The 263,250-nt window shown below is 42.6% G+C and overlaps 7 protein-coding genes and 26 non-coding genes across 39 annotated transcripts; 29 read left to right on the top strand and 4 right to left on the bottom strand.

Moving 5' to 3' along the window:
* The first annotated feature begins 52,749 nt into the window (after positions 1 to 52,749).
* On the top strand, positions 52,750 to 52,822 carry trnal-uaa (transfer RNA leucine (anticodon UAA)). Its single transcript has one exon. It is a non-coding gene; the product is annotated as a tRNA-Leu (tRNA).
* Positions 52,823 to 54,051: 1,229 nt separating this feature from the next.
* On the top strand, positions 54,052 to 54,124 carry trnal-uaa (transfer RNA leucine (anticodon UAA)). The gene has a single exon. It is a non-coding gene; the product is annotated as a tRNA-Leu (tRNA).
* A 3,184-nt stretch (positions 54,125 to 57,308) lies between these two features.
* Positions 57,309 to 57,381, top strand: trnal-uaa (transfer RNA leucine (anticodon UAA)). Its single transcript has one exon. It is a non-coding gene; the product is annotated as a tRNA-Leu (tRNA).
* A 5,984-nt stretch (positions 57,382 to 63,365) lies between these two features.
* On the top strand, positions 63,366 to 63,438 carry trnal-uaa (transfer RNA leucine (anticodon UAA)). The gene has a single exon. It is a non-coding gene; the product is annotated as a tRNA-Leu (tRNA).
* Positions 63,439 to 64,016: 578 nt separating this feature from the next.
* On the top strand, positions 64,017 to 64,089 carry trnal-uaa (transfer RNA leucine (anticodon UAA)). Its single transcript has one exon. It is a non-coding gene; the product is annotated as a tRNA-Leu (tRNA).
* A 9,663-nt stretch (positions 64,090 to 73,752) lies between these two features.
* trnal-uaa (transfer RNA leucine (anticodon UAA)) lies at positions 73,753 to 73,825 on the top strand. The gene has a single exon. It is a non-coding gene; the product is annotated as a tRNA-Leu (tRNA).
* A 1,558-nt stretch (positions 73,826 to 75,383) lies between these two features.
* Positions 75,384 to 75,456, top strand: trnal-uaa (transfer RNA leucine (anticodon UAA)). Its single transcript has one exon. It is a non-coding gene; the product is annotated as a tRNA-Leu (tRNA).
* A 3,505-nt stretch (positions 75,457 to 78,961) lies between these two features.
* Positions 78,962 to 79,034, top strand: trnal-uaa (transfer RNA leucine (anticodon UAA)). Its single transcript has one exon. It is a non-coding gene; the product is annotated as a tRNA-Leu (tRNA).
* A 1,553-nt stretch (positions 79,035 to 80,587) lies between these two features.
* Positions 80,588 to 80,660, top strand: trnal-uaa (transfer RNA leucine (anticodon UAA)). The gene has a single exon. It is a non-coding gene; the product is annotated as a tRNA-Leu (tRNA).
* An 899-nt stretch (positions 80,661 to 81,559) lies between these two features.
* On the top strand, positions 81,560 to 81,632 carry trnal-uaa (transfer RNA leucine (anticodon UAA)). The gene has a single exon. It is a non-coding gene; the product is annotated as a tRNA-Leu (tRNA).
* A 7,409-nt stretch (positions 81,633 to 89,041) lies between these two features.
* Positions 89,042 to 89,114, top strand: trnal-uaa (transfer RNA leucine (anticodon UAA)). The gene has a single exon. It is a non-coding gene; the product is annotated as a tRNA-Leu (tRNA).
* Positions 89,115 to 90,013: 899 nt separating this feature from the next.
* trnal-uaa (transfer RNA leucine (anticodon UAA)) lies at positions 90,014 to 90,086 on the top strand. Its single transcript has one exon. It is a non-coding gene; the product is annotated as a tRNA-Leu (tRNA).
* A 9,673-nt stretch (positions 90,087 to 99,759) lies between these two features.
* trnal-uaa (transfer RNA leucine (anticodon UAA)) lies at positions 99,760 to 99,832 on the top strand. Its single transcript has one exon. It is a non-coding gene; the product is annotated as a tRNA-Leu (tRNA).
* Positions 99,833 to 102,040: 2,208 nt separating this feature from the next.
* On the top strand, positions 102,041 to 102,113 carry trnal-uaa (transfer RNA leucine (anticodon UAA)). Its single transcript has one exon. It is a non-coding gene; the product is annotated as a tRNA-Leu (tRNA).
* Positions 102,114 to 102,365: 252 nt separating this feature from the next.
* On the top strand, positions 102,366 to 102,438 carry trnal-uaa (transfer RNA leucine (anticodon UAA)). The gene has a single exon. It is a non-coding gene; the product is annotated as a tRNA-Leu (tRNA).
* A 1,553-nt stretch (positions 102,439 to 103,991) lies between these two features.
* On the top strand, positions 103,992 to 104,064 carry trnal-uaa (transfer RNA leucine (anticodon UAA)). Its single transcript has one exon. It is a non-coding gene; the product is annotated as a tRNA-Leu (tRNA).
* Positions 104,065 to 104,961: 897 nt separating this feature from the next.
* Positions 104,962 to 105,034, top strand: trnal-uaa (transfer RNA leucine (anticodon UAA)). Its single transcript has one exon. It is a non-coding gene; the product is annotated as a tRNA-Leu (tRNA).
* Positions 105,035 to 108,539: 3,505 nt separating this feature from the next.
* trnal-uaa (transfer RNA leucine (anticodon UAA)) lies at positions 108,540 to 108,612 on the top strand. The gene has a single exon. It is a non-coding gene; the product is annotated as a tRNA-Leu (tRNA).
* Positions 108,613 to 109,511: 899 nt separating this feature from the next.
* Positions 109,512 to 109,584, top strand: trnal-uaa (transfer RNA leucine (anticodon UAA)). The gene has a single exon. It is a non-coding gene; the product is annotated as a tRNA-Leu (tRNA).
* A 7,085-nt stretch (positions 109,585 to 116,669) lies between these two features.
* trnal-uaa (transfer RNA leucine (anticodon UAA)) lies at positions 116,670 to 116,742 on the top strand. Its single transcript has one exon. It is a non-coding gene; the product is annotated as a tRNA-Leu (tRNA).
* Positions 116,743 to 122,527: 5,785 nt separating this feature from the next.
* trnal-uaa (transfer RNA leucine (anticodon UAA)) lies at positions 122,528 to 122,600 on the top strand. The gene has a single exon. It is a non-coding gene; the product is annotated as a tRNA-Leu (tRNA).
* Positions 122,601 to 127,409: 4,809 nt separating this feature from the next.
* trnal-uaa (transfer RNA leucine (anticodon UAA)) lies at positions 127,410 to 127,482 on the top strand. The gene has a single exon. It is a non-coding gene; the product is annotated as a tRNA-Leu (tRNA).
* A 4,809-nt stretch (positions 127,483 to 132,291) lies between these two features.
* Positions 132,292 to 132,364, top strand: trnal-uaa (transfer RNA leucine (anticodon UAA)). The gene has a single exon. It is a non-coding gene; the product is annotated as a tRNA-Leu (tRNA).
* A 3,513-nt stretch (positions 132,365 to 135,877) lies between these two features.
* trnal-uaa (transfer RNA leucine (anticodon UAA)) lies at positions 135,878 to 135,950 on the top strand. Its single transcript has one exon. It is a non-coding gene; the product is annotated as a tRNA-Leu (tRNA).
* A 1,223-nt stretch (positions 135,951 to 137,173) lies between these two features.
* On the top strand, positions 137,174 to 137,246 carry trnal-uaa (transfer RNA leucine (anticodon UAA)). The gene has a single exon. It is a non-coding gene; the product is annotated as a tRNA-Leu (tRNA).
* A 903-nt stretch (positions 137,247 to 138,149) lies between these two features.
* trnal-uaa (transfer RNA leucine (anticodon UAA)) lies at positions 138,150 to 138,222 on the top strand. The gene has a single exon. It is a non-coding gene; the product is annotated as a tRNA-Leu (tRNA).
* Positions 138,223 to 142,842: 4,620 nt separating this feature from the next.
* Positions 142,843 to 166,853, top strand: chn2 (chimerin 2). 2 transcript variants are annotated; one of them, XM_075465340.1, is made up of 13 exons: positions 142,843 to 143,463; positions 152,303 to 152,341; positions 153,409 to 153,464; positions 155,395 to 155,426; positions 155,657 to 155,770; positions 155,926 to 156,196; positions 160,359 to 160,442; positions 161,441 to 161,525; positions 164,179 to 164,352; positions 164,532 to 164,609; positions 164,831 to 164,968; positions 165,059 to 165,164; positions 165,528 to 166,853. In XM_075465340.1, exons 1-13 carry the CDS (start codon positions 143,415 to 143,417, stop codon positions 165,697 to 165,699), a joined length of 1,398 nt encoding a protein of 465 aa, XP_075321455.1. In that variant the 5' UTR covers positions 142,843 to 143,414; the 3' UTR covers positions 165,700 to 166,853. The 2 variants fall into 2 exon arrangements, with proteins under 2 accessions (XP_075321455.1, XP_075321456.1); XM_075465341.1 differs by lacking the exon at positions 153,409 to 153,464.
* A 419-nt stretch (positions 166,854 to 167,272) lies between these two features.
* fkbp14 (FKBP prolyl isomerase 14) lies at positions 167,273 to 170,125 on the bottom strand. Its single transcript, XM_075466643.1, has 4 exons — positions 169,780 to 170,125; positions 169,336 to 169,487; positions 169,116 to 169,243; positions 167,273 to 169,028 (listed from the first exon to the last, which is right to left on the bottom strand). Exons 1-4 carry the CDS (start codon positions 169,986 to 169,988, stop codon positions 168,870 to 168,872), a joined length of 648 nt encoding a protein of 215 aa, XP_075322758.1. The 5' UTR covers positions 169,989 to 170,125; the 3' UTR covers positions 167,273 to 168,869.
* A 220-nt stretch (positions 170,126 to 170,345) lies between these two features.
* plekha8 (pleckstrin homology domain containing, family A (phosphoinositide binding specific) member 8) lies at positions 170,346 to 178,878 on the top strand. Of its 2 annotated transcripts, none has more exons than XM_075465339.1 (13): positions 170,346 to 170,509; positions 170,945 to 171,061; positions 171,159 to 171,314; positions 171,646 to 171,770; positions 172,000 to 172,158; positions 172,275 to 172,315; positions 172,791 to 172,909; positions 173,404 to 173,743; positions 174,528 to 174,613; positions 176,122 to 176,180; positions 176,540 to 176,741; positions 176,826 to 176,887; positions 176,978 to 178,878. In XM_075465339.1, exons 1-13 carry the CDS (start codon positions 170,470 to 170,472, stop codon positions 177,173 to 177,175), a joined length of 1,704 nt encoding a protein of 567 aa, XP_075321454.1. In that variant the 5' UTR covers positions 170,346 to 170,469; the 3' UTR covers positions 177,176 to 178,878. The 2 variants fall into 2 exon arrangements, with proteins under 2 accessions (XP_075321454.1, XP_075321453.1); XM_075465338.1 differs by having other exon boundaries at positions 172,272 to 172,315.
* Positions 178,879 to 181,991: 3,113 nt separating this feature from the next.
* colq (collagen-like tail subunit (single strand of homotrimer) of asymmetric acetylcholinesterase) lies at positions 181,992 to 191,033 on the bottom strand. The gene is made up of 17 exons (XM_075466642.1): positions 190,806 to 191,033; positions 190,135 to 190,244; positions 189,705 to 189,812; positions 188,837 to 188,881; positions 188,648 to 188,674; positions 187,794 to 187,865; positions 187,411 to 187,473; positions 187,298 to 187,324; positions 187,169 to 187,213; positions 187,052 to 187,087; positions 186,851 to 186,931; positions 185,754 to 185,850; positions 184,969 to 185,099; positions 184,422 to 184,541; positions 184,174 to 184,315; positions 183,971 to 184,073; positions 181,992 to 183,885 (listed from the first exon to the last, which is right to left on the bottom strand). The coding sequence occupies exons 1-17, from the start codon at positions 190,900 to 190,902 to the stop codon at positions 183,816 to 183,818; spliced, it is 1,374 nt and encodes a 457-aa protein (XP_075322757.1). The 5' UTR covers positions 190,903 to 191,033; the 3' UTR covers positions 181,992 to 183,815.
* Positions 191,034 to 192,155: 1,122 nt separating this feature from the next.
* On the bottom strand, positions 192,156 to 202,883 carry hacl1 (2-hydroxyacyl-CoA lyase 1). The gene is made up of 17 exons (XM_075465337.1): positions 202,695 to 202,883; positions 202,385 to 202,489; positions 202,250 to 202,290; positions 202,091 to 202,171; positions 201,933 to 202,005; positions 201,781 to 201,858; positions 201,555 to 201,649; positions 201,341 to 201,453; positions 201,067 to 201,202; positions 196,381 to 196,486; positions 195,971 to 196,054; positions 195,769 to 195,870; positions 195,525 to 195,679; positions 194,966 to 195,124; positions 194,757 to 194,864; positions 194,483 to 194,669; positions 192,156 to 192,709 (listed from the first exon to the last, which is right to left on the bottom strand). Exons 1-17 carry the CDS (start codon positions 202,743 to 202,745, stop codon positions 192,677 to 192,679), a joined length of 1,707 nt encoding a protein of 568 aa, XP_075321452.1. The 5' UTR covers positions 202,746 to 202,883; the 3' UTR covers positions 192,156 to 192,676.
* A 1,614-nt stretch (positions 202,884 to 204,497) lies between these two features.
* ankrd28b (ankyrin repeat domain 28b) lies at positions 204,498 to 223,177 on the bottom strand. 2 transcript variants are annotated; one of them, XM_075465336.1, is made up of 28 exons: positions 222,977 to 223,177; positions 219,308 to 219,391; positions 218,692 to 218,770; positions 218,076 to 218,146; positions 217,781 to 217,981; positions 216,517 to 216,604; positions 216,257 to 216,399; positions 215,865 to 216,077; positions 213,778 to 213,856; positions 213,533 to 213,647; positions 213,183 to 213,265; positions 212,948 to 213,011; positions 212,752 to 212,820; positions 212,530 to 212,670; positions 212,250 to 212,361; positions 212,139 to 212,165; positions 211,917 to 211,991; positions 210,630 to 210,831; positions 210,445 to 210,532; positions 210,244 to 210,361; positions 209,192 to 209,411; positions 208,793 to 208,880; positions 208,609 to 208,692; positions 208,337 to 208,482; positions 207,246 to 207,328; positions 207,043 to 207,125; positions 206,820 to 206,911; positions 204,498 to 204,885 (listed from the first exon to the last, which is right to left on the bottom strand). In XM_075465336.1, exons 1-28 carry the CDS (start codon positions 223,001 to 223,003, stop codon positions 204,602 to 204,604), a joined length of 3,159 nt encoding a protein of 1,052 aa, XP_075321451.1. In that variant the 5' UTR covers positions 223,004 to 223,177; the 3' UTR covers positions 204,498 to 204,601. The 2 variants fall into 2 exon arrangements, with proteins under 2 accessions (XP_075321451.1, XP_075321449.1); XM_075465334.1 differs by lacking the exon at positions 222,977 to 223,177 and adding an exon at positions 219,598 to 221,385.
* A 3,926-nt stretch (positions 223,178 to 227,103) lies between these two features.
* On the top strand, positions 227,104 to 262,613 carry hdac9b (histone deacetylase 9b). Of its 4 annotated transcripts, none has more exons than XM_075465332.1 (11): positions 227,104 to 227,197; positions 248,046 to 248,287; positions 248,631 to 248,801; positions 250,299 to 250,429; positions 250,570 to 250,691; positions 255,324 to 255,455; positions 255,705 to 255,820; positions 257,177 to 257,299; positions 257,797 to 257,971; positions 258,103 to 258,317; positions 260,754 to 262,613. In XM_075465332.1, coding segments are annotated over exons 1-11 (1,767 nt in total). In that variant the 5' UTR covers positions 227,104 to 227,196; the 3' UTR covers positions 261,093 to 262,613. The 4 variants fall into 4 exon arrangements, with proteins under 4 accessions (XP_075321447.1, XP_075321446.1, XP_075321445.1 ...); XM_075465331.1 differs by lacking the exon at positions 227,104 to 227,197 and adding an exon at positions 240,794 to 241,351 and having other exon boundaries at positions 248,631 to 248,799; positions 250,306 to 250,429; XM_075465330.1 differs by lacking the exon at positions 227,104 to 227,197 and adding an exon at positions 240,795 to 241,351.
* The last annotated feature ends 637 nt before the right edge of the window (positions 262,614 to 263,250 follow it).

The following is a 263,250-nucleotide window of genomic DNA, read 5'->3' as shown; positions in this document are numbered from 1 at the left end:
AAAACCAATTTCAAGTCAAGAGAAAAAGTTTTTTCAGGACAATTTACATTGAGAAATAAATCCAGCAATTCATTCGTGGCCAGCTCACGGCTGCAGTGGAAATAAAGAAACCCAATGTAAGAGGGAAAACACCTCCATCAGAACCAATGTGTCCCAGTGAGACACCACAACTCTGAAACTATATGGAGCGAGGAACTCCAAACTATAAAGGCACACATATCCCAAGAGAGCTTCTCCACATATCTCACATGCCTTTTATAAGACACGTTCATCTCTGTGATAACTGATAACTCTGTGTTTCCTGCCATTAAGCGCAGTGGAGATGAAGAAGCTTCTGGCAGCCTGTAGGAAACTGTGGACTGGGATGCAACAGCTGAGGATGCCGGACGGGAAGCCTTTTTTTTTTCAGAGCTGATCTGACTTTTTCTCAAGGCTTGATGGTAAATCTGACAGTTTAAAAAAAGAAGCAGCTAATGCTTGAACATTTATTTGGGGGCTCTTCCGTGAAGGATGTGTGCTTTCACAAAGGGGGGTGATTGGAGGAGACGTTGCGTCTAAATGCATTGAGGGTAAACTGATTGGGGTCACAATACAACTTCACACCATGCATATATATTGTTTGTTTCTGTTTTGTGTCTCCTATTAATGTAACTGTTTTTTGTTGTTGTTGTTGTTTGTGTGTTTCGTGTCACTTTTCTGGTTAGTTTGCATTGCAGCTTCTCGTTGTCATTTTGTGGCCCAGGTTTGGTTGTTCGCTTTGTAGTCGTTTTGCATCTAATGATTGTTTTGTATTACATTTTTAGTGATTTTATGTTTCATTTGGGTTACACACATTGGCTACCACCTGCATTACCCAAAATGACAACTTATTGGTCGTTTGTGTGTCATTGTGTGGTTTTAAGTACGTTTTGGCAGTTTTGAATCTTTTTGTCGCAGTTTTGTCGCTCATCTTACAGCTCGTTTCATTTGGTTGATATATTTATTATTGCTGTCAACATCATCGCGCCCATCTTTTCATTCAGTCTGTGACTTCAGTGAAGTTAGTTTTAAGTTGGATATTCGACAGACATTCGCAAAACACTCCAACATTTCAAGTGCACTCCTATTGCAGACTTTACAGTAAACACACGGAGAGGACGACTGCAGCGTGTACCAACTTCCTGTTTTCAAAATAAAATAAAATTTAAAAAATGTGATATTTAAAGCAGAGATGAGCTACTGTGTATAAAGTTATTGAAAATTATGAACAGATGTAAAATGTAAAAATAAAAGGTGTATCTCATGCAGCCAGTGTAGTTACATTATCCCAAACTGATTTGGAGTCAATTCATCACATGACCTGGAAGCTATTGAGCTAAAATGCTAATATTTACAAATAAAAATGAATGAAAATTATGAACAGATGTAAAATGTAAAAACTTAGAAATAAAATAAATAAAATAAAAAGGGAAACCCTCGGAAAATAACATAGCAAAGGATACATGGACAAAACATGATAAAAAATAGGCAAAAAACACAGAAACTTCGGCTTTCTCGGAGCTGCTTTAAAGGGATAGTTCGCCTCTTTTGACATGAAGCTGTATGACATCCCATACTAGCAATATCGTGCATGAACTATAGGTTAAGAAATTAACCCCGGTTCTCTGAAACACGAGTGAGGTATCTCACTATGGGACATGCCCCCTGCGCTTCTCCCCAGAAGCAATTTTCCACTACGCCAGTCCTGACTGGCAGACAGACGTGTCGGACTGATCTTGGAGGAGTGACTTCATAATTTTAGTAGGCTAAAGTTATGAAAGGCTAATGTTACGTTAGCATGAAGCTATGTAGCACTTTAAAGTGGTACCTTGAATTAAGAGTGTCCCGACATATGAGTTTTTTTAAGAGCCGTTATTCCGTCTATTTTTATTTCATGGAACGGATTAATGGCATTTCCATTAATTTCAATGGTGAATATTGATTGGACTTCGAGCTATTTGACTCATGAGCTCTGTCACGGAACCAATTAAACTTGTAACTCAACATACCACTGTGTTGGGATAATGTGTGTGTGTGTGTGTGTGGGTGGGGGGGGCATATCATTGTTGGTTTTCAGTAAGTGTATAATCAACACAGTTAATACGGATTTCACAATTGTAACGTTAGATGAAACTGACGAAAAACCTTTTTGTTATTATAAAGGTCTAAAAGTATAACTTTAGCCAAGGTACTTAAACTGACTGACCTACATGATCTAGTTTAATTTTATAGCAGCTAGGCTTGGAGTTGGTTTTAAAGTAAGTTAAAGCACAAGAATGGAGACAAATAGTTTAAGATTAACACAATATTGAGGTTAAACCCGGCTGTCTTATTTTGTGTAGGGACAGATAACAATGAAAAGACTCCTTTGTAAAGAAGCACAAGTCAGACCCAGATCAGGCCCCGACAGACCCCAGCCATGAAACCAGCAGCCCTGGCAGCTCCCAACCTGAAGCAAGTCAGTGTGGGCAGACACAAGGAGCCAGTCTACCACCACCAGGTCAGAGTATTCAAAGGCAGTTAAATGCATCTCCAGTTTATAGTAGTGCAGCCTCACTTTGCCCAGATTGTTAATGTAAAGAGGGGGATGCGTATGTCCTGCTGGTGAATATTGTGATCACAATAGTGTGAGTGGGTGTGTGAGATGTGTGATGCATGCATCATTTTTGTTGTTTTTCTGTAGACATCAGTAGTGACTGGCCAGACCTGTGGACTGTCAAACAAAAAGAAGAATTTAAATCCAAGTTTTGTTGAATGATTTAAAATAACATTCATCAAAAAAAATGATATTCAATATTTGCAGTGATATTTATATACTGTATATCTAGTTTATCTCATTGGTTTTGATTTTTGGAAGGGAATGATTTTTGGTGAAATATGAACAAGGATGCATTGTCACTGCACCTGATCAAGTCATAATAATTTTGTATTATTGAGACCCCCCCCAAGCCACACATCGGAACTTAATGGGGAAAAAAAAAATAGTGATCAGAATCTTACTCTTTTGGCGATCTACGGTTTGAGCCCACCGTAGATCGCCAAAAGAGGGCAATTTCGTAGCCTACAGTAAATCCACAGTGATAACTCCATGATAGTGATTAAATGTTACATTTTGTGATTAAAATGTGTAAATTATGATACCGTATCTCTATTGTGAGGCTTGACCTTTTTATATACAGTCTTTGGACTTGATGTGGTGCTCATGGAACACCCCCACATCTAAAATCACTGCTCCACCCCTGTTACAGTCCACACTATTACTGTAGTATAAGTACACTATTACTGTAGTATTAGTTATTACAGTGTTATTGCAGTGTTATTAAACTATTACTGTAGTATTAGTTATTACAGTTTACACTATTACTGTAGTATTAGTTATTACAGTCTACACTATTACTGTAGTATTAGTACAGTATTACTGTAGTATTAGTTATTACAGAGTTATTACACTATTATTGTAGAATTAGTACACTATTACTGTAGTACTGTAGTATTACTGTAGTTATTACAGTGTTATTACACTATTACTGTAGTATTAGTTATTACAGTCTACACTATTACCGTAGTATTAGTTATTACAGTGTTATTACACTATTACTGTAGTATTAGTACACTATTACTGTAGTACTGTAGTATTACTGTAGTTATTACAGTGTTATTACACTATTACTGTAGTATTAGTTATTACAGTCTACACTATTACCGTAGTATTATTTATTACAGTGTTATTACACTATTACTGTAGTATTACTGTTAGAGATGCACGATATGCCAAATTTCCACCGATACCGATAACCGATAATTTTCAGCTTCTTAGGGCCGATACCGATACAGATAACCGATATATCCATATTTTTATATTAAATATAATGTGGAGTTTGTTTAAGATGGAAAACTGATGTTTTACTTGCTCTGGCCTATCTATAACAGCAAACAAGTTTTTGGCTCTTCAAATGTTTATTTTTTTTCATGTCATTACAAAAAATATGTTGCCATTTGCTATAAATAACAATAACAGAGCAAAAGTCACAACTTCACTTTAAGACAAAGTGCATGTAAGGTAAAGTGCAGCCCCTTGAAATATTTAACAGAACAATGGGGTTTATCTGTAAAGGCATTTGTGGAGGTAGGTCAAGTATTTTTCAAAAATAAAATATATGCATTGACATTTGTCAACCTCAATTACAAAAATGTTATCTAATAAATAAAAGTGCAACCTCAAAAATAAGGTTGATTACCCACTAAAGGTTGACATAATCATTCCTGATTTGACAGCATAAAAGCATGTTTGGTTCAAAATGAAAACTGTGATTTCCTCTTTCCTCTCAACATATCTTTCTTAACCTCCCCCCAAAAAATATCAGGCAGCATCAAGGCATCTTGAGTTCAAAATGAAAAATTAGAAGATTTTCTCTTTTTATCTCAACATTTCTTAACCAAACTATCTTTTCACTTGTCACTGTCTACATTGTATTCTCTATTTTCTAGGTGAGGGCATTAGTGGGAGATTTTTCTTAACAAAAAGGAGCATTTCTGCCTTGTCACATCCAATTCGGTTCCGTTTCTCATCAATAACATTTGCAGCTGCAGAAAACAAACGTTCACTGTCTATGCTTGTGCAAGGAGAGGAGAGGTATTTCCTTGCGAGAGGGGCAAGGTCTGGGAACCGGTTTTTGTTGCTTCTCCAGTAGTCCATGGGGCTTTGAGATCGAGGAATCGTTGGCTCTGAGAGATAGGCTTGGATCTAAAATAGAAGAATAACAGTATACATATATATATATATAAAACAATATATGAGACACTATGTTTTGGTCTACTTCTTAGAGATTACCAAAGCCTTATGTAAATAAATAAATTACCTGCTGATCTGTTTGCCTTTGGTTCAGCTCTTTTGAGCTGTTTTCTTGAAGGATTTCATTGTACATCGTCAGCAGGGATACATTGTTGTTGTCATCTTCCTTTGTTTTCTTCTCCTTTGGCTCTTCTTCACTGTCCTTTTCAGCTGATGCTACACCTCGTACTTTGTCCTTCAAAACTTCTGTTGCTTCCCTTTTTGTTTCTGGGTCAAAGAAGCAGTCCTTGTATCTGGGGTCCAAAATAGTAGCCAGAAAAAACAAGCCCTCTGTGTAAATGTGGTTGAAACGCTGTTCTACCGCTTGCAGTAGGGTGCTCTTAGAGGTTTTAATTCCATGATCTGTTGAAGCTGGCCTATTTAACAGGCGTCTCAAAGCTTGAATGGAAGGTATAACATCAGCTGTGGTGGCTGAGGCTGAGCTTATATCCTTTGTCAGCTGCTCACACGGGTTGAGAATCGTAACCATGTTTTCAATTAAAGCCCACTGATGTGTGTTCAAAAAAGCAGGTAACTCAAAATCCACAGCATATGTTGCCAGGGCCCTCTTTTGCTCTATCAAACTCTGCATCATATAGTAGGTGCTGTTCCACCTAGTGGGCACGTCTTGCTGTAGCCTTGCCTCCTTCATTCCAAGCTGCTTTTGCAAGTTCTGCAGACGAGAGGTGGCGAGTTGGGAATGTTTAAAATGACCTATCATCTTCCTGCCAGTTGACGCACAGTCCTGGATGCTCCTCTGGCTCAATACAGATTCATTAACAGCTAGCTGTAACGTGTGAGCCATACAGCCTAAGCTAGCAAGCCCACACTCTTCCATTGCTTTTTTCATGTTACGTGCATTGTCTCTGATCACAACATGCACTTGTTCTTTTTTAATGCTCCACTGTGTTAGCATGGTGTCAAAAGCTTGACAAATCATTGTCGCTGTATGCGACCCGGGGCACTCCTGTGCATGCAGCATTGCTTTTTGCATGTTAAAGTCATCATCCAGCCACTGAGCCGTTAAGCTTAGCATACTGACCGGGCTAACATCTGATGTCCATATGTCCGTTGTAAAACTTACGTGTTTTCCGTTCTTGTCGATCAGGTTGTGGATGTGCGTGGCGACAATATCATAGAATGCAGGGAGGGACACATCCGAGAAGAAGCGGCGGCTTGGAAGTGTGTAACGTGGCTCCAAATGTGCAATTAACGCACGAAAACCCGGGTTTTCAACAACACAAAAAGGCTGATCATCAAGCGCTATAAACTCCATAACTTTATCATTTATGTTTTTCGCCTTTTCACTGTCTCTTGGAAAGAGTTTACTTTTTTCAAACGCCTGTTGAATTGGGACATCAACCCTCCGGGTTGTTGTTGTCGCGCTTGCCTTGAGTTTAGCACTGCTAGCGGCTGCAGCCTCATACTCACTCAATACGGCTTCGCCACGGTGACGGCTTTTCAGGTGAGCTATGAGGTTCGTTGTATTAAAACTTGACGCTTTCTTTCCTCCTCTCGGAATCCTTGCTGAGCAAGTTTTACAAACTGCGAGGCTTTTGTCATCTTCTGCCACCGAGAAAAACGACCATGCTGGTGATGACATGTTGTATTAGAATCTGTGGAATTAGCTTGGGTCCTGGCAGCGGCGCAGTAAATGACGTAACCAGTGCGCCATGGCCAGGACTAATCGACCTGAATAAAACAGCCGGCATCTCCGCGTGCAAACTTTTATTTATCGAATTATTTTATCTGAAAAATTTTCCTATCGGTCGATAAAAAATTACGTCATTTTCCCCCAAATCGGCCGATATTTTATCGGCCCGATATATATCGTACATCCCTAATTACTGTAGTTATTACAGTGTTATTACACTATTACTGTAGTATTGGTTATTACAGTGTTATTACACTATCACTGTAGTATTAGTACACTATTACTGTAGTAGAGCCCTGCACTCCCGCGGGACTCGCTGGACCCAACGCAAAGCAGTGCGGCGCGGGACACATTTTGAAAGCTCATTGCGAGCGCGGGCGGGAGGGGGAGTGCCCAGTGCGGGAGCGGTGATAAGCTGCAGTCCCGCTAACTAAAAACGTTTTTAATATAAAAGCTATATTGATCTCCTGCTGCTGAAAACAACTGAGAAGAAATGAAGCCTAACTAAAAGAAGTTCAAAAGCGCGATCCATCTCTCCTTTTATTCAGGAGATGCGCATTGCACAACGACGAGGGACAGGGCATGGTTAACCTACTTAAATAATAATTGGATTACATGTTACATTTTGAACATTCTGGGTTTAGAAAAGGTAGGGTAATTAATAACACATATTGTTTTCATTCCACTTGTTTGCATTTGAATCAATGTAACGTGAGCTGTAGGCTTAGATATTTATGCTCAAATCCACTCAAAGTAGGGGGCGGGGCTCCATCACGCTGTCTTTAAAATCATATTAACTAAAAATATATACTTTTACTTCCAAGAATGGAAATGTGAGGAGTGGCATATAACATATGTACAATGTATTATTCTTAATATTCACGGTAGATTTTGGTAGATATGTTGGGTAGGCTTATTGCTGTAAAGCCTCAGCTGCTTGTGCCATCTAATGCGCTCCTGCACTATGTGCCCCACGTGAAGGATCGGACAGTGGTGTGCGCAGCTAAGATCATGTTCCTTTCCTCAAGCCAATGACAAGAACTTCCATGAGAAGTAACGCGAACGTCTGAATTAGAGTCCCGCGCAGGCCTCTATACTGTAGTACTGTAGTATTACTGTAGTTATTACAGTGTTATTACACTATTACTTTACTATTAGTTATTACAGTGTTATTACACTATTACTGTAGTATTAGTTATTACAGTCTACACTATTACTGTAGTATTAGTACACTATTACTGTAGTACTGTAGTATTACTGTAGTTATTACAGTGTTATTATAGTTTTATTACAGTGTTATTACACTATTACTTTACTATTAGTTATTACATTGTTATTACAGTGTTATTACACTATTACTGTAGTATTAGTACAGTATTACTGTAGTAGTCGTTATTACAGTGTTATTACACTATTACTTTACTATTAGTTATTACAGTCGACACTATTACTGTAGTATTAGTTATTACAGTGTTATTACACTTTTACTGTCTTATTAGTACACTATTACTGTAGTATTGATGTAGTTATTACAGTGTTATTACAGTATTACTTTACTATTTGTTATTACAGTGTTATTACACTATTGCTGTAGTATAAGCAAAGGTGTCAAGTAACGAAATACAAATACTTCGTTACTGTACTTAAGTACACTTTTTAGGTATCTGTATTTACTCCACTACTTATTTTTCTGCCTACTTCTTACTTCTACTCATTACATTTTCACATAAGTATCTGTACTTTCTATTCCTTACATTTTCAAAACAAACAGCCTCGTTACTTTTTTTTTTTTTAACTCTTGGCTTCAGTTTAATGTTGATGTATTTCACATCATGTGCGCCATCCAATACAGATCAGTGGCGCCATTCACACCTAGTGGGAACGAGTGTAATTGGATGAATCATATAACGCAAACACTCATCGGTTAGGGTATTCGTCAAATTAAATCGTCATTCGTCAGAAGCGAGCAGGTGTTCTACAACTAACTGCAAACGCGAAGCTGCCACGCAAAATGTCCGATTCAGAAAAAGATTCAGAAAAAGATGCCGAAATGTCAGACACAGGCGAGAGCGTATCGGGAGATGGACACGGAGACCAAAGAGACCTTCCTCATCCTTGGCCCTATCTTAAAGATATTTTCAAAATAGTCGGGTGCCAAAATGACTCTTGGAAAATGCAATGTAAACTCTGCACACCCAAGACCCACGTAATTTTGGCGTTCAAGAACTCTCCCTCCAATTTGAAAAAAACATGTAGAGGTAAGTTGTAAGCTTATTCTTTGTTACCACCGAACTGTGAACTGATAATTGATATATTTTGCTGCAGCTTGGCTAGCATGGGAACATGTCAAGACATGCCCGGTTAGCAGCTAACAATTGTCAAAGGCGTTAGCCTTGCCTCTCTGATGTTTTCGGAATAAGCTGCCCCCAATCTCTTGTGTGTGCGCTACTACACTCTTGTAAGCTATTAGGCCGTCTAATGTTTTTTTTCCCATGTTTATGTGATCATGTGCCGTCAGCATTTTTCACTGTCTTCAATTGTGTTGGTTAGTTGTGTGTCCTCCTGGGCAATTGAATTAACAATTTCATAGCCTTCCTTTGTGATACTCTCTTTTGCATAGACCAAGATTGCTTGAATTCAATATGGTGACCTGTCCAAATATTTTCATCACTTAATTTAGGACCATGTTTAATTGGATTGTTTTTTTTTTGTTTTTTGTTTTTTGTTTTTTTTTACCAAAGTCAAAGTGTGAATTGTGTGAGATGGTGGCACTGGCCACTTACTGTTGAGGAAATGTGGCTGAACAAAACTGTAACTATGTTAACTGTGCCCTCTTAAGGAACTAATGTTTTATTGCATATTTTGCAGAGAAAACACGGAAATTATCTGGAGAGATATAAAGCCCTCACTTCAACAGCCCCAAAAAGAAAGGCAGACAGAGCACCACCACAGCCAGGCCCAGCACCCAAACAAGCCAGATTATGGGGCAGCAGGCCAGTGTCCCAGGCCAGTATCGATAAAAAAAATCCTTAACTATATTGTGGAAGGTCTACATGCAACTAATACAGTGGAACAGCAGGGGTTTATAAATCTCATACAGCATCTCCAGCCCAATGTTAATGTCATGTCCCGCAACACTGTAGTCAACAAAATTCAGAAAGCCTCTCTTGAAATGAGAAACAATCGGAAAGCAGCAATGAGTGAAATTGACTTCATTGGCACCACAACGGATTGCTGGACAGCATACAGGCGTGGATTTCTTGGCGTAACTGCGCATTGGATGACAATGGTGATGGGAATGATGAAGAACAGGAGAGTGAGGGCATGGAGTTCGTTGAGGCTGGAGCGATACTTGATGAGGACGACTCCCTGGAATACCAACTACCCAGACACCATCGCTGCGCTTGCCACCTTCTTAATTTGGTGTCAACTGTTGATGTTGAGGAGGCCAATGTCAACAGTGCCTACAAGCGGGTGTCGCGCTCAGCTTTTTCGAAGTGTTGGGGACTTTGGAATAAAAGCTCAAGATCTACCACAGCAGCAGATGTCATCAAAAAGAACTGCAAACTGCAGTTATTGAGACCAAATGCAACAAGATGGAATTCCCTGTTCTTTGCGGTGGAGAGGATCATCAGAATTACAAGGGAGCAGGGAGAAGGGGCCATCACAGCTGTATGCAGTGCACTGAAGATAGCCATGTATGTACCAGACACTTTATTTTTTTGTATTATTCCAATCAGTATTAACTGAAAAAAGATAAAATACATATTAATGCATTTCCTCTATGTACTAACCCCTTGTGCAGATGATTTGCATTATTTGTTATTTAATTGAAGGTGTTTTCTGTTCTTGTTCTGTTGATTCAACAGGTTAACACCTGTTGAGCTTGCATTCCTGGCCGAATACATGAAGACCATGGCCCCGGTGGCGAAGGCCCTGGATGTCCTGCAGGGCGAGACATATGTGCAGGTGGGCTGGTTGGTGCCAACGATCACAATACTCAAGAATAAGCTCCAAAACCTCTGCCTTTCCACTAAGTTCTGTAGGCCTTTAATTGATGCTCTACTAAAAGGCCTTGAGAAGCGTATTCGAACACATCCTCACAGAACCAGAGCTGATCGCTACTGATATTCTCATGCCGAAATTCAAGACCAGCTGGACAAGTAATGACTACACCCTGAGACTCGGTAAGTGCTGCTTTTTTTTTTAACTATAATACAGGTGTTTTTTGTTTTGTTTTGTTTTTTGCTACAAAGTACATTCATGGCTGAAACTGTTGGCACCCTTCAGGATTATTTATTTATTTTTGGACATAATTTAGAAGTTTTTTGAATAACCAAATCAGGCTTTTTTTATATCCAACGCAGCTGAAATGCAGTGATTTTCCTCATTCAACATGGCACCCTTCACAACAAGTGTCCTTTACCAAGATTAAAAGGACACATGTTATAGATCATCAGATGTCAACTGTGGTAGCATTCAGGGAAATACTGTATCAGTCGATATCTAATTGACTGTAGACTATAAATTCTATTGGTTTTCATGGCCAGTGTGAATTTCCCTCAAATACCAACCAGTCAAGGAGGGTGCCAACTGTTTCAGCTCTATCACAAGCATGTGCTGGTGTATTTCTTAGTAACCCATATACAGTTAATCATTATGCATTTTTTTACTGTTGTAATTTCAGTGTTTTTGTCGTTTCCCCATATTCATTAGGCCTTGACTACATCAAAGGTCACTTGAAGGACCAAGCTGAGGACAATCAAGCTGAGTGCTCGCCTTCTTCTTCAAACGAGGACTTCTTCTCTCCAATCAAACAGGCCAGTTCCCAAGAAACCATGCCAAACAGCTGGAGACTTACCTTGGCTCCCCTATGACTGTAATAACTAGTACTTCATTAATATTGTAATAACACTCTAATAACTAATACTACAGTAATAGTGTACTGATACTACAGTAATAGTGTATCAATTCCAGCTTTCAGCAAAGACTACTATGAATTGTGGATGTTTGTCAAGAGGGAAACACAGCCCATGTTAGGAAAGGGAACTGGTCAAAAGGAATCATCTCAAAAAACCTAGATCAATGAAAACACAGGAGGCTTCTTCCTCAGCTACAATAGTCAATTATTGCGATTTTGTGGCCTTTATCTGGCTCCACAGCTTTGTCGTCTACGCTCCACGGAGCGAGTTCCTGGTTTTACTTTCCAAATGAAAACGGCCATTTTAGCCGTTTGTAGCCGAAAAAGCTCAGTTGGGAGAGCATCAGACTGAAGATCTGAAGGTCCCTGGTTCAATCCCGTGTTTCGGCAAAGACTACTATGAATTGTGGATGTTTGTCAAGAGGGAAACACAGCCCATGTTAGGAAAGTGAACCGGTAAAAAGGCAGAAACTCCAAAAAATCTGCATTAACGAAAACACAGGAGGCTTCTTCCTCAGCTACAACAGTCAATTATTGCATTTTTTTTGTGGCCTTTATCTGGCTCCCCAGCTTTGTCATCTACACTCCACGGAGCGAGTTCCTGGTTTTACTTTCCAAATGAAAGCTGCCATTTTAGCGCTTTGTAGCCCAAATAGCTCAGTTGGGAGAGCGTCAGACTGAAGATCTGAAGGTCCCTCGTTCAATCCCGGGTTTCGGCAAAGACTACTATGAATTGTGGATGTTTGTCAAGAGGGAAACACAGCCCATGTTAGGAAAGTGAACAGGTCAAAAGGAATCATCTCAAAAAAACCTAGATTAATAAAAACACAGGAGGCTTCTTCCTCATCTACAACAGTCAATTATTGCGATTTTGTGGCCTTTACCTGGCTCCACAGCTTTGTCGTCTACGCTCCACGGAGCGAGTTCCTGGTTTTACTTTCCAAATGAAAACGGCCATTTTAGCCCTTTGTAGCCAAAATAGCTCAGTTGGGAGACCGTCAGACTGAAGATCTGAAGGTCCCTTGTCAATCCCGTGTTTCGGCAAAGACTACTATGAATTGTGGATGTTTGTCAAGAGGGAAACCAGCCAATGTTAGGAAAGTGAACTGGTCAAAAGGAATAATCTCAAAAAACCTAGATTAATGAAAACACAGGAGGCTTCTTCCTCAGCTACAACAGTCAATTATTGCGATTTTGTGGCCTTTATCTGGCTCCACAGGTTTGTCGTCTACGCTCCACGGAGCGAGTTCCTGGTTTTACTTTCCAAATGAAAACGGCCATTTTAGCCCTTTGTAGCCAAAATAGCTCAGTTGGGAGAGCGTCAGACTGAAGATCTGAAGGTCCCTGGTTCAATCCCAGCTTTCAGCAAAGACTACTATGAATTGTGGATGTTTGTCAAGAGGGAAACACAGCCCATGTTAGGAAAGTGAACTGGTCAAAAGGAATCATCTCAAAAAACCTAGACTACTATGAATTGTGGAGGTTTGTCAAGAGGGAACAACAGCCCATGTTAGGAAAGTGAACCGGTAAAAAGGCATAAACTCCAAAAAATCTGCATTAACGAAAACACAGGAGGCTTCTTCCTCAGCTACAACAGTCAATTATTGCATTTTTTTTGTGGCCTTTATCTGGCTCCCCAGCTTTGTCGTCTACGCTCCACGGAGCGAGTTCCTGGTTTTACTTTCCAAATGAAAACGGCCATTTTAGCCCTTTGTAGCCGAAAAAGCTTGTCAAGAGGGAAACACAGCCAATGTTAGGAAAGTGAACTGGTCAAAAGGAATCATCTCAAAAAACCTAGATTAATGAAAACACAGGAGGCTTCTTCCTCAGCTACAACAGTCAATTATTGCATTTTTTTTGTGGCCTTTATCTGGCTCCACAGCTTTGTCATCTACGCTCCATGGAGCGAGTTCCTGGTTTTACTTTCCAAATGAAAGCTGCCATTTTGGCCCTTTGTAGCCGAAATAGCTCAGTTGGGAGAGCGTCAGACTGAAGATCTGAAGGTCCCTTGTCAATCCCGGGCTTCGGCAAAGACTATGTATTGTGGATGTTTGTCTATAGGGAAACACAAACCATGTTAGGAAATTGAACTGGCAAAAAGGAATCATCTCGAAAAACCTAGATTAATGAAAACACAGGAGGCTTCTTCCTCAGCTACAACAGTCAATTATTGCGATTTTGTGGCCTTTATCTGGCTCCACAGCTTTGTCGTCTACGCTCCACGGAGCGAGTTCCTGGTTTTACTTTCCAAATGAAAACGGCCATTTTAACCCTTTGTAGCCAAAATAGCTCAGTTGGGAGAGCGTCAGACTGAAGATCTGAAGGTCCCTTGTCAATCCCGTGTTTCGGCAAAGACTACTATGAATTGTGGATGTTTGTCAAGAGGGAACAACAGCCCATGTTAGGGAAGTGAATTGGTCAGAAGGAATCATCTCAAAAAACCTAGATTAATGAAAACAAAGGAGGCTTCTTCCTCAGCTACAACAGTCAATTATTGCGATTTTGTGGCCTTTATCTGGCTCCACAGGTTTGTCGTCTACGCTCCACGGAGCGAGTTCCTGGTTTTACTTTCCAAATGAAAACGGCCATTTTAACCCTTTGTAGCCAAAATAGCTCAGTTGGGAGAGCGTCAGACTGAAGATCAGAAGGTCCCTCGTTCAATCCCGTGTTTCGGCAAAGACTATGTATTGTGGATGTTTGTCTAGAGGGAAACACAAACCATGTTAGGAAATTGAACTGGCCAAAAGGAATCATCTCGAAAAACCTAGATTAATGAAAACACAGGAGGCTTCTTCCTCAGCTACAACAGTCAATTATTGCATTTTTTTTGTGGCCTTTATCTGGCTCCCCAGCTTTGTCGTCTACGCTCCACGGAGCGAGTTCCTGGTTTTACTTTCCAAATGAAAACGGCCATTTTAGCCCTTTGTAGCCGAAAAAGCTTGTCAAGAGGGAAACACAGCCAATGTTAGGAAAGTGAACTGGTCAAAAGGAATCATCTCAAAAAACCTAGATTAATGAAAACACAGGAGGCTTCTTCCTCAGCTACAACAGTCAATTATTGCATTTTTTTTGTGGCCTTTATCTGGCTCCACAGCTTTGTCATCTACGCTCCATGGAGCGAGTTCCTGGTTTTACTTTCCAAATGAAAGCTGCCATTTTGGCCCTTTGTAGCCGAAATAGCTCAGTTGGGAGAGCGTCAGACTGAAGATCTGAAGGTCCCTTGTCAATCCCGGGCTTCGGCAAAGACTACTATGTATTGTGGATGTTTGTCTATAGGGAAACACAAACCATGTTAGGAAATTGAACTGGCAAAAAGGAATCATCTCGAAAAACCTAGATTAATGAAAACACAGGAGGCTTCTTCCTCAGCTACAACAGTCAATTATTGCGATTTTGTGGCCTTTATCTGGCTCCACAGCTTTGTCGTCTACGCTCCACGGAGCGAGTTCCTGGTTTTACTTTCCAAATGAAAACGGCCATTTTAACCCTTTGTAGCCAAAATAGCTCAGTTGGGAGAGCGTCAGACTGAAGATCTGAAGGTCCCTTGTCAATCCCGTGTTTCGGCAAAGACTACTATGAATTGTGGATGTTTGTCAAGAGGGAACAACAGCCCATGTTAGGGAAGTGAATTGGTCAAAAGGAATCATCTCAAAAAACCTAGATTAATGAAAACAAAGGAGACTTCTTCCTCAGCTACAACAGTCAATTATTGCGATTTTGTGGCCTTTATCTGGCTCCACAGCTTTGTCGTCTACGCTCCACGGAGCGAGTTCCTGGTTTTACTTTCCAAATGAAAACGGCCATTTTAACCCTTTGTAGCCAAAATAGCTCAGTTGGGAGAGCATCAGACTGAAGATCTGAAGGTCCCTTGTCAATCCCGTGTTTCGGCAAAGACTACTATGAATTGGGGATGTTTGTCAAGAGGGAAACACAGCCCATGTTAGGAAAGTGAACTGGCAAAAAGGAATCATATCGAAAAACCTAGATTAATGAAAACACAGTAGGCTTCTTCCTCAGCTACAACAGTCAATTATTGCATTTTTTTTGTGGCCTTTATCTGGCTCCACAGCTTTGTCGTCTACGCTCCACGGAGCGAGTTCCTGGTTTTACTTTCCAAATGAAAGCTGCCATTTTAGCCCTTTGTAGCCCAAATAGCTCAGTTGGGAGAGCGTCAGACTGAAGATCTGAAGGTCCCTTGTCAATCCCGTGTTTCGGCAAAGACTACTATGAATTGTGGATGTTTGTCAAGAGGGAACAACAGCCCATGTTAGGGAAGTGAATTGGTCAAAAGGAATCATCTCAAAAAACCTAGATTAATGAAAACAAAGGAGGCTTCTTCCTCAGCTACAACAGTCAATTATTGCGATTTTGTGGCCTTTATCTGGCTCCACAGCTTTGTCGTCTACGCTCCACGGAGCGAGTTCCTGGTTTCACTTTCCAAATGAAAACGGCCATTTTAACCCTTTGTAGCCAAAATAGCTCAGTTGGGAGAGCGTCAGACTGAAGATCTGAAGGTCCCTTGTCAATCCCGTGTTTCGGCAAAGACTACTATGAATTGGGGATGTTTGTCAAGAGGGAAACACAGCCCATGTTAGGAAAGTGAACTGGTCAAAAGGAATCATCTCAAAAAACCTAGATTAATGAAAACAAAGGAGGCTTCTTCCTCAGCTACAACAGTCAATTATTGCGATTTTGTGGCCTTTATCTGGCTCCACAGCTTTGTCGTCTACGCTCCACGGAGCGAGTTCCTGGTTTTACTTTCCAAATGAAAACGGCCATTTTAACCCTTTGTAGCCAAAATAGCTCAGTTGGGAGAGCGTCAGACTGAAGATCTGAAGGTCCCTTGTCAATCCCGTGTTTCGGCAAAGACTACTATGAATTGTGGATGTTTGTCAAGAGGGAAACACAGCCCATGTTAGGAAAGTGAATTGTTCAAAAGGAATCATCTCAAAAAACCTAGATTAATGAAAACACAGGAGGCTTCTTCCTCAGCTACAACAGTCAATTATTGCGATTTTGTGGCCTTTATCTGGCTCCACAGCTTTGTCGTCTACACTCCACGGAGCGAGTTCCTGGTTTTACTTTCCAAATGAAAGCTGCCATTTTAGCCCTTTGTAGCCCAAATAGCTCAGTTGGGAGAGCGTCAGACTGAAGATCAGAAGGTCCCTCGTTCAATCCCGGGTTTCGGCAAAGACTATGTATTGTGGATGTTTGTCTAGAGGGGAACACAGACCATGTTAGGAAATTGAACTGGCAAAAAGGAATCATATCGAAAAACCTAGATTAATGAAAACACAGTAGGCTTCTTCCTCAGCTACAACAGTCAATTATTGCATTTTTTTTGTGGCCTTTATCTGGCTCCACAGCTTTGTCGTCTACGCTCCACGGAGCGAGTTCCTGGTTTTACTTTCCAAATGAAAGCTGCCATTTTAGCCCTTTGTAGCCCAAATAGCTCAGTTGGGAGAGCGTCAGACTGAAGATCAGAAGGTCCCTCGTTCAATCCCGGGTTTCGGCAAAGACTATGACTTGTGGATGTTAGTCTAGAGGGGAACACAAACCAGGTTAGGAAATTGAACTGGCAAAAATGAATCATATCGAAAAACCTAGATTAATGAAAACACAGGAGGCTTCTTCCTCAGCTACAACAGTCAATTATTGCGATTTTGTGGCCTTTATCTGGCTCCACAGCTTTGTCGTCTACACTCCACGGAGCGAGCTCCTGGTTTTACTTTCCAAATGAAAACGGCCATTTTAACCCTTTGTAGCCCAAATAGCTCAGTTGGGAGAGCGTCAGACTGAAGATCAGAAGGTCCCTGGTTCAATCCCGTGTTTCGGCAAAAGACTACTATGAATTGTGGATGTTTGTCAAGAGGGAAACACAGCCCATGTTAGGAAAGGGAACTGGTCAAAAGGAATCATCTCAAAAAACCTAGATCAATGAAAACACAGGAGGCTTCTTCCTCAGCTACAATAGTCAATTATTGCGATTTTGTGGCCTTTATCTGGCTCCACAGCTTTGTCGTCTACGCTCCACGGAGCGAGTTCCTGGTTTTACTTTCCAAATGAAAACGGCCATGTTAGCCCTTTGTGGCCGAAAAAGCTCAGTTGGGAGAGCATCAGACTGAAGATCTGAAGGTCCCTGGTTCAATCCCGTGTTTCGGCATAGACTACTATGAATTGTGGATGTTTGTCAAGAGGGAACAACAGCCCATGTTAGGGAAGTGAATTGGTCAAAAGGAATCATCTCAAAAAACCTAGATTAATGAAAACAAAGGAGGCTTCTTCCTCAGCTACAACAGTCAATTATTGCGATTTTGTGGCCTTTATCTGGCTCCACAGCTTTGTCGTCTACGCTCCACGGAGCGAGTTCCTGGTTTTACTTTCCAAATGAAAACGGCCATTTTAACCCTTTGTAGCCAAAATAGCTCAGTTGGGAGAGCGTCAGACTGAAGATCTGAAGGTCCCTTGTCAATCCCGTGTTTCGGCAAAGACTACTATGAATTGGGGATGTTTGTCAAGAGGGAACAACAGCCCATGTTAGGGAAGTGAATTGGTCAAAAGGAATCATCTCAAAAAACCAAGATTGATGAAAACACAGGAGGCTTCTTCCTCAGCTACAACAATCAATTATTGCGATTTTGTGGCCTTTATCTGGCTCCCCAGCTTTGTCGTCTACGCTCCACGGAGCGAGTTCCTGGTTTTACTTTCCAAATGAAAACGCCCATTTTAACCCTTTGTAGCCAAAATAGCTCAGTTGGGAGAGCGTCAGACTGAAGATCAGAAGGTCCCTGGTTCAATCCTGGGTTTCGGCAAAGACTACTATGAATTGTGGATGTTTGTCAAGAGGGAAACACAGCCCATGTTAGGAAAGTGAACTGGTCAAAAGGAATCATCTCAAAAAACCTAGATTAATGAAAACACAAGAGGCTTCTTCCTCAGCTACAATAGTCAATTATCGCGATTTTGTGGCCTTTATCTGGCTCCACAGCTTTGTCGTCTACGCTCCACGGAGCGAGTTCCTGGTTTTACTTTCCAAATGAAAACGGCCATTTTAACCCTTTGTAGCCAAAATAGCTCAGTTGGGAGAGCGTCAGACTGAAGATCAGAAGGTCCCTGGTTCAATCCCGGGTTTCGGCAAAGACTCTGTATTGTGAATGTTTTGTCTAGAGGGAAACACAAACCATGTTAGGAAATTGAACTGGCAAAAATCATCTCGAAAAACCTAGATTAATGAAAACACAGGAGGCTTCTTCCTCAGCTACAACAGTCAATTATTGCGATTTTGTGGCCTTTATCTGGCTCCACAGCTTTGTCGTCTACGCTCCACGGAGCGAGTTCCTGGTTTTACTTTCCAAATGAAAACGGCCATTTTAGCCCTTTGTAGCCAAAATAGCTCAGTTGGGAGAGCATCAGATTGAAGATCTGAAGGTCCCTGGTTCAATCCCAGCTTTCAGCAAAGACTAATATGATTTGTGGATGTTTGTCAAGAGGGAAACACAGCCCATGTTAGGAAAGTGAACTAGTCAAAAGGAATCATCTAAAAAACCTAGATTAATGAAAACACAGGAGGCTTCTTCCTCAGCTACAATAGTCAATTATCGCGATTTTGTGGCCTTTATCTGGCTCCACAGCTTTGTCGTCTACGCTCCACGGAGCGAGTTCCTGGTTTTACTTTCCAAATGAAAACGGCCATGTTAGCCCTTTGTGGCCGAAAAAGCTCAGTTGGGAGAGCATCAGACTGAAGATCTGAAGGTCCCTGGTTCAATCCCGTGTTTCGGCATAGACTACTATGAATTGTGGATGTTTGTCAAGAGGGAACAACAGCCCATGTTAGGGAAGTGAATTGGTCAAAAGGAATCATCTCAAAAAACCTAGATTAATGAAAACAAAGGAGGCTTCTTCCTCAGCTACAACAGTCAATTATTGCGATTTTGTGGCCTTTATCTGGCTCCACAGCTTTGTCGTCTACGCTCCACGGAGCGAGTTCCTGGTTTTACTTTCCAAATGAAAACGGCCATTTTAACCCTTTGTAGCCAAAATAGCTCAGTTGGGAGAGCGTCAGACTGAAGATCTGAAGGTCCCTTGTCAATCCCGTGTTTCGGCAAAGACTACTATGAATTGGGGATGTTTGTCAAGAGGGAAACACAGCCCATGTTAGGAAAGTGAACTGGTCAAAAGGAATCATCTCAAAAAACCTAGATTAATGAAAACACAGGAGGCTTCTTCCTCAGCTACAACAGTCAATTATTGCATTTTTTTGTGGCCTTTATCTGGCTCCCCAGCTTTGTCGTCTACACTCCATGGAGCGAGTTCCTGGTTTTACTTTCCAAATGAAAGCTGCCATTTTTGCCCTTCGTAGCCGAAATAACTCAGTTGGGAGAGGGTCAGACTGTAGATCTGGAGGTCCCAGGTTCAATCCCAGGTTTCATTAAAGACTACTATGAATTGTGGATGTTTGTCAAGAGGGAAACACAGCCCATGTTAGGAAAGTGAATTGTTCAAAAGGAATCATCTCAAAAAACCAAGATTAATGAAAACACAGGAGGCTTCTTCCTCAGCTACAACAGTCAATTATTGCGATTTTGTGGCCTTTATCTGGCTCCACAGCTTTGTCGTCTACACTCCACGGAGCGAGTTCCTGGTTTTACTTTCCAAATGAAAGCTGCCATTTTAGCCCTTTGTAGCCCAAATAGCTCAGTTGAGAGAGCGTCAGACTGAAGATCAGAAGGTCCCTCGTTCAATCCCGGGTTTCGGCAAAGACTATGTATTGTGGATGTTTGTCTAGAGGGGAACACAGACCATGTTAGGAAATTGAACTGGCAAAAAGGAATCATATCGAAAAACCTAGATTAATGAAAACACAGTAGGCTTCTTCCTCAGCTACAACAGTCAATTATTGCATTTTTTTTGTGGCCTTTATCTGGCTCCACAGCTTTGTCGTCTACGCTCCACGGAGCGAGTTCCTGGTTTTACTTTCCAAATGAAAACGGCCATTTTAACCCTTTGTAGCCCAAATAGCTCAGTTGGGAGAGCGTCAGACTGAAGATCAGAAGGTCCCTGGTTCAATCCCGGGTTTCGGCAAAGACTACTATGAATTGTGGATGTTTGTCAAGAGGGAAACAGAGCCCATGTTAGGGAAGTGAATTGGTCAAAAAGAATCATCTCAAAAAACCAAGATTGATGAAAACACAGGAGGCTTCTTCCTCAGCTACAACAATCAATTATTGCGATTTTGTGGCCTTTATCTGGCTCCCCAGCTTTGTCGTCTACGCTCCACGGAGCGAGTTCCTGGTTTTACTTTCCAAATGAAAACGCCCATTTTAACCCTTTGTAGCCAAAATAGCTCAGTTGGGAGAGCGTCAGACTGAAGATCAGAAGGTCCCTGGTTCAATCCCGTGTTTCGGCAAAGACTCTGTATTGTGAATGTTTTGTCTAGAGGGAAACACAAACCATGTTAGGAAATTGAACTGGCAAAAATCATCTCGAAAAACCTAGATTAATGAAAACACAGGAGGCTTCTTCCTCAGCTACAACAGTCAATTATTGCGATTTTGTGGCCTTTATCTGGCTCCACAGCTTTGTCGTCTACGCTCCACGGAGCGAGTTCCTGGTTTTACTTTCCAAATGAAAACGGCCATTTTAGCCCTTTGTAGCCAAAATAGCTCAGTTGGGAGAGCATCAGATTGAAGATCTGAAGGTCCCTGGTTCAATCCCAGCTTTCAGCAAAGACTAATATGATTTGTGGATGTTTGTCAAGAGGGAAACACAGCCCATGTTAGGAAAGTGAACTAGTCAAAAGGAATCATCTAAAAAACCTAGATTAATGAAAACACAGGAGGCTTCTTTCTCAGCTACAATAGTCAATTATCGCGATTTTGTGGCCTTTATCTGGCTCCACAGCTTTGTCGTCTACGCTCCACGGAGCGAGTTCCTGGTTTTACTTTCCAAATGAAAACGGCCATGTTAGCCCTTTGTGGCCGAAAAAGCTCAGTTGGGAGAGCATCAGACTGAAGATCTGAAGGTCCCTGGTTCAATCCCGTGTTTCGGCATAGACTACTATGAATTGTGGATGTTTGTCAAGAGGGAACAACAGCCCATGTTAGGGAAGTGAATTGGTCAAAAGGAATCATCTCAAAAAACCTAGATTAATGAAAACAAAGGAGGCTTCTTCCTCAGCTACAACAGTCAATTATTGCGATTTTGTGGCCTTTATCTGGCTCCACAGCTTTGTCGTCTACGCTCCACGGAGCGAGTTCCTGGTTTTACTTTCCAAATGAAAACGGCCATTTTAACCCTTTGTAGCCAAAATAGCTCAGTTGGGAGAGCGTCAGACTGAAGATCTGAAGGTCCCTTGTCAATCCCGTGTTTCGGCAAAGACTACTATGAATTGGGGATGTTTGTCAAGAGGGAAACACAGCCCATGTTAGGAAAGTGAACTGGTCAAAAGGAATCATCTCAAAAAACCTAGATTAATGAAAACACAGGAGGCTTCTTCCTCAGCTACAACAGTCAATTATTGCATTTTTTTTGTGGCCTTTATCTGGCTCCACAGCTTTGTCGTCTACGCTCCACGGAGCGAGTTCCTGGTTTTACTTTCCAAATGAAAACGGCCATTTTAACCCTTTGTAGCCCAAATAGCTCAGTTGGGAGAGCGTCAGACTGAAGATCAGAAGGTCCCTGGTTCAATCCTGGGTTTCGGCAAAGACTACTATGAATTGTGGATGTTTGTCAAGAGGGAAACAGAGCCCATGTTAGGGAAGTGAATTGGTCAAAAGGAATCATCTCAAAAAACCAAGATTGATGAAAACACAGGAGGCTTCTTCCTCAGCTACAACAATCAATTATTGCGATTTTGTGGCCTTTATCTGGCTCCCCAGCTTTGTCGTCTACGCTCCACGGAGCGAGTTCCTGGTTTTACTTTCCAAATGAAAACGGCCATTTTAACCCTTTGTAGCCAAAATAGCTCAGTTGGGAGAGCGTCAGACTGAAGATCAGAAGGTCCCTGGTTCAATCCCGGGTTTCGGCAAAGACTCTGTATTGTGAATGTTTTGTCTAGAGGGAAACACAAACCATGTTAGGAAATTGAACTGGCAAAAATCATCTCGAAAAACCTAGATTAATGAAAACACAGGAGGCTTCTTCCTCAGCTACAACAGTCAATTATTGCGATTTTGTGGCCTTTATCTGGCTCCACAGCTTTGTCGTCTACGCTCCACGGAGCGAGTTCCTGGTTTTACTTTCCAAATGAAAACGGCCATTTTAGCCCTTTGTAGCCAAAATAGCTCAGTTGGGAGAGCATCAGATTGAAGATCTGAAGGTCCCTGGTTCAATCCCAGCTTTCAGCAAAGACTAATATGATTTGTGGATGTTTGTCAAGAGGGAAACACAGCCCATGTTAGGAAAGTGAACTAGTCAAAAGGAATCATCTAAAAAACCTAGATTAATGAAAACACAGGAGGCTTCTTTCTCAGCTACAATAGTCAATTATCGCGATTTTGTGGCCTTTATCTGGCTCCACAGCTTTGTCGTCTACGCTCCACGGAGCGAGTTCCTGGTTTTACTTTCCAAATGAAAACGGCCATGTTAGCCCTTTGTGGCCGAAAAAGCTCAGTTGGGAGAGCATCAGACTGAAGATCTGAAGGTCCCTGGTTCAATCCCGTGTTTCGGCATAGACTACTATGAATTGTGGATGTTTGTCAAGAGGGAACAACAGCCCATGTTAGGGAAGTGAATTGGTCAAAAGGAATCATCTCAAAAAACCTAGATTAATGAAAACAAAGGAGGCTTCTTCCTCAGCTACAACAGTCAATTATTGCGATTTTGTGGCCTTTATCTGGCTCCACAGCTTTGTCGTCTACGCTCCACGGAGCGAGTTCCTGGTTTTACTTTCCAAATGAAAACGGCCATTTTAACCCTTTGTAGCCAAAATAGCTCAGTTGGGAGAGCGTCAGACTGAAGATCTGAAGGTCCCTTGTCAATCCCGTGTTTCGGCAAAGACTACTATGAATTGGGGATGTTTGTCAAGAGGGAAACACAGCCCATGTTAGGAAAGTGAACTGGTCAAAAGGAATCATCTCAAAAAACCTAGATTAATGAAAACACAGGAGGCTTCTTCCTCAGCTACAACAGTCAATTATTGCATTTTTTTTGTGGCCTTTATCTGGCTCCCCAGCTTTGTCGTCTACACTCCATGGAGCGAGTTCCTGGTTTTACTTTCCAAATGAAAGCTGCCATTTTTGCCCTTCGTAGCCGAAATAACTCAGTTGGGAGAGGGTCAGACTGTAGATCTGGAGGTCCCAGGTTCAATCCCAGGTTTCATTAAAGACTACTATGAATTGTGGATGTTTGTCAAGAGGGAAACACAGCCCATGTTAGGAAAGTGAATTGTTCAAAAGGAATCATCTCAAAAAACCAAGATTAATGAAAACACAGGAGGCTTCTTCCTCAGCTACAACAGTCAATTATTGCGATTTTGTGGCTTTTATCTGGCTCCACAGCTTTGTCGTCTACACTCCACGGAGCGAGTTCCTGGTTTTACTTTCCAAATGAAAGCTGCCATTTTAGCCCTTTGTAGCCCAAATAGCTCAGTTGAGAGAGCGTCAGACTGAAGATCAGAAGGTCCCTCGTTCAATCCCGGGTTTCGGCAAAGACTATGTATTGTGGATGTTTGTCTAGAGGGGAACACAGACCATGTTAGGAAATTGAACTGGCAAAAAGGAATCATATCGAAAAACCTAGATTAATGAAAACACAGTAGGCTTCTTCCTCAGCTACAACAGTCAATTATTGCATTTTTTTTGTGGCCTTTATCTGGCTCCACAGCTTTGTCGTCTACGCTCCACGGAGCGAGTTCCTGGTTTTACTTTCCAAATGAAAACGGCCATTTTAACCCTTTGTAGCCCAAATAGCTCAGTTGGGAGAGCGTCAGACTGAAGATCAGAAGGTCCCTGGTTCAATCCCGGGTTTAGGCAAAGACTACTATGAATTGTGGATGTTTGTCAAGAGGGAAACAGAGCCCATGTTAGGGAAGTGAATTGGTCAAAAGGAATCATCTCAAAAAACCAAGATTGATGAAAACACAGGAGGCTTCTTCCTCAGCTACAACAATCAATTATTGCGATTTTGTGGCCTTTATCTGGCTCCCCAGCTTTGTCGTCTACGCTCCACGGAGCGAGTTCCTGGTTTTACTTTCCAAATGAAAACGCCCATTTTAACCCTTTGTAGCCAAAATAGCTCAGTTGGGAGAGCGTCAGACTGAAGATCAGAAGGTCCCTGGTTCAATCCCGGGTTTCGGCAAAGACTCTGTATTGTGAATGTTTTGTCTAGAGGGAAACACAAACCATGTTAGGAAATTGAACTGGCAAAAATCATCTCGAAAAACCTAGATTAATGAAAACACAGGAGGCTTCTTCCTCAGCTACAACAGTCAATTATTGCGATTTTGTGGCCTTTATCTGGCTCCACAGCTTTGTCGTCTACGCTCCACGGAGCGAGTTCCTGGTTTTACTTTCCAAATGAAAACGGCCATTTTAGCCCTTTGTAGCCAAAATAGCTCAGTTGGGAGAGCATCAGATTGAAGATCTGAAGGTCCCTGGTTCAATCCCAGCTTTCAGCAAAGACTAATATGATTTGTGGATGTTTGTCAAGAGGGAAACACAGCCCATGTTAGGAAAGTGAACTGGTCAAAAGGAATCATCTAAAAAACCTAGATTAATGAAAACACAGGAGGCTTCTTCCTCAGCTACAATAGTCAATTGTCGCGATTTTGTGGCCTTTATCTGGCTCCCCAGCTTTGTCGTCTACGCTCCATGGAGCGAGTTCCTGGTTTTACTTTCCAAATGAAAACGGCCATTTTAACCCTTTGTGGCCAAAAAAGCTCAGTTGGGAGAGCATCAGACTGAAGATCTGAAGGTCCCTGGTTCAATCCCGTGTTTCGGCAAAGACTACTATGAATTGTGGATGTTTGTCAAGAGGGAACAACAGCCCATGTTAGGGAAGTGAATTGGTCAAAAGGAATCATCTCAAAAAACCTAGATTAATGAAAACAAAGGAGGCTTCTTCCTCAGCTACAACAGTCAATTATTGCATTTTTTTTGTGGCCTTTATCTGGCTCCCCAGCTTTGTCGTCTACGCTCCATGGAGCGAGTTCCTGGTTTTACTTTCCAAATGAAAACGGCCATTTTAACCCTTTGTGGCCAAAAAAGCTCAGTTGGGAGAGCATCAGACTGAAGATCTGAAGGTCCCTGGTTCAATCCCGTGTTTCGGCAAAGACTACTATGAATTGTGGATGTTTGTCAAGAGGGAACAACAGCCCATGTTAGGGAAGTGAATTGGTCAAAAGGAATCATCTCAAAAAACCTAGATTAATGAAAACAAAGGAGGCTTCTTCCTCAGCTACAACAGTCAATTATTGCATTTTTTTTGTGGCCTTTATCTGGCTCCCCAGCTTTGTCGTCTACGCTCCATGGAGCGAGTTCCTGGTTTTACTTTCCAAATGAAAACGGCCATTTTAACCCTTTGTGGCCAAAAAAGCTCAGTTGGGAGAGCATCAGACTGAAGATCTGAAGGTCCCTGGTTCAATCCCGTGTTTCGGCAAAGACTACTATGAATTGTGGATGTTTGTCAAGAGGGAACAACAGCCCATGTTAGGGAAGTGAATTGGTCAAAAGGAATCATCTCAAAAAACCTAGATTAATGAAAACAAAGGAGGCTTCTTCCTCAGCTACAACAGTCAATTATTGCATTTTTTTTGTGGCCTTTATCTGGCTCCCCAGCTTTGTCGTCTACGCTCCACGGAGCAAGTTCCTGGTTTTACTTTCCAAATGAAAACGGCCATTTTAACCCTTTGTAGCCAAAATAGCTCAGTTGGGAGAGCGTCAGACTGAAGATCTGAAGGTCCCTTGTCAATCCCGTGTTTCGGCAAAGACTATGTATTGTGGATGTTTGTCTAGAGGGGAACACAGACCATGTTAGGAAATTGAACTGGCAAAAAGGAATCATATCGAAAAACCTAGATTAATGAAAACTCAGTAGGCTTCTTCCTCAGCTACAACAGTCAATTATTGCATTTTTTTTGTGGCCTTTATCTGGCTCTACAGCTTTGTCGTCTACACTCCACGGAGCGAGTTCCTGGTTTCACTTTCCAAATGAAAGCTGCCATTTTAGCCTTTTGTAGCCCAAATAGCTCAGTTGGGAGAGCGTCAGACTGAAGATCAGAAGGTCCCTCGTTCAATCCCGGATTTCGGCAAAGACTATGTATTGTGGATGTTTGTCTAGAGGGGAACACAAACCATGTTAGGAAATTGAACTGGCCAAAAGGAATCATCTCGAAAAACCTAGATTAATGAAAACACAGGAGGCTTCTTCCTCAGCTACAACAGTCAATTATTGCATTTTTTTTGTGGCCTTTATCTGGCTCCCCAGCTTTGTCGTCTACGCTCCACGGAGCGAGTTCCTGGTTTTACTTTCCAAATGAAAACGGCCATTTTAGCCCTTTGTAGCCGAAAAAGCTTGTCAAGAGGGAAACACAGCCAATGTTAGGAAAGTGAACTGGTCAAAAGGAATCATCTCAAAAAACCTAGATTAATGAAAACACAGGAGGCTTCTTCCTCAGCTACAACAGTCAATTATTGCATTTTTTTTGTGGCCTTTATCTGGCTCCACAGCTTTGTCATCTACGCTCCATGGAGCGAGTTCCTGGTTTTACTTTCCAAATGAAAGCTGCCATTTTGGCCCTTTGTAGCCGAAATAGCTCAGTTGGGAGAGCGTCAGACTGAAGATCTGAAGGTCCCTTGTCAATCCCGGGCTTCGGCAAAGACTACTATGTATTGTGGATGTTTGTCTATAGGGAAACACAAACCATGTTAGGAAATTGAACTGGCAAAAAGGAATCATCTCGAAAAACCTAGATTAATGAAAACACAGGAGGCTTCTTCCTCAGCTACAACAGTCAATTATTGCGATTTTGTGGCCTTTATCTGGCTCCACAGCTTTGTCGTCTACGCTCCACGGAGCGAGTTCCTGGTTTTACTTTCCAAATGAAAACGGCCATTTTAACCCTTTGTAGCCAAAATAGCTCAGTTGGGAGAGCGTCAGACTGAAGATCTGAAGGTCCCTTGTCAATCCCGTGTTTCGGCAAAGACTACTATGAATTGTGGATGTTTGTCAAGAGGGAACAACAGCCCATGTTAGGGAAGTGAATTGGTCAAAAGGAATCATCTCAAAAAACCTAGATTAATGAAAACAAAGGAGACTTCTTCCTCAGCTACAACAGTCAATTATTGCGATTTTGTGGCCTTTATCTGGCTCCACAGCTTTGTCGTCTACGCTCCACGGAGCGAGTTCCTGGTTTTACTTTCCAAATGAAAACGGCCATTTTAACCCTTTGTAGCCAAAATAGCTCAGTTGGGAGAGCATCAGACTGAAGATCTGAAGGTCCCTTGTCAATCCCGTGTTTCGGCAAAGACTACTATGAATTGGGGATGTTTGTCAAGAGGGAAACACAGCCCATGTTAGGAAAGTGAACTGGCAAAAAGGAATCATATCGAAAAACCTAGATTAATGAAAACACAGTAGGCTTCTTCCTCAGCTACAACAGTCAATTATTGCATTTTTTTTGTGGCCTTTATCTGGCTCCACAGCTTTGTCGTCTACGCTCCACGGAGCGAGTTCCTGGTTTTACTTTCCAAATGAAAGCTGCCATTTTAGCCCTTTGTAGCCCAAATAGCTCAGTTGGGAGAGCGTCAGACTGAAGATCTGAAGGTCCCTTGTCAATCCCGTGTTTCGGCAAAGACTACTATGAATTGTGGATGTTTGTCAAGAGGGAACAACAGCCCATGTTAGGGAAGTGAATTGGTCAAAAGGAATCATCTCAAAAAACCTAGATTAATGAAAACAAAGGAGGCTTCTTCCTCAGCTACAACAGTCAATTATTGCGATTTTGTGGCCTTTATCTGGCTCCACAGCTTTGTCGTCTACGCTCCACGGAGCGAGTTCCTGGTTTCACTTTCCAAATGAAAACGGCCATTTTAACCCTTTGTAGCCAAAATAGCTCAGTTGGGAGAGCGTCAGACTGAAGATCTGAAGGTCCCTTGTCAATCCCGTGTTTCGGCAAAGACTACTATGAATTGGGGATGTTTGTCAAGAGGGAAACACAGCCCATGTTAGGAAAGTGAACTGGTCAAAAGGAATCATCTCAAAAAACCTAGATTAATGAAAACAAAGGAGGCTTCTTCCTCAGCTACAACAGTCAATTATTGCGATTTTGTGGCCTTTATCTGGCTCCACAGCTTTGTCGTCTACGCTCCACGGAGCGAGTTCCTGGTTTTACTTTCCAAATGAAAACGGCCATTTTAACCCTTTGTAGCCAAAATAGCTCAGTTGGGAGAGCGTCAGACTGAAGATCTGAAGGTCCCTTGTCAATCCCGTGTTTCGGCAAAGACTACTATGAATTGTGGATGTTTGTCAAGAGGGAAACACAGCCCATGTTAGGAAAGTGAATTGTTCAAAAGGAATCATCTCAAAAAACCTAGATTAATGAAAACACAGGAGGCTTCTTCCTCAGCTACAACAGTCAATTATTGCGATTTTGTGGCCTTTATCTGGCTCCACAGCTTTGTCGTCTACACTCCACGGAGCGAGTTCCTGGTTTTACTTTCCAAATGAAAGCTGCCATTTTAGCCCTTTGTAGCCCAAATAGCTCAGTTGGGAGAGCGTCAGACTGAAGATCAGAAGGTCCCTCGTTCAATCCCGGGTTTCGGCAAAGACTATGTATTGTGGATGTTTGTCTAGAGGGGAACACAGACCATGTTAGGAAATTGAACTGGCAAAAAGGAATCATATCGAAAAACCTAGATTAATGAAAACACAGTAGGCTTCTTCCTCAGCTACAACAGTCAATTATTGCATTTTTTTTGTGGCCTTTATCTGGCTCCACAGCTTTGTCGTCTACGCTCCACGGAGCGAGTTCCTGGTTTTACTTTCCAAATGAAAGCTGCCATTTTAGCCCTTTGTAGCCCAAATAGCTCAGTTGGGAGAGCGTCAGACTGAAGATCAGAAGGTCCCTCGTTCAATCCCGGGTTTCGGCAAAGACTATGACTTGTGGATGTTAGTCTAGAGGGGAACACAAACCAGGTTAGGAAATTGAACTGGCAAAAATGAATCATATCGAAAAACCTAGATTAATGAAAACACAGGAGGCTTCTTCCTCAGCTACAACAGTCAATTATTGCGATTTTGTGGCCTTTATCTGGCTCCACAGCTTTGTCGTCTACACTCCACGGAGCGAGCTCCTGGTTTTACTTTCCAAATGAAAACGGCCATTTTAACCCTTTGTAGCCCAAATAGCTCAGTTGGGAGAGCGTCAGACTGAAGATCAGAAGGTCCCTGGTTCAATCCCGTGTTTCGGCAAAAGACTACTATGAATTGTGGATGTTTGTCAAGAGGGAAACACAGCCCATGTTAGGAAAGGGAACTGGTCAAAAGGAATCATCTCAAAAAACCTAGATCAATGAAAACACAGGAGGCTTCTTCCTCAGCTACAATAGTCAATTATTGCGATTTTGTGGCCTTTATCTGGCTCCACAGCTTTGTCGTCTACGCTCCACGGAGCGAGTTCCTGGTTTTACTTTCCAAATGAAAACGGCCATGTTAGCCCTTTGTGGCCGAAAAAGCTCAGTTGGGAGAGCATCAGACTGAAGATCTGAAGGTCCCTGGTTCAATCCCGTGTTTCGGCATAGACTACTATGAATTGTGGATGTTTGTCAAGAGGGAACAACAGCCCATGTTAGGGAAGTGAATTGGTCAAAAGGAATCATCTCAAAAAACCTAGATTAATGAAAACAAAGGAGGCTTCTTCCTCAGCTACAACAGTCAATTATTGCGATTTTGTGGCCTTTATCTGGCTCCACAGCTTTGTCGTCTACGCTCCACGGAGCGAGTTCCTGGTTTTACTTTCCAAATGAAAACGGCCATTTTAACCCTTTGTAGCCAAAATAGCTCAGTTGGGAGAGCGTCAGACTGAAGATCTGAAGGTCCCTTGTCAATCCCGTGTTTCGGCAAAGACTACTATGAATTGGGGATGTTTGTCAAGAGGGAACAACAGCCCATGTTAGGGAAGTGAATTGGTCAAAAGGAATCATCTCAAAAAACCAAGATTGATGAAAACACAGGAGGCTTCTTCCTCAGCTACAACAATCAATTATTGCGATTTTGTGGCCTTTATCTGGCTCCCCAGCTTTGTCGTCTACGCTCCACGGAGCGAGTTCCTGGTTTTACTTTCCAAATGAAAACGCCCATTTTAACCCTTTGTAGCCAAAATAGCTCAGTTGGGAGAGCGTCAGACTGAAGATCAGAAGGTCCCTGGTTCAATCCTGGGTTTCGGCAAAGACTACTATGAATTGTGGATGTTTGTCAAGAGGGAAACACAGCCCATGTTAGGAAAGTGAACTGGTCAAAAGGAATCATCTCAAAAAACCTAGATTAATGAAAACACAAGAGGCTTCTTCCTCAGCTACAATAGTCAATTATCGCGATTTTGTGGCCTTTATCTGGCTCCACAGCTTTGTCGTCTACGCTCCACGGAGCGAGTTCCTGGTTTTACTTTCCAAATGAAAACGGCCATTTTAACCCTTTGTAGCCAAAATAGCTCAGTTGGGAGAGCGTCAGACTGAAGATCAGAAGGTCCCTGGTTCAATCCCGGGTTTCGGCAAAGACTCTGTATTGTGAATGTTTTGTCTAGAGGGAAACACAAACCATGTTAGGAAATTGAACTGGCAAAAATCATCTCGAAAAACCTAGATTAATGAAAACACAGGAGGCTTCTTCCTCAGCTACAACAGTCAATTATTGCGATTTTGTGGCCTTTATCTGGCTCCACAGCTTTGTCGTCTACGCTCCACGGAGCGAGTTCCTGGTTTTACTTTCCAAATGAAAACGGCCATTTTAGCCCTTTGTAGCCAAAATAGCTCAGTTGGGAGAGCATCAGATTGAAGATCTGAAGGTCCCTGGTTCAATCCCAGCTTTCAGCAAAGACTAATATGATTTGTGGATGTTTGTCAAGAGGGAAACACAGCCCATGTTAGGAAAGTGAACTAGTCAAAAGGAATCATCTAAAAAACCTAGATTAATGAAAACACAGGAGGCTTCTTCCTCAGCTACAATAGTCAATTATCGCGATTTTGTGGCCTTTATCTGGCTCCACAGCTTTGTCGTCTACGCTCCACGGAGCGAGTTCCTGGTTTTACTTTCCAAATGAAAACGGCCATGTTAGCCCTTTGTGGCCGAAAAAGCTCAGTTGGGAGAGCATCAGACTGAAGATCTGAAGGTCCCTGGTTCAATCCCGTGTTTCGGCATAGACTACTATGAATTGTGGATGTTTGTCAAGAGGGAACAACAGCCCATGTTAGGGAAGTGAATTGGTCAAAAGGAATCATCTCAAAAAACCTAGATTAATGAAAACAAAGGAGGCTTCTTCCTCAGCTACAACAGTCAATTATTGCGATTTTGTGGCCTTTATCTGGCTCCACAGCTTTGTCGTCTACGCTCCACGGAGCGAGTTCCTGGTTTTACTTTCCAAATGAAAACGGCCATTTTAACCCTTTGTAGCCAAAATAGCTCAGTTGGGAGAGCGTCAGACTGAAGATCTGAAGGTCCCTTGTCAATCCCGTGTTTCGGCAAAGACTACTATGAATTGGGGATGTTTGTCAAGAGGGAAACACAGCCCATGTTAGGAAAGTGAACTGGTCAAAAGGAATCATCTCAAAAAACCTAGATTAATGAAAACACAGGAGGCTTCTTCCTCAGCTACAACAGTCAATTATTGCATTTTTTTGTGGCCTTTATCTGGCTCCCCAGCTTTGTCGTCTACACTCCATGGAGCGAGTTCCTGGTTTTACTTTCCAAATGAAAGCTGCCATTTTTGCCCTTCGTAGCCGAAATAACTCAGTTGGGAGAGGGTCAGACTGTAGATCTGGAGGTCCCAGGTTCAATCCCAGGTTTCATTAAAGACTACTATGAATTGTGGATGTTTGTCAAGAGGGAAACACAGCCCATGTTAGGAAAGTGAATTGTTCAAAAGGAATCATCTCAAAAAACCAAGATTAATGAAAACACAGGAGGCTTCTTCCTCAGCTACAACAGTCAATTATTGCGATTTTGTGGCCTTTATCTGGCTCCACAGCTTTGTCGTCTACACTCCACGGAGCGAGTTCCTGGTTTTACTTTCCAAATGAAAGCTGCCATTTTAGCCCTTTGTAGCCCAAATAGCTCAGTTGAGAGAGCGTCAGACTGAAGATCAGAAGGTCCCTCGTTCAATCCCGGGTTTCGGCAAAGACTATGTATTGTGGATGTTTGTCTAGAGGGGAACACAGACCATGTTAGGAAATTGAACTGGCAAAAAGGAATCATATCGAAAAACCTAGATTAATGAAAACACAGTAGGCTTCTTCCTCAGCTACAACAGTCAATTATTGCATTTTTTTTGTGGCCTTTATCTGGCTCCACAGCTTTGTCGTCTACGCTCCACGGAGCGAGTTCCTGGTTTTACTTTCCAAATGAAAACGGCCATTTTAACCCTTTGTAGCCCAAATAGCTCAGTTGGGAGAGCGTCAGACTGAAGATCAGAAGGTCCCTGGTTCAATCCCGGGTTTCGGCAAAGACTACTATGAATTGTGGATGTTTGTCAAGAGGGAAACAGAGCCCATGTTAGGGAAGTGAATTGGTCAAAAAGAATCATCTCAAAAAACCAAGATTGATGAAAACACAGGAGGCTTCTTCCTCAGCTACAACAATCAATTATTGCGATTTTGTGGCCTTTATCTGGCTCCCCAGCTTTGTCGTCTACGCTCCACGGAGCGAGTTCCTGGTTTTACTTTCCAAATGAAAACGCCCATTTTAACCCTTTGTAGCCAAAATAGCTCAGTTGGGAGAGCGTCAGACTGAAGATCAGAAGGTCCCTGGTTCAATCCCGTGTTTCGGCAAAGACTCTGTATTGTGAATGTTTTGTCTAGAGGGAAACACAAACCATGTTAGGAAATTGAACTGGCAAAAATCATCTCGAAAAACCTAGATTAATGAAAACACAGGAGGCTTCTTCCTCAGCTACAACAGTCAATTATTGCGATTTTGTGGCCTTTATCTGGCTCCACAGCTTTGTCGTCTACGCTCCACGGAGCGAGTTCCTGGTTTTACTTTCCAAATGAAAACGGCCATTTTAGCCCTTTGTAGCCAAAATAGCTCAGTTGGGAGAGCATCAGATTGAAGATCTGAAGGTCCCTGGTTCAATCCCAGCTTTCAGCAAAGACTAATATGATTTGTGGATGTTTGTCAAGAGGGAAACACAGCCCATGTTAGGAAAGTGAACTAGTCAAAAGGAATCATCTAAAAAACCTAGATTAATGAAAACACAGGAGGCTTCTTTCTCAGCTACAATAGTCAATTATCGCGATTTTGTGGCCTTTATCTGGCTCCACAGCTTTGTCGTCTACGCTCCACGGAGCGAGTTCCTGGTTTTACTTTCCAAATGAAAACGGCCATGTTAGCCCTTTGTGGCCGAAAAAGCTCAGTTGGGAGAGCATCAGACTGAAGATCTGAAGGTCCCTGGTTCAATCCCGTGTTTCGGCATAGACTACTATGAATTGTGGATGTTTGTCAAGAGGGAACAACAGCCCATGTTAGGGAAGTGAATTGGTCAAAAGGAATCATCTCAAAAAACCTAGATTAATGAAAACAAAGGAGGCTTCTTCCTCAGCTACAACAGTCAATTATTGCGATTTTGTGGCCTTTATCTGGCTCCACAGCTTTGTCGTCTACGCTCCACGGAGCGAGTTCCTGGTTTTACTTTCCAAATGAAAACGGCCATTTTAACCCTTTGTAGCCAAAATAGCTCAGTTGGGAGAGCGTCAGACTGAAGATCTGAAGGTCCCTTGTCAATCCCGTGTTTCGGCAAAGACTACTATGAATTGGGGATGTTTGTCAAGAGGGAAACACAGCCCATGTTAGGAAAGTGAACTGGTCAAAAGGAATCATCTCAAAAAACCTAGATTAATGAAAACACAGGAGGCTTCTTCCTCAGCTACAACAGTCAATTATTGCATTTTTTTTGTGGCCTTTATCTGGCTCCACAGCTTTGTCGTCTACGCTCCACGGAGCGAGTTCCTGGTTTTACTTTCCAAATGAAAACGGCCATTTTAACCCTTTGTAGCCCAAATAGCTCAGTTGGGAGAGCGTCAGACTGAAGATCAGAAGGTCCCTGGTTCAATCCTGGGTTTCGGCAAAGACTACTATGAATTGTGGATGTTTGTCAAGAGGGAAACAGAGCCCATGTTAGGGAAGTGAATTGGTCAAAAGGAATCATCTCAAAAAACCAAGATTGATGAAAACACAGGAGGCTTCTTCCTCAGCTACAACAATCAATTATTGCGATTTTGTGGCCTTTATCTGGCTCCCCAGCTTTGTCGTCTACGCTCCACGGAGCGAGTTCCTGGTTTTACTTTCCAAATGAAAACGGCCATTTTAACCCTTTGTAGCCAAAATAGCTCAGTTGGGAGAGCGTCAGACTGAAGATCAGAAGGTCCCTGGTTCAATCCCGGGTTTCGGCAAAGACTCTGTATTGTGAATGTTTTGTCTAGAGGGAAACACAAACCATGTTAGGAAATTGAACTGGCAAAAATCATCTCGAAAAACCTAGATTAATGAAAACACAGGAGGCTTCTTCCTCAGCTACAACAGTCAATTATTGCGATTTTGTGGCCTTTATCTGGCTCCACAGCTTTGTCGTCTACGCTCCACGGAGCGAGTTCCTGGTTTTACTTTCCAAATGAAAACGGCCATTTTAGCCCTTTGTAGCCAAAATAGCTCAGTTGGGAGAGCATCAGATTGAAGATCTGAAGGTCCCTGGTTCAATCCCAGCTTTCAGCAAAGACTAATATGATTTGTGGATGTTTGTCAAGAGGGAAACACAGCCCATGTTAGGAAAGTGAACTAGTCAAAAGGAATCATCTAAAAAACCTAGATTAATGAAAACACAGGAGGCTTCTTTCTCAGCTACAATAGTCAATTATCGCGATTTTGTGGCCTTTATCTGGCTCCACAGCTTTGTCGTCTACGCTCCACGGAGCGAGTTCCTGGTTTTACTTTCCAAATGAAAACGGCCATGTTAGCCCTTTGTGGCCGAAAAAGCTCAGTTGGGAGAGCATCAGACTGAAGATCTGAAGGTCCCTGGTTCAATCCCGTGTTTCGGCATAGACTACTATGAATTGTGGATGTTTGTCAAGAGGGAACAACAGCCCATGTTAGGGAAGTGAATTGGTCAAAAGGAATCATCTCAAAAAACCTAGATTAATGAAAACAAAGGAGGCTTCTTCCTCAGCTACAACAGTCAATTATTGCGATTTTGTGGCCTTTATCTGGCTCCACAGCTTTGTCGTCTACGCTCCACGGAGCGAGTTCCTGGTTTTACTTTCCAAATGAAAACGGCCATTTTAACCCTTTGTAGCCAAAATAGCTCAGTTGGGAGAGCGTCAGACTGAAGATCTGAAGGTCCCTTGTCAATCCCGTGTTTCGGCAAAGACTACTATGAATTGGGGATGTTTGTCAAGAGGGAAACACAGCCCATGTTAGGAAAGTGAACTGGTCAAAAGGAATCATCTCAAAAAACCTAGATTAATGAAAACACAGGAGGCTTCTTCCTCAGCTACAACAGTCAATTATTGCATTTTTTTTGTGGCCTTTATCTGGCTCCCCAGCTTTGTCGTCTACACTCCATGGAGCGAGTTCCTGGTTTTACTTTCCAAATGAAAGCTGCCATTTTTGCCCTTCGTAGCCGAAATAACTCAGTTGGGAGAGGGTCAGACTGTAGATCTGGAGGTCCCAGGTTCAATCCCAGGTTTCATTAAAGACTACTATGAATTGTGGATGTTTGTCAAGAGGGAAACACAGCCCATGTTAGGAAAGTGAATTGTTCAAAAGGAATCATCTCAAAAAACCAAGATTAATGAAAACACAGGAGGCTTCTTCCTCAGCTACAACAGTCAATTATTGCGATTTTGTGGCTTTTATCTGGCTCCACAGCTTTGTCGTCTACACTCCACGGAGCGAGTTCCTGGTTTTACTTTCCAAATGAAAGCTGCCATTTTAGCCCTTTGTAGCCCAAATAGCTCAGTTGAGAGAGCGTCAGACTGAAGATCAGAAGGTCCCTCGTTCAATCCCGGGTTTCGGCAAAGACTATGTATTGTGGATGTTTGTCTAGAGGGGAACACAGACCATGTTAGGAAATTGAACTGGCAAAAAGGAATCATATCGAAAAACCTAGATTAATGAAAACACAGTAGGCTTCTTCCTCAGCTACAACAGTCAATTATTGCATTTTTTTTGTGGCCTTTATCTGGCTCCACAGCTTTGTCGTCTACGCTCCACGGAGCGAGTTCCTGGTTTTACTTTCCAAATGAAAACGGCCATTTTAACCCTTTGTAGCCCAAATAGCTCAGTTGGGAGAGCGTCAGACTGAAGATCAGAAGGTCCCTGGTTCAATCCCGGGTTTCGGCAAAGACTACTATGAATTGTGGATGTTTGTCAAGAGGGAAACAGAGCCCATGTTAGGGAAGTGAATTGGTCAAAAGGAATCATCTCAAAAAACCAAGATTGATGAAAACACAGGAGGCTTCTTCCTCAGCTACAACAATCAATTATTGCGATTTTGTGGCCTTTATCTGGCTCCCCAGCTTTGTCGTCTACGCTCCACGGAGCGAGTTCCTGGTTTTACTTTCCAAATGAAAACGCCCATTTTAACCCTTTGTAGCCAAAATAGCTCAGTTGGGAGAGCGTCAGACTGAAGATCAGAAGGTCCCTGGTTCAATCCCGGGTTTCGGCAAAGACTCTGTATTGTGAATGTTTTGTCTAGAGGGAAACACAAACCATGTTAGGAAATTGAACTGGCAAAAATCATCTCGAAAAACCTAGATTAATGAAAACACAGGAGGCTTCTTCCTCAGCTACAACAGTCAATTATTGCGATTTTGTGGCCTTTATCTGGCTCCACAGCTTTGTCGTCTACGCTCCACGGAGCGAGTTCCTGGTTTTACTTTCCAAATGAAAACGGCCATTTTAGCCCTTTGTAGCCAAAATAGCTCAGTTGGGAGAGCATCAGATTGAAGATCTGAAGGTCCCTGGTTCAATCCCAGCTTTCAGCAAAGACTAATATGATTTGTGGATGTTTGTCAAGAGGGAAACACAGCCCATGTTAGGAAAGTGAACTGGTCAAAAGGAATCATCTAAAAAACCTAGATTAATGAAAACACAGGAGGCTTCTTCCTCAGCTACAATAGTCAATTGTCGCGATTTTGTGGCCTTTATCTGGCTCCCCAGCTTTGTCGTCTACGCTCCATGGAGCGAGTTCCTGGTTTTACTTTCCAAATGAAAACGGCCATTTTAACCCTTTGTGGCCAAAAAAGCTCAGTTGGGAGAGCATCAGACTGAAGATCTGAAGGTCCCTGGTTCAATCCCGTGTTTCGGCAAAGACTACTATGAATTGTGGATGTTTGTCAAGAGGGAACAACAGCCCATGTTAGGGAAGTGAATTGGTCAAAAGGAATCATCTCAAAAAACCTAGATTAATGAAAACAAAGGAGGCTTCTTCCTCAGCTACAACAGTCAATTATTGCATTTTTTTTGTGGCCTTTATCTGGCTCCCCAGCTTTGTCGTCTACGCTCCATGGAGCGAGTTCCTGGTTTTACTTTCCAAATGAAAACGGCCATTTTAACCCTTTGTGGCCAAAAAAGCTCAGTTGGGAGAGCATCAGACTGAAGATCTGAAGGTCCCTGGTTCAATCCCGTGTTTCGGCAAAGACTACTATGAATTGTGGATGTTTGTCAAGAGGGAACAACAGCCCATGTTAGGGAAGTGAATTGGTCAAAAGGAATCATCTCAAAAAACCTAGATTAATGAAAACAAAGGAGGCTTCTTCCTCAGCTACAACAGTCAATTATTGCATTTTTTTTGTGGCCTTTATCTGGCTCCCCAGCTTTGTCGTCTACGCTCCATGGAGCGAGTTCCTGGTTTTACTTTCCAAATGAAAACGGCCATTTTAACCCTTTGTGGCCAAAAAAGCTCAGTTGGGAGAGCATCAGACTGAAGATCTGAAGGTCCCTGGTTCAATCCCGTGTTTCGGCAAAGACTACTATGAATTGTGGATGTTTGTCAAGAGGGAACAACAGCCCATGTTAGGGAAGTGAATTGGTCAAAAGGAATCATCTCAAAAAACCTAGATTAATGAAAACAAAGGAGGCTTCTTCCTCAGCTACAACAGTCAATTATTGCATTTTTTTTGTGGCCTTTATCTGGCTCCCCAGCTTTGTCGTCTACGCTCCACGGAGCAAGTTCCTGGTTTTACTTTCCAAATGAAAACGGCCATTTTAACCCTTTGTAGCCAAAATAGCTCAGTTGGGAGAGCGTCAGACTGAAGATCTGAAGGTCCCTTGTCAATCCCGTGTTTCGGCAAAGACTATGTATTGTGGATGTTTGTCTAGAGGGGAACACAGACCATGTTAGGAAATTGAACTGGCAAAAAGGAATCATATCGAAAAACCTAGATTAATGAAAACTCAGTAGGCTTCTTCCTCAGCTACAACAGTCAATTATTGCATTTTTTTTGTGGCCTTTATCTGGCTCTACAGCTTTGTCGTCTACACTCCACGGAGCGAGTTCCTGGTTTCACTTTCCAAATGAAAGCTGCCATTTTAGCCTTTTGTAGCCCAAATAGCTCAGTTGGGAGAGCGTCAGACTGAAGATCAGAAGGTCCCTCGTTCAATCCCGGATTTCGGCAAAGACTATGTATTGTGGATGTTTGTCTAGAGGGGAACACAAACCATGTTAGGAAATTGAACTGGCCAAAAGGAATCATCTCGAAAAACCTAGATTAATGAAAACACAGGAGGCTTCTTCCTCAGCTACAACAGTCAATTATTGCGATTTTGTGGCCTTTATCTGGCTCCACAGCTTTGTCGTCTACGCTCCACGGAGCGAGTTCCTGGTTATACTTTCCAAATGAAAACGGCCATTTTAGCCCTTTGTAGCCCAAATAGCTCAGTTGGGAAAGCATCAGACTGAAGATCTGAAGGTCCCTGGTTCAATCCCGTGTTTCGGCAAAGACTACTATGAATTGTGGATGTTTGTCAAGAGGGAACAACAGCCCATGTTAGGGAAGTGAATTGTTCAAAAGGAATCATCTCAAAAAACCAAGATTGATGAAAACAAAGGAGGCTTCTTCCTCAGCTACAACAGTCAATTATTGCGATTTTGTGGCCTTTATCTGGCTCCCCAGCTTTGTCGTCTACACTCCACGGAGCGAGTTCCTGGTTTTACTTTCCAAATGAAAGCTGCCATTTTAGCCTTTTGTAGCCCAAATAGCTCAGTTGGGAGGGCGTCAGGCTGAAGATCTGAAGGTCCCTGGTTCAATCCCGTGTTTCTTTAAAGACTACTATGAATTGTGGATGTTTGTCAAGAGGGAACAACAGCCAATGTTAGGAAAGTGAACCGGTAAAAAGGCATAAACTCCAAAAAATCTGCATTAACGAAAACACAGGAGGCTTCTTCCTCAGCTACAACAGTCAATTATTGCATTTTTTTTGTGGCCTTTATCTGGCTCCCCAGCTTTGTCGTCTACGCTCCACGGAGCGAGTTCCTGGTTTCACTTTCCAAATGAAAGCTGCCATTTTAGCCCTTTGTAGCCCAAATAGCTCAGTTGGGAGGGCGTCAGACTGAAGATCAGAAGGTCCCTCGTTCAATCCTGGGTTTCGGCAAAGACTACTATGAATTGTGGATGTTTGTCAAGAGGGAAACACAGTCCATGTTAGGAAAGTGAACTGGTCAAAAGGAATCATCTCAAAAAACCTAGATTAATGAAAACCAGAGGTGGAAAGAGTACAAAAATATTTTACTCAAGTACAAGTACTGTTACTCTATTGAAATTGTACTCAAGTACAAGTATATTTACCAGTCAAAAAATCTACTCAAGTAAAAGTAAAAAGTAAATAATTTAAAATGTACTTTGAGTAAAAGTAAAAAGTTACTTTTTCACAATCTGTGTTTTCTGCCTCTACTGTGAAGCCCACATGGGACATCGAAAGCCCACCTGGCAAATACCCATTGTCATTGTGACACAGCACACAGTGTTCACTGCACACAACAAAATTGCATTTATACCTCACCCATGCAAGGGGGCAGCCCCAAATGGCGCCCCAAGGCAGCAGTGCAGTGAGACGGTACCATGCTCAGGGTACCTCAGTCATGGGGGAGGATGGTCGAGAGCATTAATTAAATACTTCCACCACCAACCTGGTGGGTCAGGAATCAAAACCCTTACATATCAATTACAATAATCAATCACAAACCCATACATATCAACCAAGATGTTTTATTTAAAGGAATGTCACCAAAAGGAAATAATGTGGAAAATGAGCAGATACACAAATACACAGGTCAGGTGTCATACTTAATCATTGAATCACTCTCACCTCTTCAGAAAATCAACATTGGCCATAGGTGGCTGGCTATTTACAGTACAAAATCATATGAAAGGTCCCCCCCTCTCAGTACATACAATGTAATGAGGACCTAAAAGTAATTACACACACACACACACACACACAATTGAGTAGCCAGTAGAGAGGTCAGTGAAAGTAATTACACACACACACACACAATTAATCTCGAAACTTCCTGTTCAGTTTGAGCAGGAGTTGGTTTTCAAAGTTCACTGCATTCATCCTGGCTCGTTTTGGAGTGAAAAGCAGGCCGGCACAGCTGAAAAGCCTTTCACAGGCAGCTGACGCAGGCAGACCCGTGTTGAGCTTGAGGGAGAGCTTCTTTATGTGTGGAAACGACTGGAGGAGATCGGTCTTACTTGATGCACAGGCCAGATAACCATCCAGCTCCCCTGTGCCTTGTGATCTTCTGACCTTCATGGATGTGAAGAAGTCCTCCTCATCAGATGAATTTTGCCCGACGACCTCTTCCACCTCTGCCATCCGGTCAAGGTGCTGTCTCACATAGGTCAGGCCTGTTGAGAGCCAAACACACAGCATATGCACATATTAAGTATTTCTGACATGTTTTGATTAATTAGACAAGAGGAGTTCATACAAATGCAGAAATCACAATAATACAATTTTTAGTAGTTTATTTCCAGAATTCATGCACGCCATACAGGACAATCACTTTTTGTATGCTCAAGTGTGTGTGTGTGTGTGTGAGAAAGTGTGTAGATGTGGAGCGAGGCCAGACATAATGAGCAACTTGTGTCTTTCAATTGATACTTGACCCTGGATTTTCTCAGGACTATGCACAGTGACTTCTGACACTCCTGGACACTTTTTTCACTTTTTGGCTGCTCTGTGCCACTTAGCCAAGGCACATGTGATAAATCATACTTCTTATCACCAACCGCAGCTGTGTGTGTGTGTGTGTGTGTGTGTGTGTGTGTGTGTGTGTGTGTGAGAGAGAGAGAGAGGAAGCGAGATCTGCCTTTGGCTGAATGTAAGAGTGAGCTATATATGGCTAATATATGTGTAATGATGTGTGTGTATTGTCTTGTGTATCCTGTATTAATGTATGTATGCTACTGGACACCTTAATTTCCCCTCGGGATTAATAAATGATACTCTACTCTCTACTCTAATTTAAAGCCTTAATCTGACTTTAAACTTTCACCTGAGTGCATGTGAATTGACATGGAATGACCCATGGTACTTTTCAGTTAGCGGCAATACTTCACAAATAATGTAGAAACACATGTTATTAAGGCATAATGTCAAAAGATTATGTCGGCATAATTACGGTATCGTGTCAAAAAATTAGATTTATACCTGCTTCAATGACATCTCCTCTCTCAGTCCAGTTGGTCTTGAACTTCGGCAGGAGGATGGCAGCAGCAATCAGCTCTGGATCCTCCATCATCTGACCAAAGCGTCTGGAGACACCATCCTGAATTGCTCTGATGAGTGGCAGACAAATCTTTGAGGTGGCTTCCAGATTGTTGAGCTTGGTGCACAGTTGGAAGATCACAGGGAGTAGCCAGCCCATGTGCGTGTTGGTGTCTGACTGCAAGATGTTCAACGCCTTCACCAAGGGTGTCATCACCTCGCGATACTCTCTGAGAAAAGCAATTTCTGCAGGACTCAACCTGTATGAAATCAGGGCAAATGAATAAAATGTTTAGTCTGGAAATGTACTCTTAATTGAAAAGCTAATTTCAATAGCATAACTTCAGGCACTTTCTTTCAAATGAAATAATATCACATTACATTTAGCAGATGTTTATTTTATCCAAAGCTACTTACAAAAGAGGACATAATAGCCTATATAAGAAGCGTATAATGGCCCAGCATTAAAGTGCTTAGTGCATCAAAGTGTTTAGTACATACAGTATATGCATAGTGCATCAGAGGTTAATGATTAAAATGTGTATTAAAAATGGTACTTTAAAAACTCACGTTTTCACTCTGAACTCCTCGCAGATGTTTCTGATGGCCTCCTCCCCCTTGTCGTCGATTATCCGCAGAATTCGCTCAATGGCGAAGTAGGTCGAGTTCCATCGGGTTTGATTTGGACGTATTAGTTGGATCTGGCACTGATCTTGCACAATCTCCGCTGCCACATATGAGCGCCCTGTTTTATTCCACAACCCTTGGCACTTTGCAAAGGAGGAACGTGACACTCTTCTGTATGTATCAGTACTTTCCTCTGCCTTTGTTGCATCAGTTGTGGCCACGAGGTTCAAGAGGTGGCAAGCACATCTTTGGTGTGGAGGAAGTTGAAACTCCATCTGGTTGTCCTCTTCGAGAATGGCAAATGTGTCCACCAGGTCACTGGTCTCGGGTTCTTCGCATGAATCTGGGTCGGACTCCTCTGGATCCTGGTTGTGTTCTCCAAAGACGGCGAAAGCTTTGATGAAGTTGGATCCACTGTCTGTTGTTGTTCTCACGACTTTTCCCCTGATTTTGAACTGGCAATGGATGTCATCGATAGCAGCAGCCAGGACATCGAAGGTATGGGAACCTTTTAACCTCTTACACGCTAGTGCAGCAGACTGCCTCTCCAATGTTTCATCATCTATCCAATGGACCGTGACACCTAAGAAACTTTGTTGATGCGCTGTCCAACAGTCAGTGGTGGTGCCAACATAGGTGACCTTGGCGAGTTGTGACATTAAATTTGTCTTCATGTGATTGGCAGCTTCCTGAATTCTGTTCCGAAGAGTCGGTCTTGAAATCACATGGCATTGAGGATTGAGTGTGGTTATGAGGTCTTTGAACGCTGGTTGCTCTACCACAGAAAGGGCATGAAGCCCATCACAAATAAAGGTCATCACAAGCTTGTCAAGTTTTGACTGTGGCACACGTCTGCCGACACCAGCTACCATCATCTCATCCAGTTTGACTTGTTTGGCTACCACTTCTTGAGGCTCCAATGCCCGTTTTCGTGTTGCCACGCAGTCAAGGAAGGCCTTCATTTTTGATGGATGTCTCCTCTGAAAACATACAAATATACAAATATTTTCATTAGTATGTAAATCATTACCTTCATTAAATACTTAGCATTTTAACTATTATATTCATAAACATGTTTTCTGCACACAATATATCTTGTGCATCTGAATGAAAAAATTTGGTCACAAAAACACATTAAGTACAATAATGAACCTACAAACAAGATGAACTGTCATCTCAATGATGACAATAAAATGTATCTTGGTTGACAAAATGATCTAATAAAAGAACATTTAACTTTTAACAGATGTAGAGGTCTGCTTAATTCATTTTGAAGATACTAATGGAAAGATATGTAGGTCTTCCACTTAGGCAGAACCGTTCGTCCGGTCTGGCAGCAATGACAGTCTCACTTTTCAAATGACAGTTAAACCCGCGGGAACGGTAATGCACGCTCCATGAGTGAGTGGCGGTGTAAGCTAGACGCAAGTAACTAGCAACATGTCTAGCACTAGCTAATCATCAGTGTGCTGCTGTGTGTAACGGATGCAAAATGGCTGAGTGGAGTGGCTAACTGTCGCAGGATCACCTCAGTCATTTGCTTCAGCTCAGATCTGTTGCCGAATGCAATAGGGAAATGTCTATGTATTTTCCCCTCCTCGCCCAATACAGCCTCGAAATATGACCCACTACACAGATTGCCATGCCTTCTACACTGCCCTGACTTTACAAAGCATTATACAAGAAATGTGAAAGTCAACTGTGGCGCCGAAATCTCCTTGCTTGCCTGTTTGCACCAATCGTTCGTGAACACATGATAAGCCCAATGTCACAGTGACATTGGGCTTATCATGTGTAAACAGAGGTATGGTCAAAAAGGAGTGAGATTATCGAAGCCCACGCCCCCGCAGGAATTATCATATAATTACATTTTGCCACCACCTCTGCCATCCAGTGCTCACCCTATTCACACAAAAATGTTCTTTATATGAAAATACACTGTCCCAGTTCCTTGGAAATTCTTAAAAGTAAAGAATACTGAGACAACGCTGGAAACATTTGGCATGTCCCCTTTTTTTCAATTTTTTTGAAAAAGGCTGACATTTTGAATATGACTCAATACACACAAGTTCCAAAATATCACACCATTAACAACCTCAGTTCACTCTCATAGACTTTTATATCACCACAACTTTCTTTAGCACACCGAGAAACAACAGAAAAATAGCCTCAGAGCAGCTAAAAAGACAAGTTTCTCACCGTTGCTCACTGTATTTCAAAGTACGCCGATATCGGAGCTTGCAGCGGCTCTACAGGTGACAGGTGAGTGTTAGCCTGTTAGCCACAGAGCTTGCAGCGGCTCTACAGATGACAGGTGAGTGTTAGCCTGTTAGCCACAGAGCTAGCATTAGCATGGACGACGGTAAGCGTTAACAAGCTTTTATTTTGATAACTGACTCGTCTTACCGACGTACTTGTCTCCGGACTTCCAATCGGTATGTGCTCTGACTTTCTTTCAGTGTAACTCAGGATTTTTCTCCTTTTTCTGTCCTTTTCACAAGTAGCTGCGCTTTACTTCTCTGGTTAAGGTCAGAAAATAACGTAAAAATAGTGCGCCTGCAGTTCACCTGGCTGTTGAGGCACTCCCCACGTGGGGTCATACGAACTGTGCGGTGCATTCAAATGCAACAGGAACATTAAACTTTACCGATGCAAACATAAAATAAATACTCTCCCGCTTATTTTATTGGTCTCTATGTCAGTCCAGAGAGATTCGGGGCTGAACTTTGATGAAATTATAATCAGACATTACAACAACCCCCCCCCCCCCCCCCCCTAAAAAAAAAAACTCTGATCTGCACGATTCACACAAGTCCCCCAGACAGCTGTGAAAAAGGCGGCATCCGCCAAAAGGCGCGCCGTTTGCACCCCAAAAGACAGTTGGTTTCAGCACCGAAAATCATCGTCATTGGCTACCCCTGACAGTTTACATATCTGCGGTTATCAATTCAAACATTGGGCTTATTTGTTTTGTTTAATATTCTTTCTGGCCTGATGGACGTATATGTGGTAGGACCAATAGTTCTCGAGGTCAGTGGGTAAGACGGATAACGGCAGGTTAGCTTGAAGCGGACGTGCTCATACTATTAGCCAGCTGAATAAGCACATTAGTTGGCATAGCTAATTGCCGTTACAGTGCCAACAACAGGTTGCTAATTCAATATTATATTAGCAGTATCATACACAGTTTTCGGGACATGGCTAGGACTCCTAGCCTTGTCAGTTTAAACATGGAAAGGGAACGAGAAACATGACTTACCTCAACGTGCTTACGCAGATTAGATGTCGAATTCTTGTAAGCCGAAATTTTGGACTTCGTTGGTACACATAGTGTGCACTCCATAACAAAACTATCACCCCGTTTTTCCGTGAAGCTAAACATCTTACTCAGATAGGGCCAGGGGTGCACTAGGTCAGAAGAACTGCTCTCCGCATTTCCATTGTCCGCCTCCATGTCTGACTCTGCCCTCCTCGTCTGAGTGAGTGACAGTTCGCACGCGCCAACACTCTTTATAGTAGGCTAGAATTCTAGAGCCATACCGGCGCAGGGGCACAACGTTCAGTATTTGCATCCCATAATAATTCATTACCATAACGCGAATTTTTTTTTACTCAGTAACGCTTGTGCTGTAAAATGTACCGAAGTACATTACTTGAAAGAAAATGTACTTAAGTAAGAGTAAAATTACACATTTTAAAAAGTAGTTAAAAAAGTACAAGTACACAAAAAAGCTACTCAATTACAGTAACGCGAGTAATGTAATTCGTTACTTTCCACCTCTGATGAAAACACAGGAGGCTTCTTCCTCAGCTACAACAGTCAATTATTGCGATTTTGTGGCCTTTATCTGGCTCCCCAGCTTTGTCGTCTACACTCCACGGAGCGAGTTCCTGGTTTTACTTTCCAAATGAAAACGGCCATTTTAGCCCTTTGTAGCCGAAATAGCTCAGTTGGGAGAGCGTCAGACTGAAGATCAGAAGGTCCCTCGTTCAATCCCGGGTTTCGGCAAAGACTATGTATTGTGAATGTTTGTCTAGAGGGAAACACAAACTATGTTAGGAAATTGAACTGGCAAAAAGGAATCATCTCGAAAAACCTAGATTAGTGAAAACTGGAGGCTTCTTCCTCAGCTACAACAGTCAATTATTGCGATTTTGTGGCCTTTATCTGGCTCCACAGCTTTGTCGTCTGCGCTCCACGGAGCGAGTTCCTGGTTTTACTTTCCAAATGAAAACGGCCATTTTAGCCCTTTGTAGCTGAAAAAGCTCAGTTGGGAGAGCATCAGACTGAAGATCTGAAGGTCCCTGGTTCAATTCCGTGTTTCGGCAAAGACAACTATGAATTGTGGATGTTTGTCAAGAGGGAACAACAGCCCATGTTAGGAAAGTGAATTGGTCAAAAGGAATCATCTCAAAAAACCAAGATTGATGAAAACACAGGAGGCTTCTTCCTCAGCTACAACAGTCAATTATTGCGATTTTGTGGCCTTTATCTGGCTCCCCAGCTTTGTCGTCTACACTCCACGGAGCGAGTTCCTGGTTTTACTTTCCAAATGAAAGCTGCCATTTTAGCCCTTTGTAGCCGAAATAGCTCAGTTGGGAGAGCGTCAGACTGAAGATAAGAAGGTCCCTCGTTCAATCCCGGGTTTCAGCAAAGACTATGTATTGTGGATGTTTGTCTAGAGGGGAACACAAACCATGTTAGGAAATTGAACTGGCAAAAAGGAATCATATCGAAAAACCTAGATTAATGAAAACACAGTAGGCTTCTTCCTCAGCTACAACAGTCAATTATTGCGATTTTTTTGCCTTTATCTGGCTCCACAGCTTTGTAATCTACGCTCCATGGAGCGAGTTCCTGGTTTTACTTTCCAAATGAAAGCTGCCATTTTGGCCCTTTGTAGCCGAAATAGCTCAGTTGGGAGAGCGTCAGACTGAAGATCTGAAGGTCCCTGGTTCAATCCCAGGTTTCAGAAAAGACTACTATGAATTGTGGATGTTTGTCTAGAGGGGAACACAAACCATGTTAGGAAATTGAACTGGCAAAAAGGAATCATTTAAAAAAAACTAGATTAATGAAAACACAGGAGGCTTCTTCCTCAGCTACAACAGTCAATTATTGCGATTTTGTGGCCTTTATCTGGCTCCACAGCTTTGTCGTCTACGCTCCATGGAGCGAGTTCCTGGTTTTACTTTCCAAATGAAAACGGCCATTTTAACCCTTTGTAGCCAAAATAGCTCAGTTGGGAGAGCGTCAGACTGAAGATCTGAAGGTCCCTTGTCAATCCCGTGTTTCGGCAAAGACTACTATGAATTGTGGATGTTTGTCAAGAGGGAAACACAGCCAATGTTAGGAAAGTGAACTGGTCAAAAGGAATCATCTCAAAAAACCTAGATTAATGAAAACACAGGAGGCTTCTTCCTCAGCTACAACAGTCAATTATTGCATTTTTTTGTGGCCTTTATCTGGCTCTACAGCTTTGTCGTCTACACTCCATGGAGGGAGTTCCTGGTTTTATTTTCCAAAAGAAAACGGCCATTTTAGCCCTTTGTAGCCGAAAAAGCTCAGTTGGGAGAGCATCAGACTGAAGATCTGAAGGTCCCTGGTTCAATCCCGTGTTTCGGCAAAGACTACTATGAATTGTGGATGTTTGTCAAGAGGGAACAACAGCCCATGTTAGGAAAGTGAACCGGTAAAAAGGCATAAACTCCAAAAAATCTGCATTAACGAAAACACAGGAGGCTTCTTCCTCAGCTACAACAGTCAATTATTGCATTTTTTTTGTGGCCTTTATCTGGCTCCCCAGCTTTGTCGTCTACGCTCCACGGAGCGAGTTCCTGGTTTTACTTTCCAAATGAAAGCTGCCATTTTAGCCCTTTGTAGCCAAAATAGCTCAGTTGGGAGAGCATCAGACTGAAGATCTGAAGGTCCCTGGTTCAATCCCGTGTTTCAGCAAAGACTACTATGAATTGTGGATGTTTGTCAAGAGGGAAACACAGCCAATGTTAGTAAAGTGAACTGGTCAAAAGGAATCATCTCAAAAAAACTAGATTAATGAAAACACAGGAGGCTACAACAGTCAATTATTGCGATTTTGTGGCCTTTATCTGGCTCCACAGCTTTGTCGTCTACGCTCCATGGAGCGAGTTCCTGGTTTTACTTTCCAAATGAAAACGGCCATTTTAACCCTTTGTAGCCAAAATAGCTCAGTTGGGAGAGCGTCAGACTGAAGATCTGAAGGTCCCTTGTCAATCCCGTGTTTCGGCAAAGACTACTATGAATTGTGGATGTTTGTCAAGAGGGAAACACAGCCAATGTTAGGAAAGTGAACTGGTCAAAAGGAATCATCTCAAAAAACCTAGATTAATGAAAACACAGGAGGCTTCTTCCTCAGCTACAACAGTCAATTATTGCGATTTTGTGGCCTTTATCTGGCTCCACAGGTTTGTCGTCTACGCTCCACGGAGCGAGTTCCTGGTTTTACTTTCCAAATGAAAACGGCCATTTTAACCCTTTATAGCCAAAATAGCTCAGTTGGGAGAGCGTCAGGCTGAAGATCTGAAGGTCCCTGGTTCAATCCCGTGTTTCGGCAAAGACTACTATGAATTGTGGATGTTTGTCAAGAGGGAACAACAGCCCATGTTAGGAAATTGAACCGGTAAAAAGGCATAAACTCCAAAAAATCTGCATTAACGATAACACAGGAGGCTTCTTCCTCAGCTACAACAGTCAATTATTGCATTTTTTTTGTGGCCTTTATCTGGCTCCCCAGCTTTGTCGTCTACGCTCCACGGAGCAAGTTCCTGGTTTTACTTTCCAAATGAAAACGGCCATTTTAACCCTTTGTAGCCAAAATAGCTCAGTTGGGAGAGCGTCAGACTGAAGATCTGAAGGTCCCTTGTCAATCCCGTGTTTCGGCAAAGACTACTATGAATTGTGGATGTTTGTCAAGAGGGAAACACAGCCAATGTTAGGAAAGTGAACTGGTCAAAAGGAATCATCTCAAAAAACCTAGATTAACCCTTTGATGCGCAACATGGGTCAAAAGTGACCCGGCTGAGTTTTAATTTTCCATATCTTTGCAATAAATTAACTTTATCATTCAATATTCAAGGTATTCCTCAATTAACTTGTTTTTAATCATCATGCATCCTTATTTTATTTTTTCCTTTCTTACTTTTTGAATAAAAACCCTTTTTGAATCACTACCCCTCTAATGCGCAACATGGGTCAAAAATGACCCGCATTCATTTTCTATGTTACTTGATGTATGGCTGAGGGTTTCTATGATATATCTCTGAAATAAATTAATCATCAATCATTTTCTATTCCAAGTATGCAGTAAATATCTTGTTTTTGTTCAGCACAAATCTTTATTTTTATTTTCCTCTCTTACTTTATGAAGAAGCACAGCTTTTGTATTGCTACATCCAGTTTACACACATGGGTCAGACAGGACCCGCATGCATTTACCATTTCACAGCTCAGCACAGCTCCCATCACACATAAGCACAGTAAGTTTTGTTTTTCAATTGTACTAATATTACTTTAGAGATTTCTTGATGACAGTAGTGAAAGATAACATTACATTACATTATATGATGATTAGGTTTAGGTTACCTTGAGAGTGAGTACATTACTTGTCAGAAAGTTACAAATAATTATTATTAGCTAGCTGTTGACATATTCTATTTTAGTTAGTCGTTAGGGTAGGGTTATGTGTTAACTGTTATCATGGTTATGTTATTTCCTGTCTTGGTTCTATTGTTTAGTTCCTGTTTTTGTAGTGGTTGTCCTCTTGTGTTCTGTTCACTTTCTGTCTTTGTCTTTTTCCTGCTCGTTTTTGATTGCTCACACCTCTGTCTTGTTGTATTGTTTGTTCATCCCTGCCTCCTGGTGTTTTCCCCACCAATCCATATTCTGCTCACTCCCCTCACCTGAGCTTCTCCTCCCTCTCTTCACCTGTTCTTCTTCCCCTTTGTATTTAAGTTATTTATTTTGTTGTTGCGTCATTAGTCTTCCAAAGTAAGTCTTGCCGTTCTGGTCTTTGTCTGGTAGTTGTATTTGTATTGTAGTCGTCATAGTCAAAGTCATAGTCATGTTTTCCCTATTTGCCTTGTTCTTCCATTTTCTGTTTTTGGATCTTGCCTATAACCCTTTTTGGTTATATTAAAGATGCTTTGTTCAGCCTGCAGTGTCTGCATGTGGGTCCACCTGCTTTGCCACCCCAAAAACCTGACAGTATGTGCGTGTGAAAAAATGACAAACATGTTGCAAATACTAAATAATTGTTTGGCCCCACTCACTGCTAAAGTAACTACTTGAAAAGAGTTAAATAGTATTAAGTTACTTTATTTTATGTCACATTTGGATGAATGGGTCATTTTTGACCCATGTGTGTAAATTCGATGTAGTAATATAAAAACTACTTTTGCTTATAAAGTATGAAAGTAAAAATGAAAATAATGATCAGTGGTGATCAAAAACAAGATATTTAAAGAATACTTGGAATATTCAATCATAAATTAAATTGATTTCAAAAGATAGAACAAAGAGAAACTCAGCCAGCATGAAATTACCTTGGAAATGAATGCGGGTCATTTTTGACCCATGTTGTGCATTACAGGGGGTGTGCATATGTTGCGCATCAAAGGTTAATGAAAACACAGGAGGCTTCTTCCTCAGCTACAACAGTCAATTATTGCGATTTTGTGGCCTTTATCTGGATCCACAGCTTTGTCGTCTACACTCCACGGAGCGAGTTCCTGGTTTTACTTTCCAAATGAAAGCTGCCATTTTAGCCCTTTGTAGCCCAAATAGCTCAGTTGGGAGAGCATCAGACTGAAGATCTGAAGGTCCCTGGTTCAATCCAAGGTTTCAGCAAAGACTAGTATGAATTGTGGATGTTTGTCAAGAGGGAAACAAAGCCCATGTTAGGAAAGTGAATTGGTCAAAAGGAATCATCTCAAAAAACCTAGATTAATGAAAACAAAGGAGGCTTCTTCCTCAGCTACAACAGTCAATTATTGCGATTTTGTGGCCTTTATCTGGCTCCCCAGCTTTGTCGTCTACACTCCACGGAGCGAGTTCCTGGTTTTACTTTCCAAATGAAAGCTGCCATTTTAGCCCTTTGTAGCCGAAATAGCTCAGTTGGGAGAGCGTCAGACTGAGGATAAGAAGGTCCCTCGTTCAATCCCGGGTTTCAGCAAAGACTATGTATTGTGGATGTTTGTCTAGAGGGGAACACAAACCATGTTAGGAAATTGAACTGGCAAAAAGGAATCATATCGAAAAACCTAGATTAATGAAAACACAGTAGGCTTCTTCCTCAGCTACAACAGTCAATTATTGCGATTTTTTTGCCTTTATCTGGCTCCACAGCTTTGTCATCTACGCTCCATGGAGCGAGTTCCTGGTTTTACTTTCCAAATGAAAGCTGCCATTTTGGCCCTTTGTAGCCGAAATAGCTCAGTTGGGAGAGCGTCAGACTGAAGATCTGAAGGTCCCTGGTTCAATCCAAGGTTTCAGCAAAGACTACTATGAATTGTGGATGTTTTTCTAGAGGGGAACACAAACCATGTTAGGAAATTGAACTGGCAAAAAGGAATCATTTCAAAAAAACTAGATTAATGAAAACACAGGAGGCTTCTTCCTCAGCTACAACAGTCAATTATTGCGATTTTGTGGCCTTTATCTGGCTCCACAGCTTTGTCGTCTACGCTCCACGGAGCGAGTTCCTGGTTTTACTTTCCAAATGAAAACGGCCATTTTAACCCTTTGTAGCCAAAATAGCTCAGTTGGTAGAGCGTCAGACTTAAGATTTGAAGGTTGCTGGTTCAATCCCAGCTTTCAGCAAAGACTACTATGAATTGTGGATGTTTGTCAAGAGGGGAACACAGCCCATGTTAGGAAAGTGAACTGGTCAAAAGGAATCATCTCAAAAAACCTAGATTAATGAAAACACAGGAGGCTTCTTCCTCAGCTACAACAGTCAATTATTGCGATTTTGTGGCCTTTATCTGGCTCCACAGGTTTGTCGTCTACGCTCCACGGAGCGAGCTCCTGGTTTTACATTCCAAATGAAAACGGCCATTTTAACCCTTTGTAGCCAAAATAGCTCAGTTGGGAGAGCGTCAGACTGAAGATCTGAAGGTCCCTTGTCAATCCCGTGTTTCGGCAAAGACTACTATGAATTGTGGATGTTTGTCAAGAGGGAAACACAGCCAATGTTAGGAAAGTGAACTAGTCAAAAGGAATCATCTCAAAAAACCTAGATTAATGAAAACACAGGAGGCTTCTTCCTCAGCTACAACAGTCAATTATTGCGATTTTGTGGCCTTTATCTGGCTCTACAGCTTTGTCGTCTACACTCCATGGAGGGAGTTCCTTGTTTTATTTTCCAAAAGAAAACGGCCATTTTAGCCCTTTGTAGCCGAAAAAGCTCAGTTGGGAGAGCATCAGACTGAAGATCTGAAGGTCCCTGGTTCAATCCCGTGTTTCGGCAAAGACTACTATGAATTGTGGATGTTTGTCAAGAGGGAACAACAGCCCATGTTAGGAAAGTGAACCGGTAAAAAGGCATAAACTCCAAAAAATCTGCATTAACGAAAACACAGGAGGCTTCTTCCTCAGCTCCAACAGTCAATTATTGCATTTTTTTGTGGCCTTTATCTGGCTCCCCAGCTTTGTCATCTACTCTCCACGGAGCGAGTTCCTGGTTTTACTTTCCAAATGAAAGCTGCCATTTTAGCCCTTTGTAGCCAAAATAGCTCAGTTGGGAGAGCGTCAGGCTGAAGATCTGAAGGTCCCTGGTTCAATCCCGTGTTTCAGCAAAGACTACTATGAATTGTGGATGTTTGTCAAGAGGGAAACACAGCCAATGTTAGTAAAGTGAACTGGTCAAAAGGAATCATCTCAAAAAACCTAGATTAATGAAAACACAGGAGGCTTCTTCCTCAGCTACAACAGTCAATTATTGCGATTTTGTGGCCTTTATCTGGCTCCACAGCTTTGTCGTCTACGCTCCACGGAGCAAGTTCCTGGTTTTACTTTCCAAATGAAAACGGCCCTTTTAACCCTTTGTAGCCAAAATAGCTCAGTTGGTAGAGCGTCAGACTTAAGATTTGAAGGTTGCTGGTTCAATCCCAGCTTTCAGCAAAGACTACTATGAATTGTGGATGTTTGTCAAGAGGGGAACACAGCCCATGTTAGGAAAGTGAACTGGTCAAAAGGAATCATCTCAAAAAACCTAGATTAATGAAAACACAGGAGGCTTCTTCCTCAGCTACAACAGTCAATTATTGCGATTTTGTGGCCTTTATCTGGCTCCACAGGTTTGTCGTCTACGCTCCACGGAGCGAGCTCCTGGTTTTACATTCCAAATGAAAACGGCCATTTTAACCCTTTGTAGCCAAAATAGCTCAGTTGGGAGAGCGTCAGACTGAAGATCTGAAGGTCCCTTGTCAATCCCGTGTTTCGGCAAAGACTACTATGAATTGTGGATGTTTGTCAAGAGGGAAACACAGCCAATGTTAGGAAAGTGAACTAGTCAAAAGGAATCATCTCAAAAAACCTAGATTAATGAAAACACAGGAGGCTTCTTCCTCAGCTACAACAGTCAATTATTGCGATTTTGTGGCCTTTATCTGGCTCCACAGGTTTGTCGTCTACGCTCCACGGAGCGAGTTCCTGGTTTTACTTTCCAAATGAAAACGGCCATTTTAACCCTTTATAGCCAAAATAGCTCAGTTGGGAGAGCGTCAGGCTGAGGATAAGAAGGTCCCTCGTTCAATCCCGGGTTTCAGCAAAGACTATGTATTGTGGATGTTTGTCTAGAGGGGAACACAAACCATGTTAGGAAATTGAACTGGCAAAAAGGAATCATATCGAAAAACCTAGATTAATGAAAACACAGTAGGCTTCTTCCTCAGCTACAACAGTCAATTATTGCGATTTTTTTGCCTTTATCTGGCTCCACAGCTTTGTCATCTACGCTCCATGGAGCGAGTTCCTGGTTTTACTTTCCAAATGAAAGCTGCCATTTTGGCCCTTTGTAGCCGAAATAGCTCAGTTGGGAGAGCGTCAGACTGAAGATCTGAAGGTCCCTGGTTCAATCCCAGGTTTCAGCAAAGACTACTATGAATTGTGGATGTTTTTCTAGAGGGGAACACAAACCATGTTAGGAAATTGAACTGGCAAAAAGGAATCATTTCAAAAAAACTAGATTAATGAAAACACAGGAGGCTTCTTCCTCAGCTACAACAGTCAATTATTGCGATTTTGTGGCCTTTATCTGGCTCCACAGCTTTGTCGTCTACGCTCCACGGAGCGAGTTCCTGGTTTTACTTTCCAAATGAAAACGGCCATTTTAACCCTTTGTAGCCAAAATAGCTCAGTTGGGAGAGCGTCAGACTGAAGATCTGAAGGTCCCTTGTCAATCCCGTGTTTCGGCAAAGACTACTATGAATTGTGGATGTTTGTCAAGAGGGAAACACAGCCAATGTTAGGAAAGTGAACTGGTCAAAAGGAATCATCTCAAAAAACCTAGATTAATGAAAACACAGGAGGCTTCTTCCTCAGCTACAACAGTCAATTATTGCATTTTTTTGTGGCCTTTATCTGGCTCTACAGCTTTGTCGTCTACACTCCATGGAGGGAGTTCCTGGTTTTATTTTCCAAAAGAAAACGGCCATTTTAGCCCTTTGTAGCCGAAAAAGCTCAGTTGGGAGAGCATCAGACTGAAGATCTGAAGGTCCCTGGTTCAATCCCGTGTTTCGGCAAAGACTACTATGAATTGTGGATGTTTGTCAAGAGGGAACAACAGCCCATGTTAGGAAAGTGAACCGGTAAAAAGGCATAAACTCCAAAAAATCTGCATTAACGAAAACACAGGAGGCTTCTTCCTCAGCTACAACAGTCAATTATTGCATTTTTTTTGTGGCCTTTATCTGGCTCCCCAGCTTTGTCGTCTACGCTCCACGGAGCGAGTTCCTGGTTTTACTTTCCAAATGAAAGCTGCCATTTTAGCCCTTTGTAGCCAAAATAGCTCAGTTGGGAGAGCGTCAGGCTGAAGATCTGAAGGTCCCTGGTTCAATCCCGTGTTTCAGCAAAGACTACTATGAATTGTGGATGTTTGTCAAGAGGGAAACACAGCCAATGTTAGTAAAGTGAACTGGTCAAAAGGAATCATCTCAAAAAACCTAGATTAATGAAAACACAGGAGGCTTCTTCCTCAGCTACAACAGTCAATTATTGCGATTTTGTGGCCTTTATCTGGCTCCACAGGTTTGTCGTCTACGCTCCACGGAGCGAGTTCCTGGTTTTACTTTCCAAATGAAAACGGCCATTTTAACCCTTTGTAGCCAAAATAGCTCAGTTGGGAGAGCGTCAGGCTGAAGATCTGAAGGTCCCTGGTTCAATCCCGTGTTTTGGCAAAGACTACTATGAATTGTGGATGTTTGTCAAGAGGGAACAACAGCCCATGTTAGGAAATTGAACCGGTAAAAAGGCATAAACTCCAAAAAATCTGCATTAACGATAACACAGGAGGCTTCTTCCTCAGCTACAACAGTCAATTATTGCATTTTTTTTGTGGCCTTTATCTGGCTCCCCAGCTTTGTCGTCTACACTCCACGGAGCGAGTTCCTGGTTTTACTTTCCAAATGAAAGCTGCCATTTTAGCCCTTTGTAGCCCAAATAGCTCAGTTGGGAGAGCATCAGACTGAAGATCTGAAGGTCCCTGGTTCAATCCCAGGTTTCAGCAAAGACTACTATGAATTGTGGATGTTTGTCAAGAGGGGAACACAGCCCATGTTAGGAAAGTGAACTGGTCAAAAGGAATCATCTCAAAAAACCTAGATTAATGAAAACACAGGAGGCTTCTTCCTCAGCTACAACAGTCAATTATTGCATTTTTTTTGTGGCCTTTATCTGGCTCCCCAGCTTTGTCGTCTACGCTCCACGGAGCGAGCTCCTGGTTTTACATTCCAAATGAAAACGGCCATTTTAACCCTTTGTAGCCAAAATAGCTCAGTTGGGAGAGCGTCAGACTGAAGATCTGAAGGTCCCTTGTCAATCCCGTGTTTCGGCAAAGACTACTATGAATTGTGGATGTTTGTCAAGAGGGAAACACAGCCAATGTTAGGAAAGTGAACTAGTCAAAAGGAATCATCTCAAAAAAACTAGATTAATGAAAACACAGGAGGCTTCTTCCTCAGCTACAACAGTCAATTATTGCGATTTTGTGGCCTTTATCTGGCTCCACAGGTTTGTCGTCTACGCTCCACGGAGCGAGTTCCTGGTTTTACTTTCCAAATGAAAACGGCCATTTTAACCCTTCGTAGCCAAAATAGCTCAGTTGGTAGAGCGTCAGACTTAAGATTTGAAGGTTGCTGGTTCAATCCCAGCTTTCAGCAAAGACTACTATGAATTGTGGATGTTTGTCAAGAGGGAAACACAGCCCATGTTAGGAAAGTGAACTGGTCAAAAGGAATCATCTCAAAAAACCTAGATTAATGAAAACACAGAAGGCTTCTTCCTCAGCTACAACAGTCAATTATTGCGATTTTGTGGCCTTTATCTGGCTCCACAGCTTTGTCGTCTACGCTCCACGGAGCGAGCTCCTGGTTTTACATTCCAAATGAAAACGGCCATTTTAACCCTTTGTAGCCAAAATAGCTCAGTTGGGAGAGCGTCAGACTGAAGATCTGAAGGTCCCTTGTCAATCCCGTGTTTCGGCAAAGACTACTATGAATTGTGGATGTTTGTCAAGAGGGAAACACAGCCAATGTTAGGAAAGTGAACTAGTCAAAAGGAATCATCTCAAAAAACCTAGATTAATGAAAACACAGGAGGCTTCTTCCTCAGCTACAACAGTCAATTATTGCGATTTTGTGGCCTTTATCTGGCTCCACAGGTTTGTCGTCTACGCTCCACGGAGCGAGTTCCTGGTTTTACTTTCCAAATGAAAACGGCCATTTTAACCCTTTGTAGCCAAAATAGCTCAGTTGGGAGAGTGTCAGGCTGAAGATCTGAAGGTCCCTGGTTCAATCCCGTGTTTTGGCAAAGACTACTATGAATTGTGGATGTTTGTCAAGAGGGAACAACAGCCCATGTTAGGAAATTGAACCGGTAAAAAGGCATAAACTCCAAAAAATCTGCATTAACGATAACACAGGAGGCTTCTTCCTCAGCTACAACAGTCAATTATTGCATTTTTTTTGTGAAAGTGAACTGGTCAAAAGGAATCATCTCAAAAAAACTAGATTAATGAAAACACAGGAGGCTTCTTCCTCAGCTACAACAGTCAATTATTACGATTTTGTGGCCTTTATCTGGCTCCACAGCTTTGTTGTGTACGCTCCACGGAGCGAGTTCCTGGTTTCACTTTCCAAATGAAAACGGCCATTTTAGCCCTTTGTAGCCGAAAAAGCTCAGTTGGGAGAGCATCAGACTGAAGATCTGAAGGTCCCTGGTTCAATCCCGTGTTTCGGCAAAGACTACTATGAATTGTGGATGTTTGTCAAGAGGGAACAACAGCCCATGTTAGGAAAGTGAACCGGTAAAAAGGCATAAACTCCAAAAAATCTGCATTAACGAAAACACAGGAGGCTTCTTCCTCAGCTACAACAGTCAATTATTGCATTTTTTTTGTGGCCTTTATCTGGCTCCCCAGCTTTGTCGTCTACACTCCACGGAGCGAGTTCCTGGTTTTAGTTTCAAAATGAAAGCTGCCATTTTAGCCCTTTGTAGCCGAAAAAGCTCAGTTGGGAGAGCGTCAGACTGAAGATCTGAAGGTCCCTGGTTCAATCCCGTGTTTTGGCAAAGACTACTATGAATTGTGGATGTTTGTCAAGAGGGAACAACAGCCCATGTTAGGAAATTGAACCGGTAAAAAGGCATAAACTCCAAAAAATCTGCATTAACGATAACACAGGAGGCTTCTTCCTCAGCTACAACAGTCAATTATTGCATTTTTTTTGTGGCCTTTATCTGGCTCCCCAGCTTTGTCGTCTACACTCCACGGAGCGAGTTCCTGGTTTTACTTTCCAAATGAAAGCTGCCATTTTAGCCCTTTGTAGCCCAAATAGCTCAGTTGGGAGAGCATCAGACTGAAGATCTGAAGGTCCCTGGTTCAATCCCAGGTTTCAGCAAAGACTACTATGAATTGTGGATGTTTGTCAAGAGGGAAACACAGACCATGTTAGGAAAGTGAACTGGTCAAAAGGAATCATCTCAAAAAACCTAGATTAATGAAAACACAGGAGGCTTCTTCCTCAGCTACAACAGTCAATTATTGCGATTTTGTGGCCTTTATCTGGTTCCACAGCTTTGTCGTCTACGCTCCACGGAGCGAGCTCCTGGTTTTACATTCCAAATGAAAACGGCCATTTTAACCCTTTGTAGCCAAAATAGCTCAGTTGGGAGAGCGTCAGACTGAAGATCTGAAGGTCCCTTGTCAATCCCGTGTTTCGGCAAAGACTACTATGAATTGTGGATGTTTGTCAAGAGGGAAACACAGCCAATGTTAGGAAAGTGAACTAGTCAAAAGGAATCATCTCAAAAAACCTAGATTAATGAAAACACAGGAGGCTTCTTCCTCAGCTACAACAGTCAGTTATTGCGATTTTGTGGCCTTTATCTGGATCCACAGCTTTGTCGTCTACACTCCACGGAGCGAGTTCCTGGTTTTAGTTTCAAAATGAAAGCTGCCATTTTAGCCCTTTGTAGCCAAAAAAGCTCAGTTGGGAGAGCGTCAGACTGAAGATCAGAAGGTCCCTCGTTCAATCCTGGGTTTCGGCAAAGACTATGAATTGTGGATGTTTGTCAAGAGGGAAACAAAGCCCATGTTAGGACAGTGAACTGGTCAAAAGGAATCATCTCAAATAAACTAGATTAATGAAAACACAGGAGGCTTCTTCCTCAGCTACAACAGTCAATTATTGCATTTTTTTGTGGCCTTTATCTGGCTCTACAGCTTTGTCGTCTACACTCCACGGAGCGAGTTCCTGGTTTCACTTTCCAAATGAAAACGGCCATTTTAACCCTTTGTAGCCAAAATAGCTCAGTTGGGAGGGCGTCAGACTGAAGATCTGAAGGTCTCTGGTTCAATCCCAGCTTTTAGAAAAGACTACTATGAATTGTGGATGTTTGTCAAGAGGGAAACAAAGCCCATGTTAGTAAAGTGAATTGGTCAAAAGGAATCATCTCAAAAAACCTAGATTAATAAAAACACAGGAGGCTTCTTCCTCAGCTACAACAGTCAATTATTGCGATTTTGTGGCCTTTATCTGGCTCCCCAGCTTTGTCGTCTACACTCCACGGAGCGAGTTCCTGGTTTTACTTTCCAAATGAAAGCTGCCATTTTAGCCTTTTGTAGCCCAAATAGCTCAGTTGGGAGAGCGTCAGACTGAAGATCAGAAGGTCCCTCGTTCAATCCCGGGTTTCGGCAAAGACTATGTATTGTGGATGTTTTTCTAGAGGGGAACACAAACCATGTTAGGAAATTGAACTGGCAAAAAGGAATCATATCGAAAAACCTAGATTAATTAAAACACAGGAGGCTTCTTCCTCAGCTACAACAGTCAATTATTGCGATTTTGTGGCCTTTATCTGGCTCCCCAGCTTTGTCGTCTACGCTCCACGGAGCGAGTTCCTGGTTTTACTTTCCAAATGAAAACGGCCATTTTAGCCCTTTGTAGCCAAAATAGCTCAGTTGGGAGAGCGTCAGACTGAAGATCTGAAGGTCCCTTGTCAATCCCGTGTTTCGGCAAAGACTACTATGAATTGTGGATGTTTGTCAAGAGGGAAACACAGCCAATGTTAGGAAAGTGAACTAGTCAAAAGGAATCATCTCAAAAAACCTAGATTAATGAAAACACAGGAGGCTTCTTCCTCAGCTACAACAGTCAGTTATTGCGATTTTGTGGCCTTTATCTGGATCCACAGCTTTGTCGTCTACACTCCACGGAGCGAGTTCCTGGTTTTAGTTTCAAAATGAAAGCTGCCATTTTAGCCCTTTGTAGCCAAAAAAGCTCAGTTGGGAGAGCGTCAGACTGAAGATCAGAAGGTCCCTCGTTCAATCCTGGGTTTCGGCAAAGACTATGAATTGTGGATGTTTGTCAAGAGGGAAACAAAGCCCATGTTAGGACAGTGAACTGGTCAAAAGGAATCATCTCAAATAAACTAGATTAATGAAAACACAGGAGGCTTCTTCCTCAGCTACAACAGTCAATTATTGCATTTTTTTGTGGCCTTTATCTGGCTCTACAGCTTTGTCGTCTACACTCCACGGAGCGAGTTCCTGGTTTCACTTTCCAAATGAAAACGGCCATTTTAACCCTTTGTAGCCAAAATAGCTCAGTTGGGAGGGCGTCAGACTGAAGATCTGAAGGTCTCTGGTTCAATCCCAGCTTTTAGAAAAGACTACTATGAATTGTGGATGTTTGTCAAGAGGGAAACAAAGCCCATGTTAGTAAAGTGAATTGGTCAAAAGGAATCATCTCAAAAAACCTAGATTAATAAAAACACAGGAGGCTTCTTCCTCAGCTACAACAGTCAATTATTGCGATTTTGTGGCCTTTATCTGGCTCCCCAGCTTTGTCGTCTACACTCCACGGAGCGAGTTCCTGGTTTTACTTTCCAAATGAAAGCTGCCATTTTAGCCTTTTGTAGCCCAAATAGCTCAGTTGGGAGAGCGTCAGACTGAAGATCAGAAGGTCCCTCGTTCAATCCCGGGTTTCGGCAAAGACTATGTATTGTGGATGTTTTTCTAGAGGGGAACACAAACCATGTTAGGAAATTGAACTGGCAAAAAGGAATCATATCGAAAAACCTAGATTAATGAAAACACAGGAGGCTTCTTCCTCAGCTACAACAGTCAATTATTGCGATTTTGTGGCCTTTATCTGGCTCCCCAGCTTTGTCGTCTACGCTCCACGGAGCGAGTTCCTGGTTTTACTTTCCAAATGAAAACGGCCATTTTAGCCCTTTGTAGCCAAAATAGCTCAGTTGGGAGAGTGTCAGGCTGAAGATCTGAAGGTCCCTGGTTCAATCCCGTCTTTTGGCAAAGACCACTATGAATTGTGGATGTTTGTCAAGAGGGAACAACAGCCCATTTTAGGAAATTGAACCGGTAAAAAGGCATAAACTCCAAAAAATCTGCATTAACGATAACACAGGAGGCTTCTTCCTCAGCTACAACAGTCAATTATTGCATTTTTTTTGTGAAAGTGAACTGGTCAAAAGGAATCATCTCAAAAAAACTAGATTAATGAAAACACAGGAGGCTTCTTCCTCAGCTACAACAGTCAATTATTACGATTTTGTGGCCTTTATATGGCTCCACAGCTTTGTTGTGTACGCTCCACGGAGCGAGTTCCTGGTTTCACTTTCCAAATGAAAACGGCCATTTTAGCCCTTTGTAGCCGAAAAAGCTCAGTTGGGAGAGCATCAGACTGAAGATCTGAAGGTCCCTGGTTCAATCCCGTGTTTCGGCAAAGACTACTATGAATTGTGGATGTTTGTCAAGAGGGAACAACAGCCCATGTTAGGAAAGTGAACCGGTAAAAAGGCATAAACTCCAAAAAATCTGCATTAACGAAAACACAGGAGGCTTCTTCCTCAGCTACAACAGTCAATTATTGCATTTTTTTTGTGGCCTTTATCTGGCTCCCCAGCTTTGTCGTTTACGCTCCACGGAGCAAGTTCCTGGTTTTACTTTCCAAATGAAAACGGCCATTTTTACCCTTTGTAGCCAAAATAGCTCAGTTGGGAGAGCGTCAGACTGAAGATCTGAAGGTCCCTTGTCAATCCCGTGTTTCGGCAAAGACTACTATGAATTGTGGATGTTTGTCAAGAGGGAAACACAGCCAATGTTAGGAAAGTGAAATGGTCAAAAGGAATCATCTCAAAAAACCTAGATTAATGAAAACACAGGAGGCTTCTTCCTCAGCTACAACAGTCAATTATTGCGATTTTGTGGCCTTTATCTGGCTCCCCAGCTTTGTCGTCTACACTCCACGGAGCGAGTTCCTGGTTTTACTTTCCAAATGAAAGCTGCCATTTTAGCCTTTTGTAGCCCAAATAGCTCAGTTGGGAGAGCGTCAGACTGAAGATCTGAAGGTCCCTGGTTCAATCCCGGGTTTCGGCAAAGACTATGTATTGTGGATGTTTGTCTAGAGGGGAACACAAACCATGTTAGGAAATTGAACTGGCAAAAAGGAATCATATCGAAAAACCTAGATTAATGAAAACACAGGAGGCTTCTTCCTCAGCTACAACAGTCAATTATTGCGATTTTGTGGCCTTTATCTGGCTCCACAGCTTTGTCGTCTACACTCCACGGAGCGAGTTCCTGGTTTTACTTTCCAAATGAAAGCTGCCATTTTAGCCTTTTTTAGCCAAAATAGCTCAGTTGGTAGAGCGTCAGACTTAAGATTTGAAGGTTGCTGGTTCAATCCCAGCTTTCAGCAAAGACTACTATGTATTGTGGATGTTTGTCAAGAGGGAACAACAGCCCATGTTAGGAAATTGAACTGGCAAAAAGGAATCATATCGAAAAACCTAGATTAATGAAAACACAGGAGGCTTCTTCCTCAGCTACAACAGTCAATTATTGCGATTTTGTGGCCTTTATCTGGCTCCCCAGCTTTGTCGTCTACACTCCACGGAGCGAGTTCCTGGTTTTACTTTCCAAATGAAAGCTGCCATTTTAGCCTTTTTTAGCCCAAATAGCTCAGTTGGGAGAGCGTCAGGCTGAAGATCTGAAGGTCCCTGGTTCAATCCCGTGTTTCGACAAAGACTACTATGAATTGTGGATGTTTGTCAAGAGGGAACAACAGCCCATGTTAGGAAATTGAACCGGTAAAAAGGCATAAACTCCAAAAAATCTGCATTAACGATAACACAGGAGGCTTCTTCCTCAGCTACAACAGTCAATTATTGCGATTTTGTGGCCTTTATCTGGCTCCACAGCTTTGTCGTCTACGCTCCACGGAGCGAGTTCCTGGTTTTACTTTCCAAATGAAAACGGCCATTTTAACCCTTTGTAGCCAAAATAGCTCAGTTGGTAGAGCGTCAGACTTAAGATTTGAAGGTTGCTGGTTCAATCCCAGCTTTCAGCAAAGACTACTATGAATTGTGGATGTTTGTCAAGAGGGAAACACAGCCCATGTTAGGAAAGTGAACTGGTCAAAAGGAATCATCTCAAAAAACCTAGATTAATGAAAACACAGGAGGCTTCTTCCTCAGCTACAACAGTCAATTATTGCGATTTTGTGGCCTTTATCTGGCTCCACAGGTTTGTCGTCTACGCTCCACGGAGCAAGTTCCTGGTTTTACTTTCCAAATGAAAACGGCCATTTTAACCCTTTGTAGCCAAAATAGCTCAGTTGGGAGAGCGTCAGACTGAAGATCTGAAGGTCCCTTGTCAATCCCGTGTTTCGGCAAAGACTACTATGAATTGTGGATGTTTGTCAAGAGGGAAACACAGCCAATGTTAGGAAAGTGAACTAGTCAAAAGGAATCATCTCAAAAAACCTAGATTAATGAAAACACAGGAGGCTTCTTCCTCAGCTACAACAGTCAATTATTGCGATTTTGTGGCCTTTATCTGGCTCCACAGGTTTGTCGTCTACGCTCCACGGAGCGAGTTCCTGGTTTTACTTTCCAAATGAAAACGGCCATTTTAACCCTTTGTAGCCAAAATAGCTCAGTTGGGAGAGCGTCAGACTGAAGATCTGAAGGTCCCTTGTCAATCCCGTGTTTCGGCAAAGACTACTATGAATTGTGGATGTTTGTCAAGAGGGAAACACAGCCAATGTTAGGAAAGTGTACTAGTCAAAAGGAATCATCTCAAAAAACCTAGATTAATGAAAACACAGGAGGCTTCTTCCTCAGCTACAACAGTCAATTATTGCGATTTTGTGGCCTTTATCTGGCTCCACAGGTTTGTCGTCTACGCTCCACGGAGCGAGTTCCTGGTTTTACTTTCCAAATGAAAACGGCCATTTTAACCCTTTGTAGCCAAAATAGCTCAGTTGGGAGAGCGTCAGACTGAAGATCTGAAGGTCCCTGGTTCAATCCCAGCTTTCAGAAAAGGCTACTATGAATTGTGGATGTTTGTCAAGAGGGAAACAAAGCCCATGTTAGGAAAGTGAATTGGTCAAAAGGAATCATCTCAAAAAACCTAGATTAATGAAAACAAAGGAGGCTTCTTCCTCAGCTACAACAGTCAATTATTGCGATTTTGTGGCCTTTATCTGGCTCCCCAGCTTTGTCGTCTACACTCCACGGAGCGAGTTCCTGGTTTTACTTTCCAAATGAAAGCTGCCATTTTAGCCTTTTGTAGCCAAAATAGCTCAGTTGGGAGAGCGTCAGACTGAAGATCTGAAGGTCCCTCGTTCAATCCCGGGTTTCGGCAAAGACTATGTATTGTGGATGTTTTTCTAGAGGGGAACACAAACCATGTTAGGAAATTGAACTGGCAAAAAGGAATCATATCGAAAAACCTAGATTAATGAAAACACAGGAGGCTTCTTCCTCAGCTACAACAGTCAATTATTGCGATTTTGTGGCCTTTATCTGGCTCCACAGCTTTGTCGTCTACGCTCCACGGAGCGAGTTCCTGGTTTTACTTTCCAAATGAAAACGGCCATTTTAGCCCTTTGTAGCCGAAAAAGCTCAGTTGGGAGAGCATCAGACTGAAGATCTGAAGGTCCCTGGTTCAATCCCGTGTTTCGGCAAAGACTACTATGAATTGTGGATGTTTGTCAAGAGGGAAACAAAGCCCATGTTAGTAAAGTGAATTGGTCAAAAGGAATCATCTCAAAAAACCAAGATTAATGAAAACACAGGAGGCTTCTTCCTCAGCTACAACAGTCAGTTATTGCGATTTTGTGGCCTTTATCTGGATCCACAGCTTTGTCGTCTACGCTCCACGGAGCGAGTTCCTGGTTTTAGTTTCAAAATGAAAACGGCCATTTTAACCCTTTGTAGCCAAAATAGCTCAGTTGGGAGAGCGTCAGACTGAAGATCTGAAGGTCTCTGGTTCAATCCCAGCTTTTAGAAAAGACTACTATGAATTGTGGATGTTTGTCAAGAGGGAAACAAAGCCCATGTTAGTAAAGTGAATTGGTCAAAAGGAATAATCTCAAAAAACCTAGATTAATAAAAACACAGGAGGCTTCTTCCTCAGCTACAACAGTCAATTATTGCGATTTTGTGGCCTTTATCTGGCTCCCCAGCTTTGTCGTCTACACTCCACGGAGCGAGTTCCTGGTTTTACTTTCCAAATGAAAGCTGCCATTTTAGCCTTTTGTAGCCAAAATAGCTCAGTTGGGAGAGCGTCAGACTGAAGATCAGAAGGTCCCTCGTTCAATCCCGGGTTTCGGCAAAGACTATGTATTGTGGATGTTTTTCTAGAGGGGAACACAAACCATGTTAGGAAATTGAACTGGCAAAAAGGAATCATATCGAAAAACCTAGATTAATGAAAACACAGGAGGCTTCTTCCTCAGCTACAACAGTCAATTATTGCGATTTTGTGGCCTTTATCTGGCTCCACAGCTTTGTCGTCTACGCTCCACGGAGCGAGTTCCTGGTTTTACTTTCCAAATGAAAACGGCCATTTTAGCCCTTTGTAGCCGAAAAAGCTCAGTTGGGAGAGCATCAGACTGAAGATCTGAAGGTCCCTGGTTCAATCCCGTGTTTCGGCAAAGACTACTATGAATTGTGGATGTTTGTCAAGAGGGAAACACAGCCAATGTTAGGAAAGTGTACTAGTCAAAAGGAATCATCTCAAAAAACCTAGATTAATGAAAACACAGGAGGCTTCTTCCTCAGCTACAACAGTCAATTATTGCGATTTTGTGGCCTTTATCTGGCTCCACAGGTTTGTCGTCTACGCTCCACGGAGCGAGTTCCTGGTTTTACTTTCCAAATGAAAACGGCCATTTTAACCCTTTGTAGCCAAAATAGCTCAGTTGGGAGAGCGTCAGACTGAAGATCTGAAGGTCCCTGGTTCAATCCCAGCTTTCAGAAAAGGCTACTATGAATTGTGGATGTTTGTCAAGAGGGAAACAAAGCCCATGTTAGGAAAGTGAATTGGTCAAAAGGAATCATCTCAAAAAACCTAGATTAATGAAAACAAAGGAGGCTTCTTCCTCAGCTACAACAGTCAATTATTGCGATTTTGTGGCCTTTATCTGGCTCCCCAGCTTTGTCGTCTACACTCCACGGAGCGAGTTCCTGGTTTTACTTTCCAAATGAAAGCTGCCATTTTAGCCTTTTGTAGCCAAAATAGCTCAGTTGGGAGAGCGTCAGACTGAAGATCTGAAGGTCCCTCGTTCAATCCCGGGTTTCGGCAAAGACTATGTATTGTGGATGTTTTTCTAGAGGGGAACACAAACCATGTTAGGAAATTGAACTGGCAAAAAGGAATCATATCGAAAAACCTAGATTAATGAAAACACAGGAGGCTTCTTCCTCAGCTACAACAGTCAATTATTGCGATTTTGTGGCCTTTATCTGGCTCCACAGCTTTGTCGTCTACGCTCCACGGAGCGAGTTCCTGGTTTTACTTTCCAAATGAAAACGGCCATTTTAGCCCTTTGTAGCCGAAAAAGCTCAGTTGGGAGAGCATCAGACTGAAGATCTGAAGGTCCCTGGTTCAATCCCGTGTTTCGGCAAAGACTACTATGAATCGTGGATGTTTGTCAAGAGGGAAACAAAGCCCATGTTAGTAAAGTGAATTGGTCAAAAGGAATCATCTCAAAAAACCAAGATTAATGAAAACACAGGAGGCTTCTTCCTCAGCTACAACAGTCAGTTATTGCGATTTTGTGGCCTTTATCTGGATCCACAGCTTTGTCGTCTACGCTCCACGGAGCGAGTTCCTGGTTTTAGTTTCAAAATGAAAACGGCCATTTTAACCCTTTGTAGCCAAAATAGCTCAGTTGGGAGAGCGTCAGACTGAAGATCTGAAGGTCTCTGGTTCAATCCCAGCTTTTAGAAAAGACTACTATGAATTGTGGATGTTTGTCAAGAGGGAAACAAAGCCCATGTTAGTAAAGTGAATTGGTCAAAAGGAATCATCTCAAAAAACCTAGATTAATAAAAACACAGGAGGCTTCTTCCTCAGCTACAACAGTCAATTATTGCGATTTTGTGGCCTTTATCTGGCTCCCCAGCTTTGTCGTCTACACTCCACGGAGCGAGTTCCTGGTTTTACTTTCCAAATGAAAGCTGCCATTTTAGCCTTTTGTAGCCAAAATAGCTCAGTTGGGAGAGCGTCAGACTGAAGATCAGAAGGTCCCTCGTTCAATCCCGGGTTTCGGCAAAGACTATGTATTGTGGATGTTTTTCTAGAGGGGAACACAAACCATGTTAGGAAATTGAACTGGCAAAAAGGAATCATATCGAAAAACCTAGATTAATGAAAACACAGGAGGCTTCTTCCTCAGCTACAACAGTCAATTATTGCGATTTTGTGGCCTTTATCTGGCTCCACAGCTTTGTCGTCTACGCTCCACGGAGCGAGTTCCTGGTTTTACTTTCCAAATGAAAACGGCCATTTTAGCCCTTTGTAGCCGAAAAAGCTCAGTTGGGAGAGCATCAGACTGAAGATCTGAAGGTCCCTGGTTCAATCCCGTGTTTCGGCAAAGACTACTATGAATTGTGGATGTTTGTCAAGAGGGAAACACAGCCAATGTTAGGAAAGTGTACTAGTCAAAAGGAATCATCTCAAAAAACCTAGATTAATGAAAACACAGGAGGCTTCTTCCTCAGCTACAACAGTCAATTATTGCGATTTTGTGGCCTTTATCTGGCTCCACAGGTTTGTCGTCTACGCTCCACGGAGCGAGTTCCTGGTTTTACTTTCCAAATGAAAACGGCCATTTTAACCCTTTGTAGCCAAAATAGCTCAGTTGGGAGAGCGTCAGACTGAAGATCTGAAGGTCCCTGGTTCAATCCCAGCTTTCAGAAAAGGCTACTATGAATTGTGGATGTTTGTCAAGAGGGAAACAAAGCCCATGTTAGGAAAGTGAATTGGTCAAAAGGAATCATCTCAAAAAACCTAGATTAATGAAAACAAAGGAGGCTTCTTCCTCAGCTACAACAGTCAATTATTGCGATTTTGTGGCCTTTATCTGGCTCCCCAGCTTTGTCGTCTACACTCCACGGAGCGAGTTCCTGGTTTTACTTTCCAAATGAAAGCTGCCATTTTAGCCTTTTGTAGCCCAAATAGCTCAGTTGGGAGAGCGTCAGACTGAAGATCTGAAGGTCCCTCGTTCAATCCCGGGTTTCGGCAAAGACTATGTATTGTGGATGTTTGTCTAGAGGGGAACACAAACCATGTTAGGAAATTGAACTGGCAAAAAGGAATCATATCGAAAAACCTAGATTAATGAAAACACAGGAGGCTTCTTCCTCAGCTACAACAGTCAATTATTGCGATTTTGTGGCCTTTATCTGGCTCCGCAGGTTTGTCGTCTACGCTCCACGGAGCGAGTTCCTGGTTTTACTTTCCAAATGAAAACGGCCATTTTAACCCTTTGTAGCCAAAATAGCTCAGTTGGGAGAACGTCAGACTGAAGATCTGAAGGTCCCTTGTCAATCCCGTGTTTCGGCAAAGACTACTATGAATTGTGGATGTTTGTCAAGAGGGAAACACAGCCAATGTTAGGAAAGTGTACTAGTCAAAAGGAATCATCTCAAAAAACCTAGATTAATGAAAACACAGGAGGCTTCTTCCTCAGCTACAACAGTCAATTATTACGATTTTGTGGCCTTTATCTGGCTCCACAGCTTTGTTGTGTACGCTCCACGGAGCGAGTTCCTGGTTTCACTTTCCAAATGAAAACGGCCATTTTAGCCCTTTGTAGCCGAAAAAGCTCAGTTGGGAGAGCATCAGACTGAAGATCTGAAGGTCCCTGGTTCAATCCCGTGTTTCGGCAAAGACTACTATGAATTGTGGATGTTTGTCAAGAGGGAAACACAGCCCATGTTAGGAAAGTGAATTGGTCAAAAGGAATCATCTCAAAAAACCTAGATTAATGAAAACAAAGGAGGCTTCTTCCTCAGCTACAACAGTCAATTATTGCGATTTTGTGGCCTTTATCTGGCTCCACAGCTTTGTCGTCTACGCTCCACGGAGCGAGTTCCTGGTTTTAGTTTCAAAATGAAAGCTGCCATTTTAGCCCTTTGTAGCCGAAAAAGCTCAGTTGGGAGAGCGTCAGACTGAAGATCAGAAGGTCCCTCGTTCAATCCTGGGTTTCGGCAAAGACTACTATGAATTGTGGATGTTTGTCAAGAGGGAACAACAGCCCATGTTAGGGAAGTGAATTGTTCAAAAGGAATCATCTCAAAAAACCAAGATTGATGAAAACACAGGAGGCTTCTTCCTCAGCTACAACAGTCAATTATTGCGATTTTGTGGCCTTTATCTGGCTCCCCAGCTTTGTCGTCTACACTCCACGGAGCGAGTTCCTGGTTTTACTTTCCAAATGAAAGCTGCCATTTTAGCCTTTTTTAGCCCAAATAGCTCAGTTGGGAGAGCGTCAGGCTGAAGATCTGAAGGTCTCTGGTTCAATCCCGTGTTTTGGCAAAGACTACTATGAATTGTTGATGTTTGTCAAGAGGGAACAACAGCCCATGTTAGGAAATTGAACCGGTAAAAAGGCATCAACTCCAAAAAATCTGCATTAACGATAACACAGGAGGCTTCTTCCTCAGCTACAACAGTCAATTATTGCATTTTTTTTGTGGCCTTTATCTGGCTCCCCAGCTTTGTCGTTTACGCTCCACGGAGCAAGTTCCTGGTTTTACTTTCCAAATGAAAACGGCCATTTTTACCCTTTGTAGCCAAAATAGCTCAGTTGGGAGAGCGTCAGACTGAAGATCTGAAGGTCCCTTGTCAATCCCGTGTTTCGGCAAAGACTACTATGAATTGTGGATGTTTGTCAAGAGGGAAACACAGCCAATGTTAGGAAAGTGAACTGGTCAAAAGGAATCATCTCAAAAAACCTAGATTAATGAAAACACAGGAGGCTTCTTCCTCAGCTACAACAGTCAATTATTGCGATTTTGTGGCCTTTATCTGGCTCCCCAGCTTTGTCGTCTACACTCCACGGAGCGAGTTCCTGGTTTTACTTTCCAAATGAAAGCTGCCATTTTAGCCTTTTGTAGCCCAAATAGCTCAGTTGGGAGAGCGTCAGACTGAAGATCTGAAGGTCCCTCGTTCAATCCCGGGTTTCGGCAAAGACTATGTATTGTGGATGTTTGTCTAGAGGGGAACACAAACCATGTTAGGAAATTGAACTGGCAAAAAGGAATCATATCGAAAAACCTAGATTAATGAAAACACAGGAGGCTTCTTCCTCAGCTACAACAGTCAATTATTGCATTTTTTTTGTGGCCTTTATCTGGCTCCCCAGCTTTGTCGTCTACGCTCCACGGAGCAAGTTCCTGGTTTTACTTTCCAAATGAAAACGGCCATTTTTACCCTTTGTAGCCAAAATAGCTCAGTTGGGAGAGCGTCAGACTGAAGATCTGAATGTCCCTTGTCAATCCCGTGTTTCGGCAAAGACTACTATGAATTGTGGATGTTTGTCAAGAGGGAAACACAGCCCATGTTAGGAAAGTGAACTGGTCAAAAGGAATCATCTCAAAAAACCTAGATTAATGAAAACACAGGAGGCTTCTTCCTCAGCTACAACAGTCAATTATTGCATTTTTTTTGTGGCCTTTATCTGGCTCCCCAGCTTTGTCGTCTACACTCCACGGAGCGAGTTCCTGGTTTCACTTTCCAAATGAAAACGGCCATTTTAGCCCTTTGTAGCCGAAAAAGCTCAGTTGGGAGAGCATCAGACTGAAGATCTGAAGGTCCCTGGTTCAATCCCGTGTTTCGGCAAAGACTACTATGAATTGTGGATGTTTGTCAAGAGGGAACAACAGCCCATGTTAGGAAAGTGAACCGGTAAAAAGGCATAAACTCCAAAAAATCTGCATTAACGAAAACACAGGAGGCTTCTTCCTCAGCTACAACAGTCAATTATTACATTTTTTTTGTGGCCTTTATCTGGCTCCCCAGCTTTGTCGTCTACACTCCACGGAGCGAGTTCCTGGTTTTACTTTCCAAATGAAAACTGCCATTTTAGCCCTTTGTAGCCCAAATAGCTCAGTTGGGAGAGCGTCAGACTGAAGATCAGAAGGGCCCTGGTTCAATCCCAGGTTTCAGCAAAGACTACTATGAATTGTGGATGTTTGTCAAGAGGGAAACACAGTCCATGTTAGTAAAGTGAACTGGTCAAAAGGAATCATCTCAAAAAACCAAGATTAATGAAAACACAGGAGGCTTCTTCCTCAGCTACAACAGTCAGTTATTGCGATTTCGTGGCCTTTATCTGGATCCACAGCTTTGTCGTCTACGCTCCACGGAGCGAGTTCCTGGTTTTAGTTTCAAAATGAAAGCTGCCATTTTAGCCCTTTGTAGCCGAAAAAGCTCAGTTGGGAGAGCGTCAGACTGAAGATCAGAAGGTCCCTCGTTCAATCCTGGGTTTCGGCAAAGACTATGAATTGTGGATGTTTGTCAAGAGGGAAACAAAGCCCATGTTAGGACAGTGAACTGGTCAAAAGGAATCATCTCAAATAAACTAGATTAATGAAAACACAGGAGGCTTCTTCCTCAGCTACAACAGTCAATTATTGCATTTTTTTGTGGCCTTTATCTGGCTCTACAGCTTTGTCGTCTACACTCCACGGAGCGAGTTCCTGGTTTCACTTTCCAAATGAAAACGGCCATTTTAACCCTTTGTAGCCAAAATAGCTCAGTTGGGAGAGCGTCAGACTGAAGATCTGAAGGTCTCTGGTTCAATCCCAGCTTTTAGAAAAGACTACTATGAATTGTGGATGTTTGTCAAGAGGGAAACAAAGCCCATGTTAGTAAAGTGAATTGGTCAAAAGGAATCATCTCAAAAAACCTAGATTAATAAAAACACAGGAGGCTTCTTCCTCAGCTACAACAGTCAATTATTGCGATTTTGTGGCCTTTATCTGGCTCCCCAGCTTTGTCGTCTACACTCCACGGAGCGAGTTCCTGGTTTTACTTTCCAAATGAAAGCTGCCATTTTAGCCTTTTGTAGCCCAAATAGCTCAGTTGGGAGAGCGTCAGACTGAAGATCAGAAGGTCCCTCGTTCAATCCCGGGTTTCGGCAAAGACTATGTATTGTGGATGTTTTTCTAGAGGGGAACACAAACCATGTTAGGAAATTGAACTGGCAAAAAGGAATCATATCGAAAAACCTAGATTAATGAAAACACAGGAGGCTTCTTCCTCAGCTACAACAGTCAATTATTGCGATTTTGTGGCCTTTATCTGGCTCCACAGGTTTTTCGTCTACGCTCCACGGAGCGAGTTCCTGGTTTTACTTTCCAAATGAAAACGGCCATTTTAACCCTTTGTAGCCAAAATAGCTCAGTTGGGAGAGCGTCAGACTGAAGATCTGAAGGTCCCTTGTCAATCCCGTGTTTCGGCAAAGACTACTATGAATTGTGGATGTTTGTCAAGAGGGAAACACAGCCAATGTTAGGAAAGTGTACTGGTCAAAAGGAATCATCTCAAAAAACCTAGATTAATGAAAACACAGGAGGCTTCTTCCTCAGCTACAACAGTCAATTATTGCGATTTTGTGGCCTTTATCTGGCTCCACAGGTTTGTCGTCTACGCTCCACGGAGCGAGTTCCTGGTTTTACTTTCCAAATGAAAACGGCCATTTTAACCCTTTGTAGCCAAAATAGCTCAGTTGGTAGAGCGTCAGACTTAAGATTTGAAGGTTGCTGGTTCAATCCCAGCTTTCAGCAAAGACTACTATGAATTGTGGATGTTTGTCAAGAGGGAAACACAGCCCATGTTAGGAAAGTGAACTGGTCAAAAGGAATCATCTCAAAAAACCTAGATAAATGAAAACACAGAAGGCTTCTTCCTCAGCTACAACAGTCAATTATTGCGATTTTGTGGCCTTTATCTGGCTCCACAGGTTTGTCGTCTACGCTCCACGGAGCGAGTTCCTGGTTTTACTTTCCAAATGAAAACGGCCATTTTAACCCTTTGTAGCCAAAATAGCTCAGTTGGGAGAGCGTCAGACTGAAGATCTGAAGGTCCCTTGTCAATCCCGTGTTTCGGCAAAGACTACTATGAATTGTGGATGTTTGTCAAGAGGGAAACACAAACCATGTTAGGAAAGTGAACTGGTAAAAAGGAATCATCTCAAAAAACCTAGATTAATGAAAACACAGGAGGCTTCTTCCTCAGCTACAACAGTCAATTATTGCATTTTTTTTGTGGCCTTTATCTGGCTCCCCAGCTTTGTCGTCTACACTCCACGGAGCGAGTTCCTGGTTTTACTTTCCAAATGAAAGCTGCCATTTTAGCCCTTTGTAGCCCAAATAGCTCAGTTGGGAGAGCATCAGACTGAAGATCTGAAGGTCCCTGGTTCAATCCCAGGTTTCAGCAAAGACTACTATGATTTGTGGATGTTTGTCAAGAGGGAAACACAGCCCATGTTAGGAAAGTGAACTGGTCAAAAGGAATCATCTCAAAAAAACTAGATTAATGAAAACACAGGAGGCTTCTTCCTCAGCTACAACAGTCAATTATTACGATTTTGTGGCCTTTATCTGGCTCCACAGCTTTGTTGTGTACGCTCCACGGAGCGAGTTCCTGGTTTCACTTTCCAAATGAAAACGGCCATTTTAGCCCTTTGTAGCCGAAAAAGCTCAGTTGGGAGAGCATCAGACTGAAGATCTGAAGGTCCCTGGTTCAATCCCGTGTTTCGGCAAAGACTACTATGAATTGTGGATGTTTGTCAAGAGGGAACAACAGCCCATGTTAGGAAAGTGAACCGGTAAAAAGGCATAAACTCCAAAAAATCTGCATTAACGAAAACACAGGAGGCTTCTTCCTCAGCTACAACAGTCAATTATTGCATTTTTTTTGTGGCCTTTATCTGGCTCCCCAGCTTTGTCGTCTACACTCCACGGAGCGAGTTCCTGGTTTTACTTTCCAAATGAAAACTGAAATTTTAGCCCTTTGTAGCCCAAATAGCTCAGTTGGGAGAGCGTCAGACTGAAGATCAGAAGGGCCCTGGTTCAATCCTAGGTTTCAGCAAAGACTACTATGAATTGTGGATGTTTGTCAAGAGGGAAACACAGCCAATGTTAGGAAAGTGAACTAGTCAAAAGGAATCATCTCAAAAAACCTAGATTAATGAAAACACAGGAGGCTTCTTCCTCAGCTACAACAGTCAATTATTGCGATTTTGTGGCCTTTATCTGGCTCCACAGGTTTGTCGTCTACGCTCCACGGAGCGAGTTCCTGGTTTTACTTTCCAAATGAAAACGGCCATTTTAACCCTTTGTAGCCAAAATAGCTCAGTTGGTAGAGCGTCAGACTTAAGATTTGAAGGTTGCTGGTTCAATCCCAGCTTTCAGCAAAGACTACTATGAATTGTGGATGTTTGTCAAGAGGGGAACACAGCCCATGTTAGGAAAGTGAACTGGTCAAAAGGAATCATCTCAAAAAACCTAGATAAATGAAAACACAGAAGGCTTCTTCCTCAGCTACAACAGTCAATTATTGCGATTTTGTGGCCTTTATCTGGCTCCACAGGTTTGTCGTCTACGCTCCATGGAGCGAGTTCCTGGTTTTACTTTCCAAATGAAAACGGCCATTTTAACCCTTTGTAGCCAAAATAGCTCAGTTGGGAGAGCGTCAGACTGAAGATCTGAAGGTCCCTTGTCAATCCCGTGTTTCGGCAAAGACTACTATGAATTGTGGATGTTTGTCAAGAGGGAAACACAGCCAATGTTAGGAAAGTGAACTAGTCAAAAGGAATCATCTCAAAAAACCTAGATTAATGAAAACACAGGAGGCTTCTTCCTCAGCTACAACAGTCAATTATTGCATTTTTTTTGTGGCCTTTATCTGGCTCCCCAGCTTTGTCGTCTACACTCCACGGAGCGAGTTCCTGGTTTTACTTTCCAAATGAAAGCTGCCATTTTAGCCCTTTGTAGCCCAAATAGCTCAGTTGGGAGAGCATCAGACTGAAGATCTGAAGGTCCCTCGTTCAATCCAAGGTTTCAGCAAAGACTACTATGAATTGTGGATGTTTGTCAAGAGGGAAACACAGCCCATGTTAGGAAAGTGAACTGGTCAAAAGGAATCATCTCAAAAAAACTAGATTAATGAAAACACAGGAGGCTTCTTCCTCAGCTACAACAGTCAATTATTACGATTTTGTGGCCTTTATCTGGCTCCACAGCTTTGTTGTGTACGCTCCACGGAGCGAGTTCCTGGTTTCACTTTCCAAATGAAAACGGCCATTTTAGCCCTTTGTAGCCGAAAAAGCTCAGTTGGGAGAGCATCAGACTGAAGATCTGAAGGTCCCTGGTTCAATCCCGTGTTTCGGCAAAGACTACTATGAATTGTGGATGTTTGTCAAGAGGGAACAACAGCCCATGTTAGGAAAGTGAACCGGTAAAAAGGCATAAACTCCAAAAAATCTGCATTAACGAAAACACAGGAGGCTTCTTCCTCAGCTACAACAGTCAATTATTGCATTTTTTTTGTGGCCTTTATCTGGCTCCCCAGCTTTGTCGTCTACACTCCACGGAGCGAGTTCCTGGTTTTACTTTCCAAATGAAAACTGCCATTTTAGCCCTTTGTAGCCCAAATAGCTCAGTTGGGAGAGCGTCAGACTGAAGATCAGAAGGTCCCTGGTTCAATCCCAGGTTTCAGCAAAGACTACTATGAATTGTGGATGTTTGTCAAGAGGGAAACACAGTCCATGTTAGTAAAGTGAACTGGTCAAAAGGAATCATCTCAAAAAACCAAGATTAATGAAAACACAGGAGGCTTCTTCCTCAGCTACAACAGTCAGTTATTGCGATTTTGTGGCCTTTATCTGGATCCACAGCTTTGTCGTCTACGCTCCACGGAGCGAGTTCCTGGTTTTAGTTTCAAAATGAAAGCTGCCATTTTAGCCCTTTGTAGCCGAAAAAGCTCAGTTGGGAGAGCGTCAGACTGAAGATCAGAAGGTCCCTCGTTCAATCCTGGGTTTCGGCAAAGACTATGAATTGTGGATGTTTGTCAAGAGGGAAACAAAGCCCATGTTAGGACAGTGAACTGGTCAAAAGGAATCATCTCAAATAAACTAGATTAATGAAAACACAGGAGGCTTCTTCCTCAGCTACAACAGTCAATTATTGCATTTTTTTGTGGCCTTTATCTGGCTCTACAGCTTTGTCGTCTACACTCCACGGAGCGAGTTCCTGGTTTCACTTTCCAAATGAAAACGGCCATTTTAACCCTTTGTAGCCAAAATAGCTCAGTTGGGAGAGCGTCAGACTGAAGATCTGAAGGTCTCTGGTTCAATCCCAGCTTTTAGAAAAGACTACTATGAATTGTGGATGTTTGTCAAGAGGGAAACAAAGCCCATGTTAGTAAAGTGAATTGGTCAAAAGGAATCATCTCAAAAAACCTAGATTAATGAAAACAAAGGAGGCTTCTTCCTCAGCTACAACAGTCAATTATTGCGATTTTGTGGCCTTTATCTGGCTCCCCAGCTTTGTCGTCTACACTCCACGGAGCGAGTTCCTGGTTTTACTTTCCAAATGAAAGCTGCCATTTTAGCCCTTTGTAGCCGAAAAAGCTCAGTTGGGAGAGCGTCAGACTGAAGATCAGAAGGTCCCTCGTTCAATCCCGGGTTTCGGCAAAGACTATGTATTGTGGATGTTTTTCTAGAGGGGAACACAAACCATGTTAGGAAATTGAACTGGCAAAAAGGAATCATATCGAAAAACCTAGATTAATGAAAACACAGGAGGCTTCTTCCTCAGCTACAACAGTCAATTATTGCGATTTTGTGGCCTTTATCTGGCTCCACAGCTTTGTCGTCTACGCTCCACGGAGCGAGTTCCTGGTTTTACTTTCCAAATGAAAACGGCCATTTTAGCCCTTTGTAGCCGAAAAAGCTCAGTTGGGAGAGCATCAGACTGAAGATCTGAAGGTCCCTGGTTTAATCCCGTGTTTCGGCAAAGACTACTATGAATTGTGGATGTTTGTCAAGAGGGAAACACAGTCCATGTTAGTAAAGTGAACTGGTCAAAAGGAATCATCTCAAAAAACCAAGATTAATGAAAACACAGGAGGCTTCTTCCTCAGCTACAACAGTCAATTATTGCGATTTTGTGGCCTTTATCTGGCTCCACAGCTTTGTCGTCTACGCTCCACGGAGCGAGTTCCTGGTTTTAGTTTCAAAATGAAAGCTGCCATTTTAGCCCTTTGTAGCCGAAAAAGCTCAGTTGGGAGAGCGTCAGACTGAAGATCAGAAGGTCCCTCGTTCAATCCTGGGTTTCGGCAAAGACTACTATGAATTGTGGATGTTTGTCAAGAGGGAACAACAGCCCATGTTAGGGAAGTGAATTGTTCAAAAGGAATCATCTCAAAAAACCAAGATTGATGAAAACACAGGAGGCTTCTTCCTCAGCTACAACAGTCAATTATTGCGATTTTGTGGCCTTTATCTGGCTCCCCAGCTTTGTTGTCTACACTCCACGGAGCGAGTTCCTGGTTTTACTTTCCAAATGAAAGCTGCCATTTTAGCCTTTTGTAGCCCAAATAGCTCAGTTGGGAGAGCGTCAGGCTGAAGATCTGAAGGTCCCTGGTTCAATCCCGTGTTTCGGCAAAGACTACTATGAATTGTGGATGTTTGTCAAGAGGGAACAACAGCCCATGTTAGGAAATTGAACCGGTAAAAAGGCATAAACTCCAAAAAATCTGCATTAACGATAACACAGGAGGCTTCTTCCTCAGCTACAACAGTCAATTATTGCGATTTTGTGGCCTTTATCTGGCTCCACAGCTTTGTCGTCTACGCTCCACGGAGCGAGTTCCTGGTTTTACTTTCCAAATGAAAACGGCCATTTTAACCCTTTGTAGCCAAAATAGCTCAGTTGGTAGAGCGTCAGACTTAAGATTTGAAGGTTGCTGGTTCAATCCCAGCTTTCAGCAAAGACTACTATGAATTTTGGATGTTTGTCAAGAGGGAAACACAGCCCATGTTAGGAAAGTGAACTGGTCAAAAGGAATCATCTCAAAAAAACTAGATTAATGAAAACACAGGAGGCTTCTTCCTCAGCTACAACAGTCAATTATTACGATTTTGTGGCCTTTATCTGGCTCCACAGCTTTGTTGTCTACGCTCCACGGAGCGAGTTCCTGGTTTCACTTTCCAAATGAAAACGGCCATTTTAACCCTTTGTAGCCAAAATAGCTCAGTTGGGAGAGCGTCAGACTGAAGATCTGAAGGTCCCTGGTTCAATCCCAGCTTTCAGAAAAGGCTACTATGAATTGTGGATGTTTGTCAAGAGGGAACAACAGCCCATGTTAGGAAAGTGAATTGGTCAAAAGGAATCATCTCAAAAAACCTAGATTAATGAAAACAAAGGAGGCTTCTTCCTCAGCTACAACAGTCAATTATTGCGATTTTGTGGCCTTTATCTGGCTCCCCAGCTTTGTCGTCTACACTCCACGGAGCGAGTTCCTGGTTTTACTTTCCAAATGAAAGCTGCCATTTTAGCCCTTTGTAGCCGAAAAAGCTCAGTTGGGAGAGCATCAGACTGAAGATCTGAAGGTCCCTGGTTTAATCCCGTGTTTCGGCAAAGACTACTATGAATTGTGGATGTTTGTCAAGAGGGAAACACAGTCCATGTTAGTAAAGTGAACTGGTCAAAAGGAATCATCTCAAAAAACCAAGATTAATGAAAACACAGGAGGCTTCTTCCTCAGCTACAACAGTCAATTATTGCGATTTTGTGGCCTTTATCTGGCTCCACAGCTTTGTCGTCTACGCTCCACGGAGCGAGTTCCTGGTTTTAGTTTCAAAATGAAAGCTGCCATTTTAGCCCTTTGTAGCCGAAAAAGCTCAGTTGGGAGAGCGTCAGACTGAAGATCAGAAGGTCCCTCGTTCAATCCTGGGTTTCGGCAAAGACTACTATGAATTGTGGATGTTTGTCAAGAGGGAACAACAGCCCATGTTAGGGAAGTGAATTGTTCAAAAGGAATCATCTCAAAAAACCAAGATTGATGAAAACACAGGAGGCTTCTTCCTCAGCTACAACAGTCAATTATTGCGATTTTGTGGCCTTTATCTGGCTCCCCAGCTTTGTTGTCTACACTCCACGGAGCGAGTTCCTGGTTTTACTTTCCAAATGAAAGCTGCCATTTTAGCCTTTTGTAGCCCAAATAGCTCAGTTGGGAGAGCGTCAGGCTGAAGATCTGAAGGTCCCTGGTTCAATCCCGTGTTTCGGCAAAGACTACTATGAATTGTGGATGTTTGTCAAGAGGGAACAACAGCCCATGTTAGGAAATTGAACCGGTAAAAAGGCATAAACTCCAAAAAATCTGCATTAACGATAACACAGGAGGCTTCTTCCTCAGCTACAACAGTCAATTATTGCGATTTTGTGGCCTTTATCTGGCTCCACAGCTTTGTCGTCTACGCTCCACGGAGCGAGTTCCTGGTTTTACTTTCCAAATGAAAACGGCCATTTTAACCCTTTGTAGCCAAAATAGCTCAGTTGGTAGAGCGTCAGACTTAAGATTTGAAGGTTGCTGGTTCAATCCCAGCTTTCAGCAAAGACTACTATGAATTTTGGATGTTTGTCAAGAGGGAAACACAGCCCATGTTAGGAAAGTGAACTGGTCAAAAGGAATCATCTCAAAAAAACTAGATTAATGAAAACACAGGAGGCTTCTTCCTCAGCTACAACAGTCAATTATTACGATTTTGTGGCCTTTATCTGGCTCCACAGCTTTGTTGTCTACGCTCCACGGAGCGAGTTCCTGGTTTCACTTTCCAAATGAAAACGGCCATTTTAACCCTTTGTAGCCAAAATAGCTCAGTTGGGAGAGCGTCAGACTGAAGATCTGAAGGTCCCTGGTTCAATCCCAGCTTTCAGAAAAGGCTACTATGAATTGTGGATGTTTGTCAAGAGGGAAACAAAGCCCATGTTAGGAAAGTGAATTGGTCAAAAGGAATCATCTCAAAAAACCTAGATTAATGAAAACAAAGGAGGCTTCTTCCTCAGCTACAACAGTCAATTATTGCGATTTTGTGGCCTTTATCTGGCTCCCCAGCTTTGTCGTCTACACTCCACGGAGCGAGTTCCTGGTTTTACTTTCCAAATGAAAGCTGCCATTTTAGCCTTTTGTAGCCCAAATAGCTCAGTTGGGAGAGCGTCAGACTGAAGATCTGAAGGTCCCTCGTTCAATCCCGTGTTTCGGCAAAGACTATGTATTGTGGATGTTTGTCTAGAGGGGAACACAAACCATGTTAGTAAATTGAACTGGCAAAAAGGAATCATATCGAAAAACCTAGATTAATGAAAACACAGGAGGCTTCTTCCTCAGCTACAACAGTCAATTATTGCGATTTTGTGGCCTTTATCTGGCTCCACAGCTTTGTCGTCTACGCTCCACGGAGCGAGCTCCTGGTTTTACATTCCAAATGAAAACGGCCATTTTAACCCTTTGTAGCCAAAATAGCTCAGTTGGTAGAGCGTCAGACTTAAGATTTGAAGGTTGCTGGTTCAATCCCAGCTTTCAGCAAAGACTACTATGAATTGTGGATGTTTGTCAAGAGGGGAACACAGCCCATGTTAGGAAAGTGAACTGGTCAAAAGGAATCATCTCAAAAAACCTAGATTAATGAAAACACAGGAGGCTTCTTCCTCAGCTACAACAGTCAATTATTGCGATTTTGTGGCCTTTATCTGGCTCCACAGGTTTGTCGTCTACGCTCCACGGAGCGAGCTCCTGGTTTTACATTCCAAATGAAAACGGCCATTTTAACCCTTTGTAGCCAAAATAGCTCAGTTGGGAGAGCGTCAGACTGAAGATCTGAAGGTCCCTTGTCAATCCCGTGTTTCGGCAAAGACTACTATGAATTGTGGATGTTTGTCAAGAGGGAAACACAGCCAATGTTAGGAAAGTGAACTAGTCAAAAGGAATCATCTCAAAAAACCTAGATTAATGAAAACACAGGAGGCTTCTTCCTCAGCTACAACAGTCAATTATTGCGATTTTGTGGCCTTTATCTGGCTCCACAGGTTTGTCGTCTACGCTCCACGGAGCGAGTTCCTGGTTTTACTTTCCAAATGAAAACGGCCATTTTAACCCTTTGTAGCCAAAATAGCTCAGTTGGGAGAGCGTCAGACTGAAGATCTGAAGGTCCCTTGTCAATCCCGTGTTTCGGCAAAGACTACTATGAATTGTGGATGTTTGTCAAGAGGGAAACAAAGCCCATGTTAGGACAGTGAACTGGTCAAAAGGAATCATCAAAAATAAACTAGATTAATGAAAACACAGGAGGCTTCTTCCTCAGCTACAACAGTCAATTATTGCATTTTTTTGTGGCCTTTATCTGGCTCTACAGCTTTGTCGTCTACACTCCACGGAGCGAGTTCCTGGTTTCACTTTCCAAATGAAAGCTGCCATTTTAACCCTTTGTAGCCAAAATAGCTCAGTTGGGAGAGCGTCAGACTGAAGATCTGAAGGTCTCTGGTTCAATCCCAGCTTTTAGAAAAGACTACTATGAATTGTGGATGTTTTTCTAGAGGGGAACACAAACCATGTTAGGAAATTGAACTGGCAAAAAGGAATCATATCGAAAAACCTAGATTAATGAAAACACAGGAGGCTTCTTCCTCAGCTACAACAGTCAATTATTGCGATTTTGTGGCCTTTATCTGGCTCCACAGCTTTGTCGTCTACGCTCCACGGAGCGAGTTCCTGGTTTTACTTTCCAAATGAAAACGGCCATTTTAGCCCTTTGTAGCCGAAAAAGCTCAGTTGGGAGAGCATCAGACTGAAGATCTGAAGGTCCCTGGTTCAATTCCGTGTTTCGGCAAAGACTACTATGAATTGTGGATGTTTGTCAAGAGGGAAACACAGTCCATGTTAGTAAAGTGAACTGGTCAAAAGGAATCATCTCAAAAAACCAAGATTAATGAAAACACAGGAGGCTTCTTCCTCAGCTACAACAGTCAATTATTGCGATTTTGTGGCCTTTATCTGGCTCCACAGCTTTGTCGTCTACGCTCCACGGAGCGAGTTCCTGGTTTTAGTTTCAAAATGAAAGCTGCCATTTTAGCCCTTTGTAGCCGAAAAAGCTCAGTTGGGAGAGCGTCAGACTGAAGATCCGAAGGTCCCTCGTTCAATCCTGGGTTTCGGCAAAGACTACTATGAATTGTGGATGTTTGTCAAGAGGGAACAACAGCCCATGTTAGGGAAGTGAATTGTTCAAAAGGAATCATCTCAAAAAACCAAGATTGATGAAAACACAGGAGGCTTCTTCCTAATCTACAACAGTCAATTATTGCGATTTTGTGGCCTTTATCTGGCTCCACAGCTTTGTCGTCTACGCTCCACGGAGCGAGTTCCTGGTTTTAGTTTCAAAATGAAAGCTGCCATTTTAGCCCTTTGTAGCCGAAAAAGCTCAGTTGGGAGAGCGTCAGACTGAAGATTAGAAGGTCCCTCGTTCAATCCTGGGTTTCGGCAAAGACTACTATGAATTGTGGATGTTTGTCAAGAGGGAACAACAGCCCATGTTAGGGAAGTGAATTGTTCAAAAGGAATCATCTCAAAAAACCAAGATTGATGAAAACACAGGAGGCTTCTTCCTCAGCTACAACAGTCAGTTATTGCATTTTTTTTGTGGCCTTTATCTGGCTCCCCAGCTTTGTCGTCTACACTCCACGGAGCGAGTTCCTGGTTTCACTTTCCAAATGAAAGCTGCCATTTTAACCCTTTGTAGCCAAAATAGCTCAGTTGGGAGAGCGTCAGACTGAAGATCTGAAGGTCTCTGGTTCAATCCCAGCTTTTAGAAAAGACTACTATGAATTGTGGATGTTTTTCTAGAGGGGAACACAAACCATGTTAGGAAATTGAACTGGCAAAAAGGAATCATATCGAAAAACCTAGATTAATGAAAACACAGGAGGCTTCTTCCTCAGCTACAACAGTCAATTATTGCGATTTTGTGGCCTTTATCTGGCTCCACAGCTTTGTCGTCTACGCTCCACGGAGCGAGTTCCTGGTTTTACTTTCCAAATGAAAACGGCCATTTTAGCCCTTTGTAGCCGAAAAAGCTCAGTTGGGAGAGCATCAGACTGAAGATCTGAAGGTCCCTGGTTCAATTCCGTGTTTCGGCAAAGACTACTATGAATTGTGGATGTTTGTCAAGAGGGAAACACAGTCCATGTTAGTAAAGTGAACTGGTCAAAAGGAATCATCTCAAAAAACCAAGATTAATGAAAACACAGGAGGCTTCTTCCTCAGCTACAACAGTCAATTATTGCGATTTTGTGGCCTTTATCTGGCTCCACAGCTTTGTCGTCTACGCTCCACGGAGCGAGTTTCTGGTTTTAGTTTCAAAATGAAAGCTGCCATTTTAGCCCTTTGTAGCCGAAAAAGCTCAGTTGGGAGAGCGTCAGACTGAAGATCCGAAGGTCCCTCGTTCAATCCTGGGTTTCGGCAAAGACTACTATGAATTGTGGATGTTTGTCAAGAGGGAACAACAGCCCATGTTAGGGAAGTGAATTGTTCAAAAGGAATCATCTCAAAAAACCAAGATTGATGAAAACACAGGAGGCTTCTTCCTAATCTACAACAGTCAATTATTGCGATTTTGTGGCCTTTATCTGGCTCCACAGCTTTGTCGTCTACGCTCCACGGAGCGAGTTCCTGGTTTTAGTTTCAAAATGAAAGCTGCCATTTTAGCCCTTTGTAGCCGAAAAAGCTCAGTTGGGAGAGCGTCAGACTGAAGATCAGAAGGTCCCTCGTTCAATCCTGGGTTTCGGCAAAGACTACTATGAATTGTGGATGTTTGTCAAGAGGGAACAACAGCCCATGTTAGGGAAGTGAATTGTTCAAAAGGAATCATCTCAAAAAACCAAGATTGATGAAAACACAGGAGGCTTCTTCCTCAGCTACAACAGTCAGTTATTGCATTTTTTTTGTGGCCTTTATCTGGCTCCCCAGCTTTGTCGTCTACACTCCACGGAGCGAGTTCCTGGTTTTACTTTCCAAATGAAAACTGCCATTTTAGTCCTTTGTAGCCCAAATAGCTCAGTTGGGAGAGCGTCAGACTGAAGATCAGAAGGTCCCTCGTTCAATCCTGGGTTTCGGCAAAGACTATGAATTGTGGATGTTTGTCAAGAGGGAAACAAAGCCCATGTTAGGACAGTGAACTGGTCAAAAGGAATCATCTCAAATAAACTAGATTAATGAAAACACAGGAGGCTTCTTCCTCAGCTACAACAGTCAATTATTGCATTTTTTTGTGGCCTTTTTCTGGCTCTACAGCTTTGTCGTCTACACTCCACGGAGCGAGTTCCTGGTTTCACTTTCCAAATGAAAACGGCCATTTTAGCCCTTTGTAGCCCAAATAGCTCAGTTGGGAGAGCGTCAGACTGAAGATCAGAAGGTCCCTGGTTCAATCCCAGGTTTCAGCAAAGACTACTATGAATTGTGGATGTTTGTCAAGAGGGAAACACAGTCCATGTTAGTAAAGTGAACTGGTCAAAAGGAATCATCTCAAAAAACCAAGATTAATGAAAACACAGGAGGCTTCTTCCTCAGCTACAACAGTCAATTATTGCGATTTTCTGGCCTTTATCTGGCTCCCCAGCTTTGTCGTCTACGCTCCACGGAGCGAGTTCCTGGTTTTAGTTTCAAAATGAAAGCTGCCATTTTAGCCCTTTGTAGCCGAAAAAGCTCAGTTGGGAGAGCGTCAGACTGAAGATCAGAAGGTCCCTCGTTCAATCCTGGGTTTCGGCAAAGACTACTATGAATTGTGGATGTTTGTCAAGAGGGAACAACAGCCCATGTTAGGGAAGTGAATTGTTCAAAAGGAATCATCTCAAAAAACCAAGATTGATGAAAACACAGGAGGCTTCTTCCTCAGCTACAACAGTCAATTATTGCGATTTTGTGGCCTTTATCTGGCTCCCCAGCTTTGTCGTCTACACTCCACGGAGCGAGTTCCTGGTTTTACTTTCCAAATGAAAGCTGCCATTTTAGCCTTTTGTAGCCCAAGTAGCTCAGTTGGGAGAGCGTCAGGCTGAAGATCTGAAGGTCCCTGGTTCAATCCTGTGTTTCGGCAAAGACTACTATGAATTGTGGATGTTTGTCAAGAGGGAACAACAGCCCATGTTAGGGAAGTGAATTGTTCAAAAGGAATCATCTCAAAAAACCAAGATTTGATGAAAACACAGGAGGCTTCTTCCTCAGCTACAACAGTCAATTATTGCGATTTTGTGGCCTTTATCTGGCTCCCCAGCTTTGTCGTCTACACTCCACGGAGCGAGTTCCTGGTTTTACTTTCCAAATGAAAACTGCCATTTTAGCCCTTTGTAGCCCAAATAGCTCAGTTGGGAGAGCGTCAGACTGAAGATCAGAAGGTCCCTCGTTCAATCCTGGGTTTCGGCAAAGACTATGAATTGTGGATGTTTGTCAAGAGGGAAACAAAGCCCATGTTAGGACAGTGAACTGGTCAAAAGGAATCATCTCAAATAAACTAGATTAATGAAAACACAGGAGGCTTCTTCCTCAGCTACAACAGTCAATTATTGCATTTTTTTGTGGCCTTTTTCTGGCTCTACAGCTTTGTCGTCTACACTCCACTGAGCGAGTTCCTGGTTTCACTTTCCAAATGAAAACGGCCATTTTAGCCCTTTGTAGCCCAAATAGCTCAGTTGGGAGAGCGTCAGACTGAAGATCAGAAGGTCCCTGGTTCAATCCCAGGTTTCAGCAAAGACTACTATGAATTGTGGATGTTTGTCAAGAGGGAAACACAGTCCATGTTAGTAAAGTGAACTGGTCAAAAGGAATCATCTCAAAAAACCAAGATTAATGAAAACACAGGAGGCTTCTTCCTCAGCTACAACAGTCAATTATTGCGATTTTCTGGCCTTTATCTGGCTCCACAGGTTTGTCGTCTACGCTCCACGGAGCGAGTTCCTGGTTTTAGTTTCAAAATGAAAGCTGCCATTTTAGCCCTTTGTAGCCCAAATAGCTCAGTTGGGAGAGCGTCAGACTGAAGATCAGAAGGTCCCTCGTTCAATCCAAGGTTTCAGCAAAGACTACTATGATTTGTGGATGTTTGTCAAGAGGGAACAACAGCCCATGTTAGGAAAGTGAACCGGTAAAAAGGCATAAACTCCAAAAAATCTGCATTAACGAAAACACAGGAGGCTTCTTCCTCAGCTACAACAGTCAATTATTGCATTTTTTTTGTGGCCTTTATCTGGCTCCCCAGCTTTGTCGTCTACACTCCACGGAGCGAGTTCCTGGTTTTACTTTCCAAATGAAAACGGCCATTTTAGCCCTTTGTAGCCCAAATAGCTCAGTTGGGAGAGCGTCAGACTGAAGATCAGAAGGTCCCTGGTTCAATCCCAGCTTTTAGAAAAGACTACTATGAATTGTGGATGTTTGTCAAGAGGGAAACAAAGCCCATGTTAGTAAAGTGAATTGGTCAAAAGGAATCATCTCAAAAAACCTAGATTAATGAAAACAAAGGAGGCTTCTTCCTCAGCTACAACAGTCAATTATTGCGATTTTGTGGCCTTTATCTGGCTCCCCAGCTTTGTCGTCTACACTCCACGGAGCGAGTTCCTGGTTTTACTTTCCAAATGAAAGCTGCCATTTTAGCCCTTTGTAGCCGAAAAAGCTCAGTTGGGAGAGCGTCAGACTGAAGATCAGAAGGTCCCTCGTTCAATCCCGGGTTTCGGCAAAGACTATGTATTGTGGATGTTTTTCTAGAGGGGAACACAAACCATGTTAGGAAATTGAACTGGCAAAAAGGAATCATATCGAAAAACCTAGATTAATGAAAACACAGGAGGCTTCTTCCTCAGCTACAACAGTCAATTATTGCGATTTTGTGGCCTTTATCTGGCTCCACAGCTTTGTCGTCTACGCTCCACGGAGCGAGTTCCTGGTTTTACTTTCCAAATGAAAACGGCCATTTTAGCCCTTTGTAGCCGAAAAAGCTCAGTTGGGAGAGCATCAGACTGAAGATCTGAAGGTCCCTGGTTTAATCCCGTGTTTCGGCAAAGACTACTATGAATTGTGGATGTTTGTCAAGAGGGAAACACAGTCCATGTTAGTAAAGTGAACTGGTCAAAAGGAATCATCTCAAAAAACCAAGATTAATGAAAACACAGGAGGCTTCTTCCTCAGCTACAACAGTCAATTATTGCGATTTTGTGGCCTTTATCTGGCTCCACAGCTTTGTCGTCTACGCTCCACGGAGCGAGTTCCTGGTTTTAGTTTCAAAATGAAAGCTGCCATTTTAGCCCTTTGTAGCCGAAAAAGCTCAGTTGGGAGAGCGTCAGACTGAAGATCAGAAGGTCCCTCGTTCAATCCTGGGTTTCGGCAAAGACTACTATGAATTGTGGATGTTTGTCAAGAGGGAACAACAGCCCATGTTAGGGAAGTGAATTGTTCAAAAGGAATCATCTCAAAAAACCAAGATTGATGAAAACACAGGAGGCTTCTTCCTCAGCTACAACAGTCAATTATTGCGATTTTGTGGCCTTTATCTGGCTCCCCAGCTTTGTTGTCTACACTCCACGGAGCGAGTTCCTGGTTTTACTTTCCAAATGAAAGCTGCCATTTTAGCCTTTTGTAGCCCAAATAGCTCAGTTGGGAGAGCGTCAGGCTGAAGATCTGAAGGTCCCTGGTTCAATCCCGTGTTTCGGCAAAGACTACTATGAATTGTGGATGTTTGTCAAGAGGGAACAACAGCCCATGTTAGGAAATTGAACCGGTAAAAAGGCATAAACTCCAAAAAATCTGCATTAACGATAACACAGGAGGCTTCTTCCTCAGCTACAACAGTCAATTATTGCGATTTTGTGGCCTTTATCTGGCTCCACAGCTTTGTCGTCTACGCTCCACGGAGCGAGTTCCTGGTTTTACTTTCCAAATGAAAACGGCCATTTTAACCCTTTGTAGCCAAAATAGCTCAGTTGGTAGAGCGTCAGACTTAAGATTTGAAGGTTGCTGGTTCAATCCCAGCTTTCAGCAAAGACTACTATGAATTTTGGATGTTTGTCAAGAGGGAAACACAGCCCATGTTAGGAAAGTGAACTGGTCAAAAGGAATCATCTCAAAAAAACTAGATTAATGAAAACACAGGAGGCTTCTTCCTCAGCTACAACAGTCAATTATTACGATTTTGTGGCCTTTATCTGGCTCCACAGCTTTGTTGTCTACGCTCCACGGAGCGAGTTCCTGGTTTCACTTTCCAAATGAAAACGGCCATTTTAACCCTTTGTAGCCAAAATAGCTCAGTTGGGAGAGCGTCAGACTGAAGATCTGAAGGTCCCTGGTTCAATCCCAGCTTTCAGAAAAGGCTACTATGAATTGTGGATGTTTGTCAAGAGGGAAACAAAGCCCATGTTAGGAAAGTGAATTGGTCAAAAGGAATCATCTCAAAAAACCTAGATTAATGAAAACAAAGGAGGCTTCTTCCTCAGCTACAACAGTCAATTATTGCGATTTTGTGGCCTTTATCTGGCTCCCCAGCTTTGTCGTCTACACTCCACGGAGCGAGTTCCTGGTTTTACTTTCCAAATGAAAGCTGCCATTTTAGCCTTTTGTAGCCCAAATAGCTCAGTTGGGAGAGCGTCAGACTGAAGATCTGAAGGTCCCTCGTTCAATCCCGTGTTTCGGCAAAGACTATGTATTGTGGATGTTTGTCTAGAGGGGAACACAAACCATGTTAGTAAATTGAACTGGCAAAAAGGAATCATATCGAAAAACCTAGATTAATGAAAACACAGGAGGCTTCTTCCTCAGCTACAACAGTCAATTATTGCGATTTTGTGGCCTTTATCTGGCTCCACAGCTTTGTCGTCTACGCTCCACGGAGCGAGCTCCTGGTTTTACATTCCAAATGAAAACGGCCATTTTAACCCTTTGTAGCCAAAATAGCTCAGTTGGTAGAGCGTCAGACTTAAGATTTGAAGGTTGCTGGTTCAATCCCAGCTTTCAGCAAAGACTACTATGAATTGTGGATGTTTGTCAAGAGGGGAACACAGCCCATGTTAGGAAAGTGAACTGGTCAAAAGGAATCATCTCAAAAAACCTAGATTAATGAAAACACAGGAGGCTTCTTCCTCAGCTACAACAGTCAATTATTGCGATTTTGTGGCCTTTATCTGGCTCCACAGGTTTGTCGTCTACGCTCCACGGAGCGAGCTCCTGGTTTTACATTCCAAATGAAAACGGCCATTTTAACCCTTTGTAGCCAAAATAGCTCAGTTGGGAGAGCGTCAGACTGAAGATCTGAAGGTCCCTTGTCAATCCCGTGTTTCGGCAAAGACTACTATGAATTGTGGATGTTTGTCAAGAGGGAAACACAGCCAATGTTAGGAAAGTGAACTAGTCAAAAGGAATCATCTCAAAAAACCTAGATTAATGAAAACACAGGAGGCTTCTTCCTCAGCTACAACAGTCAATTATTGCGATTTTGTGGCCTTTATCTGGCTCCACAGGTTTGTCGTCTACGCTCCACGGAGCGAGTTCCTGGTTTTACTTTCCAAATGAAAACGGCCATTTTAACCCTTTGTAGCCAAAATAGCTCAGTTGGGAGAGCGTCAGACTGAAGATCTGAAGGTCCCTTGTCAATCCCGTGTTTCGGCAAAGACTGCTATGAATTGTGGATGTTTGTCAAGAGGGAAACAAAGCCCATGTTAGGACAGTGAACTGGTCAAAAGGAATCATCAAAAATAAACTAGATTAATGAAAACACAGGAGGCTTCTTCCTCAGCTACAACAGTCAATTATTGCATTTTTTTGTGGCCTTTATCTGGCTCTACAGCTTTGTCGTCTACACTCCACGGAGCGAGTTCCTGGTTTCACTTTCCAAATGAAAGCTGCCATTTTAACCCTTTGTAGCCAAAATAGCTCAGTTGGGAGAGCGTCAGACTGAAGATCTGAAGGTCTCTGGTTCAATCCCAGCTTTTAGAAAAGACTACTATGAATTGTGGATGTTTTTCTAGAGGGGAACACAAACCATGTTAGGAAATTGAACTGGCAAAAAGGAATCATATCGAAAAACCTAGATTAATGAAAACACAGGAGGCTTCTTCCTCAGCTACAACAGTCAATTATTGCGATTTTGTGGCCTTTATCTGGCTCCACAGCTTTGTCGTCTACGCTCCACGGAGCGAGTTCCTGGTTTTACTTTCCAAATGAAAACGGCCATTTTAGCCCTTTGTAGCCGAAAAAGCTCAGTTGGGAGAGCGTCAGACTGAAGATCTGAAGGTCCCTTGTCAATCCCGTGTTTCGGCAAAGACTACTATGAATTGTGGATGTTTGTCAAGAGGGAAACACAGCCAATGTTAGGAAAGTGAACTAGTCAAAAGGAATCATCTCAAAAAACCTAGATTAATGAAAACACAGGAGGCTTCTTCCTCAGCTACAACAGTCAATTATTGCGATTTTGTGGCCTTTATCTGGCTCCACAGGTTTGTCGTCTACGCTCCACGGAGCGAGTTCCTGGTTTTACTTTCCAAATGAAAACGGCCATTTTAACCCTTTGTAGCCAAAATAGCTCAGTTGGGAGAGCGTCAGACTGAAGATCTGAAGGTCCCTTGTCAATCCCGTGTTTCGGCAAAGACTGCTATGAATTGTGGATGTTTGTCAAGAGGGAAACAAAGCCCATGTTAGGACAGTGAACTGGTCAAAAGGAATCATCAAAAATAAACTAGATTAATGAAAACACAGGAGGCTTCTTCCTCAGCTACAACAGTCAATTATTGCATTTTTTTGTGGCCTTTATCTGGCTCTACAGCTTTGTCGTCTACACTCCACGGAGCGAGTTCCTGGTTTCACTTTCCAAATGAAAGCTGCCATTTTAACCCTTTGTAGCCAAAATAGCTCAGTTGGGAGAGCGTCAGACTGAAGATCTGAAGGTCTCTGGTTCAATCCCAGCTTTTAGAAAAGACTACTATGAATTGTGGATGTTTTTCTAGAGGGGAACACAAACCATGTTAGGAAATTGAACTGGCAAAAAGGAATCATATCGAAAAACCTAGATTAATGAAAACACAGGAGGCTTCTTCCTCAGCTACAACAGTCAATTATTGCGATTTTGTGGCCTTTATCTGGCTCCACAGCTTTGTCGTCTACGCTCCACGGAGCGAGTTCCTGGTTTTACTTTCCAAATGAAAACGGCCATTTTAGCCCTTTGTAGCCGAAAAAGCTCAGTTGGGAGAGCATCAGACTGAAGATCTGAAGGTCCCTGGTTCAATTCCGTGTTTCGGCAAAGACTACTATGAATTGTGGATGTTTGTCAAGAGGGAAACACAGTCCATGTTAGTAAAGTGAACTGGTCAAAAGGAATCATCTCAAAAAACCAAGATTAATGAAAACACAGGAGGCTTCTTCCTCAGCTACAACAGTCAATTATTGCGATTTTGTGGCCTTTATCTGGCTCCACAGCTTTGTCGTCTACGCTCCACGGAGCGAGTTCCTGGTTTTAGTTTCAAAATGAAAGCTGCCATTTTAGCCCTTTGTAGCCGAAAAAGCTCAGTTGGGAGAGCGTCAGACTGAAGATCCGAAGGTCCCTCGTTCAATCCTGGGTTTCGGCAAAGACTACTATGAATTGTGGATGTTTGTCAAGAGGGAACAACAGCCCATGTTAGGGAAGTGAATTGTTCAAAAGGAATCATCTCAAAAAACCAAGATTGATGAAAACACAGGAGGCTTCTTCCTAATCTACAACAGTCAATTATTGCGATTTTGTGGCCTTTATCTGGCTCCACAGCTTTGTCGTCTACGCTCCACGGAGCGAGTTCCTGGTTTTAGTTTCAAAATGAAAGCTGCCATTTTAGCCCTTTGTAGCCGAAAAAGCTCAGTTGGGAGAGCGTCAGACTGAAGATCAGAAGGTCCCTCGTTCAATCCTGGGTTTCGGCAAAGACTACTATGAATTGTGGATGTTTGTCAAGAGGGAACAACAGCCCATGTTAGGGAAGTGAATTGTTCAAAAGGAATCATCTCAAAAAACCAAGATTGATGAAAACACAGGAGGCTTCTTCCTCAGCTACAACAGTCAGTTATTGCATTTTTTTTGTGGCCTTTATCTGGCTCCCCAGCTTTGTCGTCTACACTCCACGGAGCGAGTTCCTGGTTTCACTTTCCAAATGAAAGCTGCCATTTTAACCCTTTGTAGCCAAAATAGCTCAGTTGGGAGAGCGTCAGACTGAAGATCTGAAGGTCTCTGGTTCAATCCCAGCTTTTAGAAAAGACTACTATGAATTGTGGATGTTTTTCTAGAGGGGAACACAAACCATGTTAGGAAATTGAACTGGCAAAAAGGAATCATATCGAAAAACCTAGATTAATGAAAACACAGGAGGCTTCTTCCTCAGCTACAACAGTCAATTATTGCGATTTTGTGGCCTTTATCTGGCTCCACAGCTTTGTCGTCTACGCTCCACGGAGCGAGTTCCTGGTTTTACTTTCCAAATGAAAACGGCCATTTTAGCCCTTTGTAGCCGAAAAAGCTCAGTTGGGAGAGCATCAGACTGAAGATCTGAAGGTCCCTGGTTCAATTCCGTGTTTCGGCAAAGACTACTATGAATTGTGGATGTTTGTCAAGAGGGAAACACAGTCCATGTTAGTAAAGTGAACTGGTCAAAAGGAATCATCTCAAAAAACCAAGATTAATGAAAACACAGGAGGCTTCTTCCTCAGCTACAACAGTCAATTATTGCGATTTTGTGGCCTTTATCTGGCTCCACAGCTTTGTCGTCTACGCTCCACGGAGCGAGTTCCTGGTTTTAGTTTCAAAATGAAAGCTGCCATTTTAGCCCTTTGTAGCCGAAAAAGCTCAGTTGGGAGAGCGTCAGACTGAAGATCCGAAGGTCCCTCGTTCAATCCTGGGTTTCGGCAAAGACTACTATGAATTGTGGATGTTTGTCAAGAGGGAACAACAGCCCATGTTAGGGAAGTGAATTGTTCAAAAGGAATCATCTCAAAAAACCAAGATTGATGAAAACACAGGAGGCTTCTTCCTAATCTACAACAGTCAATTATTGCGATTTTGTGGCCTTTATCTGGCTCCACAGCTTTGTCGTCTACGCTCCACGGAGCGAGTTCCTGGTTTTAGTTTCAAAATGAAAGCTGCCATTTTAGCCCTTTGTAGCCGAAAAAGCTCAGTTGGGAGAGCGTCAGACTGAAGATCAGAAGGTCCCTCGTTCAATCCTGGGTTTCGGCAAAGACTACTATGAATTGTGGATGTTTGTCAAGAGGGAACAACAGCCCATGTTAGGGAAGTGAATTGTTCAAAAGGAATCATCTCAAAAAACCAAGATTGATGAAAACACAGGAGGCTTCTTCCTCAGCTACAACAGTCAGTTATTGCATTTTTTTTGTGGCCTTTATCTGGCTCCCCAGCTTTGTCGTCTACACTCCACGGAGCGAGTTCCTGGTTTTACTTTCCAAATGAAAACTGCCATTTTAGTCCTTTGTAGCCCAAATAGCTCAGTTGGGAGAGCGTCAGACTGAAGATCAGAAGGTCCCTCGTTCAATCCTGGGTTTCGGCAAAGACTATGAATTGTGGATGTTTGTCAAGAGGGAAACAAAGCCCATGTTAGGACAGTGAACTGGTCAAAAGGAATCATCTCAAATAAACTAGATTAATGAAAACACAGGAGGCTTCTTCCTCAGCTACAACAGTCAATTATTGCATTTTTTTGTGGCCTTTTTCTGGCTCTACAGCTTTGTCGTCTACACTCCACGGAGCGAGTTCCTGGTTTCACTTTCCAAATGAAAACGGCCATTTTAGCCCTTTGTAGCCCAAATAGCTCAGTTGGGAGAGCGTCAGACTGAAGATCAGAAGGTCCCTGGTTCAATCCCAGGTTTCAGCAAAGACTACTATGAATTGTGGATGTTTGTCAAGAGGGAAACACAGTCCATGTTAGTAAAGTGAACTGGTCAAAAGGAATCATCTCAAAAAACCAAGATTAATGAAAACACAGGAGGCTTCTTCCTCAGCTACAACAGTCAATTATTGCGATTTTCTGGCCTTTATCTGGCTCCCCAGCTTTGTCGTCTACGCTCCACGGAGCGAGTTCCTGGTTTTAGTTTCAAAATGAAAGCTGCCATTTTAGCCCTTTGTAGCCGAAAAAGCTCAGTTGGGAGAGCGTCAGACTGAAGATCAGAAGGTCCCTCGTTCAATCCTGGGTTTCGGCAAAGACTACTATGAATTGTGGATGTTTGTCAAGAGGGAACAACAGCCCATGTTAGGGAAGTGAATTGTTCAAAAGGAATCATCTCAAAAAACCAAGATTGATGAAAACACAGGAGGCTTCTTCCTCAGCTACAACAGTCAATTATTGCGATTTTGTGGCCTTTATCTGGCTCCCCAGCTTTGTCGTCTACACTCCACGGAGCGAGTTCCTGGTTTTACTTTCCAAATGAAAACTGCCATTTTAGCCCTTTGTAGCCCAAATAGCTCAGTTGGGAGAGCGTCAGACTGAAGATCAGAAGGTCCCTCGTTCAATCCTGGGTTTCGGCAAAGACTATGAATTGTGGATGTTTGTCAAGAGGGAAACAAAGCCCATGTTAGGACAGTGAACTGGTCAAAAGGAATCATCTCAAATAAACTAGATTAATGAAAACACAGGAGGCTTCTTCCTCAGCTACAACAGTCAATTATTGCATTTTTTTGTGGCCTTTTTCTGGCTCTACAGCTTTGTCGTCTACACTCCACTGAGCGAGTTCCTGGTTTCACTTTCCAAATGAAAACGGCCATTTTAGCCCTTTGTAGCCCAAATAGCTCAGTTGGGAGAGCGTCAGACTGAAGATCAGAAGGTCCCTGGTTCAATCCCAGGTTTCAGCAAAGACTACTATGAATTGTGGATGTTTGTCAAGAGGGAAACACAGTCCATGTTAGTAAAGTGAACTGGTCAAAAGGAATCATCTCAAAAAACCAAGATTAATGAAAACACAGGAGGCTTCTTCCTCAGCTACAACAGTCAATTATTGCGATTATCTGGCTCCACAGGTTTGTCGTCTACGCTCCACGGAGCGAGTTCCTGGTTTTAGTTTCAAAATGAAAGCTGCCATTTTAGCCCTTTGTAAACCAAATAGCTCAGTTGGGAGAGCGTCAGACTGAAGATCAGAAGGTCCCTCGTTCAATCCAAGGTTTCAGCAAAGACTACTATGATTTGTGGATGTTTGTCAAGAGGGAACAACAGCCCATGTTAGGAAAGTGAACCGGTAAAAAGGCATAAACTCCAAAAAATCTGCATTAACGAAAACACAGGAGGCTTCTTCCTCAGCTACAACAGTCAATTATTGCATTTTTTTTGTGGCCTTTATCTGGCTCCCCAGCTTTGTCGTCTACACTCCATGGAGTGAGTTCCTGGTTTTACTTTCCAAATGAAAACGGCCATTTTAGCCCTTTTTAGCCCAAATAGCTCAGTTGGGAGAGCGTCAGACTGAAGATCAGAAGGTCCCTGGTTCAATCCCAGGTTTCAGCAAAGACTACTATGAATTGTGGATGTTTGTCAAGAGGGAAACACAGTCCATGTTAGTAAAGTGAACTGGTCAAAAGGAATCATCTCAAAAAACCAAGATTAATGAAAACACAGGAGGCTTCTTCCTCAGCTACAACAGTCAATTATTGCGATTTTCTGGCCTTTATCTGGCTCCCCAGCTTTGTCGTCTACGCTCCACGGAGCGAGTTCCTGGTTTTAGTTTCAAAATGAAAGCTGCCATTTTAGCCCTTTGTAGCCGAAAAAGCTCAGTTGGGAGAGCGTCAGACTGAAGATCAGAAGGTCCCTCGTTCAATCCTGGGTTTCGGCAAAGACTACTATGAATTGTGGATGTTTGTCAAGAGGGAACAACAGCCCATGTTAGGGAAGTGAATTGTTCAAAAGGAATCATCTCAAAAAACCAAGATTGATGAAAACACAGGAGGCTTCTTCCTCAGCTACAACAGTCAATTATTGCGATTTTGTGGCCTTTATCTGGCTCCCCAGCTTTGTCGTCTACACTCCACGGAGCGAGTTCCTGGTTTTACTTTCCAAATGAAAGCTGCCATTTTAGCCTTTTGTAGCCCAAGTAGCTCAGTTGGGAGAGCGTCAGGCTGAAGATCTGAAGGTCCCTCGTTCAATCCTGTGTTTCGGCAAAGACTACTATGAATTGTGGATGTTTGTCAAGAGGGAACAACAGCCCATGTTAGGGAAGTGAATTGTTCAAAAGGAATCATCTCAAAAAACCAAGATTGATGAAAACACAGGAGGCTTCTTCCTCAGCTACAACAGTCAATTATTGCGATTTTGTGGCCTTTATCTGGCTCCCCAGCTTTGTCGTCTACACTCCACGGAGCGAGTTCCTGGTTTTACTTTCCAAATGAAAACTGCCATTTTAGCCCTTTGTAGCCCAAATAGCTCAGTTGGGAGAGCGTCAGACTGAAGATCAGAAGGTCCCTCGTTCAATCCTGGGTTTCGGCAAAGACTATGAATTGTGGATGTTTGTCAAGAGGGAAACAAAGCCCATGTTAGGACAGTGAACTGGTCAAAAGGAATCATCTCAAATAAACTAGATTAATGAAAACACAGGAGGCTTCTTCCTCAGCTACAACAGTCAATTATTGCATTTTTTTGTGGCCTTTTTCTGGCTCTACAGCTTTGTCGTCTACACTCCACTGAGCGAGTTCCTGGTTTCACTTTCCAAATGAAAACGGCCATTTTAGCCCTTTGTAGCCCAAATAGCTCAGTTGGGAGAGCGTCAGACTGAAGATCAGAAGGTCCCTGGTTCAATCCCAGGTTTCAGCAAAGACTACTATGAATTGTGGATGTTTGTCAAGAGGGAAACACAGTCCATGTTAGTAAAGTGAACTGGTCAAAAGGAATCATCTCAAAAAACCAAGATTAATGAAAACACAGGAGGCTTCTTCCTCAGCTACAACAGTCAATTATTGCGATTTTCTGGCCTTTATCTGGCTCCCCAGCTTTGTCGTCTACGCTCCACGGAGCGAGTTCCTGGTTTTAGTTTCAAAATGAAAGCTGCCATTTTAGCCCTTTGTAGCCGAAAAAGCTCAGTTGGGAGAGCGTCAGACTGAAGATCAGAAGGTCCCTCGTTCAATCCTGGGTTTCGGCAAAGACTACTATGAATTGTGGATGTTTGTCAAGAGGGAACAACAGCCCATGTTAGGGAAGTGAATTGTTCAAAAGGAATCATCTCAAAAAACCAAGATTGATGAAAACACAGGAGGCTTCTTCCTCAGCTACAACAGTCAATTATTGCGATTTTGTGGCCTTTATCTGGCTCCCCAGCTTTGTCGTCTACACTCCACGGAGCGAGTTCCTGGTTTTACTTTCCAAATGAAAGCTGCCATTTTAGCCTTTTGTAGCCCAAGTAGCTCAGTTGGGAGAGCGTCAGGCTGAAGATCTGAAGGTCCCTCGTTCAATCCTGTGTTTCGGCAAAGACTACTATGAATTGTGGATGTTTGTCAAGAGGGAACAACAGCCCATGTTAGGGAAGTGAATTGTTCAAAAGGAATCATCTCAAAAAACCAAGATTGATGAAAACACAGGAGGCTTCTTCCTCAGCTACAACAGTCAATTATTGCGATTTTGTGGCCTTTATCTGGCTCCCCAGCTTTGTCGTCTACACTCCACGGAGCGAGTTCCTGGTTTTACTTTCCAAATGAAAACTGCCATTTTAGCCCTTTGTAGCCCAAATAGCTCAGTTGGGAGAGCGTCAGACTGAAGATCAGAAGGTCCCTCGTTCAATCCTGGGTTTCGGCAAAGACTATGAATTGTGGATGTTTGTCAAGAGGGAAACAAAGCCCATGTTAGGACAGTGAACTGGTCAAAAGGAATCATCTCAAATAAACTAGATTAATGAAAACACAGGAGGCTTCTTCCTCAGCTACAACAGTCAATTATTGCATTTTTTTGTGGCCTTTTTCTGGCTCTACAGCTTTGTCGTCTACACTCCACTGAGCGAGTTCCTGGTTTCACTTTCCAAATGAAAACGGCCATTTTAGCCCTTTGTAGCCCAAATAGCTCAGTTGGGAGAGCGTCAGACTGAAGATCAGAAGGTCCCTGGTTCAATCCCAGGTTTCAGCAAAGACTACTATGAATTGTGGATGTTTGTCAAGAGGGAAACACAGTCCATGTTAGTAAAGTGAACTGGTCAAAAGGAATCATCTCAAAAAACCAAGATTAATGAAAACACAGGAGGCTTCTTCCTCAGCTACAACAGTCAATTATTGCGATTTTCTGGCCTTTATCTGGCTCCACAGGTTTGTCGTCTACGCTCCACGGAGCGAGTTCCTGGTTTTAGTTTCAAAATGAAAGCTGCCATTTTAGCCCTTTGTAGCCGAAAAAGCTCAGTTGGGAGAGCGTCAGACTGAAGATCAGAAGGTCCCTCGTTCAATCCTGGGTTTCGGCAAAGACTACTATGAATTGTGGATGTTTGTCAAGAGGGAACAACAGCCCATGTTAGGAAATTGAACCGGTAAAAAGGCATAAACTCCAAAAAATCTGCATTAACGATAACACAGGAGGCTTCTTCCTCAGCTACAACAGTCAATTATTAAGATTTTGTGGCCTTTATCTGGCTCCACAGGTTTGTCGTCTACGCTCCACGGAGCGAGTTCCTGGTTTTACTTTCCAAATGAAAACGGCCATTTTAACCCTTTGTAGCCAAAATAGCTCAGTTGGTAGAGCGTCAGACTTAAGATTTGAAGGTTGCTGGTTCAATCCCAGCTTTCAGCAAAGACTACTATGAATTGTGGATGTTTGTCAAGAGGGAAACACAGCCCATGTTAGGAAAGTGAACTGGTCAAAAGGAATCATCTCAAAAAACCTAGATTAATGAAAACACAGGAGGCTTCTTCCTCAGCTACAACAGTCAATTATTGCGATTTTGTGGCCTTTATCTGGCTCCACAGGTTTGTCGTCTACGCTCCACGGAGCGAGCTCCTGGTTTTACATTCCAAATGAAAACGGCCATTTTAACCCTTTGTAGCCAAAATAGCTCAGTTGGGAGAGCATCAGACTGAAGATCTGAAGGTCCCTTGTCAATCCCGTGTTTCGGCAAAGACTACTATGAATTGTGGATGTTTGTCAAGAGGGAAACACAGCCAATGTTAGGAAAGTGAACTAGTCAAAAGGAATCATCTCAAAAAACCTAGATTAATGAAAACACAGGAGGCTTCTTCCTCAGCTACAACAGTCAATTATTGCGATTTTGTGGCCTTTATCTGGCTCCACAGGTTTGTCGTCTACGCTCCACGGAGCGAGTTCCTGGTTTTACTTTCCAAATGAAAGCTGCCATTTTAGCCCTTTGTAGCCCAAATAGCTCAGTTGGGAGAGCATCAGACTGAAGATCTGAAGGTCCCTGGTTCAATCCAAGGTTTCAGCAAAGACTACTATGATTTGTGGATGTTTGTCAAGAGGGAACAACAGCCCATGTTAGGAAAGTGAACCGGTAAAAAGGCATAAACTCCAAAAAATCTGCATTAACGAAAACACAGGAGGCTTCTTCCTCAGCTACAACAGTCAATTATTGCATTTTTTTTGTGGCCTTTATCTGGCTCCCCAGCTTTGTCGTCTACACTCCATGGAGCGAGTTCCTGGTTTTACTTTCCAAATGAAAACTGCCATTTTAGCCCTTTTTAGCCCAAATAGCTCATTTGGGAGAGCGTCAGACTGAAGATCAGAAGGTCCCTGGTTCAATCCCAGGTTTCAGCAAAGACTACTATGAATTGTGGATGTTTGTCAAGAGGGAAACACAGCCCATGTTAGGAAAGTGAACTGGTCAAAAGGAATCATCTCAAAAAACCTAGATTAATGAAAACACAGGAGGCTTCTTCCTCAGCTACAACAGTCAATTATTGCATTTTTTTGTGGCCTTTTTCTGGCTCTACAGCTTTGTCGTCTACACTCCACGGAGCGAGCTCCTGGTTTTACATTCCAAATGAAAACGGCCATTTTAACCCTTTGTAGCCAAAATAGCTCAGTTGGGAGAGCGTCAGACTGAAGATCAGAAGGTCCCTCGTTCAATCCTGGGTTTCGGCAAAGACTATGAATTGTGGATGTTTGTCAAGAGGGAAACAAAGCCCATGTTAGGACAGTGAACTGGTCAAAAGGAATCATCTCAAATAAACTAGATTAATGAAAACAAAGGAGGCTTCTTCCTCAGCTACAACAGTCAATTATTACGATTTTGTGGCCTTTATCTGGCTCCACAGCTTTGTTGTGTACGCTCCACGGAGCGAGTTCCTGGTTTCACTTTCCAAATGAAAACGGCCATTTTAGCCCTTTGTAGCCGAAAAAGCTCAGTTGGGAGAGCATCAGACTGAAGATCTGAAGGTCCCTGGTTCAATCCCGTGTTTCGGCAAAGACTACTATGAATTGTGGATGTTTGTCAAGAGGGAACAACAGCCCATGTTAGGAAAGTGAACCGGTAAAAAGGCATAAACTCCAAAAAATCTGCATTAACGAAAACACAGGAGGCTTCTTCCTCAGCTACAACAGTCAATTATTGCATTTTTTTTGTGGCCTTTATCTGGCTCCCCAGCTTTGTCGTCTACACTCCACGGAGCGAGTTCCTGGTTTTACTTTCCAAATGAAAACTGCCATTTTAGCCCTTTGTAGCCCAAATAGCTCAGTTGGGAGAGCGTCAGACTGAAGATCAGAAGGGCCCTGGTTCAATCCTAGGTTTCAGCAAAGACTACTATGAATTGTGGATGTTTGTCAAGAGGGAAACACAGCCAATGTTAGGAAAGTGAACTAGTCAAAAGGAATCATCTCAAAAAACCTAGATTAATGAAAACACAGGAGGCTTCTTCCTCAGCTACAACAGTCAATTATTGCGATTTTGTGGCCTTTATCTGGCTCCACAGGTTTGTCGTCTACGCTCCACGGAGCGAGTTCCTGGTTTTACTTTCCAAATGAAAACGGCCATTTTAACCCTTTGTAGCCAAAATAGCTCAGTTGGTAGAGCGTCAGACTTAAGATTTGAAGGTTGCTGGTTCAATCCCAGCTTTCAGCAAAGACTACTATGAATTGTGGATGTTTGTCAAGAGGGGAACACAGCCCATGTTAGGAAAGTGAACTGGTCAAAAGGAATCATCTCAAAAAAACTAGATAAATGAAAACACAGAAGGCTTCTTCCTCAGCTACAACAGTCAATTATTGCGATTTTGTGGCCTTTATCTGGCTCCACAGGTTTGTCGTCTACGCTCCATGGAGCGAGTTCCTGGTTTTACTTTCCAAATGAAAACGGCCATTTTAACCCTTTGTAGCCAAAATAGCTCAGTTGGTAGAGCGTCAGACTTAAGATTTGAAGGTTGCTGGTTCAATCCCAGCTTTCAGCAAAGACTACTATGAATTGTGGATGTTTGTCAAGAGGGAAACACAAACCATGTTAGGAAAGTGAACTGGTAAAAAGGAATCATCTCAAAAAACCTAGATTAATGAAAACACAGGAGGCTTCTTCCTCAGCTACAACAGTCAATTATTGCATTTTTTTTGTGGCCTTTATCTGGCTCCCCAGCTTTGTCGTCTACACTCCACGGAGCGAGTTCCTGGTTTTACTTTCCAAATGAAAGCTGCCATTTTAGCCCTTTGTAGCCCAAATAGCTCAGTTGGGAGAGCGTCAGACTGAAGATCTGAAGGGCCCTGGTTCAATCCTAGGTTTCAGCAAAGACTACTATGAATTGTGGATGTTTGTCAAGAGGGAAACACAGTCCATGTTAGTAAAGTGAACTGGTCAAAAGGAATCATCTCAATAAACCAAGATTAATGAAAACAATGGAGGCTTCTTCCTCAGCTACAACAGTCAATTATTGCGATTTTGTGGCCTTTATCTGGCTCCCCAGCTTTGTCGTCTACACTCCACGGAGCGAGTTCCTGGTTTTACTTTCCAAATGAAAGCTGCCATTTTAGCCTTTTTTAGCCGAAATAGCTCAGTTGGGAGAGCGTCAGACTGAAGATCAGAAGGTCCCTCGTTTAATCCTGGGTTTCGGCAAAGACTATGAATTGTGGATGTTTGTCAAGAGGGGAACACAGCCCATGTTAGGAAAGTGAACTGGTCAAAAGGAATCATCTCAAAAAACCTAGATTAATGAAAACACAGGAGGCTTCTTCCTCAGCTACAACAGTCAATTATTGCGATTTTGTGGCCTTTATCTGGCTCCACAGGTTTGTCGTCTACGCTCCACGGAGCGAGCTCCTGGTTTTACATTCCAAATGAAAACGGCCATTTTAACCCTTTGTAGCCAAAATAGCTCAGTTGGGAGAGTGTCAGGATGAAGATCTGAAGGTCCCTGGTTCAATCCCGTGTTTCGGCAAAGACTACTATGAATTGTGGATGTTTGTCAAGAGGGAAACACAGTCCATGTTAGTAAAGTGAACTGGTCAAAAGGAATCATCTCAAAAAACCAAGATTAATGAAAACACAGGAGGCTTCTTCCTCAGCTACAACAGTCAATTATTGCGATTTTGTGGCCTTTATCTGGCTCCACAGCTTTGTCGTCTACGCTCCACGGAGCGAGTTCCTGGTTTTAGTTTCAAAATGAAAGCTGCCATTTTAGCCCTTTGTAGCCGAAAAAGCTCAGTTGGGAGAGCGTCAGACTGAAGATCAGAAGGTCCCTCGTTCAATCCTGGGTTTCGGCAAAGACTACTATGAATTGTGGATGTTTGTCAAGAGGGAACAACAGCCCATGTTAGGAAATTGAACCGGTAAAAAGGCATAAACTCCAAAAAATCTGCATTAACGATAACACAGGAGGCTTCTTCCTCAGCTACAACAGTCAATTATTGCGATTTTGTGGCCTTTATCTGGCTCCACAGCTTTGTCGTCTACGCTCCACGGAGCGAGTTCCTGGTTTTACTTTCCAAATGAAAACGGCCATTTTTACCCTTTGTAGCCAAAATAGCTCAGTTGGTAGAGCGTCAGACTTAAGATTTGAAGGTTGCTGGTTCAATCCCAGCTTTCAGCAAAGACTACTATGAATTGTGGATGTTTGTCAAGAGGGAAACACAGCCCATGTTAGGAAAGTGAACTGGTCAAAAGGAATCATCTAAAAAAAACTAGATTAATGAAAACACAGGAGGCTTCTTCCTCAGCTACAACAGTCAATTATTACGATTTTGTGGCCTTTATCTGGCTCCACAGCTTTGTTGTCTACGCTCCACGGAGCGAGTTCCTGGTTTCACTTTCCAAATGAAAACGGCCATTTTAACCCTTTGTAGCCAAAATAGCTCAGTTGGGAGAGCGTCAGACTGAAGATCTGAAGGTCCCTGGTTCAATCCCAGCTTTCAGAAAAGGCTACTATGAATTGTGGATGTTTGTCAAGAGGGAAACAAAGCCCATGTTAGGAAAGTGAATTGGTCAAAAGGAATCATCTCAAAAAACCTAGATTAATGAAAACAAAGGAGGCTTCTTCCTCAGCTACAACAGTCAATTATTGCGATTTTGTGGCCTTTATCTGGCTCCCCAGCTTTGTCGTCTACACTCCACGGAGCGAGTTCCTGGTTTTACTTTCCAAATGAAAGCTGCCATTTTAGCCTTTTGTAGCCCAAATAGCTCAGTTGGGAGAGCGTCAGACTGAAGATCTGAAGGTCCCTCGTTCAATCCCGGGTTTCGGCAAAGACTGTATTGTGGATGTTTGTCTAGAGGGGAACACAAACCATGTTAGTAAATTGAACTGGCAAAAAGGAATCATATCGAAAAACCTAGATTAATGAAAACACAGGAGGCTTCTTCCTCAGCTACAACAGTCAATTATTGCGATTTTGTGGCCTTTATCTGGCTCCACAGCTTTGTCGTCTACGCTCCACGGAGCGAGCTCCTGGTTTTACATTCCAAATGAAAACGGCCATTTTAACCCTTTGTAGCCAAAATAGCTCAGTTGGTAGAGCGTCAGACTTAAGATTTGAAGGTTGCTGGTTCAATCCCAGCTTTCAGCAAAGACTACTATGAATTGTGGATGTTTGTCAAGAGGGGAACACAGCCCATGTTAGGAAAGTGAACTGGTCAAAAGGAATCATCTCAAAAAACCTAGATTAATGAAAACACAGGAGGCTTCTTCCTCAGCTACAGCAGTCAATTTTTGCGATTTTGTGGCCTTTATCTGGCTCCACAGGTTTGTCGTCTACGCTCCACGGAGCGAGCTCCTGGTTTTACATTCCAAATGAAAACGGCCATTTTAACCCTTTGTAGCCAAAATAGCTCAGTTGGGAGAGCGTCAGACTGAAGATCTGAAGGTCCCTTGTCAATCCCGTGTTTCGGCAAAGACTACTATGAATTGTGGATGTTTGTCAAGAGGGAAACACAGCCAATGTTAGGAAAGTGAACTAGTCAAAAGGAATCATCTCAAAAAACCTAGATTAATGAAAACACAGGAGGCTTCTTCCTCAGCTACAACAGTCAATTATTGCATTTTTTTTGTGGCCTTTATCTGGCTCCCCAGCTTTGTCGTCTACACTCCACGGAGCGAGTTCCTGGTTTTACTTTCCAAATGAAAGCTGCCATTTTAGCCCTTTGTAGCCCAAATAGCTCAGTTGGGAGAGCATCAGACTGAAGATCTGAAGGTCCCTCGTTCAATCCAAGGTTTCAGCAAAGACTACTATGAATTGTGGATGTTTGTCAAGAGGGAAACACAGCCCATGTTAGGAAAGTGAACTGGTCAAAAGGAATCATCTCAAAAAAACTAGATTAATGAAAACACAGGAGGCTTCTTCCTCAGCTACAACAGTCAATTATTACGATTTTGTGGCCTTTATCTGGCTCCACAGCTTTGTTGTGTACGCTCCACGGAGCGAGTTCCTGGTTTCACTTTCCAAATGAAAACGGCCATTTTAGCCCTTTGTAGCCGAAAAAGCTCAGTTGGGAGAGCATCAGACTGAAGATCTGAAGGTCCCTGGTTCAATCCCGTGTTTCGGCAAAGACTACTATGAATTGTGGATGTTTGTCAAGAGGGAACAACAGCCCATGTTAGGAAAGTGAACCGGTAAAAAGGCATAAACTCCAAAAAATCTGCATTAACGAAAACACAGGAGGCTTCTTCCTCAGCTACAACAGTCAATTATTGCATTTTTTTTGTGGCCTTTATCTGGCTCCCCAGCTTTGTCGTCTACACTCCACGGAGCGAGTTCCTGGTTTTACTTTCCAAATGAAAACTGCCATTTTAGCCCTTTGTAGCCCAAATAGCTCAGTTGGGAGAGCGTCAGACTGAAGATCAGAAGGTCCCTGGTTCAATCCCAGGTTTCAGCAAAGACTACTATGAATTGTGGATGTTTGTCAAGAGGGAAACACAGTCCATGTTAGTAAAGTGAACTGGTCAAAAGGAATCATCTCAAAAAACCAAGATTAATGAAAACACAGGAGGCTTCTTCCTCAGCTACAACAGTCAGTTATTGCGATTTTGTGGCCTTTATCTGGATCCACAGCTTTGTCGTCTACGCTCCACGGAGCGAGTTCCTGGTTTTAGTTTCAAAATGAAAGCTGCCATTTTAGCCCTTTGTAGCCGAAAAAGCTCAGTTGGGAGAGCGTCAGACTGAAGATCAGAAGGTCCCTCGTTCAATCCTGGGTTTCGGCAAAGACTATGAATTGTGGATGTTTGTCAAGAGGGAAACAAAGCCCATGTTAGGACAGTGAACTGGTCAAAAGGAATCATCTCAAATAAACTAGATTAATGAAAACACAGGAGGCTTCTTCCTCAGCTACAACAGTCAATTATTGCATTTTTTTGTGGCCTTTATCTGGCTCTACAGCTTTGTCGTCTACACTCCACGGAGCGAGTTCCTGGTTTCACTTTCCAAATGAAAACGGCCATTTTAACCCTTTGTAGCCAAAATAGCTCAGTTGGGAGAGCGTCAGACTGAAGATCTGAAGGTCTCTGGTTCAATCCCAGCTTTTAGAAAAGACTACTATGAATTGTGGATGTTTGTCAAGAGGGAAACAAAGCCCATGTTAGTAAAGTGAATTGGTCAAAAGGAATCATCTCAAAAAACCTAGATTAATGAAAACAAAGGAGGCTTCTTCCTCAGCTACAACAGTCAATTATTGCGATTTTGTGGCCTTTATCTGGCTCCCCAGCTTTGTCGTCTACACTCCACGGAGCGAGTTCCTGGTTTTACTTTCCAAATGAAAGCTGCCATTTTAGCCCTTTGTAGCCGAAAAAGCTCAGTTGGGAGAGCGTCAGACTGAAGATCAGAAGGTCCCTCGTTCAATCCCGGGTTTCGGCAAAGACTATGTATTGTGGATGTTTTTCTAGAGGGGAACACAAACCATGTTAGGAAATTGAACTGGCAAAAAGGAATCATATCGAAAAACCTAGATTAATGAAAACACAGGAGGCTTCTTCCTCAGCTACAACAGTCAATTATTGCGATTTTGTGGCCTTTATCTGGCTCCACAGCTTTGTCGTCTACGCTCCACGGAGCGAGTTCCTGGTTTTACTTTCCAAATGAAAACGGCCATTTTAGCCCTTTGTAGCCGAAAAAGCTCAGTTGGGAGAGCATCAGACTGAAGATCTGAAGGTCCCTGGTTTAATCCCGTGTTTCGGCAAAGACTACTATGAATTGTGGATGTTTGTCAAGAGGGAAACACAGTCCATGTTAGTAAAGTGAACTGGTCAAAAGGAATCATCTCAAAAAACCAAGATTAATGAAAACACAGGAGGCTTCTTCCTCAGCTACAACAGTCAATTATTGCGATTTTGTGGCCTTTATCTGGCTCCACAGCTTTGTCGTCTACGCTCCACGGAGCGAGTTCCTGGTTTTAGTTTCAAAATGAAAGCTGCCATTTTAGCCCTTTGTAGCTGAAAAAGCTCAGTTGGGAGAGCGTCAGACTGAAGATCAGAAGGTCCCTCGTTCAATCCTGGGTTTCGGCAAAGACTACTATGAATTGTGGATGTTTGTCAAGAGGGAACAACAGCCCATGTTAGGGAAGTGAATTGTTCAAAAGGAATCATCTCAAAAAACCAAGATTGATGAAAACACAGGAGGCTTCTTCCTCAGCTACAACAGTCAATTATTGCGATTTTGTGGCCTTTATCTGGCTCCCCAGCTTTGTTGTCTACACTCCACGGAGCGAGTTCCTGGTTTTACTTTCCAAATGAAAGCTGCCATTTTAGCCTTTTGTAGCCCAAATAGCTCAGTTGGGAGAGCGTCAGGCTGAAGATCTGAAGGTCCCTGGTTCAATCCCGTGTTTCGGCAAAGACTACTATGAATTGTGGATGTTTGTCAAGAGGGAACAACAGCCCATGTTAGGAAATTGAACCGGTAAAAAGGCATAAACTCCAAAAAATCTGCATTAACGATAACACAGGAGGCTTCTTCCTCAGCTACAACAGTCAATTATTGCGATTTTGTGGCCTTTATCTGGCTCCACAGCTTTGTCGTCTACGCTCCACGGAGCGAGCTCCTGGTTTTACTTTCCAAATGAAAACGGCCATTTTAACCCTTTGTAGCCAAAATAGCTCAGTTGGTAGAGCGTCAGACTTAAGATTTGAAGGTTGCTGGTTCAATCCCAGCTTTCAGCAAAGACTACTATGAATTTTGGATGTTTGTCAAGAGGGAAACACAGCCCATGTTAGGAAAGTGAACTGGTCAAAAGGAATCATCTCAAAAAAACTAGATTAATGAAAACACAGGAGGCTTCTTCCTCAGCTACAACAGTCAATTATTACGATTTTGTGGCCTTTATCTGGCTCCACAGCTTTGTTGTCTACGCTCCACGGAGCGAGTTCCTGGTTTCACTTTCCAAATGAAAACGGCCATTTTAACCCTTTGTAGCCAAAATAGCTCAGTTGGGAGAGCGTCAGACTGAAGATCTGAAGGTCCCTGGTTCAATCCCAGCTTTCAGAAAAGACTACTATGAATTTTGGATGTTTGTCAAGAGGGAAACACAGCCCATGTTAGGAAAGTGAATTGGTCAAAAGGAATCATCTCAATAAACCTAGATTAATGAAAACAAAGGAGGCTTCTTCCTCAGCTACAACAGTCAATTATTGCGATTTTGTGGCCTTTATCTGGCTCCCCAGCTTTGTCGTCTACACTCCACGGAGCGAGTTCCTGGTTTTACTTTCCAAATGAAAGCTGCCATTTTAGCCTTTTGTAGCCCAAATAGCTCAGTTGGGAGAGCGTCAGACTGAAGATCTGAAGGTCCCTCGTTCAATCCCGTGTTTCGGCAAAGACTATGTATTGTGGATGTTTGTCTAGAGGGGAACACAAACCATGTTAGTAAATTGAACTGGCAAAAAGGAATCATATCAAAAAACCTAGATTAATGAAAACACAGGAGGCTTCTTCCTCAGCTACAACAGTCAATTATTGCGATTTTGTGGCCTTTATCTGGCTCCACAGCTTTGTCGTCTACGCTCCATGGAGCGAGCTCCTGGTTTTACATTCCAAATGAAAACGGCCATTTTAACCCTTTGTAGCCAAAATAGCTCAGTTGGTAGAGCGTCAGACTTAAGATTTGAAGGTTGCTGGTTCAATCCCAGCTTTCAGCAAAGACTACTATGAATTGTGGATGTTTGTCAAGAGGGGAACACAGCCCATGTTAGGAAAGTGAACTGGTCAAAAGGAATCATCTCAAAAAACCTAGATTAATGAAAACACAGGAGGCTTCTTCCTCAGCTACAACAGTCAATTATTGCGATTTTGTGGCCTTTATCTGGCTCCACAGGTTTGTCGTCTACGCTCCACGGAGCGAGCTCCTGGTTTTACATTCCAAATGAAAACGGCCATTTTAACCCTTTGTAGCCAAAATAGCTCAGTTGGGAGAGCGTCAGACTGAAGATCTGAAGGTCCCTTGTCAATCCCGTGTTTCGGCAAAGACTACTATGAATTGTGGATGTTTGTCAAGAGGGAAACACAGCCAATGTTAGGAAAGTGAACTAGTCAAAAGGAATCATCTCAAAAAACCTAGATTAATGAAAACACAGGAGGCTTCTTCCTCAGCTACAACAGTCAATTATTGCGATTTTGTGGCCTTTATCTGGCTCCACAGGTTTGTCGTCTACGCTCCACGGAGCGAGTTCCTGGTTTTACTTTCCAAATGAAAACGGCCATTTTAACCCTTTGTAGCCAAAATAGCTCAGTTGGGAGAGCGTCAGACTGAAGATCTGAAGGTCCCTTGTCAATCCCGTGTTTCGGCAAAGACTGCTATGAATTGTGGATGTTTGTCAAGAGGGAAACAAAGCCCATGTTAGGACAGTGAACTGGTCAAAAGGAATCATCAAAAATAAACTAGATTAATGAAAACACAGGAGGCTTCTTCCTCAGCTACAACAGTCAATTATTGCATTTTTTTGTGGCCTTTATCTGGCTCTACAGCTTTGTCGTCTACACTCCACGGAGCGAGTTCCTGGTTTCACTTTCCAAATGAAAGCTGCCATTTTAACCCTTTGTAGCCAAAATAGCTCAGTTGGGAGAGCGTCAGACTGAAGATCTGAAGGTCTCTGGTTCAATCCCAGCTTTTAGAAAAGACTACTATGAATTGTGGATGTTTTTCTAGAGGGGAACACAAACCATGTTAGGAAATTGAACTGGCAAAAAGGAATCATATCGAAAAACCTAGATTAATGAAAACACAGGAGGCTTCTTCCTCAGCTACAACAGTCAATTATTGCGATTTTGTGGCCTTTATCTGGCTCCACAGCTTTGTCGTCTACGCTCCACGGAGCGAGTTCCTGGTTTTACTTTCCAAATGAAAACGGCCATTTTAGCCCTTTGTAGCCGAAAAAGCTCAGTTGGGAGAGCATCAGACTGAAGATCTGAAGGTCCCTGGTTCAATTCCGTGTTTCGGCAAAGACTACTATGAATTGTGGATGTTTGTCAAGAGGGAAACACAGTCCATGTTAGTAAAGTGAACTGGTCAAAAGGAATCATCTCAAAAAACCAAGATTAATGAAAACACAGGAGGCTTCTTCCTCAGCTACAACAGTCAATTATTGCGATTTTGTGGCCTTTATCTGGCTCCACAGCTTTGTCGTCTACGCTCCACGGAGCGAGTTCCTGGTTTTAGTTTCAAAATGAAAGCTGCCATTTTAGCCCTTTGTAGCCGAAAAAGCTCAGTTGGGAGAGCGTCAGACTGAAGATCCGAAGGTCCCTCGTTCAATCCTGGGTTTCGGCAAAGACTACTATGAATTGTGGATGTTTGTCAAGAGGGAACAACAGCCCATGTTAGGGAAGTGAATTGTTCAAAAGGAATCATCTCAAAAAACCAAGATTGATGAAAACACAGGAGGCTTCTTCCTAATCTACAACAGTCAATTATTGCGATTTTGTGGCCTTTATCTGGCTCCACAGCTTTGTCGTCTACGCTCCACGGAGCGAGTTCCTGGTTTTAGTTTCAAAATGAAAGCTGCCATTTTAGCCCTTTGTAGCCGAAAAAGCTCAGTTGGGAGAGCGTCAGACTGAAGATCAGAAGGTCCCTCGTTCAATCCTGGGTTTCGGCAAAGACTACTATGAATTGTGGATGTTTGTCAAGAGGGAACAACAGCCCATGTTAGGGAAGTGAATTGTTCAAAAGGAATCATCTCAAAAAACCAAGATTGATGAAAACACAGGAGGCTTCTTCCTCAGCTACAACAGTCAGTTATTGCATTTTTTTTGTGGCCTTTATCTGGCTCCCCAGCTTTGTCGTCTACACTCCACGGAGCGAGTTCCTGGTTTCACTTTCCAAATGAAAGCTGCCATTTTAACCCTTTGTAGCCAAAATAGCTCAGTTGGGGGAGCGTCAGACTGAAGATCTGAAGGTCTCTGGTTCAATCCCAGCTTTTAGAAAAGACTACTATGAATTGTGGATGTTTTTCTAGAGGGGAACACAAACCATGTTAGGAAATTGAACTGGCAAAAAGGAATCATATCGAAAAACCTAGATTAATGAAAACACAGGAGGCTTCTTCCTCAGCTACAACAGTCAATTATTGCGATTTTGTGGCCTTTATCTGGCTCCACAGCTTTGTCGTCTACGCTCCACGGAGCGAGTTCCTGGTTTTACTTTCCAAATGAAAACGGCCATTTTAGCCCTTTGTAGCCGAAAAAGCTCAGTTGGGAGAGCATCAGACTGAAGATCTGAAGGTCCCTGGTTCAATTCCGTGTTTCGGCAAAGACTACTATGAATTGTGGATGTTTGTCAAGAGGGAAACAAAGTCCATGTTAGTAAAGTGAACTGGTCAAAAGGAATCATCTCAAAAAACCAAGATTAATGAAAACACAGGAGGCTTCTTCCTAATCTACAACAGTCAATTATTGCGATTTTGTGGCCTTTATCTGGCTCCACAGCTTTGTCGTCTACGCTCCACGGAGCGAGTTCCTGGTTTTAGTTTCAAAATGAAAGCTGCCATTTTAGCCCTTTGTAGCCGAAAAAGCTCAGTTGGGAGAGCGTCAGACTGAAGATCAGAAGGTCCCTCGTTCAATCCTGGGTTTCGGCAAAGACTACTATGAATTGTGGATGTTTGTCAAGAGGGAACAACAGCCCATGTTAGGGAAGTGAATTGTTCAAAAGGAATCATCTCAAAAAACCAAGATTGATGAAAACACAGGAGGCTTCTTCCTCAGCTACAACAGTCAGTTATTGCATTTTTTTTGTGGCCTTTATCTGGCTCCCCAGCTTTGTCGTCTACACTCCACGGAGCGAGTTCCTGGTTTTACTTTCCAAATGAAAACTGCCATTTTAGTCCTTTGTAGCCCAAATAGCTCAGTTGGGAGAGCGTCAGACTGAAGATCAGAAGGTCCCTCGTTCAATCCTGGGTTTCGGCAAAGACTATGAATTGTGGATGTTTGTCAAGAGGGAAACAAAGCCCATGTTAGAACAGTGAACTGGTCAAAAGGAATCATCTCAAATAAACTAGATTAATGAAAACACAGGAGGCTTCTTCCTCAGCTACAACAGTCAATTATTGCATTTTTTTGTGGCCTTTTTCTGGCTCTACAGCTTTGTCGTCTACACTCCACGGAGCGAGTTCCTGGTTTCACTTTCCAAATGAAAACGGCCATTTTAGCCCTTTGTAGCCCAAATAGCTCAGTTGGGAGAGCGTCAGACTGAAGATCAGAAGGTCCCTGGTTCAATCCCAGGTTTCAGCAAAGACTACTATGAATTGTGGATGTTTGTCAAGAGGGAAACACAGTCCATGTTAGTAAAGTGAACTGGTCAAAAGGAATCATCTCAAAAAACCAAGATTAATGAAAACACAGGAGGCTTCTTCCTCAGCTACAACCGTCAATTATTGCGATTTTCTGGCCTTTATCTGGCTCCCCAGCTTTGTCGTCTACGCTCCACGGAGCGAGTTCCTGGTTTTAGTTTCAAAATGAAAGCTGCCATTTTAGCCCTTTGTAGCCGAAAAAGCTCAGTTGGGAGAGCGTCAGACTGAAGATCAGAAGGTCCCTCGTTCAATCCTGGGTTTCGGCAAAGACTACTATGAATTGTGGATGTTTGTCAAGAGGGAACAACAGCCCATGTTAGGGAAGTGAATTGTTCAAAAGGAATCATCTCAAAAAACCAAGATTGATGAAAACACAGGAGGCTTCTTCCTCAGCTACAACAGTCAATTATTGCGATTTTGTGGCCTTTATCTGGCTCCCCAGCTTTGTCGTCTACACTCCACGGAGCGAGTTCCTGGTTTTACTTTCCAAATGAAAGCTGCCATTTTAGCCTTTTGTAGCCCAAGTAGCTCAGTTGGGAGAGCGTCAGGCTGAAGATCTGAAGGTCCCTGGTTCAATCCTGTGTTTCGGCAAAGACTACTATGAATTGTGGATGTTTGTCAAGAGGGAACAACAGCCCATGTTAGGGAAGTGAATTGTTCAAAAGGAATCATCTCAAAAAACCAAGATTGATGAAAACACAGGAGGCTTCTTCCTCAGCTACAACAGTCAATTATTGCGATTTTGTGGCCTTTATCTGGCTCCCCAGCTTTGTCGTCTACACTCCACGGAGCGAGTTCCTGGTTTTACTTTCCAAATGAAAACTGCCATTTTAGCCCTTTGTAGCCCAAATAGCTCAGTTGGGAGAGCGTCAGACTGAAGATCAGAAGGTCCCTCGTTCAATCCTGGGTTTCGGCAAAGACTATGAATTGTGGATGTTTGTCAAGAGGGAAACAAAGCCCATGTTAGGACAGTGAACTGGTCAAAAGGAATCATCTCAAATAAACTAGATTAATGAAAACACAGGAGGCTTCTTCCTCAGCTACAACAGTCAATTATTGCATTTTTTTGTGGCCTTTTTCTGGCTCTACAGCTTTGTCGTCTACACTCCACTGAGCGAGTTCCTGGTTTCACTTTCCAAATGAAAACGGCCATTTTAGCCCTTTGTAGCCCAAATAGCTCAGTTGGGAGAGCGTCAGACTGAAGATCAGAAGGTCCCTGGTTCAATCCCAGGTTTCAGCAAAGACTACTATGAATTGTGGATGTTTGTCAAGAGGGAAACACAGTCCATGTTAGTAAAGTGAACTGGTCAAAAGGAATCATCTCAAAAAACCAAGATTAATGAAAACACAGGAGGCTTCTTCCTCAGCTACAACAGTCAATTATTGCGATTTTCTGGCCTTTATCTGGCTCCACAGGTTTGTCGTCTACGCTCCACGGAGCGAGTTCCTGGTTTTAGTTTCAAAATGAAAGCTGCCATTTTAGTCCTTTGTAGCCCAAATAGCTCAGTTGGGAGAGCGTCAGACTGAAGATCAGAAGGTCCCTCGTTCAATCCAAGGTTTCAGCAAAGACTACTATGATTTGTGGATGTTTGTCAAGAGGGAACAACAGCCCATGTTAGGAAAGTGAACCGGTAAAAAGGCATAAACTCCAAAAAATCTGCATTAACGAAAACACAGGAGGCTTCTTCCTCAGCTACAACAGTCAATTATTGCATTTTTTTTGTGGCCTTTATCTGGCTCCCCAGCTTTGTCGTCTACACTCCATGGAGCGAGTTCCTGGTTTTACTTTCCAAATGAAAACGGCCATTTTAGCCCTTTTTAGCCCAAATAGCTCAGTTGGGAGAGCGTCAGACTGAAGATCAGAAGGTCCCTGGTTCAATCCCAGGTTTCAGCAAAGACTACTATGAATTGTGGATGTTTGTCAAGAGGGAAACACAGTCCATGTTAGTAAAGTGAACTGGTCAAAAGGAATCATCTCAAAAAACCAAGATTAATGAAAACACAGGAGGCTTCTTCCTCAGCTACAACAGTCAATTATTGCGATTTTCTGGCCTTTATCTGGCTCCCCAGCTTTGTCGTCTACGCTCCACGGAGCGAGTTCCTGGTTTTAGTTTCAAAATGAAAGCTGCCATTTTAGCCCTTTGTAGCCGAAAAAGCTCAGTTGGGAGAGCGTCAGACTGAAGATCAGAAGGTCCCTCGTTCAATCCTGGGTTTCGGCAAAGACTACTATGAATTGTGGATGTTTGTCAAGAGGGAACAACAGCCCATGTTAGGGAAGTGAATTGTTCAAAAGGAATCATCTCAAAAAACCAAGATTGATGAAAACACAGGAGGCTTCTTCCTCAGCTACAACAGTCAATTATTGCGATTTTGTGGCCTTTATCTGGCTCCCCAGCTTTGTCGTCTACACTCCACGGAGCGAGTTCCTGGTTTTACTTTCCAAATGAAAACTGCCATTTTAGCCCTTTGTAGCCCAAATAGCTCAGTTGGGAGAGCGTCAGACTGAAGATCAGAAGGTCCCTCGTTCAATCCTGGGTTTCGGCAAAGACTATGAATTGTGGATGTTTGTCAAGAGGGAAACAAAGCCCATGTTAGGACAGTGAACTGGTCAAAAGGAATCATCTCAAATAAACTAGATTAATGAAAACACAGGAGGCTTCTTCCTCAGCTACAACAGTCAATTATTGCATTTTTTTGTGGCCTTTTTCTGGCTCTACAGCTTTGTCGTCTACACTCCACTGAGCGAGTTCCTGGTTTCACTTTCCAAATGAAAACGGCCATTTTAGCCCTTTGTAGCCCAAATAGCTCAGTTGGGAGAGCGTCAGACTGAAGATCAGAAGGTCCCTGGTTCAATCCCAGCTTTCAGCAAAGACTACTATGAATTGTGGATGTTTGTCAAGAGGGAAACACAGTCCATGTTAGTAAAGTGAACTGGTCAAAAGGAATCATCTCAAAAAACCAAGATTAATGAAAACACAGGAGGCTTCTTCCTCAGCTACAACAGTCAATTATTGCGATTTTCTGGCCTTTATCTGGCTCCACAGGTTTGTCGTCTACGCTCCACGGAGCGAGTTCCTGGTTTTAGTTTCAAAATGAAAGCTGCCATTTTAGCCCTTTGTAGCCGAAAAAGCTCAGTTGGGAGAGCGTCAGACTGAAGATCAGAAGGTCCCTCGTTCAATCCTGGGTTTCGGCAAAGACTACTATGAATTGTGGATGTTTGTCTAGAGGGAAACACAAACCATGTTAGGAAATTGAACCGGTAAAAAGGCATAAACTCCAAAAAATCTGCATTAACGATAACACAGGAGGCTTCTTCCTCAGCTACAACAGTCAATTATTAAGATTTTGTGGCCTTTATCTGGCTCCACAGGTTTGTCGTCTACGCTCCACGGAGCGAGTTCCTGGTTTTACTTTCCAAATGAAAACGGCCATTTTAACCCTTTGTAGCCAAAATAGCTCAGTTGGTAGAGCGTCAGACTTAAGATTTGAAGGTTGCTGGTTCAATCCCAGCTTTCAGCAAAGACTACTATGAATTGTGGATGTTTGTCAAGAGGGAAACACAGCCCATGTTAGGAAAGTGAACTGGTCAAAAGGAATCATCTCAAAAAACCTAGATTAATGAAAACACAGGAGGCTTCTTCCTCAGCTACAACAGTCAATTATTGCGATTTTGTGGCCTTTATCTGGCTCCACAGGTTTGTCGTCTACGCTCCACGGAGCGAGCTCCTGGTTTTACATTCCAAATGAAAACGGCCATTTTAACCCTTTGTAGCCAAAATAGCTCAGTTGGGAGAGCGTCAGACTGAAGATCTGAAGGTCCCTTGTCAATCCCGTGTTTCGGCAAAGACTACTATGAATTGTGGATGTTTGTCAAGAGGGAAACACAGCCAATGTTAGGAAAGTGAACTAGTCAAAAGGAATCATCTCAAAAAACCTAGATTAATGAAAACACAGGAGGCTTCTTCCTCAGCTACAACAGTCAATTATTGCGATTTTGTGGCCTTTATCTGGCTCCACAGGTTTGTCGTCTACGCTCCACGGAGCGAGTTCCTGGTTTTACTTTCCAAATGAAAACTGCCATTTTAGCCCTTTGTAGCCCAAATAGCTCAGTTGGGAGAGCATCAGACTGAAGATCTGAAGGTCCCTGGTTCAATCCAAGGTTTCAGCAAAGACTACTATGATTTGTGGATGTTTGTCAAGAGGGAACAACAGCCCATGTTAGGAAAGTGAACCGGTAAAAAGGCATAAACTCCAAAAAATCTGCATTAACGAAAACACAGGAGGCTTCTTCCTCAGCTACAACAGTCAATTATTGCATTTTTTTTGTGGCCTTTATCTGGCTCCCCAGCTTTGTCGTCTACACTCCATGGAGCGAGTTCCTGGTTTTACTTTCCAAATGAAAACTGCCATTTTAGCCCTTTTTAGCCCAAATAGCTCATTTGGGAGAGCGTCAGACTGAAGATCTGAAGGTCTCTGGTTCAATCCCAGCTTTTAGAAAAGACTACTATGAATTGTGGATGTTTTTCTAGAGGGGAACACAAACCATGTTAGGAAATTGAACTGGCAAAAAGGAATCATATCGAAAAACCTAGATTAATGAAAACACAGGAGGCTTCTTCCTCAGCTACAACAGTCAATTATTGCGATTTTGTGGCCTTTATCTGGCTCCACAGCTTTGTCGTCTACGCTCCACGGAGCGAGTTCCTGGTTTTACTTTCCAAATGAAAACGGCCATTTTAGCCCTTTGTAGCCGAAAAAGCTCAGTTGGGAGAGCATCAGACTGAAGATCTGAAGGTCCCTGGTTCAATTCCGTGTTTCGGCAAAGACTACTATGAATTGTGGATGTTTGTCAAGAGGGAAACAAAGTCCATGTTAGTAAAGTGAACTGGTCAAAAGGAATCATCTCAAAAAACCAAGATTAATGAAAACACAGGAGGCTTCTTCCTCAGCTACAACAGTCAATTATTGCGATTTTGTGGCCTTTATCTGGCTCCACAGCTTTGTCGTCTACGCTCCACGGAGCGAGTTCCTGGTTTTAGTTTCAAAATGAAAGCTGCCATTTTAGCCCTTTGTAGCCGAAAAAGCTCAGTTGGGAGAGCGTCAGACTGAAGATCCGAAGGTCCCTCGTTCAATCCTGGGTTTCGGCAAAGACTACTATGAATTGTGGATGTTTGTCAAGAGGGAACAACAGCCCATGTTAGGGAAGTGAATTGTTCAAAAGGAATCATCTCAAAAAACCAAGATTGATGAAAACACAGGAGGCTTCTTCCTCAGCTACAACAGTCAGTTATTGCATTTTTTTTGTGGCCTTTATCTGGCTCCCCAGCTTTGTCGTCTACACTCCACGGAGCGAGTTCCTGGTTTTACTTTCCAAATGAAAACTGCCATTTTAGTCCTTTGTAGCCCAAATAGCTCAGTTGGGAGAGCGTCAGACTGAAGATCAGAAGGTCCCTCGTTCAATCCTGGGTTTCGGCAAAGACTATGAATTGTGGATGTTTGTCAAGAGGGAAACAAAGCCCATGTTAGAACAGTGAACTGGTCAAAAGGAATCATCTCAAATAAACTAGATTAATGAAAACACAGGAGGCTTCTTCCTCAGCTACAACAGTCAATTATTGCATTTTTTTGTGGCCTTTTTCTGGCTCTACAGCTTTGTCGTCTACACTCCACGGAGCGAGTTCCTGGTTTCACTTTCCAAATGAAAACGGCCATTTTAGCCCTTTGTAGCCCAAATAGCTCAGTTGGGAGAGCGTCAGACTGAAGATCAGAAGGTCCCTGGTTCAATCCCAGGTTTCAGCAAAGACTACTATGAATTGTGGATGTTTGTCAAGAGGGAAACACAGTCCATGTTAGTAAAGTGAACTGGTCAAAAGGAATCATCTCAAAAAACCAAGATTAATGAAAACACAGGAGGCTTCTTCCTCAGCTACAACCGTCAATTATTGCGATTTTCTGGCCTTTATCTGGCTCCCCAGCTTTGTCGTCTACGCTCCACGGAGCGAGTTCCTGGTTTTAGTTTCAAAATGAAAGCTGCCATTTTAGCCCTTTGTAGCCGAAAAAGCTCAGTTGGGAGAGCGTCAGACTGAAGATCAGAAGGTCCCTCGTTCAATCCTGGGTTTCGGCAAAGACTACTATGAATTGTGGATGTTTGTCAAGAGGGAACAACAGCCCATGTTAGGGAAGTGAATTGTTCAAAAGGAATCATCTCAAAAAACCAAGATTGATGAAAACACAGGAGGCTTCTTCCTCAGCTACAACAGTCAATTATTGCGATTTTGTGGCCTTTATCTGGCTCCCCAGCTTTGTCGTCTACACTCCACGGAGCGAGTTCCTGGTTTTACTTTCCAAATGAAAGCTGCCATTTTAGCCTTTTGTAGCCCAAGTAGCTCAGTTGGGAGAGCGTCAGGCTGAAGATCTGAAGGTCCCTGGTTCAATCCTGTGTTTCGGCAAAGACTACTATGAATTGTGGATGTTTGTCAAGAGGGAACAACAGCCCATGTTAGGGAAGTGAATTGTTCAAAAGGAATCATCTCAAAAAACCAAGATTGATGAAAACACAGGAGGCTTCTTCCTCAGCTACAACAGTCAATTATTGCGATTTTGTGGCCTTTATCTGGCTCCCCAGCTTTGTCGTCTACACTCCACGGAGCGAGTTCCTGGTTTTACTTTCCAAATGAAAACTGCCATTTTAGCCCTTTGTAGCCCAAATAGCTCAGTTGGGAGAGCGTCAGACTGAAGATCAGAAGGTCCCTCGTTCAATCCTGGGTTTCGGCAAAGACTATGAATTGTGGATGTTTGTCAAGAGGGAAACAAAGCCCATGTTAGGACAGTGAACTGGTCAAAAGGAATCATCTCAAATAAACTAGATTAATGAAAACACAGGAGGCTTCTTCCTCAGCTACAACAGTCAATTATTGCATTTTTTTGTGGCCTTTTTCTGGCTCTACAGCTTTGTCGTCTACACTCCACTGAGCGAGTTCCTGGTTTCACTTTCCAAATGAAAACGGCCATTTTAGCCCTTTGTAGCCCAAATAGCTCAGTTGGGAGAGCGTCAGACTGAAGATCAGAAGGTCCCTGGTTCAATCCCAGGTTTCAGCAAAGACTACTATGAATTGTGGATGTTTGTCAAGAGGGAAACACAGTCCATGTTAGTAAAGTGAACTGGTCAAAAGGAATCATCTCAAAAAACCAAGATTAATGAAAACACAGGAGGCTTCTTCCTCAGCTACAACAGTCAATTATTGCGATTTTCTGGCCTTTATCTGGCTCCACAGGTTTGTCGTCTACGCTCCACGGAGCGAGTTCCTGGTTTTAGTTTCAAAATGAAAGCTGCCATTTTAGTCCTTTGTAGCCCAAATAGCTCAGTTGGGAGAGCGTCAGACTGAAGATCAGAAGGTCCCTCGTTCAATCCAAGGTTTCAGCAAAGACTACTATGATTTGTGGATGTTTGTCAAGAGGGAACAACAGCCCATGTTAGGAAAGTGAACCGGTAAAAAGGCATAAACTCCAAAAAATCTGCATTAACGAAAACACAGGAGGCTTCTTCCTCAGCTACAACAGTCAATTATTGCATTTTTTTTGTGGCCTTTATCTGGCTCCCCAGCTTTGTCGTCTACACTCCATGGAGCGAGTTCCTGGTTTTACTTTCCAAATGAAAACGGCCATTTTAGCCCTTTTTAGCCCAAATAGCTCAGTTGGGAGAGCGTCAGACTGAAGATCAGAAGGTCCCTGGTTCAATCCCAGGTTTCAGCAAAGACTACTATGAATTGTGGATGTTTGTCAAGAGGGAAACACAGTCCATGTTAGTAAAGTGAACTGGTCAAAAGGAATCATCTCAAAAAACCAAGATTAATGAAAACACAGGAGGCTTCTTCCTCAGCTACAACAGTCAATTATTGCGATTTTCTGGCCTTTATCTGGCTCCCCAGCTTTGTCGTCTACGCTCCACGGAGCGAGTTCCTGGTTTTAGTTTCAAAATGAAAGCTGCCATTTTAGCCCTTTGTAGCCGAAAAAGCTCAGTTGGGAGAGCGTCAGACTGAAGATCAGAAGGTCCCTCGTTCAATCCTGGGTTTCGGCAAAGACTACTATGAATTGTGGATGTTTGTCAAGAGGGAACAACAGCCCATGTTAGGGAAGTGAATTGTTCAAAAGGAATCATCTCAAAAAACCAAGATTGATGAAAACACAGGAGGCTTCTTCCTCAGCTACAACAGTCAATTATTGCGATTTTGTGGCCTTTATCTGGCTCCCCAGCTTTGTCGTCTACACTCCACGGAGCGAGTTCCTGGTTTTACTTTCCAAATGAAAACTGCCATTTTAGCCCTTTGTAGCCCAAATAGCTCAGTTGGGAGAGCGTCAGACTGAAGATCAGAAGGTCCCTCGTTCAATCCTGGGTTTCGGCAAAGACTATGAATTGTGGATGTTTGTCAAGAGGGAAACAAAGCCCATGTTAGGACAGTGAACTGGTCAAAAGGAATCATCTCAAATAAACTAGATTAATGAAAACACAGGAGGCTTCTTCCTCAGCTACAACAGTCAATTATTGCATTTTTTTGTGGCCTTTTTCTGGCTCTACAGCTTTGTCGTCTACACTCCACTGAGCGAGTTCCTGGTTTCACTTTCCAAATGAAAACGGCCATTTTAGCCCTTTGTAGCCCAAATAGCTCAGTTGGGAGAGCGTCAGACTGAAGATCAGAAGGTCCCTGGTTCAATCCCAGGTTTCAGCAAAGACTACTATGAATTGTGGATGTTTGTCAAGAGGGAAACACAGTCCATGTTAGTAAAGTGAACTGGTCAAAAGGAATCATCTCAAAAAACCAAGATTAATGAAAACACAGGAGGCTTCTTCCTCAGCTACAACAGTCAATTATTGCGATTTTCTGGCCTTTATCTGGCTCCACAGGTTTGTCGTCTACGCTCCACGGAGCGAGTTCCTGGTTTTAGTTTCAAAATGAAAGCTGCCATTTTAGCCCTTTGTAGCCGAAAAAGCTCAGTTGGGAGAGCGTCAGACTGAAGATCAGAAGGTCCCTCGTTCAATCCTGGGTTTCGGCAAAGACTACTATGAATTGTGGATGTTTGTCTAGAGGGAAACACAAACCATGTTAGGAAATTGAACCGGTAAAAAGGCATAAACTCCAAAAAATCTGCATTAACGATAACACAGGAGGCTTCTTCCTCAGCTACAACAGTCAATTATTAAGATTTTGTGGCCTTTATCTGGCTCCACAGGTTTGTCGTCTACGCTCCACGGAGCGAGTTCCTGGTTTTACTTTCCAAATGAAAACGGCCATTTTAACCCTTTGTAGCCAAAATAGCTCAGTTGGTAGAGCGTCAGACTTAAGATTTGAAGGTTGCTGGTTCAATCCCAGCTTTCAGCAAAGACTACTATGAATTGTGGATGTTTGTCAAGAGGGAAACACAGCCCATGTTAGGAAAGTGAACTGGTCAAAAGGAATCATCTCAAAAAACCTAGATTAATGAAAACACAGGAGGCTTCTTCCTCAGCTACAACAGTCAATTATTGCGATTTTGTGGCCTTTATCTGGCTCCACAGGTTTGTCGTCTACGCTCCACGGAGCGAGCTCCTGGTTTTACATTCCAAATGAAAACGGCCATTTTAACCCTTTGTAGCCAAAATAGCTCAGTTGGGAGAGCGTCAGACTGAAGATCTGAAGGTCCCTTGTCAATCCCGTGTTTCGGCAAAGACTACTATGAATTGTGGATGTTTGTCAAGAGGGAAACACAGCCAATGTTAGGAAAGTGAACTAGTCAAAAGGAATCATCTCAAAAAACCTAGATTAATGAAAACACAGGAGGCTTCTTCCTCAGCTACAACAGTCAATTATTGCGATTTTGTGGCCTTTATCTGGCTCCACAGGTTTGTCGTCTACGCTCCACGGAGCGAGTTCCTGGTTTTACTTTCCAAATGAAAACTGCCATTTTAGCCCTTTGTAGCCCAAATAGCTCAGTTGGGAGAGCATCAGACTGAAGATCTGAAGGTCCCTGGTTCAATCCAAGGTTTCAGCAAAGACTACTATGATTTGTGGATGTTTGTCAAGAGGGAACAACAGCCCATGTTAGGAAAGTGAACCGGTAAAAAGGCATAAACTCCAAAAAATCTGCATTAACGAAAACACAGGAGGCTTCTTCCTCAGCTACAACAGTCAATTATTGCATTTTTTTTGTGGCCTTTATCTGGCTCCCCAGCTTTGTCGTCTACACTCCATGGAGCGAGTTCCTGGTTTTACTTTCCAAATGAAAACTGCCATTTTAGCCCTTTTTAGCCCAAATAGCTCATTTGGGAGAGCGTCAGACTGAAGATCAGAAGGTCCCTGGTTCAATCCCAGGTTTCAGCAAAGACTACTATGAATTGTGGATGTTTGTCAAGAGGGAAACACAGCCCATGTTAGGAAAGTGAACTGGTCAAAAGGAATCATCTCAAAAAACCTAGATTAATGAAAACACAGGAGGCTTCTTCCTCAGCTACAACAGTCAATTATTGCATTTTTTTGTGGCCTTTTTCTGGCTCTACAGCTTTGTCGTCTACACTCCACGGAGCGAGCTCCTGGTTTTACATTCCAAATGAAAACGGCCATTTTAACCCTTTGTAGCCAAAATAGCTCAGTTGGGAGAGCGTCAGACTGAAGATCAGAAGGTCCCTCGTTCAATCCTGGGTTTCGGCAAAGACTATGAATTGTGGATGTTTGTCAAGAGGGAAACACAGCCAATGTTAGGAAAGTGAACTAGTCAAAAGGAATCATCTCAAAAAACCTAGATTAATGAAAACACAGGAGGCTTCTTCCTCAGCTACAACAGTCAATTATTGCGATTTTGTGGCCTTTATCTGGCTCCACAGGTTTGTCGTCTACGCTCCACGGAGCGAGTTCCTGGTTTTACTTTCCAAATGAAAACGGCCATTTTAGCCCTTTGTAGCCCAAATAGCTCAGTTGGGAGAGCGTCAGACTGAAGATCTGAAGGTCCCTTGTCAATCCCGTGTTTCGGCAAAGACTACTATGAATTGTGGATGTTTGTCAAGAGGGAAACACAGCCAATGTTAGGAAAGTGAACTAGTCAAAAGGAATCATCTCAAAAAACCTAGATTAATGAAAACACAGGAGGCTTCTTCCTCAGCTACAACAGTCAATTATTGCGATTTTGTGGCCTTTATCTGGCTCCACAGGTTTGTCGTCTACGCTCCACGGAGCGAGTTCCTGGTTTTACTTTCCAAATGAAAACGGCCATTTTAACCCTTTGTAGCCAAAATAGCTCAGTTGGGAGAGCGTCAGACTGAAGATCTGAAGGTCCCTTGTCAATCCCGTGTTTCGGCAAAGACTACTATGAATTGTGGATGTTTGTCAAGAGGGAAACACAAACCATGTTAGGAAAGTGAACTGGTAAAAAGGAATCATCTCAAAAAACCTAGATTAATGAAAACACAGGAGGCTTCTTCCTCAGCTACAACAGTCAATTATTGCATTTTTTTTGTGGCCTTTATCTGGCTCCCCAGCTTTGTCGTCTACGCTCCACGGAGCGAGTTCCTGGTTTTACTTTCCAAATGAAAGCTGCCATTTTAGCCCTTTGTAGCCCAAATAGCTCAGTTGGGAGAGCATCAGACTGAAGATCTGAAGGTCCCTGGTTCAATCCCAGGTTTCAGCAAAGACTACTATGAATTGTGGATGTTTGTCAAGAGGGAAACACAGCCCATGTTAGGAAAGTGAACTGGTCAAAAGGAATCATCTCAAAAAAACTAGATTAATGAAAACACAGGAGGCTTCTTCCTCAGCTACAACAGTCAATTATTGCGATTTTCTGGCCTTTATCTGGCTCCACAGGTTTGTCGTCTACGCTCCACGGAGCGAGTTCCTGGTTTTAGTTTCAAAATGAAAGCTGCCATTTTAGCCCTTTGTAGCCCAAATAGCTCAGTTGGGAGAGCGTCAGACTGAAGATCAGAAGGTCCCTCGTTCAATCCAAGGTTTCAGCAAAGACTACTATGATTTGTGGATGTTTGTCAAGAGGGAACAACAGCCCATGTTAGGAAAGTGAACCGGTAAAAAGGCATAAACTCCAAAAAATCTGCATTAACGAAAACACAGGAGGCTTCTTCCTCAGCTACAACAGTCAATTATTGCATTTTTTTTGTGGCCTTTATCTGGCTCCCCAGCTTTGTCGTCTACACTCCATGGAGCGAGTTCCTGGTTTTACTTTCCAAATGAAAACGGCCATTTTAGCCCTTTTTAGCCCAAATAGCTCAGTTGGGAGAGCGTCAGACTGAAGATCAGAAGGTCCCTGGTTCAATCCCAGGTTTCAGCAAAGACTACTATGAATTGTGGATGTTTGTCAAGAGGGAAACACAGTCCATGTTAGTAAAGTGAACTGGTCAAAAGGAATCATCTCAAAAAACCAAGATTAATGAAAACACAGGAGGCTTCTTCCTCAGCTACAACAGTCAATTATTGCGATTTTCTGGCCTTTATCTGGCTCCCCAGCTTTGTCGTCTACGCTCCACGGAGCGAGTTCCTGGTTTTAGTTTCAAAATGAAAGCTGCCATTTTAGCCCTTTGTAGCCGAAAAAGCTCAGTTGGGAGAGCGTCAGACTGAAGATCAGAAGGTCCCTCGTTCAATCCTGGGTTTCGGCAAAGACTACTATGAATTGTGGATGTTTGTCAAGAGGGAACAACAGCCCATGTTAGGGAAGTGAATTGTTCAAAAGGAATCATCTCAAAAAACCAAGATTGATGAAAACACAGGAGGCTTCTTCCTCAGCTACAACAGTCAATTATTGCGATTTTGTGGCCTTTATCTGGCTCCCCAGCTTTGTCGTCTACACTCCACGGAGCGAGTTCCTGGTTTTACTTTCCAAATGAAAGCTGCCATTTTAGCCTTTTGTAGCCCAAGTAGCTCAGTTGGGAGAGCGTCAGGCTGAAGATCTGAAGGTCCCTGGTTCAATCCTGTGTTTCGGCAAAGACTACTATGAATTGTGGATGTTTGTCAAGAGGGAACAACAGCCCATGTTAGGGAAGTGAATTGTTCAAAAGGAATCATCTCAAAAAACCAAGATTGATGAAAACACAGGAGGCTTCTTCCTCAGCTACAACAGTCAATTATTGCGATTTTGTGGCCTTTATCTGGCTCCCCAGCTTTGTCGTCTACACTCCACGGAGCGAGTTCCTGGTTTTACTTTCCAAATGAAAACTGCCATTTTAGCCCTTTGTAGCCCAAATAGCTCAGTTGGGAGAGCGTCAGACTGAAGATCAGAAGGTCCCTCGTTCAATCCTGGGTTTCGGCAAAGACTATGAATTGTGGATGTTTGTCAAGAGGGAAACAAAGCCCATGTTAGGACAGTGAACTGGTCAAAAGGAATCATCTCAAATAAACTAGATTAATGAAAACACAGGAGGCTTCTTCCTCAGCTACAACAGTCAATTATTGCATTTTTTTGTGGCCTTTTTCTGGCTCTACAGCTTTGTCGTCTACACTCCACTGAGCGAGTTCCTGGTTTCACTTTCCAAATGAAAACGGCCATTTTAGCCCTTTGTAGCCCAAATAGCTCAGTTGGGAGAGCGTCAGACTGAAGATCAGAAGGTCCCTGGTTCAATCCCAGGTTTCAGCAAAGACTACTATGAATTGTGGATGTTTGTCAAGAGGGAAACACAGTCCATGTTAGTAAAGTGAACTGGTCAAAAGGAATCATCTCAAAAAACCAAGATTAATGAAAACACAGGAGGCTTCTTCCTCAGCTACAACAGTCAATTATTGCGATTTTCTGGCCTTTATCTGGCTCCACAGGTTTGTCGTCTACGCTCCACGGAGCGAGTTCCTGGTTTTAGTTTCAAAATGAAAGCTGCCATTTTAGCCCTTTGTAGCCGAAAAAGCTCAGTTGGGAGAGCGTCAGACTGAAGATCAGAAGGTCCCTCGTTCAATCCTGGGTTTCGGCAAAGACTACTATGAATAGTGGATGTTTGTCTAGAGGGAAACACAAACCATGTTAGGAAATTGAACCGGTAAAAAGGCATAAACTCCAAAAAATCTGCATTAACGATAACACAGGAGGCTTCTTCCTCAGCTACAACAGTCAATTATTAAGATTTTGTGGCCTTTATCTGGCTCCACAGGTTTGTCGTCTACGCTCCACGGAGCGAGTTCCTGGTTTTACTTTCCAAATGAAAACGGCCATTTTAACCCTTTGTAGCCAAAATAGCTCAGTTGGTAGAGCGTCAGACTTAAGATTTGAAGGTTGCTGGTTCAATCCCAGCTTTCAGCAAAGACTACTATGAATTGTGGATGTTTGTCAAGAGGGAAACACAGCCCATGTTAGGAAAGTGAACTGGTCAAAAGGAATCATCTCAAAAAACCTAGATTAATGAAAACACAGGAGGCTTCTTCCTCAGCTACAACAGTCAATTATTGCGATTTTGTGGCCTTTATCTGGCTCCACAGGTTTGTCGTCTACGCTCCACGGAGCGAGCTCCTGGTTTTACATTCCAAATGAAAACGGCCATTTTAACCCTTTGTAGCCAAAATAGCTCAGTTGGGAGAGCGTCAGACTGAAGATCTGAAGGTCCCTTGTCAATCCCGTGTTTCGGCAAAGACTACTATGAATTGTGGATGTTTGTCAAGAGGGAAACACAGCTAATGTTAGGAAAGTGAACTAGTCAAAAGGAATCATCTCAAAAAACCTAGATTAATGAAAACACAGGAGGCTTCTTCCTCAGCTACAACAGTCAATTATTGCGATTTTGTGGCCTTTATCTGGCTCCACAGGTTTGTCGTCTACGCTCCACGGAGCGAGTTCCTGGTTTTACTTTCCAAATGAAAACTGCCATTTTAGCCCTTTGTAGCCCAAATAGCTCAGTTGGGAGAGCATCAGACTGAAGATCTGAAGGTCCCTGGTTCAATCCAAGGTTTCAGCAAAGACTACTATGATTTGTGGATGTTTGTCAAGAGGGAACAACAGCCCATGTTAGGAAAGTGAACCGGTAAAAAGGCATAAACTCCAAAAAATCTGCATTAACGAAAACACAGGAGGCTTCTTCCTCAGCTACAACAGTCAATTATTGCATTTTTTTTGTGGCCTTTATCTGGCTCCCCAGCTTTGTCGTCTACACTCCATGGAGCGAGTTCCTGGTTTTACTTTCCAAATGAAAACTGCCATTTTAGCCCTTTTTAGCCCAAATAGCTCATTTGGGAGAGCGTCAGACTGAAGATCAGAAGGTCCCTGGTTCAATCCCAGGTTTCAGCAAAGACTACTATGAATTGTGGATGTTTGTCAAGAGGGAAACACAGCCCATGTTAGGAAAGTGAACTGGTCAAAAGGAATCATCTCAAAAAACCTAGATTAATGAAAACACAGGAGGCTTCTTCCTCAGCTACAACAGTCAATTATTGCATTTTTTTGTGGCCTTTTTCTGGCTCTACAGCTTTGTCGTCTACACTCCACGGAGCGAGCTCCTGGTTTTACATTCCAAATGAAAACGGCCATTTTAACCCTTTGTAGCCAAAATAGCTCAGTTGGGAGAGCGTCAGACTGAAGATCAGAAGGTCCCTCGTTCAATCCTGGGTTTCGGCAAAGACTATGAATTGTGGATGTTTGTCAAGAGGGAAACACAGCCAATGTTAGGAAAGTGAACTAGTCAAAAGGAATCATCTCAAAAAACCTAGATTAATGAAAACACAGGAGGCTTCTTCCTCAGCTACAACAGTCAATTATTGCGATTTTGTGGCCTTTATCTGGCTCCACAGGTTTGTCGTCTACGCTCCACGGAGCGAGTTCCTGGTTTTACTTTCCAAATGAAAACGGCCATTTTAGCCCTTTGTAGCCCAAATAGCTCAGTTGGGAGAGCGTCAGACTGAAGATCTGAAGGTCCCTTGTCAATCCCGTGTTTCGGCAAAGACTACTATGAATTGTGGATGTTTGTCAAGAGGGAAACACAGCCAATGTTAGGAAAGTGAACTAGTCAAAAGGAATCATCTCAAAAAACCTAGATTAATGAAAACACAGGAGGCTTCTTCCTCAGCTACAACAGTCAATTATTGCGATTTTGTGGCCTTTATCTGGCTCCACAGGTTTGTCGTCTACGCTCCACGGAGCGAGTTCCTGGTTTTACTTTCCAAATGAAAACGGCCATTTTAACCCTTTGTAGCCAAAATAGCTCAGTTGGGAGAGCGTCAGACTGAAGATCTGAAGGTCCCTTGTCAATCCCGTGTTTCGGCAAAGACTACTATGAATTGTGGATGTTTGTCAAGAGGGAAACACAAACCATGTTAGGAAAGTGAACTGGTAAAAAGGAATCATCTCAAAAAACCTAGATTAATGAAAACACAGGAGGCTTCTTCCTCAGCTACAACAGTCAATTATTGCATTTTTTTTGTGGCCTTTATCTGGCTCCCCAGCTTTGTCGTCTACACTCCACGGAGCGAGTTCCTGGTTTTACTTTCCAAATGAAAGCTGCCATTTTAGCCCTTTGTAGCCCAAATAGCTCAGTTGGGAGAGCATCAGACTGAAGATCTGAAGGTCCCTGGTTCAATCCCAGGTTTCAGCAAAGACTACTATGAATTGTGGATGTTTGTCAAGAGGGAAACACAGCCCATGTTAGGAAAGTGAACTGGTCAAAAGGAATCATCTCAAAAAAACTAGATTAATGAAAACACAGGAGGCTTCTTCCTCAGCTACAACAGTCAATTATTGCGATTTTCTGGCCTTTATCTGGCTCCACAGGTTTGTCGTCTACGCTCCACGGAGCGAGTTCCTGGTTTTAGTTTCAAAATGAAAGCTGCCATTTTAGCCCTTTGTAGCCCAAATAGCTCAGTTGGGAGAGCGTCAGACTGAAGATCAGAAGGTCCCTCGTTCAATCCAAGGTTTCAGCAAAGACTACTATGATTTGTGGATGTTTGTCAAGAGGGAACAACAGCCCATGTTAGGAAAGTGAACCGGTAAAAAGGCATAAACTCCAAAAAATCTGCATTAACGAAAACACAGGAGGCTTCTTCCTCAGCTACAACAGTCAATTATTGCATTTTTTTTGTGGCCTTTATCTGGCTCCCCAGCTTTGTCGTCTACACTCCATGGAGCGAGTTCCTGGTTTTACTTTCCAAATGAAAACGGCCATTTTAGCCCTTTTTAGCCCAAATAGCTCAGTTGGGAGAGCGTCAGACTGAAGATCAGAAGGTCCCTGGTTCAATCCCAGGTTTCAGCAAAGACTACTATGAATTGTGGATGTTTGTCAAGAGGGAAACACAGTCCATGTTAGTAAAGTGAACTGGTCAAAAGGAATCATCTCAAAAAACCAAGATTAATGAAAACACAGGAGGCTTCTTCCTCAGCTACAACAGTCAATTATTGCGATTTTCTGGCCTTTATCTGGCTCCCCAGCTTTGTCGTCTACGCTCCACGGAGCGAGTTCCTGGTTTTAGTTTCAAAATGAAAGCTGCCATTTTAGCCCTTTGTAGCCGAAAAAGCTCAGTTGGGAGAGCGTCAGACTGAAGATCAGAAGGTCCCTCGTTCAATCCTGGGTTTCGGCAAAGACTACTATGAATTGTGGATGTTTGTCAAGAGGGAACAACAGCCCATGTTAGGGAAGTGAATTGTTCAAAAGGAATCATCTCAAAAAACCAAGATTGATGAAAACACAGGAGGCTTCTTCCTCAGCTACAACAGTCAATTATTGCGATTTTGTGGCCTTTATCTGGCTCCCCAGCTTTGTCGTCTACACTCCACGGAGCGAGTTCCTGGTTTTACTTTCCAAATGAAAGCTGCCATTTTAGCCTTTTGTAGCCCAAGTAGCTCAGTTGGGAGAGCGTCAGGCTGAAGATCTGAAGGTCCCTGGTTCAATCCTGTGTTTCGGCAAAGACTACTATGAATTGTGGATGTTTGTCAAGAGGGAACAACAGCCCATGTTAGGGAAGTGAATTGTTCAAAAGGAATCATCTCAAAAAACCAAGATTGATGAAAACACAGGAGGCTTCTTCCTCAGCTACAACAGTCAATTATTGCGATTTTGTGGCCTTTATCTGGCTCCCCAGCTTTGTCGTCTACACTCCACGGAGCGAGTTCCTGGTTTTACTTTCCAAATGAAAACTGCCATTTTAGCCCTTTGTAGCCCAAATAGCTCAGTTGGGAGAGCGTCAGACTGAAGATCAGAAGGTCCCTCGTTCAATCCTGGGTTTCGGCAAAGACTATGAATTGTGGATGTTTGTCAAGAGGGAAACAAAGCCCATGTTAGGACAGTGAACTGGTCAAAAGGAATCATCTCAAATAAACTAGATTAATGAAAACACAGGAGGCTTCTTCCTCAGCTACAACAGTCAATTATTGCATTTTTTTGTGGCCTTTTTCTGGCTCTACAGCTTTGTCGTCTACACTCCACTGAGCGAGTTCCTGGTTTCACTTTCCAAATGAAAACGGCCATTTTAGCCCTTTGTAGCCCAAATAGCTCAGTTGGGAGAGCGTCAGACTGAAGATCAGAAGGTCCCTGGTTCAATCCCAGGTTTCAGCAAAGACTACTATGAATTGTGGATGTTTGTCAAGAGGGAAACACAGTCCATGTTAGTAAAGTGAACTGGTCAAAAGGAATCATCTCAAAAAACCAAGATTAATGAAAACACAGGAGGCTTCTTCCTCAGCTACAACAGTCAATTATTGCGATTTTCTGGCCTTTATCTGGCTCCACAGGTTTGTCGTCTACGCTCCACGGAGCGAGTTCCTGGTTTTAGTTTCAAAATGAAAGCTGCCATTTTAGCCCTTTGTAGCCGAAAAAGCTCAGTTGGGAGAGCGTCAGACTGAAGATCAGAAGGTCCCTCGTTCAATCCTGGGTTTCGGCAAAGACTACTATGAATTGTGGATGTTTGTCTAGAGGGAAACACAAACCATGTTAGGAAATTGAACCGGTAAAAAGGCATAAACTCCAAAAAATCTGCATTAACGATAACACAGGAGGCTTCTTCCTCAGCTACAACAGTCAATTATTAAGATTTTGTGGCCTTTATCTGGCTCCACAGGTTTGTCGTCTACGCTCCACGGAGCGAGTTCCTGGTTTTACTTTCCAAATGAAAACGGCCATTTTAACCCTTTGTAGCCAAAATAGCTCAGTTGGTAGAGCGTCAGACTTAAGATTTGAAGGTTGCTGGTTCAATCCCAGCTTTCAGCAAAGACTACTATGAATTGTGGATGTTTGTCAAGAGGGAAACACAGCCCATGTTAGGAAAGTGAACTGGTCAAAAGGAATCATCTCAAAAAACCTAGATTAATGAAAACACAGGAGGCTTCTTCCTCAGCTACAACAGTCAATTATTGCGATTTTGTGGCCTTTATCTGGCTCCACAGGTTTGTCGTCTACGCTCCACGGAGCGAGCTCCTGGTTTTACATTCCAAATGAAAACGGCCATTTTAACCCTTTGTAGCCAAAATAGCTCAGTTGGGAGAGCGTCAGACTGAAGATCTGAAGGTCCCTTGTCAATCCCGTGTTTCGGCAAAGACTACTATGAATTGTGGATGTTTGTCAAGAGGGAAACACAGCCAATGTTAGGAAAGTGAACTAGTCAAAAGGAATCATCTCAAAAAACCTAGATTAATGAAAACACAGGAGGCTTCTTCCTCAGCTACAACAGTCAATTATTGCGATTTTGTGGCCTTTATCTGGCTCCACAGGTTTGTCGTCTACGCTCCACGGAGCGAGTTCCTGGTTTTACTTTCCAAATGAAAACTGCCATTTTAGCCCTTTGTAGCCCAAATAGCTCAGTTGGGAGAGCATCAGACTGAAGATCTGAAGGTCCCTGGTTCAATCCAAGGTTTCAGCAAAGACTACTATGATTTGTGGATGTTTGTCAAGAGGGAACAACAGCCCATGTTAGGAAAGTGAACCGGTAAAAAGGCATAAACTCCAAAAAATCTGCATTAACGAAAACACAGGAGGCTTCTTCCTCAGCTACAACAGTCAATTATTGCATTTTTTTTGTGGCCTTTATCTGGCTCCCCAGCTTTGTCGTCTACACTCCATGGAGCGAGTTCCTGGTTTTACTTTCCAAATGAAAACTGCCATTTTAGCCCTTTTTAGCCCAAATAGCTCATTTGGGAGAGCGTCAGACTGAAGATCAGAAGGTCCCTGGTTCAATCCCAGGTTTCAGCAAAGACTACTATGAATTGTGGATGTTTGTCAAGAGGGAAACACAGCCCATGTTAGGAAAGTGAACTGGTCAAAAGGAATCATCTCAAAAAACCTAGATTAATGAAAACACAGGAGGCTTCTTCCTCAGCTACAACAGTCAATTATTGCATTTTTTTGTGGCCTTTTTCTGGCTCCACAGGTTTGTCGTCTACGCTCCACGGAGCGAGTTCCTGGTTTTACTTTCCAAATGAAAACGGCCATTTTAGCCCTTTGTAGCCCAAATAGCTCAGTTGGGAGAGCGTCAGACTGAAGATCTGAAGGTCCCTTGTCAATCCCGTGTTTCGGCAAAGACTACTATGAATTGTGGATGTTTGTCAAGAGGGAAACACAGCCAATGTTAGGAAAGTGAACTAGTCAAAAGGAATCATCTCAAAAAACCTAGATTAATGAAAACACAGGAGGCTTCTTCCTCAGCTACAACAGTCAATTATTGCGATTTTGTGGCCTTTATCTGGCTCCACAGGTTTGTCGTCTACGCTCCACGGAGCGAGTTCCTGGTTTTACTTTCCAAATGAAAACGGCCATTTTAACCCTTTGTAGCCAAAATAGCTCAGTTGGGAGAGCGTCAGACTGAAGATCTGAAGGTCCCTTGTCAATCCCGTGTTTCGGCAAAGACTACTATGAATTGTGGATGTTTGTCAAGAGGGAAACACAAACCATGTTAGGAAAGTGAACTGGTAAAAAGGAATCATCTCAAAAAACCTAGATTAATGAAAACACAGGAGGCTTCTTCCTCAGCTACAACAGTCAATTATTGCATTTTTTTTGTGGCCTTTATCTGGCTCCCCAGCTTTGTCGTCTACACTCCACGGAGCGAGTTCCTGGTTTTACTTTCCAAATGAAAGCTGCCATTTTAGCCCTTTGTAGCCCAAATAGCTCAGTTGGGAGAGCATCAGACTGAAGATCTGAAGGTCCCTGGTTCAATCCCAGGTTTCAGCAAAGACTACTATGAATTGTGGATGTTTGTCAAGAGGGAAACACAGCCCATGTTAGGAAAGTGAACTGGTCAAAAGGAATCATCTCAAAAAAACTAGATTAATGAAAACACAGGAGGCTTCTTCCTCAGCTACAACAGTCAATTATTACGATTTTGTGGCCTTTTTCTGGCTCCACAGCTTTGTTGTGTACGCTCCACGGAGCGAGTTCCTGGTTTCACTTTCCAAATGAAAACGGCCATTTTAGCCCTTTGTAGCCGAAAAAGCTCAGTTGGGAGAGCATCAGACTGAAGATCTGAAGGTCCCTGGTTCAATCCCGTGTTTCGGCAAAGACTACTATGAATTGTGGATGTTTGTCAAGAGGGAACAACAGCCCATGTTAGGAAAGTGAACCGGTAAAAAGGCATAAACTCCAAAAAATCTGCATTAACGAAAACACAGGAGGCTTCTTCCTCAGCTACAACAGTCAATTATTGCATTTTTTTTGTGGCCTTTATCTGGCTCCCCAGCTTTGTCGTCTACACGCCACGGAGCGAGTTCCTGGTTTTACTTTCCAAATGAAAACTGCCATTTTAGCCCTTTGTAGCCCAAATAGCTCAGTTGGGAGAGCGTCAGACTGAAGATCAGAAGGGCCCTGGTTCAATCCTAGGTTTCAGCAAAGACTACTATGAATTGTGGATGTTTGTCAAGAGGGAAACACAGCCAATGTTAGGAAAGTGAACTAGTCAAAAGGAATCATCTCAAAAAACCTAGATTAATGAAAACACAGGAGGCTTCTTCCTCAGCTACAACAGTCAATTATTGCGATTTTGTGGCCTTTATCTGGCTCCACAGGTTTGTCGTCTACGCTCCACGGAGCGAGTTCCTGGTTTTACTTTCCAAATGAAAACGGCCATTTTAACCCTTTGTAGCCAAAATAGCTCAGTTGGGAGAGCGTCAGACTGAAGATCTGAAGGTCCCTTGTCAATCCCGTGTTTCGGCAAAGACTACTATGAATTGTGGATGTTTGTCAAGAGGGAAACACAGCCAATGTTAGGAAAGTGTACTAGTCAAAAGGAATCATCTCAAAAAACCTAGATTAATGAAAACACAGGAGGCTTCTTCCTCAGCTACAACAGTCAATTATTGCATTTTTTTTGTGGCCTTTATCTGGCTCCCCAGCTTTGTCGTCTACACTCCACGGAGCGAGTTCCTGGTTTTACTTTCCAAATGAAAGCTGCCATTTTAGCCCTTTGTAGCCCAAATAGCTCAGTTGGGAGAGCGTCAGACTGAAGATCTGAAGGTCCCTTGTCAATCCCGTGTTTCGGCAAAGACTACTATGAATTGTGGATGTTTGTCAAGAGGGAAACACAGCCAATGTTAGGAAAGTGAACTGGTCAAAAGGAATCATCTCAAAAAACCAAGATCAATGAAAACACAGGAGGCTTCTTCCTCAGCTACAACAGTCAATTATTGCGATTTTCTGGCCTTTATCTGGCTCCACAGCTTTGTCGTCTACGCTCCACGGAGCAAGTTCCTGGTTTTACTTTCCAAATGAAAACGGCCATTTTAACCCTTTGTAGCCAAAATAGCTCAGTTGGTAGAGCGTCAGACTTAAGATTTGAAGGTTGCTGGTGCAATCCCAGCTTTCAGCAAAGACTACTATGAATTGTGGATGTTTGTCAAGAGGGGAACACAGCCCATGTTAGGAAAGTGAACTGGTCAAAAGGAATCATCTCAAAAAACCAAGATCAATGAAAACACAGGAGGCTTCTTCCTCAGCTACAACAGTCAATTATTGCGATTTTGTGGCCTTTATCTGGCTCCACAGCTTTGTTGTCTACGCTCCACGGAGCGAGTTCCTGGTTTCACTTTCCAAATGAAAACGGCCATTTTAGCCCTTTGTAGCCGAAAAAGCTCAGTTGGGAGAGCGTCAGACTGAAGATCAGAAGGTCCCTCGTTCAATCCTGGGTTTCGGCAAAGACTACTATGAATTGTGGATGTTTGTCTAGAGGGAAACACAAACCATGTTAGGAAATTGAACTGGCAAAAAGGAATCATCTCGAAAAACCTAGATTAATGAAAACACAGGAGGCTTCTTCCTCAGCTACAACAGTCAATTATTGCGATTTTGTGGCCTTTATCTGGCTCCCCAGCTTTGTCGTCTACGCTCCACGGTGCGAGTTCCTGGTTTCACTTTCCAAATGAAAACGGCCATTTTAGCCCTTTGTAGCCGAAAAAGCTCAGTTGGGAGAGCGTCAGACTGAAGATCAGAAGGTCCCTCGTTCAATCCTGGGTTTCGGCAAAGACTATGAATTGTGGATGTTTGTCAAGAGGGAAACACAGTCCATGTTAGTAAAGTGAATTGTTCAAAAGGAATCATCTCAAAAAACCAAGATTAATGAAAACACGGGAGGCTTCTTCCTCAGCTACAACAGTCAATTATTGCGATTTTCTGGCCTTTATCTGGCTCCACAGCTTTGTCGTCTACGCTCCACGGAGCGAGTTCCTGGTTTTACTTTCCAAATGAAAGCTGCCATTTTAGCCCTTTGTAGCCCAAATAGCTCAGTTGGGAGAGCGTCAGACTGAAGATCTGAAGGTCCCTTGTCAATCCCGTGTTTCGGCAAAGACTACTATGAATTGTGGATGTTTGTCAAGAGGGAAACACAGCCAATGTTAGGAAAGTGAACTGGTCAAAAGGAATCATCTCAAAAAACCTAGATTAATGAAAACACAGGAGGCTTCTTCCTCAGCTACAACAGTCAATTATTGCGATTTTCTGGCCTTTATCTGGCTCCACAGCTTTGTCGTCTACGCTCCACGGAGCAAGTTCCTGGTTTTACTTTCCAAATGAAAACGGCCATTTTAACCCTTTGTAGCCAAAATAGCTCAGTTGGTAGAGCGTCAGACTTAAGATTTGAAGGTTGCTGGTTCAATCCCAGCTTTCAGCAAAGACTACTATGAATTGTGGATGTTTGTCAAGAGGGGAACACAGCCCATGTTAGGAAAGTGAACTGGTCAAAAGGAATCATCTCAAAAAACCTAGATTGATGAAAACACAGGAGGCTTCTTCCTCAGCTACAACAGTCAATTATTGCGATTTTGTGGCCTTTATCTGGCTCCACAGCTTTGTTGTCTACGCTCCACGGAGCGAGTTCCTGGTTTCACTTTCCAAATGAAAACGGCCATTTTAGCCCTTTGTAGCCGAAAAAGCTCAGTTGGGAGAGCGTCAGACTGAAGATCAGAAGGTCCCTCGTTCAATCCTGGGTTTCGGCAAAGACTACTATGAATTGTGGATGTTTGTCTAGAGGGAAACACAAACCATGTTAGGAAATTGAACCGGTAAAAAGGCATAAACTCCAAAAAATCTGCATTAACGATAACACAGGAGGCTTCTTCCTCAGCTACAACAGTCAATTATTAAGATTTTGTGGCCTTTATCTGGCTCCACAGCTTTGTCGTCTACGCTCCACGGAGCGAGTTCCTGGTTTTACTTTCCAAATGAAAGCTGCCATTTTAGCCTTTTGTAGCCCAAATAGCTCAGTTGGGAGAGCATCAGACTGAAGATCTGAAGGTCCCTGGTTCAATCCAAGGTTTCAGCAAAGACTACTATGAATTGTGGATGTTTGTCAAGAGGGAAACACAGTCCATGTTAGTAAAGTGAACTGGTCAAAAGGAATCATCTCAAAAAACCAAGATTAATGAAAACACAGGAGGCTTCTTCCTCAGCTACAACAGTCAATTATTGCGATTTTCTGGCCTTTATCTGGCTCCACAGCTTTGTCGTCTACGCTCCACGGAGCAAGTTCCTGGTTTTACTTTCCAAATGAAAACGGCCATTTTAACCCTTTGTAGCCAAAATAGCTCAGTTGGTAGAGCGTCAGACTTAAGATTTGAAGGTTGCTGGTTCAATCCCAGCTTTCAGCAAAGACTACTATGAATTGTGGATGTTTGTCAAGAGGGGAACACAGCCCATGTTAGGAAAGTGAACTGGTCAAAAGGAATCATCTCAAAAAACCTAGATTAATGAAAACACAGGAGGCTTCTTCCTCAGCTACAACAGTCAATTATTGCGATTTTGTGGCCTTTATCTGGCTCCACAGCTTTGTTGTCTACGCTCCACGGAGCGAGTTCCTGGTTTCACTTTCCAAATGAAAACGGCCATTTTAGCCCTTTGTAGCCGAAAAAGCTCAGTTGGGAGAGCGTCAGACTGAAGATCAGAAGGTCCCTCGTTCAATCCTGGGTTTCGGCAAAGACTACTATGAATTGTGGATGTTTGTCTAGAGGGAAACACAAACCATGTTAGGAAATTGAACTGGCAAAAAGGAATCATCTCGAAAAACCTAGATTAATGAAAACACAGGAGGCTTCTTCCTCAGCTACAACAGTCAATTATTGCGATTTTGTGGCCTTTATCTGGCTCCCCAGCTTTGTCGTCTACGCTCCACGGTGCGAGTTCCTGGTTTCACTTTCCAAATGAAAACGGCCATTTTAGCCCTTTGTAGCCGAAAAAGCTCAGTTGGGAGAGCGTCAGACTGAAGATCAGAAGGTCCCTCGTTCAATCCTGGGTTTCGGCAAAGACTATGTATTGTGGATGTTTGTCTAGAGGGAAACACAAACCATGTTAGGAAATTGAACTGGTCAAAAGGAATCATCTCAAATAAACTAGATTAATGAAAACACAGGAGGCTTCTTCCTCAGCTACAACAGTCAATTATTGCATTTTTTTGTGGCCTTTATCTGGCTCTACAGCTTTGTCGTCTACGCTCCACGGAGTGAGTTCCTGGTTTTATTTTCCAAATGAAAACGGCCATTTTATCCCTTTGTAGCCGAAATAGCTCAGTTGGGAGAGCGTCAGACTGAAGATCTGAAGGTCCCTATTTCAATCCCAGGTTTCAGCAAAGACTACTATGAATTGTGGATGTTTGTCAAGAGGGAAACACAGCCCATGTTAGGAAAGTGAACTGGTCAAAAGGAATCATCTCAAAAAAACTAGATTAATGAAAACACAGGAGGCTTCTTCCTCAGCTACAACAGTCAATTATTGCGATTTTGTGGCCTTTATCTGGCTCCACAGCTTTGTTGTCTACGCTCCACGGAGCGAGTTCCTGGTTTCACTTTCCAAATGAAAACGGCCATTTTAGCCCTTTGTAGCCGAAAAAGCTCAGTTGGGAGAGCATCAGACTGAAGATCTGAAGGTCTCTGGTTCAATCCCGTGTTTCGGCAAAGACTACTATGAATTGTGGATGTTTGTCAAGAGGGAACAACAGCCCATGTTAGGAAAGTGAACCGGTAAAAAGGCATAAACTCCAAAAAATCTGCATTAACGAAAACACAGGAGGCTTCTTCCTCAGCTACAACAGTCAATTATTGCATTTTTTTTGTGGCCTTTATCTGGCTCCCCAGCTTTGTCGTCTACACTCCACGGAGCGAGTTCCTGGTTTTACTTTCCAAATGTAAACGGCCATTTTAACCCTTTGTAGCCAAAATAGCTTAGTTGGGAGAGCGTCAGACTGAAGATCTGAAGGTCCCTGGTTCAATCCAAGGTTTCAGAAAAGACTACTATGAATTGTGGATGTTTGTCAAGAGGGAAACAAAGCTCATGTTAGGAAAGTGAACTGGTCAAAAGGAATCATCTCAAATAAACTAGATTAATGAAAACACAGGAGGCTTCTTCCTCAGCTACAACAGTCAATTATTACGATTTTGTGGCCTTTATCTGGCTCCCCAGCTTTGTCGTCTACGCTCCACGGAGCGAGTTCCTGGTTTCACTTTCCAAATGAAAACGGCCATTTTGGCCCTTTGTAGCCAAAATAGCTCAGTTGGGAGAGCGTCAGACTGAAGATCTGAAGGTCCCTGGTCAATCCCGGGTTTCGGCAAAGACTACTATGAATTGTGGATGTTTGTCAAGAGGGAAACAGCGAATGTTAGGAAAGTGAACTAGTCAAAAGGAATTACAGTGAACCCTCGCTATAACGCGGTTCACCTTTCATGGTCTCGCTGCTTCACGGATTTGTGTGTGTTCTGCATTCTGATTGGCTAAACAGTCTCTCCGCTTCTTCTCTACCTGTGTGTCAATAACGTTGCGGTTTAATATGTACACTTACGTAAAACAGCTTGCCAAATTTAAGAGCAAATTCTCTTGCAATTTCAAGTTTCTCTCTCGAAAAAACACACCTGCACCGCGGGCTTTAGAAGAAAAAAACTTTACAGAGCGGATTCAGGATGCAGCGGCTCAGTCAGAAGAGCAGTGAAATACACGTGAGTCACTATTTGTCCTACTGTACTTTTTATTTTTTTCATAATCATTTTTCATTTTCTCCCGTTCTAATCCATGACTCGGGTCGCGGTGGGGCGGTGCTAGGGTGCCAACCGTCCCTTGAAAAACGGAATCATCCCGTATTTAGAAACAAATGTACGCGTCCCGTATTGAGCTGAAAAGGGACATACTTTGTCCCGTATTATCGTGAGAATAAAAAAAAATCAAATGTCAGTGGAATAAATTAATAACACGGCGCTTTATATGAATATGTAAGGTAAACTTGCTCCCTGGCCCTCTCCTGCTCTGTGACCAATGAGCTGACAGCACATTCATAAAGGAGTACGACAATATGGAATCCCGCTCATCAAGTACGTTGAGTTGCGCATGCAAAATTGCATTGAGTTGAGTTGTGCATTAAGTTCATAAGTTCTATTTTTAAATATGTTTACAAGTTTACAAGTCTGTTTGCACTTTTGTTATTGTCTATCTATTGTTTTATATTTATAGTTTTAAGTTCAAGACAGATTTCTGTTTAAGAAAGATATTTATTTTATTCAGTTTATTTTGTTATTTTGTAATAAAGTACATTTCTGGTTAAACATTTGTTTTCCATGTGTTTATATCGCTCAAAAATATGCATTTAATTCAATTCAGGTTCGAGTCAAATTGTTAAAAAATCATTTCACTTACAAAAAAAGAGCCAAAAAAAAAATCACCACTCCAGGAAGGGTGAAGGCAATCGGGTCCGCCGTTCCTGCCAATGAGGTGTCCCTTATTTTTTTTTCAAGGAGTTGGCAACCCTAGGCGGTGCTGATCTCCGCAATTTGAAGCCTTCATTTCGTATTAATGATTAAAGCTATAATGTGTAATATTTCACGGACAATGAATGTCTCCATGTCGCTCCGCCATTTTAAAACTACGGGATTTGTAGAAGGACATGTCATCAGCTTCGCATTTTCCGTTTCCAATGTGGAAACGGAAAATGCGAAGCTGATGACATGTCCTTCTACAAATTCCGTAGTTTTAAAATGGCGGAGCAACATGGAGACATTCATTGGAGTGTAACACTCTTATGTACATTCGTATGCTGAATATAAAGAATATAAGAACACTGCACTTTTGTGATGGAGGTAATTAATAACGATTGAGGTAATACTTGTGAATGATAAGACTCAAATTTGTTAATAGACAACGTGAAATATTACACATTATGGCTTTAAAATTATTATTTTACAGTGTTCTACAACGAAGAAAGTCGAAAAGAAAACAATGCCACTGTCAAGACCAGGAACACTGTCATCAATGATGCTGCTGCAGTATCTGGAAGATGAAATGCTTCGTGTGTTTCTGTGTTTCACGAAGTTCGTGAGCCAAGACAATTCAGTCAATAGAGTGAGAGTCTCTGCCATCTTCTTTGCCTTCACGTATCTGTCCCATAGCTTCTTCCACACATTCTTACAGAACTCTCCCTCTTTCCCCAAAGTTTACATCTGTTCTGTTTTTATATTTTTGATCTGTTCATATTTTTTATGAATATTTATATGTAAATATTAGCATTTTTGCTCAATAGCTTCCAGGTCATGTGATGAATTGACTCCAAATCAGTTTGGGATAAAGTAACTACACTGGCTGCATGAGATGCACCTTTTATTTTTACATTTTACATCTGTTCATAATTTTCAATAACTTTATACACAGTAGCTCATCTCTGCTTTAAATATCACATTTTTTAAATTTTATTTTATTTTGAAAACAGGAAGTTGGTACACGCTGCAGTCGTCCTCTCCGTGTGTTTACTGTAAAGTCTGCAATACGAGTGCACTTGAAATGTTGGAGTGTTTTGCGAATGTATGTCGACAGAAGCAACTTTTCGCAACGAAATTTGATATGGATCACCAGTGCACACCAGTAACCACTCCGGTGAGTTGATGATTTTGAAAACGGACGTTTCTGGTGCTTTTACGGACCTTTTTGGACATGCACATGACTTGCCATTCTGAAGCAGGTTGAGATGAATCAAAATTAGGCAAATACCGGAGACAGCAGTAAAAATAAAAAAAGCGGTGAGGGGGGTTCTAAAACATTGCAGACGACTCAGAAAAGAGGCTTAATGTTGAAAATACCTCAGTTCTCCTTTAAAACTAACTTCACTGAAGTCAAACTGTGAACTCGTGGCATGGAGAGAAGCCACCAGATGGCGCTAAAACACAACAATTCCCCCGGCTGTTTGCACATAACATGACATAACATGGCATCTGATGAAAATATGCAGTGTTGGAGATGGTGTCATGCGGTTTAGCCAGTCAGGTCGTTGAATGAATCATTAAACTATGAGTTTCGTGGAAAAAGTAACTGCCCGGGATTTTGCAGACCAAGGAAAAGTCGCATGTTTGGAGCTTGCTTTGCATTTTATCTGACAAACTTTCACTTTAAGAAGGCGCGCCTCCGCTGCGGTGTGTTTATTGCAATCCTTAAAGTGGCACATGATAGCTGATTTGTGCGTGGCACGAACCTACACACATTTTGTCCAGTGTGAGGAAACGGTTTAGCGAGACCGATCCAGGGAGCGTGTTCCTGTCGCCTCTCTCTTTTATCCAAAGCAGCGGCGGCAACCTCCAGTGTCTGACTGCGGGAGCGCGAGCCCCTGAAGGCGCACAGTGAGCGGAGGGAAACCAGCGATCAGCAGATTCTCACAGGCGCGTGGTGGGCTCGGGGTTTAAAGCAGACATGAAATAATCAGCAGTCACAGCCGTCAGAGGTGAAGCACGCTGAGTGACATGGAGGCACCGCCGGGGACGAGCTGTTGTGAGCCCACCGTGGACAGACGGGAGTGACACTGGTCGTGAAACTGGTTGGGATGGCAGCATCGAGTAACTCCAGCCTCTCAGGTTCATCTATATCCTCTGGTAAGAGTTGACATATCCCACATAGAGGAGACACCGCATCTTTGCATTTAGGATGATAAAATCAGTAAACAGCTCCTGGTTATTATTGTTATTATTGTTTAATTTGACAGGTTTACCATCATGCTTGTCCACGTGTTTTGATTTTTTTTTCTTGCTTTCAGTAGGCTTTAGTCAAACTTTTGAGAGAGAAAAAAAAGGTCATTTAAACCCTGTACTTGTGCACCACAACCAAATGCACCATAAAATGGAGCATCTTCATAGGGACCTCAGCTGGCTCATAGGTGCTGAGTAACACACGCCTCTCATGAGAGTGTCTTCCAGACTGTTGTGATTTAGGATGAATGATGATGGAGGAGCCTCTGTCTGCAATAACTGGATGCAGCAGTGGAAATGTTACATGTAAAGGAGGCCTCTTTTTGTGCTCAAGGATTATAAGGTTCCAAGAAGCAGTCAGTGTGACGCTGGCTTTGGATGTTATTGTTAGATTGCCAATCATTTTCACAAATCCCTTATTGACTTTCCACTTGGCTGGCTTTGAGGATTATTTTTGGCACATAGTAGTCGCCCCCATTTTCCAAAATGCAGCTCCAGGCCGAGATGTTTTCTGACAATGTGAAAAAACTCAAACATGCCGCGGCGCAGTGACAGTAAAAGTCCAACCAAATCCCTTTTGCGTAGAAGGCGGTTTAGTTCAGTGATCTGCAGCTACATTTACCTTTTCGCACAGTTAGCAGACAAAGCGTTTTTACAAGCGAGGGACACACTGGGGTTCAGTTTTCTCAGAATGGGAGGAAAGAGTGGGTTAGCGGCTGTTTAAATACACCCTGAGCAAAAGAGCAACACCTTGCTCTACTTGATAAAGTGTGTTCCTCATGTTTACCAGGGCTTAAAGTTCAAACTCCACTCTGTCACCACTGGTTAATGCAGAAGCAACCAGAGGTGTGTGTGTGTGTGTCATATGGAGGGGGGGGGCTGCTTAGTAAACCAGGAACAGAACTTTGATGGAAACTCACATTAAAACATGTCCAGAGACTTTTTCCGACTACAAAAGATTTAAGTGTAATATTGCATGGAAAAGCTTTATGTAAGCTGCATAGCACACACAGTGTTTGTTTTTCTTTCTTACTGTCTCTGCATCCCAACCAGACCACACAGCAGCGTCACATTTCCCAAAGCGCTGCCCAGTGGGCGGGACAGACGCTGGTATTCCAAGCTGATATAGCCTGCGGTAACCACATGCCTCACAAAGCATTATCTCATGTGTACATTTCAGAGAACAGCGCTTGACCGCTGCTGCTTTAAGAGGAAAGTCTTCTCTTTCTGTGGCATCGCAGGGTTGTCATTACTGTCGGCCTCTCAACATAATTATCAGAGGTTACAAGCTGCACTACTGCCAGGGATGGAGAGGTTGTCACAAGGGTGTTATTATTTTCGTGCAGAGCCCTTTGGCAGCCAGACACTACATTTGAATAATCTTGTCTATGAGGCATATGACTCAAAAATGGATCTCAGCTAAAATCTCTGCTCCATATTAGGTCATATGTTTTGGCTGCCGCCATGGGGATTTTAGTGTTGCTGCTTCTAGTGAGAGGTCTATCTTGTAATGTTTTTTTTTTTTGAGGCTGTTATTTGGGGCATAGTGTGAAAACAAAGTTCATCCAACTGGTCTGTGTGAGTAATCAAAGTGTCACCGATGTTAGCTTTTGATGCTGAGTACCGACAGAGTCCTGACTGTAGGCAAGCATCATGCACTTCCTGCACATTATCGTAATGAAAAGAAAAGTGGAGCACTTTATGTGCAAATATTGCAGTGTACGCATTAAAAACTCTTAAATGCATCCTCAATCCACAGCTGAAAATATGTATATACATCCTGGTGAAATGCATTGTTGCAATCTCTTCATTTCCCACCGCTAAGTCATTTTTATGGCTATTTGTCGAGATATCGAGACATTCCTGCACATTCTTGGCTTGAGTAAGCATCGAAGCCCGTACTGTACCAGCAGAACACATTTTTGCCAAACTGCTCCAGGAGATAAAGGTTCGGAAAATAAATCCAGGGATCGGCCATGCAAGCATGTCGTCAGCTCCAGGCCCTAAATGACAAAGTTGGTCAGGAAGGCAGAATTACAGCCATGTTTTCTGCATGGTGCAGCACATATTTCTGGCAAATGCTGCACTTCACCTCTACAGCCTTTCATTACTTCTATTTGTCTTCCCCTTCAGCGTAAATCACACGGCACTGGATTTGTTCCATGTACACTGATCGACCTACAAATTACCTGCATGTTTTGCTGCATAAGAGGGCAATTTGGTCCCCCAGGTAGTCTACTGTACCCTGTCATTAATCATTAATGCAGGATTGATAGCAAAACCATATGCTCTCCGTGGCAGACATAAGGAAGTGTCAGAAACAGGTTCCCAAATTATTATTATCATAACAGTTAATGCTGTTAACAGCATTTTTTCCCTGAGGATGCCTAACCAAGGGGCACACAAACACACCTCAGAGAGGCAGCCTCAAACCTGTCACACATTCATCTGGTCGGTCAACAGTGTGAAAATTCTTGTTTTGAAACTGTGCAATACACAGATGGTATCCCTGCTGCCACTCCGCTACATCCAACTGACATCACAGTGTGTTGCGTGTGTTTGTGTGTGTGCTCGAGGCCGGTCTGTATGTAGCACAGTTAAAATTCAGTGTGTTATGCCAGTCATGTATATGAGAATAAATCTGATGTGAGACATAAATGCAATGAGACGGTCAATAGTCGAGCGATCAATTCAAATTCAAATGGATTTTCATTGCACGATCCGAACAAAGTTGTTCAGATGCCTATTTCTAACCAAACCAGGAGTAACAGTGAGATTCTATAGAGTGTAATAAAACCAATGGGATGCGTGTAACGTGGAACAAATTCAAAAGGGGCAAATTCTGTCCTACAGATAATAGTTCATTCCAGCACAGACTTTTTGGCTTTTTCATTATCAACAGAATTGTTGAAAAATTGAAAGATTTGCAAAGAAGGATCGTTGCTGGCAGAACAGCTAAGGACTAAAAATGAACGAAAAGGATGTGTTTTTGACTATAAGCGTTTGAGTGGACTGATAAATGTTCAATATACAAAGATTTGAGCGATACTGTAGCAGCAAACAGAGTTAAATAATAGAATTCTCTCACCAGAGATGAACATCACTCTCAACTGTGGTTTTGTCATCATTTTTTTATCTTCTTGTGGTGCTGCAGGTTGATTATCAACATTGCTTTGTTAAAGAAACAAGAATGACGGTCGTGGTTTTGGATTTTTGGTTGATTGCTTACTGTTTTATTTTTCACCCGTTTTCATTTAACTTTCTGCCTTTGTTGGCTCCACATATTCAGGTAGCTGACTAAGACACAACCGTCTTTTTTTTGGGAGACGCAGAGAAAGTATTCTGCTTCTGTCACTATGATCCTAAAATATTATAGATAAGTAGCAGATCGTGACAACTACAAACTAACTTATGGATACATGCAGCCACTACTTGTGACCGACGGCATGGATGTTTTTATAGTTAGAGGATTAACTCGTGCCCCCTGCTGTGTAAATCTGTAAAACTGAAAATAATCAGATTAGATTACCAGGATTGTAAAGTTAGAAACATGATGCAGTTACATGAGAGCTACGCAACTTGCTGTTGAAACAATCAACTCTGCATTCTGTATAATTACTGTTTCATAATCCGCATGGAGCAAATACATTCAAATCTTCGTAAGATATTATCATACTTTTTTCAGCCATTTAGTATACAATATATTGGCAAAAGTTTTCGCTCATCTGCTTTTACACGCATATGAACCTAAGTGACACCCCATTCTTTTTTGAGGTCAGGACTCTCTGCAGGCCAGTCAAGGTCTTCCACACCAAACTGGCTCATCCATGACTTTATGGATCTTGCTTTGTGCACTGGTGCGCAGTCATGTTGGAACAGGAAGGGGATGTCCCCAAACTGTTTCCACAAAGTTGGGAGCATGAAATTGTCCAAATATCTTGGTATGCTGAAGCTTTCAGAGTTCCTTTCACTGGGACTAAGGGGCCAAGAGCAGCTCCTGAAAAACAACCCCAAACCATAACCCCCTCTCCACCAAACTTTACAATTGGCACAATGCAGACAGACAAGTATCGTTCTCCTGGCAACCCCAGACTCGTCCATCAGATTGCCAGATGGAGTCCAGTGGCGGCGTGCTTTACACCACTGCATCCGATGCTTTGCATTGCACTTTGTGATGTATAGCTTGGATGCAGCTGCTCGGCCATGGAATCCCTTTCCATGAAGCTCTCTACGCACTGTTCTTGAGCTAATCTGAAGGCCACATGAAGTTTGGAGGTCTGTAGTGATTGAATCTGCAGAAAGTTGCTGACCAGCATCCGCTGACCCCTGTCTGTCATTTTACGTGGCCTACCACTTCTTGGCTGAGTTGCTATCGTTCTAAATCGCTTCCACTTTGTTATAATACCACTGACAGCTGACTGTGGAATATTTAGTAGCGAGGAAATTTCATGACTAGACTTGTTGCACAGTTGGCATCCCATCACTGTACCACGCTGGAATTCACTGAGCTCCTGAGAGCGACCCCTTCTTTCACAAATGTTTGTAGAAGCGGTCTGCATGCCTAGCTGCTTAAATGTATACACCTGTGGCCATGGAAGTGATTGGAACACCTGAATTTTGTTATCTGGATGGGTGAGTGAATACTTTTGGCAATATAGTGTAACATTGTGCAATCAGCTATTGTTTAGTCTTGTTTGGTTCTGTTAGTGTCTGTTGCTCTTGGGTTGTCATCAGCCTTTTTCTGAGCTGTTAACCATGTACCCAATATACCTCTGAACAGGCTGAAGTTTTACATTTTCTTTTTCTACATGGAAAGAGCAGATGCTATCTCAGGGGTATAGAAGTCCTAGCTTGATCTTTATTCATCACATATTCTCTTTTGTTGCCGAAGCAAGCACCCAGCAGTAATTATAGTATTGAATGCTTCTGACTGGTGAGCAATGGAGGACAACACAATTAATAGTTGTTTCTTCGGGGGGGGGGGGGAGCCCTCTGGCTGCCCCAGAATTCTAAATTCTCCATGATCATCAGATGCCACACAAACCACTTAGAAATTCTTTTTCAAGTTCCTTGGATTTCTGTGCGCTCATGTGCACGTGTGTGCACATATATGCGAGTGTGTAGCAGGGGAAGAGTGAGTATGTGAAGCAACCCCAAAGAGCTCTCTTTTTGTGGCCGAAGCTGCTGCAGAAATCTAGACTGAAATGCCGTTTGTCATTAATAAGAATTAGATCGGAAAGAGAGTATTTGGCAGCCAACCAGGTGAAATCACATTCTTTAAATAAGCTGCAGTGAAATAAATCTTCCAGACTGTTGCCAGTGCGGTACACAGTGACAAAGCTTCAGCCTTAGGACAATGCGTTCAATCCAAGCAAGGCAGCTTGGCCTTTCATCAGCCAACAGACCTTGAAGGCCGTTTAGTTGTATTCGAAGCAGATATTGTGCAGTTTTCAACAGCATTTATTCGAAAAACATGAGCCTCTCGGTTGAGTTGCTCTCTATAATTTTTTCCAAGTGATTTAGCTTGTGATCTTGTGTAACTGAATGGTATTGAATGGTAATGAATCCAGCTCTTTTCAAAGAAGATGTGCTTTTGTGATGAGAGGCAAAGATGAGCTGTTTTTCTTTTTTCTTTTATTAATGCTGCAGCTTCCAATCAAACTGCTGCTGCAGTGAGCAAAGAGAACAGCAAGAGGGAAAGCTCTGGTCCCCTGATCCTAAAGCTGTCAGTTAAACAGTCAAAGATAAAACTTTAATACAAGCATTTAATGATGCAGTTTTAAGATTGATTCAATTTGAATAAGTGGTGAGTGTCTCAGTGAAACTATCCGGACCTCAGTGCTCATAGCCAACATGTGCTTACTGGTTTTAATGAACTAATTCCCGTCGTTGTGCTTGATTTCTTACCCTCTGGCCAGAGAGGTGTGGCGCTGAGCTGCTGATGAGTACAAAGGAATGCTTTACGTGAGCAACATGTATCCTCTGGACCAACATGACTCATTGTTTATCCATTAAATCTTTCTGCAGAGATTCTTAGCAGAGATGAGTTTTTCGCATTTAATAGAAGCAGAACAACGTGTCATCAAAGCAGTTATTTTATGCATATTGCATGTAGCATTACATGTGCCTGTGATACATGAAGCCCACCAGGATTGACGCTGCATGACAGTGTTCTCCCTATTGTCTCACTGTGCTTGGCATGCAGAGGGTTGTGCTGTGGCCAGTGTGTAAAACATACTATTCAATAGAAATGGGCCGAAATGGAATCTAGTACACATGGTGTTTTCAGGTGTTTTCATGAGTGTGAGAGCATCTGAAAAAAAGGATTGTTGTTTCTTGTTACCTCCACCAATCGTAGGTCTGTCACATTTGTTTTGTTTGTTTGGTTTTGTGTTCTCCGTACAGCTTCAGGCCACATCTGAATTGTTTCTGAAGCTCTATATTTGTCTCCGAGACCACACAAGTGACATTCGCTTGGGCAAAATCATACGTTTCTATTCCATAGGAATACAAGTATACCGCATACTCCCAAAACTGGTGTTGTCTTTTAAAAAAGCATCTGTGGTATCATATAACATCTTGAGCTTTCTAAATGGTGAACCTCTTGTCATGTCCATGATGAACATCCTCTGTCTGGTTGACTTCTGGCCACGTACCAGCGCCTGTGTTGGGGCTAGCTTGTGAGACTGTTGGATTCCCATGAGTTTTGCAAAATATCAGTCCTGAAAGAATCTATTTTGTCAGGCCCCACGCTACCTGTCTGTGGCCAGAATATGTCAGTGTAATCAGTGTCTTATACCTGCAGCTACAAATGGGATTGCAGTGTGACATGATGGCGGGTCTTATCTACTCTCCATTAGCTATGTTTTGTTGTTCTGACTGATTGAACTTAATTTGTGACAGACGATTGTAGACAGATATTTAGTCAAATCGCCTACTTAGCATTTTTAGACACTGTCTGACCTGTCCCTGAATGATTTCTAGGACTAACTGGATTCTCCATGCAGTTCATTTGCCCTCTGATTCCTGCCCAGACCTTTATTAAGCTTGGCATGGCTTACGTAAAAGATTTTTTTTTTTTTTTTTTTTGAAGCATAGAAACACTTCCAGAAAGCCTCTGAAGCATGCGGCACAGCGCCCGAAGGAATGACAAACATTGAAACATTGTCTTGAGTGGCCGCTATCAGCTCTAGTGGTAGTTTCGCAGCCGTAACGTGATGCAGCCACAGTCCACAGTGGAATTCACTGGGCAGAATGAGCTCTTTATCTGCAGCAGGAGTGGATCCTGTTTTAACCACTCTGTTCCAGTGTCAGATTTCTTCCGTAGCAGGCCTAACAGTCTAGAGAGAGCTTTCCCATGTTTTTCACAGCCTTCATAGATTCTCCTACATGCTTGGGAAGGGGTATAGAGTTAGTGTCAATCTGTAACCTCGCCGTTAGAAGCCGCCTTTCACACTTGACCTTTAAATGATGAATTGTGTGAAGAAAAATGATTAAAATCATCCAACCAGGAGTCATACCTGTTGTGTGACCTGTTGTGTCATGGGGGGTGCGGGGGTTGGGGGACTGGATCCCAAACCAGCTGACAGACAGGGTACAACCTAGACATAATGCTAGTCTTTTACCAAGGAAAGAGAGCGACAACTTAAGCATTTACAACTGCCTCTCAACCTGTCATGTGCCGCTGTGAACTGTTGAAGGAAAGCAGAGCACCCAGCAAAAGCCCACACAAGCACAGAGAGAGCATGCAAACCTTGTGAAGAAAGGCTCCATCTGTCAGACATGTTTAAACTCACATCCTTCTTTCTGCCAAGCAACAGTGGTCAACACAGTGCCACCATCTACAAGGGTATCCCTAAATCAATAGAATTTTGTTATGGGATGCAAAAGCAACCTCATTGTTTGAGTTTGAGGCTGAATTCTTGTCATTTGAAACAGCAACCTGGCAAAAAAAAAAAAATCTGAACACAACGTCTAGTTTATTATGCAAAATATATTAATTGGAAAAACTTCCAAATCTGTCCCTCATTATATTGAGTTGCTCTGTGACCAAACATTGAGAAAACGTCCTTGAAATGAGAAATCGGTTGTGCTGACAAGTCTCTGTCATCATCATTCCTTACGAGTCGCAGATTGTTGAGGAAGTGAATGGCAGGACAACATATTGCTGCATTTATGACAGTCAGAGGGAAGTATGTTGTCAGATTATTAAAAGTCATTAGAATAAGACAGTAAACCATGACTTGCTCTAGGGCGTTCGCTCCGTCACCTTTTCTCCTAATCTTGAGCTAATGCAAAAGCCCACTGTCGTGTAATCCCACGTGAGTGTTCATATGATCCTACTCAGCCACCACATTCCCCAGATGCGGGGCTTGCTGTGTTTACCTCTCTTAAGTTTGATTGTGCTCTTATCTCAGCAAGGAGATGTTGTGTTTTCAGGCTCCTGCAGCTGGTTAATAGAGATCAGCTGTGCGCAACACAATGCTTGGGAAAACAAGTGCACGACCATATTGACTGTCCTTGAAGTACTGATTAGAGGTGCCTTCATTGGTGCATTTCAAGAGGCAGCTGCACAGCGGGAAGTCATATGCATAATTATAACAGTGCGATAAACAGCAGTGAAGTAACCCCAATGAAGGGCTCTTATTAAAACCACTGGGGAGGAGAGAGGAGTTTTTAATTAGAGAAGTCTATAAAAACTACTGTGAGTTCATGACAGAAGCCTGTTTTTGTGTGTGTTTTACAGACCCTGATGATTATCAGCCACCCATATGGAAGTCCTACTGTGAGTAATTAATTCATTTTAATACTAACAGTGTTTTAACGTGATTTTGCCCTTCAGTGTGCTTCTTTTAAAAAGAGCACACACATATTTGTGGTCTGTAGATTACGCCGACAGTTTTTTTATACTTCGACAAATTAGGTCTTGGCTACACACATGTGCACAAAAGACAAAATCTCAAACACACTTGCCCACGTTACACATTTACACCTACACAAACACAAAGCCGTGGATTCCTGTTCTCTCTGTAATATAGGTTACCAGCAGCCAGGAAAACAAGATTTTCTACCTACAAAGAGGCTCAGCGAAAACAGGGTTCTCAAAGCACCCACCTCATTATACAGAGTTGTTGTCAGGTGGGAGGAAATGATGGGGCTCCACAGAGTAAATTTGATGCATAGCTCAGCAGAAATCCTTCTAGCTGTGCTCGTCCGGAAATTGAGTTTTTTACCTATTTTTGATTTCTTTTTTTTTTAAAGCTAAAACTTTTCCTGTTATTGAAATTCTAATTCTTATAATCCCCCAACAATGTTCCTTTTCTGAAGTCTCCCATCTGACTCCTCTGTTCCTCCACTGAGGTATTTTTAGAGGTGTTGGTGTCACAGGAATGGATGCTGTCCAGATCTTGCTAGGTTGGCTAAAGTCAGCCTGACATAAGATGAAGATTCACAGTCAGGAGTCTTTCTTCCCCTGCCTGGAGAATCTGCTGCGGTGAGGACTTAGCTCGGCCTCATGCAGCGATTTCTGTACTCAACAGCGAGGAAGATGCCACCTCTCACAGTGGCAGCATCCTGAGAGGTGGCATCCATAAGCATCCATAAGCTAAAGGCTCCTTTTGTACCATAATACCTTTGCGCTCAGAGCTTTGGTCAGAGGCTGAAGTCTGTTTAATGGAAACAATGTTTCGTGTTCAGCAGCGCTCTGTATATAGATGCTGTAAACCACATTTAGTTAGTTTTGGATGGCAAACCTGCAATATGCATGCAGCTACATCTTGCACTGAGCAGCACTGAGCTGTTACAGCTCAGAAGAGCAGACAAGCTTCATTAACATGCATGTTTCTCTAACAGTGTACCAGCTGCAGCAGGAAGCCCCGAGACCAAAGAGGATCACATGTCCTCAGGAGGTCAGTACATCTGTAAATTTTAGGAAATCGGCTACTGTAGAGGACTAGAGAGTGTTCGTGTTTTATTATTCATTTAGCCAAAATATGTTCTCATTTTCCCATATTTTGAATTTAACCACCCAGAGTCCAATAAAGCTGTTATAGATCACAGCTGAGAAACATCCATTTCAGACATGTGAGGGATGATAAACCAAATCCAATTATTTGATTCAACCTATTATCAGGAGCAAAGTAATCATTTAACTATGGTAACTTATTCTGACAGGTTTGCACACTTTAGAATCGACTGCATGAATCACAGACACAAAAGGTTGTGTGACAGTGGACTCTAATGGAACACTAGGCCAAAAATACTGCTGACATACAGCACAATTAATGCACAAGTCTCATCTGTGTGTTTTCATTATGAGTCTGGGATTGGCAAATTTCTAGTGCTGAAACACCTGCAGGGCCCATTTATTTCTTTTTATTTTACCTTTATAAGCCAGTCTGCCTCACTGTGTCTGGAGTTTAACTCTGGAGTTAAACTGATTTTGCTCTTTGAGCCTGGAAAACATTCACAGAGAAACGATTGAATCTGGCAGCTGCAAGCCAGACCGATCAGTACCAACCTGTTGGGGAGTGACTGGCTGCTTCTTTGAACACAAGCGCCTCACGAGTGGCTGTTTAAACTCGGGTGGTTTGCCACGGCGAGGAAATAAGTGTGACCGAATTGTTCATTCTCACCTAAAATTCACTCAGAAATGTATTCTGGTGTTTTATATTCCAAAACATTTACTCTGGTTTTTCAGCTGATAATGTCGCAGGCGCTTTGTTGGCTATGTTTACATGCACAGCAATATTAACCTGTTTAAGAATTTACTCTTAATCGGACACTGCCTTGTAAACAGCATTTTCTGATCACATTTTCCCAAATAAGGTTAAATACTTGAGCAACAATGGAATTGAGCTATGTGCAGCATGCCAATCTTACTCTGTTTTCGTGGCATCTTGTAACACACACTGCTGCTTTATACAGCATGCTCTAGGCTTCCGAGTTGCCAGATTTGCTTCTTAATGAATTATTATTATTAATTAACCCTATTAATTACAACTTTGTACTTTGTTTTTTTTAGAACACCATTGCATGTTTTGGGCTTGTTGCTTTTTTCTGTCACGAGATCTGGCATCACCGGCTCTGGTGGAGTTCGCTGAATGCATCACAGGAAGGCTGCAGTAAAAGCAAGACACACTTTTTGGGAGACCCGAGTTGGCCAGAGCCCCATGTTTTGAGGGATGTTGAAATGATTAGATATGATTAAGACTTTGGCTGGATACAAACACTGAAGTTGTAACGCTCTGTGACAAGTAAATGGGAATATGAATGGAATAACCTTGCTACAGCTACCTCAACTGGAATATGGTATTATTTAGATGAAGGTCAGAATATCACTGTGCATGTACACAAAGCCTGTGAAGTTGCCAGTAATCTGTTTGTATGGCTTCAGCTGTTTCTACTCCGTGATCTGTTGGTGTATGAAAGGAAGGTCTGGATAATGAAAAAAAGTTGATATTTTTTTTCTATCTACCGATATATCTATCGGTAGATAGATATATCTATATGTGTATTGTTAAATTCGGGGGTTGAAATATGCTTTTAGTCATGTCTTTAACAACATTTGCACAGATTTTGGTGTGACGCGCTTAGTGTTAATTTCTTGCAGCTGGCCTGCTGTTTTCCTGCGCTGCCTCTCGTTTATCTCTCCACTCTGTGATTTGACTTTATGGTTTGCGAGCTGTGAACAGACGCAGGGGCACAGATGGAGATTATCTGTTCTGTGCTGCAGAGTCCTTTATCTTTCACACAGGCTTTAAGAACAATTTGTAAAGCTATTAAATAGAGCTTTCATATCACATTGCCACAGCCAATATTTCTTCCTCTGGTTTACAGATGGAGAGCAGACCCAAATACTATGGCAGAGAGTGAGTGTAACCTAAGTACTGTCATTATTTATATGCCTTTCAATTATTATTACTGTAGTGAATGCTTGTGTTTATCATTACTGTCTGCTGTCAGGTATTAATGAATGTAAAGGAGGGTGGATGCAATAGTTTTTCTTTGGGTGTGCGTTTCTTTTTGTGGATCTTAACTTTGTTTTATGATAATGTGACACTGCAGGAAGAGTTATGCCTGCATTTTTTTTTTTTTTCAGATTTCATGGTTTGATCTCTCGAGATTATGCAGATGAGCTGCTGGCAGGTTCAGAGGGTTCTTACCTCATCAGGGAGAGCCAAAGACAGCCTGGGACACACACCTTGGCCTTAAGGTACCATCACCATCAATATGCTGCACAGAAGCATTGAAACTTCAACTATACCAGCAGCCCTCATTCAGTCTCCAACTTTTTCTCAACGAATTCAAACTCTGCTCATCTCTCTCTTAACTCCTCTCCACTGCTATATCCATGAAATCTCGATCCAGGTTTGGGCACCAGACGCTCAACTACAGATTGTTTTATGATGGGAAGCACTTTGTTGGGGAGAAGAGGTTTGAGTCTGTCCATGACCTGGTGACAGATGCCCTCATTACTCTTTACATCGAGACCAAGGCAGCGGAGTACATCGCCAAAATGACCACCAACCCCATCTATGAGCATCTTGGTTATACATCGTTGCTCAAAGACAAGATGGTGCACAGACTAAGCCGAGGACGCACGGAGCCACGCAGGGTGACCTTCCAGAAGGATGAAAGGGTAAGTTTAACAGCTTCTCATGTCTCCAGATATTGTATTTTTTTTAAGCACTTAAATATTTAGATTAATATCCATAAAACAAGTGCAGTACATGATGATAACCCCAAATATATAGCCAGAAACATAAGGAATATTCAGCTGCAAGAAGAAGACGTCCTGCAGCAGATGGTGCAGACCCCCACAGAGCCCCGATCTCAGCATCATGGAGTCAGTCTTTAATTACATGTGGAGACGCATGATGCTGTGGTAGCTTTGATCCATCTTTAAAAATCTGCAAGATTAGATAGCTTACTTGCCAACTACCTTGAAGCAATGTGCACAAATTTGCAAGTTTGTCACATAAAACCTTTAAACAGTAAGCTGCTGCACATTACTGTGAATGGAACTGGGTGAGTAGGTCATCATCCCTGAGAAATCAACTTTGCAATAGAGAAGCTTTTGTATAATGTAATGTTCATCATTAGTAAAGTTGTTTAAAAAATACTGCATGCTTTCATGAATTTCTTACTTGAAACCAAATTTGAAGTTAATCCTTCATTGTTTGTTTTTTTTATTAAAGAGAAAACAAAAGTACGTCCTTGACCAAAAACCATTCTGCAATCATTCTAAAACAGCAATAAGTCTGAGTTTTTTTTAATTTTTTTTTTTATTGATCAGATGTTTAATAGTGCAATATGTTTATTTCACGGGGGACTTTGATTTTGACTCCGCATAAACACTTTGATTTTGATCTACTTCCGAGTTCTGCTGAGAGGACACTTAGTCCTGTGAGTGAGACGTACATTGTCCCTGTAGCCTCTGGGTGTGTTCTCTGCTGCCATGCTTCACTGCTTATACTGAAAGGTAATGATGACCGAGGGGACTAGGACTTTGCTCTGCCCGTCATCCGTGTCAGACACTTTGAGTTAGACACATTTTACATTGCTCTCCTTGGCACTCCTGAGCTGTTGTCTGATTAGAGTCTATGAATGATTAATCATTGAGGAACAAGGAATGTCGGTTTTGTCGCCGGAATAAAAGATGCACCTCCACTAGGTGGCAATCTTCAGCTGTTTGCTCCTGTCTTCTCAGAGTGCTGACAGATTCATGGCAAGCTCTTTTCATTAACAGATGCTCATGTTTTCTCGGTTCTCTCTTTTTTTTTCACGAGCTGTATCCTTGATGTACCTCTCAGCTTTGATTCATTGCTTTGGGGATTTTTTGACTTCAAAATGTCTGCCTGTAGTTTGTCACGCAGTGACAGTCGGTGACAGACAGATGACAGCCTCTGCCAACAGGAGCATCATATGCAGTATTAATATCATCAGTCGTAGGTTTAAAGAAATGATTGATTTTATGGCTATCGGCCAGTCAGTTGCCTGTTGAGTCATTGTGACTTAAATATAGTGCTGCAGATGCTGCCTGTAGGAAGCCGTTAGTGCCTTCAGAGAATCTTTAAGACATGCAAACTAAGCTCTGCTTGCTTAAAAATAGTGCGCCATTGACAACATTCCTCTGTGTTGGATTTGCAGCTACATTTGATGTTTTATGGATTTCTTTTTCAAACAGCCTTCCTTTGGCAGATAAATGTGGATCATATCTTTTAAAAAATGACTGAAACCGGCATCTATTCCTCATTCCAGATTTTCACTTGAGGATCTCTGTCACTGACAGCTGCGGTAATGGCAGACTGCGTTCGAAAAAGTCACCTGCCCGTCACTTCCAAAAGAAAAAGCTGTCTTCTGTCAGCTCGGAGATCGCATGTCTCAGATGCAGAGAACCTGGCCCCTCGGCTCGCATCTGTGGTCGCTTTTTGAACTTGGTGTTTACCAATTACACAGCCACACCCTGAGACCTTACAGCCACAGAAGCCCCACTGTAAAGTCTAAATTCTCGCGTATTTACTCAGGGTCGGGTTGATACTTATATAATGCCACGACTGTGAATGCTTGTGTAATTAAAATGCTCCTAGAAGGTGAAAAGTGGTGCTTGGCGAGATCAACCTCTTTAGTCTCTTTGCATGAGCAGGAGTTTGCACAGTGGCTAAAACCTCTGCCTCATGGCTCCTGATACTCATCACACTGGTTTAATCCCACTTGCAGGCCCTGGAGATTTTGAAAAGAATTGCTGTGCTTTCTGTTCTGTCCTGAGGTTTGGTGCATGAAAATGAAAAATGAATTAACTTTTAGTTGTAAAACAGAAAAAGACATACATTTCCAGTGTTGCTAATACAGACAAAAGTGTCAGTTTCCCCCTTTTTTTCTCTTTTACTGCTGCTCTCACAGTATGTCCATTTTTCTGTCCGTTATGTTGTTAGACTTGTTTTGTTCGAGTTGTGCACTGTTGTCTTACTGTGCCGTTCTCCTCTCAGTCCACTCAGCTGTGTTCTCACAAAGCCTTGCTGGAATGAAAGAGCCAAGCTACTGAAAAGAAGCCAGAGCTTGTTGTGTGGACTACCTTTTGTGTCCCTTTCTTTCCAAAGCTCTTCTTTAAGAGACAAGAAGCCATCTGCCAGCAGACAAAGAGAATACACCCCCCCCCTCCTAAAGGCTAAAATATCTCAGAGTTCTCTGTACCTCATTTGTCCTCTCAGACATTGTAGAGGAGATTTGTGTGGTATGTTGTGTGCAGGACTTGTCAAAGAATGCCACAGTGACAAATATCTTCACCTGTCCTGTCAGTCTTGTAGAGTCAGTTTGCTTGTGCCGAGCAGACAGAAAGATAGTTGGTTCACAAAAAGTCAACACCGTTTTTTGACATTGTTTCTACGTCTTATCACCCCTTCAGCTGCCAGACTTTTTGCTTTATCTCAGCCTTGCATTTGCCCTATGGGTATTTTCTCTGTGCTTGTACTCCAGCTTTTTATTGTCATAAATCCAGCGTTCACTGGCCATGAAATTTTCTCCCCCCGGTTAATTAATCAGTTCATCTTTATTTTTGTGACGTATTCCAGCTGTTGTGAAATAAAGATGCTGGTTGATAGGAAATCTTGCGTATATTTATTGTTTGGCAAGTCATATGACGTGCAGTTGCTGTCAGTTTTTTTTGCCTTATTTCAGTGCATCAAGCCATGTGTGGATGTTTACTGGGAGTACTAATCCAGCGTGAACATAGCAACAGCCCCCCACTAGCAAAAAAACTACATGGCTTCAGACCCGCAAAGGAGCTTGCTTTGGGGTTTTACATAGATTTGGGCACTACCGGATTATTCCCCGTGTTGGATTATGGTAGTAATCCTTCCCAATCTCAGTTAATGGTCTGGCTCTGCAGGTTCTGCCAGACAACTGGTTGTGACAGGCAGAAGTAGTCTGCAGCCAGAGTGTCTGGAAGATCCAGTTTGGACGGCAGTGTGGGGAATTCCACCAGCAGACCGACATAGCTGGAGGTCAAGATCTGTTTGAATTACGACGACACAGCCTCAGCTCTGTCAGACCGGACAATCTTGGGTTTGTCTTTGAGCAGCCGAGTGACCCGTTTAGGAGACTCTGCTGACTGAAAACTGCTGGGAATGGAGTATTATCTCTGGCTGAGTGAAATGGAGTGTGGCCGGAAGGCAGCGTGCTAATGGGAATGTGCTCTCTGTTATAAAGAGGGCGTCTGCACTATTGATCCTGCTTTAGAGAGCTGTTGAGCTGTGCGAAGCGGTCCTGACAGCACTTCTCTCTCAACATCCTGGCCCCTGCCATCTAGGACTCTGTTCTCTCTCTTTCTCTCTTCCTTTCTGGGCGTGTGAAAGAGGAGCATTGTTTGAGGCACACTCCTGCCCTCAGGCCGCCCACTACCGGTCCTGTTCCCGTGCTCTTCTTGCTCACTGCTGCCACTGCATTCAGACCAGATGCAACCCTGTGCTGGTTGTCATCAGTCGCCCTCCTGGGTCAGAGGGGAGCGGAGCGTAGCTGCTGCCACTGCGCTGGGCTGTTGCCGGCAGCGTCTGGTGCACAGCACCCACGTTCCCCCTCCACACCTTACACAAGAGGAGTTGGAGAGTATCTGGGAACCCAACCAGTCAAGCATGGAGCCAGAAGAAAACAGAGTTGGTTTAGGAGCGGAGATGATTACCCATAAGGCTAAAAGACACGAGAGGAAGCGTCAGGAGCTACTGGCTTTGGCTTTGGGAGTCAAACTTGGGACTAAGGGCACTCTTCTGTGGAAGCCTATTAAACTGTTGGCCTCTTGTCCACAGATCTCCTCTCCTCTGGTGCGACGGAGTGCCTTGAAAGACACACCTGAGAAGCTGTGTTCCTATGAAAAGATCCACAACTTCAAGGTGAGCAGCTTTTTGTTTCACACATGAATGAAGAAAGAATCAAAACAAAAGACTGATGGCTGAGTAACTGTGCACAACTCCATTTATCTTCTTATAACTTTAACATTTTCTTTTAGATAAGACGTGTCGAGCTTGTACTGTAGTTTTCTTTTGCTGTATTTTTGTATTCTTTAGACAGATTCATACAGAGAAACATGTTTGCCTGATGTTTGTCTGCCCTATCACAGCCCGCAGTGTGTGCTGCTATTGTAGTTGATGTGAACACATCCAGCTGACACTCATATGCACTCAGGGGAACTAATGGATGCACTATACCACAATCCGTTAAAAGCCGAACTCTTTGATTAGCATCGATTTTAAAGCCTTTTTTTTTTTTTCAAGTTACTGAATGTTTTTTTTTGTTTTTTTTTTAAACAAGAGTGTTACCAAAGTTGTTTTAGAGTACCGGTACCTCTGCTTTGGAAACTAAAACACAGCTATGGTTTTGGAAACATACAAAAGAGAATTTGGTGATACTTTGCCTCTGGGTGTCTCAACATTCTTGGGTTTCAACTAACAGGCAGGTTATAATGAACCCCAGCTTTTGTTCCCTCGTCCTTTGAAACCGAACAAAAAAACTTCCCCTCGCCACCTGCCACATGCTTTCTTCACTCATTAGCTCCCTGGTACCTATTCAAAGTACCAGTGAAGGTGTGTGTGTGTGCTTGTGCACCTAACTGCGACTCCTTTTGTGATCGTATCTGTGATCTTATGGTGCAGAGTGGATGTACATCTGTTATTTTGACTTTCAGGCTCGCTCCTTGTGCCCGCCTGTATCCAATTGCCCAGCAACAGATGCCAGACACATTGTCGCAAATCCTTTAATCTGCCTTGTATATACACATATGCTCTCATTTGGTGAGGGGTTGTGTAGTTTGGGATCACAGTCCAGTACATCAAAGGGGAGGTCCAGCTCTTTGAATTGGGCACTGCCTTACATGATATGTCTGTAACCACAGGTACATACCTTTCGAGGGCCACACTGGTGCGAGTACTGTGCCAACTTCATGTGGGGCCTCATCGCACAGGGTGTCCGCTGCTCAGGTAACTGTACACTACAGCATGAATACTGCATATCATGGATTACGGGAAATTATCATGTCACATGGGATTACAGAAATGGTGTATGATCTGTGGCTAACTCTGTCTTGTCATGCATGTTTCAGTTGCACAATCTGTCTGAAAAAAAAAACTTTTTCCTGGTATATTTGGGACAAACGGGGAGGGTCGGCTGATAGAGCGATCGTGTTCCAACCGGATGGTTGGCAGTTCGATTTCCAGTGTGTCCGCGTGTCAAAGTGTTCATGGTTCAACACACTGAACCCCATTATTACCCCTGATGTGTTCATCAATGTGTGATTTTATAGAAGAAGCAGTGCATACATATATAGAGTGCATATCTATGATAAGAAGCGCTGCATTAATGTCTTTAGAAACACATTTATAAGCACTTTGTAGAACCTAAACAAGGTTAAAAAAAAGGTGCTATAAAATTGTGGACCATTTGTGGACAAACAATTCCACCTCCTCCTATCAGTGACTCATCAAAAAAAACCTCAAAAAGCACTTTTATATAATCACCGCCATGATTGCTGTCCACTGTTTGAACCCTCTTTGATATGAAAGCAAATGCATGCTTTGTGATGCATCAAACTGTAAGTTATGTGAAGAAGAATCTGCAAAATTTTGCCACAAGCAGCACTAAAGTGGTTAGTAAGCACTTGAACTTCTAGCATTTGTTGATCTCAATCACGACCTGAAGAAAAAACACCTGCTAAATTATGTTGCAAAAAGGACTTGATCACTTGGAGATTCAAACCTTGCACCTTGTGATTCCAAGAAAAGATGATCCAGCAGTGCTCGAATTGTCCAGTCATTTACTATATAGTGAGTCAGCCATTTCGTACCTCTGTTTAAAACTTCAACTGAAACTTTTCATTCACTATAAAGTGCACCCCAGTCTTGTCACTAGTTTATACCTGATGTAGTATACAATACATCAGTCAAAATAGCCCATCATGCACTGTGCCCAGGAACCAGGAGAAAGCTGACAGAGTGTGCTAATGCTAGCTACCACGACACTATCTTAGTGGATAAAATTAGTGTTAAAATGTCAGCATTGAAGGACTTAAATGCAATTATTTATTAATTTTCAGTCTCAAATGTGATTTTTTTTTTTTTTTAATTTAAGACAACTAGGTTTGTTGTACCTTATTTAGCCCAATTCAATGAAATCGCAACCCAGTTTTATGAATCGAGTCCCCAGGTTTTAAAAGTTCAACTTCACACAAATCCATGCAGCCAGTCGAGAATGTGAAGTTGACATTAAGCAAGGGTTCGTTTAGATGCCGTTTTGTATTGCTGCTTTATTTGAGGCTGTTTTTTGTACACAGGGACTGTACGTTTTAACTTTAGATTTGTGTTTTAATACACACACTGTAAGATTAGCCTCTAAAATCATGCCCGCAGTCCATTTCTGCACCTCAGAACCAAATGCCCCGTGTAACTTAGAAGAAACATGTTCTTAAAGCATTGCCAGATCATAGCAAATCTTTATTACTGATATAGCGTGAAATAAAACTCGCTGCATATTACTCCACAACATGAACTCACCACTGAATGTGTTAGAATTGATTTTCCTTTAAAAAATGGTCCGAAAAAAGGGTTTCAATTTAGCAGGGGATCAGATTTCCCTGCAAAATGATCAACTTTTTTGATTTATCGTCACTCTCATCTAACAGTCAGCAGCACGATTCAATTTCTTCCAGTTTCCTGAGCCAGTGGTTCCTGTTTTCAAGATAAGTTAATGTAATCTTGGTCATCACAATGCCATCTTTGTGACCAGGACATGAAGTTTAATGTTTCATGGTCTTGTTGATAATGATAATAAGAATCCGAATAGAACCACTAGGGCCAAAGCAGCTTCATTATTCACTGGACTCCTAATGGAAATTAAATGTCTCAGCCATGATGAAATGCAGGTCAAACATATTGTTGATCAAATATAGCAGCAGAACCAAGCGATTGGTTATGTATTAGAGCTGGGGGCATTGTCAATGCTGTCATGAGTTACGTTCACTGCTCAAAAGCAATCCCCAAACTGATAAAAACACTGGTGGACTGTCTTACTCTCCACCTAAACAGAGTGTTTGTTGTTGAGACATTTTCCATCCTGATAAGCCTGAGGCAATCCCTGATATCATCAGACACCTCGTGTGCTTTGAGAAACAGGAGAGACTTTCCTTTCTCACACTCTGTCCATCCTCTATTTTTTCTTGTATCCCGCTGCACTCTCTCTCTCTGCGAAGGAGGAACCCAGTCAGCAGACCAGCAGGAACCTTGCTCAGGCAGTGAAAACGTCTTTGCGATGAATGATTTCCGAAGAACGCTCCCCCTGTCTATACAAATTGCTCCTTCAAATCCTTTATTCAAAGCGGGGCTGCCAACAAGCAGTCACATCTCTTACCAGAACCCCCCCCCCCCCCCCCCCCCCCGCCCATGCTGCCATGTCCACCGTTATCTACCTTTGATGCTGCACACTGAGACAGCTTAGCTGCAGCTGTGCTGTCTGCCAGTGCAGTTTATCTGGGAAAGCTTTTCCCAACTGCTGTCTTAAGTCTGCTGTGATGATTGTGTTATCATCAGTCGGAGGCTAATCTCTCCCTCCCTCGTGTTTATCTCACTTTGACTCGGCTAGATTGTGGGCTGAATGTACACAAACAGTGCTCCAAACTGGTTCCCAGCGACTGCCAGCCGGACCTGCGCAGGATAAAGAAAGTGTACAGCTGTGACCTCACCACGCTTGTGAAAGCTCATAACGCCCCGCGACCCATGGTGGTGGACATGTGTATTCGAGAGATAGAACTGAGAGGTAGGACACAGTTCACACATTAAACCTCACCCGTTTTTACAGTGAATGTAAAGTTTAATGAGCAAATGTGAGACTCAAATGTGCTCATTGACTTGTGTTGAAATGTAAATAATCCTTTTATTACACCAAAGGCATTAACTTTCTGTGAGACACTGACAACCTCCACGATTCCTCTGCAGGTATGAAATCTGAAGGTCTCTACAGAGTCTCTGGCTTCTCAGAGCACATCGAGGATGTGAGGCTGGCTTTTGACCGAGGTTTGTTGATCACAGATGTCTTTGCCTCGGGATCTCTGTCACTGAAATTATTTCTTGTCACGGGGTTTATCGTTTTGAAAAAGAAGCTTGTTTCAGCTTCAGTACAACACAAAGTCGGGCAGTTTGTTATGTTGGGGCTCGCACGAAAGCATTATTATTTCATTTATTAAACAATTTAACATTTCAATTTACTTTTGACTTTTTCTGCTGTATGGCAACAGATGGTGAGAAGGCTGACATCAGTGCCACTGCCTATGCAGACATCAACATAATTGCTGGTGCTTTGAAGCTCTACATGAGAGACCTCCCTATTCCAGTCATTACGTTCGACTTGTACTCCAAATTTATTCAAGCTGCAAGTAAGAGGCTCTCTCGGGGCTTTTTTTATATCGTTACCGTGTTGGTACTGCTTTGCAGTGCTCTGATACGTTTACTAATGTGATTTGTAGAAAATCCAAATGCTGAATTCAGACTGGAGGCCATCCATGAAGGGTTGCTGCAGCTTCCTCCGGCACACTATGAGACCTTACGTTACCTGATGGCTCACCTCAAGAGGTTAGTTCATTTACAAATCAGCTTTATTTTGGGTAAATTCTTTACAAATACTAAAGAGGAATTAAAAGAAATCTGTGTGTTCTGCAGTTGATTTGAAATATATGTTTTTGAATATATATATATATTTGAAAATACAATTAGGCTTGAAATCCATTTGAAAGGATCTTGCAGGGTGACTGCAAGAGAGGGTATGACATGATAGGTTTTAGTTCTTTTACATGATACTTATTGAAAATAAGAGATTATAGATTGTTTTCAACCTTTTCCTTTTATGTAATATCGATCCGTAATGGTCATTTCAACAGTTTTCGGATTTTTCCTGATTGCGCTCTCCTTACGCACTTGTTTCCTTATGTCCTACAGGGTGACAATGTTCGAAAAGGACAACCTAATGAACTCGGAGAACCTGGGGATCGTCTTTGGTCCGACTCTCATGCAGCCGCCGGAGCAGAATGCCTTGACGACTCTGAACGACATGAGGCAGCAAAAACTGGTGGTGCAGCTTATGATAGAGCATGAAGATGTCTTATTCTAAGGACCGAGGCACACGAGCCTTGTAACAGAAGTGACGGACGATTATTTATTCTGTCAAAGAGGAAATTCAAGCCACCTTGATTCCAATGAAGACTCTGAAAAGTCTGCCAACAAACTGAACTCGAAAGACCCTTTTTCTCGCATGACAGTTTTAGTTTCATGTTGGTTTAGTGTTGATATTGTCTTGTTACTGTAAGCTTTGGGGTTGGATACTCAGCCAAGACCATCATTTTTATATTTTGAAGGGGTCCTGTATTTTTTACTATTTACAGTGCTGTTTCCGCCTCTCTGTAATCTGAAGACTGTTCCTACCTGGTGTAGACTCAGTCACGGTTACAATGCTGTGTGATAACGGATCTGCCATGTTAATGCTCCTACGTGACATGAGCAAATTGTGGGAACTCTGGTTAAAAACGGAATGACGACATTTAGGTCCTTTCAGTGCAGATAAGATCTGATCATGTAATGATCTATACTTACTGTGTGTGCTAAAAAGAAAAAAAAAAAGAAATGAGACAATTGGGCACTCGTGAAGCACTTTTTTCATCAAGTGTAAAGATTTATTTTTTGTAAAGATGTTTATTTTTTGTTGTCACTCTGCATCATTCTTTTGTCACAAGGATATTTGCTAGTGAGAGTGGGGCTTGCCGCCTGCAGCGGTTGGTGGGAGAAAAGGAGAGTCAGCAGAGCAGCAGATTATGGATCTACCATTTTCACTGAATTCAGTGTTAGGTGAGGAGCACACTGGTGGATGAAACTCTGGTCAATGATTTAGTCTTATTGAGTCCTGCAACACATGTCCAAACCTCTTCTGTACATATGCTGGTTGGCAGTGTTGCAGTATTTCAGCGTACATGCTGTAATCTGGGATCAGATCTATTGGAAAAAAAAAAATAATTGTGTGCCCCCCCTCCTCTCCTCCATCTCCTCGTTTTTGATGCCAGTAACATTGCTCGGTGCAGCAGGATGTTTTTCATTTACTTTGCAAACACCAATGCGACAAAAAATGTGCCAAGCATGTTCCTCTCTCACCTCTTTTAATGTGATTATTGAACCCTTTCTACAGATCCATTTTATCAAAGTGTATTTTTGTGACGGTTGCAATTTAAGATGTAATTTAAGAAATGATGATTTATTAAAGGATGTCGAACATGAGCGTATGCAGTGTGATTTTCAACGCGTTACCTCAGCTGTGGAAGTGGTTCTGATGAAGTAAAAGCTCGAGCCCTCGCAGCCTGCAGCACACGATTACTTGGTATGCGAGTTTAAATCCTTTCTTTTAGCTCATGTATTACCTAGAAAGCTCTTCTTCCACTGATCTCTTTCTACCTGTAGGTGTGGCATTTAGCCAAATTCCAGATAAACTGAAGGGGGGGGCGGGGGGGGGGGGAACCACAGTGGAGCTCTTTGTGAGAAAGTTGCACTACAGTCACATCCTGTCTTTCCACTTAAAAGCTCCAGTATCTCCGAAATCTCTTTGTGGTTTCTGAGAATAACGCTTGTGCATTCCAGCTGTCATCAGAATGTTATTTTAGATCGAGAGAGTTGCAGAATAATGACACCATCATCTGCTCAAATCACTTTATTTATTCATGAGATGAGAATAAGATCGAGACTAAAGTAAGCCTCCAACAAGCAGTAAGTTTTATATATATCCATACAGTTTTATAAACTTATGGTGTCATTTTCATACTCCTCTGTGTAGTTGAACAGCTGTGATATTAGCTTTGTTACTTTATACCTAAAGCCTCAAAGGAGGTTATACACTTTTCTGTCTCAACTGCATCATCTAATAACTTCCAGTGTCAGTTTAGCACAGGATTTTCCGTTACCATACGCTCAGCTGACGCTCATCTAAAAGCTTACAATGCTTAAAATTATATGGACAAAACAAAAGAGGAGACTACGAATAGTGCTGACGGCATTTCCATTTTTTTTGACAGACTTCTTTGAAGTTTGAGAACAGGGTGCTTATTGTTGCTACTTCGTGGCTGATTCCGTCCTAACATTACTAGTCCGCTAGTTGAGCCATAAACCACAATTACGCTACATGTTAAATAGCCTGTGACTGGCAATGTTATTGCAGCCTTGCAATTTTCCTTTTGGATAAGTGTTTTCTTATACTTAGGAACAATTCTGTGAACCAGTTTAGTACGAAATGAACCCACTCGTATCCCATTCCTGAATGTACCCTGTGGATTATCATGACTTTCGACACACAAAACAAGTTGCTGCATTTGGTCAGATGAAGATCCACTCCAACCTTACTGTTGATTTTTTAAGTTATGTGACAATCTCATAAGGTGTGTTTCCTATTTATAGAGTTCAAGGTCGCATTTTATATATTTGAATATTTGAATATTGAATAAAATAGATTTTTTTTTTTAATGGTTTTGACACTGATAAATCCACATTCTGGATACCACTACAGGGATATTACAGTGACAGACAAATAAATCTAAATGTGAAATAACATGCAGAATATCATCATTCATACCAGTAATCACAATAGACCAACTCCTTACTATGCCGCGTTAACACACATTACTGCAACTTCCATATAATCTACTTCTGATAACAAGTAATTCTGTATGCGACCATATTCCCATTTTGAAAAATAGGTCAGTCAAATACTGAGGGGTGGCACTGGTTGAGCATGTCTGCAGTTTAAAAGGATTTAAGAGATGAAAGGGTAGAAGAAATGTCCAGGACAAGAGTGCCCTCTAGTGACTGATGGAGAAGGGCAGAACCAGTTTGAACAAGGCTGACTGCAAACACAAAGATCAGTTGTAGGGATGTTAAATGGAGAATGATTAAAGATTAACACACAATGTTGTTTATTTCCAAAATATTTGTGTCATTACCTTTAACAAAGAATCCAGAACTGTGACCTAATCCGTAGAAACAATATCAGTGCATGTGTGATGAAAATATAAATACGTTATGGATGCAATTTTAAATAGAAAGATTTTTAAAAAAGTACAAAAATCGTCCAAAGGTATTGGCGTTCAGCCAAAAGCATGACAACGCTGTTTATGTGTACTGTTTAAAAAACAAGCTGCTGAAAGAGGTTTCTGTAAAACAGCAATTTCTTGCTTCTTATCACTTATTTCTAAAAGAAAGATGTTTTTTTTTAAAAATCACTTAAAAAAATTGATAAAAGTCAGCCATTTAGAGCTCGTCGTGCTGGTAAGTGAATTCCCGGGTAGATATGAAACCATCCTTATCTTCATCCTCATTTTTGAAGATGTCATCCACCATCACTTCATGATGTGTGTCATTAGGAGAGTAGCCATGTTTCTCAAACTCCTTCTTCAAGTACTCTTTCACCTGAGAAGGGAACATAAATAAGTATGATTCAATTCATGTTGCATCCTCTTAAAACAGAAAGTGCAATTGAAAAAGAAACGTTCACACCTCTTGTCTGGACAGCTTCCAGTCATCATTGAGATCCATGTTCCGGAAAGTGTCGTGTGACCTGGGTCCATTTTGGATCTCCATGAGCTCAATGTCAAAAATTAGGGTGCTGCTAGGCGGGATCTTTCCTGTAAAAAAAGCAAAACAAAAAATGTCCATGATAAAGATATGTTAAGATGGCGGACACCTTCTCCAACATGTTTTATATAGTCAGTGCTACCTCTTCCTTCTTTGCCATAACCCAGTGATGGAGGGACAGTCAGCTTCCTGCGCTCTCCTGCACACATGCTCTGCAGACCTTTATCCCAACCCTTGAGCACCTCTCGGATCCCTAGAGTGAACCACACGGGATTTTTATCCCCGTCTTTGCGGCTGCCAAGAGTAAAAAAAACAACAACAAAAAAACAAACAAAACATCCATCAGTTTTTAGTCAAGAACACAGAAAAATGATCATGAATATGTGGCATTAGTGACTGGAACATGTGAAAGCATTACAGATTAATACTGATGTTTGCATGGATAATTACACAGTTACTGGCATATTATTTACTATTGTAAAACCCTGTGAATAATGGTTTGTTAGTTATTACCCTAATCAGATTCCTTTTAAAGAAGTTTAATCCGCTGTTCAACAATGCATGCGATACTAGTGCAAACCTTTACCTGGATTGAAACATTGTGCCATTACTTTCCAGGAATCCCTCGTAATGTACAAGAAGCATATCTCCATATTTTGACTTACGGTGGCACATAAAAGGTTTGTGTATCACCTCAATTTTCACCTCGGGTTCGGGGAGTTTTCTCCCATTGACAAAAACAAACATTGACGTTATTATCAAACACAGACCAAAAACTATCATTTTCATATGCATAGCTAACTCTCTCGTTTGATATCAAAATAGATTATTTTAATACTTCCATGAATTACAAAGTCTACACTAAATACTTAACGGGAATCCCATACGTGGCAGCCAAACTTCTGCAACGAATGCGTCAACTGTTCGGCTATCTGCCCTCCTACCGCTACAATTGGATACATTTATCAAAAAGTCCCAACCTTTATTTATCATCTCCATTCCTATTGGTTCTTTTGTCTGTCAATCATTAGAAATCACACCCTAAATACCTAAACCCATCTGACGTAAGCAGGATGAACCTCGATTGCTTCTCTAATGATTGGTCGGTGCCCTATTCACGGAAAAAGTTTACGCACTTTTACCTACGTAGTTCAAATGACAGGCTTGTCGCTTACTCCGCAAATCACATTCCGGGCCCGATGGAGTCGTAGCAATCAGCTGTACAACACATCTAATGACAAACGAGTAATGAAAGGGAGAAACGCGTAATTAAACAATGGAAGGCATGTTGTATAAGTGGACCAATTACATAAGTGGTAAGTTCATGCCTGAGGAGGTGCTCGTTTTCGGTCGCAGGGCTCGGTTTAAGGCAGCTAGCTAGCATGCAAACGTCACAGCCCACTTGAATAGAGTTGGTGGTCATACTAACATGGGGGAGCTAACGTTAGCAACTGTCAGCTTTCAACTGACCGACTTTATGTACCACTTTAGAATACCAAAATTGTTTATACCTTACTAAGTGAGCCGTTTAACGAATACGAATAAGGCTTTAACGTAAGTACTAGCCCTTTTAGCTCGTTTCCACCATCTGTCCTTGTAATCTGACTTAACAACTGATTAGTTGGGTGCTAAAATACCGTAAATAAGGGTTGACTCTCTCAAAGTTTATATATAGCTGAATGACATTTCGTCATGTTAATTTTTTTTTCCAGAACAACAATGCTAAATCATTGATCTCTTATTTTTCTCAGGTTGGCAGCCTCGCTGGTTTGTGCTTGATGGAGGAACTTTATCGTACTATGACTCTCAAGAAGATGCCTGGAAAGGCTGCAAGGGCAGCATCAAAATTTCAGTGTGTGAAATCCAAGGTAGGCACACCTCGCTTTGCCCTGTGCGCTGCTTAACGTTTGTGTTTTGGGATGTAGTACTGATAATCCTGCCTTCTTGCTTGGGTCTGTGTTGTAGTTCACTCATCTGACTCTACACGAGTTGACCTGACTATACCAGGAGAGCAGTACTTTTACCTCAGAGCCATCAATGCAGCAGAGAGGCAGAAATGGCTGGTGGCACTGGGAACAGCCAAAGCTTGCCTTACAGACAACCGAACCAAGAGAGAAAAGGGTACGTGGATGTTATAGCAAACAGACAATGTTTCCTATAGCGCAACATTCGCATATCTTCGATGGGTTTTAACCACAAATTTAAAAATAAATGGCTTTGTGCAGCTCATACATGTGAAAAGTTTTCCTTTGTTCTGAAGAGAAAAGATACCGTGTTGTCTGAAATAAAAGTGTGGGTCAGTTATTAAAGTGTGAGACACAAATGTGTCACAAATGGTGAGCTCGCACAAGTGCTTGAATTGTTGACCCCCGTATATACGTTGCCTGAGCCTTTTCAGAACCCCTGGGAAAACTTTTTCAAACTTATTCGCTTTTTGTGTCCATTGTGACAGAGCTTCAGGAAAACACAGAGGCACTGAAAACCAAAATGTCGGAGCTCAGATTGTACTGTGACCTTCTTCTCCAGCAAGTAAACAAGATCAAGGAGAACGATGAGCTAGGAGAAACATCAGCAGAGGTAAGGTTGAGGTCGGGATGAGCCCGTGAAATAAGAGATGCTGCTGGCACTGTGAAACGGCAATATAAAGTAGCCCACTTGCAATTACCTAAACGTTTTATCACTGTGTGCAGATATAATTCAATTTAATTTTTTTAACTCTTGGTCGTGTGACTTGATCGGATTTTGTTAGCATCCTGTTTTAAAAAAAGAAAAAAAGAAATGCATACGTATGTGTTTGTCATTTCAGACTGGCATAGATACTGGTAACATGGTGAAGACAACATGCACTACCTTCCTTAAGACTCTGGAGGAATGCATGCAGATAGCGAATCGTACTTTCAGTACAGACATGGCAACACACAGTCCACCAGGGACTCCTCCAGTAGCAGCCATCAAACCCCAGAAGGTATTTCTCTCACAGACTCTTTATGACTGATCAGTGTAACAGGGGAGCTGGCGGAAACAGTCTGCCGTTGTTTTCGATGATTAAAGTGTATCAACACAATGTTGTTTTCCCAGCAGATTAAACCCGTCAACCATTTACACCAGAGCCCTGGAGAAAAGTAGGTTGTTTTTATTTTCCATTATCATGTAGTTAAGAACTGTCAAATAGATGTTCGAGGTATCGTGTTTAATGTTTTCTGTTGACACTTTTTGATTCTTCTTGCTATTTGTAAAGGACCATTTTTTATTTATTTATTTATTTATTTTTAGTTGATGAGGGATTGTTTCCAAAAGGTTGTGGACACATTTTATTTAGAGGATCTTCAGCTGCAACTTCCAGGCCAGTGGGGATCCCCTAAAGCCCCTTAAGTTCAGAGTTGAGATGACATAGATGCTATTCGATTGTATTGTTTTTTTTTCAGCGGCGATCATTTCTGATTTCGAAACACTTGTTGTGTCGTTTGTTTTTATGTCCACACTAGAAATAGAATCACACGGGCACTATCGCACAAAAGCGACCAGACGCGGTCAGAAATGAGATGTGTCCGGAAGAATTTTACTCTTGACATTTTTGTCCGAATGTTTTACTCCTAGGATGAGAGATTTGTCCGAAACCTCTGGGGAAGCAATTGCACAAGACAACCAGAGCCTTGACTCGGGAGCAGAGGGATCAGATGAACCAGACAGACCAGAACTGGATCCTTCTCTGTCAGGTAAATCAGGTTGCCCGACCGGTCACCTGATGCCCTGCAGGATGCACTGTATTTGGATCCTGCAGGTAAAACCACAGAGCCCATAGGGAGCCTGCTGTTCATGGATCATTTGAACAGAAGTGGACAGGTTCTGTTAAGTCTATCAGGATGTATTGTTTGAATGATCCTTATGCATATTGTATAAATATAAAGATGATGGTTAAGTATTGTTAAAGACATACATATACAGATACCTGTCCTTTAGTGCATAGTGGAGAATTAGAATACCTTTTGTAGTGGATTGTCATTGAATTTTGAGTCTTTTCCATGTGGCCCAAAACCTCAAAATCTGAACAAAGACGAGTTCAAGGAAAACACAACACATCTGAACGCACTCTGAAACAGCTTAACAGCCGGTTAAAAAAACTTTCTTTTCAGTTATTTTTGTCTGGTTACATTCATCGCTCATGTCTACTGTTTCATTTCTTCTTTTTTTCCCCTTAAACATCACGCAGGCATTGAATCATCCACCAGCTCAGTTGACAAGGAGCGAGTCAATCCTGCTCCACACACTGACCAGAACGCCTCCGAGATGGAGCACGGCCACCAACCAGCAGAGGGAGATGAAGGGAAGGAAGCTGCTGATCAAAGGGATGCAAACCAAGAGCAGAAGCACAAAGTGGACCAAAGTGAAGAGTATGACAACAACAACAGCGAGGCGAATGCTGCCCAGCACCAACAGGATGCTGATTTAGACCAAGAGGAGGCTCGAGAAGAGGTTGAGACTCCCAGAGAATTAACCGAGTCAGAAGACACAGAGCAGGTGGAAACTTTCTTCAGCACAATGAGTCACAGGTATGAAAATGCCACTCAGGAAGGTCACCTCTCTTAAGGTACAACGTGAACCTTCTGTGACACTCCAGTTTAGCAGTATTGGAATAAACCAGTTTAAGCTGTACGTAGTAGTTTTGTCATTGAGCCACTGCACTCGTGCTCCATCTTTAAACCGCACAGTGGCTTAGTTTGCTGGAATATGTTACATGTTCTGCACTGTTGCACACGGCATATTGATTATGTCATAAGTATATTTCAAGATGCATTGATAAAGTGTTTTATTAGTGTTTTCTCTCTTGATCACATGACACAGAGAGGCACTCATCTGATATTTGGGTTTGTAAAGCTTTTTTGGTAACATTTCTCTCTGTACTTCCAACATATTCTGTTGTCTTTATGACACTGAAGAGTATTATTAGTGTGTGGATTGTGATTTCTGTCACTATCAACTATGAGGTAACCGTTATAACGGAAAGACATAAAGGAAACATATTTTCCCACGAACAGTATTCAGCTTCGAGTGGCTCTTGTAAAAAAAAGAAATGATGAAACGGTGTTGGAGAGAAGAGAAAAAAAAAAAAAAGGAACTCTGTTAAGGTGTAGCCAAAGTAGCTGAAAAGTCTCAGGTATCGTCAGGCCTTGAACTGCATGATGTTTTGTGTGATTCATATTCCTGACTTTGCTTTGACGTTTGTACCCCTTTTTTCTTTTTCTGTTTGATTTGGTCAAATAAAAATTGAAGCGGGTTACTTACCTCTAACGTATTCTCCTGTCTGAATCTGTTCTACTTTTTTTTTTTTTTTAGATTTAGTGATATAAGACTGGATGGCGACAATGGTATCCCTACACAAGAGTTTTTGGATTCATGCTATGCAATAGTACCTGTATTAGGTAGGCCGGTTCATTTCCGTCTCTCCCCATCTTAATCTGCCTCCCTTTTCCTACCTGTCTTGATGTCCGTTTGCCTCTTTGGTCATTTCGGTCTTTGTAACTTTGACTTTGGGGAAACTTCTTTCCTCTTTTGTGACCTGTCATTTGTGCATGCCTTTTCATTCATATTGTTTGTGATTAATGAGGTGGCAGCTCTCCGTCTCGGTTTCCACACCCTCCTTTTCCTTCATGCCCTGCATTATTTCCTACTGCACTTGTATGTCTGACATTGGCTTTATTTGTTCTTTGTAGCTTAACAACCTATCATATGTCAAGGTTTATCATACCGGTCGGCTCATGCACATAGTCACGTTTGTGTGTGTTTTTTTTTTTATGTTTGTGCAGTGCACCGAGTCGTGTACGGCACAAAGATAAAAGTGGTCGCTCATAGTCAACATGATGGTGTGAAGAATCCCTTTTTAGAGCATCATCAGACTTGAAGCCAATGTTCAGGGAGAGAATCTGTGTTAGGATTGTTGGTAATCTCCTCTCATGCAAATGGGTTGTACGTGGGTTTAACTGGCACGCACAGAGGGATACAGACAGTAATATCGGTGTGTCTCAAATAAACAAACACTCGTGGTTGAAATTCCTATACACGTCCCTTTTAGAATAGCACATCCGATCGCGATTAAAGCGTTTGTCAAACGAGAGAGCCAGTGAAAGCAAGCTCGTGCGTTTGCCAACATGCAAGAAAATGTTCCACCATAAAAGCGGCTGCTTGCCTTTGAGCAACACAGGGAATTATTTTCTTTCTCCGGTCGATGTATTAACCGAGGATGAAACGGCAGTTTGAATAGTTTCAAACACGTAGTGGAACTAAATGAGGATCTAGAACTTTATGGGACTTTCGAGGACTGCCGAGCGCTGATTCTTAACTATTGAGTAGAATAAATCGTCGTCATGCGTTCCCAGTTTGCCGAATTTCTGTTTTACAATTTTAGATATGCTGCTTGTTTTCAGTTACTGTATTTTTCTTGTAGATTGGATAATCTTGCTTTGCTTGAATCATTCAAAAAAGACCTCGCTAGATAAAACTCCTTTGACTTATAACAAAATACTGATACAGTAAGGACAGAACAGTCAAGATAAAACTGTGGCACTCAAACAAATAGACCCTGGGACATGACCTTTGACAGAAGAAAGCCGTCTCACATTAGTTCAGTTTAGAGTTTGCAGCACTAATTGATGACAACTTTGATCTTGACATGGAGACACGAGTGATTCGGCATCGTTATGCGTCTCCGATTTTTAATGCAGACATAAAAAAGTGGATGATGTAGAGTGCACCAAGAGAAAAAATGACTTTGACACGATACACGGCTGCCTTTTATTGTTGAAAATAAGTAAGCTATTTTGTTTAATCGCATTGTCAAAACAAGATTTCGTATACTTTCTCAAAATGATACAAAAGTGAAATCTTTCTTTGAGAGGCGGCAACAAAGTGATGATGGATTCTCTCTTCTCAGACAAACTGGGGTCCACAGTTTTTGCACCAGTTAAAATGGATTTTGTTGGAAATATTAAGGTGAGTCCACACGTTCTCAACAACTAACAAATATAATGATCATCCAAATAGTTATTATAAAGTATTAAAACTGGTACCCTCAGTGTTGTGCTTTGACATATTTTGACGTTCTCATTTTAAACCAATCTGATCGACAGTGAAGCAAAGTGGCAATTGTTGTGATCACCAATCTGTTTTTTTTTTTTTTTTTTAAATCAGGCACTTTTTAAAAAAAAAAATCTGCTCTACCAGTAAGGATAAATGACGTCATTAAAAGTGTTATTCGTTCACTGTTAGTCTTTCAAAAACCACCAGACGTACGGGCAGAACAGATCAAACTTCTGTCCTGGACTGCATCGGCCGGTCTCTTTTGCTTGCAGAAAATTCAGCAAAAGCAGATGTCGGACCCCGACAGCTTCCCCACACTACAGTCCATCGTTGTGTATGAAGTGGAGACGGATGTCGCCCAGGTGCGCAACTCGGCGACCGAGGCTCTCCTGTGGCTCAGACGAGGCCTGAAGTTCCTCAAGGAGTTTCTGTCAGGGGTCAACGCCGGGGAACAAGACATCCAGGGAACACTAAGTGAGTCTGATTCGGTTGTACCCATCCAAACAGATGCGTGCTCTATGGCGGGATTGGTCACACTCTCTGTATTGTCTCACCTAGATAATGCCTATGGAAAGACTCTTAGGCAGTACCACGGATGGGTTGTGCGAGGTGTATTTGCTGTAGGTATTTCTTACTCACGTCGATACTTCTCTCCTCTGATTGGCATCTGGCCGTTGAAGCGTGACCGTCAAGTGTTTTATTTTCCACAGCTGGCGCTGCGTGCCGCCCCGTCTTATCAAAGCTTTACCGCTGCCTTGGTGTCAACAGAAGGCGACCAGCTGAGGAGCGACTTTATAGACGGCATGCACAAGGACTTGGGGGTGTACCTGCCTGCCATGGAGAAGCAGCTGGCCATCCTCGATGCGCTGTATGAAGAATACAACCTGGAGTCCGACGAGGTGGTTTGAAACTCGGAACAAGAGATGATGAGAGCTGGAGGGAGGCAAGAGCCTGTCCGAAAGTGTAGAGTAGTGGCTAACCGCTGAGAGAAAGGTGCCAGATGTGTAGGGTGCATCTTGTGGTATGTAGGAAATGTTTCAGTGGTTTTTAAACTCTACAGCCGCAGAGGGTCTCGGTTTTAAAGGTATTAACGTTTGTACTTAAGAGGGCGGGAAAGCAAGAAGGAACAATTACGGCACTATGCTTTGAGGAAATGTAAAGTCCAGGTTCCTTTCTAAAGACCAGTGACCATGAAAGGCTTTTAAACCCTGTTATGCAGACTCCAACCATAATTATTCATTATAGCATTTGTGGATTTTTAAATTTTTTTTTTATATTACTCTACATGTTTCAAGGTACAATAACTAGATCGTATTTAGTTGCAGTAACTTCCCTGGAAGTTGGCTTGTTATTCCCTTTGACCTGATAAGAAGGCAAAGAATTCTTTAATTAGTATTGTCCTATTTCCTTGGTTTTTATGAAACAGGGTGAAATGTTGAACTAGCACAAAGCACTATTACTGAAAACGTTCCCCCATACATGTATTGAATATGTGACAGAGTGGCATAGTAAGCTAACTTTATCGCAGTATGCTAGCTTTTTTTTTTCCTGCACTGGCTTTTAGATTTTAGTGTATGGTACGGTCAGTATATATGAGTATTCTTCCCCGGAAAATTGAAGCTGTGAAATCAGCTGTAGGAACGTATTGTTTTTGTTTAACGCTGCCATTGCTCTGGAGTGTTTCCATGGGACCAAAAAGGAGTTGTGATGCGACTGGATTCAAACCTCTGCTGCCTACAGTGATGCCACAAGAATGAAATGTTCAATTAGTGACGACTGCTGTTTTTTTGTTTGTTTTCTTTGGATGTGTTCTGCACAAACCTATGCATAGAATGCATTTTCAGTGTCTATTTTATTGTGTCTTAAATGATAAAGTTCACATTAATGACATGCAGATCATTACACCTTTTGTGCGACTGTTTGGACATTTGTGTCCACGGGGCATGTTCATTAAAGCATGTTTTATTTATGAAATAACAGAGGTGCCAGCAGAAACTCAGCATAAGCTATGAGCCTGACTTTAACCAAGCAAATTAATAATCATAAAGGTTATAGACTGTGGAATATAAAGTGTGCTGCCTTCTTTTTATGTCTGTGCAGAGAACGATCAGTAACTTTCAGCTCACATCTGCTTTGTATATATCAAATTTTCTTTTTTCGCCATCTCATCCGTGACCTTTACATGTAAACGAGTGTCTTAACAGGCACACTCCATACTTTTTGGTGTCGATTCAACCATGAGCCGAAGGAGCTCATGAAAGGAGTCATTTCAAAGAAAGCAGGAACTTCAGGAACATCCTCATAGGGCTATACCAGGAGTCACTGTTAGTTACTGCAAAGTTTTATAACTTTTTTTTTTTTGTTTCTTTGTTTGTTTTTCCTACGATTAAAAAAACTCTTGTACAATTAATAGTCGTTTGGCAGTTTGTTTACATCGCAGATGTGCAATAGGCTGATTTCCATTTACAGGTGCGTTTCAATATTAATCCCGTTGTGCTGTTGTAATGTTTATGTAATATTACAACCAATATTGTTTTGTTTTCTTTTGTATGAATGTACATAAGATGCTATTTGATTTTTACCTAATAAATATAATTACAGTGTAACTTCACCTCTGGCTCTGAGCCTAACTCGTGGGTGGAGAATGGGCGTGAATATGTGAGGAGAGGCGAGACAGAAAGATGGAGACAGAGAAATCCTCCTCAAGTGAACAAACTGATGACAAACCGTGGTATCCCTGAGTGCAATCTGATACTTTTTCAGCCAATCAATTTTGCCAAATGCTGTGATGGAAACAGACAAAACAGATCTATGAAAAGTGCATTAGTCCTCCTACATCTGAGCACGGAGCAGTCAGTCGGAAGTTCACCTGCTGTAGTACACCTACATAACGAGGTTAGACGGTGGATTTTCCAGTCCGGTTTTGTCTCAACTTTAACTAAATAGAAGTGGTGAGTGAAGTCCATCCATCCATACATTTTCTATACCCGCTTAATCCAATTTTAGGGTCGCGGGGGGCTGGAGCCTATCACAGCCGTCATAGGGCAAGAGGCAGGGTACACCCTGGACAGTTGGGCAGTCCATCACAGGGCCACAGAGACGCTCACACTCACTCCTAGGGACAATTTAGAGACATCAATTCACCTGACGTATGTTTTTGGATGGTGGGAGGCAGCCAGAGTACCCGGAGAGAACTCCATGCAGAAAGGCCTCAGCTGGGACAGAGTGAAGTCCTGTTGAATAAGAATTTGTTAGCCTCTCTGCTAATGGTATGCATGTCAGTGGTTGCCAATTTAAACTGTGTGGAAGTAGCATGATACATTATTTTGTCATTTTGTAGATACTGCGTATCTGTGGCCAATATTTTAATCTGTTTGTTTAGTTTTTTTTTTTGTGTCACATGTTGGTTGTTTTGCCTCTGTGATCAGTTAGATCATTGATTCATCGTTTTTATGCCTTTGTCGTCATTTTGCTTGACGTTTTTCGGCATCATTTCGGTTCCTAATTGGTCTCTTTTTGGTTGTTTTGTGATTCCTTCTGAATTCAACATGACTTTTTAGGGAAAATATGATGGGCTCCTACTTATTTGCCCTCCTTCAGAGTCATGTAGGCTTGTTTAGTAGGCCATCTTTAGCCAACACAAGCTCTACATCTCCAGTTTTTCTGTCCTCTCTGTACCTACTGTCGGGATTTAGATTTCACACAATCTTCACTTCACAGAAACTTCTATGTGGGCAGAGCACTTCATATATTGTGACACACTGTCACAGCTTTACAAGAAATGGCTCCAAATAGCGGTCAGCATGCTGAGATGGCAGGATGACACTGTGAGGGGGAGATCTGAGACAACGAGAGAATAACTCCCTCTCTCTCTTTTGACAAGAGCCTGACCTCATGTCAAAGTCCCCCCAGGACACGAATCAACGTTGAAGATGGCGTTCTGTCAAGGCTGACGGTAGACAGGCCAGCACAGCATTTCAAACCAGAGCACAGAAACAAGAGGGGTCTGCATCTATATTGCCACTTGTTCCCAAATTAAAGTAATGGAGGTAAGTGATCACATGGTGGTTCTGAACACGGGGAGATGCCAACAACGGCACAGGCTAAAACTGACAGGCAGCTGTTGATGGGCCACTCTTATACTCGTGTCCGATATAGAGGAGCTCGATTTACTTTTTTAGTATTACAGTTCCATTGTCAGTATAACCGCAGTACAAAAGTAAAGTAATGAAACCGTCAAGACAGTTTACAGTCAAAGCTTTAGTTTCAAAGAAAGAAAAAAAAAGTACACCTTTCATAATAGACTTTCTTTTGTTGTTGCAAAAACTGAGTTAAAATATAGAAACGGTGTGGAAACATAAGTACACCCCACGACTCAGTTCCTTGTTGACCCACCTTTTACAGCAATAACATTAAGTAATTGTTCTACCTTGTGTCCATGAAGGTATCAAGTTACACTCAAACATTACTTGCACTAACAGAATAGATGCTGGGAGGAGAGGGAGATGAATGTACCCGCCGTAAACTGCTCTCTCTCAATAGTCAATCCTCTGTGAGCTCTTGGAGTGTTATCCAATCAGAGCTGGGCACCTGCACACTGCAATTTGCATATGATTAGACAAGACGCAGCAGTTGTAACAGTGACATCGGTCTCTGACATCGTTGTGAAGGTTGTGAAGGAATCTTAATCCTCCCTTTCCAAAACCGTGTCTGCATTCTGGCTGAGTTTTTCTTGAATAAAGAAAACAAATATTATGTGCAGTTAATCTGAGTTTTTTTCATTTTTTTTTTCATCATGTCTTAATATGTAAAGTCTTAGAATTAAAAGAGGATGTACTTTATTTTTCACATGACTGTAAATGAGATTTTGCATGTGCATTAGTGTGTCTTCTGTCAGGAACATAGCACCCTGCGTCCCACTCATGCCTGCCTATAGGTCACCATGTCCAGTTGGCTTTTATATACCTGTAGGGGTTCAAATTGGACAGTTTCCAATGAGTTCAACTTAGTGCCTTGTGCCTTTTTTTTAGAGTAAGATGATCAATTATGAAATTGATTAATTTGCTCTCAGAAAAGGTGTTTCAAGTTGTTAAACTCTCCTTTGAGGATTCTTATGTGAGCACAGCAAATCACTTTTTCTAAGTCAGAAGAGTCCGGTTGGCCCCGCTGCAATGAGACATCTGAGGTATAAATCAGATTTGCCTGGTCAGAAGGCACATGACAGGATAAGTAAGCGAAGGTAAGCTTTTACTCAGGCATCTTCCCAGACAATTTGTTCTGATGTGATTTCGTAAAGGAATACAGCATACTAATAAACTTACAAGGGTGCACCCAGTCTCAAACATCTCGGTTACGTTGCTGGCCGGCTGCCCATTCACAGCCTTTATCGCCTTCCCTCATCTATAGCTACAGACCCGGCCTCTGTGGGGCTTCATTATGAAAGGATGAAGAGCTGGAAACCATGTCTGAAAAACAGTGACAGTTCAACAGGTGGTCTGTTTGCCATTTAGTGTATTGCAGCACTTTGAAGGGAGCTGCTGACAGCATCTTTTTTTTGTGTGTGTTTCAATAGTACCTCTTTCAATGTCTGTTGGTGTTTTGCGCCTCTTCTAATCAACCAATCAATCACAACAGACAGGACTAAGATACTGACAAAGTCTCGCCAAAGTTTAAACTTGCCTGCGTAAGACAAAGAAAGATTTAAAGTCTTGTTTTCATTCTTTTTTTAAAAATTGTCCACAACTACTGTACAAATCTTATCAGAATAATGAAACAACATGAATATTTAGTATCTCAGTCACAGTGCATACTATTTTTCATAAAGCTTTGGAGTACAGTACATTATCACATGCATATTTCAGCATTCAGTATCAGAGCAGAGCGGCACAGATCACAGACACGATGTTCAACATAGTTTCCTCACGGTTTTTGAGCCTTGCGAGTGGCACAATTCACCACTACATGGTTTGTCATACATACGGTACTTGGCTACACTGGACAGAGCACTTCTTAAGACACCCACTATGCTGATGAATGCAGTGATGAGTTACAAAACAATGTTTAACAAAGTGGAAGTATTTCACACCCTACAGCAGTTTTTCACAAGCATGCAGACATATTTAACAGTCTTGCTCTTTTGATTCCTTTTATAGAATAATGCTTATATAACACCTGACTTCATCTAAGTGTTGGTGAGAAAAAGGTCTCCCTTGGCACTGAGACTCATACAGTAGCTTATAGAAAATGTCAGCTTATACCTGACACAGTTGCTTTCAGCACACAGAAGACTACATCTACACTGTTAAGGATACTTTTGAGTTCATCTGTTGTATAAGACAGAAAGATTGGATAAAGAGGTATTAGAGTAAGTACAGTAATGACCAGAAAACAGGCTGGAATTTATAATTCCGCCCCCCTTTTAGCAGCTACAGACGAGTCCAGCTGTTCCTGTGCAGTGAGATAATTAAGAGCATTAACAGTTTCAAGCCTTCACATATTTCATTTTGGCATAGAAGCACAGGGAGGGATTTTGATTATTCAGGTCTGCACATGCACACCTATGTATTAATGCTTTTGTCTGAGTTACCTATGTGCCCCAGTGTGCAGTCAGAGCCATATCATTTACAACAAGAGCAACGAGGCATGTGTGGAAACGGTGCTGACTGAAGCAGCATTACCAGTTAGTTCCTGAGAAGTTTTTGGATTTATGAAAGACTTTGAGTTGCTCTCAATTATAGTACACCAGAAGCTAATGAAGCATTTAGTCAGCATGAAATTTTAGGACCAGGGAGTCTTCAAGTGTGACACCCTGCTCTACAGTAACAGTCTCACTCAGAGATTACTAGCCTGGCTACCTTTACATAAGAACGTCCTGATGTGATATTGAGAGAATACAGTACAAAAGTTGCTGTGACAATAATAAGTAAAGCCGCTGTCATGGACTGAGCAGTTCCAGCCTCGTGCAAGTGCTGTGCACCGTCATTCACACTGCGGTAAAACTCCTGGGGCCATGGCTCTGGGTTTCCCGCTGCCTTCCTTTCTCAACAGTAACTGGGTAAAAGATTGATACGCTTCTGTGCCGGCCACTGCTTTTCTGCAACATCTCCCCACTGGCACTTAATTAAGTCTGCATTACTGTCTCACAGCTGTTGCATTTAGAGGTTGGTTCCGGTCCAGTCCAGCATGGTGAGGAGACCAGTTGAGATCCTGCTTGTTAAGACAGTGCAGTTGTCCCGCACATTTCCAGAGTGCGGATTTTCACCTTCACTGACTGACTGTCATTCTGGGGAGGCATGTCCGCAGAAATACAGATGAGTTGTGTACATATATATGTATACATATATCTATGTATATATATATATATATATATATATAGAAATTAGTTTTGATTAGCTTTTTTCCCCACTATAGAATCATTGGTTGCCTCTTTCATCAGTCTCTTGCTTGGAGTATTATTGTTCTCTTCTTATTTTTTTGCATAAAAATATTCCTATCATGTGTCAGACAAACGACACACAGAAGATCCTGCTGCGCTGTCCAGGCTCCGCCTCAAGTGAAGTACTTGCAGTTTGTGGACTCAATGGTACAGTATGGTGTGCACTTGAGGTAACCATATGATCTAAAACAAGAGGAGAAAAAAAAAAGGTTTTATTTTTTATGCAGAAGTTTCTTTCGTGCACACGTACTATACATTATATGCTTACCCTGGAAGATATGAGTTACATGTCTGGTATCCAAAGTCTTTCCCATCACACTCCTCGGCCCCTTCGTGGCGGTATCCGTCTCCACAGTAGGCATGTTTACACTCTAAAGGTTAGGGGAGACGGCAGGAGCGTGGGAGTCATGTTGTACGTGCGCAGCAAAGCACAGCTAAGGAACAGTTAAAGACCATCTAATGCAGACTTACTGACACATCCGTCAGTCACGACTCTGTTTCTGTCATCACACTCCTCCCCACTGGAGATCTGCACTATCCCGTCCCCGCAGTAACCGTCATCATCGGGTGCGTTTTCCATGGACTGGAAGGGCGTCAGCTGGAATGGGAGAGTCTTTTGCAGAGTTTTAATAACGTGAACAAATAGGAAAAGCTGTCTGAAAGTCACCATGTGTTCAGAAAATAAAAAAAACATTCAGTTTTACTGAACTCAGTGATACCTGGATTGGTAGCCAGCCATCGACGTCTTTGAAATAGAGAGATCTCTGATCTTTTCGGAATGCAAGCGCATTATCAATATGAAGATGCTCCAGTTCTTCCTCGTTGCTCACCACAAATATCTAAATGAGAGGCAAAATGAGAAGATTTATTGTCAAGTTTTCAATATTTAGTTCATTTGGCATCAGTTTAGACGCGTGGAAGTGCAATTTTGAAATACTAACATGAAAACGAAATATCCATGCTGCCATGTTTCTCAAAACATTTCAGAACTTTGTAGTTGCAGAAGTTTTATTGGTTTTTTTATGGTTTATCACAGCTGATTCATCCACACTAATTCAAAAGCTATTAAAATTTTTTTTTAAAAATCACAGAACTATCTCGAAAACATCATTATTTAAAATACCCTTTAGTCTACATTGCAGCATTGAATTTAAGAATTTGATTAAATTTTTTTTGGTAAATATAATCATAATTTTGCATTGGAGTTTTTTCGGTGATATATCAGACAACATGCATTTGACTGCAGCAAAGCTGTTCATTTCTCACCACAGGTACTGTGGGATAGTTTCCTGTAGAAAGATGATCATCAACAGGAGAACTACCAAAGGAGCTGCAGCCACACTTTCCTGGAGGCCCTGGTGGACCACGTGCTCCTTTTGTTCCGACCATGTATAGTCCTACACAGAGCAAAAAAAAAGTGTATGAAAAGTCACAAAGCAAATGCATTAATTCGATTTTTAAGAAAAGGAACACACACAAAAAAAACAAAAACAAGCAGAGGCTTCATGTTTAGTGCAGACTAACGGAACATTGCAGGCTTAATTAGCTGAAGTTACACTGTAAATAGGAGTGCAGGCTACAGGCGTTAATATAGATACCATATGTCATTAAATGTGCTATCTATGATTTATCAGTCAAGAGGCAAACACAATCAGCTTATTTCATACGGAAACATGATCAAGATAGATGTCCCTTTGACTATGTGGTGACATAATATTTGTAAAACTTTAGGAAGGCTCGCCATGTTTGAACCCACTTTAGCCACATGATGTCATCATGAGAGCATCCTGTTTCAGCTCAGGAGATTAGATTTCTCTGGAGGCTAAATAAGACTACTGGTGTTACCTCTTACTTTGCTCTAAAGTGTGCTTGCTTTTGCTGACTCAGGTGTTTGCCTTCCCCTCTCATTAGAAATGCAGCCTTTCACACACTCAGCACAGAAAAAAGAGCAGAGTTGAATCCCTGCAAGTGCAAATCCATGGCCTGACTGTGCAATATGTCAATTTGGAATAAGTATCCTCAAAGCTTTAAAGTCTGTTACAGCTTTTCACCTGTGGCAGGTGCACCAGGAGGACCTGGGTGACCTGCAGTTCCCTGTGGGCCTGCAGGTCCCATGGGACCGATTCTTCCTGGGTCTCCTTTCATTCCCTGAAACCCAATCAAAACAATACAAGTAGGCAAAGTTTAGAATATCTCCTTCCACCGTGTTTTAAAGGGTAAAACTAAGGTACAGAGTGAGCAAAGAAAAACATTGAAGGGATACACATCAGAGATATTACTTGAGCAGCAATCCATTCTTCTTCCTAAATGTGTTTGTGTTGGAAAAATAAGAACAAAATAAAAAAAGATACAGAAGATATTAACAGAAACCGAATCCAAAAATGAAAGTTATTCAAACCTGTGATTTGATTGAAAGTTGTACAAAGCAACAGATATAATATTGAAAACTGTTGTTTTTTTCGTCATTTATTTTTGAAAGATATGCGCTCCTTTTGAATTTAATACCTGTACCACGTTTCAGAGGAGTGGGACAAGGTGGAAATTATTGGCAAAAGCTCAGAAACATGACTGCGTACGAGAAGTGCATCCCAGAGTGAGTGCTTCAGAGGTAGCTGTGGAGAAGTTCAGTACTCAAAGAAAGATTGCGTGGCCCAAAAAGCTGAATTATTCAAAAGTGATATTTGCCAAGTTGAAATAGCAAAGGATTCAGAGGTTTTATCCTTTAAGGCAGGGAAAATAATAAAAGATTCATAGAATACAGAGAAATCTCTGCACTGCGTTAAAACCACATTCTGTGGTGGAAACTACCAAACCACATTGTGCACCGATTAAAACAGCATTGGTGTGTATGGTGAAAAATTCTGAGAGCTAAACTGAGTGCAATCAAGACTTGTAACGCAATAAAAAAACATTGGTCACGTGAAAAACATGCCCGGAACTATTGAGCAGCTAAATAAGTCAAAAATGTTCCTGTTCCCTGCGCTGTCAGATCCTCTCACATGTGTTGCGTTCGTTTGTTCTTGCTGTATTTTCTCCAAAAACATACGTTTAAACATTTTTTTTAATCTATAAAGTTAATTCAAGCACAAATATAACTCCACGTGCTTAAAAAAATAAATCTAAACAGATTTGTCCACAGTCTCCTCACCTGCTTGCCCCTCTTCCCTGGTCGGCCTGTGGGTCCTCTGTTTCCTGAGATTCCAGGTTCTCCTTTTGGACCCATTTCACCCTGCACACACGCACACACGGAAAAAAAATCCCATCAATTCAATATTCCAAAACATAGATTAAATCAGCCTCTTTAGAGACCCTAGAGAGAGAGAGAGTGTGTTCTTATTATTTTTCTTACTTTTTGTCCAAGCATTCCAGGGAAACCCATTGCACCCTGTGGTTAGAGAGCAGCAGCTAATGTTAACTGATTACACACAGTATACTGGATGCACAATGAAGCTGATACTCTGCCCACCTTGTCTCCTTTCAGTCCACTCTCACCACGGTCTCCTCGAGAGCCCTGATGGTGCAGAATGCAATGTGTTACAGCGCGTTCCTTAATGTTATCTTCTGCTTTAGGATAATTACCAATTCAATCACATACCTTTTCCCCTTTATACCCCGGTAAACCCTACAATTTAAGATATATAAATCGTGAGATGAGATAAAACATGAACAGAGTAAAGTTGAATACAGTGCTTCAGGTGTAGATCATACCCTTGGCCCAATTGGTCCTCTGCCTCCAGGCAAACCCATCAACCCCGGGTCACCTTTCTCGCCCTAATGTGGAAAAAAAATATGAGTCTTGGAGTGGCTTAATGTTTTTTTTTTTTAAAAACCCACATACCAATAGTCTTAACCAAACCCAAAGACTTTGAACTAACTTTATGATGTAACACAAACGAGTTTCACTGTACGGGATTGACTTGAAATCACAGTAGTGCTATTCCACTCTACTTTATTACCTCCGATTTCCCTGTACGATGCCTACGTAAAGCGGCAATAAAGGAATCTTTATTTTATATCTATCCCGCTACTTAGTGCTCTCATGTAAATGTCATAGTTTATATGATCTACATTACGAGGTCTGACTTACTCACTTTGGCCCCATTTGGCCCTGGCCATCCTGCCGGTCCCTGCTTCCCTGGAAGTCCAGGAGGCCCTGTCCGACCCTGAGATGAAATATTGATTTTTTTAAGTTCATCGTATCAGGGCTTTTGATGTCTTTTGGCTCTACATACAGAATAAAGAAAGAGAGGAATCCAAACGCAGTATTAGCTGACGGCCAGCCCGCGACAGCATCTATCAGTCGCTGCTGTACATGCAGGGGAGAGAATGGCTTTAACGAGCCCTGTCACTTTGCTCCCTTTAATTAAATGACGAGCTGTATATAGAACAGGAGTCTGTGCTTGTTGGGAATAAAATGATTAATGATCTGGCTGAAGCACTAAGCTAAATTGCACTGCAGTGCTGGAAACCTGCTCAGTAAGGAGGCTGCCTTTACTGCTCTACCACAGCAACAGATAATTCGGGAGGTCTCTCCTCCTCTGCCTCATAAAAAACTGTGCCCTGATCTCTCAGTAAAGCTGTGTGCATCTTCCTCCTGTTCAAACAGAAGGGAGGTCCATCTGACAGGGAAGCCCGATGCTGAATGTCAATAGGGAGGCAATATGGTTCCCTACCATACTAGAGGGGACCAACAGCATATTGAATCCCTTTGCCATAAAAAAACAGCCTGTCTCAGCAGCCCTGCCTGCATCCCTTGCATCCTGCCTGTGTGACTGTCCTGTCTCCTGTCAAGGTTGTACCTGCACACAATTTCTTGATGTACACACCCTGGCGCTGGCAGCGCTCTGACTTATAGCCAGTGAGCAGGAGGAGGCTTTGTATCTCATTTTTCAGTAAATCCACTTACAGTAGCAAAGAATATGGAGTGATTAATGGAGACTCTCACCTTTTGCCCAGGTCTTCCGATTTCTCCCTGACAACAGGATGCGAAGGAGGGGACAAGGACACCAGTCACTTACTGCACTTCCCGAAAGCATTTTTCAGTCATGTGCAACAGGTCAATTAAACCTGAGTTTATAAAAGATAATGAGTAGATTATAAAATCAAATGCAAGCACACTAAATAAACTGCCTACCTTCTCTCCTTTAGCCCCCCTTATCCCAGGTAATCCAGGTGGGCCCTTATGGACATAAAAACAACACTTGTTCATAAATCATACAGATCGCTATCTAAATCAGTTTTATTGTCCACAACATCTCACCACAAACTCATGTCTGCTTCTGAAAGAGCACGGCTGCATTTTAAATCAGCAAAAGGCTGACTGGTCCCTATTGATTTAAAAAGTGCCTTGTGGGTCTCTTTTGATAGACTGAAATGCTGCTGCAGTCCCGTTGGTGCTGTAACTGTCGGAAATGTACAACTACGACAAAAGCTTCAACGGTCATTTGGTGATTCTGCATTTCACCTCTGAAACGCTGGGCTTAGAGCAGAGGACGTCGGACTACGAGAACCTATTGAACCAAAATGTCTATATCTTTCATCACTGGAAAACACAAACACAGGGACACGAGTGTGTGTTGGTAATCCCTGGAATTTACGCGACACAGTATGCCTTTCCAAGCAGACAGCCCTTCGGACAGTTTCTGAGAATGATGTGTGGCACACTGGCAGGCAGTGGAAAAAGGCTATTTGTGTCACAGCTAAATGTAGAGCGTTAATGAGTTGCTGTGCTGCGTGGGTCAGAGAAATCCCCATCTCTTCCTCTGCAGGAACTATCGAGTTGGAGCGGGGATGGGGTTAATATGTTGCGGGAGTACCAATGCTCAACACCTTGAAGCTATGGAGTTTGAAACGGTTTCTGATGAAGCCATACTGATATTCAATCTGATCTGCGTCAAACTGAAGTGGATGCCTCGGAAGAATCTAATGACAAAGTCCCAGATCTACAGTTCAGTCTTATTGCTCTGATAACCATGATGTTTGAGAGGTGTCCGGTGCGCTACCTGAGGTCCAGGGGGACCAGCAGGCCCAGGAGGGGCCTGGACACAGGCAGAACCTTTTTCCTCATGGTCCAACTTAGATCCACTGTCACGATGTGAACTGTCTTCATCCTGTGAAACAAAAATGCTAATAAACTACAAATATATATATATTTTTATAGATGTGACCAATTCAATCTGAGGGGAAAAGTCTGAGAAATGAGTACCCTACTTCAGGCGGCTTACCAAAGTGTGTCAGAGGTTCATGTTTCTATTGACTTTATATTACAACCTGCAAACTCATTCATCCCGAAGAGCATGTTCCACCATCAGTGTTTACCCAAGAAGCTCGCTCAGCGGTCAAAAGACTGAGCGACGGGCCATATGGATCTAACTCAAGGACATATCAACAGTCGGATATTCCACAATAGAAAGTCACATGACTTTGACTCACAAGTGTGTGGCGGCGCCAAAGTGAAGGGGGTGGAGGAAACAGCGGGGGTGGCGGAGGACTCAGCAAACAGCATGGGCTGAAGCTCTTCTGCTGCTCCTGGGATCTGGGAGCTGTGCAAGCAGTCACAAATTACATCACGTGTCAAAGTTGGGAGAGGACAGTCGGTGCGTGTCATGTTTATGTGTTGTTTTAACTTCTGCACCAGTGAAACGGAATCATCCTCATGAACATGAGTAAAGAAATGCTTCATCTCGCACCGACGTGTATCTGCAACTGAGGAACATCTGTCAAAACGCCAACAAACCCCACACATACAGTAAAAATGGGATAAATCAAAGAGGTTACAAGATGCTCGAGAAGCCCAAGCAACAGCGAAACAGGTGCAAACTATCAAATCATGACACGCTTCCAGCAGGATTCCTAGAGCTGGTCACAGATATGAAGCGCCCCTCACTGAAGCTCTGAAGCTGCTCTTGCTATTTATAGAGGCATTTCCAGTCGACCTCATGGGAAACAAGAAAATAAAAACAAGTATACTCGGTTAAGTTGGGCTCAACGTGAATCTCAAAACGAGGAATTTAGAGTGTGTGCTTTTACACCTGTGCATGCATACACTGACAGCTCACACATGCACACAGACATGCAGGCTCAGATATATCGAACGCTCCTACCTGCTGGGAATGAAATGAAGCTGTCCAGAAGTGAAGATTGAGCCAGGCCATAGGAAAGCCACAATGGCAGATATAGTCCAAGTGTTAGAAGAGTCATGCTGCCACAGATAGTTGCCTGACTTTATGTCCGAGCCACAGCAGCCTTCACACACTGCCTTCTTCCTCTCCTTCTCTCCTCACCGTCCTCTCCCTCTGCTCCCCTCTCTCACTGCTCGCTCTATCGGTCTCCCTTACGCCCTCACAAGAGGGTACGCTGACCAATGCCCATTAAATCTTTCCTCCGCATCAGTGTGCGCTAAAATTACAGGAGACAGCCCGCCAGCTGCCTCTGGTGCCAATATTAGATCTCTACTACTGTAGGGGGTGTTATTGTTGTTTCCACTTCTCTTGGGAGACTTACTAGAGACAAACTCACAGTTTGCCTCGCAGCCGAAAGGATTCTGTATGAAGGTACTAAAGAGCATTTGTGCATCCTCCTACAACACGGAGTCCTCTCTATTGATGACCATTTCACCATGCACTGTGGCATCCGTTCAGTTTAGGCCATTTTCACTGCACACGTTCCACCAAATCAAGTGGCAGCATTTCAAAATAGGTTCTTTGGTGAATATGGGAGCTGTTTAAAAAAAATAAAATAAATAAAAAATAAGGTGATAGACTCACACATCAGTTGCACTGCAAAGAAAGGTGTTTCTATTAGTTTAGTAGATTTTAAAGGCAGAGATTAAACTAATAATACTAAAACATATGAAGATATTATGTGGAAGTTCAATCAATTTTCTTTTTTTTAAGGTTTTGTTGGCTCTAGCGGCCTTTATTTGAAAGTAGCATGACAGGAAACAGGGCAGAGAGAGTGGAAGAGTGACATCCAGCAAAGGGCTACGGGACAGAATCAATCCCAGGACAGCTGCCAAGGGGCAAAGAGCCTCCGTACATGGGCTGCTCGCTCATCCCACTGAGCTAAACAGCACCGCGTCAATTGAAACAATTTTCAACCAATTTCCTGGATCAATATAATGAAGAAATCAAAAGAGCCATTGGGAAAATATTCATCAACTTTGGTCGATAAACTGACTTGTGTGTCAGACTGAGCTAGTTTAGGCGGTCAAAAGGCTGCTTATAAGTGTATCGATCATACTGCTTATGGGGACAGATATGTACATACAGGCACCCAAAAGTGGCCAAAAAACAAGTAACTTTCTGTAAGCTTTCAAAATCTACTCCTGAAACAAATATAAAGCTACATAAAAAAAAAAATTAAAAAACACCCCTGGGGCTCTAATATTTCCCTCCTTTATATTTCCTATATGTGGACTAAACATTCAACAGATGAAAGCAGAATGACCCAAAAGCACTTTATTAGACTCCCAATACAAGCTGTGAAAGTAGTGGATGCAAATTTATGAATATATGAGGAAAACGGTCAAGCAAAGTCTAGTCTTTGGTTCCAGGTTATCGAATACAATCATTTTTATTATTCTTTATTTGAATCTTTTGTATTCTGGTTAGAGAGCTTTTTTTTCTTTTCTTTCTTTGGTCTGTTTGGACAAAAAGCAGTGAATTGTATTAGTTTTTTTTAAAATGACATTTTATTGATCAATTCATCTAAATAATGACAATCTAGACACTCATAGGTACAGCCCTTTTTAGTAGAAAGAAATGTATGATTCAACATAAAAAAATAGCACTAGATAATAGCATTAAGAATATTTTGCTGTGGCATGATACGGTTATTTACTACAGTGTAGTAGCAATCATGAAAGATTAGGTTATTTCATAGAAACAATCACAACAACAAAAAGAAAAAAGCTTCATGTTTCCCAGTTTCCCAAGGAAAAAACCTCACAGCTGCTCTGGATGGAGATTCATGTCTAGAGGTTGGAGCGTGTCAGCCAAGGAAACTCCTGTAAAAACAGACAGATTAGCATCACATTAAAGGGCAATTTAGCCTTTTGTCGCATAGACTACTTTGGAATCCATCCAACCAACATAAAATTTGTCATCCAGTGACTCATAAAAGGGTTCTTCCTCACTAAAACTCAACTTTAGGTCTGACAGAATAAATTTAAATAGTGACAGCACACCCCAAACAAGGTGTAGTCTTCCTTGTGGCCACCATGTGAGCAGCCACGGAGCTCAGGACCATGGATTCCGAGCTCCATACAACCTTCAAATCATGTCTGCAAAAGGGTTGCGTGGATACATTCAACATAAACAAAGAGGGCTACGCTTTCTAATTATGGGACCCTTGAAATAGAAAGGTCAGGTTGGTGTGAGTTGGAGGGATTGTGAATGGGATACAGCAGTTGTACAGTGCACCTGGACTGTATGGATTAATATTAAGTACGGCGCGTCAGTCGCATTGTGCTGGGAGATTGAGAAGAGAGTCAAGTTTTTGATACTCCACGCCACTTTCAAACTGAATGACCGTTGCTTTAAATCACAGCTGGCTTTGCTGCTCTGACTGTGTCACTCACTCATCTTCTTCCAGTGAAAAAACAACAAGAGAGTACGTGGTATTATTTGCACCTTTGGTAATACAATGAACACAGTTTAGCCAAAACAAGGCCTTGCCCCAACCTCCCAATGAATTCCTTTTTGATGGAGAATCTGCGGGATGCGCTGGATTAAACATGACCCACAACGACCCCAAGGTTTTACTGCAATGTCCGTGGTCCACACACTCAGGACATCCCAGAGTGCCCCTGTCCGTGCCCGTATGGCTTAAAGCTGTTACAGATGCAGGAGAAACCAACACAACATTCAGCCTGTGGTTTTAATGTGTGACTGAACAAATGTTTTCTCAAATCAAATCTGCAGGGACACTGGACAGGAAATGGATAAAAAAAAAAAATGTTTGAGGTGAACCCAGAAGACATCACTTGTTATGCATAATCAACTCTCACTTTTTGAAAGGCAGCTAAAAATGTCCACATGTCGTGGATTTGGGAAGTATTACACCGGCATGATCTGGATTCAGCCATGGATGTTGCTCTGGGTATGAAGAGAGCTGTAGCACCTGCGCCTGACCACAAGGTAGAGCTTGGCTGTGCATGCCAGGAAGTGAAGTAAATGCTTGTTCAAGGTGTTACAAAAGAGGGGTGACTTGTTCAATTTCCAACCACTGCTGTAAACACTTGTTCGGACGAATAGCTGATTTAACTAAAGGTGATCTAGGTGAGCGGACTACGAAGAATATGGAGGGCTGAAACTGAGAGAATCTAAAATAAATACAGAAACGCGTACACGGCTCAATAGATAAATTATTGCTACAGTTGATGTAAAACAATAATAATAATAATTACCACGTGACATAAATGGACTTTCTCCTCGTAAAAATAACACAAGATGAAAACAAAATAAAGATTAAAAATGTAATAAAAATTAAAGCACAAATATCATCTTTTATACGCCGTCTATTGGCTAAATTGACTTTTAGATGATCTTTGTAGCGTTTATTGGGACATTAACCTATTTGATGAGTCATATATGTAATTTTGTTATTTTTGGATTTTAAAAGTTCTCTGTAGAAATAGGAAGCGTCACTGAATCAGTGACGTCCTAAAAGAAGCCACTAAGATGAGCAGCCCTGAAAATCCAAACTCAAGGGGACTCCTTCATTTTGACTGATACATCCCTGAGGTGCCTCTAAGTGCTGTTTTAAAGGTTGTAGGTACCTGCTGTTTTCTGTCTGATGAAGGGTCAATGAGCACGTTGAGCAGACTTGGCCTCTCCCAGTCGCTCAGGCTGAGCTCTAAGGCACTGCGCAGCTCCTCCACCGTTCTCACCAGCAACCCTCGACCTCCGAAGGCCGCCATGACCTCATCGTAGCGGGCCTCAGGTAGGAGGGACACAGGAGGGACGCTACAAGGGAACATGCTTTCATTATGCCACAGCTTATAACATGCATGAATGCAACCACCACAGTGAATGTGCTGCGCAGCGACTCACATAGAGGTCAGATCTCCCATTTTTGTCATTTCTTTCCACGTCTCAGGACTTACTCCACTGTATATCCCATTATTATTGACCACAACAATGACCACAGGTAAATTATACCTGATAAAAAGACAAAAAAAAGAAAAGAAAAGAAAAGAAAAAACTGTGAAATGTGCATAACAAAGTGCTTAACAGGATTTAATGATTAGAATGGAACTAACCTGCACATGGTCTCAACCTCCATGCCAGAAAATCCAAAGGCGCTGTCTCCTTCAACACACACAACTCTTCGGCCTTTGTTCCTGCTCTTCTCCACAGCAGCTGCCGCTATAGCAAACCCAAGGCCCACTCCCATCGTTCCAAAGGTGCCCGCGTCCAGCCTGCACAGAATCAGAATTGGTGTGACAACATTCTTCTAAAATGAGGCACACATTTGACCTTCTCCAGTCAAATATACAAAGATGTCAGCTGTGTCTTCGTGTCTCAAAAATGATTATTTGTTGGCCATAAACTGTTTGCAAAGAAAAGGTATCTAGGCGTTTCTTTTTTTGATTCTTTTCTAACTGCTTTGGAATTAGTATTCAACTACTTCAGTTCAGCGTTTCGTTCCCTATTTGTCACACTAGTACCACCCAAGCACACAAAGCCTTGCCAAGAAATAATTAGCAAATTTACAGATAATTGTCAGACACTTGAATACATCTGCAAACATCCCAACCAAACGGGAGGTCCAAAGAAAAACTCCATCGTGCTCATCCGCTCCCCTTCATTGAGCCTTGCCTGTGTCGAGGTAGGTGGTTATTCAGCATGGTGCGTCCGATGTCCATGGTGTTCGCGCCCTCGCTGACAATGATGCAGTCACGTGGCAGCAGCTGGGACATGTGATGGAACACTGTGTAGTAGTTCATGGGCAACGTTGCCTGAAGAGCGAGTGACTGGAGGACAAAAACAAGAGACAATCTTGCAATATTGTATCCGACATGATTTAAGATACTTCTCGTAACAGCTAGTGAGTCAAACCAACCTTGGATATTTTTTCGTTGGCAGCCATCTTGCTCTTCAGCGTGCTCCACCACACAGCATCATAAGGATATTTCCAGCCGTCTTTGCGGACACACGTCAGGAGCTGAAGAAGAGAAGAAAAACGATTTTTAAAAAAACAACAAACACTGTGTGTGGAGCTGTTCGGGAATAGTGCGTCTTTACACAAATCGCAATCTCATCACCTGAGTGACAATAGCGCTGATGTCACCCAGGAGAGCAACAGCTGGCCTCACATTGTTACCCATCTCCTCAGCACAGAGGTCGACCTGCAAGAGGAGCATAATTTATTTATTTTATGTTGTCACGATACAGCATTTGCAGAACCAGCAAATTAAAGTGCAGGAAAAAGTGGCTAAAAACTTTTCTTTCATAGCTTATAAAAGGGTGACGGATATACTGCAACAAAAATAATTACCCTTTGGGATGAATAAAGTATTCTTTCATTTAATCTAAGTTAATAGGAAAAGTTCTAATTCAATTTCATTTTCATGACAAAGCGCACAATTGTATTTTGAATCTGAAAGGTAGCGCCTACTGTTTTCTGGGATTTGTATGTAACAAATCCCAGAAAACCTGGCAGCCGTTTACACACCTGGATGATCTTAACATGAGGGTTGAATCTGGGTGGCATACCAAAATGCAGGATCCAATTTAGTCTGGCTCCGAGCAGAAGGATGACATCAGCCTGGAGAAGAGCTCTTGGTAACAGTAAAAAGATATAAACCACTGGGTTAAGAGACTTTTTCTGACTACGTCTAAAATTATTTGTTCATTCATTACCTTGACACGAGAAACTAATTAGACATTATCATCAGCTATAGAGCTTGCAGCATCAATCTAGAAGTCATAAATCAACTAGAGAGGAAATCAAATCAAACTACTTATTAGGATTTGGCTTTTGTTGAAAATTGCACTATGGTTCGAAGGTGTGGGCCTGAATTTTTTATTTTTCTTTAACTAAGCTTTATCAAACGTACAGTCAGGACACAAGGGATATATAAAAGTATGTCTGAATAACACCAGTTTTGGAATTGGTCATTGCTTAGCAGAGACAAGGGGAAGCAGGGCCTGATGAGCATATTCATAGATCCCCCGTTCACTGAATGCGGAAGAAGAAGCAGCGTAATATCTTGAGCAATTTTAAGGGCATGGGAGTTTTTTTTACTGGCAAAAAGTCAAAATCTACAATTTGTAGGAAGAAATATTGGTTTTTGGAGCATAACTGCCAGAGAGAGACTTTGTTTCAATTCAATTCAATTCAATTCAAAAATACTTTATTTATCCCAGAGGGAAATTAAATGTTGATGTAACTCAATTAAATCAAGGAGTTATTATAGATGCTGATGGCTGTGGGCAGGAAAGATTTCCTGTAGCGGTCCGTTTTGCATCCAAACTGAAGAAGCCTTTGACTGAAGAGACTCTGTTTTCCGATAACAGTCTCATGGAGAGGATGTTCAGGGTTGTCCATAATTCTCTTGATTTTATGCAAAATCCTTCTTTGCATTATTGTCTCCAGAGGTTCCACAGTCGTCCCCAGAACAGAACCAGCCTTCTTTATCAGGTTGTTGAGTCTTTTTAGGTCCCTGGTTCTGATGCTGCTGCCCCAACAGATGACGCAAGAGGAAATGACGCTCTCAACAACAGACTTGTAGAAGATCTGCAACATCTTGTTGCAAACCTTGAAGGACCTTAGCTTCCTCAAGAAGTACAGTCTGCTCTGTCCTTTCTTGTAGATTGCTTCACTGTTGTGTCTCCAGTCCAGTCTGTTGTCCACATGAACACCAAGGTATTTATATTCCTCAACCACCTCCACTTCTTCTCCCATGATGGAAACAGGGTTTGATCTGACCCTGTTTCTCCTGAAATCTACAATCATCTCCTTTGTTTGTTAACATTCAAGATGAGATGATTGTTCCCACACCATGCCACAAAGCGGTCCACCAGCTCTCTGTACTCAGCTTCTTGTCCATCTCTGATACACCCGACCACTGCAGAGTCATCTGAATATTTCTGTAGATGACAGGAGCCTGACTTGTACTGGAAGTCTGAAGTGTACAGAGTGAAAAGGAATGGTGAGAGTACAGTCCCCTGTGGTGCTCCTATGCTGCTGATCACCTGGTTAGACACACAATTCTTCAGTCTGACAAACTGTGGTCTGTTTGTCAGGTAGTCATTAATCCAGGTAATTGTTGAGGCCTCCACCTGAGTCTTCTGGAGTTTCAGACGAAGCAGATCAGGCTGGATTGTGTTAAATGCACTGGAGAAATCAAAGAACATGATCCTCACAGTGCTGCCTGCTTTGTCCAGATGACAGTGGGTTTGTTGAAGCAGGTTTATGATAGCGTCTTCAACTCCAACTCCATGGCGATAAGCAAACTGCAGGGGGTCCTGATATGTGCTGGTTTGCTTACACAGGTGGGTCAACAGGAGTCTCTCCAGGACCTTCATGATGTGGGATGTCAGGGCAACAGGTCTGTAGTCATTGATGTCTGAAGGATGAGTTTTCTTTGGTACCAGAACCAGACAGGATGTCTTCCACAACAGTGGTACCTTCTCTTGGGTCAAGCTAAGGTTGAAAAGGTGTTGCAGAATCCCACAGAGCTGCTCTGCACAGGCCTTCAGGACTCGGGGGCTGACACCATCTGGACCTGCAGCCTTGTTCCGGTTCAGTCTCTCCAACTGCCTCTTCACCTGACTTCTAGAAACAGAAAAGTGGGAGGGGGAGGCAAAGGGGACAGCAGCATCTCCTGATTGGGTTGAAGACAAACTAGTGGAAGCAGAAGAATCCATGACTGAGGTGGAGATGGAGATGTTACAGGAAAGCTGTGGGTCAGAGGAGGGTGGGATGTCTCTTTGGCTGGGAACAGGAGGGGAGGATGGTGAGCTTGTTCCTGAACTGAACCTGTTGAAGAATGTGTTCAGCTCATTTGCTCTGTCCAGACTTCCATCCATCCGATCCTCCCTCTGCTTGAGGCCTGTGATCTTCTTCATTCCTGACCACACATCTCTGATATTGTTCCTCTGCAGTTTACTCTCAAGCTTCTTTCTATACACCTCCTTGCTCTCTCTGATCTTGACTTTGAGCTGCTTCTGTATACTCCTCAGTAACTCCCTGTCTCGCTCCCTAACGGCTCTTTTTTTCTTGTTTAATAGTTCCTTTAGCTCACTGGTGATCCAGGGTTTGTTATTAGGGAAGCATCTCACTGTTCTGGTGGGGATGGTGTAGTCCACACAGAAGTTTATATAGTCAGTCACACACTCAGTCATGGCATTAATGTCCTCTCCATGTGGCTTACAAAGAGAAATCCAATCGGTTGCATCAAAACAACCCTGTAAGGCTTCTTCAGCTTCCTGTGACCACTTTCTAATAGTCCTTTTTGTGACAGGTAGTCTCTGGACAAGGGGTTTATATGCTGAACAGAGAAAAACAAGGTTGTGATCTGATTCTCCCAGGGGAGGTCTTGATTTGGAAATGTATGAATCCTTGACATTTGTGTAAAACAAATCCAATGTCTTGTTTTCTCTGGTAGAGCAGCTGACAAACTGTTGAAAAGTTGGCAGTGTAGCAGAGAGTGAGGCATGATTAAAATCACCAGATATTGCCACAAAAGAATTGGGGTGTTGTGTCTGTATCTTAGCAACAACGGAACTGATGACATCACATGCAGTGTCGGCAACAGCTGAGGGTGGAATGTAAACAGCCACCAAAACAACACTGGTGAACTCTCTTGGCAAATAATATGGACAAAAACTTACTGCCAATAGTTCAATGTCAGGACTGCAGAGACGACTCTTCACAGTAACATGTCCTGGGTGACACCATCTGTTGTTGACAAGCACTGCCAATCCACCCCCTTTCCTTTTCCTGCTACTCTTTAAATCTCGATCTGCTCGTACAGTCAGGAAGCCCGGCAGAGAGACGCTGGAGTCGGGGACATGATCCTGCAGCCATGTCTCAGTAAAACACATAATGCTACATTCCCGATATTCTTGCTGAGTCCTTGTCAAGGCTAGAAGTTCATCCAACTTGTTAGCTAACGATCTTACATTGCCCATGATGACGGATGGCAGAGATGGTTTGAACTTCTTCTTTCTTTCTCTCCTCTTTGCTCCTGCTCTGCATCCACGACGCCTCCTTTTCAATTCCAGTGGGATTTCTGGCTTCAGTTGTCGAATTATTTCTGCTTTTCCTATGTTAATCAGCTGCTCCCTGTTGTAAACCACCCTGTTGCTATGGTTATGCATCATAACAAAAGAGCAAAATATACAAAAGTATTGGGAAAAATCAATCCAGCTGCACAGCATCCAAGGCAGGAAGGAAAAGTTGTCCAAAAAAATGCAATTTCTTCCAAGAAAAAACAGGAATGAAATTTAGAAAAAAAAATAAATCTCAATGTGAGGTACAGAGCTACTCCAACGTGCTGCCACCCTTGGCGGCACATTCTAGAACTAGAATAGCATATAGCATTCACACCCTGGCAAGTTTTCCACATTTTTCCACATTTTCCACATTTAATAATGTATCAGACTCAGCTTGGACTCAGATTACTTCTGTTCTTATCAGTCCACATAACTTGAAAAGGTCTGAAAATCAGAGGAAGGCAGCCTGTGTGTGTGAGAGCTTTTGTAACTTTGCCTTACCTTGGCAGACAGCTGTGATGAAATCATGAAACAGAATGCATGTCAATTTTCCTTTTCCTGGCTTTAAAGGAAAGTACAAGTGACAAGTGGCCTTGTGAGCATCTGGTTACTTAGCTACGTGTTGCCTGGAAACACATAAATCTATTTTTCTGTGGTGTACAATTATGATTCCATCTAGAAATGTGTTGGCCTGTGGGTATGGTATAAACATGATAACCTCCATGTTTTCTGATTCTTTGAATCAAAAACATGCAAAGGCATTTAGGCCCAATGTTATCTATTTCTATATTTCATACTTCTTATTTAGGTTTCTGGATGACGAGAGAGCCTCTGCACAAGAATTCCAATGTGTTTGGACTGTTGGTTTATGCACAAATGGCAGATAAAAAACCTTGAACCTTGGACCTATTATTGTCAGGAACATGAAACTAAACAGCTATTTACTCTAATTCTGGGGAATATAAAGTTTGTTTTATAAACCTGACCCTGACGTTTGGGAAATATGTGCAAAAGTATGCAGTTTTCATTCATAACTATAGAGTTAATACGAGAGTTGTGGTTGAGATTATTTAAAAATCAAATGTTGCTGCGACTATCGAAACTAAGCAGCTTGCTTAGTTTAGAGAGTGTGGCTGACCTTGAGCGGGCAGCAGCCACACAGTTGGGGTGATCATCGGGCAGGGTTCCTTTCCCCATTGGGGTGGGGAGGAACGGCAAGCTGCTTATTTCCACAAATTCCCGCAGCACGGTTTCTGCTCTGCTATAGGCCGCTCCTGTCAGGAACAACGTCATTCCAATCATCGTGATTCAAACTTCAAACTTCTTCACCAGTGATGAAACAAAGTCTGGGTTTTTAGCTTAACCAGTGTGATGATTCCAACAGAAACAGCAAATGTTTGCCTCCGCGTTACCTTTCCCAATGATGACTAAAGGTGTCTTGGCTGCTTTTAACACAGAGATGGCCTCAGTGACTGCAGCGTGGTCAGCCAAACTCACTGGTGGAGGTGGACAGCAGCTGGCTTCTCTGCAACAGAGACAGTTCTCTGAGTGTCTTGTACCTGAGCTGCAGCAGTGTTGTTATGCATTAAAAACATTTCAATAAGTAATTTAAGAACGACAACAAACCTGACTTTGCTCCTGTCCACTTTAGCATTGACCATGTCCCCCGCAATGTCAACGTAAACAGCACCTGGACGGCCATATATGCTCGTGCGGACAGCCTATGAGCAACCAAAAACACCACAAAACTTCCTTCACATCTGTTTTTACCATCATCCAGCAGTGCGAAACCTCAACTGGAAGTCACTTGGATGCATTTGTAAACCAGGATAAAGACAGGTAATGTAAAAACCTTCTCTATGACTGAGGGGATAGCTTCTAGACTGCTCGGTCTGGCAGAAAACTTGCTGTACAGGCGGCATGCCTCCACCTAGCAACATATAAAGTCAGCATGAGCTTCGTGAAGCCCTGTCAGGTGAAAATCCACGGGAAGGTGTGCCTTACCTGAGGGAACTCCTGAAAGGCTCCAGCTGTCTCCTGGTTTTGATCCGAGGACCCCCCAATAACAACCACCGGCCTGCACAAAAGCAACATTCACTTTATAAACAACACGACCCTAAAGTGTGCATGTGAGGCGTAAAAGTTTATTTATGGAGTAATACCAGCAGTTCATGTTGGCGTTGGCCATCCCACCCAGAGCATGAATGAGTCCAGGACCGGACACCACCAGGCAGGCACCGGGTCTGGGTTCAGATAACCACAGTTACAAAAGAGAGACAGCAGCTGCTCACTTTATTCTGTTCAGTAGCTTAAGGTCTTACCTCCCTGTAATGTATCCAATGGCAGATGCTGCATAGCACGCCTGTGGAGGGACAGATATTTATGATGTATCAGAATTACAGTGTAATACTTGTGTCACAGATTGAGCTTCATCAATCACTATGTTTTTTTTTTACCGCTTGCTCGTTGCGCATCCCCACATATTTGATCCCAGCAGCCTGAGCAGCCATGGCCACCTCAATGATAGGAACACCAACTATCCCAAACATGTACTCCACATTCTGCAGGGAGAAACATATCTCACCGCAAAATTCATCTTATCTCAGCATGCTGAGATCAACCAGTTTTTTTAAGAAAGTGTGAGTTAAGCGAATGTCATACATTAAAAGTTTGCCAAACATGACCACATAGCACTTGAACTTTGACATAGTTTGCGGAGCATTCACATTACATTTAATTATGTTCCACGTTTCCAAACCATCTTACCTGAGTTTTCAGAGACTCAGCAATCAGCTCAGCGCCTGTCACTTCGTCCATGACTCCTCAGCAAAATGTTTTCTATACTTTTTAACACCAAACTTTCATACTCTGTCGTTTCAACCCGTTACTTTGGCTGGTTACTTATTGAACTGCCTCAACTTTGCCTCTTCTCTCAACGTAACCACCCGCGGACACGCCCTCTCCACACCACTTCCTAGTTATAAGCCAATCACCAGAGACGCTGCGTGTGACCTCACCCAGGCTGGGTTAAAGGAATACACACACAAACACACGGGGCAATAGTGGGATTGTTTATCGTCCTCAGTTAACGAGTGACTTGCATTATTAAAAGTCCTGAAAAATCTGAAACCAAAAAGCTTAGGCAGTGATGGCACTTTTCACTTTCTATCAACTTAAATGGCAGTATTTTCTGGGCTCAGCACAGAGCAAACGCAATTCCAGTACACTGAACGCATGAAACGCAGGTATTCCTTAACTTTTTTTCATGTGTCATGTCAAAATATCCATAGTCAGGCATTTAAAACAATTAAAGGCAACAATCAGATAATAAAATTTTAAAAAAAAGACTCGTGCTCATTATTAAATAACTCATTTATTACTCATAAAATATACAGCAATCTCAGTACTGAAAGAATTCATTGGAATTTTGAATTCACAGTCATAATTTCTATATACATGCTAGTTTCATTCCTCTTCAAGAAAAAGCAAGGGAAAAAAATCCTCTCCATTCTAATGAAGCCAGCAAATGTACATATTTCCAGTTAATACGATTTTTTTTTTCTTCAACAGACAAAACTGGGAGATTTTGAATCGTGGTATAATCGAGTGGTTTGTTCTTTCTCTTTAATTTTCTTTACTTAAGTTAAAGCAAGCAAAACTAATATAGGAGCAAAGATATCACTCAGAAAAAAAAAAAAAAAAAAAGAAATGCTGTCCTATCATTGGTTTACAGTGTTTCTCCTCATTAAGCTGCGCACAGACGCTTCAGTATTGGATCAGTGCTTTAATACTTACCTAAGGCGCACTTTCACTGTACTTTCACAGCTGCCTCTGCAAACCCATCCTTTCTCAGTAACTAATGAAGGCACCAAATGAACACATGAAAAGGAACCAAAAGTACACAAATAATTTATTCTTTAAAGACTAAACCGCGATGAACAGGTCAATGTACAAAGGTAGGGTTGATCAACTTAATCATAACCAGGTGAATGTATCAAATGTTTTGAAGTTACTCGGGTCGCTGAATCAGAGTTCTAGAGGATAAGGAGTTTAAGACATTAAAATGGGTATATTAAAATTTTGATCTCGAAAAATAAATGATTTACCCCCCCCTCACCTGCATGACTTACAAACTTGAAGCACAAGTGCATTCTAACGGATGTAGTGTGCGTATATCAATTGATGAAAATCTACCACCCCCCCCCCCCCCCGCCTGATCATTGCTAACCGATAAACCCCCAAATTCCCAGTATCGTTTGTTTATGCAGGTAAAACTGGGTTAAAATGCATCCAGGTCTTTTGGTCCCTGTTGGTTCGACTCTCTGCGGAGTGCAACCAAACCTTTTCAGCATGTTATTGCCATACAACAGTTGCCGCGTGCCCAACAACTGTTTCTCACACTCTGGAAGTCAGTGTTGGTGAAGCAGTGGTTATTGAGGTCCAGTTTCTGCTGAAGGACACCTAGAGCTGGATGAGGTCGGGATGAGTGTGGGCCAGCCTGCTGCACCTCCCCCGCTTGCTTGCTTGCTCTCTCGTGGTGTTGGGGACTCTTAAGGCTCCTGTGCGATCTTGCATCTTTTTTTTCTTTTTTTTTTCTGCCCTCCCAAGCTTGCTGCGGGTGATTTTTAAGACACAGTGTGTGTGTTTATGCACGTATCACTCCTTCCCGTCCATCAGTACGTCTCTGAATCAGAGTCATTGAGCTCTTCGTCTTTGTAGAAGCCATCTTGATGGCTGATGTTGTTGAAGCTGCAGTAGGAGCTGTGCTCACCGCGGAGCACGGGCAGGCTGTCGAAGGTGACGCTTTTGGAGGGGCTAGTGGTGTAGTGGTTAATGGCACTGAAAGGGAGGGTGGGTGCCGAGGTACATGGGGACACGGGCATCATGGTGGCCAGGATGAGGGCTAGGCAGTCGGCCACATCTTTGTTGGGGGCACAAGCCAAGGCGGGTGTGTAACCTGAAGAAAAAAATAAATAATGCACCACTGTGACATATTTCATTAAATGCATGCACGATTTAAGGTTCTTGGATTGGTACTTGGCACAGCATTTAGGACCATCCTAAAGTTTTGCTGCTACAAACTATTAGGGGACCTGATGGAGGATGCACTGAGCACCACTGCATCCGATTCTGCTGGAGGTTTTCCACAAGTGCCAAATGGTTATTCCAAAGGAATCACCAGGCTTCTCTCTGTTGTATGCAGTACGAAATAGCACTGTATAAACAAAACTGAACCGAATCACAACTTACTATCACATATCAGTTTGGTCCGTCTACAGTCCATGTGCTGCAAAGGACGGACAAAACCCCCTGGTGGGAAAAATGAAGCCTGTGCAGAATTACCGTAAACCCCAGTTCTATTTAAAGGGGAACATGCCCAGTAATATTGTTGTAATGTTTTAAATACTTGAACGCAGTTTTTCTAGAGAAGATAATTGTTTTGTATATGTGATTATCGTCCATTGACTCTTTTGGGCTTTCACATGCGCGAGCGTACAACTAACCGGTGAGTTACATGCTGTTTATAAAGTTGTTTTGTAACGTCCCCATGCCAGTAATGTGAGAACCATGCATATGGTTTTGATGGTAAGGCTTGTGACTTTATTGTCGGATGGTTTATAAAGTGGTGTGACGTTTCTGCAGTGTGCAAGTTGTTGTTTTACGTGGAAGGGTTAGCGCTTGCCCCTTAGCCACCACGTATTAGCCTCGCATGACAGGCTGAGCGAACAGCGCTATCTCCACACAGGGAGCGCAGATTTGCACCTGTCTGTGTCCTACTATCAGTATTTGACAACCTCTAGCAATGGAAATGCGCTTCAAATGCCCCGGAGTTCCCCTTTAATAGTCTGCAGGAGGCAACTCGTATAGTTGGCTTCCTTCTAAAGGCCTCGGTATGCTTCTCCGTCGCTATCCGTCTATCCGATTCCGTGGTCAAAAAACCTTTCGAAAGTTCGCCGTCGGGATGTCGGATACGCAAGGCAATTAACCTCCCGATCAGTAGGCGTCGCTACGTTAGACGACCTAATCTCGCGACGTCTATCGTGAAAGTCGTTGATTGATTGTTTACCTTCCGGCTCCATTCCACTCCTCACAGTGAACGATGGCGACCGAGAGAGAAAGACTGTTGTTGGAGTTGGAGCTTATTGATACTGAAATGCAAATAATTTTGACCAAATGTTGACCGGCACACAGTAAACTCTTTCAAAAATGGCGGTGTTGTTGTTGTGAGAGGAAGGAGCTAAACCGACCAATCACAACCCTTGCGGTCTCCGCGAGTCAGCTCGCACGCAAGCGACGGACAGCGTCTCCGGGAGGGTCGCCGTTGATGGAGAGCCATAGACGACCATAAATCAGGCTTTAGGAGGCTGCCCTGACAGCTGCGGCTGTGATAACAAGGACGTGATTTAGAGCAAATAATAGGTTAAGCCATGAGTTGTTTTTTCCGCTGAGGTTATGCTCCAAGGCACAAACAAAAACACTCAAAACCCCAAGTTTTACATGTTTATAATTCAAAGTGGGCAACCTGGACAGACTGAGTTATTACAGCTGAAGTGGACTTTAGACCAACTCTGTTGGTCCAAATGCACCTTGAAATACACAATAAAGGCAGCGTCTCTTACTGCCGTGTTTACACGGAGAGGCAGGCAACGCTCTGCTTGACATTCCATGTGGTTTTAAGCAGCTGAAATTTGCAAAACGCGAGAATGAATGAGTTTTATCTGCAAAATCAAAATGGCTCGACTTTTGGGAGAGAATTTTCCCCTAGTTGTTGAGCTTTTCATTCCTGGTGTGCCTACTGGAAGCGTGTTCTGTGTCATTTCTCAATGTACTGTAAAAGCCCAAAACAATCCCTGTCCAAAACCAAGAAAAACAAAACTACAGCATATTTACCATTTTCATCAACTGCAAGGACGCTGGCTCCCTTTGCGAGCAGCTCTTGCACCACCACAGTCAGGCCATTTCTTGCAGCCACATGTAGAGGCCTAAAAAAAGGAAGAAAAACGTTCAAGCGTGTTGACTTTGTTCCGTGCTCTCTACATCAACAACTGCAATCTCACATAATCGCCGTTTCACAAATGAAAAACAAAAACAAAAACACAAATGTGACACATACGTCTGTAAGGCGGCATTCGTGGCATTTATGAGGTTTCTGTCTGTAATCTTCTCCAATATCAACAAGGCACTGGTTTCGTGTCCCTGCGGAAAACAATGTGAGGAGAGTTGAGGAGAGCCACGCGCAGTGGTGTGCATCAACACTTACTGATTTATTGGCAGGTGAAAAGCGACAGAACAGTGCCACCGCGTGGTAAAACGTACCTTACTGCAGGCCAGATGGAGGGCAGTGTTCTTCACAGCATCCTGCAGAGTGAGATCTGCTTTTGCACTGCTCACCAGCAGCTCTAAGTGCGACAGAGTGAGGTGATCAAACGCAGGTAAAACAAGCTGAAAATAAAGCGATACTGTGCTATTCATGAATCTAATATTGCCCCGGTTAGCATGCACAACAGTGACGGTACCCAGCGGGTGGTTAACCCATTGAGGCCGGGAAAGCGTTGCCGCATTTCTACCTTTAAAGCCGGGAGCGCTGTTGCGTCATTCTACCTTTAAGGCCGGGAAAGCGTACACGTCTTTTTTCATGTATAAGGTTGTTTTGCACCAATTATTGACCTCTGCGCCAATTAAATGCATTATAATAGACACGTGAGAGTGTCGTCATGTTCCTCGTGTCATTGTTTTGAAGTTAAGTTACATCGAAAAAAAAAAAAAAAGAAGTTAAGTTTCATCGAACAAGCATGGAGGACTTTCAGTCCGCACACCAGCGGTGAAAGTCGATTTACCTGCAGATGCCACACCGTTGCAGGCATTTAATCATATTTTTACTGAGGAGCTTTGGGCGCATCTCGTTTTCGAGACGAATAGATACAGTGACCAGGTACTTCAGACTCCAGCTCAAGCAAAGATGGCAAGGTGGTCACACGTAACTGTGCCGGAGATGAAAACTTTTATTGGAATGTGTATGGGCTCCTTGTGCTGCCAGTACGAAGAGATTACTGGCGATAAATAAATAATTTAAATATAAAATTTAATAAAATTTTATTTTATTACTGTTTTCTAATTGAAAATAGCGCTGTTCCTGCACTTTACTTTTTACATTTTCTATTTTCGTGAAGGTGTATGTAAATAAACTCAATTTCCAAAGAAAGCCACAGGTGTAAGCTCTCAAATACTTTTTGAATTTTGTTTCCATCTGCTACAGAGGCTGAGAAATCAATCATTTAGTAATAGCTGAATTTCCAGAAAAACTTCAGGTTTTAGGAGGTCTTTCTGAAATCGGCCATAGGTTTTACAGGCATTCTTTTCCAGGCGACTTAGGCCTAAATGGGTTAAAGTAACGAAGGCATTCGTACCGACAGCATTGGTCTGACCGTTCTCTGCAGCCATCATAAGCGGGGTCTTCCCTGCGGCATCGACACAGTTGACCTGAGCGTTGTGGCTCAACAGAAGCTGGAGACACTCCACGTGGTCGGTGAAGGCTGCGGCATGCAGGGGGGTCCTGCACAAATAGCATCAAAGCGAGGCACGCTTTCAATCAAATGTTGCGAATCAAGGTGTCAACCTTTGTGCCGCTATAAAGTTTTCGGAAATAACGTTGTTGCAAAATCTCCGTGAACATGTGTACCTGTTTTTGCCATCTTTGGCGTTGACAATGGCGGGCCCCAAAGTGTCTATCAGCATTTCTGCAGCACCTTCGTTGTCATGGATTCTGGAGAGGTGAAAGAGAAAGGCGGCTTAATCGTTTCATCCGTTAGGAGGTTGGGCTCTCGGATACACCGATGGAGAGAGAAAACAGCCAGGGATCTTACACAGCACAGTGGAGGGGGCTGAAAGAATTGCCCTCGGCCTTGTGAAAAACCTCTTGTTCCAGCAGAACCTCCACGCACGTATCGTGACCTGCAGGAAAGACGGCATTGAATAAAATCAGCCTTCATCATAAGGTGCTCAGAATAACTGCCTCTGTCAGCATGTGTCAAAATGAAACCTTTAGGAGCAGAAAAAAAAAAAAAAAAGACTTGAAATGCAGTATGAACGAGCATTAAAAAGGGAAAATAAAAATGTGCATGCCTACTTTAAATTCACATTCATTACACACTTATCTACTGTTTCGCAGCAGGCTTGTATATAAGAGCATACATTATCACACAGCAGATAGACATTTCTGTAAACGCTTTGCTAAGAGGTCTTTAAGCCCGCCTTGTTTGTACCATTGTAGCAGGCCCAGTGCAGTGGAGTGTAGCCTTGGTTGTCTGTTAAGGCAGGGAGTGTTTCCACTGATTGGGCAGCATGCAGCAGGCCTCCCAGTACCCCTATGTGTCCACATGCTGCTGCCAGGTGGACTGGCGTGCGGCCTTTGCAGTCTCGCACCAGGAAGTTGGCGCTGTGCTGAAGCAAAGCCTCCACGGACTCCTCGTGACCAGTCACTGCCTGAGGAGAGAAAACAGTTTTTTTACTGGATGTCCGTTTCTGAAAGATGAGAAACGAGTGTCGGCAAAAGTTTGGAAAAACTTTTTTTTTTTCCAAATGAGACATCTCGGCAGCCAACAACTGGATAAGGAGTGACACAAGGAACTTTCACCTACATAAAAAGTGGGTGAAAGTTCTTCCGTCACCTTACAGCTGAATCAGACAAACACAACAAACTCCTGACAGAGTCACAGCAGGTCGGGTGGCAGGGATGTGTGGTCCACTCCAAAAAGCTTCAGCCTGCCTGACTGCAAATAGTTCACGGTGGGTTTTGAGATCAGTTTGAACATACCGTCTAGAAGACCTCTTCACACGAATCTGAATTTTGTGGAATCCAATATGAACCAAATATTTCCACCAACATGCCAGTTGGCAATCTTTTCTTTTCATTAAATGCTGCGCTATCGCTGATTATAACTTCCTTTCATCTGGGGTGCCCAAACTTAAGCTACCGGTTTTAATGCGGCTCCAACATGAACGCCTTTTGGTGTGAAGAGAAAGGCCGTTCAGTCTAAATTCAAAAGGAGAAGAGACTTTACAGCAAAAGTCACCTATACAGGCCGCGAAACAACACCAAAAAAATAAAAAATAAATCAGCACAACTAGGAACAAAATGTTGAGTATAAAAGAACAGAAATGGAAAAACCTTGTGAAGTGAAGACTAGCTTTCTTTTGGTGGACAAAGTTAACTGCACAAGCAACAAGGGAACACAGTGCGATCAAACAAACGGCAATTCATTCTGCGAGTGCGACACTTGGCAGCAGCAGAAAAATCTTAAGAATCGTTACATACTCCTCTATGCAAGGCTGTCCTGCCCCACTTGTCTTTGGCTTCTACGTTGGCTCCCTTGTTGAGAAGCGAGTACACACAGTCTGTGTGTCCGCTCAGGACCGACAGCATCAGTGGGGTTCTGAAAGATGACAACGGCGTCAGTAATCATTCCAGAACATCAATGTGTGGAAGAAATACAAAGAGGATATATCTCATACTTACTGTCCGTTCCCATCCTGAATGTCGACTGCACTTTGAAGATCAGCATTTCCAATCAGCAAACGCAAACATTCCGAATGACCGTTAGTAGCTGCAGGAAAGGACAGGCCACACGAATGACTCATTTTGCATTTTAAGTCTGAAATTTCAGAATCAATCGAGTCCACGGCTTTCCCACAAGTCTGTACCTGCAGCGTGTATTGGGGTCCGCTTCAGGGTGAAATCTTTCACCAAGATGGAGGCTCCCTGGTTGATTAGGACGTCCACACACTCCACGTGGCCCTTGAAGGCAGCCAAGTCTAGAGGTGTGCGCCCTTGGCTGTTTCTAACGTCCAAATCGAGCAGAGACTGCACCAGAACTTCCATAGCTTGATGATGACCATGGTATGCCTGAAAGATGAATTTTTTCAAACTGATTATATTGGTAAATATACCCAAACAGAGTGAATGTTTGACTTTCTGAGAACTGATTTGCTTCTCTTTCGATGTCAAAACGTTTCAGGCGTTTAACTACAAATGGGCTGAAACGGAGGCAAAATGATTTGTTCCAAATGAGACCCCGAGCCAAGACAGAACTTGGACAGGGATGCTGTAGCTGGCATAAGTGGGTGTGTACTACTAAACCTCCTGAAAACAACCAAGGTCAGAAAGGATGCCGTGGCTGAAAACCATCCAGTTTGCTACTGCGCCAAAGATTTTGCAGTTCCTGAACAGAACTGATGTACCAATGAAACTCAGGCTACGTGCCCACGACAACGCTCTGAAGCATAAACGCAGATGTCCGTTTTTTTCCTCCACAATTTATCTGCGTTCTCACGAGCGTCTTGGGGTGGATATCTGTCTATCCATGGGAACAGGGAAAACGTATAAAACTCGCAGTTTGCCGATGTAGTATGCACGCCCCGGACGTAGGTGGCAGTAGCAACAATACCTTTGGTATTGTTATATGAGTTATATATATTAATAAATATGAGAAATGCCTGTTTTGTGGCTACTTCCTCCGCGTCAGTTGGAAGAAAATGGCAAAGCGTGGCGGCAACAACAGTACGCCTTCAAACTTTGTTTGGACAGATGATGAGGTCCAGTTGCTCCTGAACACGACACTGAACTACAAAGCCAGGAAGGCAGTGGATTATGTGGATTGGGAGAGTGTCCAAAATAAATATAGTGAGATATGGGAGTCGTTAATGGAGAACTACCCACTTAACGTGTGCAAAAAACGCACTTCTGCGTTTTGAACTGTTCCTACGGCGACGAGAGGTTGGATCGTTTTCAAGATCTCCACTCTGGAGGGCGTTTGCGTTTTCTCCGTTTTGAACTCCTAAAAACGCCGTCGCCGTGTGCAAGATAGGCACATCTGTCGAAATGTTCTGCGTTTATCTGTCGTTACCGTTGTCGTGGGCACGTAGCCTCAACCAGTTCTCTGTTGGCTGACACATACAACAGGAGCCTGATAACAGTTGCAAACTACTCACAGCAAGGTGCAGAGGGCTGACAGGAGCTCTGACATCGGAGTCATTCAGGATGTCCGTCCCTGAGGTTTCCATTAGCTGAACAGAAAGCACACAATTTAGAGCCCACTTCAGATACAATCACCTGCTCATCTCAGTCCAACAGATATCCACTGCATTGCAGCCCGTTTTATACACATAAAGCATCAAAATATGCAGAGTGAGGAAAAGTATAAATCAACTCACCACATCTAAGGGTGTTTCACTTGCAATCTGAAAGAGAAAAACAACGAATTAAATACCAGAAAGAAAAAAAAGAAATATAGGGATAAGTGTTAAGTGGCCTGTACTCCTCACCAGCTCCAGACAGAGGCGATGTCCGTATGCTGAGGCATAATGCACAGCATTGTAGCCCTGATTGTCCCGGATCCCTGGATCTGCATCATTTCTCAGTAAATATTCCAGGCACCTGCGGACACAACAAAGAAGCTGCAGTCAAGGGAACAACGTCGCGAGCCCTGCAAAGTTACACCGAATCACGCACAATTCCAGACGTCTCTCATTCACGCAAAACCACAAAACAGCGGCCGTCTCTCAAACACAAAAAGAACCCGGAAAATTTCCAAGCATTACTGACGTTCCGTCCGTGTCGGCGGCAGCGGCGTAGTGGAGAGGAGTGCAGCCCCGCTCGTCCAGATCGTTGACGCTGGCCCCAGAGCCCACCAGAGCAAACAGACACTGGTAGTTACAGTTGGCAGCGGCGTAGTGCAGAGGGGTCCTGGGCAAAAACAAACACAGCTCGGTTCCCTGTTCAAATGCCACTCGTCACCCCTGGATCCTCTCTCAAAATTCTACAAACCTGCCAAAGCTGTCCTTTCTGTTAAAGTCCGCCCCGGTGTTGAGGAGAAGATTGAGACATTCTAGGTTTCTAAGAGGACAGAGAGGTTCATTTCAGCGAAAAAAAAAGATCAAACGCAGTATTTTTATTTGCAACACCTCTTCAACTGCGTCGTAAGAGTTAATGTCAAACCCCTGTTCAGCTGTGCTGTACTCACCCTCCAGCAGCTGCTGCATGTAAACAGGTCCTCCCAAAGTCATCAGGAGTATCGATATCAAAGCCTGCGCAGATAGAAGAGTTATGAGTGAGATCCTGCAAGTTAGAATCTGGAATATTAAGAAAAGGTCAAGATTTTTGCCTTCTTAAAATGTAAGATCAGTCTCTTCAATAAAACGGCCTTTTGTGATTTTGTACGCTGGGCCGCCTCGCGGCGTGAATCAAGATTTGTTCACCTGAAGACAGAAGCTTCCGGCAGCAGTCCGAGAAGCCGCTGAGCGCCGCCAGATGCAGTGGAAACATGCCGTGAATCCCTCGTCTGAAAAAAAAGACGGTCATATTGATTAACCTTGTAACACGAAGCGTCCCCCCCCCCACGATCATCCCGAGACGGGGCCCGAGAATTAGGCCGAGACTCGCCAGCTCAGCTCGCACGGACGCTACAGAGCGGGAGACTTTTCTCACGGAATGCACATGTAACCAATTTGTAACGGTTACGTAACGCTGCGCTTTGGGCCGAGGAAATCCGCAGCTTTTTTTTCGGCGACTCTCAAAGTTGGAACACTCGAGGGAAGAAACGGCTTACTTAGCGGTGTCAGCTCTGTTTGTGATGAGGGTGTTAATGATGAGCTCGTGTCCGTATCGAGCTGCAATGTGCAGAGGCGTATTTCCATTCTTGTCTTCACAGTCGATCTCAGCACCTTAAGGAGAGGAGGAAAAAAAAAAAAAAGTATCCAATTAGCTTTTTCTTTTTACATCACAAAGCAGGTTTAGGTTTTACATTGCAGAATGAGTCGCAGAATGGGACGCTGATTCTTCATATGAGCTCACCATTCTCTATGATTGCTTGAGACTTAGAAAACTTCCCGTGGATCGCCGTCATGTGGAGGGGAGTCTTGCCATCTTTGCTCTGAAATGAAATGAAAACATGTTGGAATCATGAGGCAGATTTATACTTTGTCACATGGCTACTCCTTAAGCCTTGTTCGCATGCATCTTTGGTGATCTGATCAGAGGTAGACGACTCTAAATGACTCAGTTTTTAAATCAAGCGTTCCGATGCCATCAATTGAGTTTCGGTCTAAGGGGAGTTTGAGTCACTGCTGATCAGCATCCATCGTACAGCTGCCGTGTGTGAGATGACGCCGAGCAAAACAGATGTTCTTCATTGGATAAAAAAAAACAAAAAACAAAACAACTCGCCACATATACAGCATTGGCTCCGACGGCGACGACATTTTGGAGCTTGCACAGTTTAAAATGCTAAAATCCGCTCTTCCGTGGGCCACTTTTCTTAGTTTACGTGTCAGGATTTCTCAAAAAATGACAGCGCTCTGACCGCTGTCTACAAATACTTTCAAGATTTTTCACCCAAACTTGGCCCTTAAGCGGTTCCAGCGGTCATGCCGACAAAGCTGTTGCCATAACATCACACGATGATACAGGAAGCTCTTGGTGAACTGGCAGTTTCCCTCCACGGCTTCTTTCAGGAGAACCTGTCTTGATGGAGTCCGTCTCAGTTTCTTGAGCACATCGTACTTTCTTTACCAATTTTTTGCCATCTTGGTGATGGCACCCTTAACAACAACTCATCCTCCTCTGGTTTCCTGAGAATATCAAACATGCTAGACATGCGATCTGAGACTGGGGCGTCTCAATAAACCTCACAGATCATGTCTTTGAAACGTTTCTCACATCAGCTGACGACTGTCGATTTGCCTCAGATCTGGGCCGTTTGTCTAAAACTTCCAACATATTTCTGCGAGGTGAAGAATCTGGCTTAAATTCCTGTTATGTGAACTTGCTTTAAAGACGGCACAGCAGTTTAGGAGGCGGTTGCTTAAAATGGCCCAGGCTATATTCCCATTCAAACGAAAAACATGTGGCTGTAATTGGCTCAGGCGACCTCCAAATGCATTCCGATCAATCAGATGTCAATACGCCATCCATCCGTCCCGGTTCCATTCTAGGACCGCGGATACTGGTTAATCTGTCAATCATTAGAGCTAAAAATCCTAATCAGAACTATTTTGGTCAATATTATGTTCATGAGCTTTTCACACAGCTACTCAGTGACTTTCAAAAACAACATTAATTTATTCATATTTTCTAATGAAACTTGTCTTTTCAACTTTGTATAGGATCAAATACAACCGCAGAGTGCCAACACAAACAGGTGCTTCCCAGAAACAGGAGAATAATGGTCTTCAAAAGGAGGCGGTGGGACAACACAAAGTCATTGGTCAGAAGGTGTATACACAGGACGATGGAGTGAGCTGTGGTTACTCGTGCTTCTCTTGAGACCTGCACCGAAGCTTTGGGGAGTAACACTCTGGACAGTTTCTCTTCCTTAACTGTAGGTATCGCTACCGAGACATTTATGCCCCATCGACAGGACCTGTTTTTGCACACTCTTCCCGTTTTGAAATACGTGCCACTCGCGCTCCAGGTTACAAAAACCAAAAGGTGCACAACCCGCCAAAGCACCAGAGTGCCAGCTATTGTGATGTCAGCTTTGGCTTGCAAGGTGGGAAAACGGTGATATAAACCAAACGATATTGGAACTGCCAACAACTTGCAAATGGGATCGAAAGGGGTAGCTTTGCCATACGATACATTTTCATTTGCTGGTCTATACAGACAGTAAGATGTGCTGTTCTTTTAGGTCTCCATTTAAAAAACATGCAAGTCGATGCTGCAGCCTGAATGCATTTGCATCTGTATCTATGTCTAATCGCCTAATTCAGAAACCACCCAAGTGTGAACGCGCTGTGGTTAACACCCCATCAACAGACAACAGTTTCCCACATGAGCAAGTTCTGAACCGTTTCACCAAAATTGCTTCTGAGCTTCCAAGATCACAACATGCCCTCTCAGTTTCCCCGGTAATAAAGGGCAAACATTGCGGGTTCCCTCACCTTGATGTTGACATCAGCCCCGTTGCACACCAGCAGCTCCAGACAGGGCGGCCCGTGGCGAGACGCGGCAGTGAAATGGAGAGGCGCAAAGCCCTTCTCGTTCACCTGGTTGACGTTTGCTCTGCACTCTATGAGCTCATTAACAACCACGTCCTGCCCATTGTAGCAGGCCACGTGGAGGGGTGTGTTGCCGTAGGCGTTCGGCTCGTTGATCTAAGCAAGACAAACAGAAAGCCGTCATCACGACCGAGCTGCTTCCACCAGTAGAGGACAGGTGGGATTATTAAACCCTTATCAAAACTCTTATTTCACACAATATGGTTGTTACGGAAGAAAACCAAGCGGCGTCTACAGTCTAATGATAATAAGCAGGTGCTGTGGGTGGAACTTACATCCACCCCCAGGTCCAGGAGGTATTTGACAACGCTTATCATTCCACTGGAGGCTGCTGCATGTAAGGGGGTGTAAGATTTCTTGTCTTTGCAGGCCACCTCGGCTCCATGAGATGCCAGCAGCTTCACCACTTCTATGTGCCCTGCAGAAGAAAAAAAACAACGAGATATTGATTCAATTACATGGATATACATAGAAGAGATGTTTGTAAACACATCAGAGCATAAGATACATAAAAAAAACTTTTTTTGTTTTTTACCCATGTAGGCAGCCCAGTGGATTGCACGTCGGTCCTTCTTGTCAAAAGCATTGATGTTGGCGCCTCTGGAGAGCAGGAGCCTCACCATCTAAAAGGGCAGTCAGGATGACCATCTTTTTATTTTTTTTTTTCCTCTTGCACGCACTCGATACAGACAAGTTGTAGCTCCGACAACACGCTAGCACGAAAGAGTTTGCACAAAAATTTGAATGCACGAGCTGGCGCAACATTGTGGCAGATTACGTAACCAAGGCTATAACCGTCTTTTGTTACCTCTGCATCTGTCGTTTTCTAGGAATCCAGCTATGCCTAAAAAAGCTCTCTGAACAACTGTTGCACACTTTGTTTGCAAACGCATTTGAGAAGACACTTCCACTTCAAAGATTCCTGGTTTGCAAGCAAGCACACGATTCTAATGAGCAATTTGCATGGCTCCACATGACGGGACAAGAGCCGTCTGTGCACACAGCATCTTTGTGCGAGACAGTGTGTGATTGTTAGTCCACAGTGTCAGTCTGCAACAACGACCTAAAAACTGGAGGAGTCGTCCCACCCCCCTTCTTTTCATACCCATCTTTTATTGAACTATAAACAAAACCCATCTTACAGCTTGTCTCGATGTTTATATTTGACATGACTGGATTTGTGCGACTCCCACACCAAAGGGTCAATGATTGACTCGATGATAAAAACTTTGCCGCGCACAAATGCAGCACGACTTTAGCATAACTGTCATGTTGTCAGAGACAGAGTGAGAGATTAGGCCGCAGCTCATGGCAAACACTGCAGATACGACCTGGCACAGCTGCTGCCCGTAGTTAGAGAGCTGAAGTATGTGAAGGATGTTGACGGTTTCACCTCAAACTTCTTAAATGGACAAAAAAAACGGAGCGGGGTTTCGGACGTTGCTGCGGAACGTTGTACAATGCCCATTGTGTGTTTACACATTTATAAAGCAAGCAGAAACACTTCCTCTGAGCTAAAGGAGGATATCAGGAAGTTACACTCGCCCAGTCAAGACAGGGTTGCTCTCAGAGAAGAGACACATTTGAGCAGCACCACAGAGATTGGTTTAACTTCAGACAAAGACACGACAGAATGCCCAGCCACTAAAAAGCCTCCGCCCTCTGATAAATAATTAAGATTCTTGCTCTGCCTTGCCTATTCAATATGATACATGTAAATCGATACTAAAGAGGTATTAAAGCACATCCTTGAGTACAGCTTGTAGCCGCGTCAGACGATTCTTCAGGCTTAACATTACCTCCAGGTGCCCGCTGAAGGCCGCGTGGTGCAGCGCAGTCCGGCCCGCTCTGTCCGATACATTCACATTGCTAAGTAGAGGAACGAGGGCTTCGGCACAGCGGACGGCCTTATTGGCTGCCGCGATGTGAAGCGGCGTCTGCCAGTTCTTGTCTCTGGCATTCACGTCCGCAGAGTGTTTCAGCAGCACCTGGACAGCCTCCTGCAAGGAAACAAACCATCAATGTCCACGTTCCGCATTGCTCGGTTAAAATACCACACGTGCACGCCAGAGAACCAGCGGAATATTCACATACCTCACTGCAGGAGGCCACAGCCCGGTGCAGGGGAGTCAGCCACTTGTTATCTTTGGCATTTACTCTTGCACCTAAAAGTCAGAGGACAATGTGACTGTTGAGATTATTGAATATCATACAGTTTGATGACATCTGGTGTAATATCTTCAAAAGGAACGAATCGAGTATTTTCGAAGCGCTTTGGGGAAGTGAAGGGGCTGCGAAGGTTTGTGCCAAGAGGAGTTTAGCCTCATTGAATGCAGATGCATCATCTGGAAATATGTTTTCCACTTAGTTTCACATTTTTAAAGGCGACTTTTAGCTCTCAGACATGTTAGCACGGGTCACTGACCGCTATCTTTCGTCCAGAAAAGAGAAACCAGAATGTCAGAGCCTACAGGAACAGCACACTGACGAAAAGGTGAGGATAATTAGGTACATTAAGTGATTTTCAAAGCTTTAAGGGGATGCAGACTTTATGAGCAACCCTGCTCGTCAGGATAGGCTGATGAATGTGCTATGTGCACATTTGTTGTATTCGGAACCTTGCAGATTAAAACTAAACCACAATGCTCATTGATTTAACAGTTCATGTTGCAAACAGCTTAGTAACAGCTTTCTTGGTTAGAAAACATACCTGAAAGAATCAGCAACTCTATTATTTCTGCATCTCCAAGGTAGGCAGCAGCATGCAGTGGAGTTCTCTTCTCATTGTCCTGTCACAAGAGATCAGAAAGACACAGCTGTGAGTGAAATGAAACAAAAACGGCTCGCTTTGGTCTCCTTCTCTAACTTATACGGGCCAATCTGTTCAGGGCAGAAAAGCACCACTTCGCCTTTTCCCGTTCCCAACATCATAGTGTTGGAGGGGACGAATAACCGATGAATAAAGACAAATATATGTCTCCACTCACAGCTACAAGGTGGGTTAAACACAAATTTGAAGAAAAAAAAAGCATTCCAGTAAAACACAAACAAGTACAAACCAGCCAGATTTTGAAACAAACACCCCCACCACAACAGTAACGGTGAGGAATGCAATAAAATAAGCAGAGCCAGATCATGCAGTGGGAACTATAAAAACAGACCACGTGCTGGTTTGTATGCAGCTATTGACTGAAAGTGCTGCATAAGGCCTTTCAAGGACAATTTCACATTAGAGATTTTAAATCCGGGCTTCCTTTGGCGTTATCGAACGAGAACAACAACAATATGAGGAAACAGATGCAGAGATTGATGGCTGCTGGGATTACCTGTGCATTCACATCCTCTTTTTTGAATATGAGGGAGCGTACTTCATCTGGGTCGACATTAAAAATAGCTTTCAGCAAAGCAGGCTGTAAAAGAGAAAGGACTTGGGTTAAAAGGCAAATAAAACATCAATTTCAATCAATCATTATTTGGCCGACTCAAACAGCCATTGTACATTTTGTATGTAATGCAACACCAATGAACGTCACACGAAAACACTCGTTTCTCGTCTGATGTGCCACGTTCACACAACAGGTCAAACTGGAGAAAAAAAAATAATACCCATTCAGACCTTTGAGACTTCATCTTCATCGTCAAGCACCACAATACACACACGACTCATTTGGTCCTCAGATATGGAATATTCTAATTTTAGAAAAAGCTGAGGCTGAGGGGAACGGAGGCAGGACTGTGATGGTTCACCACAAAAAGAAACAGAGGCGTGAGGGCAGGTGGTCAAAGAGACGTTCGAATTCTAAACCATTACACTTCCACATTTCACCGTACGGAGTTATCAGACATCTGATGTGATGCTGACAAATACTGTGCCGCCACTTTTGTAAAACTCTTCTCTGCTCAGTGTCTGCTGGAAAGCGAAACAATATACATTCCATGCCACGGAAATAAATATCCCTCCTGAACGAGGCAGGTCCAGCCACATGTTGCTGCTCATCTTCACGTTGCCCACACACAAACTTTAGCACGGTAGGTCTCCTGTCCCTATCAAAAATTTGGGACAAAAATAGCTGATCTGGTTCGTCACATCCAACATGATCCCAAGCAGCAGAGATTAACATAAAAAAAAAAAAAAATGTAAAAAAGGGAGAAAAGGGATGAGGTCCTTTGCGAGGTCGAACTCTAATGTCGTCGCGATTCTGGTTTTGTTTCTTAAAAAGTAGTTAAGATTGCCCCGCCCTCTTTAAAGGTCGATGCAGGCAAACAATCACTGTGTATTTTACACTGTTAGGCGTGAGCTGTATAAATGATACACTACAAACATATAATCTGAGATTACTTCAATGTGTTGTTTTTTTTCAGTGACTAAACCCCCCAAAAAACATTAATGGGCACCGGGAGTAACTGCGCTCTTCACTCGTGTGAGCCGAAGCCACACTAGAGTTACCCTTAAAGAATTCAGCCAACACTTCCTGCAGGTTGCTCCGATGGCAACATTCTCTATTGTCTTCGAAGAATGACAACGAAACGCATCCAAAACAAAACACCCACGAAGAAACAGGATGATCCTGCCAAGAGACGGCAGATTGCATGAGTCACCTGCTCCAATGTTGGCAGAATAAAACCTGCATTATCCGGTAGAGACCTTAATCTGTCTGAAGTACGACCTCACCTGCATGGGATGAGTTAATATCAAACGAGGGTCGTTAATTATTAGAGGAAACACACACACACACAAAATTTTACAAATAAAGTTCATCACTAGCAAAACAACTGGTTTCACGGACGTACCTCATCTCGTACAATAAAAACCAATTGAGCAAGTAGAGTTACATTAATTAACTAAGACGTCTCCCTGTTCTTTAACTGAGACTTCCCGTCCTCGTTTAACTCACCAGGCTGCCCAGACAACCAATTAGCTAAAGTGCATCTGTTGAGCCTGTAACAACTTTTGTCAAACAGAACTAGCTAATACTGATAGAAATACCCAGCATGTCGAGCTGTTCCACTTCCCAACATGCATCAGTGGCTCTCAACCTCAAATCGTGACTTTTGTATGAGATAAACATGGAGTGGAGCGCTTCACTGTTTAGCTGCAGTTGTACAGTAAGTCCTCATACAAAGAAACTGAGCTCGTTGCAGGAGATTTTGAGACGAAACAAAGCCAAGAGGCAAACACTGTAGGCATTGTGGCTCATTTCTAAAAGACATCCAAAAAGAATTTGTTGAGAATAATAATGCCGGCTCATCAGCTACATCAGGTTAACATGGCCACATAAGTCATATTCCCACTGAAGCAGACTTAGCCTTCAAGACAAGTCATGGGCTTTGTACAAATTCTACGCATACGTGCCATTCTAAAGTGCCGATCAATAAGCATGCAGAACAAGCAAGACAATGACCGCCATTGCAGACTCGGGAGCATGTAAAATACAGTCCGGTTTTTTTTTTTTTTTTAAAAACACAGGACAATCCTCTTATTTAGTTTTTATAATGCTCATGAATGCCTGCCGGGCACAATGGAGGGTCCAGTTACTACTGACAAATTCACGATGACAAGCGGACAATTGTGCTGCATCCACTAATGATTACTGTATTTGCTCCACAATGTAAAAGAAAGGCAGTGCTGCATTAGTTGCTCTCGGTTCTCCAGTCCTGCATGAGCCGTGTAGGAGATTTTCTATACTCCTCTCTGGTTGCTCTACTGTGCACCTCCTCTCCACACACACACACACACACACACACACACACACACACACACACACACACACACACACACACACACACACACACACACACGAGCCAGGCAAGTTAATACCATCACCATGGAGACAGCTCTCTGGCAACTCCACCAGCTCACAGGAGCAGAGGCACACGATCATTCAAGCAGGCAGAAAACAAAAAGACACATGCACGTACATATGTGACAAGAATAGCAGGCATGTGCAAAACAAGCACTTTAAGAGTCGCAACAGAGAGCTATTCTCGTTTTCAGAAGTAGGTGTCAAGTGGTAAATATAACAGAAAGGGCACATGTCTAGTACCGCCAAATTGCCAGTCATCTCGTTTAAATTTATAGCATTACACAGCGATAAACCGGCAAATACAAAGCAAAGGCTACCATTTGGTCAACAGAGATGCGTTTTAGTAAAATACTTACTGTATGGCTCAAACAAAACCTTTTTGAGTGTGTAGACACACCACAGGTTTAAGCTTAAAGGCATGTCTCATCTGCACCACTTCACCTACTTAAATTGATCTTTAAACAAATATGTAAATTACTTCACTAGTACAAAGCTTCTGATCCTATAATCACAAATCCTGGTGGTGTTAAGAAGCGATTTCAAACTGAGTCAAGAAACTCTGTGCAAAAGTTCGACGGTTTCTTGGGGTTTACATTTTATCGACCGTTTAAGCTATCACAAACCTATTCGGTTAATGCTGGCAGCATGTTAATATGTCACAAATGTCCAGTTGTCACAGTAATGTCACAATCAACAGAGCGCTTAGGCTGTTGTGGCAATCATCTCACACTTCATTACAGAGATTTGGGGGCTATTCTTAAACCGTACATTCACTTTTACACGACCACTTGAGCCCAGTCTGTGTTGTTTTGTCCCAACATTTGAACTAGTTACTTTCCTAATGTGTGGCTGATAGTGTTTCCCGTTGGATGTGGCTAATCGCTGGAGATAAACACTATCATGACCTGTTTTTAACTTAAAAATCGGCAATGTAACAATCAAAATATGATGCTGAATAACTAGATTCCAGATGGGATTCGCCTGGTTGTGCTTGAGTTGGTTTTCTTGTCATTAGTACCAATCTGACTTATCTTTAGGAGATGCATTTGAGAAATGCTTCCGTTTCAGATACTAGCTGGAGAGACTCGAATTACATTCCGCTGGCGAAGACAGAAATGGGGAAGCTAGGCTAACGTGAGCAAACCCACGTTAGCGTAAACTTACGCCTGCTTTTGACACAAGATCACTTACCTGGTCTCGAATTTTGAGAACCACCATATTTCTGAGATTTTAACTGATCTCATGCAGATTCATAAAGAGATACTTGTTTCTTTCCAAACAGCAGTGTTTGATCTTAGTAGCTCCCCCGCTGGTCTGCTGGAGGCCTAGCGTGACTCTAGCTTAGCTCTTTAGCTAGCTTCCTATGCTGATGGCATGAAAGCAGAGGAGTAGCGGAAACTCCATAACATTGCCGCCACCGTATTTCACCTCTCCAAAACACGTAATCCTATAGGCTGAATTAGCGCTACGTACAAGTAAGAGAGTCAGTGATTGGTTGTTGCTAATAGTGCTCTGAGACAGATTTTCCGTGTTGAATTTTGCATTTCTGTCTAGCTCTATCTATGTTGTAATAAGTGTAGAAGACAGTTACTTGGGAACATTTTTAATTGTAAATTCTAAAAAAAACAAAACAAAAAAAACAACAACATATTACAGTGTACACAAGAGGCGCCACTGTAAAATAAAAGCAACAGACAACGTAGCTGCGTTGAGTCTTATAAGCAACGTATTATATTTCAGTTTATACTCTGCGACTCGTCCTGAACATGCACAAATACGAAAATCATGTTATTTCAATCTTGTGGGACTCGGTATCACTGGGCCAGGGAAAGATGCAAAAAATGAGAATATTTAATCCTAGAAAGATATTCGATTACAAGACTCACGCATCTTGAATAAATGCTAAAATGACTCTCCATTATTAATTTATTAAATGTCTTCAAGAATTCTTGCAACTCTCAAAGTAGTGGGGTTTTAAATGCGGCGTGTGCATCAAGTTCCATTTTTGTAACACCAAAACATGATGAAATGTCGCCCTCTAGTGGCATACCCCTCAATTACAAGCAGGCACTGGATATACAGTAGCTCTTGTGCATTTTAATTACTACCTGACCAATGGGTTTTAAATAAAAAAATAATTTCTCACTAAATGCAACCTCGCGTGGCCCATGATACTATTAAAATGATTGTCTTAGAACAGTACAAAAAATGTGTACAAATATCTCATGAAAACAAGTGGACGCCATGATAATCCTGAAATTCAGTACATCTGTCCATGCATCTGAATCACTCTCGTCACAGCCACGCCAGCTGATGATGGGGGACAGTAATTTCCTCTGTACAGTAAAGATACCACAAACAGGACTGGCAGGGTACACAACCATGAATAGGAGGAAGCGGGTGTGGAAAATGAATGAATGATTTAGGATTGGCTGGAATGACAAAGCCAAAAGGCCTGAACACAAAAATGTCTGTTTATGGTGCCCTCAGTGACTCAGTGATTCTGTGACAGACACAGGCTCCCTGCACGAGGAGATTCAGAATATAACTAAGTACATGGTAATTCAGGAATGGGAGAAATACTGCCATAGATGGTAACTCCTACAATTATAGCATTTGTAGTCATTCAATGTAACCTGTTCAGCTCCAACAGTTCAACACAAATGGGAAACGTGAACATTTTTATGCAGCATAATGCGCTGCAACATTAAAGCAATTCTATTGATGCCTTTTTTTAAACCACTTCCTCATTTGATTGTGATTATAAATTTCTTCTTTAAAAAAAAAAAAAAAACATAAATACAACAGCGAGGACTCAATGTTAATCTTTCGAAACACTGATAGCTGCCAATCTCGAAACAGGATGGAAAGGTGAATACACCAAAGTCACAACCATCCAACCTTGTGGTACGGGAGCGGTCTGAAAGTTCAAAAAGAAAAAATAAGTATTGTAAATACAGTTTTTCAGTGATTGACAGCAGGACTTGTGAAAGAATGGGGTTTACGGTCACCAACTTTCCGAGGGGGGGGGGGGGGGGGGGTCACATTTCAGTGCGTCCAAGATAGAAAATTGGAAGAGTGGAGAATATGCCGCGGCAGATATGTGTACGATCATGAGTACAAACTGGTCACCTTTGCTGGGGGTAATCCTCCTGGATCTGTCTATAAGCCCTCCAAAGGCCAAAGTAACCCCAACAGAAATACTTTCTCACCGTGGAGGCTGTGATGGAGCGGGGTTCCCACAAATTAAATTAAGAGGAGGAGAAAAAGGAATAAATGAAGAAAACAGATGCTGACACACATACCTTCCCTCTTTCCACGCTGCTCTAAAGCTGCACTCTGACCCTGCGTTTTAACCGCGCTTGTTTACAAGGCTGCGCGCACACGAGAGTGAGAGACAGTGAGCGACAGAGCGAAGGAAAGATGAACGCGCTTTAAAAAAAAAAAACGACACAGTGAGACGCAACAAAAATAGGCTACAACTTCATATTTCACGCAAACATGCCCAGATGGTATTTGCGATTGATGTTCCACATAAATGTGTCGAGTGAAAGATAATAATTGCTCTTGAACTTTTGACATTTTAATCGAGTTCAGTCAGAAATGTGCGCTGGCGTGTGAGGAAGACAGCGAGGAAGACATTTCTGGCAGTGAAACAACAATAAAGGCATTAATGAAGAGCCAATCTGCCAGTTCTTCACAGTTTTCCCTTTTTTCCAAAGATAAGAGAGAACCATACGATTTTGCACATGTCTCCTTGTACTTCCCATAGTTGTTGATTACGCTTCATCAAACTTTTTCAAACTTTGAGACAACGATAAATGGTTACTCCGACAACTCGACAGCTACATATTTGTTAGGATCACAACATTCTTACAGTTGTGAACATGTTGTTGAGAAATGACATGGTCCTTAGTGTCCAGATGCCAGCTGTGGAGTCCTGCACATGGAAGAGACAGCCTCACTGAAGTGCGTGAAGGATCGTGCCTCGGATGCACTGATGTTTGGCTGTGCCCCTGTCCGTCCAGATGTCAGGATGAGAGATAGCACACAGCTGGACGGTCAGGATCATGGGATGAAAGTGGTGTCACCCACTGGGTCGGTCCCAGCTGCTGGAGAACAGTGGCAAGATGGGAAAAAAAATTCATCATCTCTGTTTCCCACCACTCTTCCTGGAGGGCTGATGCAGAGCCAGAGGTCACATAGTTAATAAGTTCCTGTCTTACAGTCTCCTAAAAGTCTGTTGAAAAGACAGGCATAACAAGGCTTTAATATAGGAATCACGAGGCACAAAAGGTTATGAAGCCTCTTTTAGTGAACAAAGCAAAACTGGAAATGCCCAAAACATCCCAACATATTTGTCAGGCATTAACGTGGGAAACAGGTGAAAACAGATGATTGGTGCTTTGTTTCTCTCCGAAGGCATTTGGGCAGTCCGCTGGTCTGAACAGTAAACGAAGATGGAGTACTGAATGCTTTGAAGTGACAAATAAAAATGTGAGTCCCTGGACAGCTGTAGATTTATGACAATGGCAAATCTGCATATAATCTTTGCTAATCATGTAATCAGTCAAGCATAGCTCCAGCTGAGGTAAAAGCATCTCCTTTGTTACCAACATTTTCACCAGTGGGTACTTGCGTACCCAAATGAGTGGGGAAGTAAACAACTGTTCTCAGCTTTTGGTGTTCCTTCTTAGTTTTAAATTCGGATGGCTGCTGTTTCATTTTCTGATAAGTGGCACATACTCGCGCTTTAAGACAACGAGACAACGAGGGGTTAGATTTTTTAATCTAGTGTTAATTCTTGAATAACATTATAATTATACTACCAATTTCCAGCTGTTGACGATGAGTAGCATGACCACTAGATGGCGATGTTTCCATTTGAATGGTCTTTTGGTGGACCTGTGGACGACACAGGTGCTATTTTTAGACGGTGCACCACTGTTTGCGGCTGCTAAAACGTTCAGGTTTGAAATTTCAGGCTCTGACAAGAAAAAGAAAAAAAGTGGCCTCTTTACAATCAGCACCTGTGTCGTCACAGTTCTTGGTGCATTTATCTTTCATTAGTGCTTGAGAAACGTTCACAAGGGCAGTTTAAAATACTGGTTAGTCAGTAGGCTATCCTAGCTACTGACTAAAACCGTGAAACGTAGGAGTTCAAGGCTTGTGCAGCTTATGTGGCAGTCCTGAAAGTTACCACCAGACCCACAACTGTATTCCTTTGTTTTCTCCCCTCCTCCCCCTCCACCCATCAAAGCGAAATGATTGATGAACGAGCTGCTGCACCTGCTGAGGACAGTCAGCAGCAGCCGCCCTCATCTCTCAGTCACAGAGATTATCCGAGGACATAGGAGGAGGCAGCGTGCTCAGAACAACTACCTTGCTCGGGATTTTACAATTGTCGACCAAGTAAGACTATTTATAGCTCCATCCTCATGCCGGTACAGACAACCATTACATCTCACATACATCCTCAAACCTGTCCTAAAGGTAGACAGTGAAAAATAAGGAATATGCCCATTTATGTTAACGTATGGACAACTACAAGCTTGACTAAAATGGTATTTTATATTCTAAAAAGCAAATGGTTGACATAAATGTATCAGTAATACAGTAATAATAATAATAGCTAAATCCTCAACGGTTTGTTGGATTAAAACCACAGTAGACGACGCTGCTGGCGCATTAATTTTTGATGTAACGGTTCGTTCTGCGGTCACAGGTGGTCGTTTCCCAGTCGATTGTGAGTCCGCTGGTAAAAGTGGGCCGCAACTCGTGACATTCCTCACACAACCACAGAACTGCAAATGGTTTTAGCTCAAGTACTGAGTGGCTTCATCATGACTGTTATTAGTTCCAAGATGTGGGGTATTGTAATGCGGGCTGCCATCTATAAATAGACCTGCTTGCGAATGTATGATCTCATCAAAGGCGGCTGAAGTGTGAAAGTGCTTATTGAAAAACTCGTCAGATAGCCAAGCTGCATCACCCCCTCGTCACAAAGAACCAATGGCTTAAAAGGGTCTGAATATAGCTTTTAAATAAGTAAATGAAACAGGACATTGTCAACTGAGTTTACTAATTACAGCCAGTAATTAAGTATTTATAAGATATAGCTCAACACACAAATTCCCCTTTATTTACACAACTCTCAGTTCTGCTATTCCAAAGATGGATGAAAGGTTAGGTAATGATCATGTGAGACTGATGTAAAACCCAATGAAGGCTACTGTAAATACTGCAAGCTACAGTCTGACAATTAAAATTGTTAATAAGAAAGAAAAAAGATAAAGAAATGAATGATGTTTACTCATGATATACAATAGCTCATTTTAGTAGAAGGCTACTTTATTGTTATTATTGTTACATCATCATCTGAACAGTACTCGCATCTTGCTGGTTGAACCAAATATAGCTGTGTTATTGTAACATTTTTTTTTTATCAACCTTTTACTGGTGGTTTGTTTAATCGATAACACAAATGTCAAAGAGCAAAACTGTCAATGAGCATAGCCAATAATGCTTAACCACATCATGCATGCATGCATGTGCTGCAGCAGTCTCTGCCTTAATAGAGCCCGTGTGCTAAATTGACCAACCATTAGTCCCGACCTCTGGAAACATTCGATGCAAATAATGAAATAAGCTATAACAAACGAGCCCCTGACTGGTGGAGTTGCTGCCAGTCCCTTTTCAGGCGAGAATGGGAGTACATTTAGCTTTCAGCACTGCAGGAAACGCTCGCAACACACTCGTAAACCACCACATATCAAGGCTACAACCATGTTTTATACATCCTGCAAGTTTGTCTTTTGTTGCACAATATTTCTTTTTGCAGGGTTTCAGCTTTTTATTCAGTCCTCATGCTCCAGTTCCTATTCGTACGTGTTATGTTTTCCCAGTTTTGATTTCCAGCATATTCTACATTTCAAACAGATACTGAAGAAATAATGCCGCAACACGAGTGAATGGAGACGTAAGCATGTGGGGGTAGAACAGAGAAAGTAAGGAGCTCCTTTAAATGCACCTTAGGGCGGTTACTAAACCAGTTTCGACCTTCGTAATGGGCGTTATATCGTAGAAAGTTTGTTTGGTTCCCGATGACTCTTTTCTGAGCAGTGCTCTTTCCACAGGTGCCATGTGGTGACAGCGTTTCAGTCATCCATGTGCAAAGTAAAAGTAAAACAAAAGATCCAAAGTCCCCGCAGTGTGCACGTGACTTTTTCACTTCGACAGTGCCACAATGCAGCGAGCACCGCTCGTGCTTGACACGCAAGCCTTTCACAGCCAGTCCAAATGACCCCTTAAGACGTCTTTCCATTTCAGAATATTTATAATATTTTTTTTACATTAGACTTGTTCTTGGCAGGTTAGTGCTCGCAGATGTCTACACTGCTCAGATGGCTTGAGGGGGCAGGTACCATCTGAGCTGAAAGTCATTTTAACAGCACCTTACACTTAGCCTAACACATCATTTCATAGTACCAATGAATGTGTTAATGAGACAGAATGTTTTTCGATGGAACAAATTTTGGCAGGCATCTGTGAATTATTCACTGGACCTGATAAGTTACCACGTCCATCTCTTCAGTTGGCACGAAGTGTTCACAGAAGCAGCGTGTCGCATGCTGTCCCTGCTGTGTAATCCATGGTGGCTATATTGGATTATTATTATTATTATCATTGGTGTCCTAAAGTTGTTGTCTGGCAGGTTTGTGCATGTAAGATTGCTCTGTGGACACTCCAGAAGAGGCCACTCGGAGGGATGACATAAGATGTGGGAGTGAGCTTGTTTGTCAAAGGGAAGATAACACAATGCTTTTTCCGCTCTTTCCCTTTGACAGCCACAGTGACAAATAACCTTTTTGTCACTGTGGATTTATTCCCTGTGTTTGAGTGCCATGTTTGACTGACTGTGGCTGTGTGAAGGCAGCCTTTGTGACAGATGCAGCAGAAATTTCAGCTCCAACAGTTGGAAAGAATGCTGCGGTGATTTCGGGTGTTTCTGGATGAGAGAAAGTATGACATGACGAAATGATTGAGCTGGCCTTCCGCCCCAGTTGGGCAAAGAGAGACTGCGGGAAAATATCAGCTGCGAGTCTGTGTGTGGGTGTGTGCATGGGTTTCGGTGGGAGTGATTAAACACCCAGTACATGGCTGGAGGACAAGTCATTTTTATTTATTTTTTCAAATGATTTTTACTTGTGAAGCAGCTGTGCCTCGGGGGAAAGGTTTCCCATTTTTCATACTGGCGTTTGATTATTAGTTTTTAGTGGAGTAACCTTAACGGACTAGAATAAAGCCGGAGTCTAAATGTTTTTCCGTTTTCTTTTTATTAGATCATATGTTCTAAATCAGAGATGTAAGGGCACTGATTGATATGACTGTGTCTTACCTAAAAACAAAACAAAACAAAAATCCATTTTTCTTTGACGTTTATGAGAAAAAGTTCTCTGCTAATTTGTTTATTTACAGTTTCATCGAATGAGTCGTACAGTACGTCATGGATGTTCGTTTTTTTGTGCCCAGGCTGTTGTCATAATAAGCAACAATACGAGGCTTGCATCTATGAAATAATGCATTAATTAGAGAGATCACAAAACCACAGCATATTTTTGAATAGAGGCAATTTCTGCAGTTCTTTATGATCTGAAACATTCAAAGACAGCTTTGATAATTAGTACCCAGTGCCTTTATCGGTGTCCTCTCTAGCTGCTTTTTTTTTTTAAATGCATTTTTATACTTGGAATCAAGCTCTCATTCTTTCTACCTATCATTTCATGATGACAAATGAATAATAACTGTATGATTTCAGCAGTGGTTTCATTTTCAGAGAGACAAAAGCGAGAGAGAGATTTTCTTTCTGCAGCGTGCAACTCTCACGATGTGTTCCCCAGCCTCACGTTCGCCGTGGTTGTTGACACCCTGAAACTATTTTTCATGTGGTCCACGATCTATTATTGGCTCAGGCTGTAAGTGTTTTCTGTTCCATAACAAGATGAATCCCCAACATGGCATTAGGGTTACCAGGCAACAGCGTACACTCCACCGCTTTGGTTATAATTTTCTTTGCATAGTTATGATGGTTAATCGTAAGTGACTACATGGCAGGCTTCCAAATTTAACCACCGCCAGCAGAGCCTGTAGAGTTTGATGTATGTCAGGAGGCATAGAGGCTACAAAGCTATATTTGGCTGCTGTGTTCCCTTCAAAGAGATGACTTCTAGGTCTGGACTTGACATTTCTCTTAGACTGGAAAATATGGGTTTGGGTCAGCGAGTTTTTGTGGGAGGAGGGGAGCTGTTGATGCCCAGAGAACGGTGCTCGTCTCTGTTCTGCAGTGGCTCATTGTTTGATCCTCGCATTTTATTACACAAAAGGTGACGAGGGCTTTTTGCTAAAAGATTTATGCTGCCATAATCTACATATCCCTCCCATAAGAAGAAGATGAATGTTCACCATCTGGTCATAACTTTACATTTTGTATTATTTCCATGTTTTATTTTTTTTTTAAATGTGTGCAGTAACAGTTTTTCTTGGTTTCTGAAAAGGTAACATATTGGAAAGACCAGTTTAGTAGAAATTAACGCCTTACAGAAACTTGGTGTCACGCTAGAGGGAATATTCCTGCAGTAGTCCTTGTGAGCCTTGTTAATCTGGCAGGGGCAAATATATATTCCCTTGTCATGTGGTAAGATCAGTTACGGTGCTTGAATCATGAGCAGCTGTTTGCCAAAGTCATGACAATGTTTTCTTATTCTTTTAAACTCACAAATCATCTGCATTATTAGCAAACGTCCTACCTCGTGCGTTTTTCCTGACAACGTAAGTAGTAGAACGTCATGTATACCTTGCATTGCCCCAAAGTTCTGCTTTTGATTAGTCTCTTCTGTGTGTGTGTGGGTGTGTGCCGTATCTGTTTTGAGTTTAAACAGAATCGTGTGGAGAGTAGTCCTGGGCTTTATCTCAGTGTGTTGTCATGAAAATGAAATGGAGAGTCTTGTTCACACCTTTATTTATTTAGCTGCTCTTGGCCGCAGCTCCGGCAAAGGCAAGAGTGTTGCTGTACCGCAGACACTGTGCAGACAAGCTGAATGTAGCCCAGGTGATACAAATCCATTAACTTAGACGCGTTTTTCCTCACTCACAGCCGCAGTGTTTAACGTTTCTACTTTTTAAAAATCTTTTTTTCCCATTCAGTCGCAATTTCAAACTCTCTTCTCAGCACGGCCGCATTGCACCCCCAGAAAACATTTGGACCGGTGCATGCTGCAGCAGGGGGATGTGTCCCAACTCATGCTTGATAAAACAAAGATGCAGCTTTTGTGCGCAGGTGAATAAGGTTGGTGAATAACGTGGTAGGCGGTGGTGTATGCGTGCAGAATATTTTTCTGTCTCTATAGATAGTAAGAAGAGAGTTGTGGCCTGAGGGTGGTGGGGGGGTCTGGCTCCCGTTGCAGCTGAGACAGAAAGCTTGGTGGGTTTAGCCTGGTGTTCTCGCTGTTGTTCATCCAACCCCGCTGTAGACCCCAGGGCTCTCTCGGGGATCTTACTTCCATTTGTTTTCACTTCCTGTCCAAATAGGGTTGGAGAAATGAATCCTTCATGTCTTTGAGAGGCCTCTTGTGTGGATGAAAAATGGGGAGGTTTAAGGCCCCTGTCTTAAGTACTTGAGATAGATTAATATGATTTTCATCATTGGGGCTACTTTGTACATTGTAGCTCATCTTTCCTAACGCATACATTTTTATTCTTTAGGTCAAGTCAGCTTTCGTTTTGCCGTGCCATTTTTTGCACAGTTTATTTTTATCTCGCGTGTGCGTGTTTGTGTTGCTGCTTTGTCTATTTACTTTAACACATCAGCCTCTCTTTCAGTATGCCCACTGACAGGTGCCACAGAGAGTGCTCCTGTGCTAACTCGATCCAGGTCTGTCAAATCACTGAAGTGAAACCACTGAAAGTGATAGATGAGTAGTCCACTGGAGCTCTTGGTATGCCCAGCCTGATGGACAGACTGTCACTTAACTGTCTTAGGGTGGAGCCAGTTACCCTGATGGCAGAAACAGACAAATCTCAGACTTCACAAGCCCATTAGTTGTCACTCCTTGCCATCTCATCATCCTCCGGGGCCCAGACTGCACTGCCAACTCTTTGTTGTTGCCTTTCATCTGAGGGCACTCGCCTCTCCTCTTAACCCATCCTGTGACTTATGGGACAGCAGGAGGTCATGGCTGTAACCCCTCCCCACCTGGCGTGAAATGTCCAGAACAAACGGATCCAGCAATTACACACAGATTTGACACACTAGCTGTATATCTAAGAGCAGAGCCCACATTCAGGCCTCAGTGGCCGCATAGGTGTGAACGGGTTACCAGCCCATCTGCTTCCACAACAGAAAATTTCCCCCTGCTTTGCTCATACAATTTAAACATTTCTTTAACAGGATGTTTGAAAACAACATTTTATTCCCCTCACTTTTCTAACATTAACCTATGACTACTAACTGTTTAAAAAAAGAAATGAATGCCAAATGGGATTAGTAGAGTACTATTCAGTTCAGACCATACCAAAAAAGGAAAGGGGAGCTTTCCTTGAGATGTATCGAGAACCCAACGACATCAATGAATGTATTCACACCAAAGAGAGAATGAGGATGCTATCAATGCTTGAAGTTTTTTTTTTTCTCCCTTTCTCTCACTTACCTCGTCTGTTTTGCTCTAAAAATAGAGGGAATCTCCATACTTTGTTCTACAGAAGGAAACAACACGATATCTTTTGAGTGTTCACAAACAGCTTCAACGAGGTCACATAGATTCAACAGTTTTCATTTCTGTGTGAGCAGAAAGTTCTAAAAGAGACAGCCAAGACTTATCAAACCCTCTGCTGCTGATGCGGCTGAATTTAAAAGTCAGTTTGGTTACTGGGTATAAGATGAAAGGCAGAAGTCAGGAATGCCGCAGTCACTCCCAGCAGGAGGGCGTTTTTACTCGGTATTGTGCACATGTGCATGGCTGTATGTGGATGGATGTGTGTTGAAGTTTGTGGTTTGTTTGTGCATGAATATTAGTTTGCACTCGGAGTGTCCTGGTTTGCATCTCTGTGCTCTCTGGACCTCTGTGCTGTCAGTGCTACTACAACATTTTCTCTTCCGGAGACCTTTAGCACAAAGTCCTCGGCGTGTCACATTGTTTGTTTGTTTCTTGCTGTGTGCCAGGGAAAGTTTGCAGTAATATATCTCTTGCTTTTTTTCTGTTTCTGCATCCCTTGTTCTTGTTTTTAAATCAACCTGCAGGGTGCACTGTTGCTGAAGGATCCAGTAGTGTTTTTGCCCCACTTGGACAATGTACCACAATCAGAAGTCCTGAAGCCTTACTTACTGCTGCATTTTCCTGTTACAGTCGAGCTGGTAAAACTCACAAGCAGTAGAGGATATGGAATTTGTAACATCTTTATTCTGACATTCACACAGACACAGCATAATTGTGTTTGTGTGCTATTAAACGATTTGACAAAAATGAAACCTAGAGACAGATGGAAGATTTAAAACTGACACGAAAACAGGGAAAAACACACAGAGGCTAACAAAGAATTCAGCCCACGAAGCAACTGTTGCAAATTAATTGTTTTCCTACCAAACAAGTGAGATGACCTCTGAACCATATCCATAGAGGAAATGGGGGCCTTTGTGACTTGGTTAGGAATGGAACATGTCTTCAGAGTGCATTTCTGAGATTGTTTATCATACGACTTTATCTTCAGTTGTGTAAACATATGCTACTCATAGCTAGTCATAGTTAATTTGTCTCCATATGGTGGTGGTGAGGGGGGGTGTACACGGGTATGATGCTGTAATAAGATACAGAAAGTCAAGGTCACCCCAGCAAAGCATTTAAAAATACATCTGGAGTACCTCCAGCTTTTATGCATATGAAGCAGTCCAGACAGTCACAGAGGTGGCGGGTGCACTGTGGGACATTTCCCGGCATGCACAGCACTACCTTAATAATCAGAGGAAGAGCAATTTTTGTAGAGGTATTGTTGTGTCAGAGACCTTTGAGACACCACAGGAGGAGAGCACTGTTTCTGTTCTGCGGTCAAGTAAAGAAGCGATGGCGTAGGTGGAAGTGGCTTGGACAATAAGCGTCAGCCCACCCTTCCCATAGTAAACTCGATTTCCTGTTGCACTTTTTTTTTTTAGCTGGGCCTTTAAAATCCATGAATGAAGTTTTGTTTGCATCTTTAAATGTCATTGACAGATCCAACCAAGCTGCAAGCGTAGCCTGTTATTCCACATCTGCAGTTTTTTCTCTTGTTATGCTGGCGGGTCACGCTTTGAGAGGTGCGCTTGACGTACTGAGGTGTCTGCTGTGAGATGTGTCCTTTTACAAGAACATCTGGAACAGGATGAAAACTGCCTGTGTTTTTTCTGTGACTGAAACAACCGCACTGATATTTTACCACAGGACCAACAAGTCAGATAAAGTGCGTTTCTCCGAAAGCCTGTGGTGCTATCAAAAAATATATATTTTGTTATTATATGAAGACGATGACTCCGAGGCAGGATGATGCTGTGATCATCCACTCATAAATGGGCTTGACTAGCAGGGTAGATTGGAAGGATGCCTCTAAACAGGCAACCTTTGTCTTTTTTTTAATCCCTGAGGGATTTTCTAAGGTCATCTAAGCTTGGCTGGATTCCATCAAAGTCACATGTGTCTACTGGGGCCTTGTGTTTGAATGATACAGATGCTTCATTTGATTTCTATATAGGCCTTTCAGCGATGTAGGTCTAAGACCGTCTGCTTGTCATGGTTTCAGGGTGAAAAATCTTAAGCCTAATGTCCATTGGCTAAAAGCTTGCTGAAATGCCAGCTGACGTTAAAAAGTATTTCTTGATTGTTCTGATCAATGCCAAGCCTTTTAATGTGAGAATATTGTTAGAGCAACAGTGATTTGTGTTGCTTTGAGGACGTGCTGGAGAGCAGGGACAAATTGGAACATAAAGAGGGCTTGTCATGAGTGAATCTAGGGTGGAAGTTGTACAACAGCAAACAGTAGATCAATGGTTTCCAGCAGAGATGAGCACATTGATCAGTAAAAATACTGAGAGCTGCCCTCACTGTTTCCAGTGTGCCTTTGTGCTGCACATCTATTTTTAGAAAGCCTATGGCAGCAAATGAAGGCATGTTATCAAGGACCTATTCAATGTTAGAAAGTAAACTGACCTCAAGGTCAGTTAACAATAAGTGGATACTTTGAAATAGAGTTTTTGACTTTGGAACGCTGTTATCGCTCAGTCTGTCTCTCACGTCCCCGATAAAAGGTTCGCATTTTTCAGAGAGGTTTTCCTTTCCTTTTAAGGATTCACATCGATTTATCTCTTTGTTTAAATAATCACGCGAAACACAGAAAATCGCGTGGGTTGGGAATGTTTGGAGATTAGATTCAAAACATGAAATGCATTTGAATGCTTTTCATGTTATTTGATCCAACCTGTTAAGTGCAACCTATATCACCCTGCAAGTCCAACAGGAAATTCCACAGGATCCCAGACAGAGTAACCCAATAAAAGCAAGAGCACCAAAATCATTAGTGAGGAAACATGCTCACATAACTTCCCCAGATGTACAGGCTAATTGTATTTTACCATCAAATCAACAGTCGTAGGGCCTTTGTGCTTTTACGAGTTCCTAACCACAAGGTAAAGGGGAAAAAAGGCTGTTTGAAGTGGCAAAACTTCAGCTGTGGCTTTTAGCAGGTAGAGTGACTGAAATTTGGTTGCAAACTCTGTGTGCTGCTCTCCATAAGCAGATTCTGGCTCCATGCTATAAATTGATCTAAGATCTCCACCACAGTTAACAACAGTGAGTCATCAGGGGCTGATGTAAGTAAGATGGTGAGTGTTGAGGTAATTGGTGTGGAGAGGTAATTTCCCTCCTGTACCAGGGCTGCCCTCAGAGCTGTGACTTACCACTAAAGAGACAAAACTCAGGGGACAGGGTGGTGCGGTCGAGGTGCATGGTAACTTGTGAGAGGTTGCCGTCAGCGTGTACTTATTCTCTTGAGAAGATACGGAGAAATCAGCTCCTGGCGACGATCACATCCGCGACAGTCCTCCCAAGGTGGCATGATGAAATGTGCTTCATTACGGGCAGAGGGACAAGCAACTTTGAAGTTCAGAGAACACGAACAAAAAAACATGGCTGATTCATCCCCACCCACACACGGGTCATGCACTTTTAAGTGGGACAAAATACTTTGCTGCCAAAAAGAATTAGATAGAAGGTGTGGCGTTCGTCCACCTCTTATATCTGTTGCAACACTTAAGTTCTGCTCCGCTCCCCTCCTTTCTGCAGCCTGCCTCCCTGCTGGGTTTCATCACGCACGATGTGTCACAAGGCAGCAGTGCTATGGTGATTAAGCCAGAGAACTTTGGGAGTTTATTTGGAACTGGTACAGTAATTGTGGGAATGTCAGTAGGCTCATTTGCTAGGAAAAAAAAACAAATCTCCAGGTTATGACCACAGTTTCTCAAAATTGAAACACCATAGCGGGAAGTCCCTATTTTTTGTAATTTTGGGGGATGTTTTAAAACAACCGTATGATGGTGTGTATGCACACGAACATGTCATGCTCTGTGAAACTGGCTATTCAGTTGCCTTACATATGACAAAGGTTGCAGATGCTGTTGTCATGTTGCTTCGTCTCTAATACTCTTCAACCGCACGTTGGTGCTTTGGTTAGAAAACATATACAAATGCATGCACGCACACTCACACACACGCAGCCACACGGAGTTTATGTTTGATATGAGGGAGGTGACAGACAGTGAAGCCCTGGACCTGGTGTGCAGAGCAGAGTGGCTCTCCAGCAGGGACTCTGACGTTCAATGCTTTAATAGGACTAAAGTAGACAAAGGCCGCCAGTGACGCAGTAGGAGCTATAATGGGCTTGCCACATTGCAGGTTTACTGGACTCTGCTTATTGGGCAAAGCTATTTCCAATCCCACAATCCCTCTTCAGCCTCAGGAAGTTAGTTATAAATAAAAAGTGTAGGTTAATCGCAGCTAAGAGAAATGTCTGTTCAGATTTTTAGGAACATGTAGTAGGTCATGACTGAGGCTCTTTAAGAATATATGTCAAGGGAGCACTAATTATGAATTTCTGTTACCTGTAAAAGTATCGAGACTGCTTTTATTTCTTAGATGTTCGTGTGCATATTTGTCTTCGCAAGACACACAAATCTGTACTGTAAGCATAAATAGATTATCAAAAGATAATCCAGACATGAATAATCAAAATTAGATGGCACATATAAGCCCCTTTCACACTGCCGAATAACCCGCGTTTAATTCGCGAATTTAGCGTGTCCGCTGTTGCGTTCACACTGCCGACCCGGGCTGCCGCGTCAACTCGACTCGCCTTTCGACCCGCGTCGGACCCTAGTCTTTTTGCCGAGCCGAGTTTGGTGTGAACGCAATCGACGCGGGTCGGATGTGGGCGTGGCGTGACGTGAGGAGTTTAAAAGACAGAATGGACAGCTGATTCAGAACAACAGCGACAGATGAGGACAAGTTTTACTCTGTTTTAGCCTACATCAAGTTGGAGACATTTTTTAATATGGCCAACTGGGGAGACAAGGAGGTCCGCGAGCTCCTCAGCCTCCGAGCAGAGGACGTTATTTACCGCCACATTTCGGGGACGGTGAAAGATGGACCTCTGCTGGAAGGGCTGGCTAGAAAGATGGGAGAGCGCGGTTTCCCATGCACCGTAAAGTAACATCTCCATGAACTGCATATACAATTGCATAAACGATATCTCAAGGTGTCCCGCCATCGTTTGTTTGAAAAATTTGATGCAGACAGGTGTATTTAACCCTACCTCCGACGCATGGCTTGTGCCTACGTCATTGTGCACGCCCAGCATTTTATGTGTTTCGTGTGACGCTCTGCCACTAGGCAACGCCCCCTGAACTCGGCTTCAGGCGACACGGGTCACCAACACGCCAAGCGTTCACATTGCTCGACGCGGGTCGAAGGTGCAATTTGGACCCGCTAAGGTAGCGGGTCGCAGTGTGAAAAGGGCTAATGTCTCCTTGCAACACGTTCTTTTATTGTGTAACAGTAGAAAAACCACAGGAACATTGCAAAGTTGCAAATATTAATTTAGGCATTTGGTCAGCATTCAGACAGAATCACATTGCTGTGACATTAGAAGTGGAGATTCCTTTGTCATGGTAATTGTCATTCATGTGACAGTCTTACTTCTTCTTTTGAGCTATTACGCCTCAGCCTATGATGAGAGTAGCCTACAGGGTCAGGGTTTGCCTGGTCTGACAGACACTGTGACAGATGGAGCTCTGGGCTTTTAGCCATCATTAACTTGGACTTGAGGGCTCGTTACCACTCACACCATCCTATCCAACTTGAGAGTAATTCGGAAAGATCATGGGTTTGTCAAATCTGGTTAACTGTGATGCGTACCAGCTTTTTCACCATTAAAATTGTATGCATTTGATTGTTTTTGTCCTGGTTTTTTTTTGTGAAAAACTGTTTTCTCTGCTTTTATATTGAGTAATACAGAGATTAAAAAGATGTATTCATCTTATTTGTCAGAGTTTGTGTTTCAATCAACAGGTATGTGGAGAGTAAGCATAAATGTGTGCGCACAAGTCCCTGTTAATTATAATCCCTGCAGTCACACAACACATATGCACACGTTAGCCTCAGAGTTGTTTTGTGTCTGGGGTGAGCCTGCAAGCTGTGCATTTCCTTCTCAGCTTCTTGGTTATGTTGTGATAAAAGGATCGAGGGGTTAAATGTTTGTCCAGCTGAAACAACACAGTAAAACTCCTTCTCTGTGTCTCTGCAGCCCAGTCGTCAGAGCTCAGGACCTAAAAATAGCCGTGCTGGCTCCACGCCCCTGGCAGGGGGACAGGTCAAATTATGAAGGAAGATGAAAAATTTAAAGGCACAGGCTGCTTGGCCACAAACCCAACACCACATCAGTGGTCACATAGAACATTTGACTTGGCTTTTATGGGATGGAGTCAGATTGTATAACTGTGAACCTTGGTCTTGTGATATTAATTGAAAGAGCCTTGCTATAGGGCTATTTGGAGCCGAGTAAAAAAAATCAGGTTTCCAGTTCTGTGTCTGTGGATGGTAATGTATTGTTTGTAAATTCTCAAATTCACCGTTAAACAGCATCAAGGCTATTCTGAGGGATTAGGATTTCTCGTCCTCAAGAGGTGATTTTGACACAGTTTGAGAGGTTTATGTAATTCCAATCATGCTGTAATGCCATCTCACTCTTGGCTACCTTTGTGAGCTGAAAGCATGCTTCCTCAGGAGCAGTCCTGCCCTGGATACACACTGAACCTCGTGCATACACTGAACTAATGCAGTGAGGTTACACTCTGCATCTTAAATGTGAACACTGTGTTCATTTAGTGTCTCGCTTGTCTTAACACATCCTGTCGGGTTTTTGTCACACAAGCGGCTTATGCTTAAATGCCTTTGGCTCAGTGTTCAGATGTTTTATTTTTTTTTTCATACCACCAGGAATTTTTCCACTGTTTTCCACAAAAAAAATCAATGCTTTTGTGAATCATATAAAGGGCAAAAACAAAACTGCTGACATAACATGCAGATGTCAAGTTTATGTGCCTCTTTTAGGCACAGCAAGGTTAAAGGGCTGATTCCACCCAACATACCTGGGAGAACAAAGTGAAGACATAAATAGAGTGCGACAGAGTGGTTCAACAAATCAGAAAAGAGATGTAGAGAGAGGAATCAAGCCTCCATCTGCAGAGAGGGAGTCAGGAGACATGCCTTCTGGCAGGAGCTGAAGAAGACAGCTGTGTTTGGTGTGGTATTTTTAAACGCATCAATGCTGCTCCAATCCCTGCGCCTCGCCTGACCTATTTTTAGCCAGGGCTGGCCATTGTTCTATTTCTGTCACCTGTGGGCCACGCAGTTGTTGATTCACATGCAAATGAAGCTTGCTCCCTCCCCGGCTTGCATTACTGCCTCTGCGAGGTGCTTGGCACACATCGCACGGCTTTCCTTTGCGACTCAGCTTTACATTTTGCTCAGCCTCTCTCCGCTCAGACACTTTGCCGGGGAGAGAAAAAAAAGAAAGAGGCACAGAGTGGAGAAACGAGGGAGCGAGGCAGATAAGAAAAGGAGCCGGACTTGCGATCTTCCCCCATACACCGTGTCAGTGTTTGGACCAGACTGAGGCAGGGCACCCGTGAGAGTGCTGTAGCAGCCCTGCAGAGAGAGTGTTCACTTTGTGTTATTGCTCAACAGTCAGAGTCGCCTCTCGGAGGAGGAGGCAGAGGAAGGGACAGAGTTGCCTGTTGTCGTGGTCTCTCCCCTGAGTGGCTGAGGGGTGGCTCTTGGTGACAGGAAACGCAAGGCTTGCGATGAGAGCTGAGCGCTGAGTGGAGTATGCTGCAGACGATTTACGAGGGCGAGTCAAGTTTCTCCACAACAGAGGGGCGCGTTGGACACCAGCAGCTCCCCAACCAGAGCAAGATGCACAACATGAACAACTCAGGTGATCTCATAGCCTGGTGTTTCTACTCCTTTTGAGGAATCTTTTATTCATTTTTTCTCCCCCCTCGTCTTTGCATTCCAATCCGTCTCTTTGCTTTCACTGAATCTCTTCATACTTAACTCCTATCTTTCATACTTCTGTGTCTCTTGTGCACATATTCGCTCGGTGTCTCTCTCACTCTCGCATACTCTCAACTCTTTGCGCTCCTTCTGTGTGAAAAGAGAGCTCATAGCTTTCAGCACAGTAACGTGGTAGGACCGGACACCTCTTCCTGAATCAAGGTATTTACTCTTGGAATTACACACAGTGCTTCTGAAATTGTCGTTTCTCAGTGGAGTGGGGTTGTTAAAAACATGTGCTAAAAATCCTGGCGTGGATGTAGCTGTTTTGAGTTTAAAAAGTGCTCTTTGTGCCTCTTTGACTAAAATGAAAAAAAAATGTGTTAACACCAGTTCCTATGCACTAGTTCCTTGAAGTGAGTCAGTGTGAACATGACAGGGATGTTGTGTTTTGCAAGCTTCCATGTCAGCGTGTACTTTTCGGGGGAACAGGAAGAACTATGACAGGAATACTGAAAGAGATCTGGAAAATTTCTCTTTGCCACAGACACTGGCTGTTCTATTTTTGACCTGAGAATTGAACCGAAGAGTACATGGCTAACATCAGAATGAGTAACGTCTATTCACTGCATTGACTCAAGATGAGTCACACTTTTGTTCTTTTTCTGTGATGTTTTGTTTTGCTCGTTTTGCGACTATTGATAAAACTTTAAAAGATCATCTTTAGAAATGACAGAGTTGAGCCGCTGTGCCGTGTTACTCGGAAGCATGTGTAATGACAAAAATCACACAAACGCTTTTTTACCTAAAAATATATATTCAGACCCTTGAGTCGTCACTAGGTAACCAACAACTTGAGAAATTACTTGATGTCAAATGTCAGCTAGCATTTTGGTCTTTTAACACTGATTGTTAATAGCACACATTGACTCTTCAAGATAAGGGATGGAAATAGTTAAGACGAGCGAAACGGGTAACAGGAAACATCCAGAGGCAATGGGATGAACGTAACGAGATTAAAAGACAAGAAAGCAAGATGACAGAGGGATGACACACTCCATGCCGGTCAATAAAACAGGTTATTTGACTGTCAGACCACAGGAGCAAGGCTTTTCTGCTTTTGTCTCGCAGCATGTGAACCAAACAAGAGATATAGCGAGCACATGAATTCAGGCTCCTTGCTTATTCTGTGGGTCAGCTATTCTTAGGTGAGTTATTTTGAGCTTATGGCATTAGCCTGCTAAGATTAGGCGTCTGTGCGTTATCATTCCATCTCGGCATGCTCCTGATATAACAGCGGTTTGGAACAGATATTTATAGAGAATTCTGTCATTTGCCTGTTTAATTTGTTCCTTCCAGTTTAGAATGAATCACCTGACTGTGACTAACATTATCTGTCTGAAAATGTTACACCAAACCTCTCCATGAGTTTGAGGGGTGACGTGTGAATGTTGTTGTACAAAAGACACTTTCTCCCTTAAGGCAGAAATGGTGAAAATGTGATTGTTCACTGTTTGATCTTGTTAGATTGTTTTCATGTTTCAGGAGATTAATCTTTAATCATGAATTTCGATGCCGAAGTGACCCTTTTCGTGGCTAAATAGGTTATTTAGGATTTTTCTGAAGCGCAGTACTCGACCTTTAATTCACTACACTTCTCTGTTGTTTCATTTCAAGTGGCTCAGCAAAAACAAAATGGCATAATCACAATTTTATTCTGATCAGTGTCAGCACCATCAAAGTTCTGAAAAACAAAAGCGGTCCTCAGGTGGGCTCTCAAACAGGGAGAGACTAATGAGTCGAGTGCAAAATATCATGCAAATATCAAAAGGGACCTTTCAGACAAGAACAATGCTGCCTTTCAAGTCCACTTGTCTCTATTGAAGTTGTCTCCCCGTGTGTATTTGAAGTGCTTACTGCTGAAGAGATGGCGCAAAACAACATGGGAATTAGTGGCAGCACTGCCTAAAAGGCTACTCATTATAGGAATGAAGAGACTTATTGAATATCATTAAAGGACAAAACAAAGAGGCGAACTAAAACTTCAAAGGACATTTAGCATGTTTCTATCTTTGCCTCTCAAAATGCGTGTATCAAAAAGCGCAGTTCGCAACTTGTGTTTTGTGATTTCTTTTTCTTCTGGTTGGAGGATTTTCTGTGGCAATGCATACTGGCAAATGACTATTTAAGGCCCTATAGGATTTGATGTCAGTATTGCATATACTGTTGAGAAAGGTGGGGTCCTAACAAATCTCAACCGAAGGACTTCCCACTTTTCATCTATCATGGATTCTCCATATTTTCTCTTGGTTTAGTATATACTGTTTCGCGTGTTTTTGTTTTTGTGAAACGGTTTGAGATGACGGCAGCACACGAGGCGACTTGACTCTTGGCTTCAGTGAGCAGATAGCCTGCAGACCGCAGTTCTGGCTCAGCTGGAAGGACGAGCCTGAGTCTTAAAAATAAAGACCTGTTTCCTGCTTTAGACATACCAGCTGCTCAAAATAACAAGGCACTTAATGAGAGATCCAGCACCACATTGCAGGCCCAAGCATCAGCTTATTTTATGCCCTCAAACATCTTCAGTATCTCTGTTTCTATTTATACAGGCAGACAGGGAATTTAGATCAGCAACCAGCTCTATTTCAGCTAAACGCTTACATCTTACACATTTAAAGGTTAAGCTAAAATGGTTCAGTGGAGCACAAATAAGCTTTAGATTTACGCTGTTCTCGTTATATTTCGTTGAAGCCAAAATATAATTATTTGGAAAACTGGTGAAAGGCATGTTACCTACCAGCGTGTAACATGATGTTAGAATTTTAAATATCTCCAAATATTTGATATTCAGGTAGGCTGTCAGATGTGATTTTTGTAGATGGGAATTATTAATTTCACATGATAATTCAATTGCATTTAAATATTCATCTTTCTTTCTTATTACAACTTTAATACTTCTCAGAATATCTGAGATGTTTCGTGTCCGAACACTTTGTGTTACAGCAGTATTTACGCATCGTTACTTATTAAATGTTCCCATACAGTCGTGTTTAGTGACAAATAAAGGTGCCTCCAGGTACAAAACAAACTTGTAAAGTCGTAAGAATATATATACTATTCAAATTGAGTGAGTAATGTTCACAGTATTAATGACTTGCTTCTTCCCACTGCTACAGTTTGGATGTTAAAAAAACAAAAAAACAAAGATTACAGTCAAATGCGAAGCGTCACAGTTCTACAATAGGACTCTTTAGTGAGTAATTGATTCCTAGTAGTAGTGGGCTAATATCTCCTGATGTGCGTCTCTGTCTGGGATGATGAGCCTGCTAATGTGGCCTGAGGAAAAAAACCAAAAGAAGACAGCCATCCAGCATCTCAAATTAAAGCTGCTATCGTCACTCTAACCACCACCATGGCTAATGAGAGGCAGATCGGTTATAGAAATAAACACTTTGGGGACACTGACTGTGCGACGCAGCAGTGGGAGTGTGGTCACAGGCAATGAGTCACCCTATTCCCCTTGGCAGGCCCCCCACAGGGAGGAATTTGGGCATGGGGCAGGGTGCTTGTTGCTCCCTTCTAAAAACAAATTTGGGACCTGTCATTCATAAATCTCTTGTTTACCAGTGCCTACGGACACTTTCCTCGACTCAAGGGGCACCTCACTTTCAAATATTCTTATTAGGTGTCAAGATCACCGGCAGTGCCGCAGGACCTGCTATCAAAAAGAGGCAGGTCCTTCGTTTAGGTGATCATTTGAAAAATTACCCAAAAGTTACGTGACACTGCTTTTTATTTTTGCTCGTGTTAAATTGAGCAGACGGCGTGAGTCTTTTGCACATTGTCTATATTAAGATCCTGCTCAGAGAAGCATTTTATATTTAGTTCCAGTTACTGCTGGTTCCGTATTCTCCTCTGCCTAAGTAGTATTTTTACGACACAGGGACACCTGATTTCAGTTTGGGTAGTTTCAGGCTGCATTTTACATTAATGTGTCAACTGTTCGTGGTGAAGCAACACAGGCACAATGTGTTCTGTGCTTGAGTAAAGGACAGAGGAATATTTTTCCACCCTTCCTTTTTATTTAGGCCAGCAAATAGAATATTGCCAATCATGAGGAAGGAAGCTGTAACTTATACATACTACAGGAAGTGGCTTTTGCGTTGCCAAAACAGCCGCCGATTACCTTTAGGGCCTTATTATGTTCCTTCATCATTGTCATTCAGTTCAATGTTATTCTTGTTGACACAGTGGACAGAGAGTAGACAAGAATAGAACAGACACATGAGGCTGTTGTGGTTTCCTCAAGGGCCATTTCATACAGCCTTGGTTATCAAAGGTGGCTTAAGCTTGCACAGTCCTCCCCCCTCACCCCCCTCCTCCCCTTCCATCCTGTTAAACCACTGTCAGAGGTTTTCTGACGAAGGCTCAGCTTGACATACTGATCAAAGTGGAGATCCTTAATGCCAGTCACAGTGAGGATACAGAATGAAATATGAGATTAATTAGATCTCACAGTGGTGAATTCTCCCGGCAGTGGGTGGGGATTTTTTATTTATTTATTTATTTTTCCTGAGCTATATTTGGGTCCATTAGGCAAAAGTAGCACTAAAGCTCACTTAGTCTGTGAGCCCTTCAATGGTTCACAGGTTCACGGCTGCTTCTGGAACAGCGCCTGTAACAAAAGGGTCCTTTGTCAAGTACTTACGAGCTAAGATTAATATTCCCTGTCAGGAGAGAAGTGCCTGTTCTACAGGTGTCTGTTCTCTGCGTCTGTGTGTTGTTGCCCTCCTCTGTCATTTGATTGAAGCTGTTTTTAGAACCAAGAGAGGAGAATTACAGAACAAGAGTCTCCTCTAGTTGTCTTCACTTTCTGAACACGTTTTAAGACAACCTATCTCTCAGCCATTGATTTTTTTTCTTTTTTAACTGAGAATCTTTGTGTGTTGGAGGGTTTTGTGTGCCTCCTCTCAGTCTGTCTCAATTGGGGACTCCTTTCTGATATAAGAGCTGAAAGGCTGATATAATAGTCAACATGTCACGCTGCCACTGTAGGCAGGAGATGACATGCAGTGAGACTCGATATCTGCAGAATGGGGAGACATAATTACGTCGCCAGCGTTACCATGGCAGCGGCAAGTTAGGGTGGTGGATACTAGGGTGTGGGGGTTGTCACAGACCAGGATTGCGCCACTTGCTTTTATGTTTCTATTTATATTCATCACCGCCGCATACACATGGAATGGTGGCAGTGAAAAACAGAATACAAGACAAAACAAATGGCCGCCAGTGAGCTTCACAGTATCAGTGAACAGGAGGGCACTGCCTCTTAGTTGATGTCTGCGGTGGAAAGATGCCTATTCTTTTGGCAAGCTAAGCTTCGTTTTCATTGTAAATTGATGGTAGTTTGTGAAGATAAATGCATAACCAAGTCACTGCGTGATTATTTATACGAGCGTATGAAGTGTAATAAGTTAGTGCCCTCCCATGCTTCCAAAGAACAGGTGGTGTGGTAGCACTGCCGATATTTGTTCTCTCAAATGTGACCCTCGAGAAGATTAAGTCAATGAATGCACTCAATAAATCTCCCTCCAGCCACCGGAATTTTAAGTGGGTTTGACTATGTGTCTGGCCTCACAACGGAAGCAACATTATGCAGTCTGGACAGGGCATATCCTCGAATGAATGTCACATCATATTCAGCTGAATAACGCTCCTCCTTTTCTGGAAGAGTTTGATTTAATTTGATCCCTGCTCAAATACAAACCTAAATATCCTTCTTACCTCTTGGTGTAGAAGTTGCTTAAAGATGTCCTTCTTTAAAGATAAAAAAAGAAAAAGAAGGAGCTTACTGAAGCAACCTGATAAAGTCAGCTCGATACGGTGGTACGAATTAATACAAACAAAAAAAACAGAGAGGAAGAGGAAAATATTGAATAATCATAAATCATTCTTGATGGAATGGACAGATAAAGTAACTCTGCTCTGTTTTCAGCTGGCAATTGATTTTCTCTATGGAACAGGCTATATATAGAGCATGGAGACCAAAGGGATGCCCTCTCACTTTGTATTAGGCAATTACTTATAGAGGCAGTTTCTACCAGTGTGCACTCTGCAGCATCTGCACTCAAGGACAGAGATGGAAAGATCATAGCTACATGAATTTACAAACTCACAGCCCGCTTTGTCTTGAATTATTTATGCGAGGAAAGGATATCTGAATGATGCTCTGCTACAGACAGGAAAAAAAAGACTTCCTTTGTTTATTTATATGACAGTGGGAAGACAGATTTCATGTAAATACTTTAAATGACCGCTTCAGCTTTGAGGTGGAGTTTTGCACTGTACACAGTAACTCCCAGCAGACTCTGCAATGAGGGATGTAATGCTGTTTGTTTACAGACGCTCTTATAATTGCGTGTTTCCTAGGATCACGGGAGGAAAAGATGTGCTTCCTATTTCTGAACTTTTTATCTCACACAAACACCATATGAACTCCTTGACTCGAAACGTGTTTTGTTCTGCGAAATTATACAAGTACCACACAGGGCCACTTCTGGTTGTATGGTTTGAATGACAAAAGGTACAATTAGGGACTGACAAATGTTATCGTTCCCTTATGTTCTCTGCAACAGTGGATATTAAGACGGACGTGCCGTTGGCTGTGGAACCGTTGTCTCCCTTGGACCTGCGCACAGATCTGAGGATGTTGGGGCCAGGCTCAGACCCGGGACTGTGGGAGAGGCAGCTGCAGCAGGAGCTGCTCCTCATTCAGAAACAGCAACAAATCCAGAAGCAGTTACTGATCAGCGAGTTCCAGAAGCAGCACGAGAAGTTGACCCGTCAGCACCAGGCTCAGCTCCAGGAGCATCTCAAGGTTAGCATCGCACGGAGCACTTATATGGAGGTCAGCGCTGCACCATACACACTGGCACAGCACAAAACAACAGAATGCAACACAGCAGGACACAGTGCAGATACAGAAGAAAATTGTATACCTCAGGACAACATTACAAAGTGCAGCAAAAGAGAAACAACTCAGCAAGATTTAGTGTTAAGGAATACAATCCAGCTCAGCACGAGTCTGGTTTTCTCTGCAAGGCGCAGAATTGTCCATTACAGAGAAAAAAACCACCACCAAAAACAAAAAAGAGACTAGAGAATTTCTGTGAAGCTAGTATGATTTTTCTTCATGCTGATCTGAGCTGTGCGTTTCCCAGCTTCAGCAGGAGCTCCAGGCCATGAAGCAGCAGCAGGAACTTGCAGAGAAGGAGCGCCGTTTGGAGCAGCAGCAACAACAGAACCAGCAGGAGAAAGAGCAGGAGAGGCATCGACGAGAGCAGCATGTCTCCAGCCTGAGTCTCAGGGGCAAGGAGCGCTCCCGAGAGAGTAAGTGCTCAAAACCGTCATCGTCACCATCTCATTGCTGTCAAGAGCTGAATTAAAAAAAAAAAAAAAAAAGAAAATGAAGGGCCTCAGGCTAAAGCAAGTGTGACATTCAACCATTCCAGTAGTTTTTCCTGTGCATTACTGTAGCAGTGGGATCTGAGCAAAATATGCATATGACAGCTGAACAGGAGAATTTTATTCTAGTTGAATGTTGCACTGACAGAGAAAGCTCAGTATTCCCTCTGGGCCATGTACATGCTCTGTTATCATTATTATTACTAGGAAAATAGCCTTCAAGTCATGTGTCAGAGTTGCCTTAATTGGAATGACTGATTTACCGATGAACTCTCTGTTGTACGAACGTTGCTGAGCTAAATGTTAGATACTTTATTCACATTTTCATTTTCTGTTGAAATAACTACTATCTCCTCCCATAATACTGTGATCAAAACAACACGCATAAGTGCATACAAACATAAATCCGTGTTGCTCTTAGTTCTATGTATCCCTGTAGGTATTTAGATGATATTTGTTCAATTTCGGTTGGAGATGTGCAGCCGTGAGCAGGTGAAGTCAAATGCAGTTTTATTCTTTGTTGCTGATACTGCAGCTCAGATACTGCGCTAATGGAAGCAACACTATCCACAAGTAGTTTAAGAAAACAAGAAAAAGCGTTTGCCTTTGCACTGAGCAGCAGCCCTTCAAAACCCCCCCCGCCTGACACTTACATGACTAATGGCATTTTCAAGTGGATCACATTTGGAACTGCACCCGCAAGGTTAAAAATTCATGTATTTTTTCTCACTGTGTAGGCTAATTTTTATTGCCATTCATAAAAGGAACAAACTGTTCAGATTTTATATCTCCGGCTGCTGGGGTAAAGATTTCTCAATAACAGCTCAAGCTGTCTCTGAGGCTCGGTGGCAACAAGGCAATTTGCAGCGATGTTGCTGTGGCTTTAGCCCTTAGATAAAGACACTAATGATGGTGGGGGCAGAATACTTAACCAGCACATGCAAGTGATGACATAAAGTTGGCCAGTGACATTTAAGCCTTGAATTTAGCAGAAAAACATATTTGAATAGCATGATGGAAATAGTACCAGATATAAAATTTCATTACTGTTTTTACCTCATAACTATCAATAGACAAGATTTACGTCTTTGTCACACCAGGCAATTTGAAACTCCTTTCTGCAACCGTAACTATCTGATGGCGAAGAAGCTCTCTGCAATATCACTTGTGCAAAAGCAATTTAGAACTCACTGACCACCAGGGGGAGATCTTCTTACATAAGTTAGGCTGCTCAGGAAAAGAATAACCTCAGTCACAAGAGATTAAAAGGGAAAACAACTTTTGCTTTTTCAGGCCAATTTTAAATTGCAGCCGTCAGTTGAATGTGATATCTAAAAAAAATTGTGGGAATGTATAAGCTGAAATAAAGATCCAGGCAACTACACGTTAGGGTAACCCCAATCCCTTTGCTTCTGTCTTTTGGTCTCACAGGTGCAGTTGCCAGTACAGAGGTGAAGCAGAAACTCCAAGAGTTTCTGCTGAGCAAGTCAGCAAAGGATCCGATTAGCAACGGAGCTACTCATTCTTTCCTCCACCACCAAAAGCTCTGGTACACGTAAGTGCTTTCTGTTGCTTTTTTTTCCCCCGAAAGAGTTTGATTAGAATGCAGGAATTTAGACTGTAGTTAAATTGCACAGAAAAGTAATAATTGCATCTTATTGCTATGTGAAAGTTGGCTGTGTCGTGTGTCATCAGGTCCTCTCACCACACATCATTGGACCAAAGCTCTCCACCTCTGGGCGGCACATCCCCCACCTGCCAGTACACTCTGCCATCACCCATAGAGAGCAAGGACGACTTCCCCTTGAGGAAGACAGGTCTGCTAATTTGCACAAGCACACAGCACAGACATAAAGATGCAAATGCATACATGTACAAGCTGTACATAAATCTTGCCAGACACACAGGTAGTTTGAAAGATTTATGTGTGTCACCTTGTATTAATAATTATCTATCGACTAAACTGGGTTCCTAATACAATGAGTGTCTTTTTTGACTCTTGTCAGTCAAACAGTGGGTATACCCATGGAGCATATCCTGAGGGTTGCTGATGACCTGCTAATAACATCAGTTATGCTCACTATGACCCCTGCCCCCCCCCCCTTCTTTCCTCCAGGGCTCAACACAAATTTCCCAAAGAAGTGGCACATGCAAGTCAATTCAAACCTTCCACATTTTTGTTTTCATTATTTTAAAACGTAATAGCTGGGCACCGTTTAATTGCATGGTTTCACTTAGCAAAATAAAACTTGTCATTATTTAGAGGGAACCAAATGTGTCCCTGAAATAATAAATCATGCTCCTGCTTAGACTGCTTGGAGGTAAAAGGGAGAATTTAGGCAGATTCATTTCTCCTGAGTTATGGACTTTAAACGCAATTCTGAAAACAAGACACAGGTTCCCAGCAAAAAGCAGCTCAGGTTTGTTGGTTTAAAGTTTGAGAAACCCTTAGGGAATGGCTGTGTAAATAGAAATAATTCCTGCCTCTCTTTTTGCACGAGCATAAAAGCTTGCCATGGTAAGAAGCTTCATAATTTGGCAATGAGGTCACAAAATTATATTACGTTCCTTTCCCCTCTGTGTCCCTTTTAATTACATCTTTAAACAAAATCGTGCTTGTTGAGTTAGAGAACTACAAACCTGTCATTTTGTGTGTATACACAATTTAGAGATCAAGGAGATGAATTATATCTAGTTAAATAAAGTGACACGACAAGAGCAAATATTAGAAAGGTGAATTAGAGCTGTAGGATGTTTTCTATTTGTTTTAATCTCTGCGCTCCTCGCCAATGCTCAGAACAGGAGAATATGGCCTCGAAAAAATGTATTTACACTCTTGGGATACACCTTTGGAGTCTCAGAGAGAGTTTTAGGTTGCATTGTTTAGTTTTCAGTGCAAATATAACAAAGCGGGTTTAAACAAATATGGGAAAAGGTAACATTTCAGTCTACGTGCTGCTCCAACAGGATATAACCAAGCATGCATTTACGGTAAAATAGTCTGGCACTTCTGGGCCTCACTGTCTTCCACTGATAAAAGTATTTCTTACTCTTTGGATTCCTAAACCTATATGTGGTCATTTCCTGCTTAGGCCTTCTTCCCCCACTTCCTGTCTGTCTTCATTAAAGTCCTCTGAGAGTTTGGCACGCGAGGGGGACGCACAAAGGTAGTTTTGTTTCCTGAGCCACTGGCTATCACCAGTAACTGATTGGCAGGTGTTGCCGACTTAGAACTGGCACAGGCAGGATGAACCTCGACAGGACTATTTGTTTAAGCAAAGATAGCTCTCTCAAAACAAAGTAGAGGTGACTTGAATGCTCCAAGTCAGACTCCCCACTGTTTCATTTGGCCAGAATGCTGAGCACAATCTTTTCTTGGTTGACTTGTAGGTTTTTATGATGTATGGAACATGTAAAAACCTCACAAAGGGTGCGCAGCGAGCGTCTTTGAAAACATGAAAATGTTAAATTCGTATTCTAGTAAAGTACCTTATGTATTTACTTTTTAATAGAAACTCAGCTTCACAAAGTTTAGTGTGAATACCAGCACCTGGCTATGCTTTAAATAACCAGTAAAATAAATAATCTGTGCTTTGATCTCATGTCTTAGGGCTCCAATTAATACAGTAGTTACATAAAATCTAAAAACACAAGATGTCTGTGACACACTTCTCATTATCCCACTCACACAAAAGGTGATACAAAGAATTTCACATGATTAATGTGTTCACTTGGTATATATCCTCTTTGTTTCAATTCCTGGTACTAAAATAGACTGGACTGAGGGCACACGATAGTCTGTGGCAAGAATAGTTGCGGTTTAGCAGGAAGAAGTGCAACACCCTCTCTGGTCTTGACCCAGTTACCAAATGTGTGCATTTGGCAGGTGCTAGAAAGATTTTCAAAAATAATTCTGCATAGGTGTAACTGTGAAGCCTAAAGCTATCTATCTATCTATCTATCTATCTATCTATCTATCTATCTATCTATCTATCTATCTATCTATCTATCTATCTATCTATCTATCTATCTATCTATCTATCTATCTATCTATCTATCTATCTGTCAGCAGGAGTACAAACAAATATTCCGGCAAATTGCACAGCAGGTGTCCTGATATACAGAGAATACACCTCAGCTTTTCTCCAGCCATCTGTCCACATCCAGGCTCTAATGGACACAAGTGCTCACACAGGCAGGAGACACACAATTCTGATTAAGTGGAGATAATAATGAGATTGATTTATGACTGCGGCACATTGCAAGCATTAGTTTTGGCTAAATGAGACGCTGGAGCAGAAGTGACCCAGGTGTTCGGTGTACATGCTTTAGCGCGGCCATGTTTGCCTCCTGTTGCACGGTGCACCAGGGCATTTATTTCTTTCTTTTTTTTTTTAATCCCATAGAGACATGTGAGAAAGTGTTTGTTCCTGTGTTACTGTCTGGCGTTCCCGTGGCGACCAATTGGGATGCGTAGCTTGGTGGCAGCAGTGTGTAAAAATAGAAAGCAATCAAGGCAGCAGGGCGTGAAGCAAATTCATACGACTCCCAACAGCGTTTTCTCTCCATCTATCTCTCCTGCCTCCTTTCTTCCTCCCTCGCTCTCTTTCATTCTACCTCACACCCACAGGATTAGAGGTCTGTGCCACGTATTAGGGAAGAAGGTTTTGGTGCTTTTGACAAAAGCCAGAAATAGCAGCATCTGGCCCACTCTCTTAGCTGTGCCCCCATCACTGCTCCCTCTCTTCCACCCCGGAGCGTTCCCACGTCATACACTTTCCTGTGTATAGCTGTATGATATACACATTGTGCAAGGCCTATTTAATTATTGATCAGAGCTAAATAATTGAAACAGGTTGCCCATTGTGTAACTGAGGGTTTACATAACTTCAATAGAGCTTTGTGCTCTGACTTTCTCTAAAAAAAAAAAATCTGCTTATCTATTCTGCTTGTTTATTTGAGTGTGTAAAGGTGGTTGAGGGACTCCATGTGAAGGGTTGATGTGAAGTCTTCTGTGAGACATGACCAAGTGAGTCACAGTGACTAGACAGGAGCACGGTTCACCAGCTGGACACAATTGCTTTCTGTTGCATTCATATAACCGATGGTTACATCATTCAGAATTGATTTCATGCTTTGATTCAACCACCCGTCTTTTTTCAAATATTTGAATTATACAACACAGTATTTTCATTGCTACAAATGCGCCTCACACATTTTGCAATGCAGTGATATCGTCTTTTCTACCAAAAGTTAGCAAAAGAAGCCATATTTGACGGCTTATGGTGATTCCTTTTCATTTATTTTTTCAATCAAAGGTGATGATTCATTTGAACAAGGGACTTCGATATCTGTGATATTTAAAAAAATTCCAATCTAACCTTCAGGTGTCTATTTAACCTACAGAATACATCCCCAACAATCAAGTTTTAGTATCAAATTTAAGGAAAAAACAATAACCTCCTAGAACTCTTGACCTCAGTATTATCTAAGAAATAGGTGCAACATTTTTTTTGTTGGGGGGGGGGTGTGTCCTTAAGCAGAGTTGATGCAAGGAAACACACACTGGCCAAATAAATCTTCAGTGACTATATTGTCTGCTTTCTGCATATTGTCGGCATATTTGACTCTCTGACAAAACTGCACTTAAGGAGGGAGCCGTCAGCTCTGTGTAACAATGCTGGAAAACGCAGTCTTGGACAAAGAGAACTGAGTGAAATCCACCCCAGTTAGGTTGGGGCTTTAAAAAATGATTAGATTACCTAAAATGAGACAAGATGCCAATATTTGCTTCAGGTCTTTAAATCCATAATTAAAACCAGATGGAATTTCTGAAAGTAATATGTTTATTGTGAAAGATATTACATAAGCATTGCGGTGGCTCAATGCTGAGGGACTGTATTTGCAGGTCTGGATCATTTCAGGCCAAGCTTTGTGTTTCGGACCATGTATTTGGGTATCTCTGGTTTGCATTAGGGGGAAGGGGTGTGGAGAAAGCCTGAAACATCTGCCATGTTTTTGTGTTAGTTTAACTGTTGCTACTGTATCAGAGTGTGGTCACCAGGGCGGCAGGTAGCGGACTATTTCACTTAGGGCCTGTGTGTTGCTTAACCTAATTTGGTCCAGATGATGTGGAAATGGGGCCCAATCATGACTCATTTAATTTATCTGAAACCTGCTCAGAAACTGAAAATGTGAAAGCATGACAGCATTTCTAACTTTTAACCTGATTTACTCTTTATGTCTTTTTATGTTTCCTCTTCATTGTATGATACGACTATTTTCTTTGGTTTGATGTTATTTACTTAGGACCGTATGAGCTGCTCAACTCTCTTAAAGTCGTCAGCGAATGCTCATGGGATTCAACCTGTTCATGTGATGGGAAGTCTTTATTGTCTGAACAACGCGAGTTAAGGCTTACACAAAAATCTCTGTTCTTTACAATTTAGCATCGGAGCCCAACCTAAAGGTTCGATCCAGACTGAAGCAGAAGGTGGCGGAGAGGAGAAGTAGCCCGATGCTAAAGAGAAGAGATGGAAACATGATGACTCCTTACAAGAAGAGGGCTCTGGAGCTAATGGGTAAGTTGAATTGTAACACTGTAAAATAAAATAAAAATTATAAAATATTCAGAAAGGTTTCTGCATGTGATGATCACTTTTATTATCTGAAACGACACAACCAACCATAGATGTTTGTGTTATAGAGCTGCATTCTAAAAACACTGTGGGTGTACACATGAAGCTGTTGTGACTCTGGAGCCTTTGTACATGTGTGTTGTATTTAGAGTGTGAGCATGCAAACTCAGTCTAACGCTTGATGTTTCATAGACTCTGCGCCAACAAACAGTGCCCCTGGGTCTGGCCCCAGCTCTCCCATAGGGGCCTCCAGTGCCTTGGGGGCTGAAAATGGACCCTCCTCTCTGCCTACAACCACAAAAACTGAGGTATGTGTATAAATCACAAGCATGGGAATTGATTCGTCAAAAAAAAAAAAAAAAAAGAGAGAGAGAGAGAGAGAGAAAAGAAAAAGATGTGAATATCAAAATAATATTTTTCATACCAGGGCACTGGATTTCTCTCTGCCCTTTTGCTGGCAGCTATAAAATCAGCCACATGAACTCTGTCCGTTAGGCACAGCTTCATCTATATGTCTAATTACAAGAGTTTACCTTCATAAAGATGTTACTTTGCATGAAAAGTGTCCAAATACTGAACGTCACAGCAGCTATTCAGATGTTTTAAAAGTCAAATATTTTGTTCTTCCAGATACGCTGCACAATCGATTTAACTTTTTTTTTTTCCAAGCTTGGCTGCTAGGTTGTTGTTGGCTTGCCACAGTATTTCTGTCATTGTCCTGGCCGCACTTCTGTACTGAGTTGTTCTGAGGCGTTTCCCAATAGATTCGTGGCTGAGTTACTGACCAGAACTCCCCTTAGACTCGACTCACAAGCATGTCATTATAGAATGTGGCAGATATGACACATCTCGGAACTATCTTAACAGAGCAGCTGTGTTTTCCTTAACCATCCCTGTTTACTCTCCCAGGGGCCTCCAGTGACATAGAGAGGGGGGAGAGACGCCCTGACACAGGTCTGAAGGTTGGGGCTTAGAGAGACAGACGAACTGTGGATTTTAATTGATATCCCAGGCACTGGTAGCCAAAGACACCCACATGCTAACAACATAAACACACAGGATTGCTATTGTATTGGCCCAAGCTGAGACTCTCATGAAAGTCATTGGTTGACTGTGGGGCTTCTCGTGGACCCCATGCCTGTTGCAAAAGCAAGGCATGTTTGTACACCGTTACATTAGGTATCCTTTTTCAGAGGGAACGGGTCCCTCGGGTCAAATATGGGCCGGATATCCACATACAGGTCACTGAGTACTGGTAGGGGTTGGAAGGATAAACATGGCTGTTCCAAAACCACATGCTGGTCCACTGCTCTGCTGGGTACAGGAAGTATGCCCCAGTGCTGATGTTCTCTGAGAGAGTAGCCTGAGGGTGGGGACTGGGGACTGAAGAACTGAGGATGGAGCAGCAGACATCAACGCTTCCACTGCTTTTTTTTGCTTTTTTAAGTGCGTATCATCCTCGCAGGTGCTATTCTGGGATGGTCTCGGAAACTTTTGCTGCCATCAGACTTCTACCATTCTGTGGGCTGTTGATCGTCACAGAGCATTAATATTTATGCCACCGCTCGTGTTGCCTTTTGAAATTGTCCATAGTGGGATTCGTAAATCAGCTACCGCCTCGTAAATCTTTCTTTCTTGCTCTCTCCTGCATGTTTGATATGTAGAGGTGGCCTTCCCAGCCAAGATTATTTCGACCTGAGGGCTCCGTCTCCATGCTGAGCTTATACACATCTCCATCTTTACCAAACATCTCCTTGGGGCTCACAACTGCATCCTCACCCATGAGTGTGAGTACAAGCTCTGCAGACATCTGAACATAAAATGTTGCCGTATCCACCAATATTGTCATTTAGGGGAAGTAATGTTTCATCTCAGTGTGCAAAGAGCATAACCTGCCATCAGAGGCTGTCTGGATTCTCTGTGTGACCACAGGTCATTGACCTGTGGCCCCAAATGATTTTATTGACCTAAGATAAATATTGTTCTACAGTGTCTTGTGTCAGGCATGCTCTTATCCTCCCCTATTACCTCATTTATCACAGCTTTTAAAAAGTCCAAGTGCACTCAAGTGCAACTCCTGATAACATAGCACATGATATATCATCTGTTGCTCTTCGGTACATTCCACAGAAGCCTGTACACCAGCTTCTAAACAAATCTGTACCTATGTGAATGATTTTCATTCAGAAAGAAAAGTTCATATTTTTTTTCTGTGCTTTTTAAAGAAATTACTACACCTCACAACCAGTCCTAGTGTCTTTTCTCAAGCTTGCTTTTCTTTCAGGCTGCAATGGGCTTGAAAGAGAGATCAACAGAAATCAAACATGGGCTGCCTGGGCACCTGTTGGGCCCTGTGCCCCTTCAGACAGGCCTGGAGTCCAAGGTGAGCCCCAGTCACCAGGCTCTCCTCCAGCACCTCCTTCAGAAGGAGCAAATGAGGCAGCAGAAGATGATCTCTGGTAAGACCTGTTTCAATGAGCGCAATATTATTTTGTGTTGTGTTATATTGCATATTGTTATACTATAAATGCAACTAATTCAAAGTATGATTTTAGCTAAACTTGAATTTTTTTCTATTTTCTCTGGTAAGGCCAAGGCTCCATGTCATCGCACCCTCAGTCCCCCCTGGCCATGAAGGATCGGTCCTCCAGCAGTCGGCCTAAACTGCCCAAACACCGACCCTTGAACAGAACCCAGTCGGCGCCGCTGCCTCAGAACACACTGGCCCAGCTTGTCATTCAGCAGCAACACCAGCACTTTCTGGAGAAACAGAAAATGTACCAGCAACAGATCCACATAAATAAGGTATAGTGCTGGACATCAGAAACTTATTCACTTTGGGAAGATTTTACTTTCAAATGGCTTTTGGCAGCGTTGTATATTCTTTTTTAGGTCTCACGAGGTCTCTTACTGCAGGCAGTCTGATTTAATCATTTTAAGGACAGAAATGCTGATCTATTTTTTGCCTTTTGCAAAAGTATCTGTGGCAGCTCAAGTTTACAGACCTGGGTCGTCGTCCGTTCTTCCCTGAAATCCAGTTGTTATTTCTGCAAAGCAAAGAACTTCTGCCCGACTTTAGAAGGGGAAGAAATCCTTCCCCTGCAATAATTCTGTTATCATAGCTTAATGCATCAGTGCTGTCCACATGCTAACTCTGTGAAATTTAATTCATCTAAGTTGGAACCAGGAAAAAAAGTGCCCAGAATGCATTTTGTTCCTCTGTGGCAATATTTGTGTTTCTGTAAGCTGGCCGAGGTGACCTTGCTGTACAGAGTGTCATTATTCTGGTGAGCGACACGTGCAAGGTGGCAGACACAGTGAAAGGCAGCATTGTATGAGCTCACGCACTGATGTGCTCCAACGCTGGGCCCAGACAGAGCCATGGGAACCAGCGAGCAACTCATACCCAGAAGTAATAGACAGCACAAAGCACCACGGGCATTTCTTTAGCTGTGCAGTAGATTCACAACTTCAGCAGTTTCCTTTTTAACATTTTCTGTAGTGGTAGTTTGACAGTGATGATCAAGAATACTGTGAAGTTGACCCGTTTTGGAAATAATAGCAGCAACTTCTCCGGAAACACACCAACAGGGCCAACACTGATCACTCAGGCCAATGAGATTGTAAGTAAAGCCTCTTTAAGCAGAGGTTATAAATGGCCACTAATCAGGGATGAGCCTTCGGTGTTTATTGTGAGGGAGCTCTGAAACATTGCCCTAATTAACTTTCAAGCAGTGGCTTGAATACGGTTATTTAACCATCCGCCGTTTTTTTTGTTTAGCTTCTTTTTTCAGTGCCAGCAACAGTAGGAGGCACAAATGGAAACTTACAAGAGCTCAAGGAGTTTAAGACTGGAGTCTAATAATTCCAGGTTAAGGAGGCTGATACTTATAGCCGAAAGGATATTTATATAAGGCCTAGATTCTGTACATAGTAATGTTGCTGGTTACCAGTTGACAAAGGAAAGACACCTCTCTCTCTGTTTGTGGAGCCCTCTTGTGGGCAAATAATCTCATCATGGCACCGATAGTTCAGATTTAGGAAGGCAGAAAATCACGGAAGTGTCCATCTGCCAAGAATTCCTTAGTCTAGATGAATTGTATGTGACTTTGTTACATATTTTCCGATTATTCTCTAGTATTAAACTACTACAATTGACTTTCCTTTAATGCAAAACTGTCATCTAAAACTGGTGAATCTGATACTTCCACAACTGAGGGAACTGACGCTGTGTCTGATTTAACCATCGCCGATGGAAGTGCGACAACATGTCGATGTGGATTAAATTTATGTGTAAATTGTCCAGATTGAGAATGATTGTGTTTGATTTCCTCCTAAATTTGCAATCGTTTACATAGACACATTTTGATGGAACAGAATGTGCTCTGCTGTGTTATTATTCTCTCCTGTCAACCTATGCAAAAAGATTCAATAGCTCCACGAATTGGGAAACATAATCTCAACTTTCTCAGAAAAACTTTCCCACAAAAGAGGCCTGTATGTTATGATCTGTATTTTATTATGTAAGCGACTGACACTAATCCACTTACCTGGCCCAGTCACCATTACTTAAAGTTTATTAACTCACACGAAAATGTACAAAGGGTGTCTAATCTGCTTACCTTCCAAAATGCTTACCAAAGCCCCCGGCACAAACATTTCTCTTTGTGTCAATAAACTTACAGTAGTTTTAATACATGCGGCTGCTTGTTTGTGTCAGATAGGGTTTAGCACCATGAAAATCACATGTGTGCGCCCTAGACTAGGTTTAGTCAGTTGTCAAGTATGAGCTCATTTGTGGGTTCTTTATGTGGTTACAGAAGCGGTCACATTTTTTATTTGGTTGATTCTATTTAGAAAAGGTGACGACTGCACCCGTATTTTTAACTATCAAAATCAATTAAATGATGAGTTCATCTATGGATGTGGGGTCATGACTGGCATGATCACAGCAAAATAGAAACCTTGACCCTTTAATGTAATGAGAGGAAGGCAAAGGGAAAGTGTTTCATTGCATTTTCTAATCATCAGCATTTAAAAATAAAAGAGATGACTCATATAGAGATGACTCAGGCAGGCTCATTTCCACAAAATTTTAATAAGATATATTATATCCAGTAAAAACATTTTTTTTTTGTTTTAGCTTTTTTATATTTTTATATATACTTTAACAATGATTGTTAAAGAAAGATCACTGGCTACAGGATACAACGAGTAATGTGGAGCCAATGTGTTTTTCAGCTGTTATCCAAGTCCATCGAGCAGTTACGTCAGCCCAGTGCACACCTGCAGGAATCAGAGGAGGAGCAGGAGGAGCAGCAGCAGCGGTACAGAGAGGAGATGGCGAGCATGCAGGAGGACAGGCTGCCCCCTAGAGGAGTCATACGGAAGCACACGCTCAGCAGCAGTAGCAGCGGTTCGAGCAGCGAGCTCCCAGACGCTCACTGTGGGGTCATAAAGGTCAAGGAGGAGCCGGCAGATAGTGAGGACGAGGCTCTGACCAACCAGCGCTTAGAGTCAGAGCAGAATACCTATCTTCACCAGGTCAAAGGGAGACTGGTGATAAGAGCCATGATCTGAGAAGGCAAGGGGATGAGATCACCCACTTTCAACATTCACAAACATCTAGATACATGCACACACAGCAGCCATTGCACAGTAGGCCAATCTCTCCCTGTCACAACATATGACCTCTTTTCACCCAGCTGCAGCCTCACTACCCCGACACTCTCAAGAGACTCTGTTTGTGATCTATGCGTAGTGATCTCTGTAAAATATGTATGTTTCACATGTGTAAATATGAAGACGATTTAGACCTTTCTTTTTAAGAGCTGCTTTTATCATCTTGGGCTTGCTGAACTGACAAAAACGCGTATGTACATATTCTGTGGATTTGGCATCAAAGATGATTTCCAGAGAGAAGCTAGAGCAGGTGTACAGCTTTGAAAAGCCTCCGTTATTTCCCTTTATGTACATTATTTCCACGGAAAATTTGAATGCTCTATCCGCTTCATGATTGATAATAATCAGTAAGTCCTTGCAGTGTGTTATGGAAGTTAAAACACTATGTACATCACTGTTCCCGAAAATCTGTGACAATGTTCAGTGTTAAACGATCTCAGAGCTGACATAATGAACATCTGTCTTAGAGAGAATGTATACTTAAATCCTAAGAGAGGACACTCCCGTAGGGCCGACTTTTGTGGTAGAAGTGATATTGCCACTGGAATATGGTCTGCTGCTCATATTACAATTTGAAGGATAAAGCACTAAATCCCTGCTTGGGTGTGCAGGCATCTCCCACCACATCCCAAGCCTCCATGTCTCTCTCTCTCAGAGGAGTCCCAGGGCCAGGGCCCTGCGTTAAGCTGAGCTCTCCTCCCTCTCTCCCTCTGGGTCCAAATCAAAGCTCGGTGGAGTTCCTGCCCAGCTTTCAGCAGAGGAGTCAGACAGCGAAAAAGAGAGAAAGAGAGAGGGTCGGGCAGGAAATGCCTTCTGGAAGCCAGGAGTTGGAGTGATTCATGTGTGCAGGAATGCTGAGAGAGAAGGACCTAAGGTTGGAGGAGTCCAAGGGGCCAGGCTTGAGAATTGATTTACTGTCAAAGCGAATTACAAAGTGAGTGGGGATATGGTTAAGGGAGTCCTTTTTAAAGGGAATCGCTTCCTTCGTATTCCCCAGTGGCATGCTTACCTCAACATGCAGGTTTGATGTTACTTTAATAAAAAAAAATAAAAAAAAGACAAAAAAAAAACAAAACAACCCTGGTCGGGACCTTAATCTTTCTTTTTTTTTTCTTTTTTTTTTCTTGTGAGCCCGGTTTTCCCAAGAAAGTGCCCATTGCGACATGTATAGTTTGTCTTAAAGTGTATTGCATAGTCGTATACCTTCCTGTTTCATTTGTACCGTCAGCTAAATGTAAAAAATACTAGCGTAGGTTCTGTGTTTGGATTCATGTGAAAATCAAAATTGTCTGTCTTATACTGTACAGTCAGATCGTCGAGTTTTAATGTTTTTAGTGTAAGTAAACACAATCAGAACAATGTGAGTCTTGTTCTCTTACTCCTCTGATTTGGTTGAAATGAGAACCCCTTTGCTGCCCAGTGGGGGGGTGGGTGGGAGTGGGGTGGATGTGGAAGAGTGCGGGGGAGGGAGGGAGGGAGGGAGGGAGGGAGGGGGAGCAGTTTGCGTTTCTTCTCTTTGTTGCCTTGCGTGATAAACCTTTCTTTTTTTAAAAAAAAATAAAGTTAATTTACCTCTGAATTTTTGTGCATCTTCGATTATTTGTGTTTTTCCATCCCTTCATCTCTTCCAATACTTCGCTGAGGCATCAAATAACCTTTCCAAGATTCTTTTTGAAAAGCCATAAGTTGCCGTCTTGCTCTTTTTCAATAAACAACTCAAATGGACTGCTCACATCATTTGACCAACTTCCTTCTCCCACAATACCTTCTACAACCCAGCTGTTTATTTTCAGGAGATCAGTAGATCTATATGTAGCCCTTTAAAAGGAGCTTAAGGGACTTTCAAAAACATTTCTTTGATGTGAACAAGCTAGGCTTCATGTGGCAGTATTAGAGCAGTCAAGATAAGGTGAGCTGCGAGCCACTGATATATGGCTTGTGTGGATACTTTCAAACCAAGCTTAAGCAATTTCACAGTGAGCTCAGTTCATGAGACTGACCTGGCTTTCTATACACGCAAGGATGAGACTAGGGAAGTTCCCTCGTGGTCTAATGT

The sequence above is a fragment of the Odontesthes bonariensis genome, chromosome 5 (assembly GCF_027942865.1).
Source record: "Odontesthes bonariensis isolate fOdoBon6 chromosome 5, fOdoBon6.hap1, whole genome shotgun sequence".
Classification (NCBI taxonomy): Eukaryota; Metazoa; Chordata; class Actinopteri; order Atheriniformes; family Atherinopsidae; genus Odontesthes; species Odontesthes bonariensis.
This window is presented reverse-complemented; position numbering and strand designations above follow the sequence as displayed.

Bases quoted from the DNA above. Each gene is read 5' to 3' on its own strand.
- chn2 (XM_075465340.1), top strand. From the start codon at position 143,415: ATGGCAGCATCGAGTAACTCCAGCCTCTCAGGTTCATCTATATCCTCT. The intron at 164,610-164,830 runs GTTTGTTGATCA...GTATGGCAACAG, and splicing joins GAGGCTGGCTTTTGACCGAG to ATGGTGAGAAGGCTGACATC. The intron at 164,969-165,058 runs GTAAGAGGCTCT...TGTGATTTGTAG, and splicing joins CAAATTTATTCAAGCTGCAA to AAAATCCAAATGCTGAATTC.
- hacl1 (XM_075465337.1), bottom strand. From the start codon at position 202,745: ATGGACGAAGTGACAGGCGCTGAGCTGATTGCTGAGTCTCTGAAAACT. The intron at 196,055-196,380 runs GTGTGTAAACGG...CTCCTCTTGCAG, and splicing joins CTCATGTTAAGATCATCCAG to GTCGACCTCTGTGCTGAGGA. The intron at 194,670-194,756 runs GTGAGTCGCTGC...GTTCCCTTGTAG, and splicing joins ATGGGAGATCTGACCTCTAT to CGTCCCTCCTGTGTCCCTCC.
- hdac9b (XM_075465330.1), top strand. From the start codon at position 241,243: ATGCTGCAGACGATTTACGAGGGCGAGTCAAGTTTCTCCACAACAGAG. The intron at 248,288-248,630 runs GTTAGCATCGCA...TGCGTTTCCCAG, and splicing joins AGCTCCAGGAGCATCTCAAG to CTTCAGCAGGAGCTCCAGGC. The intron at 250,692-255,323 runs GTCTGCTAATTT...TTTACAATTTAG, and splicing joins CTTCCCCTTGAGGAAGACAG to CATCGGAGCCCAACCTAAAG.
- colq (XM_075466642.1), bottom strand. From the start codon at position 190,902: ATGACTCTTCTAACACTTGGACTATATCTGCCATTGTGGCTTTCCTAT. The intron at 187,088-187,168 runs GTGGGCAGAGTA...CTCTAACCACAG, and splicing joins GTGGACTGAAAGGAGACAAG to GGTGCAATGGGTTTCCCTGG. The intron at 186,932-187,051 runs GTAAGAAAAATA...GCGTGTGTGCAG, and splicing joins CTGGAATGCTTGGACAAAAA to GGTGAAATGGGTCCAAAAGG.
- ankrd28b (XM_075465334.1), bottom strand. From the start codon at position 219,648: ATGAGTCGTGTGTGTATTGTGGTGCTTGACGATGAAGATGAAGTCTCA. The intron at 212,362-212,529 runs GTCAGTAATGCT...TTGTGTCCGCAG, and splicing joins GCCGCCGACACGGACGGAAC to GTGCCTGGAATATTTACTGA. The intron at 212,166-212,249 runs GTGAGGAGTACA...TTTCTCTTTCAG, and splicing joins ATCGCCTCTGTCTGGAGCTG to ATTGCAAGTGAAACACCCTT.
- plekha8 (XM_075465338.1), top strand. From the start codon at position 170,470: ATGGAAGGCATGTTGTATAAGTGGACCAATTACATAAGTG. The intron at 171,062-171,158 runs GTAGGCACACCT...TCTGTGTTGTAG, and splicing joins TTCAGTGTGTGAAATCCAAG to TTCACTCATCTGACTCTACA. The intron at 173,744-174,527 runs GTATGAAAATGC...TTTTTTTTTTAG, and splicing joins TTCAGCACAATGAGTCACAG to ATTTAGTGATATAAGACTGG.
- fkbp14 (XM_075466643.1), bottom strand. From the start codon at position 169,988: ATGCATATGAAAATGATAGTTTTTGGTCTGTGTTTGATAATAACGTCA. The intron at 169,244-169,335 runs GTAGCACTGACT...CTTTTTTTACAG, and splicing joins TTATGGCAAAGAAGGAAGAG to GAAAGATCCCGCCTAGCAGC. The intron at 169,029-169,115 runs GTGTGAACGTTT...TTCCCTTCTCAG, and splicing joins GGAAGCTGTCCAGACAAGAG to GTGAAAGAGTACTTGAAGAA.